At 66.4% G+C, this 203733-nt stretch overlaps 18 protein-coding genes and 8 non-coding genes across 39 annotated transcripts in view; 10 read left to right on the forward strand and 16 right to left on the reverse strand.

Moving 5' to 3' along the window:
* Positions 1-7657: 7657 nt before the first annotated feature.
* TRIM54 (tripartite motif containing 54) lies at positions 7658-14165 on the reverse strand. Its single transcript, XM_063422119.1, has 10 exons — positions 13209-14165; positions 12554-12726; positions 12098-12269; positions 11895-11990; positions 11574-11807; positions 11324-11346; positions 11082-11206; positions 10664-10765; positions 10480-10518; positions 7658-10285 (listed from the first exon to the last, which is right to left on the reverse strand). Exons 1-10 carry the CDS (start codon positions 13374-13376, stop codon positions 10275-10277), a joined length of 1143 nt encoding a protein of 380 aa, XP_063278189.1. The 5' UTR covers positions 13377-14165; the 3' UTR covers positions 7658-10274.
* A 134-nt stretch (positions 14166-14299) lies between these two features.
* Positions 14300-16520, reverse strand: DNAJC5G (DnaJ heat shock protein family (Hsp40) member C5 gamma). Its single transcript, XM_063422133.1, has 4 exons — positions 16309-16520; positions 15667-15880; positions 15397-15550; positions 14300-14877 (listed from the first exon to the last, which is right to left on the reverse strand). Exons 1-4 carry the CDS (start codon positions 16419-16421, stop codon positions 14798-14800), a joined length of 561 nt encoding a protein of 186 aa, XP_063278203.1. The 5' UTR covers positions 16422-16520; the 3' UTR covers positions 14300-14797.
* A 646-nt stretch (positions 16521-17166) lies between these two features.
* Positions 17167-26854, reverse strand: LOC134563826 (uridine-cytidine kinase-like 1). Its single transcript, XM_063422146.1, has 14 exons — positions 26529-26854; positions 26188-26294; positions 25813-25983; positions 25331-25402; positions 24911-25100; positions 24756-24817; positions 24471-24487; positions 23652-23750; positions 18904-18997; positions 18739-18801; positions 18528-18650; positions 18347-18454; positions 18117-18273; positions 17167-17980 (listed from the first exon to the last, which is right to left on the reverse strand). Exons 1-14 carry the CDS (start codon positions 26809-26811, stop codon positions 17907-17909), a joined length of 1620 nt encoding a protein of 539 aa, XP_063278216.1. The 5' UTR covers positions 26812-26854; the 3' UTR covers positions 17167-17906.
* A 351-nt stretch (positions 26855-27205) lies between these two features.
* On the forward strand, positions 27206-32180 carry SLC30A3 (solute carrier family 30 member 3). The gene is made up of 9 exons (XM_063391932.1): positions 27206-28890; positions 28934-29766; positions 29850-30011; positions 30080-30226; positions 30302-30455; positions 30873-31077; positions 31189-31294; positions 31618-31752; positions 31827-32180. The coding sequence occupies exons 1-9, from the start codon at positions 28550-28552 to the stop codon at positions 31970-31972; spliced, it is 2229 nt and encodes a 742-aa protein (XP_063248002.1). The 5' UTR covers positions 27206-28549; the 3' UTR covers positions 31973-32180.
* Positions 32181-32578: 398 nt separating this feature from the next.
* On the reverse strand, positions 32579-42064 carry GTF3C2 (general transcription factor IIIC subunit 2). 3 transcript variants are annotated; one of them, XM_063422167.1, is made up of 18 exons: positions 41862-42064; positions 41392-41701; positions 40304-40598; positions 39820-39914; positions 39491-39568; positions 39144-39242; positions 38706-38933; positions 38400-38511; positions 38198-38315; positions 35998-36029; positions 35666-35795; positions 35020-35164; positions 34615-34776; positions 34095-34205; positions 33870-34014; positions 33596-33727; positions 33309-33416; positions 32579-33199 (listed from the first exon to the last, which is right to left on the reverse strand). In XM_063422167.1, the coding sequence occupies exons 1-18, from the start codon at positions 41974-41976 to the stop codon at positions 32993-32995; spliced, it is 2622 nt and encodes an 873-aa protein (XP_063278237.1). In that variant the 5' UTR covers positions 41977-42064; the 3' UTR covers positions 32579-32992. The 3 variants fall into 3 exon arrangements, with proteins under 3 accessions (XP_063278237.1, XP_063278228.1, XP_063278246.1); XM_063422158.1 differs by having other exon boundaries at positions 41844-42064; XM_063422176.1 differs by having other exon boundaries at positions 32580-33199; positions 33870-33998; positions 34118-34205; positions 41844-42063.
* A 260-nt stretch (positions 42065-42324) lies between these two features.
* LOC134547834 (U1 spliceosomal RNA) lies at positions 42325-42488 on the forward strand. The gene has a single exon (XR_010079623.1). It is a non-coding gene; the product is annotated as a U1 spliceosomal RNA (small nuclear RNA).
* A 1815-nt stretch (positions 42489-44303) lies between these two features.
* Positions 44304-44467, reverse strand: LOC134547847 (U1 spliceosomal RNA). Its single transcript, XR_010079636.1, has one exon. It is a non-coding gene; the product is annotated as a U1 spliceosomal RNA (small nuclear RNA).
* A 3072-nt stretch (positions 44468-47539) lies between these two features.
* Positions 47540-47703, forward strand: LOC134547848 (U1 spliceosomal RNA). Its single transcript, XR_010079637.1, has one exon. It is a non-coding gene; the product is annotated as a U1 spliceosomal RNA (small nuclear RNA).
* A 400-nt stretch (positions 47704-48103) lies between these two features.
* On the reverse strand, positions 48104-50925 carry ATRAID (all-trans retinoic acid induced differentiation factor). Its single transcript, XM_063422211.1, has 7 exons — positions 50665-50925; positions 50151-50281; positions 49568-49639; positions 48757-48828; positions 48573-48694; positions 48383-48483; positions 48104-48287 (listed from the first exon to the last, which is right to left on the reverse strand). The coding sequence occupies exons 1-7, from the start codon at positions 50746-50748 to the stop codon at positions 48183-48185; spliced, it is 687 nt and encodes a 228-aa protein (XP_063278281.1). The 5' UTR covers positions 50749-50925; the 3' UTR covers positions 48104-48182.
* An 80-nt stretch (positions 50926-51005) lies between these two features.
* Positions 51006-57210, forward strand: SLC5A6 (solute carrier family 5 member 6). 2 transcript variants are annotated; one of them, XM_063422198.1, is made up of 16 exons: positions 51006-51099; positions 53587-54026; positions 54112-54177; positions 54256-54307; positions 54384-54451; positions 54531-54685; positions 54857-54997; positions 55083-55212; positions 55277-55365; positions 55438-55550; positions 55635-55702; positions 55847-55933; positions 56046-56227; positions 56305-56408; positions 56474-56595; positions 56718-57210. In XM_063422198.1, the coding sequence occupies exons 2-16, from the start codon at positions 53697-53699 to the stop codon at positions 56868-56870; spliced, it is 1860 nt and encodes a 619-aa protein (XP_063278268.1). In that variant the 5' UTR covers positions 51006-51099; positions 53587-53696; the 3' UTR covers positions 56871-57210. The 2 variants fall into 2 exon arrangements, with proteins under 2 accessions (XP_063278268.1, XP_063278259.1); XM_063422189.1 differs by having other exon boundaries at positions 51018-51148.
* A 1006-nt stretch (positions 57211-58216) lies between these two features.
* Positions 58217-61829, forward strand: PREB (prolactin regulatory element binding). 2 transcript variants are annotated; one of them, XM_063422256.1, is made up of 9 exons: positions 58217-58392; positions 58566-58758; positions 59659-59870; positions 60099-60179; positions 60249-60376; positions 60818-60991; positions 61059-61131; positions 61224-61383; positions 61469-61829. In XM_063422256.1, exons 1-9 carry the CDS (start codon positions 58258-58260, stop codon positions 61561-61563), a joined length of 1251 nt encoding a protein of 416 aa, XP_063278326.1. In that variant the 5' UTR covers positions 58217-58257; the 3' UTR covers positions 61564-61829. The 2 variants fall into 2 exon arrangements, with proteins under 2 accessions (XP_063278326.1, XP_063278333.1); XM_063422263.1 differs by having other exon boundaries at positions 60252-60376.
* A 42-nt stretch (positions 61830-61871) lies between these two features.
* Positions 61872-64141, forward strand: CGREF1 (cell growth regulator with EF-hand domain 1). Of its 3 annotated transcripts, XM_063422242.1 has the most exons (6): positions 62222-62284; positions 62535-62630; positions 62873-62944; positions 63191-63261; positions 63344-63465; positions 63543-64141. In XM_063422242.1, exons 2-6 carry the CDS (start codon positions 62548-62550, stop codon positions 63987-63989), a joined length of 795 nt encoding a protein of 264 aa, XP_063278312.1. In that variant the 5' UTR covers positions 62222-62284; positions 62535-62547; the 3' UTR covers positions 63990-64141. The 3 variants fall into 3 exon arrangements, with proteins under 3 accessions (XP_063278296.1, XP_063278305.1, XP_063278312.1); XM_063422226.1 differs by having other exon boundaries at positions 61872-62630; XM_063422235.1 differs by lacking the exon at positions 62873-62944 and having other exon boundaries at positions 61872-62630.
* A 25-nt stretch (positions 64142-64166) lies between these two features.
* On the reverse strand, positions 64167-66995 carry KHK (ketohexokinase). Of its 4 annotated transcripts, XM_063422302.1 has the most exons (8): positions 66734-66995; positions 66545-66661; positions 66242-66376; positions 65643-65715; positions 65295-65441; positions 64721-64809; positions 64488-64645; positions 64167-64393 (listed from the first exon to the last, which is right to left on the reverse strand). In XM_063422302.1, exons 1-8 carry the CDS (start codon positions 66847-66849, stop codon positions 64308-64310), a joined length of 921 nt encoding a protein of 306 aa, XP_063278372.1. In that variant the 5' UTR covers positions 66850-66995; the 3' UTR covers positions 64167-64307. The 4 variants fall into 4 exon arrangements, with proteins under 4 accessions (XP_063278372.1, XP_063278353.1, XP_063278363.1 ...); XM_063422283.1 differs by having other exon boundaries at positions 64167-64645; XM_063422293.1 differs by having other exon boundaries at positions 66545-66995.
* Positions 66996-75824: 8829 nt separating this feature from the next.
* EMILIN1 (elastin microfibril interfacer 1) lies at positions 75825-82328 on the reverse strand. 2 transcript variants are annotated; one of them, XM_063422321.1, is made up of 8 exons: positions 82015-82323; positions 79963-80088; positions 79319-79527; positions 77604-79235; positions 77100-77207; positions 76971-76988; positions 76442-76576; positions 75825-76180 (listed from the first exon to the last, which is right to left on the reverse strand). In XM_063422321.1, the coding sequence occupies exons 1-8, from the start codon at positions 82164-82166 to the stop codon at positions 75849-75851; spliced, it is 2712 nt and encodes a 903-aa protein (XP_063278391.1). In that variant the 5' UTR covers positions 82167-82323; the 3' UTR covers positions 75825-75848. The 2 variants fall into 2 exon arrangements, with proteins under 2 accessions (XP_063278391.1, XP_063278399.1); XM_063422329.1 differs by lacking the exon at positions 76971-76988 and having other exon boundaries at positions 82015-82328.
* Positions 82329-83662: 1334 nt separating this feature from the next.
* On the forward strand, positions 83663-84257 carry OST4 (oligosaccharyltransferase complex subunit 4, non-catalytic). Its single transcript, XM_063422341.1, has 2 exons — positions 83663-83820; positions 84005-84257. The coding sequence occupies exon 2, from the start codon at positions 84006-84008 to the stop codon at positions 84117-84119; it is 114 nt and encodes a 37-aa protein (XP_063278411.1). The 5' UTR covers positions 83663-83820; position 84005; the 3' UTR covers positions 84120-84257.
* Positions 84258-84296: 39 nt separating this feature from the next.
* On the reverse strand, positions 84297-96791 carry AGBL5 (AGBL carboxypeptidase 5). Its single transcript, XM_063422310.1, has 13 exons — positions 96509-96791; positions 95865-96036; positions 95308-95474; positions 94526-94703; positions 94087-94265; positions 91243-91741; positions 90580-90749; positions 89157-89292; positions 88688-88878; positions 87621-87826; positions 85118-85206; positions 84774-84820; positions 84297-84628 (listed from the first exon to the last, which is right to left on the reverse strand). The coding sequence occupies exons 1-13, from the start codon at positions 96703-96705 to the stop codon at positions 84358-84360; spliced, it is 2502 nt and encodes an 833-aa protein (XP_063278380.1). The 5' UTR covers positions 96706-96791; the 3' UTR covers positions 84297-84357.
* Positions 96792-97447: 656 nt separating this feature from the next.
* TMEM214 (transmembrane protein 214) lies at positions 97448-105635 on the reverse strand. The gene is made up of 17 exons (XM_063422353.1): positions 105435-105635; positions 104801-105006; positions 103320-103470; positions 102634-102768; positions 102436-102518; positions 101953-102058; positions 101545-101626; positions 101359-101460; positions 101110-101251; positions 100660-100751; positions 100498-100546; positions 100223-100336; positions 99844-99961; positions 99159-99255; positions 98758-98926; positions 98101-98252; positions 97448-97890 (listed from the first exon to the last, which is right to left on the reverse strand). Exons 1-17 carry the CDS (start codon positions 105589-105591, stop codon positions 97764-97766), a joined length of 2082 nt encoding a protein of 693 aa, XP_063278423.1. The 5' UTR covers positions 105592-105635; the 3' UTR covers positions 97448-97763.
* Positions 105636-106183: 548 nt separating this feature from the next.
* On the forward strand, positions 106184-106347 carry LOC134547849 (U1 spliceosomal RNA). Its single transcript, XR_010079638.1, has one exon. It is a non-coding gene; the product is annotated as a U1 spliceosomal RNA (small nuclear RNA).
* A 1999-nt stretch (positions 106348-108346) lies between these two features.
* Positions 108347-108510, reverse strand: LOC134547830 (U1 spliceosomal RNA). The gene has a single exon (XR_010079619.1). It is a non-coding gene; the product is annotated as a U1 spliceosomal RNA (small nuclear RNA).
* Positions 108511-110411: 1901 nt separating this feature from the next.
* LOC134547831 (U1 spliceosomal RNA) lies at positions 110412-110575 on the forward strand. Its single transcript, XR_010079620.1, has one exon. It is a non-coding gene; the product is annotated as a U1 spliceosomal RNA (small nuclear RNA).
* Positions 110576-112046: 1471 nt separating this feature from the next.
* On the reverse strand, positions 112047-112210 carry LOC134547832 (U1 spliceosomal RNA). The gene has a single exon (XR_010079621.1). It is a non-coding gene; the product is annotated as a U1 spliceosomal RNA (small nuclear RNA).
* A 2839-nt stretch (positions 112211-115049) lies between these two features.
* LOC134547833 (U1 spliceosomal RNA) lies at positions 115050-115213 on the forward strand. The gene has a single exon (XR_010079622.1). It is a non-coding gene; the product is annotated as a U1 spliceosomal RNA (small nuclear RNA).
* A 420-nt stretch (positions 115214-115633) lies between these two features.
* On the reverse strand, positions 115634-123032 carry MAPRE3 (microtubule associated protein RP/EB family member 3). Of its 3 annotated transcripts, none has more exons than XM_063422383.1 (8): positions 122901-123032; positions 120952-121104; positions 118367-118494; positions 118138-118283; positions 117835-117991; positions 117101-117252; positions 116674-116826; positions 115634-116460 (listed from the first exon to the last, which is right to left on the reverse strand). In XM_063422383.1, exons 2-8 carry the CDS (start codon positions 120957-120959, stop codon positions 116392-116394), a joined length of 813 nt encoding a protein of 270 aa, XP_063278453.1. In that variant the 5' UTR covers positions 120960-121104; positions 122901-123032; the 3' UTR covers positions 115634-116391. The 3 variants fall into 3 exon arrangements, with proteins under 3 accessions (XP_063278453.1, XP_063278435.1, XP_063278443.1); XM_063422365.1 differs by having other exon boundaries at positions 117790-117991; XM_063422373.1 differs by lacking the exon at positions 120952-121104 and having other exon boundaries at positions 117790-117991.
* Positions 123033-126255: 3223 nt separating this feature from the next.
* On the reverse strand, positions 126256-138739 carry DPYSL5 (dihydropyrimidinase like 5). 2 transcript variants are annotated; one of them, XM_063391797.1, is made up of 13 exons: positions 138462-138578; positions 133811-134075; positions 132674-132832; positions 131901-132080; positions 131756-131824; positions 131548-131592; positions 131348-131423; positions 130441-130597; positions 129605-129746; positions 129239-129381; positions 128949-129156; positions 127805-127973; positions 126256-126707 (listed from the first exon to the last, which is right to left on the reverse strand). In XM_063391797.1, the coding sequence occupies exons 2-13, from the start codon at positions 134069-134071 to the stop codon at positions 126622-126624; spliced, it is 1695 nt and encodes a 564-aa protein (XP_063247867.1). In that variant the 5' UTR covers positions 134072-134075; positions 138462-138578; the 3' UTR covers positions 126256-126621. The 2 variants fall into 2 exon arrangements, with proteins under 2 accessions (XP_063247867.1, XP_063247866.1); XM_063391796.1 differs by lacking the exon at positions 138462-138578 and adding an exon at positions 138661-138739 and having other exon boundaries at positions 126257-126707.
* Positions 138740-146010: 7271 nt separating this feature from the next.
* On the reverse strand, positions 146011-180903 carry DNMT3A (DNA methyltransferase 3 alpha). Its single transcript, XM_063422398.1, is given in 24 exon segments — positions 146011-146456; positions 146530-146648; positions 146804-146873; positions 147340-147425; positions 147534-147682; positions 147778-147868; positions 148119-148264; positions 148536-148620; positions 148731-148914; positions 151186-151298; positions 151393-151472; positions 151851-151895; positions 152110-152262; positions 153135-153291; positions 153763-153870; positions 153944-154102; positions 154176-154391; positions 158563-158709; positions 159723-159769; positions 162766-162783; positions 162786-163086; positions 168982-169086; positions 173278-173449; positions 180747-180903. Coding segments are annotated over 23 exon segments (2781 nt in total). The 5' UTR covers positions 173338-173449; positions 180747-180903; the 3' UTR covers positions 146011-146314.
* A 7960-nt stretch (positions 180904-188863) lies between these two features.
* The window catches only part of DTNB (dystrobrevin beta), a 141268-nt gene continuing 126398 nt past the window's right edge, over positions 188864-203733 (reverse strand). Inside the window, exons 19-23 of the mRNA XM_063422411.1 lie at positions 203239-203377; positions 200082-200171; positions 196740-196793; positions 192262-192295; positions 188864-189691 (exon numbers count right to left, since the gene is read on the reverse strand). Of these exons, the coding sequence (XP_063278481.1) occupies positions 192291-192295; positions 196740-196793; positions 200082-200171; positions 203239-203377 (288 nt within the window). The 3' untranslated portion in view covers positions 188864-189691; positions 192262-192290. The remainder of the gene's footprint in view (positions 189692-192261; positions 192296-196739; positions 196794-200081; positions 200172-203238; positions 203378-203733) is intronic.

The raw sequence follows: 203733 nt of genomic DNA on the forward strand, positions 1-203733 counted from the left end.
GCATGAGAGCCCTGGAGCTGGAAGGCCATGCTGGCAAGGATTGTAGTGGACGATCCCTCCTAGGAGATATTTATCCCAGGCTGGACACTGACTTGCACAGCTTGCTTCAGCCAGCCCTGACCAGCGGGCCTGGGGCTGGTGGGGCTCTAGAGCTCCCTCATGCAGCCGTGGGTGGCTTCCCAGCTGGAGGGACCACAACCCCCCTGGGCAGCCTATTTCAGGCCCCTGTGTGATCAGCCTCGCTGCAAAATAAAACCAAATCTTTGGAGGCCAGTTTGAGCCTGTTGCTGCTGGTCCTGCCACTGGGCTCCACTGGGAAGAGCCTGGCTTTCTCCTCCTTCCCTCCCGTAAGGCAACTCTACACATAGGCACCCCAAAAGATTCCAGTTCCTCCTCATGCAGCACATGCTCCAGTCCCTGTGGCATTGCTTCCAGCCTTTCCTGGGCTCCAGATGTCACATCCTTCGTGCTCCAGGAAGCCCCAGCCTGGCCGGGACGCTGCATCCACAGCTCTCCACATTCCATGCAGGGGAGGGCTCCCCACCTCCCTCCATCCTCCCCAGCCAGTGGGCTGCTGTCCCCCTGGATCCACTGGGAAGGGATGTCACTGCTGCCTCCCTGACTCGGTCACCCCTGAGGATTTTGTTGTCTCTTGTCCCTCAGAGGCTGCAGTTGGACACTCGTGATTGGTAATTGCAGCATGAACCTCGTAGGATCTTGTGAGGAACAGGGAGGACCATCCCGAGAGCAGGGGGGTGTCTGGGTGGGTGAGAGGCACCAGCAGTGCCTGAGCAGGACTGGGCAGTACCAGGGGAAAAGAAAATCCTGGCATTTTCTTTTCACAGTCATGGGCTCACTGACCACCAGAATGGACCCCAGCTCAAAAGGAGGAAAGAGCTGCACCTGTGGAGGGATGAGGAGAGACACACCCAGCAAAGAGGGGTTTGAGTCTTAATCAATAACAGAGTTCTGTGATTGGTAACTAATGAAGGGTGGTTCTTTGCTCAAAGGTATAAACAGTGTAAAGTTCTGATGCTCAGGGAGCAGCCTTGTGGAAACCTTTAGCTTCTGGCAGTGCACTAACTGGAATAAAACCAGAAATCCCTTGCCTTGATTTGTGGGTTATCAGCGCACCCCCAGAAGCACAGAGCTGGTTTTGGTGACCCAGGAGGGATGGCCAGAGTGCCCTGCCCTGGCTGAGTGGGCACTCCAGGCCAGGGGGCTGGGCAGGATGGATTCCAGGGCACACCCACCTCGGGATCGGGTACTTGGGGGCCTGACACCAGCACAACCAGTGACTCAATGGCACAACACATTCCAGAGGTGTTTCCTCGGTGAAGGGGGCGGCTGGAATCTGCCAAGATGAGGGATTTTGGGTTTGGGCTCTGCACAAGCTGAAAAAAAAATTTGTTTGTGCAATTTGGTGATGTGTGTCTTGGGTTTTTGATGTTTGCACACATTTTCACATGCAGAGCTGGTGATGTGAAAACTGGGATTTGGATGTGTGCTTTGGGATAGTGCATGGAACACTGGGGATTCCACAACTGAAATTAAATTCCACTTTGCTCTCCTCTAGGATGCATCCTGAAGAGTTCGGGTGACCCTATGACTCAAGATAAATTGAAAAGACATTGTAATCAATGGTTGCCTCATTCAGAATTAGATGATGGTGAAAAAAGGCCAGAAACCAACAGGACTTTAAAATATAATACAATTTTACAGTTGATGTTACTTTGTAGGAGGCAAAACGAATGGGATGAAGACCCCGATGTAGACTTGGGTTTCATTTTAAGAAGTAATTAATAAAGTAAGAAAAAAACGTGGTTCGGTAGATTCAAAAGTGTCAAAATGGAATATATTCTTTGAGAAATGAAGAGGATAAGGGGAAAGGTATTTATTGTGTGGGACTAGAAGATAAAAGAGACAAAACCCTAAAGTCTGACTATTGGCAGCCCCTGTGACCAGGATGGAAGCTGGAGGGGGGCAGCGTGTCTGGATCCCGTTCCCAGCAGGATCAGGGAGAAGTTGAAAGCACATTTGGGGCAGCAGGTGGACCTGAGGGAGAGGCAGGTGCTGGTCACACTTCAGACTTGCTGAGCCAGAAGCAGCGGGCAGGGTTGTATCACAGAAATCCTGATGGAGTGTGTGGTGTGACGGAAACCACGATGGCAATTCATAATCCAGACCAGGAGGACAGCCAGGCTCTCATGGAGTATCTGTTTCCCCGTGAGGAATGGAGGGCATTTTAGAAAAGGCTTGAGAAGAAGTTAGGAAAATAGAATTAGATCAAAAGGTTCATGGCATCCCAAATCCTCACAAATTTCATCCTAACAATGACCCAGAGTGGGATCTCAATCAGAGGGCAGGTGAGATTCACTAAAATTATATTAGAAAATTATTTTATTTTGATTCTAAGAGGAAGTGAAGAAACTGAAGCGCCTTGCCAAGGTGTATGAAGGGAGGAGGGAGCAAAGGAGTCTCCACTGGCTTTGTATGAAAGATTGTGTGAAGGGGCTCCCAAATGGATGGACTCAGATCCAGCAAGGGAAGGAAGCAGGACGCTGTTTGACAGGATTCTTGCTGGGCAGTTGGCACCTGGTATTAGAAAGAAACTCCAGAACAGAGAAGAAGTGGAGGGGGTGGGTATTTCCCAAGTGGTGCCTGTCAGGATAGGGAAGAGGGAGAAGAGAAAGAGAAGAGCCAAGGGAAATTACTGAATCCATTGTCGGGACAAGCAATTTCAGGGATGAGGCTGGGGCTGAGGGTGGGGATTAACACCCTCCAAAACTGTCAGGGTGCCCATTGCAGACGGGAAGGGCACTGGGAAAAGGAGCATCCCTGGCTCACAAATGGACAGAAGGGAAAATCAGAAGGTGCAGAAATTAGGCTGGACTGAAGGGGAGCAGAGGCATTTCCTGTTCCCCTGGCCAACACTTTGATTCCAGTTAAACTGGGGAATAAAACGATGGATTTTCTAGTGGGTAATGGAGAAATTAATTCTGTAGTTACTTCTGAAGGACCTTTAAGCAAAACCAGGGTGGAAATTCCTTGGGAGAAGGTAATTCTTCAGGAGCAGGTAACCCCTCAGGCCATTTCACATCCCATGGAAATCACAGCTGGGAACACAGAATGACCCCTGGCTCTCTCTGCATGCAGAGTGTGCTGTGCCATGGCTGGGGAGGGCTCTGCTGTGCCACTGGCAGAAGCAGTGACAGGGTAAATGGAGATCAGAAATCTGGGGACACTGTGGTCACTGCCATGGAGGTTCTGGGAAACAACCCCCTTCTCGTGAGCAGCTCTTCCCAGAAAACCAGACTGGGAGCTCTCACCTGGGCCCTGGCATTGAGCTGAGGAAGTGTCTTGGTTTGGACAGACAGGGATCTGTCAGGGGAAACTGGAGTTTCCCTTGGAATGGAGAATGTAAAAACGCCCTCCCTCCAAATTATTACAATTATGCAATTAGGAGCTTTCAGGCAAAAATATGGGAATAGGAATAACAGTTCTTTACTAGGAATATATTAAAAAATACAAATGCAGTAGTACAAAAAACAAACAAGCAAACAAACAAAAGTCCTAGAAAGCCCTGACAGAGGCAGAGATATGACCTGACACTGGGTTGGAAGCAGTGCAAATAAATCCTCCTGTAGTAACAGATGTTTTTCTGTGAAGTAGAGATGATCCTGTAGAAAAAAGAAAAGGGTCCACTGCTGGTGAGATGGGTCCGGTCTTCCTCCAAGGATTCAGTAGAAAACCAGCTGCTTTAGTGTTTGGGATTGCAGGTTTTATCCTGGTGGAAAGGCTTTGGCTCCTCCCACTGAATGGAGCATCTCACAATGGAATGAAGTAATGTTGTCCGTCATGTGAGAGGCCTTAAATGGCCCAGGTGATGTCCCTCGGAGGAAGATGGGTGCAGGAGGAGAGAAGAACAATATCTCCCAATGGTTTCGAAAAATGAAAATAGAATACACATTTTTGTTACATTTTTCAGCCCAAGACAGGAAGCCAATATTTACACAGACCCAAAACATGCCTTTGGTGCAGTCCATGCTCATGGAGCAGTTTGGGAAGAGCAGCTTTGACCTCACAGGGGAGTTCAGAAAAATATCCTAAACATATGGAAAGCAGTTCTTCAGCCAAAGAACATCCCATTAATACATTGCAAAGCCCCCAGAAAAAGAACCCAAATATTGTAAAGGGAAATAGAAGAGCAGGTCCAGCAGTGGGAGAAGCTGCATTGAGGAAACCAAGTAACAGAGGAGCTTTGATTCCACAAACCTGTGTAGATTCATCTCCAACAAATTATACCAAAGGAGAAAAACAGTGAGTGGAACAGCTTAACTGTACTAAAAATAAAGAAGGGTGATGGAAAACACCTGGAAAGCAGCTCTTGGAGATGATGGAAATCCAGCTGAAAAGGCTGCATCAAGAGACACACACAGGAGCGGATGCATCACTGCTTTGAGCAAAAAATTCTTTGGATGCAGGTTGCAAAGTTTAGCAGACAGAGTAGTTAAAATTTTATCCTTTGCTGTGTTGATCATTCCAAAAATCAGAAAGAAAATACAGGGAGGAAGCACAAAGCAAGAAATAACTCTGAACAACACTGGCAAATGGATTTAACAGAATCACCCAGCTGTAATTAATTTATAATTGATTAATAATATAATTAATTATAAATAATAATGATTAATTAAATAATTAATAAATGCAAACATTTATTGGTGCTCATCAGCCCCTTTCCTGGTTGGCTGGTGGTACCACACAGCTCACATGCCTGAAGAAAAGGCCTTGGAGGCCCAAGTGCACCTGCTAGAGAATCCTGAACCTCAAATATCAGAGGAAGTGGATAATGCAGGCTGGGCTTGGAGTGCAGAATCCAGCACTGGACAGGCGTGGTCCTGTCCAGATCTACAGAACTCTCCTCTGGGGGAGGCTGACTGCAAACTCCGGGGATGGGAGCAGCTCCGTGGAGGATGAATCTGAAAAGCCAGAGGAGAGCAGTGCTAAACTCAGCCTGAGGAACAGGAGCCAGAGCTCTGAGCCCCAGCATCAGCTCAGGACACAGAGCTGATGCCCTGACAGAGCACTGGAGCTCGCACACAAACAGGCTGTGAATGCATGGACTGACCCAGGATTTGCTGTTGGAGAGGTCCGTGGGGCCCACTGGGGCCATTTGGAAAGAGAGAGAGGGCTGGGAACGTCTGAGGGCTGTGAACCTCTGAGGGCTGGGAACCTCTGAGGGCTGGGAACGTCTGAGGGCTGGGAACCTCTGAGGGCTGTGAACCTCTGAGGGCTGGGAACCTCTGAGGGCTGTGAACCTCTGAGGGCTGGGAACCTCTGAGGGCTGGGAACCTCTGAGGGCTGGGAACCTCTGAGGGCTCTCCCAGGAAACACGGACAGGAACACAGAGACTGTCAGAGGCGTGGAGCTGTCTCAGAGGTGGAAATGCTGCCTTGCAAAGCTCATCCATGCAGAGGAAACCCCAGTGAATACTGGAAACGGCCTGGCTGACAAAGAGAGGAGCTGGCAGATTTGTTAGAGCCTGAAAACAGGCCTGAAGGATGGTGGGTACATCCAGCAAAGAGGCAATAATTCCCCAGCACCTTCTGAGGAAAATGAAAGAGGAACAGCACTGGGGAACTCACTGGGAAAGAGAGTCTCTGGCAGAAGCACTGAACCTCAAGTTCTGAGTGTAAAAAGAACGGGTATCATAGAAAGCATCATTAAAAAGTACCAAACTGTTTAAAGAACAATGCACACCAAATCAGACTGCCCACACCCAGGACTGTTAGGAAAGACAGTTGTCTAGTTTTTGTGCTAGCTAAAGCTTCCTTATTTACTTATTTTAGTGATTAATATGCATTAGCCAATATCTTGGTTTTGAGAACAAGGATTGTGTGTCAGAACAAAGAATGATAAGAGAAGTGCCTTATGACCTGACCACGTATTTCAAATACTTTCAAAGAGAAAAGATTCCTCAGAAGATCTGGAACCATACCAGAATAAGTCCTCAGAAATCATTAGCATATATGCTTGTGTTAGGAAATGTGATGAATATCTATTAGTTTCAGGACTGGTCTGTTAGGCTGCTGGGCATGCATGCTTTGAGGAGAATTTCCCATGCACCCAGCACTCCTAATTAAGCAATGTTAAATTTCTAACCCAGCAAATTGGTTGGAGAGTTCATTTCCCAGTTTTCCGTGACTCCAGGGCTTTCCCCTGTCTCACCAACCAGAGAGTAGAGAAGTGATTGGGGTTTCTTAAAAGAAGCAATACCCAGATTGGGTGTCCCAGAAGGAATTTCTGCAGATAATGAGCCCTGCAGTGAACCTACTTTACAGCAGAAATGGTGCAGGAGGTGTCCAGATTTCCAGTCTGTTTGGGAACTACACAGTCCAGCAGGGAGACAGAAAGGATCAATCAGACAACAAAGAGGAAATATCCAAGTCACAAAAAAGGGCTCCAGTGGAGCATCATCCTTGGCTCTCACAGGAGTTTGTGTCAGTCCCTGGGAAGCAGGAATGAGCACTTTGGAAACACCACACTGGAAGGCACAACCTGTAACCCCACCCACAGATCAGGTGTGTGCAAGGCCACAGCAGAGCCAAAGAAATATTTAATTTCTCTTTTGCAGCCTTTACCCTCATTCCCAGGTTTTTGGATCAGAGCTCCACCCTTCCCCCCTGGGCAGGGGGTATTGAAAATTCTTTTCAATCTGCAGAAGTGGTCCCTGCTTGAACGTGAAAGGAGGAAACTTGACAAGAAGGATGGGAAGGTGTCACCCTGGTTTTGAAGATTTTCTAAGCCTTCTGTAATGTTCTTCATATCAGAGTCAGAAATTTCACCTTATCACACTTTCTACTATAAACACTGGCCATGTTTTGCTGTCTTTCATTGTTTACATATTTCTAGGTGGGCGGAGAAAGGTGATTGACAGTTGGCTTGACCAATGTGGATTGAGAGGTGGAATTCCATCCTCCAATCCACAGACACCATAAGCAATGTATAAAGCTAAGTTTTGTAAATAAACTCGGCCCTTTTTTCCTGCTTCGCTCACCAGCGTGTCCTCGTGTGGTTCTTTCCGTGTCCACTGTGACAGGAAGGTTCTTTGTGTTAGCAGTGTTAGGGATATAGGAATCAACTCCTGGATGCTCTCATGTGTGAAAAGGGCCCCTGAGACTGGACAGGATACACGGAATTCACAAACTGGAAACCTGAAGTTCCAGCTGACAGGACATAGAAGCATGTTCTTTTATTTTTTAATCTGTTCATGTAAATTCATTTTGCAAGTGAAGTACTTATACAAGATGTGTTACTTTATGGTGATCCATTATATAATGTGTTGTTACTTTACAGCTTGTCCAATCAATCAGGAAAATTCAAACTCCAGCAGTAAAACTGTGGGGTTTCCCAGTGTCACAACGCTGAAGGACCCTTTGGATTGGGGAATTTTAATCTTAGATTTAAATCTGGTATTGCTCCTTAAGTCCCAAAGCCCTGTGAGGATTTTCCACGGGGTTTAACACAAGCCAAGAGGAAGGCAATTGGCATCATGTGTGTGATGGACTGACCACGGCTGCACACCAGGCGCCCACCAGAGCTGCTCCATCACTCCCCCCTCACTTGGACAGGGAAGAGAAAACATGAGAAAAGCTCATGGCTCAGGACAAGGACAGAGGAAGCTCACCAATTACTGTCATGGGCAGAGCAGACTTGATTTGGGAAAAATATTTTAATTTATTACCAAGCAAATCAGAGTAGGCTAACAAGAAGTAAGACAAAGTCTAAAAACACCTTCCCCTCACCTCTCCCTCCATCCCAGGCTTGGCTTTATTCCTGATTTTCCACCTCTTCCCTTCCAGTGGTGCAGTGAGACAGGAATGGGGGTTGCAGTCAGTTCCCCACGTGATTTCTGCCTCTGCTTCCTTCTCAGGGAGAGGAGTCCTTGCCCTGGGAGCCAGTCCTCTGCAGACTCCAGCAGAGTCCTCCCTGGCTGTGGCTCTGCACAAGCTGCTCCAGTGTGTCACCCTTCCATGGGGACAGTCCCTCAGGAGCTGCTCCAGCCTGAGTCCCCCACAGGGTCACAGGTCCTGCCAGGACCCTGCTCCAGCACGGGCTCCTCTCCCCATGGGCCCAAAGATCCCTGCCAGCAAACCTGCTCCAGCATGGGCTCCTCTCCCCACAGGCCCAAAGGTCCCTGCCAGGACCCTGCTGCAGCACGGGCTCCTCTCCCCATGGGCCCAAAGATCCCTGCCAGGACCCTGCTCCAGCACGGGCTCCTCTCCCCATGGGCCCAAAGGTCCCTGCCAGGACCCTGCTCCAGCATGGGCTCCCCAAGGGGTCACAGCCTCCTTTGGGCACCCACCTGCTCTGGAGTGGGCTCCTCCAGGGCGGCAGGAGGGGCTCTGCTGCCCTGTGGGTCTCCCCAGGCTGCAGGAGGGGCTCTGCTGCCCCTGGGCACCCGCAGGCTGCAGGGGAATCCCTGCCCCAGCACTTGGAGCACGTCCTTTCATTCCTGCTGTGCTGACCTGAGCTCTGGGGCTGTTGCTCTCACATTTGTTCCCCTCTGGCTGCAATTACCTCTACAAAGGGGCTTTTCTTTCCTCCTTAAATACAGCATCCCTGAGGTGTTACTGCCTTGAGGGACTCTGCCCTGGCCAGCAGCTGCAGGTTCATCCAGGAGCCAGCTGCCTTTGGCTCTCTTGGACAGGGGGAAGCTTCTGTCAGAGGTTTCTACTACCAAAACCTGGCCACCCAAACCCGACACAAACCCAACAGAATGGACAGAATTCCACGGGTGGGACACACAGCTGGGTAAGTGATGAGTAAATGGACAGCCCCCCTGCCTTTGTGGGGGAAGTGAAAAGGCATTCTTTAGGAATGGTAACATTGTGCCCCTTGTGGGGAAAAAGGCCTTTGGGAGCACCGTAATGGAGAAGAATAAAGAGAAGTAATGATGCTCCTTTGAGAGCCCTTGAACAGCAGCTGGAGCAGGCTGTGTCAGAATCCCTGCTCTGTGCACAGATCACCTCTTGCTGGAGTCTCAGGGTGGGGGTACAACTTAACTGGGCAAGCAGAGGCATCAGCAAATTCCAGGGGGCTGCGAGAGGAGCAGGTTTGGGGGGGCGGTGGCAGGTGATGAGAGTCTGGACACAGAGCACAGGGAAGAGAACTGCCCACAACAGAAGAGAACTAAGGTGGGGCTCTCCTGAGGCACTGGGGTGGCACCCGTGGCACCCAGCTGAGGGGCTGCAGAGTGCTTGAGCCCCTCTCAGTCACCTCTGGAGGGTGACGTGACAAGGGAACAGCCCCGGGGGTTGGGGGAAGGCAAATGCTGCATCCACGAGTGTCTGGTGCAGGCACGGAGAAGCCACAGCCCCCCCCTGGTCCCCAGGCATCACCCAAGCGCTCCCAGGCACGTTTCTGGTGTGTGAAGGAGCAGTGGGGCAGGGAGCAGCAGGGCTGGGCACTGGGCTTGGTCCGCCGGCAGCCGCATCCCCTCTGCTCGGGTGACAGCGCGGGGACACGGGAGAGCAGAGGTGTCCCATGTGTCCCCCGTGCTCCGGGGCCGTGCCGCAGCCCCCGACCAGCGCGGCCGGGGGTCCTCAGGGCCCCCCTGTCGTCCCCGGCTGGGCAGGGAGCGGAGCGGGGCCGGCGCAGCCCCAGGGGACCGGCCCGGGCCCGGGCCCGCCGCCGTGCGCATCACCGGCCGCGCCTCCATGGAGACCGGAGCCGCCGGTGACGCAGCCGCGGGCCCCGGGAGACCCTGCCGGGCCCGGGGCGCGGCCCCGCCGGCGCTGGTGCCGCCGTGTGTGTACCCAGCCGGCTCGGCCCGACAGTGCCCGCTCGGACGCTGCTGCTGCCGCCGGACGGGGCGGCAGGACGGGGAGACCGCAGCATCCCCGGCCCTGCAGGGGCTGGGGCGGGGGCTGAGCCCCACACAGGGCCCGGAGCTGCGCGGGGGCTCCGGGGGCACTGAGCCCCTGGCCTGAGCTCCTGGGGCGCTGCTCGGGTGATGGGGCTGGGCTAGAGCCTGTGGGGCGACCCCCGCCTCCACCCCCGCCACGCACGTCACGGGAGAACGTGTCCTCACACACTTTTAATGTTGTAGAGGGGCAGCGCTCGTTCGGGGAATTCCAGCAGCAGGGATGGAGCTTGCCTGAGAGTGCCAGGGATGGCCCTAGGCAGGGCAGGGGTGACAGAGACAGCCAAATCCGGGTGTGACAGGGACAGCCACAGCTGAGGGCATGCCAGCACTACCCCACGGCCTCAGCTCAGTGCTGACCTGTGCAGAAAAATAACCTCAGCCCCAGGACCCTGAGACCCCCTTCCCATTCCTGCAGCAGGGAGACAGGGATGGCCTCGGGGGAGCCTGAGTGTGACCTTCCCATCTACATCCTCATCCCCATCCCGGGGGTGTCTCCTCTGCCCCACGGCACCCCACGGCTGTGCCCATCCCACTCCCCATGAGGGCCTCACCATGGGGGGAACTCGCTGCCTTCTGCCTCGGCCCCACATCTGCAGAGGGAAAGAGGGAACAAGACAGAGACAGGGACACGCCAGCACCCTGAAGGACCCGTGCTGCTGCCCGTGGACCAGGGCACAGCCACGCAGGCACGGCACAGGGCACGGCACAGCACTGGGCACTCATGCATGCACTCACCTTCTGCAGCTTCGGGCACCTCCAGGCTGTCCAGCTGGTCCTCGTCCACTGCGGCCTCGCTGCCGTCCCCAGGCCCATCACCCTCATCCTCACCCAGTGGCTCTGTGGGCAGGGGACAGCTCAGGTGGGGCCTTCCCTCCCTCCCCATTATGGGGATACAGCAGGACACGCCAGGAGGGAGGTGACCAAGCAGGACATCCCAGGAAGTTCCCAGGAGGAATGTGACCAGCCCTGGTGTGGGAACCAGGGGGAGCCTGGGCAGGACTGCCCCTCCAGGTCCCTGGGTGGTGCTGCAGGTGGGGGTCACATCCCCAGTACTGTGTGGGATCCCACACAGGGCATGTGCTGAGGGCTGGGCACCCCAGGCAGTGCCAGTGCCCCCTTGGGACAGCAGCAGCAATTTCCCCAGTGCAGGCACCTGTCTGGAACTCGATGGTCCTCAGCATCTCAGCCACGTAGTCCACGTTGATGGAGAAGTGGTCCATATTCTCATAGCCAGGCTCAGGGCGGCTGCTCATTGATGCCTTGGACATGTCTGTGATCCTGCAGGGCAGGACACCCTGGGAGCTGCAGGGCCCAGCACCCAGAGGGCCACCAGCCAAAGGCCACCAGCCAAAGGCCACCAGCTAAAGGCCTTTCCCCCCCATACTCCCCACTCACTTTTTCAGGAGTTCCTTGGAGTGCTGTGAAGGAAAACAAGGGGGGATGAGTGTCTCCTAGACATCACCCCCACCACAGGTCCACCCCTGCACATCCCAGGGCCATCCACTGATCATTTTGGGTGCGCACAGCCCCCTGTTCAGACCTGTGAGGCAGCCCCACGCCCCTCAGGGAACCATGGCACCACCACACAGCCCCAGGGCTGCCCCAGCCCCCCTGCCCCCTTCTCCCACCGCTCCCCTGGCAGGACCTGCAGGTACAGGGCCATCTGGGGCTCCTCCATGGCCTGGATGGCAGACTCCACCAACTTGGAGGAGGCCTCCAGGTGGTCTCCGTACTGGTGGATGAGCCCCCGGACGCGCTGCAGCTTGGCCTCCTGCTCGGCGGCGATGCTCTGCAGCAGCTCCTTCTTCCTCTCCTCCAGGATGCCGTAGAGCGCGTCGAAGCGCAGCCCCACGTGCTGCTTCTGCCGCCGGCCGTTCTCCTGCGGGGCAGAGCCGTGAGCCCCGCACAGCGCCGGGGCTGGACCCGCCCGGCCGCCACCTCCCAGGGCAGCACCCCCGGGCCCAACCTCGATGGTGTGGCAGATCTCCTCCATCTGCGTGATGATGGCCTGGATCCGATCGTTCCCCGCCACCAGCATGGCGATGCCGTCGCTGAGCTCGCTCTGGGAGCGGAGGGCAGGGGCATGAGGGTGGCTCTGTGGGCACCCCGGGCCCCCCCAGGCCCCCCCCTGGCCGCAGAGGGCCCCCCCAGGCCCCCCAGGGCCCCCACCTTCTGGCGCTGGTAGACGGCCGGCAGCGGGGCCACCTCGCAGTCCTTGTGCGCCCCGAACACCTTGCACAGGGAGCAGGTGGGCGCCTCGCAGCGCAGGCAGTAGATGTTGATGCGCTCGTCCTCGTGCTCCTCGCACATGAGGTGCTGCTCAGCCTTGGCGTGAAGGGGTCTGAGCGGGGTTTGGGGCTGTCAGACACCCCGGCCCCAGAGACAGCCCCAGGGCCTGCCCAGCCCCAGAGACACCTCTGCCTCCCCGGGACCCTTCAACCCCAGGGACCTTCCTGGTACCAGAAATACCTCTGGAGACATCCCCAGCCCCAGGGGTATTCCCTGGCCCTGTATGGGCCCCACGACTCCCCCGTTCCTGCTGGGATCCCACCCCCTGCCCTCCCCGTGGGGTCGCCATCACCCGCGGGTCTCGCCCCCCACCCCGGGGGCCCCGCGCCTCCGGACCGGGCCGACTCCTGCTTGTAGATGTCGATGATGTTCTCCACGAGCAGGTTCCGCTGCAGCCCGTACACGCCGTGCCGGTCCAGCACCACCTCGTGCCGGCACGACGGGCACCGGAACCGCCCGCCCGACGGGACGGCGCTGGAGCCCCGCGACTGCCACAGCGGGTTGGAGGCCTGCGGGTGGGGGGACGCGAGGGGTCACGGCGGCGGCACCCCGCACCCCCGGTACACCCCGCACCCCCGGCACCCCGCACCCCCGGTACCCCCGGCAGCCCCCGCCCCGCGGATCTGCTCCCCGGCCCCCCGGCACGGACCCGGGCTCGGAGACAGAGATGGAGATGGGCAGGAGCACGGACACAGGCGTGGGCACACACAAGGACACACACACGGCCCCTGCCTCCCGTCCACCATCCCCGCCAGGCGGGAGCGGCACCGAGCGCCGCCCAGCCGGAGGCCCCAGCTGCCGGTCCCGGGGCCGGGATTCCCGGTGCCAGTGCCGGAGCAGGCCCTCCCTGTGGCGAGGATCCCGGTGTTCCTGAGCCGCCTGCCCCTCCGCCTCGCCGGCCGGGGGTCCAGGGATAACGGGGCCACCACCTGCCGCACCGGGGTCCGAGGGACGCGGGTCCCGGAGCCCCCGCCCCACCGGCGGGCCCCACCTGGAAGACGTCGTTGGCGCACTTGCGGCAGAGGTTGTGCTGGCAGGGCAGGATGACCACGGGCTTGGAGAACATCTCCAGGCAGATGGGGCAGATGAGCTGCTTCTCCAGGCTCTCCATGCTTCGCGCCTCCGCCAGAAGCGGCTTCAGCCCCACCGCGAAGTTCATGGCCGCGGTCCCGGCCCGGCCCGGCTCTGTCCCACGGCTCCGCTCCGGCCTCCCGGTGCCCGCTTTGTTTCGGCCCCGGCCCCGGCCCCCGGCGCTAATTTTAGCCGCCCCCGCCCCGCCGGGGCCGCAGCTGTCGGCGGCGTCGGGTGACACTGAGTCACCGCTCCTGCCCACCCCTCGGACCGGCGTCCCGGGACCGGCCCATGCCCGGGCACCGACCGCGGTCCGGGACCCGCTGGTCTGCGTTTGGAGGAGCAGCCGACGTTCGGGGCACCGGGGCTGGCTGCTGCAGCGGCTGCAGGGCTGGCAGTCATGCGGAGGGGCGTGTGCCCCCTCTGCGGGCTGGGGGAGGCCGGGGTCCCCCGGATCCCACACCCCTGCCCAGTGCCAGCCCCCTCAGAGCAGCGAGGAGGGGCTGGGGCCAGGACACCCCCCCGGCTCTCACCCTGTCTATATTTAGGGGGTGAGGCAGAGCCCATGCAGCTGCGGGCAGAGGCAGTGACCAGGGATGGGAAGAAAGGGCAAGCGGCACACGGTGTCCCCCGCGGTCCCATCCCTGCCAGACCCGGCCCTGTGCAGGCCCACGGCTCCCCAGAGAGCAGGGCAGAGCAGGGGCAGGGGGGAGCAGTGGGGAGCAGTGGGGAGCAGAGGGGAGCAGTGGGGAGCATTGGGGAGCAGGACTCCAGCACTGCAGCAGCAAGGAGTGCAAAGAGCAGAGCCCGTGGGAGCCAGCAGCAGAGAGTGGGACCAGTGGGTGACAGGAGACAAGTGACATTCACTCCATCTGACCATTCCACACAGGACAGGACCCACCTACTCCACACCCCAGTCTCTCCTCCACCCCGCAGGATCCCTGGGCACAGCCCCCAGCACGGACACCAGGCACAGGCACGCCCATGGACAGAGCCCAGGCACACGCACACTCCCCTCCCGTCAGCCTTTAATGGTGCCCACAAAATCCCAGACAAACCCAGAGGGCAGAGGAAAGGGTACAGACAGCGGCACCCCGACCCCGCAGCAGCGTTTGGCACCAGCACCGTCGGGAGGGCGGCGTGAGGGGCGGCGGGCTCAGCCCAGCCCCTGAGGTTACAGTGCTAATGGTCTTGGGCTCGGCCTGGAGCAGCCCTGCCCGTGCCTGCTGCTCGGTGCCCGGCATGGGCACAGGCAAGGCACTAAGGGGGCCCGGCAGCGCGGGCTCCAGGCCACTGCCAGCACCACTGCTGGCATGCAGGGGCACTGCCCTGGAGCTCGAGCAGGGGCCCAGAGCCTGTGCATTGATGCTGGCCAAATTAACCTGAGATTCTATCCCTCCCGAGGCCGATGAGGCAGCCCGGGGGGCGGGACCATGGTCCCAGAAAGTGACAGTACAAAGGAGAATCCCTGCCGGGAGTCCCGGGGGAGTCGGGGGGATGGGGCCAGCCTCAGGCGTCGCTCCTGGTGCTGGCTGGCAGCGGCTCCGTGCTGGCAGGCGGGGGCTGTGCTACCACAGGGATCTGCAGATCTGCAAAGGAAGAGCTGCAGATCAGCGGCTCAGCCCCGTCCTGTGGTGCCAGTGAGCAGGAATCTCACAGCACTCCTGCAAGAGATCCCACAGCCCAAAGCTCCCACAGCCCTGGCCAGCGCAGAGCCGTGTGGGAGTGCCCCGACACCACGGAAATCTGCAGGAGTCACCCAGCGCCACTGACACCAGCGTGGCCAGGGACCAGAGCTGGCCTGGAGCACAGCTGCTCTTCCCGTGCTCTGTGCCCCAAAGGGCACAGGCCCAGGGGTCTCCGAGCTTCAGGCCTGTTCCGAGGGCCTTTATCCAGAGGGAAGGAGAAGGTGTGTACCCATGACCCATGCAGGGGCTCCCTCTGTCACTGTCACCAGCCCTGGCCCACACAGGAAACACCAGGGGCTGGCTGGAAGCAAGAGCTGCAGCTAAAACCAACCCAAGGCCTGAGCCAGAACTCTGTCCCCACATGAGATGGGACACGGGGAGCCCCCACAAAGCAAACAGAGGTGCTCCAGCCCGGCTTACCGCCGTCCTCTGCGCGCATCTGTGCCTCCAGGTCCTTGGGGTCCACGTACTTGTAGGACTCGTCCTCCTTGGGTGGGCAGCACGTCCCACAGCAGAAGAAGCAGCAGCAGCAGCAGCAGCAGCAGGTGAGGGCACCGCAGCACAGCACCAGTGCCTGTGTCGGGGACAGACACGCCTGTGACCCCTGGCCCATCCCACCGGTCCCGTGACCCCACCCAACCCTGAGCACCGAGCTCACGGAGCCGCCAGCCCCGCGGCCGCCGGGCTCACCTGGAACCACCACTTGGACATGAGGAAGTAGTGCCGGACAGCATCGTCGCCGAACTGCTCGGCCACGTAGAGGCCCAGGGAGCCGTACTGGTCGTAGAGGCGGCGCTTGTCCGCATCGCTCAGCGTGGCGTGGGCGCTGTTGATCTCCTTGAAGCGCTCGGCCGCCGCGGGGTCATCGGGGTTCTTGTCTGGATGGTATTTGAGGGCCAGCTTCCTGTGGGGGCAGCGGGGCAGCCCCGCCGGGGGTCACGGCCTCGCCTCCCGGGACACACCCGGACCCCGGGAAGGACCCGGACCCGGGACACACCCGGACCCCGGGACACACCCGGACCCCCGGGACAGATCCAGGATCCCCGGGACACACCCGGACCCCGGGACACACCCGGGCCCGGGGCACACCCGGACCAGGGACACACCCGGACCCCCGGGGCACACCCGGACCCGGGGCACACCCGGACCCCGGGACACACCCGGACCCCCGGGACAGATCCAGGACCCCCGGCACGAGGTTACAGCCTCGTCTCCCGAACCGACCCTGACCGCCGCGACGGGACCGGGACGGTCCGGACGAGAGCCCGTCCGCGCGGGCGGGCCGGCCCGTCAGGCCCGGGCCCCCGGCCGGCCCCGCGGACCCCCCCGTACCGATAGGCCTTCTTGATCTCCTCGGGGGAGCTGCCCTTCTGCAGCCCCAGCACGCGGTACAGGCTCTCCCCGACCCGCGACAGCTTCCGCTGCGGCCGCGGGGGCTCCGCCATGGCCGCCCGAGGGTGGCGGGGTCGCACCGGACGGAGACCGAGACCGCGGCCCGGCCCGCCCCGCCGCCGCTTCCGCCCCGCCGCCGCCGCTCTGCGCAGGCGCCGCCCGCCGCCGGCCTGGGGACAGGGGACAGCGGGGACAGGGGACAGCGGGGACAGCGGGAACAGCGGGGACAGGGGACAGCGGGAACAGCGGGAACAGGGGACAGCGGGGACAGGGGACAGCGGGGACAGCGGGGACAGCGGGAACAGGGGACAGCGGGGACAGGGGACAGCGGGGACAGGGGACAGCGGGGACAGGGGACAGCCGGGACAGGGGACAGCGGGGACAGCGGGGACAGGGGACAGCGGGGACAGGGGACAGCGGGGACAGGGGACAGCGGGAACAGCGGGGACAGGGGACAGCGGGGACAAGGGACAGCCGGGACAGTGGGACAGACCCCGAAAAGGGGATAGCCGGGACAGGGGCAGCGGGGACAGCAGGGACAGTGGGGACAGGGGACATGGGGGATAGGGGACAGCAGGGACAGGGGACAGGGGATAGCCGGGAGAGGGGATAGCAGGGACAGGGGACAGCCGGGAGAGGAGACAGCCGGGAGAGGGGACAAGCGGGAGAGGGGACAGCGGGCAGCCAGGATAGGGGACAGCCGGGACAGACCCCGGACAGGGGGCAGCGGGGACAGGGGACAGCCCGTCCCGGCGACGCCCGCCCCGCCCGGCCCGGTGCGGCGGCAGCAGGCGGCACTCGCGGATCGCGCTGCTCCTTTATTGGTACAAAACGGCGGCAGAGGTGGTGGCGGCACCGGCCGGGGGCGGGGGCGAGGGGGGCAAGGCTGCCGCTGCCCTTTGGAAAAAGAACCTGAGCAACAAGGGCAACACCGGGGACACCTCAGCACTCCCGGGTCACCGGCACCGCTCTGCCACCGGGGGCGGGACAGCACCAGGAAGGCAGCCCGATGCCAACCCCCAACCCCTGGGACCAGGGCTGGAGTGTGGACTGGCAGGGACTGGGGGGATCTGTGAGGTCCAGTCCCTGATGTTGGAGGGTCCCACGGGAGCTGGGGGCTGCCCCCAATAAATACAAATAAATACAGATTCCAGGCATGTAGCCTGCCTGGACTGGACCCCATCCCCTCTTCCCTGGGCAGAAGGTGAGCATCACCCCAGGCACAGCCACAGGGAGGCCACCACTCTCCCCCTTGGGAGGCACGGCTGGCCCAGGCCCAGAGGCAGGGCTCTGGGAGCAAGGAATGTCCCTAAATGTCCCCTCTCCATGGTCCACAGGAGAGGCCATCCCTCTCTTCTCCTCCTCCTCCCTGGGAGGATTGGTCCTTTGGAGCAGAGGGAGACCAGCAGCAGGGGCTTGTTGTGCAGGGCCACAGAGCCAGGCAGGTGGGCACAGCTGGCAGCTCAGGGCCTCTCCTGGGGGCAGGGAGGGGGGCCAGCCCTGCAGCCAGCCTGGCCCGTGGTCCGTGGCCAGCACGCTCAGCAGTCCACGCTGTCGCTCTCACACCAGGCCGAGGGGCCATCGGTGCCGAAGTATCTGTCTCCAAAGTTACCTGGCAGAGAAAGGGACAAAGTGAAGGGACAGCAGCACCAGCCCCACCAGAGTCCTGTCAGTGTGGCCGCAAGGCTCTCTATGCCCAGGGCTGCTGGCCCCAGCCACGGGGTGCGGCATGCCCAGGTGCCCCTCACCGATGCCCGGGATGATGTGGAACTCCTCGTTGACCCGCTTGTCCACAGCGGTGGTGATGATGTGGACACGGGGAAAGGCGTAGGCCACGGAGTGCACGCCCATCTCGGCCATCAGCAGCGACAGCAGGAAGATCCTGTCCTCCTGCACGTCGTGGTCCTGCAGCACACGGGGACGTGAGCGCCCGAAGGCCCCGAGGGTGCCGTGCCCCTCCCGCCCGGGCGGCGCTCACCAGCAGGACGCGCACTGCCATCATGGCCGCGGCCCCCGTGGACACGGTGCTGTCCATGAGGATCACATAGTCCTCGCTGATCTCCTTGGGCAGGCGCAGGTAGTGCAGCTGGGGAGGGAGGGAAGGGGTTGGTGATGTGCCAGCGGCGCGTGGCCGCGCCCCAGGCCGCAGCCGGGCTCACCTCAGGCTCGCCCGTGTCCAGGTTGGTCTGGATGAGGATCTTGCCCAGGCGGATGTCCTTGCAGACAGCGGTCAGCGCCTGCTCCATGGTCTCGCCCGCTCGCAGGATGGACACGCCGGTGATCTGGGGGACAGGGACACGTGCTGGGTGCTCCTGGTGTGCACCTAGCCCAGGAGCTGAGCCCTCACGGGGAGCTGGGGTCGTGTCTCACCCGCTGCCTGTGGAAGCGCTTCCCCTCGTACATCGTGCCCTGGGGCGTCTCCACAGTGACCGACTGCAGAAAGGGGAGCACAAGGAGTGTGGGGCCCCGTGTAAAGGGGCACCCAGGAGGGAGGATGGGCGTGGGGCTGTGGCTACACCCAAGGGGGTCGCTCACCTTCAGTGGCAGGAAGGACAAGGCATGTTCGATCAGCAGCCGCATCAAGCGCTTGGAGTAGAAGATGAATTCGTCCCTGGTCGTGTCCTTGTTCCTGGGAGGGATGACACGTGTGAGGTGGGAACAGGGCCCTGCCATCCCCTGCAGACCACACATGGGGCTACGAGGCCAACCACAGGGACAGCAGCCCCAGTCTGTGGGAACCAGAGCACTCCTGGAGTGACATAGTGATCACCAGCACTGTGGGGCTCACTGAGACTTCAGCTTTTGTCTTACAACCACAGAGACAAGAGAGTGGCTTAGCTACCCTGGGAGGGAGGGTAACACCAGTTGCAGACACCAGAGAGAGCTGGGAGAGAACTGGGAGCAGGAACAGGTCAGGCAGGACCATCAGTCCTGGGCCAGCACAAACTCAGGAGCAGTGGGTGAGTGTTGGGGAGCCTGGGGGGAACAGGAGCAGAGCCAGGACCGACTAGGACCCCACAGTGGAAGAGGACATGGTGCACCATGGCTGAGCATGCTGGTGACAGAAAGAAGCTGAACATGTCCCCAGCTCTCCCCTCTACGTACCAAGTCAGAGATAAAGCCCTGCCAAGAACCAGGTGACTCGGAAATACCCACCGTGCCCTTTTCACAGCTCTGACGTAAAACAAACACAAACCACAACAAAGCTGCCATGGGGCTGCAGCTCCCACGAAACATCTCCCTCCCCTGGGAGGGGTAAAGCCAGCCCTGCATCCAGGGCACTAACCCCACAGCAGAGGGAAAGTGGACGGCTTTTCCTACTGGGAGCATCCTGGCCACCAGCCTTGTGGGGAACATGAGGACAAAGAAGTCCCACAGACACCTACCCATTCCCAGATGGAAGAGGTGGAGCTGGCAACACTCCCGAAGAGGCAGAAGGATATAGAATATTTTTACTCTGTATTTTAAGACATCATCTGCCATTTCTTACACCTCAGTGGATGACAGACAGCCCCACTGAGGCGCTCCAAGACAGTCACTGCTGTCCTTGTGTGCTCCTGCAGCCATTCCAGGGTCACTCACAGCTGAGCACCTGCGGTGACCATGGCATACGGACATTCTCAAACCCCTGGCACAGCCAGCACTCCCAGGGAAGGCAGAAAATCTGGTCTGGAAGGAACAGGTACCCTGCCCACAGCTCCCAGTGCGAGCTGTCAGCACGCACTCATGGGTGGGCTGCACCCACACGTCCACCCACAGCAGCCTGGCAGCAGCACGAGCCCGGCAGCCTCCCTGCCTCCACGGGGGCTGTCCCTGCCAGCTGTCCCCACTGAGAGCCACGCTGCCTGTGCTGGCCCTGGCTGGGCGGGATGGCCCCACGCTGCTCCTGCTGAGGCAGGATCCTCTGGGGATGGGGAAGCTCCCCTGGCCCCAGGGCAGGGACACAACCACGAAGCTCCTCCATGCCCAGGGCACAAGCAGGGCAGGGGAAGGGCTGTGCCAGGGAGGGCATCCCGGCCATGCTCAGCAGCAGCAGGAGGTTACCAGGATCCATCAGTGCCTCCATCCCACCTCCTCAGCTGGCACAGCACTGCCAAAGGGCCCCCATCACCCCACGGCACCACTGCCTGAGGAAACACAACACTGCTCCTATCACAGAGGAGGCAGCTGAACGTCAGCACACTGCAGCACACAGGGAGCACAGGGAGCCTGCAGCTGGGAATGGCAGCACCACAGCTGGTGCTCCTGACGACCTCAGCCTTCCCCAGGGGATGACAGAGGGACCACGGGGATCTGCCTGGTGCAGATCACAGCATCAGCATGAACTGGACTGTCTGCAGCTGAGAGCCAGCTGGTACAGCCAGGCACCAGAATCTGGGCATGGAGGGGTTATAGAATGCCAGAATGGTTTGTGTTGGGAGGGTCCTTAAAGGACATCTTGTCCCACCTCCCTGCCATGGGAAGAGGCATGTTCTATTAGACCAGGTTCCCCCAAACCTTGTGCAGCCTGACCCTGGGGCAGTCAGCTATCCCGGGCAACCTGTGGCAGAGCCTCACCACCCTGATGAAGAACCTCTTCCCAGTATCTCATGTGACATGCCCTCTGACAATGGGACACCATTCCTGCTCATCCTGACACTGCATCCTTCACTCCCCATCTATTCTCAGCCTCATGACTCAAACTGTGCAGCTATTCCAGTGTGGGACCCATTTCCAGTTTGTCTCTCCACAGCAGCAGGAATTTGCTCTGGAAAGCGCTTCCCCAGTGATGCTAGCTGGGAGCTGCCACCACGATGCTCATCTGCTGCCACCAACACCCTCCCCGCAGGCAGACGGGGAGCAGGAGGAGCCTCTGGAGTGGAACAGCAGGGACTGGCGCTGCCTGGCGCCAGGATTGACCGTCTGCAGCCCAGAGAGCCACACTGGGAACGCCAGGCAGGAGAAGGAGGGAGAACCATCCCGGCTCACGGCTCTGCGGGGATGCAGGAGCCCCTGGGCAGGTCAGGGTGCCTGGAAAGGCTGTGCTGGGGGAGCAGCAGCTCTCCATGAGCTCTGTGGCACCTGGAACCTGCGCAGTGGGAGGTTCCCTGAGGATGTCAGGGGCTGAACGAGGCAGCCTCTAGAGGTCTGTCCCTCCCAAACCACTGCATGATTCAATAAATAAAGAGACAGGTCTGCCAAGATGCAGGAACTGCACATGGAGGTGCAGGAAATGTGGCTAAAGGTGTGTGTGATTCTCAGCAGCCTGGAGCTCTCTGGGAGCCCAAGAGAAGGGCAGCAGGCAAAAGGAGCACTTTGGGAGTAGAGGGTCACACGTGGTGACCATGCCCAAGTGACACAGAGCCAACGAGTGCTGCCAAGTCTCACCAGAAACACAAACTGCCTTGCCGTCCCCTAACACAGACACCCAGCAGAGCTCAGCTCAGAGGTTTGGGACAGACTGTGGCCCAGCAGGATTCCAGGGGGTAGCTGAGAGGCTGAGCCCATGCTCCTCAGAAATGTGGCATTTCTTATACACCATCTGGAATGGGCTCAGCTGCCTCCCCACCACCCCAGCCCTGCTCCTGCATGGCACCAGCACAGCCACTGGAGGCCAACGGTGCCAAAGCCCTGCAGGGCCAGGCAAAGCCTGAGCCACCCCCAGGGCAGCCCAGCACAGCCCTGGGCCTCAGCAGACTGAGGTCAGCAGGCACTCGTGGTACAAATGTGCAGCCACAGCCTGGGGAGGGACATGGCACTGGCACAGGGCTCTGCCTGGCACACCTGGCGTGCCACACCGCCTGCTCTGCTGCCTCGGAGCCCGTGCTTCCACATGAGGAAGGAGTCAGGGTGCCCAGCCTGCATGCAGTCAGGAGTATCAGAAGATCATAAATTGTTTGGGTTGGAAAAGCCCTTTGAGATTAAGTCCAGCCCCAGCACTGCCAACACCACCAGTAGCCCACATCCCTGAGTGCCACATCCACAAGGTTTCTAAACTCCACCAGGGATGGGGACTCCATCACTACCTGGAGCAGCTGTGCTGAGGCTGGACAATCTTTTCCATGAACAAACTGCTCCCAATATACAACCTACATCTCCTCTGGAGCAGCCTGAGGCATGTTCCTCCTATCCTGGCCCTTTTTCCATGGGAGCAGAGCCAGACACTCACCTGGCTGCATCCTCCTGTCAGGAAGCTACAGAGAATGAGAAGGTCCCTCCTCAGCCTCCTTTTCTCCAGGCTGGGCTCCCCACAGCTTTGTCAGCTGCTCCTGGAGCTCCAGCCCCTTCCCCAGCTCTGTTCCCTTCCCTGGACACGCTCCAGCCCCTCAATGTCTCATCAGGAGAGGCCCAGAACTGTCCCCAAGGCTGGAGGTGCCCAGCAGTGCCAGCCCAGGTGCCACTGGCCTCTTGCCCACCTGGGCTCATGTTGAGCCACTGCTGACCAACACCCCCAGGGCCTTTCCAGCTTTCCAGCCCTTCTGCCCCAGCCTGGAGTGCCTCATGGGGTTGTTGTGACCCAAGGGCAGGACCTGGCACTTGGCCCTGTTGACCCTCACGCCGCCGGCCTCAGCACATGGATCCAGCCCGTCCCAATCCCTCTGCAGGGCCCTCCTGCTCTCCAGTGGATCCACATCCCACCCAGCTTGGTATCATCTGCACACTGAAAGTGCACTCAGTCCTCTGCAGGTCTCTCAAGGACATGAGCTTACACTTTGCAAACCAACATCCAGGGGCCACAGCAGCCACAGCATGAGCAGGCACAGGAGGACCTGACTGAGCTCAACATCCCCTCTCTGCTGTGGAGAAACAGCCCTGGGGGCTGCCAGGTTCTGCAGCCAAAAACAAGAGACCCCCTGGTGGTCCTAAAGGCCTCAGCCCTTGACCCTCCACTAACTGATGCTACTGTCACCTGGAGAAAAGGAGCATCGGGGGGAATGAAAAGATCAGGAGTGGTGAAATCATAGGAGCAGCTGCCGAGGTCTCTTCTCTAAGCTAGCTCTAAACCCAAGTGCCCTGGAGAGGGGCAAGGGGTACCTTTCTCCATGCCACCAGCTGCTCCACCTGTGCTCCAGTGAGGACAGAGCCAACCAGTCCCCTCCCACAGTAGGAAAAGCCAGCTTTTGGCTCAGGGATCACCCAAAGCAGATGTGCAGAGGTCTGGTCACCAGAGAAGTGCCCACGGGGCCAGGGCCAGCTCCATTCAGCTGTTCTGCCCCACGACTGAGGTCTCAGGGGCAAAACTCACCCCAGGGCTGTGGTGTGGCCCCAGCGGGCCCCGAGCAGGCCTGGGGGCAGGGATGTACCTGATGATGGTGTGCATGCCCCGCACCTGCGGCGTGCTCTCCAGGACGCTCAGTGTCTTCGGCAGCGGCTGTCCCTGGTGGGCGGAGGCCAGGGCTGCCCTGCAGGGGGGAAGGGCGTCAGAGCTGTGCAGCACCTGCAGATCCACAGCCCTGGGCCCTGGGGACATGGCCCCACCAAGGGAAGGCCCCACAAGAACTCCCCTGAAAGAGCACTCCCATCTTGTGTGACCCTCCCTCCTGGATCCCAAAGAACGCCCCAAGTGTGATCCCAGAGCCAGACTGCCCAAAAAGACTGAGAAGAACCTCCTGGACCACACATACTGCTGCTGCAGCCTCTGCTGCACCAGCCTGGCCAGCACCAGGACCAGCAGCTCTGCAGGGCAGGACATTCCCAAGGACCCTGGGACTGGGCTGTGCCCTGTGTGAGGGACAAGGGCTGTCCTGCTCAAATGGGACATGAGCTGCCAGAAGAGGGACCATGCAGGGCACTCCCCCTGCAGAAGTGAACAGCCCAGGCTGACTCAGTGGTAGGGACAGGAGCCCTGCTCCAGACAAGGACAGGACCAGGGCACGGAGCTGGGCACATGCACCAGCCACAGTGTGGGACGTGTCAGACACAGCCCACAGATGCAGCCAGACTGGCCCCGAGGAGCTCACAACAGCCACTGCAACACTGGGCAAGAGTGGCTACGTTCAGGCACCTCAGCAAAGCTCTGCCAGCAGGGACAGAGAAGTCGCAAGACCTGGAATCCAGTGGGTGCCAGCAGCCCACGCCCCCCAGCCCAGAACTGGCTCCTCTGCAGTGGGGGTCCCACGTACCTGACTGTGATCTCCCGCTGGACGGTGGAGAGGTCATCAGCACAGCACCGGGGAACAGCAAGGACACCCTGTCAGTCACTCAGGCCAGCACAGCCCCAACAGCCCAGGTGGCTCCCCCCCTCCTCCCCAGTGCCCACTGCACAGATCTGCTCCCTCAAACACCACGTCAGGGCCTTCTGCGCAGAGAGAGGTGATGTCAAACTGCCCCCAGATGCTCCAGGAGCACAGGCCTGCCCTTCCAGCCCTCTGCATTCAGGACCCTTCCCCTGCCCAGCCCTGGCTCACCTTCTCCAGCTGGCTGTGCACGTGCTGCACTATGAGGTCCAGCGCCACGAAGTTCTCCCCACCTGCGAGCGGAGCAAAGGCGCGCGGTGGGGCAGACGCCAACCCCGCCTGCCCCACACCCCCCGCTCCCGCCGCCAGGGCAGCCCCGGCCTCACCCCTGGGCACCACGATGTCGGCCACCTGCACGGTGGGCTCAATGTACTGCTCGAAGGCGGGCTTCACAAACTTGTTGTACTGCTTGATGACGCCCGCCACGTCGCGCCCGCGCTCCATGATGTCGCGCTGCAGCCGCCGCACCAGGCGGATGTCGGAGTCCGTGTCCACAAACACCTTCATGTCCAGGAGCTGGAAAACTGGGAGGGGTGAGCACCCCCTATGCAGCTCCCATCACATCTGGGTCACTCCCCTCCTCCACCCAGCAAAGGCACCCAGCATCAGCTCCCCTGAGGCTCTGCCAGCAAGCGGGGTGACCTCTCCCTCCAGAGCCCCCAGGGCTGCAGTGGCACCCAGGGCCAGCGCCTGTCCTGCTGCAGCCCATCCCCTCCCGGGCCAGCGGCCACCTGAGGCAGCGATACCTTGAGCAGCTCCTTGTTGGCAAAGGCCAGGATCCCTTCGAACACGATGACGTTGGCCCCATACACTGTTTTCTGCAGGCAGACAGGAGACGGGTTTGTCCTGTTTATCTTACATGCCACGGTAGCACCAACACTGACACAGACAGGCCCCCTGGGCTCTCACCACTGTGTTGGGGCTCCCCATAACCATGCTGAAGCACCCAATATCTTGGAGTCCTAGCTCATCCCTGTGCATGATGCTCCAGCCCAGGACAGACCCTGAACCTTGCTCCAGATCCCAACCCCTGCTCACTCCCATCCCCCCAGCACCCCTCCAGAGTCCCTCCCTCATATCTGCGCTGGCCTGTTTGCAGAGCCACCCACAGTCCCCCCAGAACGAGTCCCACACTCCTGAAGACCCCCAGCCCCCCCCTCCCTTTAGCCCAGAGGAGTTCCCCTTGCCAGGACTCTGCCCCGGCCCCGCCGGCCCCCGTGGCACGCACCCACTCGCGGCGCCGGCTGTGCGTGGTGAAGTCGTACACCGGCACCTTCACGCTCTTGCCCTTCTTGAGCTTGCGCAGGACGCTGACGAGCAGCTCGAAGTCAAAGGCATCGGGGTGGTCGAAGTTGTAATCGCTGCGGGCTGCCAGCGCCTGCTGCCCCTCATCCAGCACCTGCAGGCACCGGCACCGCTCAGCGCCGCGCCGGACCCCGGCGCCCACGGGCACCGGCACCCACGGACACCGGCACAGCAGCGCTGCCCGGTGCCGCACCGGATCCCTGCACCCACGAGCATCAGCACCGCTCAGCAGCACGCCGGAACCGCGAGTACCGGCACCGCTCAGCGCCGCCCCGGAGCCCCGGGCGCCCATCCCCACCTTGTAGAAGGAGTCCATGGAGAGCAGCACGACCCAGGGCACGTCCAGCGCCTCGATGATCCGCGTCGCCACCGTGGTCTTGCCCGAGGCGCTGCCGCCGCACAGGCCTGCGGGGAGCGGCGGGGGCACCGCCCCGGCCCCGGATCCGTCACGGCCCCGGATCCGGCTCCGGCCCGGTCCCAGCCCCTCCTCGGCCGCCGCTCGGGGCCTGGCTCCACGATTACCGAGCGCAGCCGGACCCCGGCCACGGTCCGGCCTCCATCCCCTCCCCGGACCGGTATCGGCTCCATCTCCTCTCTGATCCGACTCCATCCCCTCCCCGGCCCCGTCCCACCACTCACCGATGACAAAGGCCTCATCCACGGGCGCGCCGGTCTCGCTGTACCAGGGCGGCCGCCCGGCCGTGTAGATAGTCCGCTTGCTGGTGCGCAGCAGCGGCGGCTCCGGCTTGCACTGGCTGGCGGTGCGGCGCCGTGGGGCCGGGGCGGGCGCCAGCGGCAACCGGCTGAGCAGCGAGCCCAGCGGGCCGGGGCCGGGGCCGGGGCCGGGGCCGGAGCTGTGGCCGCGCTCCAGCCCCGCCGGGCCCCGCCGCTCCCGCCGCTCCTCCGCGCCCGCCGCCGCCATCGCCGCGCGTGGCCGCGGGGGCTGCCGGGACAGCTCGTGCTGCACACGGCCCGGGGATTGGCCCCGCCCCTTGGAGGGGCCCCGCCCCCGGCTGAGGCCCCGCCCCCGGCTGAGGCCCCGCCTCCGGCTGAGGCCCCGCCTCCGGCTGAGGCCCCGCCCCCGGCTGAGGCCCCGCCCCCGGCTGAGGCCCCGCCCCCGGCTGAGGCCCCGCCCCCGGCTGAGGCCCCGCCCCGGGCAGCCCGGGATCCCCGGGCTCACTCGCACACCCCTCCCGGAGCTGTCCCCGGGATCCCCGGGATCCCCGGGCTCACTCGCACACCCCTCCCGGAGCTGTCCCCGGGATCCCCGGGATCCCCGGGCTCACCCGCACACCCCTCCCGGAGCTGTCCCCGGGATCCCCGGGATCCCCGGGCTCACTCGCACACCCCTCCCGGAGCTGTCCCCGGGATCCCCGGGATCCCCGGGCTCACCCGCACACCCCTCCCGGAGCTGTCCCCGGGATCCCCGGGAGCGCCGGGCTCACCCGCACACCCCTCCCGGAGCTGTCCCGGGGATCCCCGGGAGCGCCGGGCTCACCCGCACACCCCTCCCGGAGCTGTCCCGGCCGGGGATCCCCGGGGCCCGCTCTGCCCCGGGCTGAGCAGCCGCAGCTCCCGCAGCCTCAGCCCGGCAGTGACGCTCCAGCCCTGCAGCATCACAGGGTGCTCGGCGGGCTCTTCTGAGCTTGTCCCTGTCCCTCGTGTCTGGGGGAGCCAGCGCTGGGCCCGGCGCTACGGGGTGGTGTCCAGGTGCCAAGGTTGCTTTGTTCATGGTTCATGGTCAACTCGGTGTCTCCCAGGACCCCCGGAGCCCTTTCTGCGGAGCTGTTTCCCAGCCGGCTGCTCCCTGCCCGTCCTGAGGTCAGGATCCCGCACTGCCCCGTGCTGGCCCTCCTCAGGCTCCTGCCCCCCGTCTCCGCTGCCCACCCTGAATCCCTCCTCACTAGGGAGCTGCAAGACCCGCTGGGTGAAGCCACCTCTCCCCGGTGGGTGTCATCTGTCACCGTGCTGGGGGTGCTCTGCCTGGTCTCCAGGTCCCTACAGGCGGCGACAGACGGGGCCAGACTCAGCACTAACCCCGCGGTACACTGCTCGCTGCTGGCCGCTGAATACCCTGCTCTGGGCTCCCCACACAGCCCCTGCTCAGTGCAGCCCCTCCCGGCTCATCCCAACACTTCTCTCGGAGGATCCCAAGGGGTACAGCGTCAAAAGCTTTCCTGTAGCCTGGGCAGACGCTGTCCCCTGCACTCCCCTCGTGCACCAGGTCTGGCATTTCACCGCGGAAGGTGACCGGAATGGTCAGGCACGATCCCCGTCGGTGACACCCTGCCGGTTTCTCTTCAGCTCCTTTCCTGTGCTTCCCGTGCTCAGACGGCTTCCAGGGCCATTTGTGTCACCACCTGCCCAGGGACAAGAGGTGAGGCTGAGCCCTGCCCCCAAGAGCTTCCCCCGCCAAAGCAGCGCCCCTTGCACACGGCTCCCACGTATTTGCCTGGAGATCCATTGGACCGCAGCACCCGGGCAGCCTCCTGCACCCCGCCGCGGACGCCCCCGCTCCCGAGCCCGGAGCGGCGGCACCGGCGGCGGGACCGCCCCGCCACCCGCGCTTGGGGCGGGGCCCGCCGGGGGCGGAGTCACGGCGGGGGCGGGGCTCGGCGGTGCCGGTGCTCCCGGTGCCCGCGGTGCCGCTCGCTCCCGGGATGGAGCTCCCGACCGGCACCGAGAGCGCCCGCCTGGTCAGCCCGCGGAGCGGCCGCGCCGACGGCAGCCTGCGCCTCAAGAGGTACCGCCGGCTGCGGCAATCATCCCCTCGGCATCCATCACCGGCACCTCCGGCATCCCATCACCGGCACCCATTGCCCCGGCATCCCATCACCCCGGCACCCCACCACCGCCAGCACAACTCCATCACCGGCGCCTCCGGCACCGACGGCACTTCCATCACCGGCACTCCCATCACCGGCACCTCATGGCACCGGCACCTCGGACACTCCTGTCACCACCGGCACTTCCATCACCACCGGCACTTTCATCACCACCGGCACTTCCATCACCACCGCACACCATCCCGACAACCGCACTAGCGGCACTAGCACCTCCATCATCGGCACCTCCATTACCCTGGCACCGCCACCCCCGGCACCCCATCATCTCCCGGGGCTGCCGGCAATTCCTCGCACGGCCACCTCCATTGTCCCCCGCATCTGCAACCCTCGGTCCTCCCGCACCCGCGCTGCCGGCACCTCCATCGCCCCCGTCGCCCTCAGCTGCTCCGGCACCCGCAAGCCCCCGGCACGTCTCGCCGCCCAGCTCCCGCCTCCCACTCCCGACACCGGCACCCCGGCACGTCCCTCGCCGCCCGCCCCCGTGCCTCCATCCATCCGACACGGACATCGGCACCTCCGCAGTCCCCGCGCCAGCCCTGACGGTCCGCCCCTTGCACCGTCACGTCGCCACCGGCACGCTCACCCCGCCACCGGCACCTCCGCTCAAGCGGAACCAGCCCCGCCGTGCGCCAGCCTCGCTCCCCCCTCGGGCGTCCGTCCCGCACCTATCGGCGCCCAAACGTCACCCACCCACACCGGTACCATCCATCCATCACCCGCCCACGCCGGTACCGTCCATCCGTTAGCCCCCGTCCCGGTGGGCTGTCATTCCCTGTTCCCGCACTGCTGCCCCCGTCGTCCCCTCCTCACCCCTCACGTCTCCACGGTGCCCGTCCCGCAGCCCGGCCCCAGGCGCAACACCTCGCTCCCACCTGCTCCTGCCCGCGGGTGCCACACCAGTCCCGTCTCCGGTTCCGGCGGGAGCCCCGTGCCGCCGCCTCCTGCTGCTGCCGCCGGTCCGGTGGCTGCTTGTGCGGCTGTGGGGGGTTCCACCGTCCCCCACCGGCTGCTTGGCTGCCTACCGCTGGGCGGTATCGGTACCCTGGGGGTTCTGGGCAGGGAGCACCCGAGCCGGTGCTGCCGGCAGTGACCCCCGCCCCCAGTCTCTTCACAGGCTCTGGAGACCCCTCAGCACCGGCGGCCCCCCCGGCCCCGGATCCCCGCTGCCGCTGCAGCCCGCCGACCCCCAGCCCCGGGCAGGGCAGGCTGCAGGCCCGCCAGCAGCTGAGCATCGCCTGCGCCGTCTGCTGCCTCTTCATGGTCGGGGAGGTGATAGGTAACAGCGGCTGGGCCGGGGCGGGGGGCTGCCCCCGGGGCCGGGTGCCAGCTGCTCTGTGCCCACAGGCGGGTACCTGGCACACAGCCTGGCCATCATGACAGATGCGGCCCACCTGCTGACAGACGTGGGCAGCATGTCCGTCAGCCTCTTCTCCCTCTGGGTCTCCAACCGCCCACCCACCAAGACCATGACCTTCGGCTGGCACCGCTCAGGTGAGGGGAGGGGGCCCTGCGGGGCTCCGGGGACCCCCACGGCCGGGTTGGGTGCTGATGGGTGTCACCCCACAGAGACCCTGGGTGCGCTGGCCTCTGTCCTCTCCATCTGGGTTGTGACTGCAGCCCTCGTCTACCTGGCGGCCGCCCGCATCATCAGCAACGACTACGAGATTGAGGCGCGAGCCATGCTGGCCACGTCCGCCTGCGCCGTCGGCGTCAATCTGGTGTATGTCCCAAGTGGGGCTGTGCACCCGTGCTCCCTGTGCACCATCAGCCTGAGTCCTGCCCCACCTGTGGCCCTGAGACCCCCAGCTGTGCCCCCAGGTCACTTTATGTCCCTGTGCACCAGCCTTGTGTCCCCAGGCGCTGCCTCCCCCACTTCCCTGTCCCCTGTATGCTTGGGACTTCCAGTCAATGTGCCTACATCCCCACATTCCGTGGTCCCCCAGGCAGCGCCTCCCTAGCCCTGTCATGAGCCAAACCCCTGCCCTGTTCCTGTGCACCTTCCAGCCCTGCTGCACCTCCAGCCCCACTCCTCCCACTGTCCCAAGACCAGGTGTGGTTGCCTTTGTGTGCCCCCTTTGCCCGAGCAGGGCGCCCATGCCCTGCCAGTGTGGCACTGAGCCAGCCCTGCTCTTCCCAGCATGGCCTACATCCTGCACCAGTCCCCTGCTGGCCACGGCCACGGCACAGGGGCCTATGAGCAGCTGGAGAGCTCTGTGTCCTGCTCGCCCGGCCACAGCCCCCTACCCGGCAGCACCAGCGTGCGGGCAGCCTTCGTCCACGTGGTGGGGGATCTGCTGCAGAGCGTCAGCGTCCTCGTGGCTGCCATCATCATCTACTTCAAGGTGCCCGGGCTGGAGTGCGCCAGTGCTGCCTGCGGGAACGGCTCCCCCAGTCCCATGCAGGGTGCCACGTGGGCTCTGCCCCCAGCCTCACTGAGACCCCGCTCTCTGCAGCCCCAGTGCAAGATTGCAGACCCCATCAGCACCCTCTTCTTCTCGGTCTTCGTCCTTGGCTCCACCATCACCATCCTCAGAGACGTCCTCAGGGTCCTCATGGAAGGTGAGCAGTGAGTGAGAGGGGTGCAGTGAGACCACAGGTGCAGGGTGGGCACAGGAGCTCCCGGAGCTGCATCTGCCACAGCGCTCTGCCCCTGAGGCAGCTCACCCCTGTCCTTCCCTTGCCCCACCTGAATCCCCCTGTCCCCAGTCTCCCTCCAGCCAGGTGCATTGGCCCCAAGGTGACGCCTGTCTCACCCCAAAGCCCCCATGCCCCGCCTGGTTCCCCTGGGAAGCCCCCAGCCCCAGAGGCCTCCACTGCTGGCCCTCACCCAGGCGGGTGCGATGGCCGGGCCAGGGTGCCCCGGTGACCAGGCGGTGCTGCAGGGGCGCCGCGGGGCCTGGACTTCGACGCAGTGAAGGAGGCGGTGCTGGGGGCCCGCGGGGTGCGCGGCGCCCACGACCTGCACCTCTGGGCGCTGACGCTGAGCCACCCTGCCGTGTCGGTGCACGTGGCCGTGGGTGAGTGACCCGCCCGGGGCACGGCGGGGGCCGCTGGCCGTGCCAGGAGTGAGCCCCTGCCCTGCTGCCCCCAGATGCCGGCGCTGACGCCGAGACGGTGCTGCAGGAGGTCACTGCACTGCTCCAGAGCAGGTTTGGCTTTGCCTTGTGCACGGTACAGGTGGAGCAGCACCAGGAGGAGACAGCAGGTTGTCCCCACTGCCAGGACCCCCGAACCTGAGAGCCCCTCCCGCTGCTACGTTGGGCCAGACGTGGCCCTGGCCCCAGCTCCTTGTGCCACAGCAGGGCAGTGCTTGAGATTCCACCCCCCCTTTACCCACCCCAGTGCTGTGGAGTCCTGGGGTGGGACAGTGACTCCAGTGTGGTGTCCTGGGGGGAAAGGACACATGGCCTGGCCTGTGGAGCACAGGGGCTCCCTGGGATCTTCCACGCCCTGCTGTGCCACAGCTCTGGAGGAGCTGGAATCCTGCCCCACCACCCAGTCCCCACGGAGCCTGTCTGTCCTGGCAGGAAGGGACATCCCCCACGGGGGTCCTCAGACGTGGCCCTGGCCCCAGCCCCCCCCGCTGTTGCCTGGGCTCCATCTGAATCCTGCTGTGCCTGGGCCTGATCCATTCCCTCTGCTGAGTTGTGCCTGTGCCCCTGGTATCCATCTGTCCATCTGTGCCAGCAGCAGTGCCAGCGCTGCCAATAAATGTGTTGGAGCAGCAGCAGCAGTGCAGCAGACAGAGGGGCACGGGGAGGGAATGGGTGGAGATGGGGGTGGGCCCCCGCAGACACAACCACCAGCCACACCCCGGTGCCAGTACCACCACAGCCTTACAAAACCAACCACGTTTATTCTGCACAGCTGAACACCAGCTCAATGTGAGCGATTCCACGGCCCCCAGCCCCCTCCCCGCCCCGTGGGGCACAGTGGGATGGAGGCCAGCACAAGCACAGCTCCACGCCGATGAAGCCCACGGGCACTTCCCCGGGATCACACCCTCAGCTCAGCCTCGGGACACGCGCAGGCCCCACCACCCCTGCCCAGCTCAGACCAAACAGTGCAGACAGGCCCAGAGGATGAGGACAAAGGTCCAGAGCGTCCCAGGGAACGGCTGGGAGCAGCTGTCCCTCCTGCAGCAGACACCCGTCGGGAAAGCAGCACTGAGGGCCCACAGCCCCATGCCAGCATAGCTGGCCCCAGCCCCAAGCCCTGCCCAGGCTGAGCACATGGCAGCAGCACAAGGGACTGACCCTACTCTGCTGGCAGAGGGGGGGGCTCAGGGGGGCCAGGGCTGCTGGCTGTGTCCCCATAGAGGACGCTGAAGCGGGCCTGGCACTCTGGGAGCAGCTGGTGGCCCACGGCGGAGGCCAGCCCTGCCAGGCAGTGTGCCCGCACAATGCCCGCCTGCCCGCCCGACACCAGCCATCCCTGCGAGTCCAGGTTGGGGCTGAGGCGCACCTGAGGGACAGAGGAACCCATCAGGGAGGGGCTGGGCTGCGGGGCCGTGCCCCCCGAGCAGAGCCACCTGTGCCCAGTGCAGCTCACGGGGCTCACCAGGGCCCCTCACCTTGTGCAGCGCCTCCAGCTGCAGGCGGTCCAGGCTCAGCTCTGCCTTCAGCTCCTGCCTGTGCATCCGGCGCATGGGCTCCCGGCCTGGGAAGTTCTGGAAGCTGCGCTGCAAAGTGGTGGCACCACGTTGGGCTGCAGGCCCGAGGCAGGAGCCCCTCGTGCTCCACGATCTCAGCCCTGCAGGGGCCAGGGTGCTGCCCCACTGCCCCAGCAGCATGGCCTGGGCCTGCCCCGCCCTGCCCAGCCACAGCCCCACAAACCCTGGCTGCCCCTGTCCTCTCCTACCAGGTCCGTGTCCTGGAATCGGATGTAGCTCCTGGCCACCATCTCGCTGTAGCGCTGGGTCCTGGGCAGGGCCTGCTCGGCACCCTCGGGGCCGTCGGGGCTGCACGGCAGCAGGTCGGCTTTGTACACCGGCTGTGGGGAGAGGGGCTCAGAGATCCTGCTGCTCCCTGCAGCCAGGGACACCGGGGACCACTGCGGGGGGGCCCACGGTCCCTCTGGTCCCCCTGCCCCGCCAGCCCTGCGTGCTGGGCCCCCGAGCGCAATGGCCTCTTACAAATCTGCGATCCGAGGAGCGCTTGACGTTCAGGGGGTTGACAGCCAGGTCAGGCAGCACCGCTGCCACCAGCTCACCGGTGATGTCACCTGCAGCCACCGTGTTCAGCCAGTCCGAGCCGGAGATGCTCTGCAGGGACAGAGGGCTGGAGGGCACGGGGTTCCCACCACCCCCGCCGGGCAGTGTCACCCCCCCCGCAAGCCCTGGGCCCCAGCTGGTGCTGACCTGGCCCCTGCACTGGCCCTTACCCACACGGTGCCCTTGCGAGGGGCCACAAAATAGGCCTTGAAGCCCAGGTAGCCGGCGTCGATGTAGTGGATCCCACAGGGCCCGTACCTGTGGTGGAAGGGGCAGAGTGAGGCACGGGAGGCCTGACTCTGCTGTCACCAGGAATGCACAGCCCACCTCCCCACAGAACTGGCCCACGGTGACGGGGCTGTTCTTGCTCTAGCAGCATGTCATAAGTCAAGAGGCAGCTCAAAGCGGCTCCCACAGACCCAGAATTCACCGAGACCCCAAACCCCTTCAGCTGCACACCTGTTTCCCAGTCCAGGGGTAGGACACCCCCAGCCCACCCTGCCTCTGCCTCAGGATGGCGTGGCAGAGGGGACGGCACACTGTGCTGCTGTGCTGAGACCCAAAACAGAGTCTGCCCTTGCCATGGACGGTCCCAGGCAGGGGGAAGCCGGAGGGCCCCTGGGAAGTTGGGCCAGGCCCTGGCAGCAGGACTGGCCCCAGCACTCACGAGGCGTAGCAGTTGTCCTGGGCCACGGTGATGCCATTGTAGGGCAGCAGCCAGGCCACCTCAGTGCTCAGGAACCGCTTGATGCTGTTGACGGGCTCGTAGAGCCGCCGCAGGTCCCAGAACTTGATCTTGCGATCGCTGCCCACTGTGACCAGGAAGTTGCTGAGACGCAGGAGAAAGGCAGCGCTGAGAGCTCAGCACGGAGCTGTGCCCTGCCCCACCACGGGGCCCAGGTGCCCCCAGTCTCGCAGTGGCTCAACTGCCCTCACCCTGGAAAGCCCAGCCCAATCTCTCTGGTGCTGCAGAGGCCCAAGTGCCACTGGCACCGTGGCCTCCCAAGCCTTTCTTGGCAAAGGAGCTCCTCCTGCAGGAGGAAGCTCCTCCCCTGGCAGCTCCTGCCCTCACCTGTCAGCCTTGCACCACTCGATGCTCCGGACCGCGTGGTCGTGGGCCAGGAAGCACCGGAACGGGTAGAGCTTGAGGGAGGCGTCAGGCTGGTGCACACACTGCAGCAGGGACTTGGTGAGCAGGTTCCACACGGCCACGGTGCCTGTGGAAACACCTGTGTCCATCAGGCACTGCCAATGCTGCAGCTGCTTCAGAGGGGGCCCAGCAGCGGCACAGGCAGGGCTGTGGGAGCTGCAGAACACAGCAGCCAGGCTGGAGCTGGGGCTGAGGCTGAGAGAGGGACAGGATGGTGGCAGGACACAGCAGCAGCACAGGCAGGGCTTGGGCCAGGCTGGAGCTGGGGCTCCAAGCAGACAGCACAGTAGCAGGTCCTGGCAACACAGCACAGAGCTGTAGATCACTGCAAGCTTAGCAGAAAATCCATCCAGGCAAGCCCAACAGATGTGGATACGCCCAGAGCCACAGACAGGGACCAGCCTAGAGGCACGTCAGAATGACAACTGCCAGCCCAGAAAAGCCTTTCCCTGAGCCAGGGCTGGGCAGAGGTTCCAGCACCAGCTGAGGCTGAGCACAAGGCTCCAGTGTCTCTGCCAGGGTGAGGGCTGCTCCCTGAGTGCTGCCACGGGGCACAGGAGAAACTCACCGTCATAAAACCCTGCTGCCAGGTGATGGTGGGGCTTGGAAGGCATCCAGGAGAGGCTGAAGCACTGCCCACACTCAGGTGCACTGCCTGCCTGGACGGAGCCCACCTGCAGGGTGGCGATGCACTGCACCTGGGGGCCAGGAAGAGCCCTGGGTCACCGCCTGCACCGGAGCCATCCACGCCCCAGAGCGGGGTGCCCGGGGTGGGGCACGACACTGCTCTGCCCCTCCAGCGCTCTGCAGGTGCCTCAGCCCCCAGGCTCTGCCCCTGCACCCGCTGGGGGCTCACTGGGTGCCAGCCCCCACAGGGATCACCATGGCGGGAACACTGACCTTGCAGATAAGGTGCTTGTGGAGGGACCCATCTAGAAGAGAGCAGAAGAGGGTCAGGGCAGGCATTGGCTGTCCCAGGAGCTCCCTGCCTGGAGCCTGCACTGCAGCTCCTCACGGCCCTGGCCAGGGCTCCCAGTGCCTGTCCCACCGCTCCCCCAGAGCAGTGTTCCCAGCACAGCAGAAACTGAAGCACGTGGAGGGGCAAACTGGCAGCAGCAGCACCCCCAGGAGCCAGGCCTGCCTGTGTGTTGGAGGAAGCAGCCCCTCAAACGTGCTGCAGGCAGAGATGCCACGCTCCTGCCCCGCCACGGCCAGCACCAAAGTCAAGGTGGTGCAGTGACACACAGGGGCCAGGAAGGCAGAGAGCAGCCGTGCAGGATATCTGCTCCATGGCTGGCAGGACTGGAGCAGCCAGGCAGCACTCGTGGGGAGGGCAGGCTGCAGAGACCCTCAGGGCAGGATACCCACAGCACCACCAGCTCTGTCTACCAGAAAATCCCAGCCATACCCAACACGAGTGCTGTGGGGACCCTGCCCCACATCCCTCAGGCCTGGGATCCCTGACCCCCCGTGAGCAGCTGTCCTCAGCACAACGAGCACCACACAGGCACGTCACAGCCCGGAGCGTGGCAGCCACGGGTGCAGGTATGGAGAAGCTGTGCATCTTCCCCGGCACAGCTGTGACAGCTGGGATGCAGTAACCACAGCTGGACAGCTAGAGAGGCACAGCCAGAGCAGGCACAGCCAGAGAGGCACAGCCAGAGCAGGCACAGCCAGAGAGGCACAGCCAGAGAGACACAGACCCCCTCAGCCAGAGCAGGCACAGCCAGAGAGGCACTGCCACAGCAGGCACAGCCAGAGAGGCACAGCCAGAGAGACACAGACCCCCTCAGCCAGAGCAGGCACTGCCAGAGAGGCACAGCCAGAGCAGGCACAGACACCCTCAGCCAGAGCAGACACAGCCAGAGAGGCACAGCCAGAGCAGGCACAGCCAGAGAGGCACAGCCAGAGCAGGCACAGCCAGAGAGGCACAGCCAGAGGCACAGCCAGAGAGGCACAGCCAGAGCAGGCACAGCCAGAGGCACAGCCAGAGAGGCACTGCCATGGCAGGCACAGCCAGAGCAGGCACAGCCAGCGCAGGCACAGCCAGAGCAGGCACAGCCAGAGCAGGCACAGCCAGAGAGGCACAGCCAGAGCAGGCACTGCCCCCCTCAGGCACAGGCAGTGTGCCGGGGGCTGGGAGCTGTGCTGGGGCTAGGGGCTGTGCTGGGGGCTGTGCCGGGGCTGGGGGCTGTGCCGGGGCTGGGAGCTGTGCTGGGGATGGGGGCTGTGCCGGGGGCTGTGTCGGGGCTGGGGGCTGTGCTGGGGGCTGTGCCGGGGCTGGGGGCTGTGTCGGGGCTGGGAGCTGTGCCGGGGCTGGGAGCTGTGCTGGGGGCTATGCCGGGGCTGGGGGCTGTGCCGGCACACGGAGCCCGTTCCCCGCCAGGCGCCGGTCACGGCTGAGCGCCCTCCGCCGGCACGCAGGGCCATCAATCCTTGTCATGACTGATGAGCTGCGGCACAGCCAGGCACAGGCACCGCCAGCCTCAGCTGGCCCCGCACCCCGTCCTGCCCTAGCACACGGCTCGGCCAGGCTGCAGGGGGCAGCTCTGGCTGCAGGAGACGGGCACTGCCTGGGTGGTGCAGCTCTGTGGGCACAGTGACCGCTGAGAGCCCCTCCCCGTGCCCGGCTGTCGGGGGCTGCCTGGGAGCTACACCCCAGCCAGGCTGCTGCAGTGCCCTGGGACAGAGCCAAGGCAGCACTCTGCACATGGCCTGTGGGTAAGGCTGGAGCTCTTCTCCACGGGAATTCCACCATGGAATTGTGGAAGCCGTGGGAAGCAAGGCTGTGGCACTGGGGCTTGGACCTCTGGGCACAAGAGTACCCCAAGCAGGCCCCCAACACCAAAAAGCAGCCTTGGACCCCACACTATACCTGTGACAGGTGCCAGGCTGGGGGCAGCAGGGTCCCAATCTTGGGGATGAGGTGGGCTCACTTCCCCACCATGCAGCTCCCAGGCTGGGGCACAGTCCTGCTGGCAGCTCCCCAGCACAGCAGGCTCCTATGGACAGAGGTGCCCAGCCCAAGGCTTGCAGTCCCACCCTGGCACAGGGGGAGGAGGGCCAGGACGCCCCTGCTCGGCGGTGTGGCTCTTCCTACCTTTTACCTGGGTTGTCTTGGCGTGGTGCAGGGCCCCAGGGTGTGGCAGGGCGTACACCACCACCCTGCCGTCTGAGAAGGCAGCAGCCAGCAGGCCCAGCCGGCTCATCTGTGGGTGCTGGGGATGGACAGAGGGGCTCAGACACGGGGCAGCTCTCAGGACCCCCGGGGAGCCCAGGGGCAGCCCTTGAGCAGCGCTCACCGTCCGGGCTGCAGTGGGTGGCTCCCAGGCACCGCTGGGGCAGAACTTCATGTCCCACACGCAGCCGTAGTCAGCAGCGATGGCGTAGGCCAGCCTGGCTTTGTGGGGAGAGCTGTGGGTGTGAGTTCGGCCATGAGGCACACGGCAGCTGGCGCCCAGCAGCTCCAACACACACCAGTGCACGCCACCAGCAGGGCTGGCCACAGCACAGCCTCCCTGGGGTGGCTCTGGGAGAGGACAAGCTCACCACCCACACAGCCATGGAGGGACACAGGGCCTGGGCAGGCCCCAGACCCAGGCACTCACCCCTGCTGTGTGTGCAGCACGCCCAGGCCCCAGAGCTGCAGCAGGGCAGGGCCCGAGTGAAGCCCAGCCACGCTGTGCGTCTCCTCCATGCTCCTGTGGCAGGACACGGCCACGTACTGCGGGGCCGCAGAGCCCTCCGGGGTCGGGCACCACTCCATGGCCCACACGGGGCCGCCCACGAAGAAGGAGACGTCCAGACGCTCTGGGTGGGGCTGCAGAGAACTGAACCTGTCGGTGGGAGAGGGGTGAAGCTCCTGCGGCGCCGGGGCAGGGGCTGGTGCGACCCCAGGGCACAGCACGGGCCGGCTGCCCGAGCCAGGGATGTGACCCTGGGGGAACCCCTGGTCACAGGCAGGCCTGGGGACACCCTGACAGCCACTGAGGACAGCCTGACAGGCAGCAAACACGCCAGTGGGCCTGGGGACAGCCATCACACACCTGTTTAACCTGTACAAAGCACCATCGTCCTTGATGCCCTCGCGCTGAACGGAGAAGAGGGGAGACTGCTCCTCTGCCGGCAGGTACGGGGCAGCCTCGCTGTGCAGGCACAAGTGAGAGGAGCTCTGCCCACCCTCAGCCCTCACCCCGCACAGCCCAGCACCGCCCCAGCCTCCTGACAGGCCCTGCTGCTGCCCACACTGCTCCACAGCCAAATGCAAGAGACCCCCAAAGCCCACAGCAGATACGCAGAGGGGTGTGGAAGCACAGCCTTCCCTTCCCCTTGCTCACCCCAGACACTGCTGGGACCTGCCCCAACCTTTCCTTTGGCCCTGCTCCCACGGTACCTGTCAGAGAGACACGTCCACCTGTGTGCCATGGGGATCCAGTCGGGGAACTCCCACTGCGAGTGCTTCTGCTCCCGCCTGCAGTGCATGCCACAGCTCAGCCACGGTCCAGCACCCCCTCCTCACATCCCCTACCTGCACCCTGCAGCACAGCCTCCACTTGTGCAGCACAGCCCCTGCCCTCTGCAGCCCTCCCGACCCGGCTGTGCCCCCTCCCAGCAGGATTCTGACATTCCTGACAGCACCCGCTCCTTCCCCCTTCCACCTGTGCCAGCCACGGTACCAGCACACACCCACTGCTCCCTGTACCCCCCCGAGCCCCCACTCACAGGCTGCAGGTAAGGCTGGAGCTCTTCTCCACGGGGGCCATGATGGAGTTGTGGAAGCCATTGGGGGCGAGGCCTCGGCACTGGGGCTTGGATCTCTGGGCACAAGAGCAGACTCAGAGCAAGCCCCGAGCCCTGGGGGACCCACCAGTCCCAAAGGGAACCACCACAGCCCTGAGAACAGAGCTCTCCCCAGCCACTGTCCACATGTCACACTGGGCTGAAGCCACTCCAGGAACTTCAGGAGGCCAGGACCCCTTCAGGACCTGCCTCCGCCTGCCCTGGGAGCGCAGGCCCTGCTCCCTCTCCCAGAGGATCTGTCCCTGCTCCTGCCCCCACTGGCCCTCACCGGGAGCTGCCACTGGCCTTGTGCCACCCCCAGGTGCCACCTCTGCCCCAGCTGCCCTGCCCTGGCAGCAGGGACGCCATGAGAGCTGCTGGTGCTGGGACTCAGGCAAGAGGGGACCGAGGCAGAGCCCGCCCTCACCGCCGTAGCCGCCGTCCTCCCGCCGTGCCCTCGGGGCGGCTCCAGCTCCGGCTCCGACGCCTCGCTGAGCAACGCGTCGCTGCCCTCCTCCTCCTCCTCCTCCTCTGCCCGCAGCACCTCCTGGGAGGGCACGAAGTCAGCATCCTGTGCGGGGTCGTCGCTGTCTGTGTCCTCCCCCTTCCTCCTGCGGCCCCGGCGCCTCCTCTGGGCCCGCTCCGGTGCCCCCTCGGCCGGGGCCGGGGGCTGGCACGCGGGCATCAGCTCCTCCGCCAGCTCCTGCAGGTACAGCAGAGCCCTGCAACGCCAGGGCAGAGCCTGGGGGTGAGCAGCAGCACCACAGGGGCCAGCCCTGCCTCCCTCCCAGCCTCCCTCCCGGAGCCGGGGGAGGATGCATCCCCCAGCCATGCCAGAGGCCCTGAGCACACAGCCTCCCCCACCCTGGACTCCCTGGAGCTTGCCCTGCTACCACCAATAAGCTCCTCCTGCTCTGTCAGGAACCAAGGAAATTCCTCCTGCCACGGGCAGCTGCTGCCCCCTGCCAGGGGCTCCTGGATCCAAACACATTCCCTAGAGTGGGAAAGGATTGGTCTGTGAGGAATCAGTACAGCCCAGTAACATGGGACAAAGCCCTGCAGGAAAGACACTGAAGCCCTCTGGGGAGATAGAGATCACCGAATATGGAATCAGGGAATGGTTTGGGTTGGAAGACACTTTAAAGCTCATCCAGGTCCAACCCCCTGCCAGGGGCAAGGACATTTTCCACTAAACCAGGGTGCTCCAAGGCCCATCCAACCTGGCCTTGAAAAACTCCAGGGATGGGGCAGCCACAGCTTTGCTGGGCACCCTGTGCCAGGGCCTCGCCACTCCCACAGGGAAGGATTTCTTCCCAACACCTCCTCTAACTCTCACAGCCACTCCCCTGTGCTCTGTCCCTACAGCCCCTCGTCCAAAGGCCCTCTCCAGGTGTCCCTTCAGGCACTGGAAGCAGCTCTAAGGTCTCCCTGGAGCCTCTTCTTATCCCGGCTGACCATTCCCCGCTCTCCCGTGTCTCTAGAGCACGGGTGTCCCCAACTGCCACCATCACTCACACTTTGGCCGCCCTCCTCTTGGGCCGCCCGCCCCGCGGGCTCTCCGGGCCGTCTCCGTCCTGGCCGCTCCCCTTCTCCACCCGGATGGGCTCCGCGGCCCGGGACAGCTCCAGCAGCAGCACCTCGGCCTTGCCCTTCCTGCCGCGCCTCCCGGCAGCCCGTGGCGGCGGCGCGGCCCCGTTGGCGGAGCTCTCGCTGCGCCCCTCCAGCGCCCCGCCGGGACCGACCGGGGGCCGCTGGGGTTTGTTCGGGGATTTGGCCGCTTCCCCTCCATCCTCACAGTCCCGATCTCCCGCCGGCAGCTCCTCCCCTGCCCCAAAACACCGGAGTTAGCACCAGAACGCAGCCAGACCCCTTGGCACGGCTCGGTGTCCCGCAGCACCGGGCACGGTGACACCGCCTCGCACCGCGGGGAGCGCCCGCGCCTCGCTCCGGCCGCCCCCGGTACGTACGGAGCACGCTCTGCTCACCCTCCCGCTCCCCACTACGGCTCCGACTCCGCCCGGCAGAACCCGATCGTCGTCCCGGCCGCTCCCGGAGGCTCTGCTCCCGGCACGGCGGCCCGCGGGCGGCGCCTGACGCCATCGGGGGCTCCCCGAGCCGCCGCCCCGCCGCGGCCGCGCCGCCAGCACCGAACCGGAACCGCGGCTGGCCACGAGGATGACGTCACTGGGACGCGACGAGCGTGGGGTGGGACAGGACTCAGGCCCTAAGGGGCGTGTCCATGCAAATGAGACAGCCCGCGCTGCATGCCGGGACACGGCCCGCGCACAGACGCCGCTGTCCCGCCGTGTCCGCGGGCGCTGCGCGGGCCGGGCCGTGCGGGCCGGGCCGCAGCGCGGGGCCGGGCGGGGCGGCGGGCGCGGTGTGGGTGGGCGTGTGTTGGTGAGGCGTGCGGCGGGCGGGGTGCGGGGCGGTGGTGGGCTGTCGGGCATACTTACCTGGCAGGGGAGACACCATGATCAGGCAGGTGGTTTTCCCAGGGCGAGGCTCATCCCTTGCACTCCGGGTGTGCTGACTCCTGCGATTTCCCCAAATGCGGGAAACTCGACTGCATAATTTGTGGTAGTGGGGGACTGCGTTCGCGCTCTCCCCTGGATTTTAGTAGTTAAAAAGTAGAGCTCAACTTCGGAGTCGGGCTGGTTAGGTGCGCCACCTTCTAAGTGTACCACTACCTAGCTCGGAGTGACAGAGCTCGCATTGCAAACATTTATTGGAGACAGCGCCGCAGATCGATCGCAAACCCGCGCAGATCGGTGCAGAACCGCGTAGGCGGAGGGCCGCCAGCGAGGGTATCCCTGTCCCGACCCTGGTGGGAGGCTGAGGTTAGCGGGGGTCCTGAAGCGTCCCGGCCTGCCCTCCACAAACAGGCGCTGCCGGTGCCCGGGGTTGGAGAGGTTCCCAGGGGGGCTCTGGGCTGCCGTGTCTGGGGGCAGGGTGATCCCGGCCTGTCCCACCCGTATCTGAAACACCCGGCCGAGAGCGGTGCCGAGCGAGCCCCCGAGAGGCCAAAGGCACAGAGTGCCGGTCCCGCTCGGTGATCACTGCCCGCGTCCACACCGCATGGAGCCCGTGAGTGCTGCCGGACTTCAGCGGCAGGAGTTTGATGTGTCCTTGTGAACCACGAGAGTTGATACAAAAGGAAATGCATCCCCCTGCTTGCTGAATAGAAGGAACTATGTACAGTGTTATGTTTAACCACAACAAACGAGATAGCACAACAAAAGACGCTTTTAGCTGCAAATATACAAAAACCCGGTCTGAGGAACAAGTGGTGGAGCTGACAGGAAAAAAGGAGCTGCCAAGAAAAAGTTAACCAGAAGCCAAGGCAAGACAGCTTCGGAATGACCACTAGAAAAGCATGTAATGAACTGTTTATGGTACAAGATAACAGCAGAGACCGTGAAATAACTCAAAATGGGTAGGCAAAGTTATGACAAGCAGTTTTAAGATGTACATGATGTCTTAGAAATTAAATGAATAAACATGCTGTAATGCTAGATAAGGGGAATACTTTGTAACTATCAGGAATATCCACGAACGCCAGTGGTTTATGCTGAAAAAGGAGACAGAGGAGCTCTTCAACTTTTTTCAAGTAAGGGCACAGGCCCGCGGGGTTTTCTCTCTCAGGTTTTGGAGGGTGCAGCCTCCTTTTATCCAAACTCCCGGTCACACTCTTCTTTCCCCATTGGCTGAGGTACTAGGGCGGTACAGCCTTCCCGACCCACCTACCACATATTCCCCCCTTGAACCTGTTGTTTTGCCCCAAAGTTCGGAGGTTCAGCCTTGTGCAGACCCCTGTCTGTTCCAGGACAGAGCTGTCTGGGCTCTTCAGCTGAACCTGCTGCCCAGAGTCAGTAGAGACATTAAGGCCAATTTCAAAGACCCACGCCCTCACCCATCAAATTGTTTGTAAAGACATTAGCACACGTCTTTCATAACCAAGGTGCTCATGAAAGGCAGGAGTTATCCATCACACACCCGGCATGCCCTAGCAGAGAATATCTGCTCAACAAGCACCCAAAGGCGCTGCTGAGTTCTGTTTGTTTTCTCTGTATGAGTTGCCCAGACCCGAGCTGGACGAAACTTCTCCCCGAGCTCGTCCCAGCGCCGGGGCGGGTGCGCGGAGCCTGCCGCGAACGCGGACCGGGTCCGGCCGTGGCCGCAGCCCGGCGGGGCTCGGGAGCCGGAGGAGGCAGAGCCCGGCTGCTCCCGGGGCTGCGCTTTCCTCCCGCTTCTGCACGGATGCGACAGCGACGTGTGCTGAGGCAGAGGCTTTGATGGCTGCTGGAAAACACGGAATGGTGGCAGAAAGGCAGAATATAACTGCCAGAATTATGCACAGAATGTTATTGCACACCGAAGGAGGGAGCTCGGGCGTACTTACTCAATCTGTCCTTTACCCACGTTATCAGGGGAGAGCGCGAACGCAGTCCCCCACTACCACAAATTATGCAGTCGAGTTTCCCGCATTTGGGGAAATCGCAGGGGTCAGCACACCCGGAGTGCAAGGGATGAGCCTCGCCCTGGGAAAACCACCTGCCTGATCATGGTGTCTCCCCTGCCAGGTAAGTATGCCCGACAGCCCACCACCGCCCCGCACCCCGCCCGCCGCACGCCTCACCAACACACGCCCACCCACACCGCGCCCGCCGCCCCGCCCGGCCCCGCGCTGCGGCCCGGCCCGCACGGCCCGGCCCGCGCAGCGCCCGCGGACACGGCGGGACAGCGGCGTCTTTGCGCGGGCCGTGTCCCGGCATGCAGCGCGGGCTGTCTCATTTGCATGGACACGCCCCTTACGCCGCGCGGCACCGCTATCACCGCCCGGGCTCATTTGCATAGCCACGCCTTCTCCCCGCCCCGGCCTCGGGCAGCGCCCCCTGGCGGCGCGGCGGAGCCTCCGAACGGACCGGGACCCGAACGGACCGGGACCCGAACGGACCGGGACCCTGAACGGACCGGGACCCGAACGGACCGGGACCCAAACGGACCGGGACCCCGAACGGACCGGGACCCGAACGGACCGGGACCCGAACGGACCGGGACCCCGAACGGACCGGGACCCGAACGGACCGGGACCCAAACGGACCGGGACCCCGAACGGACCGGGATCCCGAACGGACCGGGACCCCGAACGGACCGGGACCCCGAACGGACCGGGACCTCGAACGGACCGGGACCCAAACGGACCGGGACCCGAACGGACCGGGACACGGGCGGGGCAGGGAGCGCCGGGCTCTGTACACCGCGCTCGTCGCCGCTCCGTGCCGGGTAGAGGGAAGACACTCCCGAAAAGACAAGGAGAGGAGAGGATGGGTATTTCCCGAGGGATGCCTGCAACGATGGGAAGAAGGAGGAGAGAAGGAGAAGAGCCAAAAGAAATGAGCAGATCTGTTGTCAGGGGCAGCGAAGAGGCAGAGGACAAGGTGTGTCTCAGGGACAAGGTCGTGAGCTGGGATTGACGGCCCTCCAAAGGAATCAGGGTGTGGATTGCAGGCACGAGGGGCTGAGCAGGGACAGAGGGAAAAATCAGAAGAGGAAGAAATTGGACTCGACTGAAGGGGACCGGAGGCATCTCCTTTTTCCCTGGCCAATCCTTGGGTGCCGGTTAAGCCAGGGAATGGAACAGTGGATTTTCTAGTGGATATTGCAGTATCTTGTTCCATAGTTTCTAGCTGTAAGGGGCCTTGCAGTCAAAGGTCATTGTTGTTGCTGCAATGGGAGGAAATCCTCCAGGGCAGGAAAGCCCCCAGGGGCAGGAAATCCCCCAGACAACCCTTGACCCCGTGGCTTTCTCCACTGCCAAGTGCCCTCTGCCATTGCTCGGGCAGGGGTTGCTGTGCATGTTAAATGCACAATTAACTTTTCCAAAGGATGCTGTCCACTTTGCATATTCCTCTAGAAAATGCATGGAAAATGCAGCTCTGCCCATTCAGCCAGGGAAAGCTGGGTGAAGAAGAGGACTCGCCTGGTGAAGTTTTAGGTGCACTCACTGCACCGGTTTGGGCTTTGGGAATCCTGGGGCAAGAGAGAAACGTGAGTCCACTGAGAGCTGAACTGAACCCGAGAGTCCAACGGGTAAGAAAAGACCAACCCCGATAAAATGAGAGGCCCAAGGAGGACGGGAAATGTTAATGGGCTCTTTTTTAGAGTTTGGGTTGTTGCCAATTGGAATTTGCCACTCTAATCCCCCCAGAGAAGAAGCCGAAATCATCGGGCCAGGCTGGGGCAAGAGTTACGGGAGCTCAGCGCCCGGAACGCCGATGTTCAGGGCTTGTCCCAAATCCCGACCCCTTCCCGCTGAAGCACAGAATAAGGAGTTCACAATTAGGAATTGTAAAGCAGGAGTGTTTTATTTGTAGCTGGGACACACGGGGGGATATCTCCTCCAAACCTTGTGTATCTGTCAAGACCAGGTCCAGGTTTAAATGCACGTGGATCCCACAGACCCACACCTCCCCACCCGCCCATTCCCTGCCTTCTCTCCCTCCTGTTCTAATCAGCTCTCACACCTCCTGGTGGGGTGAGCTGGGGTCTTGGGGGGAAGGCCGATGTCTTCCTCAGGCTGATCTTCACTTCTGGGCAGTGGAGGTTTGGCTGTTTTTCAGGGCACTTTGCTTTTGCCAAAGATCAGGAGCTTGATTTTGCTGGATTCAAGCCACAGAGTTCTGCTTTATCGATTTTTGACAAATACCCAGGTCCTGCTTTGCTGAGTTTCATCATTATACATCTTACCTGTGTGACTTCTACTCGGTAACTACCTGACAACCAAGCTTCATAGCTGATCCTCTGTGTGTTCTCAGCACGAGCTGTTTCTCTGGTTCTACAAAATCAGCAAAGGCTGCTTCTAAACTCCTGTGTTTTTATATTTATGAGCATCCTCCCCATCACTGCCTCGGTCCCGGAGAGCAGCGCGGGCTCTGCGGTGCTGGCTGTGGAAGAGTCTCCTTTCGCACCCCGGGGTGAACAGCGTCACCTCGACCTTGCTTGGGAGAGGGAAAACCCAGCTCAGAGGGGGAAATGATTTCTGGGGATTTGAATGAAACTTTGCAGTTCTTTTCAGTCGTTCATCCGTACTGCAGACAGACACTTGTGACTGACCCATTCCCCCGCGGAGGCCGTGCTCCCGCTAATCTTTTCTCTTAGGGGAAGGAGAAGGCCGAGAGGAAGGGACGGTCTGGGCGGGAGGCACCGGGGGGTCACCGGCAGGACCGGGCAGCTCCAGGGAAAGGCAATTCCGGCGGCGGGACACGCTGAGCACCGAGCCACCGCCACGGCCTCGGAGCAGAACCCGGCCCGGACGGAGCCAAGAGCCGCGGGCTGGGGGCAGCGGCGGCCGCGGCACACGGGGCTCCCGGCGGGGCCCGGGCCGGGCGGGACCGGGAGCGGCGGGAGCGGAGCGGAGCGGGCGGGGCCGGGGCGGGAGAGTGGGCGTGTCCATGCAAATGAGACAGCCCGCGCTGCATGCCGGGACACGGCCCGCGCACAGACGCCGCTGTCCCGCCGTGTCCGCGGGCGCTGCGCGGGCCGGGCCGTGCGGGCCGGGCCGCAGCGCGGGGCCGGGCGGGGCGGCGGGCGCGGTGTGGGTGGGCGTGTGTTGGTGAGGCGTGCGGCGGGCGGGGTGCGGGGCGGTGGTGGGGTGTCGGGCATACTTACCTGGCAGGGGAGACACCATGATCAGGCAGGTGGTTTTCCCAGGGCGAGGCTCATCCCTTGCACTCCGGGTGTGCTGACCCCTGCGATTTCCCCAAATGCGGGAAACTCGACTGCATAATTTGTGGTAGTGGGGGACTGCGTTCGCGCTCTCCCCTGATAACGTGCTTGAAAAACAGAATAGAAATCATTTTTCAAAATCCTTGATCAAAACTGTCTCCAGTGTGAGTGTCACACTTTACGAATCATGTGAAACATCCCCGGTAGGTCCTGGCCAGGCCGTGCCCCGCAGGGCTGGACAGCAGACGGGCAGGGTTCAGTGCGGGTGTTCCCCCTGCTCATCCCCGCACGGGCAGGGCTCAGTGCGGGTGTTCCCCCTGCTCATCCCCGCACGGGCAGGGTTCAGGCAGGGCTCAGTGCGGGAGTTCCCCCTGCTCATCCCCGCTGAGGCCCGAGCTCGCAGCCAGCGCGGGGAGCGTGGGAATTGCCATGGCCCCCCTCCCGTGGGTTCCGCCGAGCCCCCGCCCTTTCCCCGGGAAGGAACCACACGGACACACAGTGAGGACCTGCAGCTTTATTGATCCGGAGAGCCTCCCGGGTCACAGAGCCTCCAGCCCGGGCACAGCCCCCTGCCCTGCTCAGGGCGTCTTTGCCTTCCTCCGCTGGGTCCCCCACAGCAGCAGGGACAGGGACACAGTGGCAGCGCCCAGGATTCCTCCAAAGAGAAGCATCGGGAACGTGTCCTGCCCGGGACCAGGGGTGAGCATCGCCGCTCCTGCAGCCCCTGCTGCTCTGCCAGGGCACAGCCAGAGGGGGGTTCAGTCCCACGGGCACTCACCTCACGCAGGCACTTGTAGCCGTGGAAGGGATGGTCGCAGAGGCACTGGGTGAGGCCGGGGCCGTCAGGGGCACACACAGAGTTTTCAGGGCATGCCCAGGCTGGCAGAGCAGAGCAGGGGCTCAGGGGCCACGGCCAGTCCCCACTGCCAGCCCCATACACCCGCTGCCAGGTCAGTCTCCCACCATACCGAGTTCCACAGAGGTGTTGCAGAGGTTCCTCTGTCCCTGGCACAGCCGGCTGCTCCTGTCCACTGTCACATCCTGCCAGGCGTCGCTCCCGCCCGGGCACTCCAGCGCCAGCGGCACCGCGCTGGGGACAGAGCTGAGCACGGGCACCGCAGCCACCCCCGCCCCGGCACCCCCAGCACTCACAGGCTCTGCAGGTGGATGAAGCCCAGGAAGGAGCCATTGGGGAGAGCTGTCAGCGGGTTCTCAGTCAAGTCCCTGCGGGGACAGGGACCTTCAGTCCAGCCTGGCCGGCACAGGGGTACCCCTGGCACCCCACTGACCCTCAGGTGGCTCCCATGCACCCACAGCCCTCCTGCCCTCCCGAGGCCCTGGGACTGCAGCCCTACGGCCAGGGCTCAAAGGTCTCTGCGGAGCTGCCGGGGACCACTTGATCATTAACAAGAACAGTGATGGGCTGAGGTGTCACAGTGCCCTGAGGGCCACCACGGCTCACTGGGCTCATCTGGACACTGAGCCCTGAGCCCTGACAGTGCCCTGGATGTGGCTGTCCAGATGAGTCACCTCCCTGACTCCTGTCTCTCCACCCTGGGGACAAGGACACTGTGTGGGACTGTGGCAAAAGCCAAGACGTGACCATGTGGCTCATCTCTCACCTGCCAGCACAGGCCCCACTAGAGGGGCTGTGACAAAGCATTCCATGACAGAATTCCAGAAGGATCTGTCCCACGCTCCCACTGGGCACAGGAGTGAAGCCGTCTGGTCAGATAGGTGCCAGGGCTCCCAGTTTAAAACTGGGGATGGTTTCCATTTATGGAGACCCTGTGGGCTGTTACTGACAGCCACGAGAGCAGAGAGCGGCCGCTGTCCCTGCGACCAGCAGGGCACGGCTCTGCTGGCCTGGGCCCATGGGAGTGTCCCACCAAACCTGCCCCAACCCCTTCTCCCAGCCTGGCCCAGCTCCTTGCAGGGGCCAGAGGGGCCCAGGGGAACTCACACGACGATGGCAGTGGTGGCCTCGGCCAGTCCCGGGGGGACACTGTGTAGGGAGCAGTTGCTCAGGTCCAGCCTGGGAAGGGGCAGTGGTTGGGGGAGACACTACATGCCTGTCCCCCACACTTTGCCCTGATGCCCTTGTGAGCCCCAGCACCCACCTTGGCTCCTGTTTGTACCTGGTTCCCTACACCACCATCCAGGATGCTCCACCCAGGCATTCCCCAGTGAACCCAAAAACCCATTCCCCTGTGAACCCAAAACCCATTCCCCAGCCTCACCACTCCCCTGTGAACCCAAAAACCCAATCCCCAGCCTCACCACTCCCCAGTGAACCCAAAAACCCATTCCCCAGCACTGCCATTCCCCACTGAACCCAAAAACCCATTCCCCAGCCTCACCATTCCCCAGTGAACCCAAAAACCCATTCCCCAGCCTCACCACTCCCCTGTGAACCCAAAACCCCATCCTGGCACCCTCCATCCCCCGAGCACCCCCATCATGTGGCCCCCGACGCCCCCAGCACCCCAGATTCACCCCCAGCCTGGCACCCGCATCCTCCCCCAGGCCCCCCGTGCTCCCCGTACCCCAGAAGCCGCCCCGGGGACGGGCCCCGCTCCCGGCAGCAGCGCCCGTCGCTCTCGGTGTCCCGCCGGGACTCACAGAACCGGGACACCATGGAGCCGTTCCGCGGAGGGCCCGGGCAGAGCCCGCACACCTGGAGAGGGCGGGGGGCACGGGCAGCGCCGGCACAGGGCGCCCCCGACCGCCGTGCATCCCGCGACCCCCGGGTGCCCCCGAACCCCGGGCACGGCCCGACCCCCCCGGGTACCGCCCCTCCCCGGGAACAGAAAACCTCCTCAGCCTCAGGGCAACCCACGGCTTCCCTGACGCCCGGGCACCTCCAAGCCGGGCACCCCCGAGCTCGGGACACCCCCGATCGGGGACTCACCGACCCTCGGTTCCCCCGGGACCCCCCGATCCGGACACTCCCTGACCTCTCGGCACCCCTGATCCGTGACACCCTCTGCCCACCGGAGCCCCCCGTTTCCGGCCCTCCCCTGCTTTCCGTGGCCCCGGCCGCGTTCCCCCGTTGCTCACCGCGGCCCCGCGGGCGGCCCGCGGCAGCAGCAGCGGCAGCAGCAGCAGCGCGAACCCGCCCGCGGCCCCGCCGGCCCCGAGCATCCCCGCGCCACCGGGGCCGCGCGGCGGGGAGTACCGGGCGGGCGGGGGCAGCACCGGGCCGGCGGGGGCAGCTCCGTGCCCGTTCTCCCCCTCCGCCTCCACGGCCCGGGCGCCCTCTGGACCCGGAGGAGGCCACGGGGGACCCGTGCAGCGCGGGCACCGGGGCGCGGTGACCGCCGGGGCGGGCGGAGCGCGGCGGGGCCGGGATGGGGCGGGGATGGGCACCGGGACAGGAGCCCACGGGGCTGGCGGTGACGCCGTCAGCGGCGGCCGTGCGGAAGCGGCACCGGGAGCGGCCCCGCCCGCTCACGGCGTCATCCCGGCGCGCCCCGGCTGCAGGCGGCACATGGGGTGAGCGCTGCCGCCGCCGCGGAGTGTCGCACCGGGGCCGCCGGACAAGGTCACCGCCGCCACCCGCCACAGGGATCGGGCGCACTGCGGGCAGCGGGGGGCCGGCTCCCGGAATGGGGGCCCCGGGGACACCGGGGACGGGGAGCAGAACCCCGGGATGGGGACACTGGGGACAGGACCAGAACCCCGGGGTGGGGACACTGGGGACGGGAGCGAAACCCCGGGATGGGGACACCGGGGACAGGAGCAGAACTCCGGGATGGGGACACCGGGGACGGAAAGCAGAGCCGTGGCTGGGGACACCGGGGACAGGGAGCAGAGCTCTGTGTTGGGGACACCGGCGACAGGGAGCAGAGCTCTGTGTTGGAGACACCGCGAATCCCGGGGACACCGGGGAAGGGGAGTAGAGCCCGTGGGAGCCCCGGGATGAGGGCACCGGGGACAGCGCTGCGCAGCGGCGCCTCAAGCGGGGTCACCGGGTACACGGGGTGACAAGAAAGGGTGTGATGGAGCATGAGGAGCCGGGGCACAGGGCAAGGCAGGCTGACGATGGCAGGGACAGGGGCAGCAGGTTCACCATGTGGGACACGGGGCACCCTGGGGCTGCAGAGTTTTCTGGGGGACATTCTGGGACCATCCGGGTGAGGGGACAGCCTCAGTGGGGTGACCGGGACAGCAGAGCTTGGGATCACCATGTGATGGGGATGTGGGGACACCAGGGCTGGAGGCAGCAGAGCCTCAGGGACACCGAGGGGAATGTGGGGCACGGGAGCCTTGGGATGGGGCCGTCCAGGGGGCTGGGGCTGCCGTGTGCACACTGGGACGCGGTGTAACCTTCCATGTTTAGTCTGGGTGGGGGAACGTGGGGAGTGACCTTGGACCCTGGCCGTGAGCTGCTGCATGTGTCCCGGTCAGGGCCAGGCCAGGGCTGGTGGCGGCAGAGACACTGCCCTCTCACCCCATTCCCCACCCAGACACTGCTGGCGCTGCCCGCGCCAGCTCAGCCACCCCCGGCCCTGTGGCAGGCAGGCCCAGGCAGGCTGTGCCAGGGGTGCCAGGAGGGGCTCAGCCTAATCCCACCAAGCATTCCCCAGGGCAGCATTCCTCCAGGGATCACGATGGGATCATGGTGGGCACTGTGCCACTCCCTGCCTGCCACCCCCAGTCCAGACTTGTCCTGCCTGTGCCCTTAACACTCCCCTGCTGGGATGGAGGGTCCCCTGCAGCCTGCACCCCCTCCCGGGCCATGAAGGGGGGTACCCACAGCCCTGTGGCACCTGCTGCTCCCAGGTCCCCACAGTCTGGACATGGGGGAGGCAGGGGCAGCAGTCTGCCCAGCTGTGCCCTGCTGTTCCTCAGGGGCTGGAGCCAGGGCAGGGGCAGCAGTCTGCCCAGCTGTGCCCAGCTGTTCCTCAGGGGCTGGAGCCAGGGCAGGGGCAGCAGTCTGCCCAGCTGTGCCCTGCTGTTCCTCAGGGGCTGGAGCCAGGGCAGGGGCAGCAGTCTGCCCAGCTGTGCCCTGCTGTTCCTCAGGGGCTGGAGACAGGGCAGGGGCAGAGCACAGGGGGCTCTGGGGAGATCCCTGTGAGCAGGCTCAGGGTGCCAGAGCCAGTGGATTCTCAGGTGTCTGCTCCACCTGGCTGATGCCCAGAACCCCTGAGGCTGCCAGCTCCCCTCTGTCCCTCCCATCCCTGTGTCCATCCCTGGCTGTGTGGGGTGTGTGGGGGTCACCCTGCCCAGCTTCTGTGTTCTGGGACAAGGGTGTGGGGCTCCACCTGTCGCTCCTCTCCAGTGCCTCTGGGCTCCATGCCCTCCCCAGCCCTTCCCACGTGTTCTGCAGGTCCAGGGGCTGCCAGTGGGGCCGATTCTGGTGCAGGAACAACTGGCCCAGCCCTGGCTGTGCTGTGTGGGCCCCTGGGCATCGGGCTGGCTCTAGGGCCAGGGCAGTTCTGCTGGGCTTGCCCAAGCTCTTGCACTGGGGGCAGCTTTGACAGGGCCGTGGGGTGCTGGAGTGGCTGGGCTGGGTTGCCTTTGGTGCTGGTGGGACCGGTGCTGCCGGCTCTGGTGGGGCTGTGCAGTGCTGGGGTGGCTGAGGCTGGGTTTGGCTCGGGTGGAAGCGGCAGTGTGCGCTCAGGGCTGTTCAGCTCCGGGGGTGGTCGTGTTGGGTTTGGCTCAGGTGGGAGTGGGGCTGTGCTGCACCGGAGGCGGCTGTGTTGGGTTTGGCCCGTTCTGCCGGCACCGGCGGTGCCGGTGCTGCGGGGGGCCTGGGTGGGACTGTTTTTGCAGCCATTGTCTTGGTGCTCTTTGAAGACTCTCCAGTTTCCTTCAGCGGGGCAGGTGGGGCGGCCCGGGGGTGGCCTAGCCCGGCCCAGAGGGAGGAGGAGGAGGAGGAGGAGGAGGGTCTGGCTGTTTCCCTCCCCCGCCCCGGGTCCTTGAGGCTGAGGCAGAGCGAGCGAAGGTCCCTGCAGCACTGACACGTCCCTCCCGCAGGTGCCAGGCCGATGCTGGTCAGGACGCGCTGCGGGGGCCAGGTGTGCTCATGAGGCCGGCGGGGCGCGGCGGCGGCAGCGGCGGGGCAGCGGCGCGGGGACACGCTCACCATGGAGTTCACGGCCATCGACTACAGCATCTTCGCGCTGCTGCTGGTGCTGTCCTCGGCCATCGGGCTCTTCTACGCCCTCAGCGGCGACCGGCAGCGCACGGTGCAGGAGTTCCTGCTGGCCAACCGGGACATGGGCTGCCTGCCCGTCGCCCTGTCCCTGCTGGCCTCCTTCCAGTCGGCCGTGGCCATCCTGGGTGTGCCAGCTGAGATCTTCCGCTTCGGCACCGAGTACTGGTTCCTCGGCTGCTCCTATTTCCTGGGGCTGCTCATCCCGGCGCACGTCTTCATCCCCGTCTTCTACCGTCTGCGCCTCACCAGCACCTATGAGGTGAGCGGGGGGCACGGGGAGCGCAGGGGGGTGCGGGGGCTGCAGAGCACCCTGCAGTCAGGGGCCCTGACCTCTGTCCTTGCAGTACCTGGAGCTGCGCTTCAACAAGACGGTGCGAGTCTTTGGCACCGTCACCTTCATCTTCCAAATGGTGAGTGGGGCTGGGGCTGGGGGTGCAGGGTTTGGGGGGTGGGGGGCAGAGCTCAGCACTGCTCTCCCCTCCCCGCAGGTCATCTACATGGGAGTGGTGCTCTACGCCCCCGCGCTGGCCCTCAACGCAGGTAGGTGGGGACGGGTGGGGGGCTGTGCCAGGAGGCTGCTGCCCCTCACCCCATCGGAGTCCTCTGCCACTTCCAGTGACGGGCTTTGACCTCTGGAGCGCGGTGCTGACCATGGGGCTGGTCTGCACGCTCTACACGACGCTGGTGAGTCCCTGCCGCCGCAGGCGCCCCGTGCCCCTGCCGTCAGCTGTGACCTGTGGTGACGGGCATCCTGTGTCCCCAGGGAGGGCTGAAGGCCGTCATCTGGACAGACGTGTTCCAGACACTGGTGATGCTGGCGGGGCAGGTTGCCGTCATCGTGGTGGGCGCATGGCGGGTGGGGGGCATGGCCCGTGTCTGGCGCGTGGCTGAGCAGCAGGGCAAGATCGCCGGCATTGAGTGAGTGATCTCTGGGACCCCTCCGTCGTGCTGTGGGGACGCTTAGGGCAGCCCGGGGTGGGGGAGAGGGACCTGGCGTGGTGCGGTGGTCTATCCCTGTCACCCTCTTTCCCGTGGGGTGTGGGGCACCGGTGAGGACCTGTCACCGTGACCCCCCGCTCCTCCCCGCAGCCTGGACCCCAACCCCCTGGAGCGTCACACCTTCTGGTCGCTGGCCGTGGGCGGGATCTTCATGATGCTGTCGCTGTACGGGGTGAACCAGGCGCAGGTGCAGCGCTACCTCAGCGCCCGCAGCGAGCGGGAGGCCAAGCTGTGAGTGGGGCGGGGCTGGGGGTCCCCGCGGCGGGGACGGGCCCCCCGCCACCGCCCGTGCCTGACCCCCGCGCGGCGCCCGCAGCTCCTGCTACGCCGTGTTCCCCTGCCAGCAGATCGTGCTCTGCCTCAGCTGCCTCACGGGCCTCGTCATGTTCGCCTACGACCGGGAGCACCCGCTGGCCCCCAGCCAGCGCCCTGCCTCCTCTGACCAGGTGGGTGAAGACCCCCTCCCGTGTCCCCTGCCGCCCCCACCCCGGCACTGACCTCCCGTCACAGCTGGTGCTGTTCTTCGTCATGGACGTGCTGCGGGACCTGCCGGGGCTGCCCGGGCTCTTCGTCGCCTGCCTCTTCAGCGGTGCCCTCAGGTGAGCGGGCGGCCCTGGGATGGGGGCTCAGGGCTCCCGGCCGAGCCCCCTCCCGCTCCCTCTCCTCCCCAGCACCATCTCCTCTGCCTTCAACTCCCTGGCCACTGTGACCATGGAGGACCTGGTGCGGCCGCACTTCCCTGGGCTGTCGGAGTCGCGGGCCACGCTGCTCTCCAAGCTGCTGGGTGAGCGGATGGGGGGTGGCCGGGGGGGCTGGCAGGGTCGGGGGCGTCCCCAGCACCACCATGACACCCCACTGCCCTCCCCAGCTCTCGGGTACGGGCTGCTGTGCCTGGGGATGGCGTACGTGTCCTCCATGCTGGGACCTGTGCTGCAGGTAGGCACGGGGCTGCAGGACCCGGGCTCTGGCTCCCCAAATGGGGTGAGGGACCCGGGCTCTGGCACCCCAAATGGGGTGAGGGACCCCGGCTCTGGCTCCCCCGGGGGCCTGGGGCTGGTCCTCAAGGCCATGTCCCCACAGGCAGCCATCAGCATCTTCGGCATGGTGGGGGGCCCGCTCCTGGGGCTCTTCTGCCTCGGCATGTTCTTCCCCTGCGCCAACCCCACAGTGAGTGTCCCCTGACCCGGCCGGTGTCCCCAGCCCCATGTGGGGTGTGGGGAGCTGTGGGGCACCCCGAGTCCGGACAGGGGCCAGTGCCCTTCTTTGTGCCCTGTCTCAGGGAGCCGTGGTGGGGCTGCTGGCCGGGCTGGTCATGGCCTTCTGGATAGGCATCGGCAGCTTCCTGCATGCCACAGGAGGGGCCAGGGGGGGCCCAGCCAACAGCACAGCGCTCCCCACTGTGGGCAACCTCAGCACCGTCCTGGCTACCACCCTACCGCCCCCCACATCCGCCCCCCCGAGGTGAGTGGGATGGGGGGCTCAGGGAGTGCAGGGTGTGGGGTGCTGCTGCACACACCCCCTGACCCCGCGTCCCCCAGCCCCACGGGGCTGCAGCGCTTCTACAGCCTGTCCTACATGTGGTACAGCGCCCACAACTCCACCACCGTCATCGTGGTGGGGGTCCTGGTCAGCCTGCTCACCGGTGAGTGTGGGGTGGCGGGGGGCCACCGCCATCCCCCTGCCCCGCTCACGGCCCTGTGCCCGCAGGCCCCACGCCGGCAGCAGCGCTGGACCCCCGCACCATCTCCCCCGTGCTGTCACGGCTGCTCTGCTGCCTGCCCCCCAAAATGCGTCAGTGGCTCTGCTGCGGGGCAGGGGACCCTGCCCAGGTGAGGGACGCGCTCCCAGCACCCCGGGGGAGGGGGACAGGGGGGTGCCCCCCATGCCCCTGCTGCCCCCCATGCCCCTGCTGCCCCCGTGTGCCTTCCCTGCCCCTGCTCTGTCCCCACAGGCCCCCGGCCATGCGGACGCCACGGAGAAGAGCAGCAGGGTGCCTAATGGCCTGTGTGCCCCTGGCCCCGAGCAGCACGGGGAGGAGGAAGGACAGGGCTACATCCGCAGTGCCGGTGCCCCCATCTGTGCCGTGCAGGAAACCTCCTTCTGATGCCCCTGGCACGAGGGTCATGGCCACCCTCCTCGTCGGGGGGTTCAAGCCCTGGTGCAGGATCCTCAGACAGCCAGGGAGTGCCACAGGATGGGCAGCTGGGTCTCTGTGGGGACACTGGAGGGCCACCCCTTCAGGGGGCTCTGGGACCACGGTTGGGGGCTGTTGGGGCAGTGCCCCCCTCTCCAGGCCGGGACATTGTGTGGTACCCCCGGCCCAGTGCCTTACACTGCTCCAGGGCTGGGGCTGCCCGGGCCCCTCAGGGCACCGAGTGCCCCCACAACCCCTGTGTCCTGTCTTTGTGTTTGGTGTTCTCCCAATAAATGGTTCTGGAGCACAGCTATTGGAAGGTCCCAAGGAGCAGCCCACTCCCTGCTGTACCCCAGCTCCCCCTGCAGTGGGCTGTCCCTACTGTTCCCCGGAATGCCCCGGAACCCCCGTCACCCCATGCAGTGAGCAGTGGGGTGTCTGCACTGTCCCCCCAGAGCCCACGGGGCACACGAGACTGCCCCTGCCCCATTGAACTGGGGCGTTCCACAGGTTCCCCATTTTTCCAGTCAGTGGGGTCCCCATGGAGCTACAGGAGCAGCGCCTCCCCAGGTTTGGGGGGCCCCACTCCCTCCCCAGGTTTCGGTGTCCCGCTGTCCCCCAGATTTGGGGGTCCTGCTGTCCCCCAGGTTTGTTGGTCCCCGCTGTCCCCCAGGCACGGGGTGTCCCCGCTGTCCCCCAGGTTTGTTGGTCCCGGCTGTCCCCCAGGCCCCGGGGTGTCCCCGCTGTCCCCCAGGTTTGGGTGTCCCCAGTGTCCCCCAGGTTTGGGTGTCCCCGCTGTCCCCCAGGTTTGGGTGTCCCCAGTGTCCCCCAGGTTTGGGTGTCCCCAGTGTCCCCCAGGTTTGTTGGTCCCGGCTGTCCCCCAGGCCCGGGGGTGTCCCCGCTGTCCCCCAGGCCCCGGGGTGTCCCCGCTGTCCCCCAGGTTTGGGTGTCCCCGCTGTTCCGCAGGTTTGGGTGTCCCCGCTGTCCCCCAGGTTTGTTGGTCCCGGCTGTCCCCCAGGCGCCGGGGTGTCCCCGCTGTCCCCCAGGTTTGGTGTCCCCGCTGTCCCCCAGGCCCCGGGGTGTCCCCGCTGTCCCCCAGGCCCCGGGGTGTCCCCGCTGTCCCCCAGGTTTGGGTGTCCCCGCTGTCGCACGTGGGTCCGGGACCCCGATTCCCCTTGGGCCCCCCCGTCCTTGCCTTGCCCGCACTGCGGCCCCGCCCCCAGGGCCACGTGACCTGCAAGCCACGCCCCTCGCACCGCCCACGGTCTCGTGCCCGGTTAGCCACACCCCCGGCGGGTGACGTAGAGTGACGCAAAAGCGCGCTGCGGTCACGGCGCGCTGACGTCACGCCGCTGTCATGGCGCCGCGGCGGCCCGCGGAGCTGTACCGGGCGCCGTTCCCGCTCTACACCGTCCGCCTGCACCCGCGGCGGCCGCTCGCCATCACCGCCGGCGGCGGGGGCGCCGCCAAGACCGGCATCCGCAATGGCGTGGTGCGGGGGAGCGGGGCCGTGGGGGCGCGGGGCCGGGCTGGGGGCTGTGCGGGGCCCGGGTGTACCGCGGGCGCTCTGAGCGCGGCGGGCCCGGGGGCGCGGAGAGCCCCGGCTCACGGGTGGGTGTCCGGGGGAGCCCCGCGGGGCCGTGACCGAGCCCTCCCGCCCCGCAGCACTTCCTGCGGCTGGAGCAGATCGGGGGGCAGCTCAGCGCGTCGCTGCTGCACTGCCACGACACCGAAACCCGCGCCACCATGACCATGGCGCTGGCCGGGGACGTCATTGCGGCCGGGCAGGACAACAGCTGCCACATCCTGCGCTTCAGCCTGCAGGAGCCCGAGGGGCCCGGCACCGCCGGCAAGGACGGTGAGACATCGGTTCACCGGGAGCCGCTGTGAGACCTTGCCCCCGGGGCTGCCGTGGGCTTTGGGGGCGGCCCTGAATTCCTCCCGTGCCCACCCTGGATCTCCCCTTGCCTGCCCTGTATTCCCCTCCCCTTGCCTACCTTGGGTGCCATGGGGCAGGATGTGGGGGTCTGTGGGGTGCCTTGGGGATGGGGCACTGGCTTGAACCCCTGCCAGCCTGTCCTGAACCTTCTTCTCTGTGCTTGCCCTGGGTACCGTGGCGAGCTTTGGGGATGGGACACGGCCCTGGGGCTCCCCTGTGCCCCCTCCGCCCCCGGATGCTGTGACCAGAGTGTGGGGGGCTGTGGGGTGCTTTGGCGCTGGGGTACAGCTGCGGACCTCCCGTGCCCACCCTGCATCTTCCCCGTGCCTGCCCTGGGTGCTGGAGGAGCACCCTGGGGAGCTGGGGATCTGTGGGGTGGCTTTGGGATGAGCCCCTCCATCCCTGCCCCATGTCTGCCCTCAACTCATACCTGCCTGTGGCTATGACTGCTTGGGGTGCCCTGTGGAGCTTTGGGGATTGGATGCTGTCCTGGAACACCCTACACCCCCAATGCCTTGTGCCATCCCTGAGCCCTCCTGTGCCAGCCCTGGGCACTGTGGGGCAGGCTGTGGGGCTGTTCTGGGGAGGAGCAGTGCCCCAGCCCCCCGTGCCAGCCCTGGGTGCTGTGGGGCAGGCTGTGGGGCTGTTCTGGGACTGTTCTGGGGCTGTGGGGCTGTTCTGGGGCTGTGGGGCTGTTCTGGGACTGTTCTGGGGCTGTGGGGCTGTTCTGGGGCTGTTCTGGGGCTGTGGGGCTGTTCTGGGGCTGTTCTGGAGAGCCGCAGTGCCCCAGCCCCGTGCCAGCCGTGTCCCGGCCCGCAGGTGGCGGGGCGCAGGGCGTGCGGCGGCGGCGGGGCCCCGGTGGGGCGGCCCCGGGCCCCACGCAGGGCCGGGCACACGAGGTGCGCGTGGAGAGCCTGCAGCGCGTGCGCACCGACTTCAGCCCCGACGCCCTGCAGAAGGCCGTGCGCTTCAGCGCCGACGGAGCCCTGCTTGCCACCGGCGGCGCCGACGGCTTCCTGCGCCTCTGGGAGGTGGGCACGGGGCACGGGGAGCCGGGAAGGGGTGTGGGCACGGCGGGTTGAGGGGCAGGGTGGGCAGGGGGAGCTGGGGCTGACACGGAGGAGCGGCGGCTCCCGTACCGTACCCGTGGCAGCACACGCTGGGCAGGGACAGGCAGCACCTGGGGTTACCTGAGGCTGCTGCCCCCACACCTGCCTGGGACTCTGTGCCCAACACCCACAGCAGCTCTGCCCCTGCAGTTCCCCAGCATGAAGAAGACGTTGGAGTTCAGAGCCCACGACGGTGAGATCGAGGACATCGCGCTGGGCCCCGACAACAAGGTGGGTGTCAGTGGCTCCCCGTTCCCTGGCCCTGCAGGAGAGGGCCTCAGACCCCTGTGCTGTGTGCAGCAGGTGGTGACGGCGGGGAGGGACTTCCAGTGCTGCGTGTGGCAGCAGGACCAGCTGGTGACAGGGCTGCGCTGGCACGAGAACCTGCCCGGCATCCCCGACAAGGCCTATCGGTACCAGGCCTGCCGGTGAGGGCTGGGGATGGGGCTGGGGGCAGATCAGAGGGCTGGGGTTGGGGCTGGGGGCAGATCAGAGGGCTGGGGTTGGGGCACTGGGACTCGGTGGGGGCACAGGAAGGGCCGTGGGGGCTGGGGACAGGGCAGGGCCATGGGGCTAGGCTATGGGGCTGCGGGCTGTAGTCATCAGGGCTGGGGCTGGGCCATGGGGCAGGGGCTGAGGAGGGGCCACTGGGGCTGGGGATGGGCCACCCCTGCCTACTGCCCTGCCCCGTCACTTTTCCTGCTGGGTCTGTGGGGAGGGGTCTCCTGGCCTCTGTTGACAGCTGCACAGGAAGGGGGCTGGGGCCAGGTTTGCTCTGGGAGAGAGGTGGTGCTGCAGAGCTGCATCCCACGTGCCCCATATTCCCGTGGCCCGTGGGTGCCATGCCCCGGTGCCCTCCCCTGTGGCAGGTTTGGGGCCGTGGAGGGCAGTGCCGGGGCTCTGCGGCTCTACACGGTGCAGGTGCCCCACAAGCGGGAGCGCCGCCCCCCGCCCTGCTACCTGACCAAGTGGGATGGCAAGAGCTTCCTGCCCCTGCTGACGCGGCCCTGTGGCTCCGAGGTGGTCTCCTGCCTCTCCATCAGGTACCCCGGGGTCAGTGGGTGTGGGGTGGGGGCCATGGCAGCTCCCACTCACTGCCCTCCCCCGCAGTGACTCGGGCACCTTCCTGGGGCTGGGCACGGTGACGGGCTCCGTGGCCATCCACATCGCCTTCTCGCTGCAGGTGAGCTGGGCAGGGGAGGGGGCAGCCCCCCGGCCCCCGAGCAGCCCCTGAGCAGCCCCTCACCTCCTGTGACACCTCCCGTGTCCCCCCAGAGGCTGTACTACGTGAAGGAGGCCCACGGCATCGTGGTGACAGATGTGGCCTTCGTCCCCGAGAGCCGGCCCGGGCGGGAGCTGCTGGGCGGCCACGAGGCCGCGCTGCTCAGCGTAGCCGTGGACAGCCGCTGCAAAGTGCACCTGCTGCCCACCCGCCGTACGTCCGGGGCTGCCCGGGGCGCCGCTGCCCCTCCTGTGGCACGGGGGGCCGCAGCCTCCTCTCACCCGTCTCTGCCCCGCAGGCTCCCTCCCCGTGTGGCTGCTGCTGCTGCTCTGTGCCGGGCTCATCGTGGCCACCATCCTGCTGCTGCAGCTCGCCTTTCCAGGCTTCCTGTAGCCCCCTGGCCCCCGGAGGGACCCCCTGGCACCAGGAGCGACCCCACCCACCCCACACAGACTGTGAAGGACATGAGGGACCACCCCTGGCCCCGCTGTCCCCGCTGGTGCTCGGGGAGCAGATGCGGGCCCAGGGAGCCACGCAGGGCACGTCCCCGTGGGACTGTGCTGGCAGCAGAGCAGGGCTGGCCCTGGGCCGGGGGGGCTCCTACCCAGGAGAGGAGGGTCCTGCTGGCCCTGCTGCTGCCATTAAACTGGAGCATGAAGGCAGAGTTGTCCGGAGTGCTGGGGAGCGCCCTGGGGCTGGGGCATCACGCTCCGGGCCGGTGTGTGCCCTGGGGCCTGTCTGTGGCACAGGGGCTGCCCGGAGCCCCAGGGCCAGCGGGTCCGTGTGCACCGGCACAGGCCGGGCCAGGCCCTCGGCGGTGCCGCTGCGGGGCCCGGGGATGCTGGGCTGGCCCGGCTCTTCCAGGGACCACGGGGGATGCAGGGGGGTCTCCCCCTCCGGCGTGGCCCCGCCGCTGCTGTGACTGCGCGCCCATCGCTGGGGCTGAGAGGGGCCGGGGCCGGTTACCCCCGGGGCGCCCTGCCAGGGTTTGAACCGCTGCTCCCCGCGGGCTGGGCAGGGCGGGGCCGCTCCCGGCTCCGGTGGCAGGGCCGGGACGTGTCGGCTACGTGGCCCCGGGGCGGGGCGGGCGGCACCGACACGCGGACGGGGCTGGGTGAGTGGGTACCGGGGGGCACCGGCGGTGCCGGGTTTGGCGTGTACCGGCGGGACGCACCGGGTGGGCAGCGCCAGCCGGTGTCCCGCGCTCTGCGCTCCCCGCACAGCCCCTCGCACCCTCCCACCCGTGCGAGCTCCGGGGCAGCTCCCGGAGCCCCCGCCCCTCTCCCGGTGCCGGGTTCCCGCGGGCCGCCCCGGCGCTCCCCGGCAGGGCCAGCCCCGACCGCGGCGCTCTCCTCCCGCCGCAGCCCGGGGTCCGCGATGAGGAACCCGCGGGTGATGCTGATGGTGCTGCTGCTGCTGGGGCCAGCGGCCCGGGCCGCCCCCAGGGCGGGGACAAACAGGTACGGGGGGCACTGGAGTGGGGGAACACGGTTAAGGGGAGGGGGCGGTGTGGTGTTTTCAGGGGCACAGGTGCAGGGCCGGTGCAAGGTGGCCGTGGGAGGGGCGTGTGGCTGAGGGCAGGCGCAGGCGGCCGAGGCTGCAGTGAGGGATGGGACTCAGGGGTCTGCAGGGGCCGTGGGCGGGGGGCGGGCTGGACCGGGCAGCCCCCCGGGGCACTGGTGACCCCTTGTCTCCTGGCCAGGCCTGAGCCCCCCGTGGCCACAATCGCGGATCCGTATCCCGACCCGCTGAGCCCGGAGTCGCCTGCGCGGCTGTGAGTCCCTGCCCTGGGGAGCCCCACGGCGCCGGGACCGCCCCACGGCCCAGGGCTGCGCGCTGGGGCTGGGGGGCAGTGCTGGGAGGAGGGCATGGGCAGTGCCCGGCTGGCCGCGGGGCAGGGTGGGCTGTGAGGCAGGGGCAGTGCTGGGAGGAGGGCATGGGCAGTGCCCGGCTGGCCGTGGAGCAGGGTGGGCTGTGAGGCAGGGGCAGTGCGTCCCACCCCAGCTCCGCTCCCCCCCAGGCTGCTGTGGAGCGCAGTGAGGAGCCTGGGGCCACCCGAGCAGGACGTGGAGGCCATGACACGGGAGCAGGGTAAGGCCAGGGGGCAGTGGTGGGGGGCTGAGGGGCTCGTGGGGCCGGGGACCCCAGCTCCACAGCACCCCATGCCCCACAGCCCTGCTCTACCTCTTCGTGCTCCATGACCATGACCAGAGCAGGCGCCTGGACGGGCTGGAGCTGCTGCAGTTGCTTGGCACGGTGCTGGCACAGGCTGGGGGGCAGCCAGACCCTGACATGGTGGGTCCCACGGGGATGGCTCCTCATGCCCCACCGAGCCCCTGCACCAGGCCCTCATCTTGTTCCCGTCCCCGCAGGTGGCTGCGCTGGTGGACCAAGCCCTGGCAAGGCAGGACCTGAACAGGGATGGGCTGCTGGACCCCTCTGAGCTGCTGGACCCGCCCGAGATGCTCTTGCCTGGCCAGGACCAGGGACCCCCAGGACAACCCCCCCTAGAGCAACAGGCAGGGGTTGGGGCTGTGCCTGGGGAGGGCACAGAGATGCCCAGGCAGGACTTGGGGTTGAGAAGCCCAGGACAGGCAGCCACTGAGGCAGGAGACCCCCAGACTGCAGCCCCTGAGGATGGAGCCCCCAAGGTGGAATCCCTCGAGGTGGAATCTCCCAATGCTGAGGCCTTGGAGGCAGAAGTCGTCCCTGGGGCCAAAGCCCCCAGTACCGATGCCACAGAGGAAGAGGAAGCCCCTGAGGCTGAAGCCTCTGAGGAGGAGGCAGCCCCAGCCTGGAGGGACCATGGGGAGGGGTAGGCAGTGGGGGCTGTGGGACACAGTGCCCTGGCTGCTCCCTGCCCTGCTCAGGGCACACAGTGGGAGTGGATGCCCCGAGCCCAGGGAGGGCTGGGGTCGTGTGGCCTCCTCTAGTAACGCATCAGGTGGAGAAATAGAGGCACTGCTGGTGACCTTGGCTGTGGTGGGTGCATCCCAGGGCAAGGGGGGCACACCCGGGGGACACAGGGGCCGTAGTGGTGCACGTGGGGTTTTATTGGGGGTTGCTGGGTGCAGTGGAGACGTGGTGTGCCTGTGGGTCAGGGTCTCAGGTTAGGGCAGAGGTCTCCAGGCACGAGCTCAGACAATGCCATCGAAGCCCTGGATCCCACATTTCCTGCCCGCGATCCGGCAGCCGAAGGTGAGGGCGTCCTGCAGGGTCCTCCCTGGGGGTGGGGCCCAGGATGAGACGTGGCCGTGCCGTGGCCACACCAAACTGAACCGTGGCCGTGCTGTGGCCGTGCCACGTTTGTGCCCCACCTTCTGCAAGCGCAAAGATGACGGCGGCGTTGAAGGTGTCCCCAGCCCCCAGTGTGTCCACGAGGGTCTCTGGGGGGAAGGCGTCCGAGTGCACCAGCTCCCCGTCGGGCCCCATGGCATCAGCCCCCTCCTCGGCCCAAGCGCAGATCAGCGTGGCCCTGGGGGAGTGCGAGGTGGGTCCCGGGCACACCCTGTGCCCCCCGGCCCCCAGCCCCTCTCAGGTCCCCCCCTACCCTGTCTGGATGCGGCCCCGCAGCCCCTGCAGGGCCTCGCGGGCCGATTGGTACCCGAAGTGCCGGGCCAGGTCTTTGCTGATGAACACCTGTGGGAGAACGGCTGGGGCGGGGGGCAGCCCCCGGTGCCCCCATCCAGGTGTGGTTAGACCTGTGCCCTGGTGATGTCCCCAGAGCCCGCCTGCACCCCTGGATCCAAACCCCCACCCCGGCACCCCCCGGACTCCCCCGGACCAGGACTCCCAACTCCCGTTGGGCCGCGCCCCCTGCAAATCTGACCTCTCCCGTCCGGACCTCGCCCCTGCCACGCCTTTGGCCATGGCCAGGACAGGCGATCGGACAGGTGATGGGACAGGTGATCAGGACAGGTGATCAGGACAGGAGATCGGACAGGCGATCGGACAGGTGATGGGACAGGTTATAGGACAGGTGATGGAACAGGTGATGGGACAGGTGATCAGGGCAGGCGATTGGACAGGTGATCAGGACAGGTGATGGGACAGGTGATCGGACAGGCGATCGGACAGGTGATCAGACAGGCGATCCCGCCCCATGCCCCGGCCCCGCTCCGCACCACATGTCCCCGCCCCATCAGCGGCAGCAGCTCCTCCCGCGGCTTCTCCAGCTCCACCGAGATCCGGACCCGCCGCTCCGGCGCCGCCGCCCGGTTGTGCCGCTCCACCCGCTCCAGCATCGCGCCCTGCTCCGCCGCGTTCCGGGCCTGCGGACACGAGCACGGCGCCGGCGTCACCGGGGGATCGCCAGTCCCGGGAGGCCCCTCGGCCCCGGGGATCCTCCCTCACGGGGGATGTCCCTCAGACCTAGAGATTCCCTCCGGTCCCGGGCTCACTTGCAGCCCGCGGGATTGTCCCCAGCGCCGGGGATCCCCCAGATTCAGGAACCCCCCGAGCCTCGGGCTCACCTCGAAGTGGATCCACTTGTACTGGGAAAGGTCGACCCGCTCGAAGTGGCGGGCGGTCACGTCGGGCAGGTTGCTGTGGGACGGAGGCCAGGTGGGAGATGGGGACCCTCCGGCCGGGGCGAAGGGCAGCTGCGGGGGCCGCGGAGGGCCCCACGCCACCGGGACAGAGGTCCCGGAGGAGGCACTGCCCGGGTGAATCATTAACGATGGCGCCCGGCTCCCCGGGCTGGATTGGAAGGGCGGCGCAGCCGCTGCCGCGCTGGGGCCGGGGGTCAGCCATGCCTAACAGCCCCTGACCTCTGGCACGGCTGAGGGAGCCGGGTTATCCCCATGCCGGGTTATCCCCATGCCCGGTTATCCCCATCATCCCCGCGGGGCCGTGCCGCTGTCCCGCGCTCCAGAGGCTGTGGCTGTGTGGAGATGTCACCACCGGCCCGGGCAGCGGCACCAGAGGCGGCAGGGCCGCGGGGACAGCTGGAGGTGACAGTGTCTGCGGGGTTACGGCGAGTGGCCCGGCTGGCACCGGGCAGCCCCTGGCAGGGAGCGGGAGGGACCCGCGGAACCGAGCTGGCACCGCCCGGCGCTGCCGCGGCCCTTACGTGTCGTGCAGGACGATGGTGCGGGAGCCGCTGGCGGCGTTGACGATGGCCACGGCGCAGGGCACGTCTCCGCGGGGCTGCCACGCCACGTGCGCCGTGTCCACTCCCCGCCGCTGGAAATCCGCCGCGATGAAGCTTTGGGGGACAGGGACGGGGTGAGGGGCGCCGCGGGAACGGTGGGCGCTGCTGGTGGCGGCGGAGGCGGGCGGACAAGCGGCGGCAGCAGCACGGAGGGGTCAGTGAAGTGTCCGGGCGGGCCGGCCCGGTGTCCCGCCGCTGGGGGAGACCCCGCACCCCACTTACTCAGCGGCGGGGCCGGGGGCCAGCGAGCCCATGAAGGCGCAGGGGGCTCCCAGCAGCGACAGCACCGTGCAGGAGTTGGAGGCGTTCCCGCCCCGCTGCCACCGCTGCGACAGGCACCTGCGGGGGACGAGAGGCTGCGGTGGGCGCAGGGTCGGTTTGGGGGCACCGGAGGAACCCCGCCGCCGGTACCTGGTGTCGGAGTCCTCGGCCGGGAAAGCCTCCACGACGCTGATGATGTCCAGGCACACCAGCCCCACGCACATGATCCGCCGCTTCCCCGCCGCGCCGCCCGCCTCTGCCGCCATCCCGGGCCGCCACGGTGCAGGACAGCGGCAGGGACCGGGGCAGGGACCAAGAACGGGACAGGGACGAGACCGAGACCGAGACCGAGACCGGAACCGGCACCGGGACGGGGACAGGGACAGATCCGCACCAGGCACAGGGAAAGACTTGGCCCCGCCCCCTCGCGCCGCGGCCAATCAGCGCCGCCGCCGAGCCGGGCCCCCGGGGGCGTGGTCATGCCCGGCAGCGAGGCCACGCCCCCTACAGCAGAGCGCGCGCACGGCGGGACAGGGACACGGAGACACAGAGGGACACACGGACAGGGACACACGGACAGGGACACACGGACACACAGGGACACAGAGGGACACACGGACAGGGACACACGGACAGGGACACACGGACACACGGACACACAGACACACGGGGACACACGGACACACAGACACACAGACACACGGGGACACAGAGGGACACACGGACAGGGACACACGGACACACAGACACACAGACACACGGGGACACAGAGGGACACACGGACAGGGACACACGGACAGGGACACACGGACACACAGGTACACAGACACACGGGGACACAGAGGGACACACGGACAGGGACACACGGACAGGGACACACGGACAGGGACACACGGGGACACAGGGACACAGGGACACACAGACATGGCATATGGACATGGACACACAGGTATACATGGACACACGGGCATGGACATATGGACACACACATGGACACATGGACAGGGACACATGTACATGAACACACAGGTACACACAGACACACGGACATGGACACGGGCACAGACACAGACATATGCCACCTCCAGGACACATGGACAAGGACACACGGGAACACACAGGGACACACAGACACACAGACACACGGACACACAGGGACACAGGGACACAAGGACATGGACACACAGGGACACAGGACATACAGACACGGACAGACGGACTCATGGACACAGGGACACACGGACATGGACATATGGACACACAGGGACACACGGACACACACAGACAGATGGACACATGGACACAGACACATGGACACAGACACATGGACACAGACACGGACACACGGACACGGACACACGGACACACAGACACAGACACACGGACACACGGACACACGGACACGGACACACAGGGACACAGGGACACACGGACACACAGGGACACACACGGACACAGGGACACAGAGACACACAGGGACACAGGGACACACACGGGCAGACGGACACGGACACACGGACACAGCTGCTGGGTGTGGTCGGTACCGGCAGCTCGGGGGCAGCTCCGGGCGGAGCCGTCGGGGGAGCCCCGGGAGGGGCCGGAGCTGCCGACCCCCGGCACAGCGAAAGGCCCCGGGTCTGCGGCCCCGCCGGGCCGGGACCCTCGGACACAGCGGGAGCCGGGGGCTCCAGGCTCCGCTCCACCCTGACCGGGAGCGGTGCGAGCCCGGAGGATCCTTCCCTTGGGACCGGCCTTGGAGCGCGGGCTGTTAATTTGTTATTTAATTAATGAACCGTGATTAAATCATCTCAAGGACTGAGACGCCTGAGGCTGCAGTGGGAGCGCTGGGGAAGGGCGGGCGGTGCTGCTGCCGGGGCGCTCGGACCGGGAATTTCCCTTCACAGTTCGGTGACCCGGGTGTGACCCGGGCCACCCCCTTGAGACCCTCCCTGCCCCAAACACCGCCCTGCCCGCCCTGGGGGAGCTCACAGCTCACAGGAGGAGCCAAGGGTGAGCGTTCGGCTTCCCGGGCAGGCTCGGTGTCCGTGATCAGGACCTGAGCGTGAACTGCCCCAAACCTCCCGGTCCGGCTGCGGGTGCAGCTCTGCACGGCCCGGGAAATTCCTGCCCATGTGGAGGCACGGCCGGAGCAGCCCGAGGGCAAATCGGGACTCGGGGCTCTCATCGAGGGGTGCAGGGCACCCTGAAGGGGCACGGGGGGTTGGAGCCATCTGCACTCCCTCGTACGGCACACCGGGGCTGCAGTTAAAGGATTTTTACTGTTTTTAGTGCGTCCAACACAGCAAGGGGACGCTCGTGGCCGAAGTTGTGCATTTGGGAACGTCGGGGATGATTTGAGACTTCACTGAGAGAGAGAAAAGGTGGGTGGCAGAGTTGTTGAAGCATTTCTGAAGATTCAGAGAGAAATTGTGTAAAATCCTGGGCTCTGTCCTGTGCTGCAGGCGGTGTTTAATGTGTGGTGGTTCCCTTAAGGCACCTCAGGAGTTTCTGTGGCAGCTGCGGGGAGGCAGGGGGTGCTCAGAGCACAAACACAGGAGGAGGGATCGCTCTGTGCTGCTCTGTGTGCACAGGGATCCCCTCAAACAGAGGAGCTCGGGGAGCTCTGCAGCCAGAGGGGCCTCACCTCCAGCCTGGGCCCTTTGTGCCCGTCTCAGGGGGTTGTGGAGGTGCAAATCTGAAATCCCACAGCAGGAGCAGGTTCTCCAGAGTCCAAATGTCACAGAAATACTGCTTTATTTTTGTGTCTGTGTAAGATTCCTGTGCAGTGGTGCTTGTCATGGTGGTCACTCTGTGTGTTTTTCTATCAGCTATTTCTAAAAGTGCATTTTCCCGCATGTGAATTTCTATTAGGTGAGAGGATAGCAAATGTACACATAATATTTGAGGACTTTTTTTCAGAATGAGGAGGACTTGTGGCTGTTCTTGAGGAATTGCTGTGTTCTTTCCATAACTGTGAAGGCATCACCTGTTCCTGGTTTGCTGCACTGGCAGCAACAGGAAACTGTTTGAATTTTAAATTTAATGTTATTTACATTAACTTGGGGGAAACTGTTTCATTTCCTTCCAGGAGGATGATCCAGAGTCCTCCCCAGGCAGGAAAGTGGTTCTGGTGCCTGATGATTTGTATGGCCCCTTCACGGAGCAGGGAAGGAAGTCCTGTGATACTTACAAAAATAAAGGTAAATGAGAAAATGAGAAAATGCTTTTAAAGTTCTGCTGTAGTTTTTTTGTGGTTAAAGGTACGACCCCTTGAATCTGCAGAGAATTTTGGCTCTTATTAGAGTGGTACAAAATGTACCAAGGTACAAAATTCCTGTGCCAGGTGGCTGTGAGGAGTTGGCTCCTGTTTATCTTTAGCTGAGCATTTATCATCATCATTATTATTATTATCATAATCATAATCATCATCATTATTATTATTGTTGTTGTTGTTATTGTTATTATTGTTATTATTATGATCCTTAGCTTATCCTTTGGCTGAGGTGCCAGTGCCTGGAGGTGTTTCCCCGTGAGCTCCCTGCATCTCCATCCAAACCTCAGCTGGGCCAGAAGGGAAGGGAAACGTTCAGGCTGCGTTTTGGGGAAGGGCAATGAATGACAGATGCAGAGAGAACGTTCCACGCCCGTGTCTGGTCACAAAAAGCAGTTTTAGGTGTGGGATTTGGGGATTGGATTCCGAGGTGTGGGATTTGGGGATTGGATTCTGAGGTGTGGGATTTGGGGATTGGATTCCCAGCCTGGAAGAACTGACTGAACCTCTGAGGCAGCCAAGGACTCAGAGACAGAATCAGCCGTGGAGAGGAACCACGGGCAGGAGGAGCCGGGAGGGGGGGCCACAGGTGGCTGCAGGTGCAGCAGCAGCAGCAGCAGCAGCAGCAATGCTCAGCCAGGAGCAGCAGCAGCAGCAGCAGTGCTCAGACAGGAGCAGCAGCAGCAGCAGCAGTGCTCAGACAGGAGCAGCAGCAGCAGCAGCAGTGCTCAGACAGGAGCAGCAGCAGCAGTGCTCAGACAGCAGCAGCAGCAGCAGCAGTGCTCAGACAGCAGCAGCAGCAGCAGCAGCAGCAGTGCTCAGACAGGAGCAGCCCTGGCTCCAGTGCCACAGCAGAGGCAGCTGGAAGGGGCTGGAGAGGAGGGAGCAGCTGGAATGCTGCAGCTGGAATGCTGCAGCTGGAATGCTGCAGTCCCGCTGCCTCTGTGTGGTGGAGAGGAGCAGGGAGCGAGGGCTGCAGGCTGCAGCGAGCCCAGACTGACACAGCAGTGGGTTCCCCACACAGCCCAGCCCGGGGCTCTCATCCTGCAGGGACAGGGCCGTGCCAGGGCTGCTGGGGGGGCCCAGAGGAGCTGAACCCCTCCCAGCACGGAGCAGGATGGAGCAGAACTGGAGCAGAACTGGAGCAGGATGGAGCAGGATGGAGCAGAACTGGAGCAGGGCTGGAGCAGGATGGAGCAGGACTGGAGCAGGACTGGAGCAGGGCTGGGGGCTTCCACACGTGCAGAGCAGCTGGGACGAGCAGAGTGACTCAACACCAGTCCAGATCCTCGGGCTGCTCTTTGCGGGGTGACACGAATCAGGGTGTTCTGGGAAGGGCGGGATTGTCACATCCATGGGGACAGTGTGCTGGGAGGACTCTGACCGTGGGCCAAAGGCCAGACCTGACAGTCCCTGGGTCTGTGCATGAGAGGGAGCTCAGCAGGAGAAGAGAGGTGAGGGGGAAAGTCGGAGGCAGCTCCAAATGGTGATGGATTGTGGACAACTGGGGGACAGCCAATTCTGTCAGGGGATATTAATCACTTATACTGCTCCCCCCTCCAAAAAACAAACAAACAAAAACCAACCAAACAAACAAACAAAAAACCAAACCCTCCACAACACCCCAAAACCAACCCAAAACACAAAGGGCTGCCCAGCTCACCAGGAGTTCTCAATTTTCAGACTGATCTTGGAGTCAGAGGGAAGCCTCAGGGCTGCTTCCCTTTCCAGCAGTGTAGCAGGATGCTGAGCTCTGGTCATTGAGCTGCCAGGCTGAGCTGGAGACGTGCCTGGAATCCTTTCACTTCACACTGTGGAAGCCCAGTCCAGTCTCAGATGCTGCTCCTCACATGTTCCTTCTTGGGGTGTGTGTAGGAAGTTTTCTCCCTTGAGAAGCCTCCAACACCCCCCAAGGATACCCCTGGGGTATTTAAGAGAAGAGAGCTGCCCACCTGGTGTGCTGAGTTACATCAAACTCTGCTTAATAATTGCTTCTTTTTGCTTGCTTTGGTGTAATTGCTTTAATATAATTGCTTTGAGATAGTGCATTATATTATACTACACTATACACTACTAAGCAGTTTTGGCTTTTGTACTGTGTAGTAAATAATTCTAAATGAGATCTTTCATCCAATCATTTGTCATAATAAATAATTCATTTTACACAATAATAGCTGCTCTTGCAGTCTTTAATCCTATGGGACAAAGTTACTTAAACTGTTGAGAATCTGGGGCCAAGCCTGGATCCAGCCTTGCCAGGGCTCCTGTCTGAAGGAGTTCAGAAATCCTGGGCTCCTCTCTGCAGCCTGTGGCTCAGCAGCAGAGCTTCTCCAATAACCTTTAAAGCTCCCCTGCCACCCGGGACAGGCTGAGGCTCTGGGAGATGCCCCCTGTGCTGGGAACTGGAATTCCTGAGGGGCAGGGTCCGAGTGGGCACAGGAGGGGCAGGAGAAGCCTGGCTGGAGGAGCTGCACCAGAGATGGGGCTCCACAGCAGTGCAATCAGACAGGGCTGTCGTTTTACAGGGACTGCAGCCGAGGAGCTGTGGAGGTCCCTGGGGACAGGAAGGCTCTTCAGGAAGAGCTTGGCTGTGCCAGGAGCTCCTATCCCAGCTGGGAGCAGCCTGCTGGATGGAGACTGCCCGGCCCAGCCTGTTAGCAAGTGGAGAATGATCACGCCACTGATAATAAATGACTTTTGGGAATCCTTTGTGACTTAAAATCGATGATCATTTCTGCCCCATCACAATCCTGTTCCCTCAACTCTGTTCTGTTTGGCACTTGGATCAATGCAGTGCAGACACAGCAGGAGCCAGCAGCCCCCACACTTCCCTGTGCTCAGGCTGGCAGGGGGTGAGAGCCCAGGGGTTCCTCTGTTCTGGGTCCCTTCTCAGGGGCACCAGCTCAGGTTATCATTTTGTTACTAATTATTGCACCAAGATTAAATTATTTTAAAGCCTGGGACACCTGAGACCCTGTGATGGGAAAGCCGGGACTGAGCTGGTGAGGGAGGAGTCCCTCCTGTGACTGAGGGGCCCTGGAGGATGCAGCTGCAGCTCAGGTGGGCAAGTGGGGCTGCCAGAGCAGCTCCAGAGTGCTCGGACAGGGAATTTCCTTTAACACCGACACAGACAGACAGACAGACACACGGACATCTGGACATGCACAGCCTGTTCTCATGGAAGGTGCTCCTGTCCACGGCAGGGGGTGGAACGGAGGAGCTTCGAGGTCCCACCTGAATCATTCTGCGCTTCCATGAAACCCCCAGGGGTTTCTTGGGGTGCCTCTACCGAGGCAGAGATGCTGTGACTGATCTGTGCCAATGAATCCATGGACAGCAGAGCCTGGGGCCACAGCTCCCCGTGGCAGAACCCCCGTGAGGCTGCCCGGGCACAGAAAAGGCGATTGTTGATTTTAGGGCAGGGACAGGGCTGTCCCCTCTCTCGGAACTGACCGTGTCAGTGTCCAGGACATTCTCCTGCAGTTCCCATCGCGGTGCCTCTGCAGCACAGGAGAGACTCCAGATGTCCTGGAATTACAGCTCTGGAAGTGCCCGGCGCCAGCACTGACCCCGTGGCTCCCTGCACTCCCCAGCCCGAGCTGAGGTCAAGGGGGACGTGGTCCTTGAGGCCAGGGGGTGGCTGTGTCCCTGGTGTGCCTGGCAGGGAGTGACACCTCCGACATTCCAGCTGCTGGTTTCAGTTTCACTTGATCACCCCCTTCCAATTCCCCCCCCAGGAATGACAATGCCCGGGTGGGACATCCCTGCACACCGGGGCTCCCTGCCATCCTCAGGCACACTTATCCCTGACTAATTATCAGGGATAATTAGGGCCCCTCTCACTTCCCAGGCTGTCTGCAAACGCAGCAGATCCAGGGCAGCTGATCCTCCCCTCCTCTGTGGGTTCATTGTCCATCTCACTTTCTGGAATGCTTTCATGGATAATGAGGGTTAATGGATAATGGATAAAGGATAATCTTCCTCAGCTGCCTCAGCCCGTCCTGCCCTGCCAAAAGGAGCCTGCAGCGCCCCACAGCACCGCTCTACCCATGCCCAGATCCTGGAGGGGGATTAACCCTGAAAATGATCCAGCTCAGAACGGGCAGGTCAGAACAGTCCATGGGACTGCAAGGGCACAGAGTCCCAGGAGAGGCTGAGGGAGCTGGGAAGGGGCTGAGCCTGGAGAAAAGGAGGCTCAGGGGGGACCTTGTGGCTCTGCACAGCTCCTGACAGGAGGGGACAGCCAGGGGGGGTCGGGCTGTGCTCCCAGGGAACAGGGACAGGACACGGGGAAATGGCCTCAGGCTGGGCCAGGGCAGGCTCAGGTTGGATTTTGGGAACAATTCCTCCCTGGGAAGGGCTCTCCAGCCCTGGCACAGCTGCCCAGGGAGGTTTGGAGTCCCCATCCCTGTAGGAATTTAAAGGCCCTGTGGATGTGGCACTTGGGGACAGGGGTCAGTGCTGGGGGAATGGTCAGGAAAACCCGATGGTGTCCGGGGACTTTTCCAGTCCTAACGATTCCATGATTCTAGGAGCTGGAGGAAGACTGGCACACTCATTTTCCTTATAAAACCCTTTCTTCTCATGGTTAGGAGGACAGTGACCCTCCTAAGACTGGTAAATCTCAGACAGTCACCAGCAGGAATCTCTCCTTCCCTTTGCACCCCCTGGGCAGTGAGGGGACGGAGTTGTCATCACCCAGGATGGGACAGAGAATCTCCCAAGTGGACACAGGGGAGGGACAAGACAGAGAGACTGAGCCCTTCCTGGTTTTCAATTTCCCCCTCTTCAAGGATTACTGTTGTGGCTCTGGATCTCCACCTTCTGCTGACAATGGGAATGCCATCCCAGAGGAATAATTTCCCAAAGGTTCTGGTCCAGCTGGGATTTGCTGCCTCAGGGCAGGACAGGATGAGAGCCCGGCTGTGCAGTGCCAGAATGGCTGTGTGTGAGCAGGGATCCGTTGATCCTAAACTTAAACTGATAAAAGTGGGTCCAGAGGAGGCCATGGAAATGCTCCAAGGGCTGAATCTCCTCTCAGGCTGGGAGAGCTGGGGGTGCTCACCTGGAGAGGAGAAGGATCCAGGGAGAGCTCAGAGCCCCTGCAGGGCCTAAAGGGGCTCCAGGAGAGCTGGAGAGGGACTCGGGACAAGGGATGGAGGGACAGGAGCCAGGGAATGGCTTCCAGTGCCACAGGGAAAGGATGGATGGGATTTTGGGCAGGAATTGTTCCCTGGCAGGGTGGGCAGGCCCTGGCACAGGGTGCCCAGAACAGCTGTGGCTGCCCCTGGATCCCTGGCAGTGCCCAAGGCCAGGCTGGACCCTGGGGCTGGAGCAGCCTGGGACAGTGGGAGGTGTCCCTGCCATGGCAGGGGTGGCACTGAGTGGGCTTGAAGATCTCTTTTCACTGAAACCATCCTGGGATTTGATGATATTTTCTCACGTTTTTCCACATCCCCAGCAGTGGAGCTGCGTTAGCAGAACAGCCACGCACTGAGCCTCTCCCACACCAACCCTAACGAAGAACCCAACCCTGGGGGGACGGGGTGCACTGGAGGTGCCCCAGCACACCCGGACACGGCCACAGCACCTGGAAGGTGCCAGAACCTCCGGGTGTCCTTGGAACCGAGCCCATCCCAGTCACACCACAGCCCCCCAAACCCCACCCTGCTGTGCACAGGGGTGACACTGCTGGGGCCACCACGGCCCCACGTGGCAGTGACCAGGCCCCTCCCCAGCCCGTCCCCCCGGCGAGGGACGGAACAGGAGCCGTGGGTACAAAACCCGGTGCCGCATCTTTATCGTGGGGGCAGTGGGGGCCGGGGGCCGTGGGGCGGGGGGAGGCCAGGGTGGGCGGTGTGGGGCAGGAGTGTGTGACAGAGGGACAGCGAGGAGGGCTGGGGGTGCTGATAAATAAGGCGGTGAGGGGTGGGGGTCCCGGCAGGGCGTGGGGACCCCCCGGCCTGGCTGTGCCCCGGCGGGGGACCGGCAGCCCTAGGGCTCGTCGGCGTCGTAGAGCAGGGCGGCGCTGAAGACGGTGAGGGGCTCGTCGGGGGCGTGGGCCAGGCGCCCCGACACCAGGTCCACGCACAGCGTCTCGCCGGCCGCCAGCGGCAGCAGGAGGCTGAAGACGCCGAGGGCGCCGGGGCTGGGGCCCTGCGCGGCCACGGGCCCCTTCTCCAGCCCCTCGGGCTGGAACCCGGCCGAGTCGAGGCGGGCGATGCCGTGGCCGGAGCGGGACAGGACGGCCTCCAGCGCCTCTCCCCGGTGCCCCGTCAGCACCGCGCTCACCAGGTACCGCCCGGGCACCGGCGCCGTGAACGTGCCTGCGGCAGCGGGAGCGCATCAGGGACCTGCAGGGACCCCCGGTGCCCGCAGGGCCGCATCTCCTGCAGCCCCCACGGCCAGCGGCCGTCCCGGGACAGGCACGACCCCACCCGAGAACCCCCGGCCACCATCACACACCGCATCGTGTTCCCCCTGTGACTCTGCAGCCACCGCCCACCCCGCAGCCCCTCCTGCAACATCATCACCCCAAAACTCCCCCACAGCCCCCAGAGCACCCCCACCGCGCCCTGGGCCCTCACCTGTCTCGGGGTCGTAGGCGCCGCCGTCGTTGAGCAGCACCTGGTCGAAGGAGACGGTGCCCGGCTCCGAGCGCTGCGTGCTCAGGGCAGCCGAGAACGCCACGCGGGGCACCGAGCCCGGCTCCCCGACCTCGCCTGGGCACGGGGTCAGGACGTGGCACCCCTGTGAGCCCCTCCCTCACCCCGGTGCCCTCCGCCACCCCGGTGCCCTCCGCAGCCCAGCAGCCACACCGTGACCCCTCCACACCGCCCCTTCAGCGTCCGTGCCCCTCCCTGACCACGTCTGCACCGTGTCCAAGCCCCCTGCTCCCCAGTGCCCTGTGCCTCCCCACGCCAGCCCACACTGCCCCCTGCTCCCCTTGCAAGCCCCCAGGCCACAGCCCCTCCCAGCCCCTCCCTGCTCCTCCCAGCTCCCCACAGCCCCTCCCAGACCCCCACAGCCCCCCACAGTCCCCCACAGCCCCTCCCAGCCCCCCACAGCCCCTCCCAGCTCCCCACAGCCCCTCCCAGCCCCCAGCCCCGGTCCTACCTCTCTCTCCAGGCAGCCCTGCAGGAAAGATGAGGAGGGGCTGCTGCAGGGCCAGCTTGGGGCAGGACCCCGGGGACAGGGTCTGGCCACGCCTGCATGGTCAGGGCACACGGGGGGGCTGAGCCTTACCGGGGGGGCCCATGGGACCCTGTTCTCCATCCTTGCCAGGGGGCCCAGCGGGGCCAGGAGGGCCTGTCTCTCCCATGGGGCCAGCAGGTCCAGGGGGGCCAGGGGGGCCTGGAGGGAAGAGTGCGTTAGAGCCACCTTGGCCCCATGGCTGGTGCCCCCATGCGTGATGTCCCTTTGTCCCCACACACCACAGCCCCACAGTCGGGATCCTCCTGTGCTCTTGTGCCCCCACACCACAGCATCACCCAGCCACGCCCCTGCCTCCCCACACCCCACTGCAGCACTCCCCAGTGCCCCCCTGTCCCCCCATCTCCGTGTCCCCCCATCTCCGTGTCCCCCCATCTCCACCACCGTTCCCGCAGCCCCACGTGCCCACCACGCTCCACGTCCCCCCGCGGTCCCCACGGTGCCCCATATGCCCCCATCCCCCCAGTCCCTGATGCCCCAGTTCCCCGTATCCCCCAGCCCCCCGTATCCCCCCGCCCCCCGTTCCCGTGCCCGCACCGTGTCGCTCCCGCTGTGCCAGGCGCTGCAGTTCCCCGCGCAGGTGCCCCAGGCTGGCGTTGAGGGCGCCCAGCCGGGGCGGCAGCTCCAGCGCCTTGTCCAGCAGGGCGGCGTGGGCGCGGCCCGTGGCGTTCAGGTCCCGCACGGCGCCCCACAGCCCCGCCACGTGCCGGCCCAGCCCCTCGCGGACGCCCCGCAGCCCCCCGGCCACCGCCTCCAGCTGCTCGCAGACCCCCTCCAGCTTGGCCACGCGTGGCTCCAGCCCCGCGGGGCAGCCCCCGGCCCGCGCCAGCTCCCGCGCCAGCGCCTCCAGCCGCTCCTCGCTCTCGGCCTGTCGCGCCGCCGCCGCCGCCGCCGCCTGGTCCAGCTCGGCCACCACGCGGTCGGTGAGGGCGCCCAGCTGGCGCTGCCGGGCGTCCTGCTCGTCCAGCGCGTCCTGCAGCCCCTCCACCGTGGCGTTGAGCCCGCTCAGGGCCGCCAGCGCCGCCGCCAGCTCGCCCCGCAGCGCCCGCAGCTCCGAGGGCGCCGTGCCCCCGAAGACGCCGAAGCCCTCCAGCGGCGCATCCGCCTCCTCCGGCTCTGCGGGGCCGGGCGGGAGCTGCTCCGGCTCCCGGGGGGGCGGCGGGGCGCAGGGCCGGGAGCAGCGGTCACCGCCCAGGTCCCCCAGAGCCGCCTCCAGCCGCCCTGTCCTGTTGCGGAGCCGCTCCAGCTCCTCGGCCAGCGCCTCCCCCCGCGCCCCCAGCAGCCCGCCCAGGGTCCCGGTCAGCCCGTCCTCCCAGACGCCCTCGGAGTCCTCGGGCTGCCGGAGGTGCGGGTCCAGCACCCCGTCCTGCCCCGGGCACGGGTGGCCGCAGCGGGCCAGCAGCTCCTCGAGCTGGTCCAGGCGGGCGCCGCGCTGCGCCCCGCTCGCCGCCAGCCCCTCCACGGCCCGGCTGAGGTTGGCCAGGCGCCCCGGCAGCCCGCCCGGCCGCCCCTCGGGCTCGGAGGGCCACGGGCCGGCGCGGGAAGCGTTCAGCCGCCCCTCCAGCTCGGCCAGCCGCCGCGCCAGCACCGGGCCCTGCCCCGGCCCCGCTGCCGGCACCGGCAGCCCCTCCAGCCGCCGCTCTAGCTCGGCCAGGCGGCGGAGCAGGTCCGGGGCCGGAGGAGCCGCAGGGGCGGGGGCCAGGCGGCTGCTCAGGCTGCTGATGTGCCGCTGCACCGACTCCACCGCATCCTTGTTGCGCTGGTCCACCGAGCTCACCAGCTTCTCCAGCGCCCGCATGCGCTCCCGGTCCTCGGCCGCCTGCCGCCGCAGCCCCTCGGTGCCGGTGGTGCACGCAGCGCACAACTCCTGCAGCCGCTGCTCCAGCTCGTACAGCGCCGCCGTGCCTGGGCCCCCCGGGGCCCCCGGGCCGTCGCGGCCGCCCTCGGTGCGGCGCAGTCGGGTCTCCAGCTCCTCCAGGCGCCGCTGCAGGTGGCTCAGCGCCTCCCGCACCTCGGCGGGGGCGGCCGCGTCCGCCGGCTGCTCGCCCCCGGGCTGCCCCTCCACGGCCGCCCGGGGCGGCTCCTGCCCGGCGCGCAGCTCCTCCAGCTGCTCGCTCAGCCGCCGCACCTGCTCCTCCAGCCGCCGCACCTTCTCCGTGTCTCCGCCGCCTGCCATGCACCGCCGGGGTCACGGTCACGGTCACATCCCCCCCGGCGTGTCCCCCACAGCGCGTCCCCCGCCCCGGCACTACCTTCGCCCCCCAGGCCACTGAGGGGGTTGCCGAAGCCAGAGAGCGTGGGGCGGCCGGGGCGGGGCGGGGGGCGCCCGGTGGGCTGGGGGGAGGCCGGCGAAGGGCCCTCGCTGCAGTCCGGACCCGAGAACCCCTGGCAGCAGCGCCAGGCCAGCTCCGACACCGTCCGCTGCGCCACCTTGTAGCGCGGCCGCAGGAAGCTGCGGTACCTGCAGGCGAGGGGACGGGGGTTGGGGGCGCCAGGAGGGATCTGGGGCTGCCCCAGAGGGCCAAGGCCAGCACGGGCTGCAGCTGGACCCAGCAGCGCCGGTGCCCGGCTCAGCGGCCGGGAGGCTGGCTCTGCCCAGCCCCGTCACCCCGACACCAGAGTCACCCCGACACCGGTGTCACCCCGACACCAGAGTCACCCCAGAGAGCTGCGGGGTGCCCCAGGGTTTTGGCTGCACGTGATGGGGGGGACAGTGGCCGGTCACCCTCCGGCACCACTTGAGGTCGCTGACTCTTGCGCAAAAGTAAACATGACCCCAGGGTGGGTAAACAGCAGCGGCGGCGGCGCGGCCGCGGTTCGCCCTGGCTCTGCGCTGGCCCCCCCGGATCCCCCCGAACCCCTCCGGAGCCCCCCAGCCCGGCCCGGCCCCACTCACGCCAGGACGCGGGGGCACTGGAGCTGCCCCCAGGGGCAGGGCTGATAGTCTGGCTTGATGAAGCTCTCGACGCCATCCTCCACCACGCAGCTCACGCTGCGTGTCACCACGTAGGCACACCAGTTCCTGCCGGAGGGAAGGGGTCAGGACACACACCCGGGACACGCTGGCACAGGGTGACGCGCAGGCATCGCCCCGGCACACACCGGGCACTGTCCTGGTATGGACCTGGGCACCATCTGGGCACACACTGCGCATCCACGGGGCATCATCCCGGCACAGAGCAGCCGCTGGCATTGCCCTAGCATGGACCTGGCATCATCCTGGCACGGCACAGCCGCTGGCATTGCCCTAGCATGGACCTGGCATTGTCCCGGCACGGAGCAGCCGCTGGCATTGCCCTAGCATGGACCCAGCATCATCCCAGCACGCAGCAGGCATTGTCCCGGCACACAGCATGCACAGCATCCCGCCACACACCAGGCATTGTCCTGCTGTAGAGCAGGCATCGGGCATCACCCGGGCAGAGTCACAGCAACAGCCCCTGCTCCAGACCTCCCCTGGCACACGCCAGCTCCCCGGGCACTGCCCAGGTCCCCCAGCACACCCCGGCCCCTCTGGCCACACCCCGGATCCCCCGGGGCGCTCCTGTGCCTGTCCAACCAGCCCCACCGGTAGCACCGTCACGGCCCGATGCGGAGGGTTAATGGGCCGGGTCTTGCCCCACCAGGGCCCCTCAGCCGTGCCTGGCGACCCCGCAGAAGCGGCTGCAGCCCCCGCCATGCGGCTGCCCCCGGGAGCCCTGCGGGGACGGGCCCTGCCAGGAGAGGGTGCCCACAGCCCATCACGCCGTGCTGTGCATCCTGCGCTGCCCGGCCCAGGGACGGGCACCCTGCGTGCCCCGGTGCTCCCTGTCCCCTCCGTGCCGCCGGGGCAGCCCCGCACCGGGTGCCCAGCCCAGCGCCACAGGCCATGGGGACCCCGGCCCCCCCGCGTGGGATCCAGCCTGGCCCCGTTGCAGGGACCCCGTCGCAGCCTTATATGGTCCGGATCCGAAGCCCGGGCCCCGCTCGGGCCCCCCAGCCCCCCGGGGAGCGGCCCCCTGCCCTGGGTCCCCGCCGCGGGGCCCCGGTGCGCGGCCGGTTCCCGTCAGCCCGGCTGGTTCCCCTCAGGCCCCGGCTGGATTCCAGCTCCTCCCCGGGGGCCGCCGGGAATTCCTGCGCCGACCGACGGCCCCCCTCGTCTCCCCCCATCCCAGCCCTGCACCCGCGGGGCCCCGGGCCCCCCGGGCTGCCCTGGGGTCCCACCAGGGCTGTCTCCATCCCAGGCGTGGGACGGGACCAGAGCTCCCCTGCAAGGGCAGGATATGGGGGCACCCCCCGAGCTCCCCGAGCCGTGGGGATGGGGCGCTGCACGCCCCGACCCGAGCAGAGCCCCCGCTGTGCCCTCAAAGCCGCAGGTAGAGGCTCCACCGTGTCCGTGCCCCCGCCGGAGCTGCCCCTCCCCAGGGAGCCCGGGCTGCGGCCAGGTCCTGCCATCCCCCCGGGGCAACCGAGGGGCCGGGGCAGCCCCGGCCCTGCGGCCGCGCTGCTGCAGCGCCGATGTGTCCGCGGTGGATGTGCTGTGACCCCAATCCCGCGTGGGGCCGTCCCCGGCCCTGCGCCCCCGCAACGCCCCGACCCATGGACACGGGCGGCCCCGCGGCCCCGCGCTGCCCACGGGAGGAGGCAGCACGGGGATGGGGAGAGGGCAGGTCCGGGCCCCTCTCCCCTCTCCGGCAGCGCTGACCCGCGCGTGGATGCCGAGCAAGGACCGGCCCGGAATGCTCGGCCCCGCTGCACCGGCGGCCCCGACCCCCACGTGCGCCCCCTGCCCGCCCGTCCCGGGCCCGGGGGTGACGCCCCCGCGGACGGGACCCACCGCGCCCCCGCCGCCCCCGGACTGGACGTGGCACGTGCCGGTGCCTGCCCGGGGCCGGGGTTCCCGTGGCACCGGGCTGGGTGGGGGCTGCGGCCCGTGTCCCCGGTGCGTCCCGGTGCTCTCGGCTCCTACCTGTGCCGGCTGGCGGCCCGGGCACCGCTGTGGGCCGCGGCCGGGCCGGGGGCGAGCGGGGCGGCCCCGCCGGTGTAGAGGCTATACCGGGGGGGAAAGTTGGCGGCCAGGGCCTGTGCGGCCAGAAGGCACGGCCAGAGCCAGGGTGCCATGCTGGGCTGGGGCGGCTCCGCTCGGCTCGGTCAGCCTGGTCCGGCGCGGCTCAGGACCGCATGTGGTGTTCCGTCGCGGCTCCGCGGCTCTGGGCGGCTCGGCACGGCACGGCTCGGCTCTGCCCTCCCCCCGGCCGCCCCTCGGCCAGCCCCTCGCCACCAGAGCCGCCCCGCCGCGGCTGCCCGCCGCCGGGGTCCCCGGGGCCCCCCGCTTCCTGCCCGCCGCGGCCCCCGCCCCAGCCGCGCTGGGCACCGCGGCTCCCGCCGGCCCCGCCGCCGCCACATCTGCTCCTCGTTAGGCCGGGCCGGGGCTGGGGCAGCCAGAGAGGCCGGGCAGGGGGCCAGGGCGCGGGCGGCCAGCGAGGCGGCCGGAGCTACCGCCGCGGCACCGGCACGCCGCGGCCATCGATCCCCACTGCCGCGGCTCCGCCACCGGCACCGGCTGCGCACGGTGCCCCTCGTCTCCCCGACTACCGGTGCCCTCGCTGCTCAGCCCCGCACTGGCACAGCAGCGGCAGGTCCCAGCCCCGCATCCGGCAGTGCCACGTCCCCGCGTGCCCGTGACCCTGTGCCAGGTGACGCGTCCCGGTGCCAATACCGGCCCGGGCCCCGCGCCCCCAGCCCCTCCCCGACACCGGGAACACCGGGGGCACCGCAACGCTGGCGGTCACACCGCGGCCACCCTCGTGGCCCCGAGCCCAGTGTGATGCCACGGCTTCCCCGGACCACGAGGTGACGTCACGGCCTCGCGGTGACATCACGGCTTGGCCCCGGCCCCACGGTGACGTCAGGGCGCGGGAACCCCCCGCCCGCGGGGAGCCGCGAGTGCGGGTTAAGCACAAACAGCTGCCGGCAGCTGGAGCGGGGAGGGACAGGGGGAAGGGGATGCGGGGGAGGGAGACACGGGGGGGACGGGGAGCTGAGGGGCTCGGGGCTGGGCTTGGCCCGGTCCCAGCCGTGGCTGTTCCCAGCGGGGGATGGTGTCACCTCCTCTGCGCGCTCAGAGGCTGCGGGGGGAGCCATGGGGGGCTGCGGGTGGCTGTGCCGTGTCCCGGGGGACTCCAGACCGCGCTGGGTCTCTGCGGCCGAGCCTGGGGAACAGCGGGGGCCCCGCTCTGCCCCAGCGCAGCTCGGGGGACAGCGATGGGGACCGGGGGGGGCAGGACCCCGGCGGGACTCGCTCTAGAGCCCCTCGGCTGGAGACCCCCAAAGACCCCAGCCCACCCCAGTGCGTCCCGGGAGATTCCCGTGTCCTCCAGCGCAGTGCAGCCCGGCGTGCCTCCACACAGCCCAGCCGAGCCCAGTGCTGCCCGTCCCGCTAAAGCCCCCGGCGCGGCCCGCTGTCATCAGCTCTAATGAGCTGTCACTGGTGTCATTAGCGCTAATTAGCCGCGGCCTGCCCGGGGCTGCTCGGCCCCGCCCCGCCCTCGCGCCGCGCCTTGTATGGAGAAGGAGCCGCCGGCGGCCGCCAGGGGGCGGGGCGCAGGGGCGGGCCGGCCACGCCCACTTAGTGATGTCACCGCAGCCTCGCGCCCTCCGCTTGGCCGGGGCCCGGTTGCCGTGACGTCACCGCCGGGGCCAGGCGCCTCCCGCCGTGCCCCGCGGCCGGAAGTGGCGCGTGCAGGGAGACGTGTCGGAGCGGCGGGCCCGGAGCGTGAGCGCGGGGAACCGGGGGAACCGGGGAAACCGCGGGGAGAGAGAGCCGGGACACCGGGAGAACCGGGCGGGAGGGGGGCCGGGGGTTCCGTTGGGGCGGGACGGGCCCGCTCCGGGCGGCGCGGGGCCCGGCGCCGCCGCGGGTCCGTGCAGGACGGCAGCGAGCGTTGCTCTCCCCGCAGGATGATCACGGACGTGCAGCTCGCCATCTTCGCCAACATGCTGGGCGTCTCGCTCTTCCTCCTGGTCGTGCTGTACCACTACGTGGCCGTCAACAACCCCAAGAAGCAGGAGTGAGGGAAGGCCCGCACCGCCATGCCGCCGCTCCCGCCGCCCCCGCCGCCGCTCGGTGCCTCGGCGGAGCCCCGAGAGGCAGGAGGAGGCCGCGCTTCTTCCAAACCGGCTTTACCAGAAACACGATGATACACGACAAAACCGTGTGACGTCATGGAGCCCCGGTCGGCCCGGGCGCCGCCTCCGGGCCCGCGGGAGGGGCGGGGGGGGAGCCGGGGGAGCCCGGCAGGGCCGGGCGGGCTCAGCGCAGGAGCAGGGGAGGAGCCGGCAGCAGCTGGGCCAGGGGCGATCGGTGCTGGGGCGCTGCCGGGGGCGCGGGCAGGGACAGGGGGACCCCAGCGCCCCCGCCCAGCTGCTGCCGGCACGGGCTGGGGCAGGCCCGGGGCGCCCCTGCCTGCGCCACGGCTCCCCGGTACAGCGGGGCCGGGGCTGCCGGCCTCTGCCCCAGCACGGGAAGGGTCCCTCGGTGCTCAGCACTCTCATGGGGGGCACGGGGGCCTCTGGGCAGAGCCCTGTGGGACAGAGACTGCTGTCAGTGGGGTGCAGTGCTCCTCTCGTGCCCCACAGGGCCCTGCCGGGGGCTGTCTTGTCACCCAGCCCCCCCGCCTGGCAGGGGCTCTGCAATGGCCCCGCACCGCAGCTGGCAGCAGCACCTACCCGGGCCTTTCTGGGGCTCTGCGGGCATTCAGCTTCATGGGCAGCACCTGCGGGAGAGCGGGCAGGAGGATCAGTGCCAGCTTTGTCCCTGGGCTTTCCCCACGTCTTGGGGAAAGGTGTGTGGGACAGAAGTGTCTGGCAGAGCCCCACAGGTGGGGAGGCTCCCAGCACCTGAGGGGATCACAGTCTTTGGGGCAGCCCCTCAGCCATGTCCTCCCCAAAGGGCCCACCCAGCAGAGTGGGGGACAGTCCCTTCCCCAGGCACAGGCCCTGCTGCACCCCCAGGTCCCCTCCCCGGGCACAGGCCCTGCTGCACCCCCAGGTCCCCTCCCTGCCTCTGGTACCTGCAGAGGTGCCTGGGGCTCTGCCACGCCTCGCTGGGGCTCCTGTGCTCCGGTGCTCAGCGCTGCCCGGGTGCCCGTGGGCACAGGCCCTGTGTGACAGAGGAGACAGAGCTCAGCCTGTGTGGGCGAGGGGCTCAGTGCCGTGGTGCAGTCACCAGCTGCCCGTCCTGGGCACGGAGCCATCGTGGGGACATTGGCACAGCCTGGTGACACAGTCCCCTGCAGCGGCCACACCCGTGCCCGTCCCTGCCAGCTGTGCCAGGGCCAGGCCCCCCAGCACAGCCCAGCACCGAGGGGGTTCCCTGGGAGGGGCTGATGGGGCAGGAGGGTGTGATGGGCACAGAGCTGGACCCCAGCTGGCACTGTCAGTGCAGCGGGCTCTGCCCCGGCTGTGCTGGGTGCTGCTCCAGCCACGTTTGGTTTCCCAGGGCAGTGGTGTGACCGTGCTGGCTCAGCAGGAGGGAGGAGCTGGGGGCACAGCCATGCCCTCTGAACCAGGGTATGTCCTGGAGCATGGGACATCCACTCAGCCAGGAGCTGGGGGGGGGGAAAGGGAGGTGTTTGGGGACCTGGCTGCAGCGGACTGCACTGAAGGAACACACCTGAGTTGCCTCAGGTTTGCTCCCAGTTTCTGCTCGCCTGGTTCAAGCCTTTATCCCAAGCCAGGTTTCCCCATCCCACTGAAGAAATAAGGATGGGGGCACTGCCCAGAGTGAGGTCAGACCCCCAGAGTGGGGCCCTGCAAGCAGGAGCCTGTGCTGGGCAGGACGGGCCCTTGCTGCCAGGGAGGTGCCAGCAAGCGGCACCTGGCTTCACCTGGACTAAAACAGCACAACCTGGTGACAACCTCGGCCAGCAAAGGCCAGCAGCAGCTGAGGGTGGCACTGGGGGTCTGCAGAGACCCCCTCACCTTAGCAGGAACTCCCCAGGGCGTGGCTGGGCTGGAGTGGGACATGGGGAAGAAGGTGGAGGGAGGGACAAGACCGGGGCAAGAGGGACGAATGCCATCCAGCCCCCACCCTATCAGACCCCCAGGGGTGCTCAGCTCCTCCCCTGCTGCCGGGGGAGGGCAGAGACTGGGGTGGCACAGCCAGCGGGAGGGCACCAGCACGGGCTTGGAGGGCAAAGCCAGGGCTCAGAGCACCCCTGGCCCTGATCCCCGTGCAGACACCGGTGCTGACAGCGTGGGGCCCCTCGGAGGTGGAGAGTGGGAGCACTGGGAGAAGGGGCTGGGAGAGCTGCCAGCAGCTGGAGCAGGGAGCTGTGGAGTGGCCAGGCAGGAAGCAGGGGATGATGCCAGGGCAGGGGAGGAAGAGCCGGGTCCTGGTCCCAGTGCAGGCAGCATGAGGGTGCAGTGTCCCGTGGGGCACTCACTCTGCTGGAGGAGGCCGTGCCAGCGGGACTGGCACGGGCCAGGTGGGCAGGGGACTGACCCCAGTCAGTCCTGGGGACACCACGGACCAGGCTCTGCCCCTCTGGCTCACACGGTCTGTTCCTGCTCACGCCCCCAGCTGTCCCCAGTCCCTTCAGCCAGGGATGGGGCCAGGGGTCGCTCCAGGTGGGCTCGGCCAAAGGAACAGACGGAACAACGTGCCCATGAGAACATCAGCCTTTTATTTCCTCCCCACCATGTTCTCATGGCAGACACAACACAGTCACGACAGAGGGCTGGGCAGCAGACCCCGAGGACAACACAACAGACACCAGAGGAATGCGGAGGTCAACACAAGCACAGCTCCAGGCACACCCAGGCAGGCACCTGCCCCCAGCTCGCACCCCCAGCCCTGGGGGGCTTTGGAGCACGGAGCTCCACAGTGGGTGGGAGCACAGGGCTGCAGGGCTTCCCCTGCCACTGCCTGCCCCCCACGGCCCTGAGCCCCTGCCCCACAGTGGCAGTGCTAGCACAGGGGGCAGGGCAGTGTCTTGCCCGGCTTTGGCACCCCACTGCAGCACGTCAGCCCCCACCAGAGGGGACTCTGCATGTTGGAAAGCCCCTGGTGCCCCTTGCCAGCTCACCTCACCACAACCACAGGTCACAACCCACTGTTGCCCAGCCAGTGCCTAAAGTGGGGAAAGGCACTTTGGTGTGTCCCTGCTGGCCTCAGGAATGTTTGGGAACAATGGGAAGTTGAGCAGAGGTTTTCTGTGCTGGCTTTTCCAGAAGCCCCTTGGCGCTGGAGTGGGGGCATCTCTCTGCAGCCCCAGTGCCCAGGCTCCCCCACATCCCAGTGCAGCAGCAGCAGCTCCTGCCCCGCCAGGGCTGCAGGGCCGTGGAGCAAGAGCTCAGTCAGGCTGTAAAGCTGCAGGTCTTGCTGTGCAGTGTCAGCCCTGACCCCGCTAGGACCCTCCTGTGGGCCCCTCACACTCGGTGTTCCACACAAGCCCACTGTCCCCGTGTGTGAGCCAGGACACGCTGGCACCGGGCTCCCTCAGGGCCGCGGTCCCGCGCAGCAGCTCGACAGGCGCCGCAGCAGGCGCGCCACGGGGCCCCAGCCTGGCTTACCTCTGCCCAGGGCTGGGGTGCTGCCACCGCTCAGGGGGCTCTGGGAGGCCGCGGCCGCAGCCGGGGGCCTGGGGCTGCCGAAGGTGAAGCTGGGGGAGGCTCGGATCCGGGGGGAGTCCTGCTGGCTGCCCCCGCTCCCGCTGGTGCCGTTGCTGAAGCTCCTGGCACGGCCCAGTGCGTTGTCAGAGGCCGAGGTGGGCAGCCCCCTGCAGGGTGAGAGATGGGGTCAGCACGGAGAAGGGGCTCCCCTCTGCACCCTCCACCCACCATCACAGCCCAGCACCACCTCTGGCAGAGGCCTGCACTTCCCAGGAGATGGTGAACAGCCAGGGACAAGGATGTCACCAGGGCTGCCCCCGAGAGCTGCAGCCCCGTGCCCTGTGCTGTAATCGCTGTCCCAGCAGCGCTGCCTCGGGGTTCCCACTCCCTCACCCCCAGCTCCCAATCACGGAATTGCTGAGGTTGGAAAAGACCTTGGTCACCATCGTGTCCAGCACTGCCAAGGCCACCACTAGTCCACAGCCCCAAGTGCCACATGCACAGCTTTGAAATCCCTCTGGAAATGGAAACTCCAGCCCTGCCCTGCGCAGCCTGTGCTGCACAGCCCTTCCCATGAAGGAATTGTTCCCAATATCCAACCTGAGCTTCCCCTGGCACAACTCGGGGCCACCTCCCCTTGTCCTATCCCTTATTCCCCGGGAGCAGAGCCCACCCTCCTCCTGGCTCCACCCTGCCTCAGGGAGCTATGGAGAGGAAGAACGTCCTCCTGAGCCTCCTCTTCTTCAGCTCAGCCTCCCAGCTCCCTCAGCCTCTCCCATCCCAGTCCAGTGCTGCAGGTGATGCAGGTGAGACCTCCCAGACTACCGGGGCAGGCAAATCCCAACCAGTTCACTCTCCGCCCTTCTCTGCTGATGGCTCGGAGCAGAGGGACTGACAACCGCAGTTCCCAGAGCTTGGAAGAGCTGGGGCCAGGGCAGGCGGCCCTGGCAGAGACTCACTTGGGGCCATTTATCACCTCTAAGTGCCGTTATCCTGCCGCTCCCACGCTCGCCCCAGCCGGCCCTTACGTGGAGCTCCTGGGGGGGGCCCTGGCCTCTGCTCTCCTCCGCGGGCCCCCGGCGGCGCCGCGCAGCCCCCGCACGTGTTTCAGCATCCAGGCGCGCAGGTTGCCCAGGCAGGCGTGCTCCGAGAGCACGATCCGCGGCCAGGGGTTGCACTCGGCCATGTCCAGCGCCGCCACCGCCACCGCCCGGCCCACCTGCCCGGGAGAGGGCGCCGTGAGAGCGGAGCACGGCACGGGGGGAGAAAGGAGACGCGGGAAAGGAAGGATACAGCGGGGGCACGGGGGAGAGCAGCAGTGGGGAGGGGTGACAGGGAGAGGAAGCCAGCAGGAGAAGGCGGACACCAGGATGGGGGGAATGCCGGGGAGGGGGGGCACTGGGGAGAGGGGCAGCGCCCTAGAGCTCGGGACAGCAAAGCAAGTGGAGGAAAGAACCCCCAGCCCCCAGTCCCAGCCCGCTGTCTGTATCTCACTACCTGCTCGAAGAGCTCCACGGTGTACCGGGAGGGGAAGGCGGGCGGCGGCGGCGGGCTGGCACGGCCGTTGTCATGGCACGCCCCCGGGATCTGGTTCACCGAGCGCCCCGTGTTGTAGTTGCACTCCAGGGTGTAGCTGTGGGGCACGAGGGAGCCCCTGTTACCCCACAGACCCACAGCAGCACCGGGGTTATCCCACAGTGTTCCCCCGGGAGAGCCACTTCAGCAGACTGAGCACTGGGAAGGGGGCCCCACTGCACCAGGAAGGGGGCCCTGCTCCAGGGGACACGGAAGTGCAGGGGAGTGGCAGGGTTTGAGGACAGCAGCCTCCGATGGCAGGAACGGCCCATGCCCTGTGTGGGGATGAAGGGATGTGCCAGAGATCAGCAAGATGCAAATTCGGGATGGAGGTCTGGGCCCTGAGGGTGACACCCAAAGTGCCAAGGTCCCTGTGAGGAGACCTCCTGTCACCTCTGGAAGGCGATGGGGAATGGGTGGGCCCCTGATGGGTACAGAAAGGGAATTCTCTGATGTCAACACCAACAATCCAGGGAGTGGGTGGCTACAGCCTTCCCCTGACCCTCAAGGTGCCTTGGATCACATCCTCCTGGAGGAGCCGGGATGAAGTGTGGGCCAGGAGCTGCCGGCAGGGATGGCTCCCATCTGTCCCACTGCCCAGAGACAGCTGCAGGGCCAGCACAGCAGAAACCCTGAGCAGCTCTGTCCCAGTCTGCCTGAGGGACCACACGTGCACCGTGAGCACTCCCAGCACTTTTTGGGATGTCACTGTTGGATCAACAGCCTGGGCTGCTCCAGGTCAGCCACGGGGCAGAGCAGCCCAGTGACCCAAGCCCAAAGCCTGTGTGAGTGTTTGGGGCTGGAGTGGTGCTGGGCCTGGGGCAGCAGCTGAGTGCACAGCAAGAGGAAGCTGAGGGAGCCTCCAGTCTGCGGGCCTGGCTGCCTCAGCCTGTGCTGTGTTCCCAGCGTAGGAACAGGCCAGGAACATCCCATCCCACGTGGGAGAGGGGTGGATCACAGCTATCCCCAACTCACGGGATCACTGATGGGCTGAGGCTGGAATCTCACACACAGCCATGGGGATGCTGTGCCCGGCACAACTCTACTTAATTACAGCTCAGTATAGACCCAGGAAAGAGGAGAACCCCCCTCAGACAGCTGTGCAAAGCAGGGAGAAGAAGCCAGAGCAGCTGCAGGAGGGATGGGGAGGAACAGGAAGGAAAGGAGCCTGGCTGAGCCTGTGTCTTGGGAACACAGCAGCACCAGGCCCATCCTCTGCTGACCCGCCCTGGGGCCACACAGGACGTGTCTGTCCCACGGAACTGGTTCTGTCCCTCTGTCCAACACCCCCCAGCCAGCACAGACACCTGTGGCAGGCCGGATGGCCCCGGGGTGCCCTCCCTACCTGTGGATGATGCCCAGGGCCTTGTAGACGGCCACGCGCCCGCTGCCCTCCTTGGACTGCCCGTCCCGCTTGTCCCGGGCGTACATGTTCTTCTCCGAGAAGTTGCAGCCCGTGAAGTCAAAGTGAGGGGAGTTCAGGGAGATGAGTTTGGGGAACAGCATGTTCTCCACCTGCAGAGTGCAGGGAGCAACAGCGGTGACCAGGGGCCCTTGGCTGCTCGTCCTGCCCCACTGGGACCAGTGCCGAGCACAGGCTTGCACCAGGGCCCGCTCTGCCCACAGTTCCAGGGTCTCACAAGCTCCAGCTGTGCCCAGGGCATGCTGCCCACTCCCTGCCCAACTCCTGATGGGCTCTCCTGACAGCCAGCTGGGAGGACACCCTGCTGGCCCGTGCCAGCTCCCAGGGGGAATCTGGGACCTCCTACTGCCCTGGCCACCACACTGGGGGAGGAGGGAGAGAAGGAAGAAGAAGAAAAGATGAGGAAGGAAGGAAAAGAGAAGGAAGGAAAGGGGAAGGAAAAGGAAGGAGCTGTGACAGGGATTCCACGCCCCTCTCCCAGCAGCGGGAGCTCTGGGGACCCTGGGCAGGGGCAGAGCAGCCCCGAGGAGGGGGCTGGAGGACCCCGGCAGCCGCAGCAGCGCCGGGGCGTGGCTGTGGCCTCACCTGGTCGTTCTCGTCGCTGAAGCTGTTGCCGTACATGAAGCAGCCGCGCTTGGACGCGTGGCCGTGCAGGTCCACGTAGTAAGCCAGGCCGCTGTCCCGGGGCGCAATGGGCCCGGGGGGCTCCGGGGCAGCGGGGGGCGCCCACGGCCCCTGCTCACAGCGCTCGGAGCCGTGACTGGCTGGGAGGATCCAGGAATCCTGCTCCGAGCTGTCTGGCAGCTGGGCGCGCCACGTGCCGGGTGAGTTGCGGAGGTTGTTGGTCTTGTCCAGCTCCGATAACGTGGCCTCCGCGGCTGGGACGGGACAGTTGGGAGATTTTATGCTCAGCGAGCTGGTGCTGAGCGGGGAGACAAACGTCCTCCAGTCGGGAGCGCCGGGCAGCACGCGGCTGTGGACGTGGTGGTAGAGCAGCACGGCCTTGGCGCCGTACACCGCGGGGTGCAGCTCGGCGTCGGGGTGCAGGTACTGCCGGTTCAGGTTCACCCCGCGCGAGTCCGTTCTGTGGGGGGAGAGGAGATGTGAGCTCCTTCCAGGGCACCCAGCAGGGCGAGCTCCCCTCGGAACACTGAGAGCTTTGGGCTCTGTGCTGGAGTACAAACTAAGGGCCAGAGCTGCCAGAGCACTGACAGGGCACTGACAGGGCATGGCATGGCTGAGCCCTGCACGATCCTCCCCAGAGACAGGAACGGAGCTGGGAAGGGGCTGGAGCACCAGCAGCGGCTGAGGGAGCTGGAAGGGCTCAGCCCGGAGAAAAGGAGGCTCAGAGGGGACTTTGTCACTCCCTGCAAGTCCCTGACAGGAGGATGGAGCCATGTGGGAGGGCTGGATTCTGCTCCAAAAGAACAAGGGACAGGACTGGAGGGAACAGCCTCGAGTTGAACCAGGAAAGGTTTAGATTGGATATTGGGAACACTTTCTTCATGGAAAGGGCTGTCCTGCCCTAGCAATGGCTTCCCCGGGCAGAGGTGGATTCTCCATCCCTGCGGGGATTTAAAAGCTGTGTGGGTGTGGCACTTGGGGACAGGGGGCAGTGGTGGCCTGGGCAGTGCTGGGGGTGGTTGGGCTCGATGATCTCCCAGGGCTTTTCCAACCCAAGTGAATCCAGGATTCTGTAATTTTTATAAATTTTACAAAAACCATAGACTCAGCTTTCTGAGATCCCTTCTTCACCAAACTCAGCCTTTTCCATATCCACACCAGCAGTGAGGGACACTCACCTTCTGCTCTCATCTACCAACCCATACTCAAACAAATGGTTTGTGTTTCCTTTTCCTGGGGGCACGGTTGCACTCCATGGCCTCGGAGGACTTTTCCACCCTGGATGATTCCAGGGCCCACAGAGCAGGGGGAGGTGCTGGCCAGGCCCGCACTCACCAGCAGTGGCCCCGCACTCACCGGCAGTGGCCCGCACTCACCGGCAGTGGCCCCGCGCTCACCGGCAGTGGCCCGCACTCACCGGCAGTGGCCCCGCACTCACCGGCACTGCCCCCGCACTCACCGGCAGTGGCCCCGCACTCACCGGCAGTGGCCCCGCACTCACCGGTAACGGCCCCGCACTCACCGGCACTGCCCCGCACTCACCGGCAGTGGCCCCGCACTCACCGGCAGTGGCCCCGCACTCACCGGCAGTGGCCTGCACTCACCGGCAGTGGCCCCGCACTCACCGGCAGTGGCCCCGCACTCACCGGCAGTGGCCCCGCACTCACCGGCAGTGGCCCCGCACTCACCGGCAGTGGCCCCGCACTCACCGGCACTGCCCCGCACTCACCGGCAGTGGCCCTGCACTCACCGGCAGTGGCCCCGCACTCACCGGCAGTGGCCCCGCACTCACCGGCAGTGGCCTGCACTCACCGGCAGTGGCCCCGCACTCACCGGCACTGCCCCGCACTCACCGGCAGTGGCCCTGCACTCACCGGCAGTGGCCCCGCACTCACCGGCAGTGGCCCCGCACTCACCGGCACTGCCCCGCACTCACCGGCAGTGGCCCTGCACTCACCGGCAGTGGCCCCGCAGTCACCGGCAGTGGCCTCGCACTCACCGGCAGTGGCCTGCACTCACCGGTAGTGGCCCCGCACTCACCGGCAGTGGCCCCGCACTCACCGGCAGTGGCCCCGCACTCACCGGCACTGCCCCGCATTCACCGGCAGTGGCCCCGCACTCACCGGCAGTGGCCCCGCACTCACCGGCAGTGGCCTGCACTCACCGGCAGTGGCCCTGCACTCACCGGCAGTGGCCCGCACTCACCGGCAGTGGCCCCGCACTCACCGGTAGTGGCCCCGCACTCACCGGCAGTGGCCCCGCACTCACAGGCAGTGGCCCCGCACTCACAAGCAGTGGCCCCGCACTCACCGGCACTGCCCCGCACTCACCGGCACTGCCCCGCACTCACCAGCAGTGGCCCCGCACTCACCGGCACTGCCCTGCATTCACCGGCAGTGGCCCCGCACTCACCGGCAGTGACCCGCACTCACCGGCAGTGGCCCCGCACTCACCGGCAGTGGCCCCGCACTCACCGGCAGTGGCCCCGCACTCACCGGCAGTGGCCCCGCACTCACCGGTAATGACCCCGCACTCACCGGCAGTGGCCCCGCACTCACCGGTAACGGCCCCGCACTCACCGGCACTGCCCCGCACTCACCGGCAGTGGCCCCGCACTCACCGGCACTGCCCCGCACTCACCGGTAGTGGCCCCGCACTCACCGGCACTGCCCTGCACTCACCGGCAGTGGCCCGCACTCACCGGCAGTGGCCCCGCACTCACCGGTAGTGGCCCCGCACTCACCGGCAGTGGCCCCGCACTCACTGGCAGTGCCCCGCACTCACCGGTAGTGGCCCCGCACTCACCGGTAGTGGCCCCGCACGACGCCATCGGGGTTCAGCATGGGGATGAGCTTGAACACGAACATCCTCCGCAGCATCTGCGCACGCGGGTCCTCCTCGCGCAGGATGAAGTCCAGGAAGCCGTTGAAGACGAAGCTGGAGGGGGTTTCTCCCGGGTGGACTCTGCTGCTGAGGAAAAACACCTGAGGACAAACAAACGGGGTGAGGAAAACACCTGGGGACAAACAGACGGGGTGAGGGGGTGTCCTGCCTGCACCAGGACACTGCAACAGCCTCACGGACTGCGCTCCACAGATTCTGCCCAAATGCTGCAGCATTTGAGGACATGACGCCGCTCTGGTCACAGACATGGGGGCTACAGCAAGGTGCCAACACAGGGGCCACCACGGGGGCTGCTGGCCCCCCTTGCCTGGCCCAGGCCCAGTGCTGGGTGAGCTCTCACCCTCTTTCCAGTGAAGCAGCGAGGCCGGGGTGTGCTGGTGTCTGGGAAGAGCTTGTCCAGCCGAGGCTCCCGTTTCTCCTGCATGCCGTGGCACGAGGTGATGGTCAGCAGGTCCACACGCAGCTTGTCCAGAGAGTGGCACAGCAGCTCCCGGTGGTAGTAGACTGAGTCGAGGGGGCTGTGGGGCGAGAAGGGAGCTCAGCCAGCCCCAGGAGCAAGGGGGCTCCCAGCTGGGTGGGGAATGCTGCCCTGTGCCCCAAGAGCTGAGCAGCCCCATAAGGACCACCCCTAATCTGGGCTGTTTGCTGCTAGATACCCTCAGACCTGCTGGGAATGCTGGGAACACCAACATTCCTTCAGGGTAAGGAGGGGCCCAGGGCAGGGGTTTGCACTGCCCAACCCCCCAGCTGGGGAAGCAGGGGAGATCAGCTCATGCAGACAGACCCGGCACAGAAGGTCAGGTCATCCCAGCAGGGAGATAATGCTTCCCAGCAGGAGGGACAGGGCACTGACGAATTCATCCCACCAGGGAGAGAACCCGTTCTGGCAGGAGGGACTGGGTTCCAGAACAACAAGGGATCCACTGGGCAGCTCAGGGTGAGCTCTGCTTGTGCAGAGATGGCGCACAGAGAAGCATGGGCCAGGCAGCTATGGGGAGAGCAGAGAGACCCTCCTGCTGCACAAAGACCTTCCCCAGGGAAAAAAACACAAGCAGGCACAGACCAGGAAAGGAGTGAGGGCCAGGAAGGTGGGACAAAAGCCAGGGAGGAGAAGGGGCACACCTGCTGGGGGACATGTGCCTGCAGTCCTGGAAGCGGCCATCCAGCTGCGCCAGCATGTCCTGGCACTCCGTGTAGGAGAAGGGGTAACAGAAGGCAAAGTAGGTGGTGGCCCCGCGGTGCTCCAGGAAGCGGTGCACGAAGGACAGCACAAACTGCGTCTCCACCACCTGCCACGGACACGGGCAGGGCTGGGCATGGCCTCAGGGGCACAGCCAGCCTAGCACAGCCCCTCTGCTCTCCTCTGGCCCCCACCAGGCATTGGGAGTGCCCATGGCCACTGGCTCTCAGCGATCCCCGTGGGACAGCAGCTGTTTCTGCGCCTGTCCCTCCCTCGGAGATGCCAGGAACCAACCTGCTCCTCCACAAGCTCTGCAGAACCCGGGGGTCACCCCAGCGCAGGAAGCAGAGGGTGGCTGTGCCCCCAGAGCAGCCCCAGCCCCGAGCACAGGCTCCCCGACTGCCCCAGCCCCAACCCCGGCACAGGGTCCCTGACTTCCCCAACCCCGGCACAGGGTCCCCATTGCCCTAGCCCGGCCCCGGGAGCTCCAGGCTCTCACCTGGAAGCTGGGCCGCTGCCGGATGCGCTCCCAGCGCGGGCGCACGGGCAGGGTGCGCACGAAGGGGGTCATGCCCTGCGCGTACAGGCGGCTCTGCTTGTTCATGTTCAGGATGTGCAACTTGATCAGCTTCCCCGGGGCACCCCCCCGCACGCTGAAGTAGAACCAGGACCTGGCGAGGGGTGGAGCGGCGCCGCCTCAGCCCCTGCCCGGCGCTCCCCGAGCTCTCTGCTGTCTCTCCCACCCACCCGGCCGCACCAAGAGCCGGTCAGAGCCCCGGCGGCGGCGGAGCCAGAACCCCCTCCCAGGGCACCTCTGACCCCGCCGCCTCCCCCAGCCCCTTTCCTCAGCCCCCAGCCGCACCGCTCCCTCCTCCCGGGGCACCCACCCTACGTGGTACCACCCAGTCCCGCCAGAGCCTGTCAGAGCCCCCGGGGAGGGCACACACCCACCGCGCCCCCTCCCAGGGCATCTCTGCACCGGCTCCCCCAGCGCCTCTCCTCAGCCCCAGCCTCACCGACCGCCCCGCACCGCACCTGCCGCTCCCGGGCCCCGCCGGAATCGTTCCCAGGGGAATCCATCCGGACCCCGGCCCCCTCGCCCGGTACCAGACGCCCCTCCCCGGCCCCCCCGCCCGCCGGTACCTGTTGCTGTTCTCATACTCGGTGTGGGCGCAGTCGGGCTGCGTCCACACATTGAACTCGTAGTCGGCGGAGGGGAGAGCGTTGGCGCGGGCGGCGGGGCCGCCCCCCGACTCTGTAGGCCGCACCTGTTCTACGTGTGCCAGGTTCCCCGAGTCGAAGCGGGAGCTGAAGAGGAGACCCCCGCAGCGGATCTCCATGGCCCGCCAGGGCCGGGACCGGCATCGCCCCGGGACGGCCCCGGGACGGCCGGTACGGGCCGCCCGGCAACAGCAACGCGCGCGGCCATTGGCTGCCGCCTCCCAGCATCGTGCCCGCCCATTGGCTGGCGCCTCGGCAACGGCCGCAGAGGCACCGGGGCCGCACCGCCTCTCGACCACGCCCCTCTCGCCCGCGCGCCGGCCACGCCCCCTCATTACAGTGACCACGCCCCCTCATTGCCATGGCCACGCCCCCGGGCTCTGGGCTTGCAGCGACCCCAGAGGAGTGACCGGACACCGGGAATGGACCGGACACTGGGAGTGACCGGACACCGGGAATGGACCGGACACCGGGAATGGACCGGACACCGGGAATGGACCGGACACCGGGAACGGACCGGACACCGGGAATGGACCGGGCACTGGGTATGGACCAGACACCGGGAATGGACCGGGCACTGGGAGTGACCGAACACTGGGTATGGACCGGACACTGGGTATGGACCGGACACTGGGTATGGACCGGACACGGGGAGGGACCGGACACCGGGAACGGACCGGACACCGGGAACGGACCGGACACCGGGAACGGACCGGACACTGGGAACGGACCGGACACTGGGAGTGACCGGACACTGGGTGTGACAGGAGGGTCTGGACAGCTCTTCCCCCCAACCCTGCACAGCCACCTACGACAAGGAAGAAATATAACCATATGGAACAATTATAAGGAAAAAAATAATAAAATAAATCAGTTCATTCATTGGTGTGAAGGGGTGGGAAGGTGAGGGGGCTCCAGGTGTCCACCCCTGCTCCTGTAAGCAGGCAATACACAAGGGGATGGGGACCAAGCACCCAGGGACAGGGAATGTCAAAGCAGTCACAGGGTGTGGAAAAACCTGGACGTGTGTGTCCCCAGCCCCCCAAAAAATAAACCTCCCCCAAAGCCCCCATTTGACCCAAAGTTCCTGTGGGCATTGCCCTCGATGCCTGTCCTGCATCCCGCTGCCCTCTGGCAGCCAGAACACTGGGAGGCCGTGTGACCTCCAGAGAGCAGCTCAGCGTCCAGAGATCATGGCCAGGGCCCAGTTCTTGAGGGCCAGGGTTGCATTCTGCAGGTAAACCCAGGAGGAATAGGTGAAGCTCATCAAGTGGTCCCTCACGCACTCCCACGTCACGTCCCCGCTGGAAAAGCAAGGACAAGGGATTACAGGGGCCAGCCAGAGGGGATGGACAGCATGGGGGGCGCAGGAGCCCCCTGGGCAGGGCCACGCCGGCCCTGGAGCCGGGGCTGGGAGCAGGGTCAGGGGACAGCCCCGGGGGCACGGGGACAACACGGCAGCACCAAGGGGGGGCAGCGGGGCCCGAGGGGAACCGCGGGCGGGGGCTGCTCACTTGCAGGAGTCGAGGCAGCGCTGCCAGCCCCGCTGCAGCGCCGCAGCCAGGCCCTGCAGCAGCGGCAGCAGGCAGCTCCGCAGCAGGAACAGCAGCAGCTCCCGCACGCACTCGGCGAAGTGCAGCAGCCACTCGGGGAGCTGGGTCTGGAGCTGTGGGAGCACAGGGACGGCTCTGAGCACGCACAGCACCAGGGCTGTGGAACACCACCCTCCCCAGCTGGTCTGAGCCCCACAGAGGGGTCCTGGCTACCCATCAGGGTCCCATCTCACCCCTTCCCGTCTCCAGCACCCCTCAGCTCTCCCCACATTCCCTCTGCTCCAGCGCTCAGCAGACGGGGCACCCACACTCCGTGAGACACTGATGTCACCCCACCGCCACCAAAATGGGCTTCTGGAGCACCAGGGAGTTTTCTGAGCCCTCTCCCTTCCACAGTCACTGGAAACAGCTGTAGGTGGCTCGTGCCACAGGAGGACAGATGGGATCAGAGACCTGCCACGGGGCTGTCCCCTTCCCAGAACCCCAGCACTGGGGGTCCTGCTAGGAGCAGCACCCTGTCACCACCCTACTTCAGTATCCCCCTGATACAGATTTCCCAGTCCTACAAGCCCCCCACCAGCATTCCTGGTCTCCTCCGGCCCTGGGAGCCCCACTCACCCAGTCGCTGAGCCAGGGCAGGCTGCCATGGAGCCAGGAGAGCAGGGAGCAGCACTGCTGGGACACCTCCCGGGCCGCCTCACCGCTCGCTTCCCAGAGCAGCTTCAGCTGCGGCCACAGTACGGACGCAGCCACAGAACCGTGCTGGGCCAGGCTGTGCTCCAGCCACCTGCAGGGAGTCCTCAGGTGAGGGCACTGCTGGACCGTGGCACCCACAGGGAGCACACGGGCACGGAGCTGCCAGCACAGGTGAACGGGGGAGAGTTCCAGTCCGAGCTGGAAGTGCCTCCAGGCAGGGCTGGGGAACAGCTCCCGGCTCCCTCCCAAGCCCTTGTTGTGCTGCACAACAGCCTCAGCCCCCTGGCCCCAGCCACCCACCCACGCTGGTGTCACAGACAGACCTGTACCCCGCCAGGCAGCCAAGGGACACCTTCTGCCAGGCCAGCTGGGAGGCGGGCAGGATGCCAGAGGAGCGCAGCAGCCGAGCAGAAGATGAGGCTGCAAGAGACAAGTGTGTTCCTTGAGTGGCCCTCGGCTGCAGGGACATGTGTCCATCTGTCCCCAAGGATTCTGTGGGGACACACGGCTCGAGCTGTGCTGTGGCACCCCCTGGGAGATGCTCCAAGAGGGGACAGATGGACAGAAGCCCCTGAGCAGGGAGACCCTGCCAAAGGGGAGGAGGCAGAGGGCATTCTGCCTGCAGCAGGGCCCCCAGACGGACAGATGGACAGGCCCCACTGCTCACAGCAGCCACAGGACAGAGGCAGGGACATGGAGGGGCTTTGCTCAGGGGAACAGCCACAGCAGTGACCCCAGGGAAGAGGATCACTCCTGAGCAAGAGGAAAAAGTCTCACGCTTGTGACAGGGAAGGTTTAGATTGTAAACCAAAACCAGTTTCTTCATAGAAAGGGCTGTCCAGGCTGCCCAGGGCAATGGCAGAGTTTCCATCCCTTGGGAGATTTAAAAGCCGATGTGCATGTGGCACTTGTGAGGACATGGGACAGTGGTGGCCTTGGCCGTGCCGGGGTTGCCTGATGCTCCCAGAGGGTTTTCCCACCCTGGATCATTCCGTGACTGCCCCGTACCCTGGAAGGAGCCATGTGTCTGCACGTCGTGCAGGAGGAAGCCAGCGGCGAAGACCAGCAGGACGAGCAGCAGACGTGACCAGGGGAAGCCCCGGCCCCTCATCTTGTGCAGCAGCTCCTGGGTGGGAGGACATGGCCCTGTCACTGTTACTGTCACTGCAGGGTCCCAACACCGGGGAGGCCCCAGCGCAGCTGGACAGAGCCATCTGCTGAGCAGCGGGGGGCTGGACAGGGACCAGCACATCTGTCCCCAGCGTGTCCTGCGTGTGTCACTGCAGGGCCCTGGCCCAGCTGGCAGCAGGAGGAGCCAGCCAGAGCCCAGCACAGAGCTGAGGCCTGGCCCCGGGTGCCGCCCTGCCCGTCCTGTCCCGTCCCTCACCTTGCAGGCGGCGTCACAGGCGGCCACATCCTGGTCCCCTGCTGCCCCCCTGGCCGCCAGCTCCTCGTTTGTCACCTTGAAGGAGCGAACCGTTTCCTGCAGTGACTGATGCACCTTGGGGACAGCAGGAGCTGTGTCAGGACCCCCAGGTCCCCACAGACCCCCTGAGCTGTCACAGCACCACGAGGCCAACCGCAGGGCCCATGGGGACACTGCCAGCTCAGGGAGGTCTCAGCAGCACAGGGACTCTCTCCCACCCCACAGCTCAGCCCTACCTTCTTGCTGCTGCTCTCCCAGGACTCCAGGAGGTGGTTCAGCAGCAAACTGGGGGGACGGAGAACATGGGCCTGGGTCAGGAGCTCCCAGAAGGAACTGAGGTGTCCCAAAGGTTCTGTAGGTGAGCAGTGGCCCCACCTGGAGCCGCAGTCTGCACTGACCTGGACTGGGCGAGGTGTTTGGTGTAGAGCTGCCTCCAGACGCTGAAGCTCAGTGGGTCCAGGCTCAGGCACTGGCTCATGGAGGTCAGGAGCTGGGGAGGGGGCACAGCAGGTTATGTGGGACCCTCTCCAGCATGCCAGACACCCCACGGCCCGGGCTACACCCTGGCACAGCTGCCCACGCCCACATCTCCCACAGCCAGGCAGCTCCTGAGGCACCAACCAGAGCTGCAGCCCCCTGCCCACAGAGGGGGGTGCAACTGGGTGGTCCTCAAGGGCCTTTTCCACCCAAACCATTCCAGGTTTGATGACTCTTGGGAGAGGCAGCGTGACCCCTGCCCCGCCATCACCACCCTTGTGACAGCACACGTCTGTCCTGCCGTGCCCCACGTCTGTCCTGCCGTGCCCCACGGCTCCACCAAAGCCAGCCCGTGCCCTGGCTGGGCTCACCTCCTTCCTCATGGCGGGCGGGCAGGCGGGCGTGGCCCGGGACAGGAAGGAGGGGAAGAAGGTGTGCAGGGCGGCCTCGGGCCGCGCGCCCCACGCCAGCACCTTCAGCCGGGGGTACAGGCGCCGCAGCTGCTCCTGCAGGCTGGGGAGAGAGCCAGGCTGCCGAGGGCCAGCGGGCACCAGGGCAGCATGGTGGGCACCCAGGGGTGCGCTGGGGGCACCCAGGGGTGCCTGCGTGGCTCAGGGTACCTGGGGGACAGCGAGTTGTTGGGCATGAAGGCGAAGTCCAGGAGCGGGAAGAAGTCCTTGGGGCCGATCATGCCAAAGCCTTTGGTGAGGTTGGGGTGCATCCTGCAGAACAGAGCCCTGAGCTGCTGCGGGCCTGGCACGGGGCGGCTCCGGAGCCCCGGGCAGTGGGACACCGGTGTCACTCACATCAGCAGCCGGTCCAGGTAGGAGACGGCGTACGGCGACAGCGACTTGATGCCCAGCACCGGGAGCATGACGCCAAGCCACACTGCAGGGAGAGGCGGGAGGGGTCAGCCTGGGCTGTCCCTGCACCGGGACAGCCCAGCACCCGAATCAATGCACAGGCAGACCCCAGGGGAAGGGCTTCAGGGCAGCTGCGCTGCAGAACAAGGGAGCAGCACGCTGCCTGTCCTTCCAGGCAGGATGGCTCCTCTCAGGATCTCCTGTCCTGGCTGGGGGAAGCTGCCCTTCGGATCCTCAGGATCTTTCCCAACCTTTTCCCAGCCCCAAGCAGCACCAGCAGCAGCAGCAGCAGCAGCGGGGTGCAGTGGCAGTCCTAGGAGGGGATCCCACAGCGCTGCTCCCGGCTCTCACCTTTCAGGCCCTCGTGGAGGTCAGCGAAGCCGGCCTGCCCCAGAGCCCAGAGCACAGTCAGGCACTTCGCCGGCCGGTTCTGCTGGGAGCGCAACACCTCCAGGTACTGCAGGAGCACAGCACACGTGAGCTGGGAAGAGCTGCAGCCCAGCCCAGCCCAGCCCGGAGCCGTGGGACCTGCAGTGCACAGGCCCCCAGCCCCTGAGAGGGACCTAAAGCTCCAGGTGAGGCCAGGAGCCATTCGGGGGGAACAGGGGGAACCCCAAAATGCCAAAACCAGCACGGGGGGTGCAAGGGGACACGGGAAACACCAAACCCAGCTCAGGGGGTCCAGAGGCTGCTGGGTAGGGCAGGCAGAACCCACCAGGGACACTGGTTCTTCTGCAGGGGAGGGCAGAGAGGTACAAGGGCTTTGTGCAATGGGATGGAGGAGCGGCACCACCAGGTTTACAGCACCCACAGACGTGGCTGAGCCCAGCTCACCTTGCCCAGGTTGGTGGTGGCAATCCGGGGCCTGTCCAGGAGAAGAGCCTGGATGCAGATCCTGTACCCGTGCAGCGACTCCCCTGGAACGGAGAAGGGCGAGGGCCTGCTCAGCCTCCGAGGAGGAATCACAAAGAGCTTCCCAAGAGGCAACGAGGAGCAGCACCAGGGGGAGCACAGGGAGCCCGGGGTGCTGACCTGAGGCCTTGTCCAGCTCCTGCAGCATGGTGTAGATGCAGTGGTCAAAGAAGAGCTCCAGGACACTCGAGGCCTTTGCCAGCAGGGAGCGGATGATGCTCCTCAGCTCCTTGCTCACCAGGCAGTACGGATAGTCTGGGGTGGCACGAGAGGGAAGGGTTTGGTGAGAGTTGATCTGGAGAGCTGCAGCAGCTGGGGGAGGGCGCAGGGAGCGCCTCGTCCTCACACCAGCCAGGGAGCACTGGCCTCCTCCCCAGCGAGCCCGCATCAGGAGCGGCTAACCCAGCCCTGGGGATGGCTTCCCACTGAATGCTGATGCTGTGGGATGGACAGGGGTCTGGAGAGGGTACCTTGTTCCCCTCCCCTTTGCCACCCGAAATGAAACATTCTCAGTGTCAGTGGGGACCAACTGATCAGGCAGGAAAGGGAAATCCTGCCCCAGCATCCCTCTAGCACTGAGGGCAGATAGCTGAGAGTGAACTCCCAAACTCCACAGCAGCAGGCACAGGCCATGGATCCCTGTGGAGAAGGGTGACTGGGAAACCTCCAATCTGTGTGGGCAACTCCCCTGTGTCTGTGGCCCAGAGAAAGCAGCTGTGGGGACAGCCCAGGACCAGGCACACCCCCCCCGTTCTGTCACCAAAGGGCCACAGCCCCCACCACTCCCAGGGGAGCGGGACACGCACCGTGGGGGTGCTGGCTCAGCACGGGGTCACTCCTGGGCGCCTGCAGCTTGTAGTTGAGGTACCCAGCCAGGTCCTTCACCCACACAGAGGGGTTCTCCGGGAACACGCTCCGGCTCTTCTCCAGCTCCCTCTGCAGATCCACCAGGTCCAGCTGGAAGTGACAGACACACAAAACCCAGGATGAACAGAACTGGGCAAAGAGCACAGGAAGGAGAACGTTAACTCTGACTCCTCAGGGGCCACGGGGCATGGAGGGAAATGCTGCTACCTCCCTCCCGAGATCATCGCCCTTCCCACACGGAAAACCCCTGCAGAGCACTGCCAGGGGCAGCCAGCTCCTGGCCAGTGAGCCCATCAGCCCACCAATCCAAACCAGGGACTTGTTCGTGGTTGCAGCTTGGCAAGCACAAGCCCGGGGTGGCCCCAGCTGTGGCTGGTCCACAGCCCACACCCAGAGTCCTCCAGGGAGGAAACAGCCAAGAGGAACCAAACCCACCTGAAGAACAACCCGGCAGCACCAGGCCAAGCACGCAGCAGCAGCTGCCACCCCTCTCCTCCACCACTACCCAGACACGCTCATTCCCTGCTTTTACACCCGGATTATCTGTGGGGCTGCTCCATCAGGGCTTGCTGCCACGCTCACACTCTGTGAGAGCCTGAACGTGGTCCCTGCGAGTGGATCTCCCCGGCACACTGAGCCAGGTGTCCTCAGGCACCTCACCTCAGCCCTGCCTCGCGAGAGGAGTGCTACACAAACCAGCTGCTGCCACAGCAGGAAATGAAACCTGCCCTGACCTGCCAGCAGTGACCTGGCAGGGCCACACAGTGTCTGCCACCACTGAGCACAGGGACAGCCCTGGCTGCCCTGCCTCCCCAGGAACACGGGAATTCCACAGTCTGCACCAGCTGTCACCGTGGGCAAAAGCTGGATGTGGAGAGCCACTGGAACAATGGAGAGAAACCCCACCCAGTGCAGGGGGATGTAGAGGGAAATCCCTTGTTCGGGGGGAGTGGAGGTCCCAGGGCATAGGGGGATGTAACACCCAGGGGCAGGGGAGGAGCTGAGTGAGCAATGCCTGCCGACCCCGGGGACACAACACCCCGACACAGCCTGCCCGGGCCCGTTCTGGAACCCTCCGTGCTCAGACACGGTCAGGACAGGCCAGACACACACAGACAGGTTCTGCAGATCAGCCAGGGTGCAGGAACTGCAGGAGCGACTCCCAGGGCCCAGCACTCAGACAGGGAGGAGGCTCCAGCCATCACGAGGTTTCCCTGGGGTTCCTCCCAGACACAGTGGTGACAAAGGGAACCAGAAATCCCCTTCCAGCCACCTCCTGCCGCTCTGTCTCCTGCCGTGTGGCTCACGGGGGATCAGCCCCAAGGCTGAGGCTGAAGCAGGGCACGGCCCCGCTCTGCCCTGCTCCGCTCACGGCCCGGTGCTCTGCCTCTGCCCCCTCCCGCGGGCCGGGCACACTCACGGCTTTCAGGGCTTCCTCCAGCGAGCGGCTCCTGCCCGCTTTGGCTCCCGCCTCGCCCCCCGGCGCCTTCTTCCCGCTCTTGCCGGCGTGCTGCCTCCGCTGCGGCGGCTCGGGGGCCGCGGCCGGCGGCACCTGCTCCTTGTTCTGCTTGCGCAGCGCCCGCTCGAAGCCCAGCTGGAAGATGGTGCTGGAGGTGGCGATGGGAGCTGGCAAGGGAGAGGGACAGGGTGACAGAGGGTGGCGGAGGGTGACAGAGGGCAGCGGCGACACGAGGGGACGGGGGCAGACCCGGGGCACAGAGAGCACACCACGGCCGGTGCCCACGGTGTGCAGGGGCACACGGGCGGTGCACAGCACGGCCAGGGTCCCTCACAGACCGCTCCGCACCCACGGGCACCGCCGCCGAACCCTGACGAGCCCGCCCAGCCCCGGCAGCAGCTCCCGGACCGGCGGGACCCGCCGGAGAGCCCCACCCGCCCCAGGCGAGACCCGGCAGCTACGCCCTGCCGTCCCCGGGACCCACCGCGGAGCCCCGAGGGTCCCGCGCAGGGTCCGCGGCCCCCGACAGAGAGCGCCGCCGGACCCACGGGACCTCCGCCCGCCACACCGGCGGCCCGCGGGCGCTGACACTCACCGGGAAGGGGCAGAGCACGACCGCCGTTGGCCTCTCCCAGGGCGCGGCGGCTGCCGGTGCCGCCCGCGGGCCCCCGGCGGCCCTTCCGTACCACCTCCCAGCGCCCGGGACCGGCGCCGGCCATGCCCGGGCCAGGGGCCGCCCGCGCCGCCGCCATCGACACCGGGAGCGCCAGGGGGGGGCGCCGGGCCGGGGCCAGGGCGCCTGCGCGCGCCGCCGCCGCTGATTGGCTGCGAACTCGGACACGCGCCGCACGCGCCGGCTGCCACGTCCCCGCCCCGCCTCGCCGGGAAACGTGACCGAGCGGGCAGGGCCACGCCCCCAGGGGGCGGGATCAAAGCGAGCCCCGCCTCCCCGGAGCCCCGCCCACAGAGCGGCCTCTGGAACGCGGGAGGCGGGGCTTGCGTGTGAGCTGCGCCGATGACGCAACCGCAGGGGCGGGTCTAGACTCGGGGGCGTGTCTACAGCGCTCTCAGCACGGCCCACAGGACCGCCCCGACCTGACAGGGGCGGAGCCTTGCAAATCACAGGGGCGTGTCCATGCAAATGAGACAACCCGCGCTGCATGCCGGGACACGGCCCGCGCAAAGACGCCGCTGTCCCGCCGTGTCCGCGGGCGCTGCGCGGGCCGGGCCGTGCGGGCCGGGCCGCAGCGCGGGGCCGGGCGGGGCGGCGGGCGCGGTGTGGGTGGGCGTGTGTTGGTGAGGCGTGCGGCGGGCGGGGTGCGGGGCGGTGGTGGGGTGTCGGGCATACTTACCTGGCAGGGGAGACACCATGATCAGGCAGGTGGTTTTCCCAGGGCGAGGCTCATCCCTTGCACTCCGGGTGTGCTGACCCCTGCGATTTCCCCAAATGCGGGAAACTCGACTGCATAATTTGTGGTAGTGGGGGACTGCGTTCGCGCTCTCCCCTGGTCTGGTGGTTCAAAAGCAGATTAAAGAATCAAGACGTGACTGATGACGCTACGAACACGAGTAGTTGGACCGAAGATTTCACTGAACTCTCAATCGTGTTTTCGATATTGGGCTCGCGTAGATCGCCTGTGTGAAATACAAAGTTATATTTCGTGCCAGGGAAATGAGGAAAATCTGTGTAATTGTAGTTGAGGAACACAGCCATGGGACAGTTATAAAGATGAGTTCTGATAAACAACCGAGGAAAGCATGAAACGAAGTTTTTGAATAAATCTTTTGCTTGTAATTACCTATTATAAGTCTCAAGCTATTCTGTAATAAGTGTCTTTTAATTATAACTGTAGAAGCTTGCTTTGTATTAAAGAATTTTAAACTGTAGTTTTAGAATGTAAAAAAACTTTTTTAGATAAAAGAAGGAAGTGAGGAGGGGGCTCAGGCCTTCACAGAAGGTGGAAAAACCTCCTGGACACGAAGACAGTAGTTCAGCTCACTGATTTATGGTTCCTGGAGAAGGAAACTGGACATCACTACCCGACATTGATGGATCTGGGAATAGAGATGGGACCCCCACATCTGGAAGCCAGATCCCACCATCTGGGAAAACATATCCTGGATGTACATCCTGGAGTATTGAAATATCGAAATAGATCACAATGGTCTATAGAACTGTACAGGACAAAATATGAATTTATGACTGTTAAGTATTGAATTGTGACGTTAGAAATGGAAACTGCTGAGAAAGCTTATGAATATGTGAATATAGCAAATAAAATCCCATCAAGTCCAGCAATCAGTGTGCAGTCGGAAGGGAAATCCCCTACCACTGTACCCAGCGTGCTGTCTTTGCTCACACTTTACCATGTTAATTAATTAATTATTAAATTGAATTGCTGCTTGATATATTGGCCGTGTCAAGCGTCTCATTTCTAACACCTGCAGGCGCAGGATTCGGTGTCAGTCCGGGGCTCTCGGGGCGTTGTGGCTCTGCCCTCCCGGGCACGTCGCTGTCCTGTCGCTGTCGCTGTCGCTGTCCTGTCGCTGTCGCTGTCGCTGTCCTGTCGCTGTCGCTGCAGACGCAGCCTCGGACTCGGCCGGCTGTTCCCCAGACAGAGCCCAGAGAACGGGACGTGCATCTCCTCGCCACTGCCCCAGCGGGGTCCCGCTCTCCCCTCATCTTCTGGTTTAAAGACAGATATCGGCTGATGGGAAGCAACCCAGTTGTTCTCGGACCGTACTAAAATTGAGAAACGGGAGAGAGAGCGCAGCGTTCTCCTTGCTTTGAGCCGAGTGCAGCCGTTCCTGGCCCAGCACCGAGCACCGCTCTCGCCCACGATGGTGCCGGACTCGGCAGCGCCTGGCACCGGATCGGGACGGGGCAGTGACACAGGTGCAGCGGCCTGTGGCACCGCTAGAGGCGATCCCCAGGCGGCCCGGGAGCCTCTGAAAGGCTCGGGTGGCACAGAGGCTCAGCAGGAGCCGGGGTTCCCGGAGCAGCCGCTCCGAACGGGCGCTGCCGGTGGCCGGGACACACCGCCTGCAGCAATCGCCAGCGGGCCCCAAAGGGAGGGCGGCCGCGCCAGCAGCCAGGATGATCCCGGGCTGTCCCACGTCTGCAGGGACAGGGAAGCGCCCCGGTGAAACGGGACCCGCTGGGGCAGCGGCGAGGAGATGCAGGTCCCGCTCTCTGGGCTCTGTCTGAGGAGCAGCCGGCAGAGTCCGAGGCTGCGTCTGCAGCGACAGCGACAGGACAGCGACAGCGACAGGACAGCGACAGCGACAGGACAGCGACGTGCCCGGGAGGGCAGAGCCACAACGCCCCGAGAGAGCCCCGGACTGACACTGACACCGAATCCTGCGCCTGCAGGCGATCTAAGTGAACCCAACATTGAAAACGCGTCTGAGAATGCAGTGAGATCTTCGCTCCAGATACTGGTGCTAGAAGTGTAATTGATTCCTTCTTGATTTCTGTGACTCTAATCTGTCTTTAAACCACCAGACCAGGGGAGAGCGCGAACGCAGTCCCCCACTACCACAAATTATGCAGTCGAGTTTCCCGCATTTGGGGAAATCGCAGGGGTCAGCACACCCGGAGTGCAAGGGATGAGCCTCGCCCTGGGAAAACCACCTGCCTGATCATGGTGTCTCCCCTGCCAGGTAAGTATGCCCGACACCCCACCACCGCCCCGCACCCCGCCCGCCGCACGCCTCACCAACACACGCCCACCCACACCGCGCCCGCCGCCCCGCCCGGCCCCGCGCTGCGGCCCGGCCCGCACGGCCCGGCCCGCGCAGCGCCCGCGGACACGGCGGGACAGCGGCGTCTTTGCGCGGGCCGTGTCCCGGCATGCAGCGCGGGTTGTTCTCATTTGCATGGACACGCCCCCAGCCCCGGCAGTGCCGCTCCCGCCCCGGGCGCTCCCGCCGGCGGCGGCCGGAGCTGCGCGCTCGCCTCCCCGCCCGTCCGGCCCCTCCTTCCCGCCCGTGCCGGGACTGCGCGGTCTCTGTGCCCGCTGGAGCCGCGGGAGGGTCACCCGGGCGGCTCCAGCGCTGTCTCTCCTTCCCGGGCTCGTCCCGCGTTTGCCCGGTCCCTCCGAGCGCTGACGCCCCGGGTCGCTCCGTGTCCCGCCCCTGAGCTGTGGGGCTGCCAGGGCCGGTGCTGTGCTCGCCACCTCTCTGCTGAGGCGGGGCGATCTCAGCACCTTGCTCCCCCCGCGGGAGCGGCGGCACAGGGGTCTCTGGTGCCTGGCAGCTCAGGGTCCCTCATCACTGCATCCCGGCTCTCCCATTGCCCCTTCTTGCCTGCTTGGGGATGGGCTGTGCTACAGCTGAGCATCTCCAGTCAAAGCCCTTCCACCTCCTCTCCTCTTCCTCCCCGTCCCTTCCTGCCATTGGGATTGTTCCTCTGACCCATGTGCCCCATCCAAGCCTCATTTCCAGGCTCTCCTGTTCCAGTTTGTATCCAGGCTGTATCGGCCGAACCCTGATAGACACAAACACCAACAGTGACAAACCCGGGGAGACCTTGATGCCACCACAGTCTTGCACAGGGACCCTCCGGCCCACGAGCAGCCAGCGTGTCCCTGAGACCCCGGGGACCCTCCGGCCCACGAGCAGCCAGTGTGTCCCTGAGACCCCGGCCAGCAGCGGCACGAGGGGAGCCGGGGCGTTCTGTTGGCTTTGGGCGTGCCAGGCCCTGCGGGGTCACGGGAGGTGCTGGCTCTGGGGTGAAATGAACACCGGCGTTCAACGCCCCTCGCTTCCCCCTGGAGGGTGTGTGGGCATTTCCACGGCACCGAGTGCTCACGGGTGTCCCTTCCACGGCACCTGCACTCGCTGTGCTGCTGCCGGTGCCCGGCGCACAGCACCGGGGCTGCCGGGCTGAGAAGGGCTCTGGGCACGGACCCTGTCGGTGCCCTCCTGCCAGCCCGTGCTGGAGCCCAGGACGAGCCATCAGCCCCCAGCGAGGTCCTGGGTAGCCCCCGCAGCCCTGCCAGTCCCTGGGAACCCTGAGACCCTTTCTCGCAGCAGGATCAGCCGGCGGCGGAGCTGTCCGTGTCCCCGAGAGACACCGGATCACCGCCGGCCCCGGCCCCGGTGCTGCCCCGCGGGACCTCTCCCGTTGTGGCTCCGGTGGTGGCCCCGCTGTGCCGCTGCTGCGGCTCCGGCCCGGCCCCGCTGTGCTCTGACACCGAGCCCCGGGCAGCGCGACTGCACCGGGACCGGGACCGGGACCAGGACCGGCAGCCGGTTCCGGGCAGGAGGGGGCGGGGCCTGGAGCGGCGGGGCGGGGGCGGGGCCGTGGGAGCGCGCGGCAGAAGCGGCGATAGCGGGGGGGCGGGATAGTGGGCGTGTCCATGCAAATGAGACAACCCGCGCTGCATGCCGGGACACGGCCCGCGCAAAGACGCCGCTGTCCCGCCGTGTCCGCGGGCGCTGCGCGGGCCGGGCCGTGCGGGCCGGGCCGCAGCGCGGGGCCGGGCGGGGCGGCGGGCGCGGTGTGGGTGGGCGTGTGTTGGTGAGGCGTGCGGCGGGCGGGGTGCGGGGCGGTGGTGGGGTGTCGGGCATACTTACCTGGCAGGGGAGACACCATGATCAGGCAGGTGGTTTTCCCAGGGCGAGGCTCATCCCTTGCACTCCGGGTGTGCTGACCCCTGCGATTTCCCCAAATGCGGGAAACTCGACTGCATAATTTGTGGTAGTGGGGGACTGCGTTCGCGCTCTCCCCTGGTCTGGTGGTTTAAAGACAGATTAGAGTCACAGAAATCAAGAAGGAATTAATTACACTTCTAGCACCAGTGTCTGGAGCGAAGATTTCACTGCACTCTCAGTCGCGTTTTCGATGGTGGGTTCACTTAGATCGCCTGCAGGCGCAGGATTCGGTGTCAGTGTCAGTCCCGGGGCTCTCTCGGGGCGTTGTGGCTCTGCCCTCCCGGACACGTCGCTGTCCTGTCGCTGTCGCTGCAGACGCAACCTCGGACTCTGCCGGCTGCTCCCCAGACAGATCCCAGAGAGCGGGACCTGCATCTCCTCGCCGCTGCCCCAGCGGGTCCCGTTTCACCGGGGCGCTTCCCTGTCCCTGCAGACGTGGGACAGCCCGGGATCATCCTGGCTGCTGGCGCGGCCGCCCTCCCTCCGGGGCCCGCTGGCGATTGCTGCAGGCGGTGTGTCCCGGCCACCGGCAGCGCCCGTTCGGAGCGGCTGCTCCGGGAACCCCGGCTCCTGCTGAGCCTCTGTGCCACCCGAGCCTTTCAGAGGCTCCCGGGCCGCCTGGGGATCGCCTCTAGCGGTGCCACAGGCCGCTGCACCTGTGTCACTGCCCCGTCCCGATCCGGTGCCAGGCGCTGCCGAGTCCATCATGGGCGAGCGGTTCTCGGTGCAGCGCTCGGCCAGGAACGGCTCCGCTCGGGTCGAACTGATTTATTAAAATATGAATATCAATCTAATATCAATATTCAACTGTGACGGACAAAACACTCTCTAACAGTTAAAGTTAGAAAGTGTATGTTCATTGCGACGCCGGGCAGCGCGTGGGATCGCTCCCTAATGCGCACTGCAAAGATCGCAGGTAATTACAAAGCCTTTTATTTACAAAAATGTTGAATATACAAAATACAAATGCATATTCATACCCCTGTGACTTCCTCTTGTCCGCTTCGAATGCTAATTGACACAAAGGCGATTAAGCATGGGGAGTTTGTTCTCTGAAATGGGTCGGGGGTCCTTTTGTGAGGAGTGGTCACCAAAAGGAGGAAGTAAAACGAGCTCTCCTCATTCTAAACTTTCAGCCTTTTCAGTGCAGATGTGATTGATGGCTGGTAGAACTCCCTGTTTCCTGTTTTCCAGGACTATTTCAGTGGGTTTCTGGAAACAGGAGGTCTGGTGGTGTATTGATTAGTTTCTCTGTTTGCCAAGCAATGAGTTATTAAATCCGGGGTAGCTTATCTTAAATCCGTTTTCTTTTAACTATCCTCTAACTTTTAACTGATTAACGGATTTCACCGAAGTTTATCTATTCATTTCAGCTAAATCAGCAACATCTATTATAAACTGTAACCTTAGCTTTTCTCAAAGCTTCAAAATTAGCGTATCAGAACTGGGGAGAACCCTGCGCGCTCTCTCTTGACTATCGACTCTAATGTAGTCCGAGAACAACACGGCTCAGTTACTTCTGCAAGTATCTGTCTTTGAACCGCTAAACCAGGGGAGAGCGCGAACGCAGTCCCCCACTACCACAAATTATGCAGTCGAGTTTCCCGCATTTGGGGAAATCGCAGGGGTCAGCACACCCGGAGTGCAAGGGATGAGCCTCGCCCTGGGAAAACCACCTGCCTGATCATGGTGTCTCCCCTGCCAGGTAAGTATGCCCGACACCCCACCACCGCCCCGCACCCCGCCCGCCGCACGCCTCACCAACACACGCCCACCCACACCGCGCCCGCCGCCCCGCCCGGCCCCGCGCTGCGGCCCGGCCCGCACGGCCCGGCCCGCGCAGCGCCCGCGGACACGGCGGGACAGCGGCGTCTGTGCGCGGGCCGTGTCCCGGCATGCAGCGCGGGTTGTCTCATTTGCATGGACACGCCCACTCTCCCGCCCCGGCCCCGCCCGCTCCGCTCCGCTCCCGCCGCTCCCGGTCCCGCCCGGCCGGGCCCCGCCGGGAGCCCCGTGTGCCGCGGCCGCCGCTGCCCCCAGCCCGCGGCTCTTGGCTCCGTCCGGGCCGGGTTCTGCTCCGAGGCCGTGGCGGTGGCTCGGTGCTCACCGTGTCCCGCCGCCGGAATTGCCTTTCCCTGGAGCTGCCCGGTCCTGCCGGTGACCCCCCGGTGCCTCCCGCCCAGACCGTCCCTTCCTCTCGGCCTTCTCCTTCCCCTAAGAGAAAAGATCAGCGGGAGCACGGACTCCGCGGGGTAATGGGTCAGTCACAAGTGTCTGTCTGCAGTACGGATGAACGACTGAAAAGAACTGCAAAGTTTCATTCAAATCCCCAGAAATCATTTCCCCCTCTGAGCTGGGTTTTCCCTCTCCCAAGCAAGGTCGAGGTGACGCTGTTCACCCTGGGGTGCGAGAGGAGACTCTTCCACAGCCAGCACCGCAGAGCCCGCGCTGCTCTCCGGGACCGAGGCAGTGATGGGGAGGATGCTCATGAATATAAAACCACAGGAGTTTAGAAGCAGCTGTTGGTGGTTTTGTAGAACCAGAGAAACAGCCTGTGCTGAGAACACACAGAGGATCAGCTATGAAGTTTGGTTGTCAGGCAGTTACCGAGTAGAAGTCACACAGGTAAGATGTATAATGATGAAACTCAGCAAAGCAGGACCTGGGTATTTGTCAAAAATCGATAAAGCAGAACTCTGTGGCTTGAATCCAGCAAAATCAAGCTCCTGATCTTTGGCAAAAGCAAAGTGCCCTGAAAAACAGCCAAAGCTCCACTGCCCAGAAGTGAAGATCAGCCTGAGGAAGACATCGGCCTTCCCCCCAAGACCCCAGCTCACCCCACCAGGAGGTGTGAGAGCTGATTAGAACAGGAGGGAGAGAAGGCAGGGAATGGGCGGGTGGGGAGGTGTGGGTCTGTGGGATCCACGTGCATTTAAACCTGGACCTGGTCTTGACAGATACACAAGGTTTGGAGGAGATATCCCCCCGTGTGTCCCAGCTACAGATAAAACACTCCTGCTTTACAATTCCTAATTTTGAACTCCTTATTCCGTGCTTCAGCGGGAAGGGGTCGGGATTTGGGACAAGCCCTGAACATCGGCGTTCCGGGCGCTGAGCTCCCGTAACTCTTGCCCCAGCCTGGCCCGATGATTTCGGCTTCTTCTCTGGGGGGATTAGAGTGGCAAATTCCAATTGGCAACAACCCAAACTCTAAAAAAGAGCCCATTAACATTTCCAGTCCTCCTTGGGCCTCTCATTTTTTCGGGATTGGTCTTTTCTTACCCGTTGGACTCTCGGGTTCAGTTCAGCTCTCAGTGGACTCACGTTTCTCTCTTGCCCCAGGATTCCCAAAGCCCAAACCGGTGCAGTGAGTGCACCTAAAACTTCACCAGGCGAGTCCTCTTCTTCACCCAGCTTTCCCTGGCTGAATGGGCAGAGCTGCATTTTCCATGCATTTTCTAGAGGAATATGCAAAGTGGACAGCATCCTTTGGAAAAGTTAATTGTGCATTTAACGTGCACAGCAACCCCTGCCCGAGCAATGGCAGAGGGCACTTGGCAGTGGAGAAAGCCACGGGGTCATTTTGCACTCCCAAGGGTTGTCTGGGGGATTTCCTGCCCCTGGGGGCTTTCCTGCCCTGGAGGATTTCCTCCCATTGCAGCAACAACAATGACCTTTGACTCAAAGGCCCCTTACAGCCAGAAACTATGGAACAAGATACTGCAATATCCACTAGAAAACCACTGTTCCATTCCCTGGCTTAACTGGCACCCAAGGATTGGCCAGGGAAATAGGAGATGCCTCCGGTGCCCTTCAGTCGAGTCCAATTTCTTCCTCTTCTGATTTTTCCCTCTGTCCCTGCTCAGCCCCTCGTGCCTGCAATCCACACCCTGATTCCTTTGGAGGGCCGTCAATCCCAGCTCACGACCTTGTCCCTGAGACACACCTTGTCCTCTGCCTCTTCGCTGCCCCTCACAACAGATACGGTCATTTCTTTTGGCTCTTCTCTCCTCCTTCTTCCCATCGTTACAGGCATCCCTCGGGAAATACCCATCCTTGTCTTTTTGGGAGTGTCTTCCCTCTGCCCGGCACGGAGCGGCGACGAGCGCGGTGTAAAGAGCCCGGCGATCCCTGCCCCGCCCGTGTCCTGGTTCGTTCGGGTCCCGGTCCGTTCAGGGTCCCGGTCCGTTCAGGGTCCCGGTCCGTTCGGGTCCCGGTCCGTTCGGAGGCTCCGCCGCGCCGCCAGGGGGCGCTGCCCGAGGCCGGGGCGGGGGAGAGGGCGTGGCTATGCAAATGAGCCCGGGAGGTGAGAGCGGTGCCGCGCGCCGTAAGGGGCGTGTCCATGCAAATGAGAACAACCCGCGCTGCATGCCGGGACACGGCCCGCGCACAGACGCCGCTGTCCCGCCGTGTCCGCGGGCGCTGCGCGGGCCGGGCCGTGCGGGCCGGGCCGCAGCGCGGGGCCGGGCGGGGCGGCGGGCGCGGTGTGGGTGGGCGTGTGTTGGTGAGGCGTGCGGCGGGCGGGGTGCGGGGCGGTGGGGGGCTGTCGGGCATACTTACCTGGCAGGGGAGACACCATGATCAGGCAGGTGGTTTTCCCAGGGCGAGGCTCATCCCTTGCACTCCGGGTGTGCTGACCCCTGCGATTTCCCCAAATGCGGGAAACTCGACTGCATAATTTGTGGTAGTGGGGGACTGCGTTCGCGCTCTCCCCTGGTCTTCTGGTCAAAAATAGAATAAGTTCTAGCAGTAACTTCAATGAATGACATCTCAGTGAAAAGCCTTCTACATGTCCAAATGTGTTACGATTTCTGCTGCCCCCGAGGATCCGGCCCGGATCGAAGCAGGAGCAGGTGTCGGGGCTGCTCCGGGCTGTTACAGCCCTCATTAACCCCTGAAGGAACTGGTTACAGCCCTCATTAACCCCTGAAGGAACTGGTTACAGCCCTCATTAACCCCTGAAGGAACTGCTGACGCAGCTTCTCGACCCGGCCCTCATCACACGCTGTGGTCCCAGAGTCTCCACTGGGGTCGGCTCCAGCTCCCCCCTCCTGCCAGGGTCTGTCAGCACAGAGGAACCCCCAGGCCAGGACGCGAGTCCGAGACCTCGCGGTGACCCCCAGCACGGGCAGGACGCAGTGTTACCACACGAGTTTATTTAAATAAAACCGAACACAGATGCAGCGTTGCGACCGGAGTGATGGACCAGACAAGCAATGCGACAGGGACATGGCAGCCAGGGCGGGCGAGGCTGCGAGCCCTTGCGGTGACCCACCCCAGCCCCGGCTCTGGGGGGGCCACGGGCGAGAGGAGAGGGCCCACTGCCATTCCACGCCGTGGCGAGCACAGGCTCCCTCTCCGGGACCCCCGTGGCTGCAGGTACCCCCCACTGCCATGGCCTGACCGGGCTGGGGCTTCCTTTTCCCCTTTCCAGGAACCTGAACCAACATCTCCCTCCTGTGCTCTGTGGCTGCCAGGCCGGCACTCACTCTGCCATGGGGCTCCTGGGGCCCTGAGGGTCCCGGCAAGGTGAGGAGTACACGGCACCCCGGGCCAGCCCCGAGGGCTTGGTGCACCTTCTCACCCTCACCGTGGGCAGGCAGGGCCCCAGGGCGGAGGTGGCACTCGCTCACACCAGGGGGACAACAGAAATAAATACGGGGAGGGGGTGGCGCGGGCAGGCCTCAGCGTGGGGCCGGAGCCCGTGCGCAGCCCCGGCCCCCGGCGCAGCCGCGCTCCTCGCCCAGGGGATGTCGGCTGGTTATGGAGATGGCGGGCTCCCCCTGGAGCTGCCGGAGACCACGACGGCTGTGACAGTGCAGGGCGAGGCGCGGGCTCGGACCTCGAATGTCTATGGTGGGGGGCGGCGCGGGGGGCGCGGGCGCGGGCCGGGGCTAGTACTCGTCCTGGTCCTCTGGCGGCTGCTCCTCCAGCTCGTCGTCCTCTGGTGGGGCAAAGCCCTCCTGCGGGAAACACGGCAGCCGTCGGCACAGGCGTGGCACAGGTGGGCACAGCAACCTCCACCTGGCGTGGCGAGAGGGCTTTGGCAAAGCCCAGCCCCCTCCCAGCACCCCGTGGAATGAACAAGGCCGAGAGCAGCTCGGGGGAGGCAGATCAGTCCCTCCCCTCCCAGAAAGCAGGGCAGGGACACGGGCTCCGAGGTGACCCGCCCTCACCTCCGTGGCATAGAGGACGCTGATGATGCCGCTGATGATGGGGCTGTTCTCGTTCTCGTGCTCCTGGCAGATGAGCTCAATGTCCCGCAGTTTGCTGAAGTAGAAATCCCGCTCCTTCTCCAGCCCGTCCACTGTCAGCTTCAGGTCCATCAGCTGTGGGGGACGGAAACAGCCACAACCTTCAGCCCCCCCAGTCCCACAGTGCGCTCCAGCCCCCGGCAGGGAGCCCCTGCCTGGCTGGAGCCCTCAGTGGCCCCCAGCCCTGCCGTGCCCTTGTCCCCTGGCAGGGAGCCCCTGCCCGGCTGGAGCCCTCAGTGGCCCCCAGCCCTGCCGTGCCCTTGTCCCCTGGCAGGGAGCCCCTGCCCGGCTGGAGCCCTCAGTGGCCCCCAGCCCTGCCATGTCCCCATCCCTGGCAGGGAGCCCCTACCTGCTGGTTGAGCTCCAGGATCTGCGCGTCAGCCTCGGTGCCGCCGTTGCGGGTGGCGGGCGAGTTTTTCCGTAGGATGCCGCTGGGCACGTTGCCGAGGCGGGCTGGGTTCGGGGTGTTCTTGGGGCCCGTGGGGGAGGTCCTCTGGGGGACTTGACAGCACACGGGGACCAAAGGGTTAATGCCGGCTGGGGGTCTGCCAGCAGGGACCCCCTGCATTGTGTGGGGGGCAGTGGTGGGCAGCAAGGGCAGGCAGATACTGTGTGCACAGCCACGGCTCCAGGCTCTCCCGACTTCCACCTCCCCCCTGCCTCAGTTTCCCCTGGCAAATCTTGCCCCCAGCCCTCCAAGAGTGCTCGTGGCTTGTCTGGGGTTCGGCATGGGATCTGAGGAGGCCCCAGACCCAGGGCCAGCACAGGGAGCCCCCAGCGCCCACGGGAGCTGCAGGGTGGTGGCACGGCACGGGGGATGTCAGCCAGGGGGCCTGGGGTGACAAACAGGCAGACCGAGACAGCCAAGATGCCTGCTCCTCCACGGTGTCGGTGTCCCTGCACACCCGCCCGTTCCCCGGTGGCAGGCAGGCAGGCAGCAGAGCGGGGCGCAGGCAGGGGTCGGGGGGCGCCTGGCCGTGGCCAGCACGGGGTGCAGAGGGCGGGGGGCAGCGCTCGCCGGGGGGCCCCGGACATTACCTGCAGTGCCAATGGGTTTCTTGGGTTTGTTGTAGATGTGATCACCTGGGTTAGGGGGGGGCGCGACGTCCTGGCCCTGCCGCGCCAGCAGCGGGTTGTACTCCTTCCCGTCGTAGTTGGCGTCAAAGAACTTCTTGAACCACTGGATGAACTCAAAATTGTCCTGGAACTTGCCCTTCACCAGCCGCTCCACCGCGATGATCTGGGGGCACACGGAGGGGCTGGGGGCGCCGCGTGGCCCCCAGCACAGCGGGGACGCTGGCACGGTGGGGACGCTGGCACACAACAGCAGGGACCCCAGCGGGGCAGCCTCCCACAGGGCGGCCCCCGCTGTCCCCATGGACCTACTTTGTCCACTCCCATCTTCTTGAAGGCGGCCTGCAGCACCTTGAAGTTGTGGATGTACTCGTGCTCCAGCTTGGCCTGGAACTTCACCTTCCGCAGGTGCACGCAGCCGGGGAACAGCATGTCCATGAACTGGCAATAGGCAGCGCCTGCGCCGGGCCCACGGCACGTCAGGGGGGCTGGGGCACCCCGACAACCCCCCCACGTCCCCTACACCGCCCCCCAGGCCCACCTGAGCAGAGCTGCTCGATCTTGGTGTAGTTGAGCTGCAGGGAGTCGTTGACCCAGGCCAGCATGTCATGGCGGCTCAGGTTCTCGCTGGTCACCGATGTCGAGTACACATTGACGGCCATGCCCCAGCTGCTAAGAGACAGGGGTCACACCAGCACCCCGGGGACTCCCACCCCGCAGGGGCACTGGGACCCGGGGTGCCCATCCCACCCAGCCTCCAACACCAGGGGCACTGGGACCCGGGGTGCCCATCCCACCCAGCCTCCGACACCAGGGGCACTGGGACCTGGGTCATCCATCCCACCCAGATTCCAACACCAGGGGCACTGGGATCCAGGGTGCCCATCCCACCCAGATTCCAACACCAGGGGCACTGGGACCCGGGTCATCCATCCCACCCACACTCTGGCTCTGGGGCACAGGGACCCAGGGTGCCCATCCCAGCTGTGCTCCTACACCCAGGGACAGCAGGGCCAGGCTGCCATGGTGCAGCCTGTGGGACCCCCCACTCCAGCTGCACCCCCAAGGCGTGGCAGGGAGGCTTGAGAGCCCCCAGAAGCCCCAGTGTGGCCCACCCAGCCAGGGGGACCCCTGCCCTGAACAGGGGCACCGAGGGGAGCCAGGTCTGGGGTATTGCTGGGAGTGAGATGTGGATTCAGGGCAGGATGTGACTCATGGGGAAGGGGTCCCAGGACGCAGGCAGTGCTGGGGGGATGCAGGCACTGCCGGGGGCACTGCCCCTGCGCAGCAGGGCTGCTGCCCTTGTGAGCCCATGGGGCTCCCGGGGGCTGCTGCCCGTAAGCAGCTTAGGGCCCCCCTCTCCGGCCCCTGGTGCTGCCTAATCTGCCGGGGCCGGGATCGGGAGAGGGGTCCATTAGAGCAGGGCTTAGAGGGGCAACATCTGCCAGGAGGCGGTGGCCTGTGCCCAGATGGCTGAGGGCTCCAGGACCCCCCGGCTGCAGCCCCTGCACGGCAGAGCACAGGGAGCCCCAGCGTAGAGTGGGGGGCACCAAGCCCCGCTCTCACTGTCCTGCTCGAAATGCTTCAGTGCAGCGACCGACGAGCGGCCCTGCTGCCCCTCCCGGGAGCGGGGGTCCCGCTGACCCCGCGCCCCCCCGCGGCAGCGGCGGCAGCGGCGGCGTTAATCCGCTTCCCTCCTCGGCGAGGGGGGCTGCGGGCCCGGGCCAGCTGCCAGGCGGGGGCAGGGGGGGCTGCAGCTCCCCTAGCCCCCCTCCCGTGCCACAGCCCGGGGGGACGAGGGGGGGACACTACCAGCGCACATCTGTGCCCTGGGGGTGCAGTGCTGGGGGCCTGCGGGGCGCTGCCAACCCGGGGTGCTGTCCCCCCCCGGGCCCGTTTGGGGGGCAAAAGGTCCCGGTGGCCGCAGTTCCCCCGCTCCCGGGTCCAGCACCGCTGTGACTCAGCACCGGCGATGTCTCACGGCCGCTTGAACCCCACCGGCAGCTGAGCCGGCGCGTCCCCTGCCGCGGCCGGAGCCCCGGGACCCCCGGCCCACCCCGCCGCGTTACCGCACGCAGCCGCGGGGGGGGGGGTCGGTATTTTTAGCCACCACCGCAGCAGCTGGAACCGCGGCCCCCGCGCCGCCGCCGCCCCCGGCACGGCGAGATGCGCACCGGGCCGCACCCGCCACCGGCGAGAGCCAAAGCCCGTCCCGCGCCCGTTTCGTGGCATGGAGGCTCCGGGGTGAGGGCAGGGGTCCCCGCCGGGCTCTCCCCACCTTCCCCCTCCCCTGGCTCCGGCAGCGGAGCTGAGTCATGCGCGGCGCTGAGCCAGAGCCACGCGCACTGCGGTGCCGCGGCTGCCGGGCACCGCCGCGCCGGGCACGGGGCTGCGGCGGGGGCGGCAGCGCGGCCACCGGGCACCGGGCACGGCCGGGAGCAGCTGGCACCCCCCGCATCGCCGGCCCCTCCCCAATTAACCGGGGCAGCTGCCGGCAGAGCGGGGCATGAGCCCACCGCGAGCCGTGCCCTGGCTGAGCGGGGGATGCCCGGTGGACCCGGAGCGGCCGCCCTGGGGGGGCCGGGGCGGGGACCCCCAGACTCCCCGCCGGGATGAACCGGGGTGTCACCGCGCCGGCCGGACCGCGACTCCCGCACACGCCGGCACACGTGAGAGCCCGGGGGCGAACCCTGACACGTGGGGAGCACCCCGATCCACGCGGAGAACCCCGACGCGGGAGAGAACCCTGATCCCGCCGGGAGCACCTTGACCTACCGGGAGAATCCTGACCCCGCCAGGCACCGGCGTGCCCCGATGGCGGAGCGGGGACGCCGCCCGGGGCGCGCGGTGCCACCCGCTCCGTCCCCACCCTCCCAAGCCCCCGGCGCAGCGCCGAGCACGCCCCGGTGTAATGACAGGGCAGCCAGGGCCTGCGGCACCCTCCGACCCACTGCCGCCCCGACGCCGGGGGATGGACGCGCCCAGGGCCGGGAGCCTCCGGCCCAGCCGGTTTGCCGCCGGCTCTTGCCAAAAAAGCTAATGAAAATAAGAATTCGGCCCAGATTCCCGGCAGGCCGTGAGGAGAGGGGTTGTTGCCGGGCGCCCGGCCAGGCGAGGGACGCTTACCGCTGCATTTTAATTGTCCGGGCAGGAGCTGCTAATCACGGCCCGACGGCGACCGAAGCCCCGGGCGTGCGTCCGTGCCCGTCCCGCGGCGCTGCCGGGGCGCACGCAGAGGTCGTCCGGGCCCGGTCCCACGCCGCAGCCCCCCCGGCCGCTCTGCCCAAACAAACGGGAGCAGAGTGAGGCCGTGAGGTGCCAGCGCGGCGGCCGAGGGCGGCACCGACGGCGGGCACCGGGGGCCGAGCAGCGCGCCGGTGCCGGCCCAGCAGCACCGCGGTGCCGGTGCGAACTGGGCTGCTGCGACTGGCGGGTTCTATTTTGGGAGCCGTCCCGGTGGCTTCTCAAGTGACAAACACGCGAGGGGGGTGGCAGACAGCCCGGCGGGGGCCGAGCGCCGCGCGGAGCCGCCGCGGGGCTGCCGAGGATGTGGCAGCGGGCACGGCGGCCCCGGTGCTACCAGCGAGGGCCGCTCGCCCACGTCCCCCCCAGGTGCCCCCCAGAGCCACATCCCCCCCTCGAGCAGAGCATCCCCTGCCACAGCCCGCGCTGTGCTGGGCGCGGGCGGGTCTGCCGGGGGCGGGCAGCGCCCGGCCTCGCACCGGCTCCATCCCCAGCTCCGTACCGGCTCCGGCCCCAGCACCCTTCCCTGCGTCCCGGTGGCGGTGCCCGTCCCGGTCCGCGGCGAGGCTGCCCGGCCGTTCACGCACCGGGAGCTGGCGGCTCCCGGCGGCGATGCTCGGGGCGCAGAGCGAGTGCCCGAGCGCACAAATCCCCCCGCCCCGCTCGGCTCCCGCTAACCTAAATAACTCGGTACGGCGGCGGGAGCATGTGCAGAGCGGAGCCCTCCCCCCCGCTCCTGAAATATTAATGCCGCGGGATGAGCCGGGCTGGGAGCGCCGCGGCGGGTGCGGGACACGCTCGCATCCCCGGCCGGGACAACGCGCCCGTGACGGCGCAGGGCTGTCCCCAGAGTGTCCCCGCACGCGCCATGGGGACACCGTAAGCGCTCACGCCATCCCCGGGACCCCGGGGTGTCAGCGGGGCCGGCTCTGCGTGCCCGACCGCGGTGGGAAGGCCCGCTCGGGAACATCCCCGGCAGGAGACGGGACTGGATATCCCGGGAACGGCGGGGGAGCGCCGGGAAGGGCCCCGGGCCCGTCCCGACACGCACGCGCCGGTGACACCGACACCCTACCGGTGACACTGCCGTACCGGTGCCACCGTGCCGCCATGAGCCCGAGCACCGAGAGCGCGTCGCGCTCGGTGTGTCACGGTGACAGCCACCTGCCGCTCCGGACCGCTCCGGCGGCATCCCGGGAGCATCACCCACAGCGGCTCCCGCGGGACGGACCGGCGGCCCCGGCAGCGCCCGAGCGGCGGCGGCCCGGCTCCCGCAGGATCCCCCGACACCGGAGGTCTCCGGGTGGTGCCCGGTCCCCGACCATGGCCGGTACCGGCGGCGCTGCCCTGGCCGGTGCCGCGCGGTGCCGGAGCCCAGACTACAGCTCCCGGCGTGCCGTACCGGTGCCGTGCCACGCTCCGTACCGGGAGCGCTCCGTGCCATGCCCGCGGTCCCGCGGGAGCCGCAGCCGGGACGCGGGAGCGGCGGCCGCTGAGTCAGGCCGTGCCCGCCGCCCCGGCCCCGCGGGACCGCTCGGCCCCGCCGCTCAGCCCAGACCCGTTCGCGGCCCGGCTTCAACAGCTCCATCCCCGGCGCCAGCGGGCGAACCGGGCCCGCTCTCCCCGGACGCTCCATCCCCGGAGGCCCTCGCCCCTCTGGCCTCACTTCTCCAGCCCCGTTCCGGGCCCGGCCCCGCCAGTCCATCCCCGCAGGCCCCGCGGCCCCCCCGGCCGGTCCTGCCGGGCGGCGGCGGCCGGTGCGGGGATGCGGGCGATGTCGGCAGCGCCGCCCGCTCCCTGCCTTGCCCCCTGCGCGGTGCCGCCGCACTCACCGCTCGGCCGCGGCCGCCGCCGCTGCACTGCCCCCTCTCCGCTGCTCCGGGACCGGGACCGGGACCGGGCCGGAACCGCACGGACCGACCGCGCCTGCGCCACCCCCCCCGCGGGCGGTGCCAACTGCTCCGCCCCGCCCCCGCTGCCATGGCAACGGACGTAACCACGCCCCTCATGGGAGCAGAAATGGGTTGGCCACGCCCATTCAACACGACAAAGGGCTGACCACGCCCCCTCTGCTGCCATGGCAACGCGCCTGGCCACGCCCCCTCCCGCCTGACAACAGACATGGCCGAGCCCCTCTGTCGCCATGGCAACGGGCCCGACCGGCGCCCCCTGGTGGCGGACAGCGGCTTCTGCACCCCCAGACCCCTCCGAGATACCCCTGAAATACCCCCAGACCCCTCAGAAACACCCCTAAAACACCCCCAGACCCCTCAGAAACACCCCTAAAACACCCCCAGAGATACCCCTGAAACACCCCCAGACTCCTCAGAGATATCCCCTAAAACACCCCCAGAGATACCCCTGAAACACCCCCAGACCCCTCAGAGATACCCCTGAAATACCCCCAGACCCCTCAGAAACACCCCTAAAACACCCCCAGAGCCCTCAGAAACACCCCTAAAACACCCCCAGACCCAAATCCCTCAGAGATACCCTCTAAAAACCCCAGACCCCTCAGAGATACCCCCTAAACACCCCCAGACCCCTCAGAGACACCCCTGAAACACCTCCAGACCCAAATCCCTCAGAGATACCCCTGAAACAGCCCCAGACCCCTCAGAGATACCCCCTAAACACCCCCAGACCCCTCAGAGACACCCCTGAAACACCCCTAGACCCCTCTAGGATTCCCTCTAAACACCCCGAGACCCCTCTTGGACCGCCCTAAACACCCTCAGACCCCTCGGGGATCCTCCTAAACACCCCCGGCACCACCCCCCAGACCCCTCAGCGACCCTCCCCAGGACTGCTCTGTCACCCTTCAAGACTCTTCCTGGGACCTCCACCCAGAGCCCCCAAGACCCCTCTGAGAACCCCGAGGCTCCCCCGGGACCTCTCTGGGATGCTCCCAGGGACCCTCCCGAGATCCCCTCGATACCACTGCGAGCTCTCTCTCAGAGCCCCCCGACCCCAAATTATCCTGGGATATGTGGGGCCACCTGTGGCTCCCCTGGGACCCCCAGAGCCCTGGTGAACACCTACGAGACCCCAGAGCCTGGTCACGACCCCCGTGTCCCCCCACATCCCCTGCACCCACCTGTGTTTGTTTGAGCAGACGTGTCCACGCGGTGACAGCCCCGGCCGTGACCCCCCTCGCCTCACCACGTCCCCAACGGGTCCCATGTGTGTTCCCATGCACCCACACGTGTCCCATGTGTGCTCCCATGTCCCCAACGTGTCCCATGTGTGTTCCCACATCCCCAGCGAGTCCCATTTGTGTTCCCATGTCCCCAGCGTGTCCCATGTGTGTTCCCACATCCCCAGCGAGTCCCATTTGTGTTCCCATGTCCCCAACGCGTCCCATGTGTGTTCCCACATCCCCAGCGAGTCCCATTTGTGTTCCCATGTCCCCAGCGTGTCCCATGTGTGTTCCCATGTCCCCAACGTTTCCCATTTGTGTTCCCATGTCCCCACACGTGTCCCCAAACCTTCATGCATGTCCCACGTCCCCTCGTGTTCCCACGTCTCCATGCGTGTCCCTGCTGTGTCCCCGTGTCAGGGCTGTGGCAGGGGGGTCCCCAACCCCGACCCTCTCCCCCCAGCCCCCCCAGCCCCCAGAGAGGCGCGGGCCAGGCGCTGTGAACGGTCTTTAATGAGCAAACAACGGACGGCATGTTCCTAAATCGGCCCTGCAGGACCGCCCGGGGGACACGGGACCCCCGCCAGCGGCCCAGCGGCCCCCAAACACCTACAGGGACCTACAGGGGAGGGCACAGGGGACACGGGGCGAGGAGGGGCCGGGGCTGGGGCACCCCCGAGAGCACCACGGGGAGAGGGGCTCCTGGGCAGGACCACACACACATGGACCCCCACGGGGGCAGTGCTGGGCACCCGGCAGGTGAGCAGGGTCCTGGCAGGTGAGAGGTGACCCAGCAGGTGAGCAGGGTCCTGGCAGGTGAGAGGTGACCTGGTAGGTGAGCAGGGTCCTGGCAGGGCCCGCCACAGGTGCCACAGAGGTGAGACACTGGGACACACGTGTGCAGGTGTGCTGACACCTGCCCAGGGGTTCACCTGTGCACACGAGTGTGCAAACACCCCACTGCCCCATGCAGGTGTGACACACCGTGTGACACAGGTGTGTGTGACACGGGTGTGTGTGACACGGGTGGGACACAGGTGTGACACCACTCTCTGCGGGGCTGGGGGAGCTCCAGGTGGGGAGGAAGGAGGTGTGTGGGGGTGGGGAGGTGCAGGGATAGGGGTGGGAGTGCAGGGATAGGGATAGGGGCCCAGGGATCAGGATGGGGGTGCAGGGATAGGGATGGGGGTGCAGGGACAGGGATGGGGTTCAGGGATAGGGATGGGGGTGCAGGGATAAGGATGGGGTGCAGGGATAGGGATGGGGGTGCAGGGATTGGGATGGGGTGCAGGGATAGGGATGGGGGTGCAGGGATAAGGATGGGGGTGCAGGGACAGGGATGGGGGTGCAGGGATTGGGATGGAGTGCAGGGATTGGGATGGAGTGCAGTGATTGGGATGGAGTGCAGGGATCGGGATGGGGGTGCAGGGATAGGGATGGGGTGCAGGGACAGGGATGGGGTGCAGGGATAGGGATGGGGGTGCAGGGATAGGGATGGGGGTGCAGGGATTGGGATGGGGTGCAGGGATAGGGATGGGGGTGCAGGGATAAGGATGGGGGTGCAGGGACAGGGATGGGGGTGCAGGGATTGGGATGGAGTGCAGGGATTGGGATGGAGTGCAGGGATCGGGATGGGGGTGCAGGGATAGGGATGGGGTGCAGGGACAGGGATGGGGTGCAGGGATAGGGATGGGGTGCAGGGATTGGGATGGAGTGCAGGGATCTGGATGGGGGTGCAGGGACAGAGCGGGGCTGTGAGGGGGCAGAAAGGGAGGTGCAAACAAGGGTGGGGGCTGGTGACAAGGGTCAGGGATGGAGATCAGGTAAGGGATGGGGCAGAGGAGATGGGAGTGGGGGGCTGGGCTGGAGGGGTTGGAATGGGGGTTCAGGTGCAGGGATGGAACTGGGGGAGTGCTGATGAAGATGGGGGCCAGAGATGGTGAGTGGGTCCAGGGAAGGCAGGACAGCAGCGGGGATGGATGGGGACAGGAGTGGGGAGATGGGGATGGATGGGGACAGGAGGGGGGAGATGGCGATGGAGGCGGGAATGGGGATGGGGATGGTGGTGTGGGTGGGGTTCAGGGATGGGGTAGGCTGGGGCAGAAGGGGGGGGTCCCTGCGTCTCCCCTACGCTAGTGACACAAACCACTTCAGAGTATTTCCACGTGATGCACAAACAAGTCAAAAATTCACTGATCCAAATCCAACGTGCAAACAGAAAAGGGCCGGGGGGGCACCCGCTGCCCCCGGCCCTCCGCGGCCCCCGGCCCCCGCGCACGGCCCCGCCGCCGGCACGGCCCCGCCGGCGGCACGGGGGCCGGGCGGGGCCCCCGCGGGAGGGGAGCCCGCCGGAGCCGGGGCCCGGGGGCGCTGGGGGCGGCCCTGGTCCTCAGTTGGGGGACAGGTCCCCGGCTCTACCAGATGCCGCTCGACCGGCCCCCGGGGGGAGCGAGAATCCGGGCCGAGGCTCGTTTTGGAACGTGGTCATCGATCTGAGAACCTGCCGGACACACGGACGGTCAGCGGGAGTCGGGGGGGCACGGCCCCGTGAGCCCCCGGCACCGCCGGGACAGCGGGGGCTCCGTGTGACCCCTCCCACCGCGGCTGTGCCGCACTTGGGGGAGCCTGACCGGTCCTGACCGGTCCTGACCGGCACTGACCAGCACTGACCGGTACTGACCGGTCCTGACCGGTCCTGACCGGCACTGACCAGCACTGACCAGCACTGACCAGCACTGACCGGTACTGACCGGTACTGACCAGCACTGACCAGCACGGACCAGCACGGACCAGCACTGATCGGTACTGACCGGCACTGACCGGCACTGACCGGTCCTGACCGGTCCTGACCGGCACTGACCGGCACTGACCGGCACTGACCGGTACTGACCAGCACTGACCGGTACTGACCGGCACTGACCGGCACTGACCAGCACAGACCAGCACGGACCAGCACGGACCAGCACGGACCAGCACTGACCGGTACTGACCAGCACTGACCGGTGCCCCTCGCAGCCCTGGCCTGTGCCCGCCCTGGTACAGCCGGGGCTGCCCCCGGCGCTGCCCCCGGGGCAGAGCGGCCCCGGTGCCCGCAGAGCACCGAGCGGTGCTGGCGGGCACGGAGCATCACCGGGGCCTGGCACGGCGCGGGCAGCCGGTGCGGCACCGGCTCCATCCTTCCCCACAGACCCCCGGTGCCCCCCAGCCCGCCCCAGACCCGCAGCCAGCGCAGCCACACGACGGACGGTGCTCGGAGGGACGGGCGAGGGCTGAGGCTGCCGATCCGGACTGGGCGAGCCCCTGCTCTGCCACGGCCCCTGCCCGGGAGGGAGGGCTGCGCCCGAGGGGGGAGGTGGGGATGGCTGGGGAACCTCGGGGTGGCAGCGGGAACGCCCTGCGGGGGTGATGGGGACAGCCTGGAGGAGCGGGTGACAGGACAGCCCTGGGGGGACGCCAGGACACCCTGCGGTGGCGTTGGGAGCACCCTGGGAGGTGGCACTGGGGGTACCGGGGACACCCCGGGGGCCAAGCGCCCCAAGCGGGGCTGCCGGGGAGCCCCGGCCGGAGCGCCGGGCGCCGCCGCGGCCCCGCTCTTACCGGACAGGCTGAAGCTGGACTCGTGCAGGTCCCTCATGCCCCCGTGTCGTGTGGCCGGCCGGGTGGGCGTATCGGCCAGGGGCGTCCCCGTCTCTTTTTTCCCGGCATGCACAACCACGGCCACGTCCCCCAGGTACGGGGTGCGATCCACACCCCGCAGCTTCAGACTCTGCCGGGAGCGAGAGAGAGAGCGGAGACAGCATCAGCGGCGGGGCGGGGGCCCGCAGCGCCGGCGGCGTGCGGGGTGCGGATCGGCCGGGCGGGGGGACGGGGCCGGGCCATGCTGGGGCTGGGGAGGGGCTGCGCTGGGGAGGGGGCGCTCGGAGAGGTGTTGGGCGGGCTGCGGGGCTCCCGGTGCAAAGCAGTGCCAGGGCAGGAGCAGGGGCTGGGCGGGTGGGTGGCCCTGGCAGAGCAGCCCCTCGCCCCGTCCCGCCGGCGAAGCCAAGCAGAGCCAAGCCGAGCCAATCCAAGCAAAGCCAAGCAAAGCCAAACGCATGCGATGCCCTGTGCCCACCCCCAGCCACACAGAGCTCCCCACAAGCGCCCCAGTGCTGCCATCATCCTCCTGTGACCATGCCCCCGGCTGCCCCCGTCCCCTGCAGCATCAGTACCACACTGTCCCCCAGCCTGTCCCCTACAGCCACAGCACGGGGACACAGGGGGCCCTAGTGACAGGGACTGCCAGAGCTCCCGGATGTCCCCGCTGGGCCACACGTGTCCCAGTGCACCGGGGGCCACTGTGAGCCGTGGGGCTGCCTCGGGAGAGCCAGCCAAGGGCACAGCCTGCATGGGGGGCATGGGGGGCCTCGACGCTCAGCACACGCCTTGAAATGGCCACGGGCCACACACGTGTTGGGACAACTGTCCTCTTGCACGGCAGTGTGCTGGCAAGGGCCCAGGGCAGCATCCTCTGGGGTCCCTTCAGGGGCCGCCTGTCCCCTGCTCTGTGCTCCTGTCACAGCGTGGCATCGGCCTGGCACAGCCCCTCCTCTGGCACAGCCACTGTCCCCTGCAGCTCCCTCCAGCAAGCAGCACGGTGCAGCCCTGTCCCACACCACGGCACCGCTCCGGCACGGCCACGGCACCGCTCTGGCACCGGCAAGGCCCTGGCACAGCCCTGGCACAGCCCTGGCTGCCCCCGTACCTTCTCCCGCTGCACCAGCTTCTTGTAGGCGATGTCGGGGAAGGAGCGCAGCGGGCAGAACTTGCCGGTGCCCTCGGCGCACATGAAGACGCCGTTCTCGTAGACCACGCGCCCGCGGCTGATGGTGACCAGCGGCACCCCGTGGCACCGCATGTTCTCGTACAGGTTGATGTCCCCGCCCTGCACCTGGGTGCTGGCAGAGATGGTCCTGGGCAGGGGGACGGGGGGGTCAGCGGGCGCTGGGGGCACGGGGAGCCTTCCCCCAGCCCCCTGCCACGGGCTGCACCTACTTGGTGGCCTCGGGGTCCCAGACCACCACGTCAGCGTCGGCGCCAGGGATGATCCGGCCCTTGCGGGGGTACAGGTTGTGGATCTTGGCAGCGTTGGAGCTGGTCACGGCCACGAAGCGGTTCTCGTCCATCTTACCCCCCACCTGCCACCGGAGCGGGGGTGAGGACAGGCTGGGCTGGGCCACTCCCTGCCACCCCCAGGTCCCCCAAGAATCCCAGGCATGCCGTGGGGTCAGGATCCTTGCCAGGACCCCCTGGGGCCCTCCAGGGAGCTCCTTGCCCGCTGCCCTCATGCCAGGGGGTGAACCCAGTGCAACGAGGCCCCAGTGAGCCCCCAGCGCCGTGCCCGGGCCAGCAGTGCCGTACCACGCCACGCTCCCAGATGATGTTCATGCGGTCCTGCACCCCGCTGACACCGTGGGGGATCTTGGTGAAGTCCTCCTTGCCCATGGCCTTCTGCTTGGTGCTGAAGGGCCGGTGGTCCGAGGCCACAATGTTCAGTGTGTCACTGTGGGGGACAGAGCAGGCTGGGGATGGCACTGCCGGGGCTGCTTGGGGCGCCCAAATGGGGTACCCCTGCCATGGGGGGCCCAGGGAGCCCAGAGCTCAGGGAATGGGGTACCCCTGCCATGGGGGGCCTGGGGAGCCCAGAGCTCAGGGAATGGGGTACCCCTGCCATGGGGGGCCCGGGGAGCCCAGAGCTCAGGGAATGGGGCACCCACACCATGGGATGCCTGGAGATGGAGTGCCTGGGGAAAGGAGCACCCATGCAGGGAGTGGGTGAGTGGAGCACCCACAGCCCAGGTGCTCAGCGAGTGCTTAGGAAGTGCAGTACCCACGGAGTGTCCCGAGGGTGCCCAGTGCCCAGAGAGGCACAGACAGCCCAAAGCCCACCAGGTGGGGTGCCCAAAGGATGAGGTGCCTCAAGCCACAGCACCAGGGGGGCAGAGTGCAGGGGGCAATGGCACAGCTGGACAGCCTGGCACCCAGGGTGGGACCCCTGGCTGTGCCAAACACCAGCATGCCCAGATGGCACCGGCAGGTTTGGCTGGCAGGGAGGGGGTGCCCATGGGGCAGGGAGAGGTGCCCGGGGCAGGCAGGGGGTGCCCATGGGGCAGGGAGAGGTGTCCAGGGCAGGGAGAGGTGTCCGTGGGGCAGGGAGAGGTGTCCGGGGCAGGGAGAGCACCCGGGACAGGTCTCACTTGGCGAGCAGGCTCATGAGGTAGGCGGAGGTGTTGGTGTCGAGGCGCAGTGGCGGCACGGTGACGTAGGCGGCGGCGTGGAACCAGTCCTGGTGGTAGTAGTGCAGCCCGGTGAGCGTGGCGTGCGCCGTGGTCGTCTCTGCGTACACCACCTTCCCTGCCAGGCGGAGCACACGGGTGTGCAACAGGCGTGCGTGCGAGGGGCACACGCGTGTGCGCTGTCCGGGTCAGCACACCCCTGTTCCCATCAGGGTGTGATCCCTCTCTCCTGTGTGTGCTCATGTGTGGGCTGTGTGTGACCCGTGTGCGCTCATGTGTGCGCTCATGTGTGTGCCCCATGTGTGTGCTCACATGTGTGACCTCTGTGTTCCCCAAATGTGACCTCCGTGTGACCTGTGTGTGCTCACATGTGTGCTCATGTCTGTGCCCCGTGTGTGTCCTGTGTGTGCCCTGTGTGTGTCCCATGTGTGACCTGTGTATGTGACCTGTGTGTGTGTCCTGTGTGTGCCTCATGTGTGACCTGTGTATGTGCTCATGTGTGTGTCCCGTATATGCCCTGTGTGTATCCCGTGTGTATGAGCAGAGCTGGGCCCAGGTGTGCTCACCTGTGCCAGGGCACAGCCCCACAGGCCCACACGTGTTCTCGTGCCTGGGTCTATTCCTGCCCGTGTCCATGGGTGCCCACGTGTCTCTGCGTGTCCACAGCTCCACGATCCACGTCCCCATCCCCCCAAGCCCAAACCCCCCCGGTGTGTCCTGTGTCATTGGTTTTTCTGTACCCACACAGGTGCCCCTTGCCCACGGGTGTGTTGGGAGGGAGGTCCCCCCCGTGTCCCTCCCCGTGTCCCCCCCGTGTCCCTCCCCGTGTCCCTCCCCGTGTTCCTCCCCGTGTCCCCGTGTCCCCTACCTTGCATCTTGGCGGCGGCGATGACGTCCCCTGCGGACATGCTGGACACGTTCACCAGGTACACGGGGCAGTGGGTCTGCGGAGAGGGGTCAGCAGTGCTGTGTCCAGGGCAGCCCAGCTCCCCGGGGGTCCCCGTGGCACCGGGACCCCCGTGGCACCGGGGCGCCACCCCCAGCCCGGTGATGCTCGGGACCACTCACCCGGTTGGCGATGGTGATGACGCGGTGCGTGGCCTCAGCTTCCAGCTGCGGAGAGAGCCGGCGGTGACCCACGTGATACACAGCGGTGGCACCAGCGGGGGTGTGGGTGACACAGGCATGGGTGGTGGCAGCTGTATGGGTGCTCTGGGCCACCCCAGCCACATCCCATGCCACTGCTGGTGACACGGTGACACCTGCCATCACCTACCTCCTCAGGCCGGCTGATCTCGATGCCCTCCGGCCCCGTAATTCCCAGATCCAGAGCTTCCTTGGCTCCCTGGGGAATTGGGGGGTCAGGGTGACAGTTCTGCTGCCCAGCTGGGCGCCCCCTGCCCCCCGCGCTGTGCCCTCACCTCGGCCACCAGCTCGCCGTTCTCGGCGTGCACGCGCGCGATGGCGCCGATGTCGCGGCACGCGCGCAGGACCTGGTAGAGCTCGCTGTCCCGCAGCATGTACAGGTCCTTGTAGGTCATGAACATCTGGAAGGAGTTCACCCCCTTCTCCCGCACCAGCGTCTCCATCTCTGCCTTCACCTGCACCGGGACCGGGGCTCAGAGCGGGGCCTCGCTGCACGAGGGGCCCCGGCTGTCCCCAGGGACAGGGGATGTGGATTTGTGGGTGACATGGGGAGTGACAGATGCTGAGGGGGAGCAGAAGGGATTTTCCTGCCCCCAGGGGGTGCCCGCTCCATCCCTCTGCCCCTGCTCTGCTGGCAGGGGGGTCAGGGCCGGGGTCTCCCTGCAGCACAGCCGGGAGCTGGGTCTGATCCCACTGCAGCAGCTTTGAGGGGATTGCAGGGCTGAGTGTGGGATGGGGTCTGGTCACCAGTCCTGCCTGCCACCCCCATGGGGGTCATGCTGGGGGTTGGGGTCTCCTGAGACCGGGACCACCAGCTCTGGCCACTCTGCTCCCCTCACTGGGGCAGCAGCAGCACCTTCCCTGCCCCAGTGAGGGGCTCAGCCCCACAGGGACCCCGGGGCACCCCTGAGCCCCTGCCCCGCTGAGCCCAGCTCAGGGCAGCTCAAAAGGCATCCTGGGGGCTCAGCCTACCCCCCAAGCAGCTAATGGGATCAGCGGGGCAGGGAATTAGCCCCGGCAGCTGCTCCCGGCGCCGTGCCCGGCTCACCTTGGGCGCCCACCAGGTGATGCCCATGTGCAGGGCGTAGTCGCAGCACACCTTGGGGTCGGCCAGGCTGCGGCACTTCTCGTACGCGTCCAGCAGCGACGTCTCCTTGTCGGGCAGGACGTGCCCGATGATCATCGTCGTGCCCCCCACCAGCGCTGCCTGGGGGCACAGGGACCACGGTGGGGCTCGGGATTCATCCCCCACCGCCGGCACCGACCCCGCCCTGCCGTGAGCCAGGCGAGCTCCCAGGTGCCAGGATGGGGCTGCCACCTTTGGGTGATGCCCACAGACATCTGGGGGTCCTGGGTGCAGGTGGGGACCCCTGCAGCCCCCCGGCCCTACCAATGGCTGCCCATCTGCAGCAGCACATCTGGGCACACGACACATCTGGAGGGTCCCACCTGCCCCACCGGGGCACCCACTGCCCCCCAGCCCCCAGCCCTGGATTTGGGGTGCTGAGGGACCCAGCAGCCCCCCTGGCACGGAGCCCCGTGTGGGACGGGCCTGCGGGGACCCCCCCGCGGCGGCAGCGTGGGCGGCAGTGCAGGCGCGGTGGCACCGCCGCTGTCCCCGGCTCACCCGGCCCCGCTAATCCCCAAAGCTCCTTTGCCCATCGGCCCTCTCGGGAGGTGCCGCCGTGGTGCCACGAGGCGGGTGACAGTGACAGGGAGCAGGCCTGGTGTATGGCACCCGCGGGGATGGCACCGGCCCCTTCCCTCCAGCACGGCACCGAGCCCCCTGCCCAGGGACACCCTGGGGACAGGCACGGCCAGCGCTGGCCTGGCACAATGGCTGCTCTGTGAGGGCACCGGGGACAGTGGGACAAGCTGCAGGGACAGTCCTGTGCTGGCCCCTTGACACTCCCAGGCGGCAACACTCGGTACACAGCGCCACCGGCACGGGGAGGGCAGAGGGTCCCCGGGCTGGCACGGGGTGCCACGGCCCCGGCGTGGGAGGAGGGTTGTGACAGAGGAGAAGTGATGGATGGGGACACGGGGACAGGCAGTGCCACGCCACGATGCTCCTGCGGAGCTGATGCTACTGGGGTGCCCGCGGAGCTGAGAGCTGCCGGCACCGGTCTGTGCCCCCGGGGAGCCCCCGGAGAAGACCCCACGCAGGGCTCAGGCGCGGGGGTACCTTGGTGCCGTGGTAGAAGTCATCGACGCAGGTGGCGTTCATGAAGGTCTGGTGGAAGTGGGTGCTGGTGTCGATGCCGCCCGGGATGACGAGCTTGCCGGTGGCGTCGATGACCTTGGCGCCGCCGGGGATCATCAGCTCGCGCCCCACTTGCTGGATGATGCCGTTCTCGATGTAGACGTCGGCCTCGAGGGTGCAGTCGTCGTTCACCACCTTCCCCCCCTTGATGAGGATCCGCATGGTGGCCGCGTTGGCCATCATGGTGCTGCGGGGCAGAGGCCGGGGTCGGCGCCGGGAGCCCCCCGGGCTGGGGGTCGCTGCCCTGCCCACCCCGCCCGAGGTGCCCCAGTGCGGGCAGGGCTCGGCCCCGCAGCTGCGCATCCTCCACGGGCCATGTCCATGGATTATCCCGGGAAATCCGCGGGGAGGAGGGGCCCTGGCACAGAGCTGGGGAATGCCTCGCTGCTCCAGAGGCTGCAGGCTGCACCCGGCCAGTGCCACCCACCCTGCACACCCAGCACCTGGAGCGGGGCTGCCAGACCCCATCCTGCCACCCTCCACTGCCACTGCCACGTGTGCCATGGGCGTCCCCACAAAGTGACAGCACCCACGCCCAGGGCAGGCTGCTCACCTTGTCCCTGTGAGTGACAGGACAGGCACGGATAGCACCGGGGCTGGCACCACTCGCTGGGGCCTCTGCCCCCAGCCCCATGGGGTGCCAGCTCTGCCAGAGACCCCCACACTGCCTCAGCCCTGCCCCCGGCAGCGGGGGGCACCCCAGACAGGATCAATGAGTCATTTGGTGAAGGTCACACACCATCGACCCATCAGAGCAGGGACAGCACATGCCAGCTGTGCCCACCCTGAGGGGGGTGAGGGGGGACCCCAGCAGAACCCCCAAACCAGAGAGCCCCCTGCAGAGACCACCAAGAGAGCCCTGCCCCACTGCCCCCACTGCAGGGACCACCAGGGAGCCCCCAGCAGGTGAAGCCCGAGGCACCCACACGGGCACTGTGGGACAGGCTGGCACGGCTGACACGATGCTGGCACCAAGCAGGGCTGAGGGAACGGCCCCTGCTGCCCACCCAAGTCCAGGGTGCCCAGACCCTTGGACAGGCGCCCTGGGGCCAGCACTGAGCCATGGGCAAGGGCTGCTGCTGCTGGGGACAGGGAGCTTGTGGCCAGGGGTGGCTGGTGCTGCCACAGCCCCGCTGTGGCCTCGGGTGTGCTGGGACCGGGACAGGGCTCTGGAACCGTCCTGAGCTGTGCCAGGGATCCCCAGCGCCCACCCCAACACCTGCTGGGCAGCAAATGGCTTCTCAAGTGACACCAGAGCTGGCAGCAGCCGTGGTGGCCCTGGGATGGGCTTTGCTGGCAGCTGGGCATTCCCGGGCCACTGCAGCTGCAAGGCTGGGGGCGAGTGGCTGCTCCCAGGGACCACCGCTGCACTGGGAGGGCACCAGAAGCCCCTCCCGGGCCAGCTCCTGCCCCTGGCTGCACAGGAGCTGCTGTGGGTGGTCCCGGTGCCAGCTGGCGCCTCGTCCTGGTGCCCTCAGCTCGGCACGGAGCAGCAGGAGCAGCTGCCGGGGTCCTGCAGGCGGCCCCCCCTCGGGAATGTCACTGGCATGCGCAGCTGTGGCACCGCTGAGGAGCCCCCAGGGGACCGAGGGGGTGGCAGTGACCTCGTGCAGCATGCCAGGCCGCTGTGGCACGCTGGCACCCGGGGGTCCGGTGCCCACACCTGCCCCCCCCGCTGCCCCCCAGCTCTGCCTCAGGCACATGGGGAAGCTGCTGCCCCACATGAGGGATGGGCTGGACCTGGAGCTGCACTGTCAGGGATGAGGGGGGTGACAGGAACAAGGGGGGCAGCCCCAGCCAGGGACACTGAGCCCCCACACGGATCAGGGCCCGCCCTGAGTGGCACCAGGGACAAGACACAGGGCAGAGATTGTCCTCGGTGGGGTGAGACCAGAGGGGGTTGGTGCCTGCAGTGCCACCACGGCGCTCACTGGCCCTGCGAGCCCCTGGGACCCCGGAGCAGGGCTGGGCTGGGGCGAGGCGCAGGAGGGGCTGCAGGGGGGGTGGCACAGTGCACAGGGGGGGTGGCACAGTGCATAGGGGGGGTGGCACAGTGCACAGGGGGGGTGGCACAGTGCATAGGGGGGGTGGCACAGTGCACAGGGGGTGACACAGTGCATAGGGGGGGTGGCACAGTGCACAGGGGGGGTGGCACAGTGCACAGGGGGGGTCTGGAGGCAGCACAGTGCACAGGGGGGTGCAGGGGGAGGCAGCACGTCTCTCCTGAGATGAAAGCGGGCTGTGGTGACGGATCTGGAGCACGGAGCACGCGGCTGCCAGCGGTGCTGCAGCACCGAGAGAGCCCTGGCACGGGGGAGCAGGGCACAGGGGGCTGCTGTGGGTGGGCAGAGGGGGTGTGGGGCTGGCAAGGGGACAGGGCATTGCTGGGGGCACAAGCGTGGGCTGGCCACCGTGCACAGAGGAGAGCTGGCAGCTCCACGTGCTGCCTGTGGCCTCAGCCACCACGGAGCCACCCACACTGCTGCCACCACGCTGCCCTCGTGCCGCTGTTCCAGGCACCTTTCCCACCCCATCCCCTGGGAACTGCCACCCCCTGCACTGCCCGTGGCACAGCCCTGATGTCCCCACGCCGCCAGGCCCATGCCCAGCACTGGATGCCCACAGTGGCCTACCTGGCATACCAGTGCCCCCATTTCACCCCCATTGTCCCCAGTGACCCCTCACTGCTCCCACTGACCCCCCAGCTCACACCAGTGACCCCAGCTCACTCCCAGTGGTCACACCAGTGACCCCCAGGGGCTCAGCCCCTCTGTCCCCAGCCTGGGCTGCGGTGCAAGGGTGGCACCAGCCCTGGTGGCAGCAGGGCCCTTGCCCGCGTTCCAGCCAGCTGCTGCGGCGCGGTGGCACAGCCAGCATCAGCCGGCTGTGGCCGTGCTGGCGCGGTGGCCCGAGGCTCCTGCCAGACAGCGGCTCCCGAGCAGGGCAGAAACGCAGCGTCAGCGCCGGGGGGGTCACCGGCCGGCACCCCGGGGACCCCCGCCCCGCCGCGCCGCAGCCCCGGCTCGGCCGGCTCGGCAGGCGGTGGCCGCGGAGCCGCTTCCCCGCACACAAAGCGGCGCGACCCTCGGGGGGCGGGCAGCCCCGCCGGCTGCCGCGGGGACAGCTGTGACCCCGGCAGGACAAAGGGACCCCAGCCCGGCGGGGGCTGCCGGGGGCACCTGTTGGGGTCGGGGCGGCTGCGGGGCCCGGCCTTTGTGCCGGGGCTGCCGCATTGTGCGGCGCGGCGGGGCCGGGGGCCCTCGCCGCCCCCCGCTTTTGTCTGCGCCGCCGAGACCCCGGCACCCACCCTGCCCGCGCCCACCCCGCGCCCACCGCGCCCCGGGGACTCCCCTTTGTCAGGCTGGGCTCGGGCAGCGTCACTCCGGTGACACCGACCCGCGACCGCTGCTCGTCCCTGGCCAGAGGCGGCGGCTGGGTGGGCACCGCTCTCCCTCGAGAGATGCCCGGCGGGGGGGTCGCACCACCACGGCCCCCAGCCCTGCCCTGGCTCCGCTACGGGCACGGCCCGGGCGGTGTCGGTGTCCCGCTGCCGGGACGAGCTGCGGTGCCACCGAGCCACCGCCCCGGTATGGACCGGGAGACCCGCGGGGGCCCGATCGGCGGGCGAAGGATGCTCCGTCAGAGCTGCTGCCGCCAAGCCCGGGATGCTGCGGGCTGGCGGGCGGTCCTTGTCCCCGCGGGCACCTTGGCCCGGCCCGGCCCAGCCCGGGCACGGGCACGAGCACGTCGCGGCCACGCCCGAGCGGGCGCGGGGCGCTGCGGAGGGTCCCGGCGCGGGCTGCGGGGACGCGGGGGTCCCGTTCCCCCTCCCACGTCCCCGTCACCGCCCGGCGCTGACCCCCAGGTCATTGCGGCGGGAGGCCGGAGCGGCGGTCACCGAAACGGAGGCGCTGCCAGGCGGGGGGGCCCGGCGAGGGTCCCCGCGGAGAGCCGGGCCGTTCCCGGCGTGGGCTCCGGGCCGGGCGCAGCCCCGGGCTGGGCCGGGCCCGGGCGAGGCGCGGGGGCGGTGCCGCTGCCGCGGTCCCCGGAGCGCGGTGCGGGGAGTGCGGGGGGTCCCCGTGCGGGCTCCTGAGGCGCGGGGGGTCCCGGTCGCGCCGGCCCGGGGCGGCTCCGCAGACAAAGCCCGGGGCCGCCCAGCACAAAGGATGCTCCGAGCCGGGGCGGGGCCGCCCGGGAGACCCGCGGAACAATGAGCGGGGCCCGGCGGGACCCCCGCCGCCCCTCGCCCCCCGCGCCCCCGCCGCCCCGGGGTCCCCGCTCCGCCGTGCCCTGTGCACCTGCTGCTCCGCTGCCGATCGCGACAGGGCGCGACGAGGGAGCCGGGCCCGCTCGAGGAGCAACCGTCCCCGGTATTACACACCGCCGAGCGAACCTCTCGCGCTGTCGCGACACCATCGCCCTGTCGCGACAGGTGTGTCGCCATAGGTGGGCGGCGGCCACATGCAGCCTTTCTGCCCGGCGATACCCCGCGAAGCGCCCCGGGCGGGGATGGCGGGGCGCTCCCCTCCATCCGCGCTTGCCGATTCACCCGCGCCTGTCGAAACACACGCACCTGTCGCGATTGTCCAGCCCGTTGCGACAACGAGCCAGCTCCGCCGGGGCGAGAAAGGAAAAGCCAAGCCCGGTCCAGCCCAGCTCAGCCCGGCCCAGCTCAGCCCGGCCCAGCCCAGCTCGGTCCGGTCCGACCCGACCCAGCCCGGCCCGGCCCGGCCCTCTTGGCCCCGCTGTGCCCCGCCCGGCCCCGCCGGTACCTCCCGCTCCGGTGCCGCTCCCGGTGCCGCTCCGGCCGCGATCGCCTCTCACCCGAACCTGCGCCGCGGGGGCGGGGCCTCGCCGCGCCCGGACCAATGGCAGCGGGTCCTGGCGGCGGGGGGCGGGGCCGAGCCCCCAGCAGGGTGGGCTGCGCGCCACCTGACTGACAGGTGCAGGGGGCGGGGCCAGGCCCCGAGGCCCCGCCCCCCGCCCTCTGCACGCGCCGTTGCCGTGGTGACGGAGAGCGCGCGGAGACCCCGGTGACCCCGGGAACCCCCCCGGGACCCCCCGGGACCCCCCGGGACACCCCCGGGACCCCCCCGGGACCCCCCGGGACACCCCCGGGACCCCCCGGGACCCCCCCGGGAGCCCCTGGGACCCCCCCGGACCCCCCCGGCCCCCGCCCACGGCCCCTCGCCCCCTGCCCGCCGCGCTCCCCGCCCCGCCCGGCAGCCCCCGGCCCCTCCCCAGTGGCACCCGGTGGTCCCCCATGGCCGCCCCGACACTCCCAGGGCATCCCCCCGCCCCCCACGGCACCCACGGCGTCACCGTGAGCCCCTCCCGGCACAGCCCCGTGACCAGCAGCGCCCGGGACAGCCCGGTACGTGCACGAGGGCCCCGTGGAGTCCGGCAGCACCCAGTAACACCCAGTACAGCCCAGTAATACCCAGCAGTGCCAGCCCAATATCCCCTGGACTGTCGTGGGTCCCCAGGAGCTCCTGGCACAGCCCACCTCGGGCTCCTGACGTGTGGTGACAGGACAGGACGGTGCTGGTGCTGTCCCCATTCCCTCCCCTGTGAGCAGCCTGGCAGACTGGTGGCACTGGACACCTGGAGTGACAGATGTGGCCCTCGGCCTGTGGTGCTGGTGTAGCACTGGGGAAAAGGGCTGGGTCATGGAGCTGGGGGGACCTCCTGCTTCATCCTAATGTCTACTTCCCACACCACCCCACCCCACCCCACCCCACCCCACCCCATCCCATCCCATCCCATCCCATCCCATCCCATCCCATCCCATCCCATCCCATCCCATCCCATCCCATCCCATCCCATCCCATCCCATCCCATCCCATCCCATCCCATCCCATCCCATCCCATCCCATCCCATCCCATCCCATCCCATCCCATCCCATCCCATCCCATCCCATCCCATCCCATCCCATCCCATCCCATCCCATCAACTCTGCAGGTCCTGAGCACTTTGGTGTCTCTGGGGCTTTGCTGTCTCCCCTGTGTTAGAGGCACTGGGGGCACAGGTTCATTCTGTCTCTGCCAGGACCCCCAGGTCCTTCCCACAGCTGTCCAGCCCATGTCCCTGCCAGGGGCTCTTCCTTCCCCAGGGCAGTGGGTGGCACTTGTCCCTGCCGTGTCCCTGTTGGTCCCTTCTCCAACCAGGCTCGGTCCTGCTGCAGCAACCGGGCACAGGGACAGATCTGCACACTTTTGGTCATCACAGCCACAGATCTGTGTGGGAAGGGACCTCAGAGCCCCTCCAGTGCCACCCCTGCCATGGCAGGGACACCTCCCACTGTCCCAGGCTGCTCCAGCCCCAGTGTCCAGCCTGGCCTTGGGCACTGCCAGGGATGCAGGGGCAGCCACAGCTGCTCTGGGCACCCTGTGCCAGGGCCTGCCCACCCTGCCAGGGAACAATTCCTGATTCCCAAGATCCCATCCAGCCCTGCCCTGTGGCAGTGGAAGCCATTCCCTGTGTCCTGTCCCTCCATCCCTTGTCCCCAGTCCCTCTGCAGCTCTCCTGGAGCCCCTTCAGGCCCTGCAGGGGCTCTGAGCTCTCCCTGGATCCTTCTCCTCTCCAGGTGAGCCCCCCCAGCTCTCCCAGCCTGGCTCCAGAGGGGCTCCAGCCCTGGGGCAGCTCCAGGCTCCTCTGGGCTCTCTGCAGCAGCTCCAGGTCCTGCTGATGTTTGGCCCTGTTAAGATCCAATTACTGAGAGCTGCCTCTGCCTGAATTAAGTTGCAAATGAGATCCTATGCCAAAGTCAACAACATGGATTTTACTCAACAGTAAATGTGAGGTAGACAGAAAGAAATACAAAAGTGGGGAGGGACAGAGAGAGATCCCCACCAGTGAATCCAGCAGTGCCCCCTCGCTCCTTCTTCCCCCGGGGCTCCTCTCCTGGGGTGGGGGCCTGGTTGGTGGTTCTGCACAGAAAGGGGCAGGGTGGCCAATCCACAAAGCCCCGTCCCACCTATGAGATCTTTTCACTTTTCATATATTTTAGCAAACAAAGGAATTGGTGTCATTGGCTACAATTGATACAGTTCTCTTATTAATTACTGGTCTGCCTTGCGTTGGTTAAACACGTCCTTTGCCTCCCATGGTGATCAGCCCATGCCCAGCGTTACTCTCCTTTGGGATGGGTGGCTCTCTGGGGCTCTGGGCCATGAGCCAGAGGTTGCAATCGGCCCCTGCTGGAGCCACCCTTTCACTGCTGGGGCAGAGTCAGCTCAGCTCCCCAGCTGGTTTTATCAGTTTCTTCCTTATTTTGGGGTGCACCCCATGTCCTGGTGAGTTCTTCATTCCTGGTATCCACTCCCAGTGGCACATCCTTCTTCCTGAGCTTTGTTAGCCCACCCCAGGTCTAACATCATTGAATTTACCTTCCTCACACCTGAGCAGCAGCACCAGTTCATCCAGTCCCAGCTCCAGAGACCCACAAGGCGAATTTGGGAGGCTTGGGTGGCTGCTGGAGGTGACAGCTGCCTTCTGCCCATGGCCTGGGCTGGTGTTTGGCTGTGACTCGTGATGAGCAGCTCCTTCTTTCCACACTGCCACAGTGAGGAAACATGTCCAGATGTGTTAAACCAGGATGTGTCCACCAGACCTTGCCCCTTCCCGGCCTGGAATTAGCACCTTCCTGTAATTAATTCCTCCCTTCCTTGGCCCTAACAGCGCTGGAGAGAGACACTTGTGCCCTTCAGCTCTGGAGGGGCCCAGGGCTGGGCAGCCCTGCAGCGGGGCTCTCACCAGAGCAGGGCAGAGGGGCACAGCCCCCCCTCCTGCTGCCCGTGCTGGGGTTCAACCCCGCCCTGGGGGTTTCTGAGCTGGGTCCAGCCTCCCACGCACCCGCCCAGCCCTCTCCCGGGGCTGCTCTGGGATCCCTCCATGCCCCAGCCCGGACTGATCCCAGGGGCTGTCCGAGGCTGTCACACCTGTCACAGCCACTGCCTGCCCACCCCATGTGCACCCACCAGCCCAACCCCTGCTCCAGGCTGTGCCACCTCGGGGGCTGGCACTGGGGGAGGCCCTGGGAGCCACACCTGGCATTGCTCAGATGGGGAAACTGAGGCAGGAGCGGTGCCGGGCAGGTTCCTGACCCCAGCTCACGTGGCAGAAACGGGGAGTTCCTACTCCGCTGGGGGCTCTGCAGCCCCCCAGTGCCCAAGGCAGCAACCCACAGCTCCCACACCTGGGACCCCCTGGCACCCCATTACCCACTGGGAACCCCAACAGCCAGGGCTGGGACCCCACTGCACCGGGACCCCGCTGTCACCCGGACCCCACCACCCACAGGGACCCCCGTGCTCTCCAGGACCCCACAATCACCCAAATTCCACTGCCTGCCAGGGCCCCCCACCACTGGTGCTGGGATCCCCCCACACCTTTGGATTTCAGCACTGGGACCCCAGTGCCCCCCAGACCCCAAAGTCACCGGAGTGCCACCACCTGCCAGGGCCCCACCACCACCAGGACCCCTCCACGACAGACAGACCACACAACCACACAGAGGGGATTTTTTTATCTCTCTTTTTTTTTTTTTCCTCTTTTTTTCTCTTTTTTTTTTTTTGCACAAAACAGGACATTTATTCAAGTGTTCTCCAGCACAAGTACATTAGAAAGGAGCTCGTCTGTATTATACTCTTCTGGGCACCAAAGAAAAAAGAAAAGGAGGATGGGATGGAAGCGGGACGGACAGACTTTCTACATCTGCTGCACGCATTGACCTTTATTAGTTCAGAACAGCTATGTCACGAGCAATACTCACACAGATACAACAGCGCCGGGCGCCCGCGGCACCCCCGGCCGTGAAATGCACAGTTCAGCGGCAATAAATAGAGAAGCGACCCTAAAAAAACAAACCAACAAAAAAACGGGGGCGACGAACCGAGAGAGGAGTAGAAAATAAACCGGGGGGGCTGGGAAAAGGGGAGGGAGAGCAGCCGGGGCGGCCGCGGCGGCGCCAAATCAAAGGGAGGAAGGAGGGTACCAGCTCTACACGCGTATTCCTCGGGATGATGAGTACATGATTCCCACAAATAGTTAAGCGTCAGCTACTTCAATGTCTAGGCTAAAACACATGAAATCTCTCATTTAGTTTTCAAGTACAAAGTTAAAATGCCTTTTTCTTTTTTGTTTTTTTTTTTTAATAATAATATATAAGAGTAAAATAATAGTGCTCTTTGAAACTCCACTACGAGAAACAAAACAGTCATTGTCCAGACAGCAGACTTAATTTAACAATATATATTTTTAATAAAATGTTTTAGCACCGTGTTTGTCCCCACTCCCTCGGCGGATCTTAAGGAATTTAGGCCTTTCTGTGTTGTTTTGAGTTTTCATCATCTAGGGCTGTGCAACAGAATTTGTCTGGTTGTTTTTAAAAAAAGACGTGAGTCGGGTACATTAAAAACTGAACTCCTGCCCCAGGCATCCCCACGGTCCCACCGCCGCCGGCACCTGCTCCCAGCAGGGCCCCGCTGCCCCGGCCCTGCAGCGCCGGCAGGACCCGGCACCCAAAGGTGCAGCGGGGCCCGGGGGTCCCGGAGAGCGCCGGGGGTCCGGGGGGACCCCCACGCCCGGCGCGTGGCCCTGCAGAACCCGCCGACGGTGCCACAGGACGGGGCAGCACCGGCACCCGGGGCTGCAGGGCCACGCGGGGTCAGCACCCAGAGCTGCAGCACCCAGAGCTGCAGGACCCTGCGGGGTCAGCACCCAGAGCTGCAGCACCCAGAGCTGCAGGACCCTGCGGGGTCAGCACCCGGAGCTGCAGCACCCAGAGCTGCAGGACCCTGCAGGGTCAGCACCCGGAGCTGCAGCACCCAGAGCTGCAGGACGCTGCAGGGTCAGCACCCAGTGCCACGGGGTTGTGCAGGACCAGCACCCAGAGCTGCAGGGCCGTGCACCCAGTGCCACAGAGCCATGCAGGACCTGCCAACAACGTTGCAGGGCCGTGCAGGACCAGCACCCAGCACCTCAAGGCCATGCAGGATCAGCACCCAGTGCCACAGGGCCGTGCAGGACCCACAAACGATGCTGTGGGGCCGTGCAGGACCCGCATTTGCCACAGTGAGGCCACGCACGGCCTGCAATCAGCATTGCAGGGCTTGCAAACAGTGCTGCAGGGCCATGCAGCACCTGCACCCAGGCCTGAGGGGCCGTGCAGGACCCACAGCCAGTGGCACGGAGCCATGCAGGAGCTGCAGCAGTGCTGCAGGGCCGTGCAGGACCCGCAGTGCCCCTCACAGGATGCCTGGGGCCACGCCAGCCCCACAGACGGGGTCGTGGGGCCTTGCGGGCTCAGACAGCAGCATGCAGGACCTGTGCCCAGTGCCATCCTGTGCCATCCTGTGCCATCCTGTGCCATCCCGTGCCATCTGTGGCATCCAGCCCCGGGAGCGAGCAGGAGCCCAGAGCCCGGGGCCGGTGCCCCCTCCTGCCTCGCCACCTTCACTCCCCGGTAAGGCCAGGCCCGCGGTGCCCCCACCGCGGCCGCCTGCGCCTGCTCAGCTGCCCGTGCCCCCCGCACCCAGAGGGGCCCCCAAGCCCCCAGTAGCACCAGGAGGGAGGGGAGGTGGGGGCCCCGCGGCCGCCCCTCGCCAGCCCCGCCGCCGTGGGTCCCAGCACCGGGGGCGCGCGGGCCGCGGCTCGCTGCCATTAGCCAGCACCCCGCAGCGAGCGCGGCCCCGGGACCCGCACCTTTCACAGTTAGAGAAGAGACAGCGACGGGCCCGGGCCCCCGGAGCCTCCGCGCGCCCTAGCACCAGTCCTGCCCCACCGGGCCCGGCCGCCCCGCGGGCACCGGGGCCGCACCGGGCCGGGCCCCGCGGCGCGGCGGCCGCCGGACCAGTAGCACCATCCACCGCACTGCCAGCACCTGCCCGCGCTCCGCTCACACCGCGGCCCCGCCGCCGGGGCTGCCACCTCCGACGCTGCCACCGCCGCCACCGCGGGCACCCGTCACCGCCGGCGGGGCACCGCGGGGACACGCTCGCTCCACACTGCGCGCGGGCAGGGGAGCGATGCCCCGGCGGCCGCGGCGATGCCGCCGGGGTCCCGTCGCCCCCCTGCCGCCAGCCCGGCCCCGCGGATGTAGCACCAGGGTCCGGGCCCCGCGGCCATCCCCGTGCCATGCCGGAAACGCCCCGGCCGCGCTCCGGCACCGCTCCGTCCCCCCTGCCCCGCCGGCGTCCCCGCCACCGCCCCCGGGCAGAGCCTGTCCCGTGCCCCGCGCCGCCCCGGCGGGCAGCGCCCGCGGCGAGGGGCACGGCCGGGGGGCAGGACCCCCCCGCTGCTGCCGGGGCACCGGGGGACGCCCGGCACCGGCCCCGCCGGGCGCCACGTACGCAGAAGAGCACCAGTACGCTGTGGGGTGGCGCCGGCGGGGCAGGGGGCACCGCCGAGGCGCTTCCGTTCGGGACAGAAAAAGGTTATTGCATGACTCGGGATGGAGACGCTTCCGCCCGGCCGCCCCGGCCCTGCCGCTCGCTCGGAAAGGCCCGGCACGTAAGGCAACGTGGAAGCTGATGTCTCAACTCACCCCGCTGTGTAAAGCACCATTATGAAGTCAGGTTGTACAGTAGTAACAGTACCTTTTATATATATATATATCTATATCTCATATCTATCATATATATATAAACTGTAAACAAGAGGTAACAGCGGCTTCTAGGATCTGCTCTCTTCAAGGTTTCCAATGTGGTAGGCACCCAAAATACTGTAGAAAAGGTGTGTGTGTGGTGTGTGTGTCCCCGGCCTCCCTGCCGGGTCGGCTCCATGTCACCGGAGAGCGGTGCTGGTGGAACGGAGCGAGGCTCAGCCGCCGGCGCCGGAGCCGCCGGGCGCTGCCGGGGCCGGGCCGGGCGCAGGCGCGGACGGAGCGGAGCGGTCTCGGAGCGGTCTCGGAGCAGAGCGGGTCTCCTTCGCCTCCGCCTCTCTCCCCACTGGGCTTTCCTGCTGCCGTTTCCCCCTCTCCGAGAGCGGCGCTGGCGACGGCGTCTCGGCTCGCCCGCTGCTCCGAGAAGTGGAAACCAAACCGACAGGAAAACCCAGCCAGGAAAGAGCGGAAAATGAAAAGGTTACCCAAAAAAAAAAAAAAAAAAAAGGTTTTGGTTTCTTTTCTTTTTCTTCTTTTTTTTTTTCCTGTTTCGTCGCTGGTTGTTTGCGTTTGCCGTCTTCATCGTTTGTTTGCTTCCTGTGGTTTTTGTTTGTTTTTAAATAGCTAAAGCTGATCCTGGGAAATTCCGGAGAGGACACCGACCCCTTTCGCTCGGGGAGACGTGTGCTGGGTTCCCGTCGGGCTGCGAAATCCCGTCTCTCTTCTGGGTGCTGACTCTTCTCTCATTCCGTGTGTTCACTTCTCTTGGCGTGGATGGGTTTGTTTCCGACTCGCTCCGTGTGTGACCAGTCCCTGCCCATCTCTAGACGCAGGCAAAGTATTCCTTCAGGGGCGCGAAGAGGTGGCGGATCACCGGCACGCTCCAGGACCTGCCGAGCAGTCTCTGCCGGGCCAGGCGGCTCATGTTGGACACGTCCGTGTAGTGCACCGGGAAGCCGAAGACCCTGCGGGACACGGGAGGGGAGGGCTCAGCGCCGCGGCGGGGGCGGGCCCGGGGCGGGGCCCACCCCGCCGTACCTCTCCATCTCCGTGCACCACAGGATGTCCTCCTTCTCGTTCATGAACACCGGGAAGTGCTGGTCCTTGCCCTGCTTGATGGAGTTGGAGCGAGTGGTGATGGTTCGCACTTTGCTGAACTGCAAGAGGCACAGGCTGGTCAGGTCAGAGCCCCAGCACGCCGGGCCCTCCTGGAACCCCCACCCTGCGCCCCAGGGAGCCTGGGACTGGTGCTGACAGCATGGAACCCCCCTCCTGTCCCCTCCTGTCCCCTCAGCCCCCAGCCCCGGCTGACCTTTGCTATCCTGCCGTGCTCCAGGCACTCCTGCAGCTCCAGCTTATCGTTGACGGTGGATGCAAGTGGCCTGAGAGGGAGAGATGGTGAGCAAGGGGTGGCATTGCTGTGTCCCCATGCTGTCCCCCACCGTGGGCACAGGGCAGGGCTCCTGCTGGGGTTTGTGGGGGTCTCAAGGTGGCCATGGCTGTTTTGGGGGATCTGTGGCAGGTGATGGGCAAGAAGCAGCCAATTCCCGTGGGAGCCCACCCGTGGCCTCTAGCAGAGGGCCACCACAGCCAACATCCAAGAGGGACACAAAGGACAGCTCAGTGCCACCCCTGCAGCACAAGAGAGCTGGGACAGGACCAGCCACCCCCATGGCAGAACCACCACAGGTTTCCAGGGTGTGCCACCACCTTTCAGTGAGACTCCTGCTCCTGCCCAGCACTGAGCAGGGGATCCCCAGGGCCACTCCTGGGCTGAGGAGGGCCCAGGGGTGCAGCCCACCCTCCCAGAGCCAGGCCAGGGCTCAGCTCTGGGCTGCTCTCGCCTACCTGTTCATGCCGGGCAGGTTCCCCCAGAAGTAGCGTGCCCGGTGCGCTGCAGACACTTCTTTGGCATCAATCATGACGGGATTGGACTGCGGGAGGGACAGCGGGAGAGGTCAGCGGGGCTGGGCAGCCCCCAGCTCTGGGGTGGGACCGGGGGCTCTGTGGGGCCGGAGGGGTGACCCCGGGCGGGCACTGACCTCCAGGAAGCGCGAGATGTCCCTCTTGTCGCTCACCCCCATGGCCACCACGTTCTCAAAGAGCCAGAAGAAGGGCCGGTCGTCGCCCTCCTTGGGCCGGGCTTCGTGCAGCAGGCGGTAGAACTCGAAGAAGAGGCGCCCGGTGCCCTCTGGGGGGAGAGAGGAGGGGCTGGGCTAAGGGCTGGGGGTCTCTGTCAGCCCTGGGGGCCAGCCCCACCCCCGTGGAGCCCCAGCCCTCTCCTACCGTAGAGACCCTTCCTGGCCGGGTTGACGATGGACAGGTCGTTGCAGGGGCTGCCCCCGATCACCAGATCAAAGGGGCCCCACTCCTGTATCTGCAAGAGGCACAGGAGACCCGGGTGAGCCAGGGGCTGCCACAGCCTGGGGACAGGGCCCTGATGGTGGCAGAGCTCCCAGGGCGGGAGGGGACGCACCAGGACCAGAGTCCCGGCCACGCACAGGGCACTGCCACCCTGGGCCCGAGCGCTGCTGGAGCTCTGGCAGCCTGGGGGGGCCGGGTGCTGGCGGGGGGCTCAGCAGGACAGGGCCAGGCCGGGGCCAGGCCGGGGCCAGGACAGGACGTACGTGTTTCTGGGTGACGTTGCGGACGTCCCCGACGTACATGATCTTGCCCTGGTGCCTCACCATGCCCACGGTGATGGAGTCCTCGCACACCTCGGAGGCGATGTACCTGTCCACCTGGATGCCCAGGTCCTTCAGCACCAGCAAGCCTGGGGACAGCCGTGGGGAGTGGCCATGAGCACACACAACAGGCCCCCAACCCTGTCCCCAACCCTGTCCCCACCAGTGCCACCCCCAGGGCCATTCCCTTCCTGCTCCCCTCTAGTGTGTGACCCCTGGGGTGGAGACAGCAACAGGAGAACACCCACAGATCCATCCCCACCCTGTGTCCCACTGGCTGCTCTCAGCCCAGCAACCCAACCCCACACACGCCCTGGGGGAGACCCTGCAAGGGCCACGGGGCCAGGGACCCCCACCCACCTGTGGCGATGCCATCGAAGAGTGACAGCACCCGGATGGGCTTCCTCTTCTCAGCTGGCACCGGCGGGTACACCTTGGGCGGGTCCTGGAAACCACGGGGAGGGCTCAGTGGGGAGGGGCTGGGGGTCAGGGTCAGCAGGGAGGGGCTGGGGGTCGGCGGGGAGGGGCTGGGGGTCGGCAGGGAGGGGCACTCACAAACTCCTGGTCGTGGTTGTTGGCGAAGAACATCTGCAGGCGCGAGGGCCAGTCCTCCCGCCGCCGCAGCAGCCCGTAGACGCCCTTGTGGCCGCACATGTAGCAGTTCCAGGGGTCCTCCTTGATGGCCGCCTGCGCCGCCCCCGGGCCCACCAGCAGGTCCACGCACTCCACGCAGAAGCACCTGGCACGGGTGGGGCCAGGGTCAGCAGCGGGGCTCGTGCCAGGGCGGTGACACCGCCAGAATCTGCCCAGCTCCACGGCACGACTGGGGCGTCACCGCTGGGGCCCCACAGATCTGCCCACACACAGCCATGGGCATTCCACTGGCATTTCCTGGCTCTGTGCTGGGACTGGGGCATTGCCAGCAGAGCCACGGCATCACCAAAACCCCCCCAACCCCAAACCAGACCTGGCAGCACCAAAACCCCACGGCAGGACTGTGGCATCACCAGAAACCTCAACATGACAACCTCGGTCCCACACCAGGCCTGGGACACCACCAGAACTACTGAGCTCCACAGCAGTACTGGAGCATTGCCAGAACCTCCCCCAGCCCTGCAGGATCAGTCACTGCCAAAACCTCCAAAGCCCCCACCTGGGCTGGCGTCACCCAAAACTCCACGGCAGGACCACGGCAGGACCACGGCATCTCCAGTCTGGGCATTACCAAAACTTCCCCCAACTCCACAGACCAGGACCAAGGCACCGCCAAAACCTCAGCCTCAAACCCCAGCTGGCATCACCCAATCCCCACGCCAGGACTGTGGCACTGCCAAGGCTTCCCAGCTCCACCCAGACAGGCTCAGGGCATTGCTGAAACTCCCCCAGTCCCACCCCTGGACCAGAACATTACCAAAACCTCCCAACCCTACACACGAGGACTGTGGCATCGTTAAAACACCCCAGTCCCAGACCAGCACTGGCATCATCAACAGCCCAGGGCTCCATGAAAATCTTTCCAGTGTTGCACTGGGATGTCACAAACCCTCCCAGCCCCAAACCAGGACTGAAATCCTGGATTCCCACACCAGGACTGAAACAGCACCAGAACTTCCCATGCTGGGACTGTGGCATCACCAAAACATCCCCAAGCCCCACGCCAGGACTGGCAGCACCCCATTTCCATGCCAGGTCTGTGGCACTACCAAAACCTCTCCAGCTCCACGTGAGGGCTGGGACATAACAAAACATCCCAGACTGGTGTTGAGGTGGATAAATCTGGTCCAGGTAGTGAGTCTGAAATGCAGATTGAGCTGCAGAGGGTGAGCTGAGGTGAACTGCTGAGCTCTGGAGTAACAAAGAGGATGAGGCAGGGTCACCCAGCAGGGTGAACAGACACAGAGACACAGCAGGAGTCGGGATAAGGCAACAAAGGAGATAAAGAGAGGAGCCTGCCAGCCAGGCAGAGGGACGAGCTGGGTCTGGAGGAACAGTGAGACTGAGGGGATAAAACTGAGGGGTTCTTTGGCTGGGATCCCTCCTCGGAGGCACCAGCTCGGGCTGTGTTTGTGATCCCTCCTCGGGCTGTGTTTGTATTTCTGTGCCATGAACCAACGGCTTTGCCAAACAAGACATCTGGGATTGCCATTGGAAACCCGGGCTGGAACTGGTGAGGAAACAGACTCTGACTGGGCATGGGGCAGTGGGGAGTCCAGCAGGGCCCTCAGGTCGCTGGAGCCACGCAAAGGGGCTGTGGCCACAGCACTGACAGTCTGCCACTGGAGTGTGACAGCCCAGGAGGCTCAGGAATGTCACACTGGGAAGTTTCCTTGATGGCATCACCAAACTCCCATGCCAGGACTTGGCATCGCCAGAACCTCGCAGCCTCACACAGGACTGGCATCGCTGACCATGGTGGGACTGCAGCATCACCACAGCCTCCCCAGACCCACGCCAGGACTGCGACACCAAACCCCAGCACGGGGACAGTGGCACCACCAGAACCTGCCAGTCCCGTGCCAGCCCTGGCATCACCACACCTGCCTGCTCCCGTGCCACAGACCACGGCATTGCCAGAACACCCCAGCCCCAAACCAGGACCGGCATCGCTGAACTCCTGCCAAGACTAGGGCATCACCAAACCTTCCCAGTCCCACACCAGGACTGGCATCACCAAAACTCCCCAGTCCCTTACTGAGACTGGGGCATCACCAAACCTTCCCAGTCCCACACCAGGACTGGCATCACCAAAACTCCCCAGTCCCTTACTGAGACTGGGGCATCACCAAACCTTCCCAGTCCCTTACTGAGACTGGGGCACCACCAAAATTCCCCAGTCCCACACCAGGACTGGCACCACCAAAACCACGTGGCAAGAAAGCAGCAACACCAAACTCGCCCAGCCTCAGGGCAGACAGGAGCAGGGCCCTGGCAAGAGCTGCCCAGTTCCAGCCCAGCCCCGTGGCAGCCCCTGCAGCCCCCCGGCCCTCACCTGCAGCCCCCCGGCCCTCACCTGCAGCAGTTGTTGTTGCCACACATGAGCACCTCGCGGCCGCCGCAGCAGATGGTGCAGTAGGACTGGTAGCCATCGTCGTCGTACTGGTAGGCGCACTCCAGGAAGCAGTTCTGGGGACAGCCAGGGTGTCACCGTGGGCCCGGGGACACTGGGGACCCTCTGAGACCCCCCAGGCCGTGCCCCCAGCCCGGCACCACGCCATACCTTGCAGTTTTGGCACATGCCCCCGATGAACAGAGGGTGCTCCAGGGTGACATTGAGGCTCCCGCAGGAGATGCAGATGTCTGCGGGAGAAGGGGACACATCAGCCTGGCACCCCAGCGTGGGGACACCCCGACCCCTGTCCTGCAATCCCCAGGACACGCTCACCCCACGGTGGGGTCACCCTGGGAGCAGCAGGCAGGACTCCCACTGCCCACCCAGACCCCAAGAGCCCTGGGCAGTGTCCTGGGGTCCCCACCACCATCCAGGGTGGGACACTGCCAATCACAGCTGTTGTTCCTGCTGCCAGCCAGGCGGAGGGGTGGGACAAGCCTGGCCTGCTTTCCTTGAGCTGCCCCACAGCCCTGTGTGCCCCCCTGCCCTGCGATGCCCATGCAGGGAGGCACAGACCCAGCCCAGCCCACACCCTGGTGCAGGCTGTGCCCCAGCCCCGCACTCACCTTCGATGTTCCTGCACTTCTGCCGCACCTCGTACACCAGCCGCTCTGGGGGAGAGGGGAGGGCGTCAGGGGGCCTGGCCCAGCCAAGACCCCTCGGGGGGGTGAAGGGAGGGACCCCCCGGGAGGGAAGGACCCCGGGGGACAAGGGGGCGCAGCCCGGAGCAGCTCTTGTGCCCCCACGCCCACAGTGAGCCTGGCCAAAGCACCCCCCTGAGAGAGGAGTGGAGGGCATGGGGGCACCCCCAGCCCCCAGGGGTACCTCGGGTACGCTCATCGATGATCTCCTTGACCTTGGGCTTCTCCTGGGTTGTGCTTTTCCGGGGTTTTTTGGCGGGTGGGGGCGGTGCGTAGGCGGCCGCTTCGGGCTCCACCCACATCTCCGTGTAAACTTCTTTGTAGGGGTTCCGCTCCTCTGCGGGGCCGGGGTTCGTCAGCAGGGTCCCCCCAGCAGGGTCCCTCCACCAGGGTCCCCCCAGCACCGTCCCAGCCCCCCCGGGACCTCCCAGCCCCACAGGGCTTCCCCTGCCCAGGCCCGCCCCACTCTGGTGGCACCACAGCTGATGGTGAGTGTCCCCCAGAGCCCCTGGGCACGTGTGTGTCCCTGTACCTCACCCACAGCCCCTGGGCACGTGTGTGTCCCTGTACCTCACCCAGAGCCCCTGGGCACGTGTGTGTCCCTGTACCTCACCCCAGAGCCCCTGGGCACGTGTGTGTCCCCTGTACCTCACCCAGAGCCCCTGGGCACGTGTGTGTCCCTGTACCTCACCCCAGAGCCCCTGGGCACGTGTGTGTCCCCTGTACCTCACCCAGAGCCCCTGGGCACGTGTGTGTCCCTGTACCTCACCCAGAGCCCCTGGGCACGTGTGTGTCCCTGTACCTCACCCCAGAGCCCCTGGGCACGTGTGTGTCCCCTGTACCTCACCCAGAGCCCCTGGGCACGTGTGTGTCCCTGTACCTCACCCAGAGCCCCTGGGCACGTGTGTGTCCCTGTACCTCACCCAGAGCCCCTGGGCACGTGTGTGTCCCCTGTACCTCACCCACAGCCCCTGGGCACGTGTGTGTCCCCGGTACCTCACCCCAGAGCCCCTGGGCACGTGTGTGTCCCTGTACCTCACCCAGAGCCCCTGGGCACGTGTGTGTCCCTGTACCTCACCCACAGCCCCTGGGCACGTGTGTGTCCCTGTACCTCACCCAGAGCCCCTGGACACGTGTGTGTCCCTGTACCTCACCCAGAGCCCTTTGGCCCCTGTCCCTGGCCCCTCACCCCTCCCAGGCCCCGCTCACCTTCGGGGGGCTCCAGCCCCTTGGGGCCGGAGGGCTGGAAGCCGCCCAGGGCCCACTCGATCATCTGCTTGTTCTGGATCTCCACCACCTTGGACGTGTCCGTCTCGTCGTTCTCGGGGCACGCGGGGAAGATCTTCCCAGCCCGGCTGCTGGCCACCTGCGGGGTGCAGGTGTCACCCACCCCCACGGGGGGCCCAGCCTCGGCCCCTGGCTGCTCCAGGAACCCCCACAAGAGACCCTCACAGCGCTGAGAGCACCCAAAGCCAGAACACCCCCAACAAGAGACCCTCCCAGCAGTGCTGAGAGCCCCCAAAGCCAGGATCCCCCCACAAGAGACCCTCAGCAGTGCCGACAGCCCCAAAGCCCACAAAGATCCCCCCAGCAGTGCTGAGAGATGTCCTGAAAGGCCCAAGCCTCAGAGCCCCCCATAGTCCCCGAGCTCCTCCCCAGACCCCCCACACCCCTGCCAGGGGATCCCCAGACACCCCCAAAGCCTCCTTAGAGAGCGCACCCCAAATGTCCTCAGGGGGTCCCCCAGACCGCGCTGGGGCAGGAGGGGAGGCAGGGCCGGGTCCTGGCAGGTGCAGGGCAGCTCTGCTCCCTGTGCCCCGGGCCGTGCCGCGCTCACCTGCAGCACCTCGTAGATGGCCTTGCGGTACATGGGCTGCTTGTTGTAGGTGGCCTGGTGGAAGGCGCTGGCGAAGGAGCTCAGGGGCAGCAGCTTCTCCACGCACACCTGGGGACGGGACGCGGCCGTGGGCACCCCCGAGGGCGGGCTCGGGCCCCCCGGCCCCCCGGGCGCCACTTACCACCGAGAACTTGCCGTCGCCGAACCACATCACCCAGCGGGTGCCCTCGGCGGCGCGGCTGCGGCCGGTCATCCACCAGGACACGATGCGGCCGGGCCACCACGAGAAGCCGCGCAGCTTGCCCCACACCAGCTCGCCGATGCCGAAGCCGCGCCCGTCCTGCGGGGGAATCGCGGGGCTCAGCGCGGCTCCCGCGGGGGCCCGGCCCCGCCGCGCCCGGCCCTGCCCTCACCTCGTACTCGGGCTCGTCGTCGGCGGACTTGGAGGCGTTCTTGTCGCCGGCCTCGGCCACGGCGGGCTCGGGCGTGGTGGCCACGCTGGGCGAGGCGGGGTCGGTGGGCTGCTGCGGGGCGGGCGGCGGGCTCGCCTCCTCCTCCTTCTGCGCCTCGGCCCGCGCCGGCTCCTCCACCACGTTCATCACGGCGATCACCTTGGCCTTCTTCTCGGCCTGCGGGACGCGGCAGGGCTTGGCACCGGCACCGGCACCGGCCCGGCCCGCGGGGACACGGCACGGCCCGCGCCGCCCCCGGGGGATCGCACCCACCGCGGGCCTGGGGGCGAGACCCCCTGCCTCAGTTTCCCCCTCCTGACCCCCGTCCCCCGGCACCCGCAGAGCTTCTCCCGGGAGCCCCGGGCCCCATCCCGGGACCCCCCGCACTCATCCCGGGACCCCCGGCGAGCATCCCGGTACCCTCTGCACTTATCCCGTGACCCTCGGAGCGCATCCCAGTCGATGTCACCCTCTCCGGGTCCCCCCCTCGGATCCCCGGTCCCCGGCCGGATCTCCCCGGCGGCCCGGGCGCTCCGGCCCGCGGTGATCCCGGTCCCGGTCCCGGTCACGTACCCGCGGGGACCGGGCGGAACGCACGGAGCCGGAACGCGCGGAGCCGGCCGGGCCGGTGCGGGTCAGCCCGGCGGCCCTTTGTCTGGGCTCCGGGTCACGTGGTGCCTCCCGGCCCGGCTGGTTGGCTGCGGCGGGGGGGTGGGGGGGGCGCGCGGGGGGCACGGGCCGGTCCGGAACCGAAGGGGAACCGACGGGGCCCGAGTGGAACCGAACGGAACCGAAAGGACCCGAGAAGAATCGGAGTAACCGAGAGGAGCCGAAGAGACCCGAACGGCGCCGGACCCGAAGGGAACGGAGCGAAACCGAAGGGACCGGGCAGAACCGAAAGAACCGGGAAGAACCGAACGGAGCCGAGCGGAGCCGAGAAGAACGAAGGCAGCCGAGCGGCCTCGGGGACGGACCGAGCGGTCCCGAGTAGAGCCGAACGGTTCCGAGCAGAACCGAACGAAGCCGAGCGAACTCCCGGCACGGAACCGAACGGAGCCGAACGCCCCGAGCGGTCCGGCCCGGGGCCGCTTGCCCCGTGTCCTCCCGGTCCCGGTGCTTCTCGCCCCAGCCCCGCTGTCCCGCCCGTGCCCCGGTCCCGGCCCGTCCCTCCCGGTACTCACGGGCCCGCGGCCGTGCTCCGGTCCAGGCTGGGCTGCGCCTCCCGCCGCGGGGCCGCTCCCGCCGCCTTTTGTCCCGGGGCCGCGGCCCCCCGGCCTTTGTGCGGAGCGCCGGGACGGGGCGGGGGCGGCGGCGCCCCGGGGGCCTCGCCCCGCACGGCTGGAGCCGCCCCCGCCCCCCGCACCGTGTCCCCAGGGCCACCAGCTGGGGACTGGGGGGCACCGGCCCCGCCGCCCCGGTTCGGCCCGGCATGGACGGGCACAGGTGTGCGGTCACACTGCCCGGTTCGGCCCGGTACGGGTACTGCTGTGCAGTCACACTGCCCGGTTCGGACCGGCATGGACGGGCACCGGTGTGCGGTCACACTGCCCGGTTCAGCCCAGTGTAGTCACACTGCCCGGTTCAGCCTGGTACAGACACTCCACTGCCCGGTTCATCCCGGTACAGACACTCCACGGCCCGGTTCAGCCCGGTACGGACACTCCACGGCCCGGTTCAGCCCGGTACGGACACTCCACGGCCCGGTTCATCCCGGTACAGACACTCCACTGCCCGGTTCATCCCGGTACAGACACTCCACGGCCCGGTTCAGCCCGGTACGGAGGGGTCACGCTTGGGGTCCCTGCACCCCAGGACAAGCCCTGCCCCCCGCCAGCCCGGGGGTCCCCGGTGTCCCGGGGGTCCCCGGTGTCCCGGGGGTCCCACGGCACGGTGGCTCCGGGTCCCCTCTGTCTGCAGAGGGGGACAAAGGGGTGGGAGGTGTCACCCCGGGGGGGGCAGCGAGACCCCTGCCCTGCTCGGGGGTCCCTGAGCCACCACCTCATCCCGGGACCCGGTGGACCCCGAGGGAACCTGAGCAGGGCAGTGCCCCAGTGCCACCCTTTGGATGTCCCCCGGCTGACAGTGGGGTGACAGCAGGGACACCCCGCTTCCTCCAGCCCAGCCCGGGCTTTGCGGACCTGCGATGTTTGGGGACACGAGCGGCCCTGGGCCAAAGGACACGGGGTGAGTGACACCAGAGTGTCCTGGGGCAGTGTCACAGCAGGACTCGTGTCCCCCCCCACCCAGCGCTGATCCCACGGCTCTGTCTGGCGGGACAGGAAATGTCCCATCGCCGGTCGTTAAGGGACATCATCTGGGTATCGCTGCTGGACAATTGTCCCGACAGATCCCTGCCCTGGGGCCACCGGCAGCTCTGCCAGCCCGTCCACCCCCACCCCCATCGTCATCCTCAGCTCCATCCCCGATCCCTGTGCTTGCCTCACCCCCACCTTCATCTCCATCTTCATTCCCACCCCCGCCCCCGCCCCCATCCCCATCCCCTGCCCCATTCCATCCCCATTCCCTGTCCTTGCCCCACCCCCATCCTCATCTCCATCTTTCTTTCTCCCATCGTCATCTCCATCTTTATCATCTTCCTCATCCCATCTCCATCTCCATCTCCATCTCCATCTCCATCTCCATTCCATTCCATTCCATTCCATTCCATTCCATTCCATTCCATTCCATTCCATTCCATTCCATTCCATCCTCAGCCACTGTCCTGCCTCATCCCATCCCACTCCCACCTTCATCCTTTGCCATCCCCATCTCCTTCATCTTCATCCCAACCCCATCTCCTTCATCTTCATCCCAACCCCATCTCCTTCATCCCAGTCCCATCTCCTTCATCTTCATCCAACCCCATCTCCTTCATCTTCATCCCAACCCCATCTCCTTCATCCCAGTCCCATCTCCTTCATCTTCATCCCAGCCCCATGCCCATCCCATCTCCATCCCCATCTCCACAGCTGGCATAGGGTGGGAGCTCCCAGCCTAAGAGCTCCAGCCTGTCCTGGATGTCCCTGTCACCACGCTGGCCCCAGGTGTCCCTGTCACCGTGCCAGCTGCACCCCTCAGAGGATGAGGAAGAGGAGGGCAGGCTGGAGGGGGCTGGGCTGTCCCTATGCCCACCGTAGCTGGGTGACCCCAGCTGGGACAGACAGCGGGGAGTGTCCCCAAAGTGGGACATGGGCGGTGGGTGGCACGGAGCGGGGGGGGCCCAGCACCACACAGGGATGGGGACAGCTGTGGACGGTCACAGGGCCACCAGCCAGCTCTGCTCCCCAAAACCATGGCCCAGAAGTGGCCAGGGACAGCTTCGGGGACCTGCATGGTTTGGGGAGCCCCACCCAGAGGAACTCTCAGTGCCGAAGGGCTCTGGTCTGGGCAGGACATGGGGGCTGTGCCTGGGGACCCCTTCCAGGAGGAGAGCGGGAGTCACACCCTGTGCCCTGGGGATGTTGGGAATGTACCAACTGTGCCCCGTGTCCCATGGGGACACTGTGGCCGTGTCAGCCATGCCCTGTGCCCTGTGGGACGTTGGGAATGTACCAGCTGTGCCCCGTGTCCTATGGGGACACTGTGGCCGTGTCAGCCATGCCCTGTGCCCTAGGGACGTTGGGAATGTACCAGCTGTGCCCCGTGTCCTATGGGGACACTGTGGCCGTGTCAGCCATGCCCTGTGCCCTGTGGGACGTTGGGAATGTACCAGCTGTGCCCCGTGTCCCATGGGGACACTGTGGCTGCATCAGCCATGCCCTGTGCCCTGTGGGACGTTGGGAATGTACCAGCTGTGCCCTGTGTCCCATGGGGACACTGTGGCCGTGTCAGCCATGCCCTGTGCCCCACAGCACGGCCTGGCCACCCCAGCCGTGCCCAGTGGGGTCCCCTGCGGGTATCCCCCATGGTCTCTGTGGGTGCCAGCAGGAGGGTCATAAATGTGTGCCTCTCACCAAGGAGGTGGCACAAGGGCACACACAGCCAGGGAGACCCGCTGGCAGTGGGGGACAATGCCAAGAAGGGTGTCACGGGGACCCCAGGACACCAGCAGAGCCTGTGCCCCTGCTGCCTGCCCTGTGCCTGCCCAGGCTCCCGCCAGAGCCCGGCTGGTCACACACCGTTCCCGGGAAACCGGCGGGAACGGGCGGCGCATCCCACGGACGAGGCCGGCCCTGGGCAGGAGTGGAGCTGTGCCCGTGGGTGCCAGCGTGGCGGTGCCACCACCGGCAGCAGGGAGTCCCTTCCCCCAGCCCAGGGCACGGCCACACGCGTGCCACACGCGCCACACGTGTCCCGTGTGCCCACTCGAGCCCCCTGCCCGGTGCCCACCCCGTCCGCCGGCCCTCACCTCGCGCTTCCAGCGCGCCAGCCACTCGTCGCGCTTCCTCTTGCTGATGTAGTAGGGGTCCCCGGCCTGGAAGGTGTGCCGCTGCATGGGCCGCTGCCGCAGGCTGGACTCCCAGCCCAGCCCGCCGCGGAGCCGCCCGCGGGAGCCCTGAGACGGAGAGAGAGGGAGCGGGGTCAGGCCGGCCTTGGGGACAGCACAGGGGACACAGCGGGGCTGCCCGGGGCACCTCGTGCCTGGGGAGATGGGCAAGGGGGCACCGCCTGCCCGGGCACAGTGTGCGCATGAGCATGGCCTGGCACACGTGTGCACGTGAGCACGGCCTGGCACACGTGTGCAGCAGAACACGGTGTCCAGAGACCCGATACTGGGGAGAAATTCTGCCCTGCGGGGTGGCAGGGCCCTGGCACAGGGTGCCCAGAGATGCTGTGGCTGCCCCTGGATCCCTGGGAGCGTTCCAGGGCACGCTGGGCATGCCTTGGTGCAGCTGGGGCTAGTGGAAGGTGTCCCTGCCCGTGGATGAACTTTGAGGTCCCTTGCAGCCCAGGCCAGTCTGGGGTTCAGTGCATGCCGTGGCATCACACCACACCCAGCTGCACCTCGGTGGGCACTGTCCGGGCATGGATCCACCCCAAACAGATCCCACACCCCGTGCCCAGAGATCTGAGGGAACGGAGGGGAGGTGAGGGGCCAGCCTGGGCAGGCACCGTCCCACGCAGGGCTGGAGGGGGGCACTGACCTGGCACATCCTGGTGCCACCAGCGCAGCACCAAGCGCTGCCCGGTGTCTGGCTGTGCCGTGGCATGGGAGCCCAGGAGCCCCATCCTGTGGGGATGTGGGCCCTGCTGCTCCCCCATGGTACTGAGGAAGTGGGGAGAGATGGTGTCCGTGGGCACGAGGACTGGCTGGTGGGCTGTGGGGCCGTGCCCATCCCCTGGGGTGAGCTGTGCCCATCCCCTGGGGTGGGCTGTGGGGCCGTGCCCATCTCCTGGGGTGGGCTGTGGGGCCGTGCCCATCTCCTGGGGTGAGCTGTGCCCATCCCCTGGGGTGGGCTGTGGGGCCATGCCCATCCCCTGGGGTGAGCTGTGCCCATCTCCTGGGGTGGGCTGTGGGGCCGTGCCCGTCTCCTGGGCACAGCCCTGCAGGGTCCAGGCCATACTTGCCTCCATTTTCAGGCTGTCGAAGTTGTTCTCCTCCTTCTCGTCCTTGCCTGCACACGAACAGAGAGCGGCCATCAGGCGGTGCCGGGGCCCACCCGGGGCTCCGGGGGCAGACGGGGCCCCCCAGGCCGCCCAGGGGCGCCCAGTGCCGCTGCCCCGCCCGGCCGGGTCCGGGGATCCGGGGGTCCGGGGCGGTGACCCCCCCGTGGGGCGGGGGAAGCGGCGCAGCCCCGCTGCTTCCTGTGCTCTCGGCACATCCGCGCAGGTCGAGCCGAGGCGCTGCCAGGAAAGCGGCTAAAAATAACCCCGAGTGTTTGGGGGGGTGACAACCGCGGGGACACTGCTGGGGCACTGCTGGGGGCACAGGGGCTCCCACCCGCCGCTGGCACAGACCCTGGCATGGCCCCAGCCCTGTGTGACACCGGGACGGACCCACAGCTCCCCCGGGGCAGCTGGAGCCCCCCAGAGCAGCAAGGCCTGAATAGGAGAGCAGCACAGAGCTCTGCTCTGTGTGCTGGGGGCAGCAGGGGACATGGGGGAGTCTGGGGGGCAGGGGGGGACAATGCAGGGTGGTGTGGCACACTGCAGGGCACGGGGATGGCAGGGGACACCTTGGGGCACTGGGGAACAGGAGTGTGTGTCTTCCGGGTATGGCCAGGCATGCCATCCTCCCAGCCACAGGGAGCTCAGGTGGGGAAACTGAGGCACGGGAGAGGCAGCCTGGCCTGTTCTGGTCCCCTCTGTCACTGGGACTGCTCAAACCGGGGGGCACTGACTCAAGGGGGGATTTCCTGCGGCTCATCCCAGGCACGGGATGCCCGCGGAGCCCCGGCCGGGAGAGAGGAGCAGGGAAGGGTCCGGCAGGGCCGGAGCGCTGGAAGTGGCTCCTTGTGGGAGGGAGGGAGCTCCCGGTGGGGTTACAGCTCCCCCGGGCCCTCCTGGCCTCGCTGGAACCGCTCCCACACCGCTCCCGGCGTGTCCAGCTGCCCTGGGCCTGCATCAGCCTGAGCCCTGCGGCGCTCTCCACTCCCCTCTCCCCGCTCCCTGCTCCCCTCTCCTCTCATTCCTCTCCTCTCCTCTCCTCTCCTCTCCTCTCCTTCCTCTCCTCTCCTCTCCTCTCCTCTCCTCTCCTCTCCTCTCCTCTCCTCTCCTCTCCTCTCCTCTCCTCTCCTCTCCTCTCCTCTCCTCTCCTCTCCTCTCCTCTCCTCTCCTCTCCTCTCCTCTCCTCTCCTCTCCTCTCCTCTCCTCTCCTCTCCTCTCCTCTCCTCTCCTCTCCTCTCCTCTCCTCTCCTCTCCTCTCCTCTCTCCTCTCCCCGCTCCCCCCGGCCGTGGCTGCGGCGCTCCCGCGGCTGCGCCTCGTGACTGCGGCAGCATCTGCAGCGTGCGGCTCATCCAGCCACCCATCCAGCCGTGCCTGCCTCTTCCAGCTCCATCTCTGCCTCTTCCAGCTCCATCTCTGCCGCTTCCAGCTCCATCCCTGCCTCTTCCAGCTCCATCCCTGCCTCTTCCAGCTCCATCCCTGCCTCTTCCAGCTCCATCCCTGCCTCTTCCAGCCTGCCTCAACCACCCTGCCTGCTTCAGCCATCCCTCCCTCTTCCAGCTCCATCCCTGACATTCCAGCTCCATCCCTCCCTCTTCCAGCTCCATCCCTGCCTTTCCAGCTCCATCCCTGCCATTCCAGCTCCATCCCTGCCTCTTCCAGCTCAATCCCTGCCTGCCCCAGCCACCCCTGCCTGCTTCATCCATCCCTGCCTCTTCCAGCTCCATCCCTGCCATTCCAGCTCCATCCCAGCTCTTCCCTGTCCATCCCTGACTCTCCCTGGCAGCAGCACTGGCTCGGCATGGCCAGCCACTCTCTGTGATGATTTCGGTCAGCAAGGCCCAAGTGACAGAGCTGGGAACCCTGAGAAGGCTGTCCCAAGGTCCAGAGGGACCCTCCAGGGTCCAGCCTGTGCTGTGACCTCTGGTCCTGTCCCTGGGACCCCCGGGATCCCTGGGCTCACCCGCACACCCCTCCCGGAGCTGTCCCCGGGATCCCCGGGAGCGCCGGGCTCACCCGCACACCCCCTCCCGGAGCTGTCCCCGGGATCCCCGGGATCCCCGGGCTCACCCGCACACCCCTCCCGGAGCTGTCCCCGGGATCCCCGGGAGCGCCGGGATCACCCGCACACCCCTCCCGGAGCTGTCCCCGGGATCCCCGGGATCCCCGGGCTCACCCGCACACCCCTCCCGGAGCTGTCCCCGGGATCCCCGGGATCCCCGGGCTCACTCGCACACCCCTCCCGGAGCTGTCCCGGCCGGGGATCCCCGGGATCCCCGGGCTCACCCGCACACCCCTCCCGGAGCTGTCCCCGGGATCCCCGGGATCCCCGGGCTCACCCGCACACCCCTCCCGGAGCTGTCCCGGCCGGGGATCCCCGGGGCCCGCTCTGCCCCGGGCGGAGCAGCCGCAGCTCCCGCAGCCTCAGCCCGGCAGTGACGCTCCAGCCCTGCAGCATCACAGGGTGCTCGGCGGGCTCTCCCCAGCCTGTCCCTGTCCCTCGTGTCTGGGGGAGGCCAGCGCTGGGCCCGGACCCACAGGGTGGCTGCACTACCTGGGCACCCCTGACACGGCCCAGAAACGCCCCGGGACCCCTGGGACCCCCAGCGCTGTGTCCAGCCGTGTGCTGGCAGTGCCCCCTCAGCAGGGCGCTGGCCCCTGTGCCCTGCCTGCCTCCCGGCACCTCCTGGGCACCCAGCACGGGCAGGGCGGCCACGGGAGGCCTCCCAGGTGGGCAGGGCTGTGCTGGCACCACGGGGCACCGAGCACCACGAGCAGCATCCCCGTTCCTGCCGTCAGGAAAGGCGGGGATGGGGATGGGGATGAGCACGCGGGCACAGCCCCCCCTCCGACCTGCTGCCCCCAGCCCCAATCCCGCACGGCACGGAGGGGCTCAGCCCTTCCTCCTCCTCCTCCTCCTCCTGCCCAGCCCAGAGCCCTCGCAGAGCAGGACGGCGGGGCCGGGGGTCCCTGGGGGGCGGGGAGCCCCCAGCACTGAGCTCTTACTTTTCTCGGTGGCCTCAGGAGTTTCCTCCTCCCGCGTTTCTTCTGGGGGTCGGAAGGGGCCAGCTCACCCTCCTCGCCCGGCGCGTCCAGGCCCTCCTTGGGGGTGCAGCGGCCGTTCTCCAGCGCCCGGCCCGTCTCCCCGTCCGCCAGGCTCTCCGTCTCGTCCTCCTCGGGCCGGCCGCCCTTGGGGCTCCCCCCGGCCTCCTCGGCGTCCCCCTCCACGTCCCCGTTGGGCAGCGGCTCGGCGGGACTGGCCTCGGGGCAGGCCGGGGGGCACTTGGGCACGGCCGCCGAGTCCTTGGGGGTGTCACTGCTCTCGGCCTGCTGAGAGGAGGGGAAGGAGCCGCTGTTGGTGCTGGCAGGGGGGACAGCAGCACATCACCCTGTCCAGTGCCACCACGCCAGGTGTGACAGCTGCTGAGGGGACCCTTGGGACCAGGACATGGTGTCACAGCACCCTCAGGGCCAGGACACGTGGATGTGACACCTCCTAACCAGGACACTCCACCATGTCACCCTGAGGACCAGAACACGTGGATGTGACACCCTCCTGACCAGGACACTCCACCATGGCACTGTCAGGACCAGAACACACAAGTGTGTGTGACATCCTCAGGGACAAGGACACATCTCCATGCCCCGGTCAGGGCCAGGACATGAGGTCACCGCACCCTCAGGACATGGGCAGAGTGACAAGACACCTTTAAGACAATGACAAAATGCCAGGTGACACACCATGAGGATCGGGACATGGAGCCATGCAACGCTCAGGACAGGACACAGGGACATTGACACCTTTTGGGCTGGGATACAACACCAAGACACCCTCAGGACACAGGGACGTGACACCACAGGGACCTGGACGTGCTGCCATGACACCCCCAGGACAGGACACAAGGACAGGACACCACAGGGACCTGGACATGCTGCCATGACACCCCCAGGACAGGACACAGGGATGTGACACCACAGGGACCTGGACATGCTGCCATGACACCCCCAGGACAGGACACAGGGACAGGGCACTTTCAGAGCAAGGTGCCACACAGCTCTGGGGATGGGACACGGGGCCATGGGGCCACCTGGACCAGCACGCGCTGGGATGTGCCCCGGGTGTCCAGCCCCTGTGGGCAGAGGGGACACTGGCACTGCCCATCCTGCCTGGCACACCTGTGCTGCGTGAGAGGACAGCAAGGGACAGCAAGGGGACAGCAAGGGGGCCCTTGGTGTGGCCCATCCCCACTGGCACATGGACAGGGGTGGGTGTCAGGGACAGGCAGGGCCAGGCCCTGTGATAACCTCATGACACACATGTGTGCAGATGTATGTGACAGGTGTGAGTGTGTGACACGTGTGTGTGTGACAGGTGTGTGTGACACGTGTGTGACAGGTGTGTGTGTGTGACAGGTGTGTGTGACAGGTGTGTGTGACAGGTGTGTGTGACAGGTGTGTGTGTGTCCCCTGTCCCCTGGGGGAGCAGCCCCTGTGCCAGGACACCCCTGCCCTTGGAGCTGCCCCTCACTGCCCCAGCCCCATGGAGCTGCTCGGGCACTGCCACCATCCCCCTGGGGACCCTGCACGCTGCCACGGGCACAGGGTGACACCCTGATGCCACCCCAGTGCCACCCTAGCGCTGGCACCGAGCACCCCGGACAGACCTGGAGGTGCTGCCACTCCCTCCTGGTGGCACAGGAGGGTGCCGGGGTGGCACGGGTGGTGGCAGGGTGGCACGGGGTGGTGGCAGGGCACGATGACAGGGTGTGTCACAGGGTGGTGGCAGGGTGGCACAGCACGATGCCAGGGAGGCACGGTGGGCAGTTGCAGGGACCCCCCCCTGCCTGTCACCAGTGAACTGGAGGTGCCACCATGGCCTGTTTGGTGACAGGGTCCGGGGAGGGGACGTGGCGCTGCTGGTGTGAGCCAGGGGCTCACGGTGCTGCCCACGGGGCTGGCTCGGGTCTGCTGGCACTGAGGGGATGGCAGGTGACAGGCAGCCTTTCCTCCCCGAGGTCCCTGACTGGTGCCACAGGGCACAGGACACCCTGGCCTGTCCTCACCAGGGCCTGGGTGGCAGCGGGGACAGCGCAGCGTGGCCGGGGCAGTGCAGGGAGCAGGAGCCAGGGCACGACGGGTGGCAGGGAGCAAAGTCCCCACCGGTGCCACCACCAGCAGGAGGGGCACTGCCTCCCGCTGCCCCCTGCCCCTGGCATGGCAGCGGCCCCAGCTGGCCCTGAGGGGCCCCGGTGCCATTCCCGGGGGTCCCGGCGCCCCTGGCCCCGCTCCCGCCTCTGCCTGGGGCCGCATCCGTGCTGAGAACAATCGCAGGGACCGTGGGGCTTCCCGGGAGGAAACGGGAAGGCCGGAGGTGTGGAGATGTGCCCTGGGCATGCGGGGGCTGCCGGAGCCACGGCCGCGGGCTCTGGGTGGCTCTGGGGCAGCTCTGGGGGCTCTGGGGTGGCTCTGGGGCAGCTCTGGGGGCTCTGGGGGCTCTGGGGTGGCTCTGGGGTAGCTCTGGGGCAGCTCTGGGGGCTCTAGAGTGGCTCTGGGGCAGCTCTGGGGTGGCTCTGGGGTGGCTCTGGTGGCTCTGGGACAGCTCTGGGGGCTCTGGGGTGGCTCTACAGTGGCTCTGGGTTTCAGGGAGGCTGCGGGAGCTCAGCCCAGCCCCTGGGATAGGCCCTGGGGGGCTCAGCCGGTGTGGGGGTGCTGGGGACACAGTGGCACAGGCTCTCTTTGGTGCCGCCAGGCTCTGGCAGTGGCACTGGCGTGACCGTCACCGCTGGGCCCGCAGTGCGGCCGGACGGTGCCGGGGAGCTGGGCAGGAGGGGCTGGGAGGCTGACCCGGGACAGGACGGGCACCGTGTCCCCTCGGGTGACCCCTGCCAGGACAGGGACACACGGTGCACCCAGCACCACGGCCGGGATGCCCTGGCATGGCTGCCATCGGTCCCACCCGGCCAAAACCCGCTGCCAGCCCCTGCTCTGCTGCCCTGGCCAAACCTGGCACCCCCCCTGCCCTACCTGGGCTGGGACTGCACCCCAATTCCCCAGGAATGCACCCCAATTCCCTGGGAGTGCACCCCAGCTCCCTGGGACTGCACCCCAGCCCCCCAGGACTGCACCCCAATTCCCTGGGACTGCACCCCAGCTCCCCAGGACTGCACCCCAATTCCCCAGGACTGCACCCCAGCCCCCCAGGACTGCACCCCAGCTCCCTGGCACTGCACCCCAGCTCTCTGGGCCCCCCAGGCCACCAGCATGTCCTGGTGCTGCCGCTCAGACTGGGCCGAGGATGTGGAGAGCAGGAGCTACCCCGGAGCCTGTCCCTGTCCCTGTCCCCAAGAGGGGCCGGCGCCGGAGCCTTCCTGCCCACCCACAGCTTCCTCTGCCTGCCGGGCCTGGGAACAAGCGCTGCCTTTCTGCTGCTCCCCTCCCCTCCCTGGGCCCCCGCCAGGGCGGCTGCTCTGCCGGCAGCCCGCGGGGCTGGGGACACAGGGTGACACTGGGGACACTCCCCGAGGAGGGATGACGGGGGTCAGCACCTGGGGACTCTGTGCCCACCCCAGCCCAGGGAAGGTGCCCCTGCCACCCACGGCACCACCCACAGAGCCACCCCGCTGCGGGCTGTCCCTCTGCCAGGCACAGCTGGGACTGGGGACGCTGGCCTTGGAGCCACGGCATGGCACTTCATGGCCTGGCACTGCACGGCTCAGCATGGCACGGCACAGGACAGCCTGGCACAGCCTGGCACAGCTCAGTGACACCCTGACACCTGTCCCCACAGGGCTGTGCCCCTGCCAGCTCCCTCCCTGGCGCCCTGTGCCCCCTCACACCGCTGACCAGGCACGGCAAGGCGGCTGCCCAGCCCCTCCGGCCACGTGCCTGCCCTCCAGCACCCAGGGCACGGCACACAGTGCCAGCCTGGTGCCAGCTGTGCCAGCTCCCCTCAGCCTGCCTCGGGATATTTTTAGTAGCTCATGTCCGTAGGGGCTTCCCTGGCCTGGCAGTGCCAGGGGCCGGCCACGCCAGCTCTGCTCTCTTGGCACTGGGAGCTGCTGGTCAAAGGGCCAGCTCTGGCCCAGCTCTGGCACCAGCTCTGGCCCAGCTCTGGCACCAGCTCTGGCACCAGCTCTGGCACCAGCTCTGGCACCAGCTCTGGCACCAGCTCTGGCCCAGCTCTGGCATCAGCTCTGGCCCAGCTCCGGCACAGCGCGGGTGTGCTGTAGCACACAGGGACAGGCCCCCATGCCCGGCTCCCAGCAGGACGTGCCCGGTGCCCTGGTGTTGCTGCTGTTCCTTCACCGTGCCGGGGGGTCCCGGGGCCGCCGGCCCCGCTGGCCGGAGCCCTCCCGGCTCCCAGGCCCGGCTGTTCCTGCGGCTTCACCGCTTGCTCCCGTGCCAGCATTGTTCTTCCAGCACGGCGGCTCCCCCCACCCCGGCACGTTCCTCCCGGCCCGGGGCCACAGCCAGCAAACAGCCCGGCCAGGCCAGAGCCCCGCACACAGCCCCGCACACAGCCCAGCCCCACACACAGCCCAGCCCCGCACACAGCCCCGCACACAGCCCTGCACACAGCCCAGCCCCGCACACAGCCCAGCCCTGCACACAGCCCAGCCCCACACACAGCCCAGCCCTGCACACAGCCCCGCACACAGCCCAGCCCCGCACACAGCCCTGCACACAGCCCCGCACACAGCCCCGCCCCGCACACAGCCCAGCCCCGCACACAGCCCCGCACACAGCCCAGCCCCACACACAGCCCAGCCCCGCACACAGCCCAGCCCCGCACACAGCCCCGCACACAGCCCTGCACACAGCCCCGCACACAGCCCAGCCCCGCACACAGCCCCGCACACAGCCCTGCACACAGCCCCGCACACAGCCCAGCCCCGCACACAGCCCAGCCCCGCACACAGCCCAGCCCCGCACACAGCCCCGCACACAGCCCAGCCCCGCACACAGCCCCGCACACAGCCCTGCACACAGCCCCGCACACAGCCCCGCACACAGCCCAGCCCTGCACACAGCCCCGCACACAGCCCCGCACACAGCCCTGCACACAGCCCCGCACACAGCCCAGCCCTGCACACAGCCCTGCACACAGCCCAGCCCCGCACACAGCCCTGCACACAGCCCTGCACACAGCCCAGCCCCACACACAGCCCCGCACACAGCCCAGCCCTGCACACAGCCCAGCCCCGCACACAGCCCCGCACACAGCCATGCACACAGCCCAGCCCCACACACAGCCCAGCCCCTCTCACAGCCCCTGTCCTGCCGACAGTGCCCCAGGGCTTTCCCGTGCCCCTGGCATCAGCCTGGCAGGGATTGGGGATCATCAGGGATCATCAGGGATCACCGGGACAGGCAGTTGGGCCCTGAAACGTCCCAGCACTGGATTTACCCTTTCAGGTGCCAGAAACTTTTCCAGAAAGGATTTGCAGCCTTCTAAGACTGAAGGTGCCCGAGCTCTGTTTGTCCCCTAGGCCCTGCTCGTTGCCCTGGCCCGCTCATCACCCTGGGCCCGTTTGTCACCCCTCTGTCCCCTCCTGCGGGGATGAGGGCTGGGGACACTGTGTGAGCCTGGGACACCAAGGGCACCTTCCCTCTGGGCCTTCAGCACCCAGAGGAACCTGCTGCTCCGCTCACACGGCACTCAGGGTGGCAGCAGCCAGGTGCCAGCTGCCACCCTGCAAGCAGGGAGCCACTGAGGCTCCCCCTGGCACAGGGACACACCACGGCTCAGAAGGGACGAGCCACGAGTGTCCTCAGCTCCTCTGTCCCAGTGCCCAAAAGCCCCGGGCACCCAGCTGACCCTGGTGGGCACAGTGCCCGTGACCCAGCGAGAGCTGAGCGAGCCCCGAGTGCGGGGTGGGCACCGCCTGTGGGCAGGAGCCAGGGAGGCCCTCAGAGGCTGGGGGGCTCTGCACCCCGGGCACAGCAGCCCCAGGGTGGGGGAGCAGGGTGCCAGCACCCAGGCAGGGAGCGAATGCACGGCAGGGCCACGAGCAGAGCCACAGGGAGCGGGATGGTGCCACTGGACACAGGAGGGCTCACTGGGGAGGGCACAGACTCTCTCAGGTCTCCTCTGGCTCAGCACCTGGCACACAGGGCAGCCAGGCCAGCCCTCAACACGCCAGGAGCTGAGGTCACAGGGCAGGACGGCCCCACGGGGGACACCCACCGCCCCCCACCTGGCCGCAGTGCCCGCCGGCTCACCTGGGCATGCTTGCGCTTCCGCCCAGGCCGCCCGGCTTTCCTCATGGGCGTGCCCGGCTCCTGCTTCTCCTCCTTGCTCGGGTTCTCCTCGGGCTCCTCTTCCCCCTGCGGGCCGGACACAGAGAGGACGGTTACGGCGCCGGGCAGCCCGGGGCGGGCACGGCCCTGCTCCCGCAGGGCACCGGCATCACCGGCACCGCGGGCACTGCAGGGGGACAGGGCCTGCCCAGCCAGGCAGGAGCATCATGGCATCGTCGGGCCGGCAGCCCTGAGACGCTTGGAAGGGTGACAGTGGCTCCTGCCACACCTGGCTGTGGCACAGGACCCTCCCACCCTGTGCCACTGTGGCACAGCCGGCTGAGGACGTGCCCACTGCTGCCACCCACCAAGCCCCGCACGGGCAGGGCCGGGGGCTCCGGTCCCACAGAGCACAGCAAGGGCTGTGCAGACACGTCACAGCGCGGGCCTGCAGCAGCCACGAGGCTCCCTGGGGACAAGGGCCAGCAGCAGGAGTACCCCGGTACCCCCGGAGCAGGCAGCTGCCAGCTGTGGGGACCCCGCCGTGCCCCGAGCGGCTGGCGCTGTCCCCGGCGCGGTGGCCCGGCCCTGGCGCTGGCGGCACGCATGTGCCAGCATGGCGGTGCAGCGGGGACGGGCTCCAGGAAATGAACCTGCTCCCGTGCCCAGGCAGCGCCGACGCTGCGGTGCCGGGGCCCGTCCCCCCCACACCGGGCACCGCGGGGACGAGGGGCACGCCAGGCCCCGCACGGCACGGGGTGGGTTCACCTGAGCCCCAGAAGATCTCGGCGGCAGCAGCCAAGCAGGAAGAGGCCACGGAGGGGGAGCAGGGGAAGGAGGAGAGGCCGGTGGGGGGCTGGTGAGGGAGAGGCCAGGGAGGGGATGGGGCTGGCAGCCAGACAGCGCCGGCATCCAGCTGCAGCCGCGCGGCCCCCGCAGCCCAGCGGGCGCAGCACCGGCCGCATTCCTGCCCTGCGTCCCCTGGGCTGGGGCAGCAGCACCATCGGGATGCAGCTGGAACATCCCTGTGGCTCCAGCACGAAGATCCCACAGCACTAGGACACACTGTGTGCCATGGCTCTGGTGCCCCAGGACTCTGGTCCCCATGGCCGTGGTGCCCCACGGGCAGTGCCCCAGTCGTGGTCCCCAAAGCAGCTCCCTCTGTGCCACCCAGACCAGACCCCCCTGTGCCCATTGCTGCCTGCCTGCCCTGCCTGCTCTTGCTGCATGTGGGCTGCACAGGAGCCACGTGTAGGTCTGTCCCCAGCCCCCATGGTGTCCCTCCAGAACCGTGCTTGTCCCAGCCCCACTCACCTGCCTGTGGGGCTGGGCAGCCTCCAGCCCCCTGCATAGACCCCCCCAGCCCTGCAAGGACCCCCCAGCCCCGTGTGGGGACCCCCAGCCCGGGCACCTGCTGGCACCACCAGGGCTGAGTGAGGACAGGAGACACCACAGCGCACAGGGCCTCCACCAGGGCCATCCCGGCTGGGAGGTTTTGGGACAGGTCCAAGGGTGATGTCAGGGTCCCAGATCCAGCAGCATCCTGACACAGAAGTCTTTGAGGGGGATTCTGGGGGTCCCTGCCCCACAGGCCCCTTGCCTTGCTGTGCTGCAAAGCCAGGGCAGCACCAAGGAGCCCAGGGGTCCAGGCCAGCCCCGGTGAGACCCTGGCACCTGTCCCTGTGCCCAGGGCTACCCTGGCTGCTGGCACTGCCCCAGTTCAACTCGTCCAGGCCCTGGCAGCATTTACCGTGGATGCACATGAAAGATTTGGGGGTGACAAGTGCACAGGGTGGTAGCCAGGCCTCCCATGGCTAGGAGAGGATGAAGCTGGGGAGCACCCGTGAGTGCCAGCGAGGCCAGGGGGCTGCAGGGTGAAAAGCTGCAGGGACAGAGCTGGCTCGAGGGCTGCTGTGCTGGGGGGTCAGTGGGGTCCCTGCTGTGGAACCAGGGAGATGCCCCAGCACCCATCAGGACAGGGAACCCTCCCCGGAGCACAGCCGGCACCCCAAAAGCAAGACAGGAGGGGGGGTGCAGCCTGGGCACCGGCGGGGCTGGGCCAAGGGCTGCAGGGGGCTCTGCTCCCCCCGCCCGGCACGGGGCCGGTGCCGCAGCGCATCCCGCCGGGAGCTGAGTCATCATCCCCGTCCGTCACCCCGTGCCCGCCGCCCGGGGCTCCGTGGCACGTCCCCGGTGCTGCTCCTGCGCCGCTGCCAAGCAACGACCCGGAGGGAACGGCGGCCGAGCGCGGCGGGCTGAGCTGCGGCATGACGCAGTGCTGGCTGCACCGCGCCCCGCTCCGCGGCACCGGCAGCGCGGCCCGGACCGCGGAACCGGCAGCACAGCCCCGCTCCGGGACACCGGCAGCACAGCCCCGCTCCGGGGCACCGGCAGCACAGCCCTGCTCCGGGACACCGGCAGCACAGCCCCGCTCCGGGGCACCGGCAGCACAGCCCTGCTCCGGGGCACCGGCAGCACAGCCCTGCTCCGGGGCACCGGCAGCACAACCCTGCGCCGGGGCACCGGCAGCACAGCCCCGTTCCGGGGCACCGGCAGCACAGCCCTGCTCCGGGACACCGGCAGCACAGCCCTGCTCCGGGGCACCGGCAGCACAGCCCCGTTCCGGGGCACCGGCAGCACAGCCCCGTTCCGGGGCACCGGCAGCACAGCCCTGCTCCGGGACACCGGCAGCACAGCCCTGCTCCGGGGCACCGGCAGCACAGCCCTGCTCCGGGGCACCGGCAGCACAGCCCCGATCCCGGGGCACCGGCAGCACAGCTCCGCTCCGGGGCACCGGCAGCACAGCCCTGCTCCGGGGCACCGGCAGCACGGCCCAGCCCGCGGCCCCGCGGAGGAACAGATTGCGGAGACCTGCCCCGGGTGGGAGCGGGGCTCAGCCCCACCGGGAGCCACCGGCACCGGCCCGACCCGCAGTGCCGGAGGCGTCCGGGGCGGCTTCGCCCCGCCGGCCCCGCGGGCAGCGCCGCCCTCGGCACGGTGACCTCGGCGTGTGGCCGCGGGGGAGGCGACGCCGCGTCCCGCGGGGTCAGCCCGGGACAGCGCCCGGCCGGCAGCTGCTGCCAGCACCGGGCACTGCCACGGCTCTGCCCCGAGCCCGGGGCTGCACCGGGCACTGCCACGGCTCTGCCCTGACCCCACAAATATCCCCAGAACCGCCCCAAAGCACGGGGGCTGCGCATCCACCCTGCTCCCGGCTCTGCCGGCAGCACTGCGGGACGAGGAAAGACCGAGCCGCCCCCGGGGTACCCGAGCCCTCAGCTGTGCCAGGGATGTGCCGGGCACACCCCAGTGGGCACACGGAACATCCCAGCGGGCACACGGGACATCCCAGCGGGCACACGGGACATCCCAGTGGGCACACGGGACACCCCAGTGGGCACACGGGACACCCCAGTGGGCACACGGGACACATCCCAGTGGGCACACGGGACACCCCAGCGGGCACACGGGACACCCCAGTGGGCACACGGGACACCCCAGTGGGCACACCCCAGCGGACACGCCGGCCGGCCCCTCCGGGAGCAATGGCTGGAGGACGGGCAGCGCAGTGAGCGAGAACAGTGGGAGCCAGCCCGCCAAGAGGAACCGGGATGACCCCGAGCCGGCGGTGCCCGCAGTGGGACGGTGTCCAGCTGGCCGCAGCCCGGTGCCCACGCCTTGACCAGCCCTGCCCCGCGCTGCTGGACGCTCCGCCCCACAGGAAGGGCAATGGCCTTGCCAGCCCTGGCACTGGGAGCGGCCACCCCGGCCCAGCCACTCGGCTGGGGTGACCCTCCTGAGCCTGGTGTCACTCATGGAGGAGGTGCGGGGACCTCCGGAACAGGCAGGACCCGCACGAGGGGCGAGCAGGGCTGGCACGAGGGTTACAGGGCCACCACGCATCCCGCCCAGCACAGGGCACGAACCCAGCACACCCTGCAGGGCCAGGACATCCCCCGTCCTGGGGGACACACCCCCCGGGGTCCCCCCGCCCCGCCAGCCGCCTTGCCCCAGCTCTGCCCGCACCGGGAGGTGACAGCAGGTCTCTGTCCCCGTCCACTCCCGCGCTCCCCGGCGCCAGGAATAGCTCAATCCGCGCTAATCCGGCCGCGGCTCAGGCCTCTCCCCGCGCCCCCGGCCCCCCGCCCGGCACCGCTCGGGGCTGGGGTGTGGCACGGGGGGCCCCGCGCCCCCTTCTCCTGCCAGCCGGGACGGAGCCGAGCCGCAGAGCCCCCCGGGCCCGGGCTGGGCCGGCCGCAGCCCCCGCGGCCCCGGTACCTTGTGCGAGTCGAGCGTGGGCGCGGGGCTGCCGGCGTCCAGGGTCCCGCTGGACGGCATCGTGCGCCACGGGCGCGGGCGGCCGCCGCCTCTTCAGCACCTGAGCGGGCCCCGCTGCGCCGAGGAGGGGTCCGGGAGCCGTCCCCCGCCGCCTGCCTGGATCCTCCTGCCCCTGCGGGAAGCGGAGAGGGACGGGGGTGAGGGGCTGCTCCCGCCCCGCCGCCCCCCGGCCCGGCCCCAGCCCCGGCAATTATTAACACGCCACAGCCTTGACTCGGCCGGGCCGGGCCCCTTCCCCGCCCGAGCCCCGGCCCCGGTCCCGGGGGCACGGTGGGGTGCGGGGTGAGGGGTGCACGGTGGGGTGCGGGGTGAGGGGTGAGGGGTGCAGTGTGTGACAGGTACACCGTGGGGTGTACGGTGTGGGCTCAGGGTGCGTGGTGAGGTGCACAGCGTGGGTTTGGGGTGCACGGTGTGGGGTGCAGTCAGTGCAGGGTGCGTGGTGAGGGGTGCAGTGTCAGTGCAGGGTGCACAGCGTGGGTTTGGGGTGTACAGTGTGGGGTGCAGTCAGTGCAGGGTGCACGGTGAGGGGTGCACAGCATAGGGTGCAGCTGGGTGTGGAGCAGTGTGGGGCACAGGGTGCTCAGTGTGACATGGGGAGCCCATAGGGGTGCAGGTGTGGGGCACAGGGCCCATGGTGTGGAGTGCAGGGTGTGGGGCACAGGGCCCATGGCAGGGAGTGCAGGGTGTGGGTACAGGATGCACGGCACAGGGTGCAGGGTGGTGGGTGCACAGTGTGGCATGGGGCACCCAGCGCAGGATGCTCGCTGTGGGGTGCCCTCTGCACAGCACGGGGTGCCCAGTGCATGTTTTGGGGTGCATCGTGCACCTTGTGAGAAGCAGGGAGGGGGTGTGGGGTATGAGGGGTGCAGGGTGCATTTTGCGGGGTGCAGGGCACGGGGGCAGCAGGGCTGTGGGGCACAAGGTGTGGGGCAGGGGGTGCAGGACAGCCCAGGAGGGGTGGGAGGTGCAGGGGGCACAGGGCAGGGTTTGGGGCGTGGGGTGTGTGGGGTACACGGTGTGGGGCAGCAGGTACAGGGTCTGCACGGTGTAGGATGTGTGGGGGGCTGGGGGCTGCGGGGTTGTGGGGTGCACAGTGCGGGGTGCAGGACTGGGGGGCCGAGGAGGCCGGGGGTGCTGGCTGTGGGTGCGGGGAGCTGGGGGATGGCGGCCGGGGGCTCGGGGGGTGCGGGGTGCGTGGGGCGGGCTGTGGGGTGCAGGGCGCGGGGTCCCGGGCGCAGGGTGCGGGGGGCCGGGGGCCGGTGGCGGGGGCCGGGGGGGCCGCGGGGGAGGCGCCAGCCGGCACCTGTTGCTATGGCAAACGCTGCATTCGCCATGGCCGGGGCTGCTGTTGCCTTTGGCACCGGAGCTGCAATTTGTTTCTAGAGCTTTCCAGCCGCAGCCGTTCCCAGCGGCGGGCGGGGGGCTCGGGCGGGGGCTCGGGGGGGCCGGGCCGGGCAGGGCGCCGCTCTCGGCCCCTCTCCCAGCCCAACGCATCCCCCCGGGCCGCGGCCACTGCGGCGGGGGCTGCCGGGGGGCTGCGGCCGCCCCCCGACACGGGCACGGGGAGCCCCGGGATTTGGGGTGCTGGGCCGGGGCTGGGGGACAGGTGGGGGAGCTCAGCCTTCCCTGCGCCAGAGCCCCCTGAGCGGCCCCTCTGCAGGCTGGGCCGGGGGGAGGGCGCGGGCAGGGGAAGGAGGGGTGGGTGCAGGCTGGGGGCGGAGGGTTGGGGTGCTGCCTGTGGGACCGGGGGGTGCAGGAGGCCGGGGGGGGTGTGGGGTGCAGGCTGTACCCCCAGGCTCGGCGCTGTGCCGGCCACCGGGCGCTGGGGAGGGGCTACCCGGCCCCTTCCCTCCGCAGCGCGGGGAGCCCCCGGGGAAGCCCCGGCTCCATCCCGGCCCCATCCCCTCGGTGGCACCGGGGTGCCCACCCCAGCTCCCCGCGGGGACACTCGGCCCCGGCCCGGCACGGCCCTGGGCACGGCGGTGCCCGTCGGTGAGGAGCCCGGGCTGGCACCCCCCGCACCCGCAGGACTCCGCTCTTGGCTCTCTGTCAGCGGCTGTGCCACAGCCCCCGGCACGGCACGGCCCGGCACGGCACGACCCGGCCCGGCACGGCACTACACGGCCCGCCACGGCCCGGGGTGCCGCTGGCAGAGCCCCCCACCATGCCCGAAACCCCGGGGACCGCGGTCCCGCCGCGCCTCGGCGCAGCCCCGGGGCGGGCACGGCACGGCACGGCCCGGCACTGCCCGGCCGGACACGTGCGGCCGGGAAGCACCGGGGACACCGCGGCGGCACCGGGCACCCCGGGGGATCCCCCCTCCCGGAGGCGCCCCGGGGGTCCCGCGGCCGGGGGTCTCCGCCCGCAGCCCCCGGCCCCCGTAGGCAGCGGGGTCCCTCCGGCAGCCCCGCGGGGCGGCCGAGCCCCCCCGGCCGCCCGGTGCGGCGGGGCCCAGCCCGGTTGGCGCTGCCGAAGGGGCAGCTCTCGGCTTTGATTCGCTTCCAGCCAACATGGTCTCCAAACGCTCTAAAAATAGTTGTTCTGCGCACAAACCCCGCGGCGGCTCCGGCCGCCGAACAAAGCCGGGGAGCCGCGGCGGCCCGGCCGCCTCCCGCTGCCCGCCCCGCGGGGCCCCGCCGGAGCGGCCGTGCGGGACCGCGGCCCCGCTCCCCGCGCTCTTACCGGGCTGCGCTCGCTGCCGCTGCTGCGGGACGGGCCGGGCGGCACGGGGGGCTCGGCACCGTGCCCTCGCCTCAGGCCGCCGGCACCGGCCTCGGCGGCATCCCCCGGGCGCCGCTCGGCTCGGCGGAGGGGACAGCCCCGCGGTGTCCCCGCGGTGTCCCGGCGGTGTCCCCGCGGTGTCCCCGCGGTGTCCCCGCGGTGTCCCCGGCGCTGACCGTGCGGCCGGGCCGGCGGGGCCCCGCGCAGGCGGCGGTGCCGCTCCCGCACGGCAGGAGCGGCGAGTCACGCTCGCCGCGGCGGCAGAGGCGTTCCGAAGTAGGTTACCTGCGCCGGCTGGGCGAGACACGCGGCAGCCACCGGCACGAAAATGGAAAACCCACCCGAAATCCCGCCTTTTTTTCTTTTTTTTTTTTCGCCTTTTTTTTTTTTCTTTAATATATTTAGGGACCTCGGTGGTGCCGTGCCGCAGCCGGGAGCCTGCAGGGACCTAACCGGCCATTTTAGGTGACGGCGAGCGGGGTCCCCCGCAGCCCCGGCGCCGGTGGCGAGCGGGGGACACCGTCACTGCAGTCCCCCCTCCCCCGTCCCGAGGTGACCCCGCGTGCGGCGGTGACACCCCCGCCTTGGCCGGGGTCCCCCGTGCGCCGGCGGCGGTGGGGACGCACGAGGGACCCCGGCCAAGCGCCTCTCCCGTGACAAGTGCCGCAGCGTATTATTATTGTTGTTGTCACTTTGAGTCACTGCCACCGCCGCGCTCCTCCTCCTCCTCCTCCTCCTTCTCCTCCTCCTCCTCCTTCCCAGCGCCAGGGAACAACTCCGGGATTGACTCAGAGGGGACAGGAGCGGCGGCCGTGAGTCACCCCCGCCCTCCGCGCCCCCCACCCCTGACTCACGGCGGGGGGGGCCCCCCGAGCCCCCCTCAGCGTGGGAGCTGCTGCCGGGGGGCAGGAACACGGTGGGCGTCCCCGGGCTACGCAATTTCGCCTCCGACAGATGGTTGTGCCGAAACCACCGTGGCCTTGACCTCATCTCCGGAGTTGTAATTTAGGGGTGAAATATTTGGCCTCCGCGGGAGGAGCGCCCGGCCACACGTGCCACAGCTCTGGGAGCCACCGCCACCAGGGCCTGGGGCACTCGGGGGGACAAAGTGCTGGAGAGAGCGGGGGGGATCCTAAAAACAGACCTAAAATGGAGGGGGGACCCTGGGGTGGTCAGCAGCACTGAGCTGGCCCGGTGGGGCACCCCAAGGATGGAGTCACTGCACCCACAGCACCCCCAGGATGGAGTCACTGCATCCACAGCACCCCAGGGAGCGATTCACTGCACCCACAGCACCCCCAGGATGGAGTCACTGCACCCCACGGCACCACTGCACCCCATGGCACCCCGGGAAGCAACACATGGCACCCCACAGCACCCCTGAGAGGGATGCACAGCACCCCACAGCACCCCACAGCACCCCAAGGCACCCTAGGGAGGGATGTCCTGCACTCCAGGGCACCACAGCACCCCATAGCACCCCATGAACAACACAGGGCACCCCACGGCACCCTGGGGACCGAGGCAGGGCCCTGCCCTGCTCCACACCACAGCCAAAGCCGGGCACCCACTGCACCCACAGGCACATCTGTCACAGCAGGAGCAGGGGAAGGCCAGGGGAACAGCAAAGACGGGATGGGATAATGGGATAATGGGATGGGATGACAGGATGGGATGGGATAATGGGATGGGATGGGATGGGATGGGATGGGATGGGATGGGATGGGATGGGATGGGATGGGATGGGATGGGATGGGATGGGATGGGATGGGATGGGATGGGACATGTGTGTGAGAGCCCAGGGCCAGGCTGTGGCGCAGCTCTGCAGGTGGGACAGTGTGGATGGGCCCAGTAGGATCATGGAGAGGCAGCTGGAGCACCGGGAATGTCTCTGTGGGAGCACCCAGGAGCTCCAGGAGAGGCTCTGACCGCAGTGAGCAGCGCCCCGAGGGGCCCTGGGTCTGGGAGCTGCGCTGGGGCAGGATCCAAGCTGGAGCGATGCACGGCAGGAGCGGCAGGATCAGCAGGATCGGGGCCGGCCGCGGGCTGGGAAGGGCGGTTAACCACGGGAGCAGGCCCGGCGCCCCGGCACGCGCCGAGCCCCGCGGCAGGGGAGCGGGGTGGGGTGCTGTGCCAGGGCAGCGCCGTCTGCCGCGGGTTCCTCCCGCGCCGCAGCCCCAACCCGCCCCGGCCTCGGGGCCAGCGGCACCCGGAGCCATCCCCAAAGCCCGGGAGCGCCTGGCACGTGCCGGCTGCGCGCTGCCCGCGGGCGCCGCGCCTCGCCGGGGCACGGCCGTGGGGAGCGTGGGAGGCGCAGGGCGGGGATGCACCAAAACAAAATTACAAAAACCATCGCCCGCGGGCCTCCGAGCGGCCGCCACGGTGGGGTATGGCATGGTGTGACACGGCGTGGTGTGATGGCATGGTGTGACATGCTGGTGTGACACAGCACGGTGTGACATGCTGGTGTGACATGGCACAGTGTGGTTATGGTGTGGTGTGACGGCATGGTGTGATGACACAGTGTGACATGGTGGTGTGACATGGCATGGTGTGACATGGGGGTGTGACACGGCATGGTGTGGTATGGCACAGTGTGATGGCACAGTGTGATATGGTGGTGTGACACGGCACGGTGTGACATGGGGGTGTGACACGGCATGGTGTGGTATGGCACAGTGTGACATGGTGGTGTGACACGGCACGGTGTGGTATGGCACAGTGTGACATGGGGGTGTGACACGGCATGGTGTGGTATGGCACAGTGTGATATGGTGGTGTGACACGGCACGGTGTGACATGGGGGTGTGACACGGCATGGTGTGGTATGGCACAGTGTGATGGCACAGTATGGCACAGCGCAGTGTGACAGCGCAGGGCTCTGAGGACACAGCGGTGGCTGCCCCTGGCTTTCAGGGGCACAGCCAGTCAGGGTCATCAGGGGACACCGGGGGACACCGGGGGACACCGGGGGACACCAGGGGACACCAGGACACACAGGGCCTGCGGCCTGGGCAGCGGCCGTGCCTCGAGGCAGCGCCGCGCCACCGGAGCTGCTGCGCCGGGAAGTTCGGAGCTGACTCAGCACCGGGGCCGGTCCCGTGCCCAGCCGGGGCTCCGGGGCCCTCCCGGCGGTCACCGGCACCGGCAGGCAGCGCCGAACTACGCCGGGCCCGCGGCGACACCAGCGACGTCACACAAAGGGCAGAAACCAGAAAGAGGAACTGGGCTCGTAGGAAAATCTCATTTGCCCACAGGTTTGCGCAGGCGAAACACCCCGGAAAGGGGGGGAGGAAAGGCGGAGGGAGGGAAGGGAGCAGGGGAAGGGAGGGAGGGGAAGGGGAGGGGGGGAAGGGAGAGAGCAGGGGAAGTGAGTCGGAAGTAGGAAACGAGTGGGAAGGGGAAGTGAGGGCAGAGGGGGGCAAGCAAGAGGGAAGGGGAAAGCAAAAAAGGAAATGATGGAAGGTGGAAGGAAGGGCAGGATAAGGAGCCAGGGGGGCTGGGGAGTGCGAGGGTGGCGGGAAGTGAGCAGGAAGGGGGAAATGAGAGGGAAAGGGAAGGAAGGGGGAAGGGGGAAGTGAGAGGGAAAGGGAAGGAAGGGGGAAGAGGGAAGTGAGAGGGAAAGGGAAGGAAGGGGGAAGGGGGAAGTGAGAGGGAAAGGAAAGGAAGGAGGAAGGGGGAAGTGAGAGGGAAAGGGAGGGAAGGAGGAAGGGGAAACGAGCAGGAAGGGGCAGCGCTGAGGATGCGGGCAGGGAGCGGGAAGGGGCAGCAGGGAGGAGAGGCACGGGCAGGGCAGCAGAGCATGAAGGGGACACGGAGCGGGCAGGGGCAGCAGCCGTGCCCGTGGGGGATCGGCCGCGGGCAGGACGGGCCGTCCCCGCCGGGCCCTGCCCGGCCCCGGCCCCGCGGCGCTTCCCCTCCCCCGAGGGGATTTTTGGTGCAAAATCCCCGAAGTTTGGGCAGGGCCGGCCCGGCCCGGCCGCTCCCCCGGGAGGCCCCGCCGCGGGCAGGGCAGGGGCGGCCGCGGCCCCGCGGCTCCCCGGGGGGCACACGGCGGTGACACCGCGGGCCGGGAGGGGACCGGGGGGACACCCGGCGGTGCCACCGGGCCCCGCTGCCCTTCAGCCGCCCGCGCCGCGCTCAAGGACACGGCGGCGCCGCGGGGCCGGGCCGGCCGGGCCGCGCAGCCACCCCCGCCCGCACGGCCGGGCCGAGCGGGGCCGAGCGGGGCCGGGGCGGGCGGGGGCGGCCGCGGGCCCGGGGGGGCCCGGCGAGCCCGGCCCTGCCGCGTTTTCCTGCCGCGGGCCCGGGACGGTGGCGACACCGGGGCCGCGCCGGCCCGGGCCGAGCCCCGCCGAGCCCCGCCGGACGGAGCCGAAGTCCGCCGGAGGGAGCCGAACCTGGGCCGTAGGGACACGAACCTGAGCCCCGGGGACCAGAACCCCGCGGAGGGACCCGAACCCCCTCCGGAGGGGCCCGAGCCTCTCCGAAGGCACCACCCGAACCGAACCGGACGGAGCTGAACCGAACCGAACGGAGCCGAGCCCCGCCGAACGCATCATCCGAACTGAACCGAACGGAGCCGAGCGGACGCGAGTGTGCCCGAGCGGAGCGCAGCGCGCCCGGGGCGGGCCGGCGGTGCCGGTGCCGGTGTCCCCCCGGTGCCGGTGTGCCGCTGTCCCGGTTACCTGGGCCGGTGCGGGCCCGGCGCAGAGCCCCGCCGAGCCGTGCCGAGCCCCGCCGAGCCGCCGCCGCCGCTGCGCTGCCCGGCCAGGCCTCTTCCCGCAGCGCCGCCGCCTCCACTGCAGCACCGAGCCCGCCGCGCGGTCCTAGAGCCCGCCGGCCGCGCGCACCGGCACCGCCGGCACGGCTCGGCACGGCACGGCACTGCTGGCACGGCACTGCTGGCACGGCACTGCTGGCACGGCACGGCACTGCTGGCACGGCTCGGCACGGCACTGCTGGCACGGCACTGCTGGCACGGCACTGCTGGCACGGCTCGGCACGGCTCGGCACGGCACCGCTGGCACGGCACGGCACTGCTGGCACGGCACGGCACTGCTGGCACGGCACTGCCGGCACGGCTCGGCACGGCTCGGCACTGCTGGCACGGCTCGGCACGGCTCGGCACTGCTGGCACGGCACGGCACTGCTGGCATGGCACTGCTGGCACGGCACTGCTGGCACGGCACTGCTGGCACGGCTCGGCACGGCTCGGCACTGCTGGCACGGCACTGCTGGCACGGCTCGGCACGGCACTGCTGGCACGGCACTGCTGGCATGGCACGGCTCAGCACGGCACTGTCAGCTCGGCACAGCACCACTGGCACGGCATGGCACAGCATGGCGCTGCTGGCACGGCACCGCTGGCACGGCACAGCGTAGAGCTGAGCTCCTGCACCGGCCCTTGGCAGGGACAGAGCCCGGTGTTGACTCGTGGTGTGCCATCCCAAACCCTGCCGTGCCAAACCAAACCTTGCTGTGCCAAGCCGTGCCAAGGCATGCCGTGCTGTGCCAAGCCAGGCCAGGCCAGGCTGGTCCGAGCCAAGCCGGGCGTGTAAAGGGCTGTGCAGTGCCATGCCATGCCATGCCATGCTAAGTCCAAGCGAAGCCATTCCATGCCAAGCCAAGTCATGCCAGGCCAAGCCAAACCAGGCAGGGCCAAGCCAGGCACAGTCAAGGCCTGTACAGTGTCCAGCTAAGCCGTGCCGTGCTGTGCCAAGCTGTGCCAGGCCAAGCCAGGGCAGGCTGGTCTGAGCCAGGCCAAGCCAAACAGAGTCAAGGGCTGTGCAGTGCCAAGCCAAGCCATGCCAAGCCAGACCGTACCAGATCAAACCAAGCCAAGTGCAGCCAAGGGCTGTCCAGTGTTGTGCCAAGATGTGCCAAGCCTTGCCAAGCTGTGTTGTGCCAAGCCAGGCCAGGCCAAGCAAGTGTGCTCAAGAGCTGTGCAGTACCAAGGCAAGCCAAGGCATTCCAAGCCAAGGCATTCCAAGCCAAGGCATTCCAAGCCAAGCCAAGCCAAGCCAAGCCAAGCCAAGCCAAGCCAAGCTGTCCCTTCTTGCCCCATCCCTTCTCCCCACACTCCTGCCAGCCGTGTTGTCCTGGTCCCTGGTGCCAGCAGGACACTGACAGGACATCTCTGGGGGTTCTGCCCACGCCAGGGCTGAGGGGGGACCAGAGTGTCCCCGTCCCATCCCGTTATCCCATCCCGTTATCCCATCCCATTATCCCACCCCATCCCATCCCACCCTGAGCCCATCCCATCCCATCCCATCCCATCCCATCCCATCCCATCCCATCCCATCCCATCCCATCCCATCCCATCCCATCCCACCCTGAGCCCATCCCAATCCCATCCCATCCCATCCCATCCCATCCCATCCCATCCCATCCCATCCCACCCTGAGCCCATCCCAATCCCATCCCAATCCCATCCCATCCCATCCCATCCTGTCCCATCCCATTATCCCATCCCAGTGAGGCTCTGGCCCTGTGGCTCCTCGGGGAGCGCAGAGCTGTGCTGGGCACGGACACCCCGGGATTTCGGCGGGCAGGGATCCACAGCAGCATCCGAGGCCTCGGGGGTCTCTGGGGAGGGGGTTTGTGGTTCCCTCTGAGGAAGGGGTGGGAGCGGGGCTGGGGGCACTGCCAGGACCCCCCCCGGCTGTGGGGAGGGACGTGGGGTCGGGGCTCAGGGCTGGGCTTGGGCAGCACTGGAGGCCCCGGGGGCACGGGGGGCTCACGGTGCCACTCCCAGCACCTGGCACAGGTGACGCCTTCAGGCCACAAAAACCTGAGCTTGACCCAGGCCACGGCTGGCACTGGCAGTGCTGAGGGTGGGGTGACTTTGGGGGGGACCCTTGGAGCACCCAGCACCACCTGGACACTGTCTGGGGTTCCAGGGTTGTGCCACAGCCCCTGGCACGGGCAAGGGGGGCCCAGCAGTGCCCGGCTGTGCTTTGGCAGCTCCGTTCCTGCCTGGCTGTGCCGGGATTGCAGCCCCAGGAGGGGCCCCTGGGCAGAGCTCCCCTCACCCTCCCCGCTGGAAGGCTCCTGGTGCACAGGGGGGCACTGCAAAATGACCCATTAATTAGCAATGCTAATTAATGGCGTGTTCCCTGTTGGGACAGGCCCTGCTCACTCCCAGGGCTGTCCTGTGCAGGAGCCTCCTGTGGGTGCTGGGGAACCTGGCTGGAAATGGGCAGGTGCCCCTGGACCAGAGCAGAGGACTGGAATTGATCCCACAAATCACACAGGCAGGGTCCTGCTGGGCTGAGATTAAACCTTCCAATTGCATGGGCAGGGTCCTGGGATTGGGATTGAGCCCCCAGATCCCATGGGCAGGGTCCTGGGATTGGGATTGAGTCCCCAGATCCCATGGGCAGGGTCCTGGGATTGGGATTGAGCCCCCAGATCCCATGCTGGGGAACAGCCCCATGCTCGGCTGGGCAGAGGAGGAGGAGGATGGCCATGGGTCACCCACACCAGGTCCTGGTGTCCCTCTGCTCCTGCACAGCAGTGGGCTCTTTGGGCTCCATGGGCTCCGTGGGCTCCATGAGCTCCATGAGCTCCGTGGGCTCCATGGGCTCCATGGGCTCCGTGGGCTCCGTGGGCTCCATGAGCTCTGTGGGCTCCGTGGGCTCCGTGGGCTCCATGAGCTCCATGAGCTCCGTGGGCTCAGTGGGCTCCGTGGGCTCTGTGGGCTCCGTGGGCTCCATGAGCTCCATGAGCTCCGTGGGCTCAGTGGGCTCCGTGGGCTCTGTGGGCTCCGTGGGCTCCGTGGGCTCCATAAGCTCCGTGGGCTCAGTGGGCTCCGTAAGCTCCGTGGGCCCAGTGGGCTCCATGGGCTCTGTGGGCTCCATGGGCTCCATGGGCTCCGTGGGCTCCGTGGGTTCCCCTCCACGCCCCAGAGGAGCCCCACGCCGGGGCTGTGCCCCGAGAACCCCCCGTGTCCCTCCGAGATCAGCTCCAGCGTTCGGCTGTTCCCGCGCTGGCACCATGGCCCAGGGCAGGAGGAGTCCCTGGAGCTGCTCCCCGGCTGCCGCCCCGGCAGAGCCGGGGGTCCCCGCGGTCCCCCTGGGCCGAGCAGCTCGGCCTCGCCCCCGGGAGAGCAGCGGCACCACGACCCGGTGACACGGTGACAGCTGCCTGCACAGGCGCGTCCCTGGGGGCGGGATCGGATTAATTAATCTCGCCTGGAGGGCGGGCACCAAATTAAGCCGGTGCTGGTGACACGGGCGGCCCCGGGAGCAGCTGGGGGACAGCCGGTGTCACATGCTGGGCGGTGCCACCGTGTGCCAGGGTGGCATTGCTGTGCCGGGGTGGGGGTGACCCTCCCCGGCCACCTCTGCCAGGCCCTGGGGACACGGGGTGTGGGGACATGGCACGCTGGCGGGCTGAGGGGTGACATGGGGCAGTGAGGGTGGCAGCGGTGGTGGCCAAGGGATGGTGGCCCGGGGATGCAGCTGTGATGGCACCACGGCCTGAGGGCCCTCACAGGGACATAGGTGTAATGTCACCACGATCTCACGGTCCCCAAGGGACCCCGCATGGTGCCACTGTGGCTCAGGTGACCCAGGGGACACAGGTGTGGTGGTCCCATAGCCAGCGGGAGCCCAGGAGACGCAGATGTGGTGGCACGGTGGCCCCAGGGCCGCCCCAACTCCCGGCGCTGCCACTGCTGGGCAAGGTCGTGGTGCCGCGTCCCGGTGCCACCCCCGGCTGTGGCACTGCCTGAGCCCGGGGAGGGAGAGCAGCTGCGGCCGGGCCCGCTGTCCCCGCTGTCCCCGCTGTCCCCGCTCCCCCCGCTCCCGCCTGACCTCGTTTCCAGCTCCGAGGGCTCCTGGTTATGCAACCACCGCCGAATTCCTGCACAAGCAGAGATGGCCGCCAGTGCGGGCACTGCCTGGCCCGGGCACCGCGCTGCCCCCCGCGCCCCCCGTGTCCCCGAGTGCCACCGGGGCTTGTGCCACCCCTGGCACCGCAGGCGCGTGGCCGTGGGAGCGCTGGTGGCACCGGCGGCATGTGGCAGTGGTGGCTTGTCCCTGGGGACACCGCGTGTATCACCCGGAGCCGCGTGCGGGCAGGGGGGGCCCGGGACCCCCGGGGGCACCGCTTGGGCCGTGTGGTGGCACCTGCGGCCACCCCCGCGGCGGGGCCCGCGTCGTGTTTGCCACCGATGGCCCCAGGGTGGGGCAGGAGGAGGAGGAGGGGGGGAGGAAGAGGAGGAAGAGGAGGAGGGGGCTGGGATGAAGCGCGGAGGGGCAGCAATAAAGGGATTGATCCGGGTATGGAAAGAGCCGCAGCGGCCGGGGGGTTCCGGGGAGCAGCCCCGGGATCTGGCGCTGACCTGAGCCCGCGGGGGGACACCGGGTGCCCCCAGCTGTGTCCCCAGCTGTGCCCCGGGCTGGCTGCGGGTGTCGGAGCCGCAGGGACACGGGGCCGGCTGGGCCCAGCCTACCCCCCCCGACCAGTGCCAGTCCTGGGGCGCTGGGGGTCCCTGAGGACGGTGCACACAGATCTGGGGTCTCCGGGAGCTGTTTGGGGTCCCTGTGGGCTCCTTGGGGTGCACTGAGAGCCCGGGATCTCCGGGGGGTTCCTGGGGTCTCCGTGGGGCTGAGCCCACCTTGCTGCCCCCCACGCTGAGCGGGAGCTGCCCCTCCCCCGGCAGCCGGGAATAATCGGGATTAATTAGGGCTCTAATGAGGTGTGAAAGGGTTACGGCCTGCGGGATGAGCAGCGGGACAGGGACAGGGACAGGGACAGGGACAGGGACAGGGACAGGGACAGGGACAGGGACAGGGACAGGGACAGGGACAGGGACAGGGACAGGGACAGGGACAGGGACAGGCACGGCGGTGCCATTGGAGCTGGCCGAGCCTGCACAGCTCCCACGTCCCCGTGGGAGGGGACAGGCGGGTGGGGGACCCTCGCCGTGGGAGGGGACAGGCGGGTGGGGGACCCTCGCCGTGGGAGGGGGCCCCGGGCTGGGGCCGTGCCCACCCCGGCGCCACCGCGGAGCTTTCGTGTCCCCAAACCTGGCAGGGGCCGCGGGTGTGACAGGGACCGGGTGGGGACAATGGGGCAGGGCTGGGCAAGGCCGGGCACGGCCCCGGCGGTGCGGGGCAGTCCCGGGGCGCCCCGGTGTCCCGGCGGTGCCGGTGCCACGGGCACTGCTCGGCTCCGCGCTCCCCTCCCGCCGGCCTGGGGAGCACGAAGCTGCTCCGGGCCCGGAGCCCCCGGCCCTGGGAGCGCTCTGGATTTTTCCCACCGGGATGAACTGAATCCAAAACACAAATGAGGGCCGGGAAAGGCGCGGGGCTGTGCCAGGCTGGGCTGGGGGCTGGAGCGGACGCGCCGTGGCGGGAGCCTGCGGATCCCGAGGGATTGGGTTTGGGTTTCTGGCGGGCTGGGGGAGCGAGGGTCCCTGGGCAGGGGCGGCTCCGGGGTCCTGCTGGGCCTGGCAGCGGGCGCTGGGCTCCCCCCGGAGCCGGGGCCGCTCTGAGCCATCCCCAAATCGGGGCCGGGTGATGCCCGAGGCTCCCGCCAGCAGCGGCTCCGTGCCCGGGGCGGCCGCGGTGCCGCCGAGCCCGGGAGCCTCCGGCGGGGCCCGGGGGTTCTGCCGGGGGTGTCACCGCCGCGATGCCGCCGCGCCAGATGTGCGGGCTCGCGGTGGGCGCACATCTGGCGGCGGGGCAGCTGTGCCGGGGCCGAACACTGGCGGCTCTGTGCGCTCCCGCTGCCCCCGGCCATGACCAATGCGGGGATCTCCGGCCCCGCCGGCAGCTGCTCCCGCCTCCGAGCAGGAAAACCCTTCTTCCCTTTTCTCATGAAACCCCGGCCTTTTCCACATGGCGGAGGGACAAGACGCCCCGCAGGGAGGAGATGGATTTATTAAATATTTGGCGGATGACAGAACATGTCTCCCCGCTCGCAGGCTGCTGCTGGAAGCGTTCCCCGCGCTGACGGCATCGCTGCGGCGCGGGCTGCCAGCCGCTCCCGGGGACACGGGGACAGTGCAGGCTGGCCCTGGGGACAGGGGGGACAGTCCAGGCTGGCCCCGGGGACAGTCCTGCTCCCGGGGACAATCCAGGCCGTTCCTGGGGACAATCCAAGCCGCTCCCGGGGACAGGGGGACAGTCCAGGCCGCTCCCAGGGATAGTCCTGCCCCTGGGGACAATCCAGGCCGTTCCCGGGGACAGTCCAGGCCGCTCCCGCACTCCCCTGTGCCTGCAGGAATGGGGGATGTCTCTGCCGGGGTTGGGGAGCCAGGAGCGGCCACGGCCACCCTGTCCCTGTCCCTGTCACCCCCGGGGCAGCCGGTGCTGTCCCTGTTCATGTCACCCCCGGGGCAGCCGGCGCGGACCCGGCGTGGCCCCCGCCCCCTTCCCCGCCCCGCGGTGTTTGGGATGTCTCGCTCCCGGCACTGCCCCGGGCCGGGCCGGGGGCGCCAGCGGCTCTGCCCCGGGAGTGCCCATGGGAAGAGGCTTTTAGATGCATTTTCCTTCGGCTTGGTTTAGCCCCAGGGAATTGCAAGTGGCAATTCCGATCCGGAGGGTGCAGCTGGCGTGAGCCGCTTGCCTCTGCCCCAGCCTGTGCTCAGCCCAGGGGGGAATTAAAAAGGGGGTTAATCACCTCCCTAAGTGACACCCTTGGGTGACACAGCAGCCTTCGCTGGGCACCCCTAACCCGCTCTCCTCGGTGTCAGGGGGTGCTGGGGGGGGCCGTGCAGCCCTCCTTCCCATCCCCTCCAAGCCTTCGATCCCGCCAGGTTTTCCACACAAAGCCCCGGTGCCCCAGCCCTGCCCTGGCAGTGCCACCTGGAGGGGCTGGGAGACCCCCAAGCCCCTCTCAGCTCTGCCTGGGGGACAGACCCCGACCCCTGTGCAGCTGTGACAGCCCCAGCCCCTGGTGGCCGCCACCAACCCCACCAGGCATCGGGAAACATCCCCGTTTTCCGTGCTTGGACCCGTGACACAGCCAAAGATGCTGCCTGCCTGAATGCAGCAAATTCAGCCGAAAGGCCACGTGAAGCTGTCCCTGTCTCTGTCCTGGTCTCTCCATCCCCATCCCCATCCCCATCCCCATCCCATCCCCATTCCTGTCTGCATCCCTCTTCCCATCCCTGTCCTTATCTCCATTCCCATCTCCATCGTCCATCCCTCTCCCCATCCCTGTCCTTACCTCCATTCCCATCTTCATTTCCATCTCCCATCCCTATCCGCAATCCCATCCTCATCTCCCATCTCTTTCCCCATCCCCATCCCCATCCCCATCCCCATCCCCATCCCCATCCCCATCCCCATCCCCATCCCCATCCCCATCCCCATCCCCATCCCCATCCCCATCCCCATCCCCGTCCTCACTCCCATCCCTATCTGTGTCCTTATCCCCATTCCCATCCCCGTCCCTGTTCTTGTCCTCATTCCCATCTCCATCCCTCTCCCCATCCCTCTCCTTATGCCCATTCCCATCTCCCATTCCTATCCCCATTCCCATCCTCATTTCCCATCTCTTTCCCCCATCCCCATCCTTATCCCCATTCCCTGTCTCCATTCCCATCCCCATCCCCATTCCCATTCCATCCCCATTCCCACCCCCACCCCTCTCCCCATCCCTGCCCCCCTTTCCCGGCCGAGGCTGCTGCTCCTCCCGGGGCTCCCCCGCTGCCCTCCCCTCCCCTCCCTCCCCTCCCCTCCCCTCCCCTCCCCTCCCCTCCCCTCCCCTCCCCTCCCCTCCCCTCCCCTCCCCTCCCCTCCCCTCCCCTCCCTCCCCTCCCCGGTTCCACCACACCAGCCGTGCCCACCGGGCTCTTTATTGTGGCTGCCCCGCGGGGCGGGCGGGGCGGGGGCCGGGCCGGGGGTGCTCGGGGGCTCCTGCTCCTTTCCCCCGGCTCTCCGGAGATGTTCCCGGACGCGCCGGGGCCCTCGGCCCCTTCCACACTCCTGAGCAGCGCGGGGGAAGCGCTGGAAGCGCCCCCCGGCCGGGACAGCGGCCCGCGTTTGGGGAGCGATGGAGCCCAGCGTGGTCGGGGGAGCTGCCAGACCCCATTCCCGTATTTCCCTCACTCCCACCAGCACGGAGCCCACCCCCGGTGCCGATGCTGCTCCCACTCCCTGCTCGGGACGGGAAGGGTTCCTGGGCTGGGAATGCCAGGGCCCACCACGGCACCCATGGGTGCACCCCGGGGGGACGTGGCCCCACAGCCGGCTCCGGGTGGGCTTTAGAGGCTGAGTCCCGGCAGGAGGGCCCGGAGGGTCCCCCCGTGTTCCATGCACAGGGAGGGACAGAAGGCAGGAGCGGGGACCAGCCGGGGCGCGGCGGTGGCACCGTCCCGGGGGAGCCTGGCACGGAGCAGCGCAGAGCGGGCACAGCCGCCAGCAGGGTCCTGGCAGGGGTGTGTGTTCTTTGGGCCTCCCTGGCCGGCTGGGCACGGTGTGGGCACGGTGTGGTCACACACGGAGGGTGCATGCAATGGCCTGAGGGCAGTGCCCGTGGAGAGGAGAGCGGAGCAGAGGCCTCGGTGTCCGGGGCTGCGGCGGTGGAGATCGGGCACGGTCGCACGATGGTGATGGATGGGCTGGAACCGCCCCTGCCCGAGGGGGGAGACGTCCCTCGGGCACAACCTCTGAGCCTGTGGCATCAGAAACCCTGTCAGGACCCGCAGAGATCCTGCAGAAACCCCACAGAACCCCACGGAGACCCCTCCCGGCCCCAGAGCCACCAGTGCTGGGAGCTGGGAAGGGGCTGAGCCTGGAGAAAAGGAGGCTCAGGGGGGACCTTGTGGCTCTGCACAGCTCCTGACAGGAGGGGACAGCCAGGGGGGGTCGGGCTGTGCTCCCAGGGAACAGGGCCAGGACAAGGGGAAATGGCCTCAGGCTGGGCCAGGGCAGGCTCAGGTTGGATTTTGGGAACAATTCCTCCCTGGAAAGGGCTCTCCATCCCTGGCACAGCTGCCTGGGGAGGTTTGGAGTGCCCATCCCTGCAGGGATTCAAGGCCCTGTGGATGTGGCACTTGGGGACAGGGGTCAGTGCTGGGGGTGGTTGGGCTCGGTGGCTCGGGGCTGTCCCAGCCTCCGTGGCTCTGTGACCCCTGGCCCTGCGCAGCCCTGGGGACACGGCCAGGGCTGAGAGGTGGCACCACGGGAGGGTCCTGCTGAGCCCAGAACTGCCCCTCGCCCCAGGGAGCTGCAGCTGCTGAGGCCAGGGCGGGTCCCCCCTGACCCCGGGGGGCTCAGGGCAGGGGACTTTGCCCCCAGACAGGATCTGAAGGCCCCTGGTGGTGCTGCCCAGCTCCCCCCGTCACTGCAGGGCAGCTGCAGCCCAAGGGTGGCCAGAGCCACCAGAGGCTCAGGGGCACCCCTGGGCCTGGCACCCACATGGGGCTGGGAGGAACTGGAGCAATCACAGAACCACCGAGGTCAGGGAACACCTCCGAGGTCACCAGGTCCCGTCCCCTCCTTGTCCCCAGCCCAGAGCACTGAGTGCCACCCTCAGGCCCTCCTGGGACACCCCCAGGGGCTCCACACCTCCTTTCCAAGGCCTGCCCAGCCTTTCCATGAGGTAATCCTCCCCGGTGGAAGAGCCTTTACCACAGTGTAAAGGGTAATTTTTGCATTTCTTTGGTCTTTTCCCGTTCTTTCTGTAGGATCAGGAAGCCTGACTGGTTCCTCTCTCTCATTTTCTCAGTGCTCTCTATTTAGTGCTCGTCAGCTGCTTCTGGCTGCTGCTGGAGGCCCCCCTGGGCTCTGGGGGGGAACTGGGGCTCCCCCAGTCCAGCCCAGCACTGGGGGGTGGCAGGGTCACCCCCACCCTTCCCCAGAGCCAGGAGGGCTTTGGGATGTGAGGAAAAGCCACCACTGCTGCCTCCCTCCCCACGCTGCCATTTCACTCCTTCTTGGGTTACCAGATTGTTGCCCAGATGAGGCAGGACTTGAATTTCTAATGTAAAAACTCTCAGAAAGGCTCCTGAGCCCCTCTGGGGCTCTCTCCTTGCGCTGCTGGAGCGGCTGCGAGGTGGGGAGGGCAGAGCCCCCTCCCCTCCCGTGCCAGGGGCCTGCAGAGGACACTTGGAGGAATCTGCTGCTGGGACTATCCCACAGAACAGAACCGTGGGTTTGAATTTCCCCACAGAACTGGGGGTTTGAATTTCCCCACAGAACTGGGGCTGGGATCCACCACTGCCCCTCCTGGCCCGTGGCCGCCTGGGGCTGGGGCTCCCTGAGGCTGGAGGGGTTTCTCCTGCCTGGTCCCTGCAGTCACCCAAGCTGCAGGGAGAGGGAGGAGGTCCCAGGGAGGGTCCCTGCTGTCCCCAGCCCCTCCTGCCCCAGTCTGGGGGCATCCAGGGGAGGTTTTCCTGCCCTCCTTCCCACTGGGAATGGGCAGTGATGGCCATTATGGCAAACTTCCAGAGAGGAAACCTGACCACGCTTCTCCTGCCGCTTTTCAGGTGGGAGATAAGGATCTCCCTGGAGACGCTCCAGGCTCCAGCCCGGCCCCTCCTGCCCGCAGCTCCACCTGGCTGTCTGCCCATCTGTTGTGCCTTGTTGTTGACTTAGAGCCCCGGCTTTTTTGGGGGCAGACATTGTAATTTTGTTTGGTCTGGACAGTGCCCATCACCACGGGCTCTCATTACAGGAGTGACAATAAAATGGGAGATAAGGCTGGCAGAGCTGAGGGTGACGGTGTTTTCCCACTCTGGGGAGAGCCCAGAGCCCCTGCAGGGCCTGAAGGGGCTCCAGGAGAGCTGGAGAGGGACTGGGAACAAGGGACAGAGGGACAGGACACAGGGAATGGCTCCCACTGCCACAGGGCAGGGCTGGATGGGATTTTGGGAATCAGGAATTGTTCCCTGGCAGGGTGGGCAGGCCCTGGCACAGGGTGCCCAGAGCAGCTGTGGCTGCCCCTGGATCCCTGGCAGTGTCCAAGGCCAGGCTGGACCCTGGGGCTGGAGCAGCCTGGGACAGTGGGAGGTGTCCCTGCCATGGCAGGGGTGGCACTGGGTGGGCTCTGAGGTCCCTGCCCACCCAAACCACTCCATAATTGTGTGGAAAGGATCCTTTTGAACACAGCGGAGGGATGGGCAGCTGGGGACCTTCCTGGTGCAGAAACAGGACAAAGCAGGAGGGGACAGGAGCCCCAGGAGGTGCAGGAGGGGACAGGAGCCCCAGGAGCTGCTGGAGGTGTCCGTCTGTCCGTCCTTACCTGAGTTGCTGTCCAGCCTGCGGCCCCTCCTAACCTGCAAACAGGGAAGGGCAGGTCAGCGAGGGCAGCGTTTGTGTCCCACCAAAGGAGGGATCTGCCCCCATCTCTCACTGCCCCAGGACATGCACAGCCCTCCCCAGGTCCTGGCAGGCAGGAACGTGCTCCTGGTCCCCAGAGAAGTCCCGGCATGGCTGGGGGGGTCACCCAGAGCCCCCTCTCAGGGCAGGGCCAGCCCCACCCAGCTCCACTGTGGACCTCCTGGAGCCCTGAGGGTCTCCAAGGGTGACCCCACAGCCTCTTGGGGCAGCCTTGGGGCAAACAGGTACTCTGTGTGTCCCAGGAGAATTTCCTTTATTCCGGACGTGTCCCCCGCCCTCTCCCCGGGCACCGAGGGGAAGATCCTGCCTCAGTTTCCCCGAGTCTGTCCCAGGAGTTATTCACACACTTTGCTCTCAGCCTTTCCAAGTGTCTCCTTCATCCCTGCCATGGCCCTTCCCTGTCCCTCCTGTCCCGGGGAGCTCAGCTGGGCCCAGGTGGCCTCGGGGGTGCCAAGAGGGGCAGGACAGTCCCCTGCTCGCCAGGAAAGCTGTGCCAGCCCAGGAGCCACCGACCCTCCCAGGGACACCTCGGTGTCCCAGTGCCAGGCTGGCCCTGCCAGGCTCTGGGGGTGGCCCCAGCCTGTGCCAGCACCTGGGCCTGTCCCCAGTGCTTGGCCCTGTCCTTGCTGAGCTGCAGGAGCCTCTCAGGGCATTCTCCAGCCTGGTGAGGTTCCCGGGGCACAGGCACCGCCCCCAGCTCGGTGTCACCCCACAGAGTGACACCCCACACCTGCCAGGGATGTCCCCTCTGGGGACAGGAGCATGCAGGGCCTCCGTGTTGGCCAGGATGGGCAGGTGCATCCACGGAATCACAGAATGGTTTGGGTGGGAAGGGACCCCCAGTGCCACCCCTGCCCTGGCAGGGACCTCAGAGCCCCCCAGTGCCACCCCTGCCATGGCAGGGACCCCAGAGCCCCCCCAGTGCCACCCCTGCCATGGCAGGGACACCTCCCACTGTCCCAGGCTGCTCCAGCCCCAGTGTCCAGCCTGGCCTTGGGCACTGCCAGGGATGCAGGGGCAGCCACAGCTGCTCTGGGCACCCTGTGCCAGGGCTGGAATTCCACTTCAAATTGGACATTTTTGTCCAGGAAATGTAATGGATCAGAAACTGCATTTCCACCAGTGTGAGCAGAACCCAGGCCTTTAGTCCCTCTTCCAGCGGTTCCAGGGTTGTGAAATCCGAATGGTCAGTACAGGAGGGGACAGGGATGTGGCAGGTCTCGGGTGACACTGCCCTGGCCACCAAGAGGAACCCGGGGGACAAGCAGGACCTCACAAACAGGGACTGGCCCCACCTGGAACAGCTCCTGGCAGAGGGGAGGGGTGGGTACACAGCGCCAGGGGAAACAGCAGGAACGCACCGGGGCTGGGCTGCCATGCAGCAGGGAGGGGTGCAGGGGGCTTTGCCAGCCCCCAGCTGTGCCCCCAGGGCCAGCAGGGCTCGGGGACACCCCTGGAGGAGCTGCCCTGTGATCCCAACCTCGGAATCCTCCCCAGGATTTCATCCCCCTGCTCCATGGGAGGTCGGACCCTCAGCAGGGAGGGCAGTGCTGGGGTTGATTAATTGGGATTGGATAAATAAACAGCAGGGAAATAGGAAATAACTACGTGAAGAAACTTGTGAGGAAGCCCAAGGACGATGTCGTCCCTAGGAATGGAGTTAAATCAAAAGAAGGTTGATCTGGGATGGATCTTGGGCAGGAATTGTTCCCTGGGAGGGCGCTGAGGCCCTGGCACAGGGTGTTCAGAGAAGTGCCCAAGGCCAGGCTGGACCCTGGGGCTGGAGCAGCCTGGGACAGTGGGAGGTGTCCCTGCCACGGCAGGGGTGGCACTGGGTGGGCTCTGAGATCCTCTCCCATCCAAACCATTCCAGGGCGATTCCCTGAGTCCGTGGCAGTGGAGGCCCGGTGAGGACCAGCCTCTCCCTTTTCTGTGTGGGTGCAGGAGCTGGGAATGCCTGAGCTGCTCCTTCCCCCTGCTCACCCCAGACAGGGAGCGCTGCTGGGCCGGGGCTGCTCCCAGAGAGGAACCCGGGGCAGGGGAGCTGCTGTGGGCACGGGGCCAGGCCCCCACACCTGCAGCATCCCGGCCATAGCTCCTGCAGTGCCCTGGGCCTTGGTGTCCCCATCCTGGTGTCCCCACACCTGCAGCATCATCACCACAGCTCCTGCAGTGCCCTGGGCCTCGGTGTCCCCATCCTGGTGTCCCCACAACTGCAGCTCCCTGCAGTGCCCTGGGCCTCGGTGTCCCCATCCTGGTGTCCCCACAACTGCAGCTCCCTGCAGTGCCCTGGGCCTCGGTGTCCCCATCCTGGTGTCCCCACAGCCCTCGCCAGGGCTCCAGGGCAGCTCCCCCAGCCCACCCCAGGGCTGTGCTTCCATGTGGATCACTGCTCGATTTCCCTGCCAGGCGTTTGCCTCACGGCTCTGGGACTGCAGGAACCGCTTTTTCCCTGGCAGGGGTAATATTTACATTCCACACGGAGGCTCCTGGACCTGGATCTGCTCTTGGACACGGCTGGGCCGTCCCTCCCCGCTCCGATGAGTAACGGGAGGGTTTGTGCTCCCTCTCTGCCCCATGCACCATTCCCAGTGCCCCTTCCCCCGATTCCCATGCGTGTCTGGGTCAGCTGGGAAGCATCTCAAGTATTCCAGTGATGAGGAATGTTCTGGGGCAAAGAGGGCCCTTGACTCGGAGCGGAGGAGATTCTGCTCCAGGAACTCCCGCTCGAGCCAAAATCAAACTTCCCGTGCTCCTTCCCCCAGTTCAGGCTCTGTGGGCGAAGGAGCAGAGCAGCTCCAAGCACCTGCCTGCTCTGCAGAAGCCAGAGGATGGGGAAGCTCGGGAAAAGCTCTTCTGGGAGAGAGCTGCGGCAGCTGAGCCAGCAGGAAATGTGTGTGCAACAAAACCAGGCTCAAAGTCCGGGTTTGTTGATGCTGGAATCGGGTTTGGCTCGAGCGAGACAAATGCTGGGGCTGATTCACAGCCAGCCAAGGCTGCTCCTCGTGTTTGGGTTTAAACATGGAAAGCAGAAGCCAAGGGAGCCCTGAGTGAGGTCCTGGCCCTGCAGGAGCTTCCTGGCGGCTCCTGGAGCCTGAGGTGGGCAGCAGATCCTGGCACTGCCTCCCTGGCACTGCCCTGCTCCGGTGCTGAGAATCCCAGGGCCACGAGGATCCCTCCAGCCCCGGGGTGACTCCAGGGGAACTGCCAGGGCTTCCTCAGCACAGAGGAGAGCAGGGACACGGGGACGAGAGGGACCTCCTGTGACACCCACAGCACTGCCTGGGTGGGGTCCCCACGGGCACAGGGACACCTGTCCATCCAGGGTCACCCCACGGGCACAGGGACACCTGTCCAGCCAGGGTCACCCTGGGATCCCCACGGGCACAGGGACACCTGTCCATCCAGTGTCACCATGGGCACAGGGACACCTGTCCAGCCAGGGTCCCCACGGGCACAGGGACACCTGTCCAGCCAGGGTCACCCCACGGGCACAGGGACACCTGTCCAGCCAGGGTCACCATGGGCACAGGGACACCTGTCCAACCAGGGTCACCCTGGGATCCCCACGGGCACAGGGACACCTGTCCATCCAGTGTCACCATGGGCACAGGGACACCTGTCCAGCCAGGGTCACCCCATGGACACAGGGACACCTGTCCATCCAGGGTCACCATGGGCACAGGGACACCTGTCCAGCCAGGGTCACCATGGGATCCCCATGGGCACAGGGACACCTGTCCAGCCAGGGTCACTGTGGGCAGGTGACAGTCCCCCAGCTCAGGTGACAGTCCCCCAGCTCAGGGCCTGCCCTGGTGCCTCCCTGCCCCAGGCTCTGTCTGACCCCCCCCTCTGGGCTGGTTTCTCGCAGCCCCTGCAGCAGCTCCTCCTCCTCTCACACATTCCCGTGTGTGACCTTTGCTGAAAACCACCCCTGGAAGTGGCACAGGGCGGGACTGAAACACGGGCAGATGCTGGGGACAGTGACAGGGGCTGGGAGGTGACACGTGCCAGAGTGCCAGCGAGGGGGCTGTGCCACCAGAGCCACCTGCACCCGGAGCCACCTGACCCAAAATAATCCACCTGTGCCACCAGAGCCACCTGATCCAAAATAATCCACCTGTGCCTGGAGCCACCTGATCCAAAATAATCCACCTGTGCCTGGAGCCACCTGACCCAAAATAATCCACCTGTGCCTGGGGACATCCATCTACACCTGGGGACATCCACCTGATCCCGAGCCATCCACCTGATCCCGAGCCATCCACCTGATCCCGAGCCATCCACCTGCAGCCAGAGGCCTCCAAAGGGAGCCAGTGATCCCGCAGAGGAGTGAGTCAGAAAATGCTGCAGAGCTCTGAGACAGCTTTGTCCCCTCACCTCGCTCCTTCCCATTCTGCAGCTTCTCTGTTTCTTCCTCGTCTTCTTCCTCTGCTTCAGGAAAAAAAAAAAAAGCAAAAAGAGGAGAAGCAGGCATGAGACAGTGGGAGAGAGATGAGAGGCAATCATGGAATGGTTTGGGTTGGGAAATCCCTCAGAGACCATCGAGTCCAGTCGTTCCCCAGTACCTGCAAGGCCACCAGTGCCCCGTGTCCCCAAGTGCCACATGCACAGCTTCTAAACCCCTCCAGGGCTGGGGGTTCCATCACCTCCCTGGGCAGCAGGGCCTGGCAGCCCTTCCCATGAGGAAATTCTTGCTGAGTTTCCCCTGTTTCCTGGTGGGTTTGCTGTGTTTGAGCCAGGATAAGCTGTGTGAGTTAATGGCAGGGTATTCCCGCAGCAGAGTGGGGGCACAAGGTCACATTTCTTCTGCAGGTGGTGGCTCTTATCTCACTGCAGCACTTCAGTGAGACCTGTGCAAACAGCTGAGGCTTATCCCGAGGGTGGTGTCACCCCTGCCCGAGGTGTGAGAGCAAAGCAGGGAGAAAGCCCCCAGTGAAAGGCACAGCTGGAGGTGTCTGCAGTGGATCTGAGCTCAGAGTAAAAATGAGCCCAGAGTGAAAATGGGACCAGTGCCTCCCCAGCAGCACTGGGAGCACCAGAGCGTGGCTGTGGCACCTGGGGACACGGGGCACTGGGGGCCTTGGCAGTGCTGGGGGAACAGTTGGGCTCCGTGGTCTTGGAGATCTTTTTCAACCTCAGGGATTCTGTGATTCTACAGCTCTGTGACTCCACAATGCCACCACAGAATCGTGGAACACCCTGAGCTGGAAGGGACCCACAGGGATCATCCAGGCCAGCTCCTGGCCCTGCACAGACCCCCAACAATCCCACCCTGGCACCCCTGGAGCGCTGCCCAAGCTCTCCTGGAGCTCTGGGGCTGTGCCCATTCCCTGGAGAGCCTGGGCAGTGCCAGCACCTCTGGGGGAAGAACCTTTCCCTGAAATCCACCCAGCCCTCCCTGACAGGCAGAAGGGGCCATCAGAGCTGGCCAGGAAGCCCTGGGAGGACGGGGCAGTGCTGCTCCTGCTCCCCTTTCCAGGGAATGGCTCTGCAGGCAGGGCAGAGCTGGGCAGGGCAGGGCAGGACAGGGCAGGGCAGGACAGGGCAGGACAGGGCAGGGCAGGGCAGGGCAGGGCAGAGCTGGGCACGGCAGGACAGGGCAGGGCAGGGCAGGGCAGGGCAGGACAGGGCAGGGCAGGGCAGGGCAGGGCAGGACAGGGCAGGGCAGGGCAGGGCAGAGCTGGGCACGGCAGGACAGGGCAGGGCAGGGCAGGGCAGGGCAGGGCAGGGCAGGACAGGGCAGGGCAGGGCAGGGCAGGGCAGGGCAGGGCAGGACAGGGCAGGGCAGGGCAGGGCAGGGCAGGGCAGAGCTGGGCAGGGCAGGGCAGGGCAGGGCAGAGCTGGGCAGGGCAGAGCTGGGCAGGGCAGGGCAGGGCAGGGCAGAGCTGGGCAGGGCAGAGCTGGGCAGGGCAGGGCAGGGCAGGGCAGAGCTGGGCAGGGCAGAGCTGGGCAGGGCAGGGCAGGGCAGGGCAGGGCACGGCAGGGCAGGGCAGGGCAGGGCAGGACAGGGCAGGGGCAGGGCAGGACAGGGCAGGGCAGGGCAGGGCAGGGCAGGGCAGGGCAGAGCTGGGCAGGGCAGAGCTGGGCAGGGCAGGGCAGGGCAGGGCAGGGCACGGCAGGGCAGGGCAGGGCAGGGCAGGGCAGGGCAGAGCTGGGCACGGCAGGGCAGGGCAGGGCAGAGCTGGGCACGGCAGGGCAGGGCAGGGCAGGGCAGGTGGGAGCTGCAGCCCCGCTCCCTCCCAGCCCCTCCCCAGCCCCTCCCGGGCTGCAGGAGGTGTCTGTTCCCACAGCTTCCCTTGGGATGTGTGACATCCTGCTGGCTGCCATCAGCTGAGGATAACTCATGCTTTTCCTAATTTACACAAACGACACCGTTTCAGACACTTCCAGGGGAGCCTTCCTCGGTGCCTCATCTCCTGTCAGCAGCTCCGTTTCCATCTCATTCCCATCCCTGGTGATCCCCAGGGCTCTGCGGATCCCTGACACGGCTGGGGGCAGGGATGGACCCGGGGATGGCTGCAGCTGAGTCAGGGATTTGGGGATGGGGGTCAGGGAAGGGTTTGGACAATGCCCTCAGGCACGGGCTGGGATTGCTGGGGTGTCCTGGGCAGGGCCAGGAGCTGCACCCCATCATCCCTGCGGGTCTCACTCGGGCTATTCCACATTTCCATGACTCTACAACAACCCTGGAGAGCAAAAATGAGTGAGTGCAGACTCTGGGCAGATTTGTTCAGAGCTGAGGTGATTTATGGGGGGCTGGCAGCCCTGCCAGTGCTGGGTCACCCACGGACAACTTTATTAACTCTCAGCTGCCTCTGCTGCCAGGACACGGGGCTGGGAGGGGATTTACTGCTGGGCACTAAAACACCACCCAGTTCATCCCTGGGATCATCTCCTGGGCCCCACCACCCCAGGAGAACCTTCCTGGGGGATTCTGTGCCCCAGCTGGGGGGTCCAGCAGGGACCAGGGGCCAGGAGCAGCCACAGCACACTGCCCTTCCTCCTCAGCAGCAAAGGCAGCCCAGAAAATCAGGACCACAGGATCCTTCACCTTGCACAGGGCATCCAGCCCGACCCGTGACTGGTCCCCTTTGTCACCAACCCAGAGCACTGAGTTCAGACTTTCCATGGACACCTCCAGGGATGGGGACTCCCCCTGGAGAGCCCCTTTTAGTGCCTGGCAACTCTTTCCATGAGGAAATCCTCCCTGAAGGCGGCTGCTGGAGCGCTGAATGGTCCCAGCCCTGTTGCTGACAAGGCTCAAGGGCCAGGGACACTTCCCTGGAGCTGCAGGACCTGCTCTGGCCCCAGCAGGGTGGTTGGCTCCCCTGGCACAGGGAAGGGGCACAGAGGGATTAATTATCTGTTTCCCACATCGCTGTTTAATGGCAGGGGATGGAATTGGCCTCGTGTGCAGTTATTGATGGGTGATTGCATCATCTGAGGGAGTCACAGCAGAGGGTCCCACTGCTGCCCAGGTACTGCAGGGCTGAGCAGGAATCTGGGGGTGCTCCCTCCAAAACCCTGCTCTGGCCTGTGCCTGTGTCATGAGATCACCCCCAATCCCCCCAGGCCAGTGATGCTGGGCACAAAATCATTTTTCATTGAGAACGTGGACACGTAACCTCCCACTGCGCTTCAGTTTTAACAAAAACCACCGATCTAAGGACAAATGTGCACCTGTGGCTCGCAGCTCTCCCCCTGGCACGGGGCTCTTACCCGAGTGCAGCTCCTTCACCAGCGAGGACACGGTGTTGGTGATGGAGTCCGCCGCCACCAGCAGGTCATTGCGGAGGTTCCTCCTCGTACCTGGGGCGGGGCAGACACAGAGTCAGGACGGGGCTGGCACTGCCCGGCGCCCCCGGGCTCAGCCCCGCTGCCCCCCGGCATTCCCAGGGATGCTGATTCCCCTGGCACAGCCCGGCTCTGCCCGTGCCCTGTCGCTGTGACACGGTGACACGGTGACACGGTGACACGGTGGCAGCCCCCCTGCCCGTGGGCACAGCTGCTCTCCCTGGGGCTGAGGCTGCAGCGGGGTAAAGGCTGCTGGAATTCCCACCCTCCTCCTGCAGGGCTGCAGGAAGGGATCCCTGGACCTCCCTGGACACTCCTGGGGAGGCACTGCTGGCCAGCATCACCACTGACCACCAGTGACCACCAGTGACCACCAGTGGCCCCACCATGGCCACCACTGGGCCAGGACAGCCAGGAGAGCAGGGAACACGCCTGGCACAGGGATCACCGGGCAGGGCTGGGGAAGGAGCACGCCTGTGCCTGTCCTCGTGGATCATGGATGTGCCCCATCCCTGGAAGGGTTGGACAGAGGGCTTGGAGCAACCTGGGGCAGCGTCCCTGCTGTGACACAGCTGGATGATGTCACCAAGCCCACCCAGACATCTCCTGGCTGCGACACTCCATTATTTTATTAAGTGGAAAGAATCGACATTTCATTCTGTTTCCTGTGTTCTCCACCGGCCTCGGCTTTGCCTGATTAATATGAAGTAGCACTAATTGTGCAGATTGCCCTTCCGGAAGGATCGTTCCAGGAAAGTGATTACAGAGTCTGGTCACCACGTTGTTTTCTTGCAGGAGTTTTTCAGGTCATTTAATCGGCCCCATCGTGGTTATCACAAGAGGAACGTTGCCCCTTCCTGCTGGCAGTGGTGGATCCGGGGATTCCCGAGGGACTCTGTTCTTCTCTTTCAAGATCAACAGCAGAATTGATTTTCTGATTCGATGGTGGCCTCTGTATCTGAGAATTTCACCCAGAAACCATCAGGGTGTTCCATTCTAAACCTGTCACCCGTGGTCATCATCCCAGTGCCAACCTTGGTAATCCTCTGCTGAGTGGAAGATCAAGAGATCAGCTAAGGAGGAAACTTTCCTAATCTCAAGACTGTAAGACCAAGATCTCTGGCATTCAGTTCTTCAAAGCCTTCCTGCTCCAGAATTCCCCTCTCCTGGGCAGCTCGTGGAGGACTCACGCCCAGGGAGGAGAAAGGAGCCCTTGGTGTCCCTGCCCTCCCTGAGCTCACCACAGTGGCACCATCACACTTTAAAGTGTCTGGTGGATACATGAATAACTGAATAACTGAGATGTTCCTGTTCAGGCAGGATCAGCGTGCTCAGGGGTGGCCATGGTTTGTTTTGTCCCCACTGACACGGGCGGGACGAGCCCTCCACCAGCCCTGGATGGCCTTCTGCAACGCCTGGCTCCTTGGAACACGTATTTGAGAGCCTGGCAGGGGTTAAAAACCTGGGAAGGTTCCAGAAGGAACCTGTCCACTGCCACGGGATTTGATGAAGGTGAAACGTGGGTTTCTCTCCATGTTTGGTTTGTTTGCAGAAGGAACCTGTCCACTGCCACAGGATTTGATGAAGGTGAAATGTGGGTTTCTCTCCATGTTTGGTTTGTTTGCAGAAGGAACCTGTCCATTGCCACGGGATTTGATTAAGGTGAAACATGGGTTTCTCTCCACGTTTGGTTTGTTTGCAGAAGGAACTTGTCCACTGCCACAGGGATTTGATGCTCCTTTTCACAATCTTCCCTCCCTGGAGTGAGGAACCACCTCGAGCCCCGTGGCTGCACCTGAGGTGTCCTGTCAGCTTGTAAAAAGCCAAACCAACCACTCTGCATCAGGGGAGGGCTCCTGTTCACTGCGCAGGGCTGGCCGCGGCAGGGATTCCTGCGGGATTTCCCAGGAAGCTCCCGAGCTCCACAGGGATATTCACAGAAAAATAAAGGTTGGGAAAGACCCCCAAGACCATCAAATCCTGGGCTCTGCCACACAGGGGTGAGTCCTCAGCTGTGCCAAGGATTTCTTGTCCTTCCTCTCGCTGCCAGAGACAAGAACATCAAGGTGGATGTGCAGCTCAGAAGAGGTGATGTCCAGACAGAACCTCCACGCCTGCCAGGGACTGGGAAAAACCAGGCCCTGCTGCTGTTTTGCTCCCACATTCCAGGATTCTCCTGGAGCACTAAAGATGAAAAGCTCTGGACCAAGGTGGGCCAGCAAGGAGAAAAGAGCATTGAAACCCCTTGAGCTTCTTCTGGCAGTTCAACCACCAGGGCTGTGAACATGACAGGTCTGTAAGGTTTTGTTCTTAAATTATTTGTGGGGTAGCTTCCCTTCATGGAAGATCATCTTCACAGAAGTTAACTTCATCAAGCTCAAAAGGTTAAAAATGTGCCCCCAAAGTTGGTCCAGGGCACAGGAATGGGGTTTGTAATGATGGCCTGGACACGGTGAGTTCGTGTGGGCTGTACCTGGGATCAGGAAATGGTCACCTCCCACACCTTCCACTGTCCCAGGCTGCTCCAGCCCCAGGGTCCAGCCTGGCCTTGGGCACTGCCAGGGATGCAGGGGCAGCCACAGCTGCTCTGGGCACCCTGTGCCAGGGCCTGCCCACCCTGCCAGGGAACAATTCCTGATTCCCAAGATCCCATCCAGCCCTGCCCTCTGGCACTGGGAGCCATTCCCTGTGTCCTGTCCCTCCAGCCCTTGTCCCCAGTCCCTCTCCAGCTCTCCTGGAGCCTCTTTGGGCCCTGGAAGTGGCTCCAAGATCTCCCCTCAGTTTTTTCCCTTTAATCCCCTGGAGCTGCACCCCACAGGATTTGTCTGCTGAGAGTCAGACGCCCAGTCCAGAGCCATCCCAAGCAGCAGGGTCTGGGGATCCCAGGATGGGTTGGGTGGGAAGGGACCTCAGAGCCCACCCAGTGCCACCCCTGCCCTGGCAGGGACACCTCCCACTGTCCCAGGCTGCTCCAGCCTGCCCTTGGGCACTGCCAGGGATGCAGGGGCAGCCACAGCTGCTCTGGGCACCCTGTCCCGGGGCAGGGTTCCCCCTCCCCTCTCCCGCCCCGTCCCGGGCTCACCGTGTGTGAAGGGCTCCTGCAGGTCCCCGCCGAGCCCCGGCAGCGCGTCCTGGGCCCCGTGCGTGGGCGTGGAGCCGGCCGAGGCCGGGCGCGCCGCGGGGCCGTGCGTGGGCGAGGGCTGCGCCGAGCCCGCCTGCGCCTGCGGGGACACCGGGAACGGCTGAGGAACGGCACCGGGCACGGCACCGGGCACGGCACACACCGCGCACAGGGACAGACCGACAGACGGACACGGACAGACACGGACGGACGGACAGATGGACACAGACAGACACCCAGACAGACAGACACAGACACACAGACACACACACACACAGACACACAGACACAGACACAGACACAGACACAGACAGACACACAGACACACAGACAGACAGACACACAGACAGACACACAGACACAGACACAGACACACACAGACACAGACACACACACAGACACACAGACACAGACACACACAGACACACACACACAGACAGACACACACACAGACAC

Source organism: Prinia subflava, chromosome 2 (assembly GCF_021018805.1).
Source record: "Prinia subflava isolate CZ2003 ecotype Zambia chromosome 2, Cam_Psub_1.2, whole genome shotgun sequence".
Classification (NCBI taxonomy): domain Eukaryota; kingdom Metazoa; phylum Chordata; class Aves; order Passeriformes; family Cisticolidae; genus Prinia; species Prinia subflava.

Coding starts and splice junctions, on each gene's coding strand:
- TMEM214 (XM_063422353.1), bottom strand. CDS start 105,591: ATGGCGGCGGCGCGGGCGGCCCCTGGCCCGGGCATGGCCGGCGCCGGT. Junction 100,752..101,109: donor CGCCCGCCATGAGGAAGGAG/GTGAGCCCAGCC, acceptor CCCCCTCCCCAG/CTCCTGACCTCCATGAGCCA. Junction 100,337..100,497: donor GGGAGAGCAGCAGCAAGAAG/GTAGGGCTGAGC, acceptor GCTGTCCCCAAG/GTGCATCAGTCACTGCAGGA.
- GTF3C2 (XM_063422158.1), bottom strand. CDS start 41,976: ATGGCGTCAGGCGCCGCCCGCGGGCCGCCGTGCCGGGAGCAGAGCCTC. Junction 38,512..38,705: donor GTGCTGCACACACAGCAGGG/GTGAGTGCCTGG, acceptor TCACACCCACAG/CTCTCCCCACAAAGCCAGGC. Junction 33,728..33,869: donor GCTCCTCGGATCGCAGATTT/GTAAGAGGCCAT, acceptor CTCTCCCCACAG/CCGGTGTACAAAGCCGACCT.
- DPYSL5 (XM_063391797.1), bottom strand. CDS start 134,071: ATGATGGCCAACGCGGCCACCATGCGGATCCTCATCAAGGGGGGGAAG. Junction 131,825..131,900: donor ACGGCGAGCTGGTGGCCGAG/GTGAGGGCACAG, acceptor CCAATTCCCCAG/GGAGCCAAGGAAGCTCTGGA. Junction 129,157..129,238: donor TGGGACCCCGAGGCCACCAA/GTAGGTGCAGCC, acceptor CCCCCTGCCCAG/GACCATCTCTGCCAGCACCC.
- SLC30A3 (XM_063391932.1), top strand. CDS start 28,550: ATGGAGCTCCCGACCGGCACCGAGAGCGCCCGCCTGGTCAGCCCGCGG. Junction 28,891..28,933: donor CGGCACTTTCATCACCACCG/GCACTTCCATCA, acceptor CAACCGCACTAG/CGGCACTAGCACCTCCATCA. Junction 30,012..30,079: donor CATGGTCGGGGAGGTGATAG/GTAACAGCGGCT, acceptor CTGTGCCCACAG/GCGGGTACCTGGCACACAGC.
- PREB (XM_063422256.1), top strand. CDS start 58,258: ATGGCGCCGCGGCGGCCCGCGGAGCTGTACCGGGCGCCGTTCCCGCTC. Junction 58,393..58,565: donor CCGGCATCCGCAATGGCGTG/GTGCGGGGGAGC, acceptor CCCGCCCCGCAG/CACTTCCTGCGGCTGGAGCA. Junction 58,759..59,658: donor CGGCACCGCCGGCAAGGACG/GTGAGACATCGG, acceptor CCCGGCCCGCAG/GTGGCGGGGCGCAGGGCGTG.
- OST4 (XM_063422341.1), top strand. CDS start 84,006: ATGATCACGGACGTGCAGCTCGCCATCTTCGCCAACATGCTGGGCGTC.
- TRIM54 (XM_063422119.1), bottom strand. CDS start 13,376: ATGAACTTCGCGGTGGGGCTGAAGCCGCTTCTGGCGGAGGCGCGAAGC. Junction 12,270..12,553: donor TACAAGCAGGAGTCGGCCCG/GTCCGGAGGCGC, acceptor AACCCCGCTCAG/ACCCCTTCACGCCAAGGCTG. Junction 11,207..11,323: donor TCCAAGGAACTCCTGAAAAA/GTGAGTGGGGAG, acceptor CCTGCCCTGCAG/GATCACAGACATGTCCAAGG.
- SLC5A6 (XM_063422198.1), top strand. CDS start 53,697: ATGGAGTTCACGGCCATCGACTACAGCATCTTCGCGCTGCTGCTGGTG. Junction 54,308..54,383: donor CGCGCTGGCCCTCAACGCAG/GTAGGTGGGGAC, acceptor TGCCACTTCCAG/TGACGGGCTTTGACCTCTGG. Junction 54,998..55,082: donor AGCGAGCGGGAGGCCAAGCT/GTGAGTGGGGCG, acceptor CGGCGCCCGCAG/CTCCTGCTACGCCGTGTTCC.
- KHK (XM_063422274.1), bottom strand. CDS start 66,849: ATGGCGGCAGAGGCGGGCGGCGCGGCGGGGAAGCGGCGGATCATGTGC. Junction 64,810..65,294: donor TGATGGGGCGGGGACATGTG/GTGCGGAGCGGG, acceptor GTTCTCCCACAG/GTGTTCATCAGCAAAGACCT. Junction 64,646..64,720: donor CGGGGCCGCATCCAGACAGG/GTAGGGGGGGAC, acceptor GCACTCCCCCAG/GGCCACGCTGATCTGCGCTT.
- DNAJC5G (XM_063422133.1), bottom strand. CDS start 16,421: ATGGCGGAGCCCCCGCGGCCGCAGCGGAAGCTGTCGCGGGTCGGGGAG. Junction 15,551..15,666: donor TGTCCAAGTGGTGGTTCCAG/GTGAGCCCGGCG, acceptor TCCCCGACACAG/GCACTGGTGCTGTGCTGCGG. Junction 14,878..15,396: donor GATGCGCGCAGAGGACGGCG/GTAAGCCGGGCT, acceptor CTTCCTTTGCAG/ATCTGCAGATCCCTGTGGTA.
- EMILIN1 (XM_063422321.1), bottom strand. CDS start 82,166: ATGGCACCCTGGCTCTGGCCGTGCCTTCTGGCCGCACAGGCCCTGGCC. Junction 77,208..77,603: donor GGCACAGCGGGAGCGACACG/GTGCGGGCACGG, acceptor TCTTCCCTCCAG/GCCCCCCTGGCCCCCCTGGA. Junction 76,181..76,441: donor CGCCTACGACCCCGAGACAG/GTGAGGGCCCAG, acceptor CCGCTGCCGCAG/GCACGTTCACGGCGCCGGTG.
- CGREF1 (XM_063422226.1), top strand. CDS start 62,047: ATGCAGGGGGGTCTCCCCCTCCGGCGTGGCCCCGCCGCTGCTGTGACT. Junction 62,631..62,872: donor CCCAGGGCGGGGACAAACAG/GTACGGGGGGCA, acceptor TCTCCTGGCCAG/GCCTGAGCCCCCCGTGGCCA. Junction 62,945..63,190: donor CCGGAGTCGCCTGCGCGGCT/GTGAGTCCCTGC, acceptor GCTCCCCCCCAG/GCTGCTGTGGAGCGCAGTGA.
- MAPRE3 (XM_063422365.1), bottom strand. Junction 118,284..118,366: donor GATCGAGCAGCTCTGCTCAG/GTGGGCCTGGGG, acceptor GGCCCGGCGCAG/GCGCTGCCTATTGCCAGTTC. Junction 116,827..117,100: donor TCCTGGAGCTCAACCAGCAG/GTAGGGGCTCCC, acceptor CGTCCCCCACAG/CTGATGGACCTGAAGCTGAC.
- LOC134563826 (XM_063422146.1), bottom strand. CDS start 26,811: ATGGCGGCGGCGGGCGCGGAGGAGCGGCGGGAGCGGCGGGGCCCGGCG. Junction 26,295..26,528: donor GGATGAGGCCTTTGTCATCG/GTGAGTGGTGGG, acceptor CGCTCCCCGCAG/GCCTGTGCGGCGGCAGCGCC. Junction 18,998..23,651: donor GGCATGCACACCATCATCAG/GTACATCCCTGC, acceptor CATCCCTCCCAG/GAACAAGGACACGACCAGGG.
- ATRAID (XM_063422211.1), bottom strand. CDS start 50,748: ATGCTCGGGGCCGGCGGGGCCGCGGGCGGGTTCGCGCTGCTGCTGCTG. Junction 50,282..50,664: donor GGGCCGCCCGCGGGGCCGCG/GTGAGCAACGGG, acceptor CGCCCTCTCCAG/GTGTGCGGGCTCTGCCCGGG. Junction 49,640..50,150: donor TCCCCGGGGCGGCTTCTGGG/GTACGGGGAGCA, acceptor GCCCCTTCCCAG/GCTGGACCTGAGCAACTGCT.
- AGBL5 (XM_063422310.1), bottom strand. CDS start 96,705: ATGGAGATCCGCTGCGGGGGTCTCCTCTTCAGCTCCCGCTTCGACTCG. Junction 96,037..96,508: donor GAGTATGAGAACAGCAACAG/GTACCGGCGGGC, acceptor ACCCCTCGCCAG/GTCCTGGTTCTACTTCAGCG. Junction 88,879..89,156: donor CCGTGGAGCTCTTCGAGCAG/GTAGTGAGATAC, acceptor TCTCCCGGGCAG/GTGGGCCGGGCGGTGGCGGT.